Source organism: Agelaius tricolor, unplaced genomic scaffold (assembly GCF_023055355.1).
Source record: "Agelaius tricolor isolate 1412-34295 unplaced genomic scaffold, bAgeTri1.0.p SCAF_6, whole genome shotgun sequence".
NCBI lineage: Eukaryota > Metazoa > Chordata > Aves > Passeriformes > Icteridae > Agelaius > Agelaius tricolor.
Genome location: NW_027269266.1, coordinates 17284637 through 17537561, shown reverse-complemented (window position 1 = coordinate 17537561; position 252925 = coordinate 17284637). Strand labels below are relative to the sequence as shown.

Genomic DNA, 252925 nt, shown 5'->3' with positions numbered 1-252925 from the left:
AAGAACATAGCCTTTGGGTCAAGGAGCTGTGAAAGAGCATGGCCTTTGAGCAAGGAGCTATGTGTGTTGTACATGGCCTTTGAGTCATGGGGAAATGTGTGTATTGTACCTCAAGTATTATATGTAAAACCTAGTTCTGTAAGTAAAAGAAAAGGGGGAAATATATAGAGGAAATGTATTGTATTTGAATATCTGTATATAGGCTTTGCCCTGGGAGGTCCCAGTTGTCCTTGATGGGCTGCAGCTGTGACCAATGAAGATATCTGGGATAAAAGGGGGTGGGTTAGCCAGTCAGGGAGAGCCTTGAAGGAGCCCTGAACTGAGAGAGAACAAGATACAGAAGAAGGAGTCTGTGCTGTGAAGATCTGCAGCCACAAGAATGAGCTGAGGAGGTATGGGACTCCAGAAATAGAACAACAACAGATGACTCCATGTGGAGTACTGCATCCAGCCTTAGGGCCCTGAGGATGGGAAGGGAGTGGATGTGTTACAGCAGGTCCAGAGGAGCAGCATGGAGATAATCAGAGGTGTGGGATACCTCTCCTGTGAAGAGAGGCTGGGTGAGCTTGGATTCAGCTGGAGGGAGACCCTGGAGCAGTCTTTCTGTACCTAAAGGGGGCCTGGAAAAAAGCTGGAGAGGGAGTTTGTATGAAAGCCTATAGTGATAGGACGAAAGTGAATGTCTTAATGGAAGAAAGCAGGTTTAGATTAGGCATTAAGAAGAACTTTTTGGTGTAAGGGATGCCCCATTTCTGTAAGAGTAGGATGAGGCTTTGAGCAATCTGGAATGTTTCCTTGCCCATAGAAGGGAGATTGGAATTAGATGATCTTTAAGGTCCTTTCCAAACCAAACCGTTCTATAAGTCTATGAAGGTTTTTGTATCTAGTTGAAAAACTGGGGATATGACAATGAAAATCAAAACCATAGGAACAAATACATTGGGAATTAAGTGAGAACATAGACCCAGAAACTGGTAGAAAGGTTTTAAATGAAGTCCTGGATGTAGGAGTATTACATGGGGTGCTATCAAACCTTTCTTTCTGTACCTGACCTGTGGTGCATCCAGAGAATAAAGGTTTCTTAGTTTTTCAGAAATATTAAGGAATGGATCAAAAATCATGGTTATCAATACCATCTTAGAGGCATTATTTGGGCCCCATAAAGCAACCCATCAGACTTTATTTGACTTGCCCTTTAAATTTTATTTGAAAAGTCTGGTACTAAGAAACAGAACCAAGATAAATGAAAAAAAAACCAATCCCAAAAAAGCCCTAGACACATGAAGTTGGGCTACCCAATCCATAATGATTTCATAATATTTCAGAAAACACTGTTCTCTGACATAATTTTCATTTTTGCCTTTGAATCTTTATCTGTGTTCTAGGTTCATCTGGTATTTCCTTGAATAGAAAATCTGAGGATGGTGGTAATGGGATAGTAATTATTAGTATGATAAAAGTGAGTTTTGCACAAACTTAAGATGTGTTAACTATCTTCATTGATCTAATAAAAATCTCATTTATCTTAAGCACATCAATCTGAAAACATTATCAGTTGTTGTAACAAAACTTTTTGTGGACTGGTGGGAGAAATTTCAGTTACATTACATTTCAGCCATAGTTACACAGTTATATTTACATATAGGAAGACAATTGAGACAGATACTCAATGGAAAAGGAATGGTTTATTTATATAAACTTAGATGAAAATATTGGAATTGCATGCCTGAAAGAAAAAGATGAATAAAGGCAAAAAAAATTGGAAAAATACAATGTTTGTTAACCCAATTAAATATTTTACTAAGAAAGTATGGGTTTATGCTCTCCATGGCAAAATCAGGTTTAGGCTTTGCAGCCAGGATCAGAATTATACCCTAGCTTAACAAGACAGTCAAGCATTGGAATGCAATGTAATATTATACTTGTGAATAGTCCTGGTGACTTCTGAAGGTCTCAATTCAAAGTTTTTTTGAAATGGTTGATAAAATTTTCTTTGGCTGCATGAGCTTTAAATCTTAAGTATTGACTGAGCAGATAGAGGATGTTACCTGCATTCTGCCACAAGTATTTACTCTGCCTTTTCTGTTCCTATTAAAAAACCCTTAAATTTTATAGAAAGATAAAATTGAATATGTTCTTATCATCAGACCAAGCAGGGTTTATTTCTTTTTTCTTGTTTATACTTTCACTTCATTTCTCAGTAAAATACACAAAGTTATTTGACACTTAAAACAAATATTCTGTATATGGAAATTAATTATCCTGGGAGAAATTATTATTATAATGTTGGATAGATTATTTTGGCAATGAAATATGTAATTTTTTAGTACTTCTGGCAAGGAAATGGATTTCATATTTTTAAATGCTTATAAAGTTTAAGAAATGAAATATGAATGTGCTTCTCTATTAAGCCAGTACATTTCCATCTCAACTGAAGTAAAAAACCCTCAGTATAGTGGGGTCTCTTCAGATTCCCACAAGACATAATATGAAAAACAGCATTCCCAGCACATTTGTTCTTTCTTTTCCAGCTCATTTACTTTTCATCTATAAGCCTATTTGGAGCTTCTATTACACAGTGAATGATTTTCCAATTTATGCCACATTCACTCATATTATACTTACTGTCAGTAATTAAAAGAACACTTTTGTCTTTGAAGTTAATTTTTATTGTCATAATTAAGGTTATGTCTTAATCCTGCTTAATTTTATAGGAGTTTTATTTCTGTGAATGAGATAGGAGTTTGTTCAGCCTTCTTGGCAATCTTCTTGGGATGGTAAAATGGAAGACCTTCATTTACTAAAAGATTGATAGAAAGATTCTTTAACTGTGTGTATGCCATCCACATATTCTATTTTGGTGTGTAAGCTGTCCATATGGCAGAACTTGTTCCACTAGCTACCTCAATGTTGAATGAAATTTGCATTCAGGAGCCAATCTGGGAATCCAAGAGAGGCCGGTGTTACTCTGTGTGAGTGTGCATGGACACAATTGCTGGTAAACACCTGCTCCATCCTCCATGAGCCTCATCTTGGCCAAATCTTGTATCCTGAGCGTAACTTTTATGTACTTACATATATATGGTATTCCTGTTGACAGCCCTGTTTGTATTTGAAGTGGCAGAGGAGCTGTTAATATGATTTATGTAGGTTTTTTTCATGTTTTCTATTGCATTCTCTTTTTGGTGTTCTAGTACCAGACCTGGACAAAAACATGGAGTAAATATAGGCTTTAAGGTGGCTGCTTGCCTGTGCAAAGCTGAAATCCTACAAGCTCCCTTCATTTCCAATGTATGAAAAAGGAATATTGCACTTCCTCTGTCACCGTTTTTCATACAAATTTAAGGAAACAAGAGTAAAGGATTAGTTTTTTCCAGAAAAGGCTGCTGTGCCGCAGTCTGCTGGCCCTGTTTTTCTACCTCCCATCCCCAGTGGGATTTAAGTTTAGGATAGTCCAGCTCAAGAAAAATCCCAATTATAAAAATGAGCCAAATCAAAGATCAACTAGTGTTGTGGTGCTAGCAAACTCTTTGGGTAAAGGCCTATTTCTCTCATTTTGGAGATGTGTACACTTCTGTGAGGGTGACAGATTTGTTTTCATTTTGCTGCACAGTGCTTTCATTTTGTAAGCACTTTTAGCTGTGAGTGACTGTGGGAGGCATGTAACAGTATTATTTAAAATTTCAGAAAGCAATTCTGCTAACAAATTAAATTAACTGCAGATTGTTGCACTGAGAATTCTGACATTGTGCCCTTTAGTGGTGGAACTGCTAGCAGGGATGTGTTGCCTAAGTAACCAGTTTTAATTTACTTGTTTGGACACTTGTATGGAACTTAGATGTAGCAACCCTGACACAATCTGTCTCGTACATTCTGGCACATTTCTGATCTGGTTTTTTGGGGGTTGTTTGTTTGTTTGTTTTTGTTTTTTTGTTTTGTTTGGTTGGGATTTTTGTTTAATGAGTTTTTTTTGTTCTGAGGCTGATTTTCCAGTCTTAGCATTATTTTTCTGTGACTTTTCAGTTTCAGCTTTATTTTCTGTTGCACTTTGATTTTTAAAATCCCTTTTCCCTTTGTTTTTATAAATTTATTTTTAGAAATGATTTCCACTCTTTTATCATTGAGTCTCTTCCAGAAATACAGCCACTTGTCATGAGAAATAGTCATTTGTTCTTAGTTAAATAAAAAGTCATAACTCAAATTGGCATTAATAATGTCTTTCCAAGACTCTAAAAGATGCATCTAAACTTTAATAAACCCCATCTTTATGATAGCATTAGCAGGCCAGAATTTAAGAGAAAAGCAAATTGTTCTGGTCATCTGGTCTGACTGTCCACAACAATTTAAATTGGAAGTTGTCCATCCTTTTGCATATAGGAATGATAAAGATTGCAGTTTCTTAAAAGACATCAGTTAAAAGTCAGAAACAGTTTCCAGCCTCCTTATCTTAACCAACAGAGTGTATTTTCTCTCAAAAAGCCCTGTTTCTATTAAGCCCTGGGAAACCAGTTCCATCATACAAAAGTAAATACAAAATTGAACTCTAAACTGGGGCCTGGTTGATGTTACCAGCAGGTTTTGACCTTGTTTTATTCTCAAGAATTCCAGAGAAAATTTATTTCTACAGCTGTTGATTACACTATCAGAAGGTAATTTACTACCAGAAAAAAAAGAGGAAAGTTTTCACTTAAATTCCCATTTTCAAAATCTCCTAAGAGTTCATATGTTGGAATGGAAGATATCATACTGCATTTGATACAAACCACCACAGATTTTACCTTCCTTCAAGATGAGTAGTTTTTTTGCTAATTGTTTTCTATTGTGTTAGAACCTTTAATTTCAAAATAACTGAACACCTAATGTCTTTTTCACCTAGGCTTTTGCTCCATGTTCCTGTCACTACCCTGAACATCTCTGGATAAACACCAACCATTATCATGATGTCTCTGAGCTTTCTTTAGAAAAAACTTACTTTGCCACCATGTCACAGGCAAAAAGACAATGAGAAAAAAAAAATACTGCTTGTCATAACTGCCTTTTTCCAGTCTAATAATCTTTAGAGAACACGTTTTGCACATTATGTTGGATGGAAGGAGATGTCAGAACACAGGACCTGTGGATACAGTGTTGTAGGCAGAGGGTGGTTTCTTTGTCTGCCTCCAAGCTGTCTGTCTTGGCTTTGGTAGGTATTATTGCCTCAGCCTGGCCTGGTTTTCCTCTGGGGAAGGGTTATATCACAGACAGTGTAGTTGTCTTGTCAATAATCCATTTGCTAGAAGGTTTGAGTGCAAGTAGCAAGGTAACAAATCTCTGTCAATGCTTCCTGCACCTGCATCCAGCCAGCTGCGGGACCTGCCTGTAGTCAGACTTCATTCTCTTTTCCTGCTGATCATTTTGCATTAGGTTTAGAGTTGACCTGTGATTCAGAGCTATTTATTCAAAACTTCTTGGTGCTTCAATTAGAAAGAAAGTCCCTAATTTTTCAGAAGTTGTTGGTTGATGTGATCACATTTTCCATCCAGGCATGCTGCAGATATGCACTGGTAGATTTGTACCACAAACTTGTATTCTGCCTGCTTTCTTGGTACACATCTTCAGCCATTGCTGTGAACATTTCTTTTGTGCCACCAGGGCTGAAACTCATTAGTATCTGTCAGGTGCTGTTTGCTTGTTTCCCATGGAAAGAGTCAGCTCTGTCAAAGCTGTCCATGGTTTATGTCACAGAAATTACTATAGTGAGGACTGGCACCTTGCTGGCAGCAGCCTCAGCAGAAGAACAAAGGGGCTGAGGAGAGATCAAGTCTGAAGTGCATTGAAATAAATCTAAAGGAGCTCTGACATTTTAAATCTCTTGAGAATCTCTTTCAGGGACATTGCTAACTTCTGGTTCACAGGTGTGAAATGGCAATAGGTGAATGCTCACCATCGTACTTGGTGAGCATTCCATTTAATTCAACAGGTGATGATTCTTTTTCTAACTGTTAGCAGAAAACTTCTGCTATTAAAACTTAATTTTAAGGTAAGATTTTCTAGGTACATATGTACAGAGCAATCTAATTTGTTAGTAATTTCATCTCAAATTTTGGGTTTCTCTTTCTATGATCTAGTCAAAATGTTTTTTTTTAAATGAATTGTCATCAGTAATTGTTTCCCCTAATATTACTAGAATATTGAAGATGGAGTCCAGAGTCTGTATTTACCAGATATCCATAAAAAAAACATTAACTGCTTCTTATAAAGTAATTTTTATCTGCTTGTGAAACATTACTCTGGGTTTCTACCTCTTCCACAACTGTAAATTTACCTGATATTAAGTTATGCAACTATTCCTTGATAAGTTACTTCATTTCTACATAATTCATGCTAAAAATGTAATTTTCTTGCAGTAATGGATGTCCAGTCATTTATTTATTGTCTTGAGAATTTTCTTTCCAAAATAGAACACTAATAGGCAGTAAATCAATTAATAGCCATTTACCAGTCTTTGAAGATTAACTCTTTGGGGTAGAGCTCTGACTACCTGTGAGTATCATTTGATTTCTGGGTTTTTATCCTATGAAGGTTATGCTCAAATTGCTTTAGTATATTCTGAAATCTTCAGATATCCTTGGTTGCAGTCAGTGAGGCTTTTGGCCTTATAAAGACAAGCAGAAGGCCTATTAATCAGTAGGTCTTTATAGGGAATAGGAACATTCTGGGTCTCAGTGATAGGTACTGCATCTTGAAGGTTTTGAAACAGTAGATTTGAAATTATGTGCCACTGGTGGAGAGCACCACTCACTTTTTACTGAAAGGGCTCAGATGACATATATGGAAGAAATAGGTCCAGATGACATATATGGAAATTGTCAAAGATAAAAAAAGTCAAAATATTGTTTTCCATCCTTTTTCATAACCCAGTATATAAAATATTTGATATATAGTAACAGGCTGTAGACTTCATGTCAGTTTGAAAGCATAGATCTCAGGGCTATCAGGGCTTGTCTTGCCCTGTTTGAGCTTGTTTAAACAATTTTATACTGGCCAATTCATTGCAGCCTCATTCAGCATAAGTGGTGTGATAATTGCTCCACAGCAAATATCTGAAAAATGTATGCATTCCCTGAACAAATAACAGCCATTTATTTCAGCTGAGGATGAAGGAGGCCGAACGATAACTCCTCATACTTCACTTGAGAACCAAGGAGAAGGAAGAAAGTGTGCTAAATTGGACCCCAATGAATCCAAGACCAAAGGTGAAGACTTTCCAAATGATGCCCCTAAAAGAGAACAGTTGCCCTTCTGGTGAAGACTTCAGGTTGTTGATAGCTCAACCCAATGGTCCCCCATTCTCCTTGAGGGGGATTGAAGTTGCTGATGTTAGACCCAGAAGACCATTGTAGGGATGAAGACAACAGAAAGAAAAGAGTTAGACACTTGGAATATCATCTTCATCAACTGGATTAATGAGGATTTTCTTAGGTAACTTGGACTATTAAAACAGAAATTGTGCTGTTTAAAATTCCTAGGTCTATATTTGTGTGTTACCCTATTAATCATAGAAAAATTTGAGCATAACAGTTTTATATATTTCAGATTTAACTTATTTTATACTGAAATGTGGCCACTGGAGATGGTGGAGCAATTCTGCTGCATTTTAGTGGGGTGGACATCTAAGCATTTATCCTTTGGGACAATCTTTTGGCCTAACTTAGAAATTCTCAAGACTCAATTTTTTCTTGAATACTTGATAGCATTTAGTTACAATCTTCATTGGAATTGTTTATTTGAACTGCTGCTTATATATTTGAAAAAAGTGCAGATAGTAATTTGTTAACTCAGGTGAGTTGCCTTTTTGATGTGGTAAATACCTAGCTCACAGCAGCTGTCGAGAATTTTAAATTGGTAAGGAAAAGCAATAAAAGTTTATTGCCATACTTGAAATAACCTGTCATTATCTATAAAAACCACATTCATTTTAGACTTTGTAATTCAACAAAAACATTGAATAAGTCTGATAAGGACTGAAAACTATTGCTGCTGATGGTAGGGGATACCTAACTGAAAAACAGCAACCATGTAAACTTTGAAAATAAACACTGGGTATTTGAAAATAAACACTGGAGATTTTGAATAGAAAATCTCAATAACAACTTTGGGGACTGAAAATGTGTGGTACATTTCATTGAGCAGGGGATGACATGAGAAAATATGTCTCTTTATCTCCAACTTTAAAATGCTCAGCTGCATTCAAAGCAACTCTGGAAGTGGTTTTGCTTGCTGCAGAAGGACATGCCCTGTGGTGGTGGACCCATGGCATGGCAGCTTCTCTGGCATTGGTATTCCAAGACTACAAACATTTTCAAGAAAACAAAAATCTATCCATTTTCTAGGAAGTCTATAGATAAATGATATCTATATGATTATCTATGGGTTTTTTTTCTAAGAGAGCAGCTGAAAGCTCATCACTTTAATGCAGGTGTAGAGGATCACTACCTGGTGAATCATGTAGGGATAAGCAGCAATCTGGGTAGAACTGTAGGGGAATAATAGGAAATTGGGAAGATTTAGAGTCTGCATGGTAGACTAAGGTATTTAGGAGTTTGGGTTTGTGAAAGGGATTAACTGTTTTGTTTCTTGATTTTTTTATTTTTTTTGTTCCTGTGACTGGGGAGGATAATGTGTTTACTCAATCACCCGGGACTTGTCTAGCCTGCCAGCTACACCCCCTTTCCCAGATGAGGTTGGGAGATGGAAATAGTGGTATGGGGTGTTTCTGACTCATTTCCTATCTGTGGTGGTTCTAGAAATATCATTTGGAGCAGCTTCAGTGTCCCTCTGAGCTACATTTACAGCTGCTGCTTTACGAGAGTATTTACAGTACTGAAAAATGTCCATGTCTTAGTGCCAGCCGGTTTAGGAAGGTCATAAGAAGGTTTGTTTGTTTGTATGTTCTATTTGTTCATTTCTTTGCTTATCCTATTGATCTCTCACTGTAAACAAAGTCACTCAAAGTACAAAGGGCCATGAACAAGTTGTTAAAACCTGCAAGGAAAGTTCTAACATTCTGGAGATCTATGAGAATGTACTACATTTCACATTAACATGACAATGCATCTAGACTGACATTGATATTCATTTATCTTAGATGCAAGGATTAAATTAATCTCTAGATCTAAACAATTTTTTGGTGATGATAGAATGAAAAATAGTCAAGAAATTAATAAGTGATAGAATATTTCCTACAGTTCCTTGAAGTGTGAAACTGCTCGAAGTAACACATAGCTCCGATTGAAAAGTGATTACTCTAACCAAAATTTTTTAATATGTCTAGGTTAATTTAAAAAGTATTACTAGGCATTTTACACTTAGGCTAGAGCTGTTTTATTGAGGCAGCACACAGTTATCCCGTGGTTTTGGTTTTTTTTCCAAGCAAAGCATGTATTCTGAAGTTTTACAGAATTTCATTAAAAGTGCTAAGCTTCTACCACTAAACACCTGAGTGCTTTAATTCTAAGGACTTTTCCCTAAGCCTGTGCCTTCATTGCATAAAGTTGAACTGCATAATAATTGCACTGAAAGTATGTTTCAAAGGAGCTATTCTCTGTTCAGAATGTCATTCTTTTACTTAACATCTCTGAAAATCAGAGCTGAAAAGTATCCCTCTCTTATCTGAGTGGAATATTATTTCTTTGTTTATCAAGATATTGCCCTTATATTGAAGGCTGACTTAAAATTGGTGGAGAAAGGTTACTCAGCATTATTAGTCTTATGGTCTAGGGGTATCAGGGGGTATCAGAGAAAGTCAGAAATTTTTATACCACTTACTTGTTTAAGGATGAGGAAATTAAGATAAAAGGGGAATTTTGACGAAGAGAGGTTTTTAATACATACCTCCTGTCTCTTTTTCAGGAATAATTTCTAGAAATATGTAGAGTGAGCATGACTGCTTACAAATCCTCAGGAGCAGTATCATTGCAGTGATGTCCTAAGGATAAAATCAATAATTTGGGAAAAATCAATGGATAAGTTTTTTAATTTTTTTTTTATTTTTAGCCTGGTTACTAAAGTATGTATTTTGTTGGGACTCCCTCTAGATCTTAGCAGCCTCATTTTCAGCTCTTGGGCATATGGACATGTTTCAGGACTAAAAATTAATATTACTGGAGACACAAACCTGGGCTATGCTGATTTAGCTGCAGTTGTGGGACATGAGCCCAGGGATATTGCTTTGTTCCAGATTTTTCCCTTATCTTGCTGTTTTTTCTAACTAATTTCATGTATTATAGAAGCAGACAGACCATTGGAAGTTTTTATTTGCTCTCACTTGGCATCACAGAAATTGTACTGAAGGGTAAGCTTATTTTTCTGTTAAAAAACTCTAAAGTATTTGTTTCACTCAGAGGTAGATCTCTTTGAGTGGTCTGCCCTGAGGGGATGTTTGTCTGTCTCTGCTACCTGTAATGCCTTTAGTTGCTGTCCAGTCTCTGGCAACCAAGGTTAGGATACATGAGTTGAGAAGGATAGAACTGTTTAATTTGGTTCAATTTTTGGTTTAATTTGGTTTAATTTTTACAATACACTTTTTTTCTCCAAACTTTGAAAGAAAGCCAGAGCTATTTATGTGGTAGCCACTCTCTGGCCACAGAGAATGATAGGTACAACTTTCCCAGGCATTGTCCTGGGGGAGGCTGTGGGAAGATCAGAGAAAAGAATGATAAACAATTTTTATCTTCACTTACTGTACTTGATGTTGTGAACATGTAGAATCTGTTATAGAGATTTGTTTACTAAAGGGTGATTTCTTAATTAGTTAATGGTGATGGTATTTTAATTAATTGACTAATCTGGTCTGGCTGTATCAGGCTGTCTGTAAGGGTGATGAGTTTCTTACTAACTATAGTGTAATAAAGTGATTGATAGGCCTTCTAGAATCATAGAGTCAATGCTAATTGTTACCCAGCAGGGATACATGCTACAACATATTTATGTTCCTTGAGGATGAAGAGAAGGCTAGCTCTGGTTCCAAGAGTTGCTAAGCATACTTAACATTAAATTTTGGTTCCAATGAGGGTTGCATTATTGAAAGAAATGTTCCAACAATGTCTGCACACTGTGTGACCTGAAGCAGGGCAGCCACAGAGAGTGTGCAGTGGATGCCCCTGCATGAGACCAGAGCAGAGGATGAACTCTGGGAGCACACCTTGACCTTGGCCACTGGTGGGTGTTTCTTCCATGGGACCAGTCTGGAGCTAGTGTGAGTTAAACATGAAACATATTGAGCCATGTGATGTAACAGTTCACACCAATACTGGTGTGATGATGCCACTTGCCCTGTGTCCCTTGCAGGGACCAGGGAGCTGCTTATAGGAGAGAACAGAACCAAAATGCTTGGTAGAATGATGTGATAGAAGAAAGAGCAGGATGTGCTGAAAGCTGTTGCAAGTCTTCGGTCTGCAAAACAAATGCTGAGAAAATCTTTATTCCATTCTTATTTCTCTGAAGAAATACATAGCAGGCAGAAGGTAGAAATTCTTCCAGCTGACCAGAGTTTATGCCAATTAATAGTTTTGCTTTCTAATAGGATATTGCCTATCTTTATGGACAAAGAGCTACTTTTGGAATTTTTTTCCCCTTTCTTACATTGCAGTATAGAGAAACAAGGGCAGTTCTCAACAGCTCTTGACAGTTCAGAATTGAAGTACTTTTTTTTCCTAAACTCTAGTGCAGAGACAATTTGTAGTACGTGGTACACATAGGGATTTCTTATCTTCCACTGAATATTTTCTCCACTTTATCACCACCTGTGATTTCCTCTTGAATTTTATCCATTAAAAAGATAGAAAAGATGCTCCCAAATTGTTTCCCAAAATGTAATATTTCTTCAGTCTGTAATGATCAAGGACTTCAACTTGATTATATCCAGTTCATCACACCTTTTCCTAATACCATGGATTTTTTTACTTTATTAGTTGTGACTATGGTGCTCATAATGTACACTGATCAATGCATTAAGTTTGATTTTAACATCTCAATTGATTTCACTGATTTCTTTTTGCACATGGAGATGAGTGGTAAGAACATTTGCCCAGAATCCTTCTATTCAAATATATTAATATCTTAGTCCTCAACAGTTATTCCTTCTGATAACTATTGAATTAGTGCCACTTGACTGAAAACAAATGCTGTGCAATTATTGCCTTTCACATCAAAGTAAAGAATTCTGTCAATTCCTGTTAAAAATGGATCAGTTTGGGGTAGTGGTGATTGCTTGACTTTCTGCTACTGTACAGAAGTCTTTCAGTTACAATTTGGCAGTTTAAAATTAGAATGGTCATATGATAGTATGAATAGTGTATTTTTGGGAAGGGGCTCTCAAAATGAAGTCTTGTCTGAATTTTTGGGAATTATTTTAAAAATACAGCTTTGTTGGTTTTATTAAAAGTCGGCTAAAATTGCTCTTGCATAAAAGATTTTGGAGGACTTTGTTGGAATTAACGATGTTTAATAAATCTTTGTATTAGAAGAAAAGGAGAGGTATGTTAAAGATTCATACATTGGCATGGTGCTGCTCCCCAGTCTGATCACGTTAAAGCAAAAATAAAGAAGCAGATTATAAGTTTGCCATTTTAAAATTATATTGAACCTAATGAAATTTGGATTACTCTGAAAGGATGACTTTATTCTTCTCTATAAGACTTTTCCCTGAAAGTTAGTATTTGCTGCAAAATTTGAACATGTTTTCAGATGGTGAAACTCATATCCTATTTTCTATAGTTCTTTCCTCTCTTTCATTACTGATAATAACTGGCTCTACAAAAACCTAAAGGAGAATTGCTAACTGCAATCCATTCTATGCTTAATCAAATATCTTTCTGTTCACATAAAGAATGGTCTCAAAAATGCAAAATCTTTCTGGCCCTGTTTCAGAGCCTGTTTGAACTTCTTTTTAGGACTTACCTTTTCAAACCTAGGTTTAGTAGCTGAAATTTTTCAACAGATTTACTTAAGTTGAAGGCAGAGCAGGCAATCTTTTTCACTTAAGTGAAATGTGTTTTGTCTTGCCTTAAATTAAATGAATTAGGGTAAGCCAGAAAAATCCAGCTTTGATGTAAATTCAAGCAGTTTCCTATTTTAACTTTTTTTCTTTTAAAAAACTTCTTGTTTGCTAAAATAACTTAGGAAATAGACACAGTGTCTGGCTTTGCTTGCTTTCCTTTCAGTCTTCATTTTCTCTGCAATATTTCTCTAATGCTTAAAAAAATACCTTTTGATTAGTGCCCACCTTCTGCTTTTCTTGACATCCTGCATATTTTTTATACTTTTCCCTCTCTGCCTTCTTTATGTTTTTCAGGGTGCTTCCAGTTCAGTACTTAAAGTATTTGTCCTTTTGACATTCCCTGAAAGTCCTTTGCTTCTGAGTCATCTTCTTGTTCCTTTCTATATGATTCTCAGAAATATAAAAACCTTTGTTGTTGTTATTCTTAGTTGACAAGAGGGCTGAACTGTTGCAATCATCATGAAATTCTCCCTACATGTACATAGCCAAACACTTCCCAAAAATATGAGACACCTTTTCTTTGGCTTTGCACTTTGTTTGACATTCACTGAAACACTTTTCCCTTATTCACTGAAGATCCATCCATTACACCCTAAATATTTCGGAATATTTGATATATTTTTCATTTATTTCCACTCATAACAGATTTTATTGAGGTTTTGACTTGTTTGGGCAGTGCAAATTTTCTTGTTATGAATGTTTTAGAGCATATTAAGCTGGAAATGGAAACCAGTTCCTGTAAAAATTACCCTTTGACTCAGAATACTTGTATACAGATTTATACTACAGGCATAGCAGTACAAGTGTTAGGAAAAATGCAGTGGGAGTTTTTATAAAATGAAAGAAAGCTGAAAGACAGGGAAATCCTGGTATTGTGATGCTTATCAGTGTGAGGGGAATTTAAGAAGATATAAAGGAAAAAAGAAATAAGATAAAATATTGTATGTTGGAGAAAATTAATTGAGAGCAGCTGAATTGCAGAAATAGTTAAGCTTTTACAAATGTAGTAACGTGAAAATATAGGGTATATATTTTTTGGTTTTTGTTGCTTTTTTTTTTTTTAAATATAAGCTTAAGCTTCTAGTCTAATCTGTACTTACAAACTGGAGAAAAACAATTCAATGATATGCATTCTTGAGGAATATATATATATAAATATGTGTATCAATGAACTCTTAATTAATTTAGTCATAGCTCTGCTTTTTATAAGGAAGTTTTCCAAACAGCTCTATGGCCTGAGGACAAAGCATTAAAATAAAACAGCTAAAATAATGTGCACAGAAATAATGATTAAAAGGGTGGAGTTGAACCAAATGAGCTGGAAAATGCTTTCTAGGCAGAACAGGAACCTTTGTCACAATAAATATGTGCCTGCCTCTGGTGTTGGAGATAATAGGAAGTTGCATCAGTCCTTGCACTCCTTGCCTTCAGGTGATGTTGGAGTAGTAGTCTTTGTTTCCTGACAAGAGATTTCTCACATTAGGAAAGTACAGATCTGCAGAACATACAAATGAGTCATTCCCCTACAGGCAGAGTTTGTGTATTTTTCTTTACAGATACTATGGCACTTGTGCATTCCAATCAGCATACTTTAGTTACAGAGATATATCTTGTCTTATTTCTGCTCACCAGGGCTAACAGGCAAATCAGAGTTATGCATGGTGGGATGTGCGTTCCCCTGACTTGATTTTGTCAATTTGTAGGTGACAGGATCTCCAGACCTGCTGGCATCAGTTACTTGTTCCAAGCTGCCACTTGGGAATTTTTTTTCATCCCACTATTCCTATTAAAGGAGTGCCATACTTACCTGAGCGCCAGATTTATTTTGTCTAGTTCTCACCGTTATTTGCCTTGCAAATTTTGCAATTTCCCTACTGGCACTCCATCCCTGGGTTTGGGGCATCTAAAGTGTTTAAGCTACTTCACTAAAACAATTTCCCTGATTTCATGTGATGCCAGGCTGAATGAAAAAAGTTGATTCAATATTCTCTCACAAGGTTGGCTCTTTTGATTGTTTGGATCTCCAAGTCCCTCTCCTCCGTTTGAAGGTTCTTGAAATTTGAAGGTTCTTGAAATTTGAAGGTTCTTGAAATTTGAAGGTTCTTGAAATTTGAAGGTTCTTGAAATTTGAAGGTTCTTGAAATTTGAAGGTTCTTGAAATTTGAAGGTTCTTGAAATTTGAAGGTTCTTGAAATTTGAAGGTTCTTGAAATTTGAAGGTTCTTGAAATTTGAAGGTTCTTGAAATTTGAAGGTTCTTGAAATTTGAAGGTTCTTGAAATTTGAAGGTTCTTGAAATTTGAAGGTTCTTGAAATTTGAAGGTTCTTGAAATTTGAAGGTTCTTGAAATTTGAAGGTTCTTGAAATTTGAAGGTTCTTGAAATTTGAAGGTTCTTGAAATTTGAAGGTTCTTGAAATTTGAAGGTTCTTGAAATTTGAAGGTTCTTGAAATTTGAAGGTTCTTGAAATTTGAAGGTTCTTGAAATTTGAAGGTTCTTGAAATTTGAAGGTTCTTGAAATTTGAAGGTTCTTGAAATTTGAAGGTTCTTGAAATTTGAAGGTTCTTGAAATTTGAAGGTTCTTGAAATTTGAAGGTTCTTGAAATTTGAAGGTTCTTGAAATTTGAAGGTTCTTGAAATTTGAAGGTTCTTGAAATTTGAAGGTTCTTGAAATTTGAAGGTTCTTGAAATTTGAAGGTTCTTGAAATTTGAAGGTTCTTGAAATTTGAAGGTTCTTGAAATTTGAAGGTTCTTGAAATTTGAAGGTTCTTGAAATTTGAAGGTTCTTGAAATTTGAAGGTTCTTGAAATTTGAAGGTTCTTGAAATTTGAAGGTTCTTGAAATTTGAAGGTTCTTGAAATTTGAAGGTTCTTGAAATTTGAAGGTTCTTGAAATTTGAAGGTTCTTGAAATTTGAAGGTTCTTGAAATTTGAAGGTTCTTGAAATTTGAAGGTTCTTGAAATTTGAAGGTTCTTGAAATTTGAAGGTTCTTGAAATTTGAAGGTTCTTGAAATTTGAAGGTTCTTGAAATTTGAAGGTTCTTGAAATTTGAAGGTTCTTGAAATTTGAAGGTTCTTGAAATTTGAAGGTTCTTGAAATTTGAAGGTTCTTGAAATTTGAAGGTTCTTGAAATTTGAAGGTTCTTGAAATTTGAAGGTTCTTGAAATTTGAAGGTTCTTGAAATTTGAAGGTTCTTGAAATTTGAAGGTTCTTGAAATTTGAAGGTTCTTGAAATTTGAAGGTTCTTGAAATTTGAAGGTTCTTGAAATTTGAAGGTTCTTGAAATTTGAAGGTTCTTGAAATTTGAAGGTTCTTGAAATTTGAAGGTTCTTGAAATTTGAAGGTTCTTTAGACCAATGATGTTGGTCTACAGGTGTGGCCAGAACCACTGATTTGGTGAAATATGAAAACACTGTGAAAAGTATTACTGAAACATCTTCCTACAAGGGACAGAAGTCAGTGTGCAGATTTGCAATCCCTTTGATGCAAAATTGATTGGAATTTTAACTTCTCAACTGTTTTTTTGCATTGGATGTACAAACTTTTCATAAATTTTGTTAACATTTGTCAACTCCTTCTGAGCAAATAGAGATCTTTGAGGATGTTGGTCATTTAGTAATTCTACCCCGTTTTCCTGTTGTTTTCTTATCTAAAATACTTTCAAGCCATTGAGCAATAAATCCAATCAGTAAGTTAATGATATACAGTTGACTTTCATAGCATGTGCCAATATTTTTTCGTCATGAAATGTTGTATTCAGTTAAATATTATCCTAAGACACACCAGGTTGAAAGTCACTGCTTTGCAGAAGCAGTGATTTCCTGTAAGCTGCAGATTAAGAAACAGGTTCTAAAAGCATCTTCCAGAGAGATGGGTGTAAACACAGCTTGGAAAAAGGCATTTCATGACCAGTACTAGGCAGTTTCAGTGATTATTTTCCAAGTGAAGGCTTGGATAGTAGCACAGCTCATGAACAGACTCCTGTACATCTGTGTGCTGTATTGCTTTGCTCCAGTGGACACCCAGTCATCCACAGCAGGTGGGTGCCAGCATGGGAATTCTGCTGCACCTGGAGAAGTGTGCATCTCCACCAGCTGCTGTGGGGACAGCAGGGATGAGAAGCAAGGTGAGTCTGGTGGGCTTAGCAGATTTGTTCCCCTACAGGCAGAGTTTGATACAGTTTGGTAACCCAATGTGACAGAAGAAGGAATTTAAGGGCATGTTCTTATGTTGAAAAATGTTTGGGAATTCTTTTTTTTTGTTTTTTTTTTACCCTCTTCATTTTCTAAAGAAAAGTTTATTCTAGCTTCAGTTTGGTTTTTCATGCTTTTCTTCTTTTTCAACATTTGTGAAGTGCAAGACTCTCATGAGTCTTCATATGGATATTACATTGCAAAACAAGTGTTTCCTCATCCAAATTCAATGAAGATTCAGCTAGTAATACTTTTTTTCCTTAATTTGTGGGAAACTTGTTTGATAGAATTCAGATTTCATATAAAATACCTAGACCAAGGTATAAGCTGCAACTTTTTTTTTTTTTTTTGTCTAGACAAGGGTGGAAATTTCCTTGAATTCATGAACAGATTAGCAACTGATTATCCTAGCTTAATCTTTGTCACATGCTTTGGTTACAAATACAATTGGTGCTATTTGCTGTAAGGAATTGATCTAAGTGGTGAGAGTGAATTTTAACTGCTATTCTAAGAGTAGATTTGAATCAGAATTCTAGTATTTCTGGAATACTATACTACAAAATGCTGCTGAAAATAATTTCATGTCATGTTTTGAAGCCCATCTGGAGATGAAACACCACACAGTCGCTTGCTTGTGCTGGAATAGGGAGGAGAAGTGTAGTAAAACTTGTGTGTTGAGATAAGAAGACTTTATTAATTGAAAATAAAAATAAAGTAAAATAAAACAGTGGTAGGGGTAATAATGGTAAATTATAATGATAACAAAAAGGAAAAAATACAATTATTGTACGATACAATTTGGTCTCTACTCGCTGACTGGTGCCAAACCTCCCCTTCCTGATCCCAGATCAGCTGTGCTTCCAGCTAACTCCCCCCATTTTATATAGTGGGTATGACCCTTCCCAGCTATGTTCCCCCTTGCCCCAGTTTTGGTGGTTTTCTTTTATTGTTCTTCAGAATATTCTGAGTTGGAAGGGACCCACAAGGATCCCTGAGTCCAACACTGAAGTGCATGGCCCACATGCAGACCATACCTGGAGCCTTGGTGTTATAAGCACCAGGCTCTGATCAGCTGAGCCAGCCCTGCCAACTCCTCACTGGCAGAGCGTGTGACAAAGGGGAAAAATAAGTCCTTGCCATAGGATATCTATGACTTAGCAAAAAACTGAAACATCAGCTGTTATCAACACCACTGTCGTTCTGAATCCACTGTAACAGCTGCTGAGAAGAAATTAACTCTTCCCTAGCTGAAACCAGGACAGATGTGTAAGGTAGTCCCTCTCCTTTAGGATTTTTGTTCTGAGTCCAAAGAAGAGCTTGGGTTTATCAAATATTTTAATTCTAACTAGAAAGCTTATCTAAGTTCTCCTACTCACTCCGCAACAAAGGAAGCTACCATCTTTGTTGGGATTTTAAAATTTCACTTTAAGTATAAAACAGATGATCTTTAGATGAGCCTGTATCTACCTGTCCACACTGAAACCTGCTAATTAGTGCATTTTAGCAGTCACTGAATTCACCTGAAATCTATGAGAAAGGGCAGTAACCTAAATCTAGGTTCTTCAAATTACAATTGTGTGTCCAACCCCATAAAGATTTTCTTCCTCTTCTAGGACTCCCTGTTATATCCAAATAGGATGCAGAGGTCTGTTTGGAGCAGGAGTCTAAAATCAGCTCTAGGATACTTGCTTTTTATTTCTCTGCAAATAAGACAATTATTAGGACTGTATTGGATATCAGTGCATTTTTGGAAGTTTCCTGTGCTGTACAAAAATGTATTAAATGGCAATGGCTGAAATGCCTGTTGAATTCCCTGACATGTCTAAGACATCTCAGGTTAGCATATATTTTTATCACTGGCACAAGAGGTGGGTAAGCTATGAAATCCTCATTGTGCTTGGTCTTGGTTTCTTTGGAAAGGGCATTTACTCCAGGCAGCATTTTTTATTGTCCCTGCAGAATATGGAACAAGAAGTGCATTCTTCCATTATCATTTATGGACGCTTTTTACACTTGTCTCTTGAGGGAATGCAACTATAGACAAATGCTTATATGAAAGCAGAGAATTAAAGGTTTCCCCAAATACTAGCATGAGCCTATGGTCTCTGTAAGCACCCTAAATATGAAATTATTTGCATTTCATGTGAATGAGCCAGAGGGGTAGAAGTAGGCTTTGAGGGACAGGCTGCACGCTGGGACTGCTTGGATAATGCTCTGGATTTCTTCAAGAGATAAATCAGCTGTCAGACATGACAATACAGATCAGGGAGTCAAATTGAAGATTTTTCCTGCTGTCACTCTTTTTAGGCTTTGGGATTATTGCAAAATTATTTTTCTGCTTAGATTTCAGGTCCTGGTGTCATGTTGGTGACAGGTTCCTGCTCTTTTCCCTGGGCTTTGGTCAGATTTAAGAAAACTCCTCATTGAAAATATATAAAAATTGGAATTACAGTTTTTATTGTTCATTTGGTCTTCAGACTGCAAAATGTTTGCCAGGAAATTAATGATAACTAAATACTCTGATATATTTTTGTCCCAGAATATCCCAAACTGAGATTTCATACACGTGCACACTTGAAATAGAACCTTTAACTGTCGTCTGTTCTTGTGACACTTGGAATTTTTTCTAAAAAATTATATTCAATTATTTTTTTGTTCACAGGAAACTCAGCAAAAATTATCTAAAAAATCCCACACATTTCTTCCTTCTGAACTTTTCCTCTCTATGCAGTGACATTACCTTTGTAAATCTGTCTTCTAGCAAATTTACATTGGTTTGCTTTGAAGTTATATTTTCTGTGAAAATGAATATTATCTTGAAAGTAATGATGAATTATTATTTCTTTTAAATTTAAAAAGCTACAATTCTTGCCATTTCATGCATATTAATTTGCAATTGTTTTTTTCAGGTATGAGAAAATTCTTGAAGAAATATTGAGTGTGATTTGGTGCATTTCATGCAATGTCAAGCAGATACACTTCAGTAGTGTTAGTGCTTTTGCTGAACCTCTGACATGCCTTTTAGCCACTTAAAGATCTAAGGAATAAAAGCAGCAATAAAAAGTTGATTGATGACTCAGCCAATCTGCACATTAACTTGAGTCTGGAATGCTTGTGTGAATTATTTCTATTTTCCCCTAAACTTGTAATTAATTGTTGCAGTAAACTGATATGACTATGAAAGTCATGAAATTGAACATTGTAGTGTGATTATCAATGCTGCAGTTGTAACTTTATTTAAAATGACCAGTGAATTATGATAATAGAGACTAGACCAAAATCATCAGCAGTGGCCTGGAGTGGGAACCAATTGGGGAGGGAGTGTGAAGGCATTGTAGCTCCTGTGTCTCACCAGAATCCCAATTAGAAGGCAGGATCTTGGCCACCTTCCTCTGCTGTGTAAGACAAAGGGCAGGGGAACTGAAAGTTTCCACACAGGACACAAAATCTGGAGCCAGTGCCACGTACTGGCCACTCTGCTTGGGCTGGAGTTGCAATAACTTTGTTCTTTACAGCTGCATCTACTTAGACTTCTTTTTTAATTAAATCCTTTCACCACTACAAGAAGTCCTTCAAGGAATGGAGCTGTCCAGTCTGTCAAGCACATCCAAGCACTTCCATTCAGCTCGGATGTGATACATAAAGGGCTATTGGACACCTGTGAAAAACCAACACCTGTCCCTCCAGCCCAGTAAGCAGTTATTGATCTGGTCCCATACCTACCTCAAACTGCCTGAATGAGCTCATACACCAAACTGGGCTTGGTGCCAGAAAGGTGTTCTGCCTCCCTTTTCCAACATCCACTGCTCTACAGGGGAATCTGGAAGGGGGAAAATGCTCCTTCCTCACCACACTGTGACATGTACTGGAAGAAATAAGAAATTGGAAAGGCAAATGGGGACACTATACAATTCTGAGGATTCATTGTGTCTCTTCTTTGAACAATATGGAATAAAAAAAACCCCAAACTTTCTCTCCGATTACATCCTGGTGTTAAGTCTTAGTTTTTTCTGCAAGAACTCTGGAAAAATTTTGCACTTTAGAGCTGCAGTCTATTTTAAGAACAATCTTTGCATATAAACTATAGTAGCTTGGAGATTTTCCTACAAAAAGGTAACTACACACATATTTGTACTGAAAAGAACATATAGTAATAAAATATAAATGGATGAGTTTGCATTTCATTTCGTGAAGGAAGGACTTCGTTGTTTGTTTGAGGCTTTTTCCCCAATGTTCCTTCTCAGTTGTCTCTCTTCCACTGCACTGTTTCTCTTCGTTCATGATTTAAACATTCTGGTGTTTCTCACTTTTTTTCCAGAAACACTGTTCAGAGTGCTTCTGTATGTCAACTAAGCAGCAAGTGATGCTGAAAAAATATCCCTTTGCTTCTGTTTTTAAGCTTTCAATTTTTTGTTTGTTTGCTTCAATCCAGGTTCCTCCTGGAACAACTGTGATTTTGAAACCAATCTATGCAAAGTTTTTCCTGAATTCAATTTACAGTCCAGCTGGATAAGAAGAAATGGTCGATCTGGGATGGGACCACCATACTCTGACCACAATGGGAATGAGAGTGGTAAGACTCCTCATGATCTTTAGGGAAACCATGGACTCTTACATATTATGTAGCTTTCTATTTAATTTACTAAATTTTGTTAATTTCTTGATTGTTTAATTATATTCTGCTACATGTTTCCTGAGCTCTTTTGTCTTTTGAGATGATTTTGAGGTGTCTTTAAGGTGATTACAATTACAATAAGGGGAAAGGGGAGGAGAAAGACAGACAGTATTTCAGTAAGAAATTCTTGTTATCATAGAGGAGAAAGTCATCAGTTTCAAAAGATGTGTTTACCTACCAGAGTGTTCTTTACTTGTTTTGGAGATATTAGGTGAAAAATTCAGTCTTGATGATTGCAAAGTTTAGAAAAATTGAGACATATTTTCATGTTTTCTTGGACTGGTAAATGCCTGGAGTCTGTGTATCTATCATCTGTGGCTAATATTAATACTCCAAATATTTGGAGAGAAGAGGACTTGGTATTTGGAGACAGGATAAGCTTTGATAGTCTCTTTTTGAGCCAACTTCTTCCTAAATCTTCTTACAATTCTACTTTACCTTGAAGAGTGTCTCTCAAATAAGTAATATCTTTTCTCTATCCTCAGACAAAATATACCCTTTATACTTGTCCTATGGCTAAATTAACCCTGCTTTTCCTTCTGTGACGCATACTGTAATACACTATCTGTTTATTTCTCTTCTCCTTATTTTCTGTTATTCTCTTTCCCTTCATTTCCACCCCACCCTCTCATCCCTCCTGGGCACAAGCAGTGCTTTGGAAGCCCTCATGGTGAACACCTGAAGGTGGGCATGCTTTGGAGCATGTACAAGAGAATCCTATGTGGGATGCAGGTGTTGTTGCGATTAGCCCAGGTGCTTTACACTCCGTTCCCAAACTATGTTGATCTGGCAGTGTGGAAATCTGTACTGTTCTAAAGCAGCATCTCCTACACATTGCATGAGCCATCAGACAGGTAGAAGTTCCCAACAACGACGAGTATAAATTGGCCGTTTCAAGGGGAATGTATGGAAAACTTGCTTAGAAATCAGCAGATGAAAATGAAACCAAAATTCAAATCTTTTAAATTGAAAATAACAGCAACCAAAAACCCCACTCTAGGTTTTACTGCAAATTCTCATTTCACAATGGACAATACTCATGATACTTTGCAATTAGGAAATTTTTTATATGCGATGTACATATGAATTTAGTAACTTCAGTTTTTTCTTGTGTGTATCTTAGAAGCACATCCTGCTGTGTATATTATGCTTCCAAAGATAAGGCTGCTCTTAAATAAGTGTTGATTTAAACCAGTGTTGCACAAAAAAGTGAGCAGCTGCCAAACCTTTTTCATAAACAAAAGCTTTTTCTCAAGTGTGCAAATTGTGAAATAGTTTAAAATAATAAGTCTTTTCTCATTAAGAAACACATTAAAAAAACCCCAAAGTACCATGGAATACAAATGTGGCAAACTCTTGGCTAGAATCAAAATAGGTTCACCAGGCAACAGTCTTGCCGTAGCTGAAGTTTCTAGAATTTGTGCATGATTGGTAGTACACACCACATTAGGATGCAGCAAACACCAGAAAGATGCACTAATAATCAATAAAAACTGGTGGGGAAGGGAAAATGTAACTTGTACAGACTGCCAAAGCCAGCAAAAGATTGAGAATCCTGAACTGAAGTGTTTGTTTGTTGCAGATGAAGCAAACTGTTCAGTTATCTGTATTGTTCACATTTACTTGTTTTGGCCCTTCAATCACTGTTGTATCTACCAGGTCTGAATTGTGCAGTGGTCATGTTAATCTAAGTTATTTTATTCAGGTAGCAGGAAGCTCAAATACTTGTAGCTATTCAGCTTTCTGAGAGGCTGCATACTCAGATTGGTGAACTGAATAGCTAAGGAGATTTAATTGTATTGTAAGGAGATTTAAATGCATTGTATTAATTTGCTTCTATTTTTCTACGTGAAGAATGTCTAAACTGCACTTTCGTTTTCTAAATGGCGATTCTAATTGCCTAGGAAATCTTTATCTTCTTATGGCAGTGAGTGGAGTTTTCCCACTGCTGGTGACTCAACAGACTATGTAATCAGTTTTATGTTGGTTCCTGCTTAAAACCCAGAAATGATTCTCAATTGTGACAACTGAGCAGAATATGCTCTATAGTAGAGTGTTAAAAGGAAGACTTCCTGCCATCAGGATAAAACACACACATTAGCAGAAAAGCAAAGATCCCTTGGTAAATTTAACTTCTTTGAAGATTTGTGTAATCATTTACTATAACCCAAAATATTTCCTTAGGTCTGTCTCTTGTGGATTTTTTTTTTTCACTGAAAAAGTAATTGAACAAAACAGTGACAACCACTTTAAAAGAGCCCCAAAAAATCCACAACCTGATTTTACTAGATGAAACTATTCTCCATGCTGAGGTGTAATGTGAAATGACTGTTCAAAGAATTTCTTAAAATTAGTATGTCTTCCCTATCTGTGTAAAACTGAAAATTCCAGTGGCAGGTGAAAAATATTTTTTTTTACTCTTAGACACATGCATCGTTAGAGAACTAAAAGAAAAAAATTCAAAATTTCATGGACACTAACATCTAATGGAACAGATTGGAGTTAGGGACAGGGCTCTGCAGAGACACCAAGCCATCTGTTGTGGGTAGGAGCAATACCCTTGCAGCTGGCAGCTCTGAAAGTGCTGCCTGAGCAGTCAGGAAAGGTCCAAAACCTGGGGGCAGAATGGCCATTGCCCTGGTAGCAGGCTGAAAAATGCTCCTCTGTGGGGGATTGCTCAGCTGGCTCCAGCCCTGAGCTGGGCTGGTGGAGCTTCATCAGGGGCTCTCCAGTTCCACACAAGGATGAGAGGTCAGGGTGGGTAGTTTAATAAATGCAGTAGTTAGATGTTTTGATCTATCCTCTGATATTTGGTGAATGTATTAATCTTTAGTTTTAGGACTTTTTTCCCTTAAGTCCTGCTTGGCCTTTTTTCTAAAAGGTTACTAAATTCATCTTCCTCCTTTCATTAGCATGTTAATGTCAGAGGACAAGTTACTTGGCATTGTTTGGAGTTTGGGAAGGGGAAGAGAAGAGAAAGGAAGAAAAATAATTAAAAATAGATCAAGTATTTTTCTATTCTTTCTTTTTCATCTTGCATCCTTAGCATCTAACATCTCTCAAATCTTTGTGCTAAGGAAGGGCCAAACTTTGACTTACAGTATTTGATATCCTGAAATAGGGTGGTTGCCTCCCATCTGTCATAGGATCTGAAACAATATTGTCAGGAAGAGACACAGTCAAAGGACATGGCAAAAACTATAGTTCGCTGACTCGTCTAAAGCTGTTACACTTTCAAGTGAAGCAAGAACTTGTTTTGTAAATGAAAAATAATGGTGTCTTTAATGGTAGCTTTGAAATTACTAAGACAACTTTTTATATTGGGAATATATAAGGATGCCATATCTTTCTCTCAAGGCAATTTTCCAAGCAGTCAGAACACAGACACCACCAGTTTTAAACCTATGAAAACACCACAGTCTTCTCTCCCACCTCCTCCTCAAAGACCTGAACTGTCATGACAAATGTGTATTGTTGTTTACAGCAGTTGGAAATTTGGGCATGAAATATATTATGATTATGTACTCAATCATTGGAGCTTAAAGTCTTTGGCTCAGCTTTCTGAGTAAGTCTCACTTTGTCCCAAAATGCTGAGTATTTAAGACATCACCACATGAAATATTTTGGAATCCTGCTTAAAATTTTAGCTGGAACATGGAGCAAAACCATGACAATATTGAATATGGAAAAAAGCTTGGATCCCAATGACTACAAGTGCTATTAATCTTTTCTGGGGAAACAATTGCAGTTGGCTTTTTAGTTATGAATTTATACCTGTGCATATTGCTCTCCTTGTTTTATTGTTGTCTTTTTTTTTTTTCCAGGCTTCTAAGTTTTCTATTTTTATTCCTTTTAATAGCTTATTTCCTCTCAGTGTCCTCTGAAATGCAGTCCTCTTCTGCAGCTTTAAGGACAAGTGTTTTCCTTCCAACTGATGAAGAACACCTTTGCCAGGTATTTTGATGCACATTCCTTGTATTACACTGTTTGCCGTAGTATTTCCCTAGAATAATCAGACCTTCTTCTTTTTCCTAGATTAGATACCATTATTGGGTCAGTCAAATGAGCAGAACATTAATGGTGGGGCTTCAAAAGCTCTCTGAAGATACTGTTACAAACATTTGGCAAGTTTCAGGAGAGCTACGAAATCAGTGGAATGTAAATACCATCACAATCAATAGCACCGAAAAGTTTGAGGTTAGTAAATTGAGGTTACTCTAAAGGACACTTCTTAAATGGTTTATAAATGGTGGGTCTTTTTAATAGGTCAGCATCAAATATTTTGTAATTGAAAAGAAAGAACTATCATGAGGTAAATGAGAAAAAAAGCCATTTTGAAGATCACTGTTTGCATTAACAAATACAGCTTGTTCTTAACTCTTAATGGTGTTAAAACTGACACCAAACTTTGCATAAACTGTGCATGTGTCTTAAATAAAACAATCTCATTGAGCTATAAATTATCTACCAGCCCATAGAGGTGAGATACTTGTGATCCTAACTTTCAGTACACTATTCCCTTAGCCTCAGTCTAACTGGACTGACAAACTCAAGGTTTCATTCATATAGGAAACTGCATTTTTTACTATGAGATACTGTTTTATAGGGGTACCGCAGGTGACAAACGCTGTACTTAACTATTAATTGCAGCTTTGAGCCTTTGTCACAGAATACATGCAAATGGTTTAATTTTGCTCAAAGCTACTGAAAAGCAATGCAAATGTCATAGGCTATTTAAATGTTTTTGCATGTACATTTACAAAAAACATTAGCACAGTAAATGTAACTTAGGGCTATAATATTGTGGGTGATGTACACTCACTGCTATGCATAATACTGGAGAGAAAGTGAGGAGCAGAGAAGAAAATGAGAGGCCTTTCCTACAGCAGTTACTGTGAAGTTGCTTAGCATGCAAACCTGAAGGCATGGCAGCACAACCTCGTTTCCATAAACCAAATGAGTACCGTAATTACTTGGTTCCATATTGCGCTAAAGCATCCAACAGAATCTGAATTTTGAAGTAATGCTGGCCTGCTCAACTCTTCTGAGAAGGTATATTGCAAAATATCTGTACCCAACTCAACATAAGTATCAACATTGTTTTTGATCAATAACTTGCCTCTACCTGATAAGAGTGTATGTATAGCAATCTGAGGTTGTGTTGAAAGGGCTTCCTTCTAGATTTATTTTTTCATCATTTGTATTACTTGGCAAGCTAGTCTGGGAATGGTTAATATAATATGGCATCTACTTCCTCTGAATTGCTAGGTCCAATCCTCATTAGATTATTGCTTGCAAACCTGGTTATCCTTTGGCCTCTATCAAGTCAACTGATGGGCAGAGTCCAGAGGCTGGTGTCAAACTTAATGCAGTAATCATTACAATTCACTTAAGAAACACTGCTCAGAACCTCACAAAACCTAGAGTCTGAAGCTGAGCAAATTTTCTTCTGCTTGCACATTTTGCTCCAGTGACAACTTGCAAGATATCACTGTCATACAAGTGAATGCAATTCACTTGCCCTTTTGCACTTGTTTTATATGACAAGCCTACAGGGATAGTTGCGGCATTTTTCAAGATAAAATTGTGATTATTAATGTTTCTGTGGGAAAAAAAATGATGGGAGACAAAGAATTTTTATTTGGATGTACAAATCACTTTGGAATAGGGTGCTTTAGTACTTTCTTACATTTTAGAAACACATTTGAAGTGAGATTTTAGTTAAAATCTACCTCTTAATCTCTACTGCTTATTTTCTTCACTCATTTTGATGTTGACTGTTTAACAGTTTTGTCTCTTCCTACAAGGAGTCTGGATTATATTTATGAAATACAGAATTTAGTTTGGCATTTAAAAATCTTCATTTTATGGAGTTCTGAAATGCAGAGATTGCCCGTTTTTAAACTACCGAACAAGCAGAAAGCTCAGTATGTCTGTTTTGGCTGAGTTTTGGAGAACTGTTTCAATGTATTCTCTCCAAGCTGCTTTCACTCTGATTTACTGAGGACAAATATCTGTCTCCCAGACTTCATTAAGGAAAAGGATTCTAGGTTTGTGGTTTATTTCTGTCTTTATGCTTGATTCCTGTTTTACGTTGTGCTTTGCAGCTGTGCTGCAATCTGCTCCTGTGGCTGCTCTGTGGAGCCAGCCCAGCTCGTGTTTGATCCCACTGCATCCCTCTGCACATTCTATGCCACCAATGGAGCTGCAATGTTCATTTGATCTGGTGCTCACAGACATTGCATAGAGAAACATCATTGCAGCTATGAGCAAATAGTGCCACGAAGACTTTTTTTGTTACCAGATTGTGAGCTTAAAGAGCTCTAGAGTTTGTGTGAGAAGGAAAACTGAATGGTTCCTTGCTGGAATAAACTTGGGTGTGAGTCACTTTGGTTATTACTGGACTGAACTTAGGGAAAGTTAGCTGGGTATCCGCACCAGATAAAGCCTGGATAATCTTTTTTAAACACAAGAGTGTCTGGAGGCATCCAGTATTACTATCTTCTGGAAGTGGGGAAGTTGAGCGACTTTAATGAGTTTTGAGGAAACAGGTTCACAGAGATTTGTGTCCTCTGATGGAATATGATCTTGAAGCAGCCTCTGATTTTGCTCCAGCAAAGTAAGCTAGTCCCTCTTTAGTGATTGTCTAAATCAGTTTTTCTCACTATATAATAAAATCTGACTATGAAACCCCAAATGCAAGCTATAAGTAGATATATATTTTAAATGAAGTTATTAATAAATAAATTTTGAGTTCATAATGAAACATCACTGTTCAAAGGTAAAATATTTGTCAAATCCTTGATGTTAAATACTATTTCTGGTGTTTCTAATTACAAAATAGTGCATTATATTGTTTTAGGAACTTATTTATCCTTGTGGTATTGTCATGAAAGTACACATTAACTGCACATATCATTGCAGCAGAATTCAAGAATTCAAAATACTGTTTTCTGAAATAAATCAAATGAGCAAATTTCCACGATGCTGCATTTCATTCACATAAACATATTTTTGAATGTGGTATGGCTGCCATTCTTGTGCAAGCCAACTGCAGGTTCAGTAAAACAAACAAAAGACAAAAGATTACACCCCTCAAAAAAATTCCAATTTATAACACAATGGTCATATCATTGGATAAGTTGTGTCATCTTACACAGCAAAAAACTCAGTTCTTGGTAATTTATGGGATTTCTGCATCAATCTGTTAAACTATGCACAATATTGTTGCTGAACTCTCAAGGTATTGCTTGAAAAATTATTGCTAACATTGTGAATTCCTTAATAAGAGCTAGAATGTACCTCTAGGTAGATTCTGCCTCCAGGATTCTGGAAAACCCTGGAACTGTTTCATCCCAAGATGTGGCTAGGGAATATTTTAAGCAACGTTATTCATAAGATTGATTTGTGGGGTTGTTTTGATTGGTATGTTTTTTGTTGTGTTTTCCCAAGGATTGCTATTGATCAGTCGGTTCCCTTGTACACCACTGCAGAAAATGTGTAATAGTCTGTGCATTTACAAATGTGGACTGAAATCTGCGCTTAAGATGGAAAAGTAAAATATTTGTAACTTCTTGTGTACAGAAGACTTTGGTGGGAAAAAAACAAAACCCCATTGTTGTAACATTGGAGCAGAATAGCTATCAACCAAGTACTCCTCAAGATTTGTTTTTCCTAAAATGTGATGAAAGGATGAAAGGCTTCTGAATGATGTTTTTTTTTGCTCTGACTTTTCTCCAGTTTTTTGAGAAATTCTGAAATTAACCAGAAAATGTTCATATTTCCAGTCTCTGGTGGAATAAGGGCTTGACAAAACACAAGATCGTTTGTGTTCTATTCTTTAACTGTCATGATCCTTGCTTAGATTTTAAGGCATTTTATTGTGATTTTCAGATCCTTCCTGTTAAATTCTACTTTAATCTTGAGTTACATGATTGGACTACCTATCTGTGCTCAGGTGAAAAAGCCACAGATATGTCAAAAAGCCACGATGATAATCCTCCAAAATTGTTAAATGTGTGATTAGAGTTCTCATATTTCCAATAGATACCCCATGGACTTGACTGGCATATACTGCGGTTTTTTTTTTTTTTTGTTTTGTCTGTGACACTGATAAACTCTGTTTCTTGTTGATTTGCTGTTAATCCCTTTAGGTTATCTTTTCGGGAATGGTGGAGACCCAGAGACAAGGTGAAAGTGTTGCCATTGATGATATCACCTTTAGTGAAGGATGTTCTATAGCACATGGTAAGAATAACTGTTTCTAAGGAGCCAGGTCATTTTACATTTAATCTTTCCCTTGGATTAGAAGAGATAGGACAATGTAATTGTTTTGCTATTCAAAGGCTTTTTTAACTCTGTAAGTGTTTTCATTTGGCTCATTTTCATTTCCCTAAACAATCATTTGTCTTTTCACATGTAAGCACAATTGCAAAGAAAGACAATACTTTAATAAATCTGATATATTATAAATGTAGGGCTCAGTGGGTAAAAAAGATCTACTGGTTTTGGCTGAAGAATTGATGTGTTCAGCCAGCTCAGGCAAAGCTTTGGAGCTGACTAGGAAGATTCCCAAGGCACTCGTGCATTTCTAAATGCAAGGAGGTCCTGATCCTCAGCTGTGCAGTGGGGTTATGCTGTTCTGCTCTGCTACATCCAAGAGCTGTAATGTCAGGCTGGTCACCTCTGCAGTCAGACCATCCCTGCGTGTCAGGATTCTGCAGCAAAACATTTCCTATTTCCCTTTTCAACCGTACATATTTTCATGGAAAAGGAGTGCTACCCATCCTAGCATAAATTAAGTTGCTTGCTGCTCTGTGTTACACAAGAGTACTGCCCTCTGGCACCTCTGTCACATCCTCAGGTGAGTGCAGCTCTGATTCAAAGCACCTCCTTTGTTTTTTTTCTTGCTTTTATTCTTGGCATGGGCACAGGGGGTTTAGACTTTAAACTTAACTTGAGATATTAAAAGCAGTGTTTGACACAAACCAAGCTAGGTTACATGGTTGATTTTGTGTGTACCATACTCCTAAATAATGCTCTCTAGATTTCCCTGTAGGAAAATTCTATTGAAAAGAGATGTGGGTATCAATCTGTTAGAGTGCTAAGCAATTTCAAGCAGATCACATTAAGAGCAAGATACAAACCCTAATTTAATGATGCCAGCAGGCATATTTAGATTTCTGTAATTCTACATATGTACTTGTTTAACCAGTTGCTGTGGGAGATCTGTTTGTAAAAATGTATTGAGTTTTTTAATAAAGTTCTTCTAAAGCAAAAAAAAAAAAAAAAAATCAAACCAAAAAACTCAGGTATGAGATGAAACACTGTCTCAAAGAGATGGAAGAGGGAAAAAAAGGAAATTGGTGTATGTTTTCACCATATCTTATAAATCCAGGTGTTAAACTTACCTTACATGGCAACTGTTGAACTCCATGCTGTGCCTCACAGATTGAGCTGCTGCACTGTTAAGTGCCTCAGGTATATTCTAATAAGAGCCAGTTCTTATCCTGTGTTTCCTCATTAGGAGAAGTCAACTTCATTAGGTGACATCTAAATGGCTCACAGCAGCCAAAAAATAGGGTCAAAAAATCTTAGTTTTTCTCCCTGAAAGAGAAATGTTACTACTGAACATTTTCCAATAATTAAAACAAAAGGTCAGACTAATGGTTGGTTGAATTTGAAATAATTTTTCCTCTAGTCCTTATGGAATGTCTGGAAAAGTAGACTTTTAATGAAAACCACTTTAATTTCATGAAATCCCTAGTTAAAACTTGCATTTTAAATGTATTCCTCATGATTTTTATTCCCAGTACAAATGCACAAAAGAGATTACCTGGACATTTGTATTCATTAGCATGGCTATGATTTTAGGGCTGTGAATAAAATATCTCAAGTTTTGTGCTTTCAGGTGTTTCTTGATACAAACTGTGATTCTTAAATACAAAAGTAATTTCATTATGCTTTAGGTTCTTCCCTTCTATCTCTCCCCTGTCTCCCAAACTGCCCCACTTCAGTCTGTTGTCCAGTTCTGCTAAAGACTAAACTTCATGCATTGAAAAAAATGTAACTGAAACCCTATAATCAGTATAGCAATTTAAGATATTCTGCAGTTTGTAATTTCCCCAACAGCTGCCACCTAGTTTGTTATCACTCAAAACCCCCACAGCTCTTTGTGATACGTTTGAGTATGGGCTACAGAAAAAAACTTTGGCTGTAAAAACAGAAAATATGAAGTTATTTTCTGAAACACACATAATGCAAAATCTCTTTTAATTATGACTTTAGTAGACCTTCTGTTCAAAGGCCTCATATTGTTATCCAAGTGGCTGCTCTGCAGAATTCTCTCTCAACTTCCAAAAAATTATGTATGTGAAGAACTCCACTAAGAGTGTCCTTCTGCTCTCTATATAGAGATGAAAGCAAAGAGCTCCAAAGCATGAAAGTGGAATTATGTAAGGGAGAATGAGGCTTTTGTCCTCCTAAAGTCACTTGTAATGCAGAAGCGACAAAGCCTCACTGCAAATATATGCTTTTTTCAGGAAAACTGAAGTAATCATTTATGTATTACTTATAATGTATAAATTTTGACAAAAATACAATATGAATACTTCAACTGACAAAATCTTAAACTTAATTCCTTAGTTAATTCTAATCCCGCAGAGATGTAGCCTTTAATATTACAGAAGCAGGTATTTGAGATGAACTGCTACAGGGATGGGAGTCAGAAAATCCAAAATACTAATCTTACTGTTGTCTGACATGCTGTGGCATTAAGAGCTAGAAAATGGGTATTTTGACAAAACAAAAAACCCCTCAAAAATATATAAAAACAAATTAAAGGAAGAACCCCACAGAATGACTCAAAATGTTTTGTATCAATGCTTCAAAAGTGTTAGGAAAAGATCTTGATTCCTTTTAAAAGAGTTTGCAAATTTTTTTGTGTGTTGAAATTTGACAAAATCCATCCTTTTCCAGACCTTTGTGGAATTTTGCATTTTCCGTGGGAAGCAAGGTTTTGACAAGCTCTTTCTCACACAATACACATGGTTTGAAAACAGAACACATTTATTGAGGACTAGAACAAGGAAGAAATGAAATGTTTGCAGCACTGCCTGGACAGCCCATTTCACTGAAGTGTCAGTAATGTGAATAATACAATATCTCTCAGATGAAGGAGACAGTAACATCTATGTGAATTAACCTTAAACTGTTTTCTTCATACAGTTAGGAATCTCTGTGTTTTCTCTGAGATATTCTGACTGCTGTTTAATAATGTGACTTAACCAGGAGATTACCTTTCCTCTGCAATAACATTAAGAAGTGGAACTTCCATTGTCATAGTGTGCAGTCCTGCTTGAAATCCTGAGGCAGCTAGATTAGTCAGGCATACTGTTAAAAGCCCTCTAAAATATGTGGTGATGCACTCAGAACCTTTCTGTCTCTAAAAAGAAGTATTCTCTTACAAGTATTGCAGAGATGCGGAGTTTAACCTGTTAAAAGTGATTTTTCTGTAGCTATCACATAGAAAAGTAAATAGGTATTTCTTATTATTGCATGTCAGTTTTTATGTTACCTGGCAACTCTCTCTGCAGAATTGAATTCATGAAGGTTGTGATGACTGGCTAACATAAATAGCACTCCATTGCTTTCAAAGAAGCATCTGTCTTGAGGGAATGATTTCTTAGAGTATTTAAAGATGGCAGGCTGAAGTACAGGGCAGCAATCAGGGATACACAGGGCTTTTGAAGAAGCAGAAATGTTGCCAAGGAGTTTAATAGGCATAGATTTCTAATGGGGAATAGTCTCATAAGGAATGACTTCTTAAGAAGTGATTGTTTTTCTTTGTCTTTTAGTACCACAGATTTCCATTTTTGAGCTTGGCCTGTGTGAGTGGCACTCAGACCAGGAAGCTGAGCCTGCTCAGGGGGCATGGCTGCAAGCTGGGCACAAGACTGCCTCCTGTTCCTTCCTGGAGGATTCCAGCAACAATACTGAAGGTGGGGGATTTAATTTAACTCTAAATTACTAGCTGTCATGAAGAATATAGTGCTTTTTATGGCAAGACGGTGCCTCGATGCCAAAACAGAACAAAACTACAAAAAGTACTTGTATGTATTTTGTACGTAATTTAGGTTTTGTTTTGGCTGTTTAATAAAGACATTGTGAGCATTCCTTCTGGTAAGACATAAAATATATTATTTTAAGAATTAATGATTTTTTTTCCAGGTATTAATGAAATATTTTGACATAAGAATTCTAATATAAACTAATAGCTGTTTTATTACCCAGTTTATTCTTTTTATGAGATCCGTGCAATAATTTGGTGAAATGAAATTAAATCAAATCAAATTCATCTATACCCCCAGCCTTTGTGTGTGTGTTTTTCTGTTTTGTTTTGATTTTGATACTTGGCAGTTTGACTTGTGTAGTACTATTCTGCTTGAGCATACAGTCTGGAACTTCATTTTAAACCTTTTATTAGGGCAAATGTAAAGAAACAATTATTCTAGGAAATAATGTCCTACCTTTAAAATCAATAAAGTTAGTCCAGATGCAATTTTAAGGAGAAAAGACCACTTGTTTTTGAAGTCACTGTGTATTATGTCTGGGTTTATGGGAAAGGTTTTTGAAAGCTTAATGATGTAAATCTCTGAGTGTTCTATTGTGAGATGGAACTGTCTTGCCTGCTAAGTGTTTGCCTTGTGTACTGAGACTGCCTTCAGAGGAGTCAAGTACTGCTAGTTGTAATAGGACAGTCTGTGGTGCAGCTTTGAAGAACTGATATTGTGGAGATTACTGCTTGAACTTTGAACCCACAGAAATGGAGCACATCTCATTGAGAGAAGCTGAATGAATGTTAGATATTGTTTTTATTAAAAAAAAAATTAGCATGCATTTCACTACATTCTAGTAGCCATAAGTCAAATTATTATTGAATAGCAAGGAAAAGTACCTGAGTGTATACACTATGTTAAAACTAATTTTTGCAGTTATGCATAATGAAGAGCGTAGAGTAAAGCAGATTTTTTTCCTCTTAAATGTGAAGAGAAGACTCATATCATCATATCATCTTCCAATTTCCACTAGAGTATTTAAGAAAAAAGAGGCTTTTCATTTGATTTTATTTGAAAAACCTCCCTGAAAGTCATTGTATCTGTGCCACACCTTAACATGACATCTTAAGGGCTGGTAATGGGTATGGATTTTTCTTTTAGGGCAATCTTGAGAACACAAAAGATACTGAAATTCTGTAAGGGCGTTTACAGGAATGTATTACAAGCACTGTCTATGGAAAGAAAACATATTTGGAAATATTTCCTGCAGAGGTGCTTGGGCATTATTGTATGGATATGCACAGGCAGCTGATTAGGCTGAACTGAATAGAGTAGGCTGAACTTCCCCCACTGCTTAGGGAAACTCCCTGTGCTTCTAAATTGTAAAGAAAACTGAAAATGTGTGAAGAAACAAGCATCAAAACAACACAAAGAATTAAATTCATCACTAATATTGAAAAGTATTGAGAAATCTGAACTGTGATTGCTGACCTCTCAATAAATTCAGTATTTCTATTCATGCAGATTTGTTGAGACATAAATTAAGAGGTTGAAAATAAAAAAAATTTCTATAAAGACATGGTATGCAAACTGCAAAAATACCATGCCTCAGGGCTCAAACTTGCAATGCAAATAGCGCTTGACTAAGCTTCATGTTATGATTTTGATCAAAGATTTATTCTATAAATAGAAGAGAGTTAAAAAATAAAATTATAAGGAAGAGGTCTAAACAATTATATTTATAAAGAAAAGATTTCTTACAGCCTTTGAATGATCCTCCCTTGTTGGTATCCCTAAATTTAATAAAATGCTTTCTGTCATTGGAAGACCTTTTTTCCTTTGTTTCTTTATTGCTTTGTTTCTCTAGTTTTGTATTGTAGGCAATTTATCTGTAATTTTCCTCTTCATTTCTCTAATGTCAAAAGTTCTTACAGAGGTTTTATATTCCCAGTAATACAGTTTAGAAAGTACTTTTTTTGTTGTTTTTATTTTATCATGTATATTTCATATATGCCATCATAGTTCCCATAGTTTATGTTTCTTACATTGGATTAAGCAGAAGCAATCACAATACTTGCACAAAATGCATTCCCTAAAGTAGAGTAAGCATGTTATTTTGGATACAGACTCATTCTGGATGCTCCATAGGACTTTGGTTTATCTAGAGTGCAGCACTTGCTTTCTTGTCAAAAAATCGTGTCAACTCCTCTTTGCCCTGCTTTTAAAGACTCAAGTACTTGAAAGGAAAGAGAGGAAATAATCTTAATTATCACTGGGCTCAGATACTAATATTGGTTGGTTTAAAATGGCATCAGAGAACTCTGAAGTTAGATAAACAACTGGTAGCATATCTTCTAGTATTGCACATTTCTTTTACGTACAAGATAGCAGTCACTGACGTGTAGATGCTTTGTTCATGTCTGTGAAAGAGAAATCTGGGTTTAATCTACAATATTTTCCCATATAAAGGTTAGTTGCTGTGGCATGAAGCTATAAGCTTAACTCCAAGGAAATTTCAAGAATATATTACAGTGTAAACCATTGCATAACACAAGAGTAAACAGGCAACAATAAAAGGAAAAGAACATGGTCCTTTATGAAAATGAGCATTTTTCTTGTGAAATGACACTTTCTTCCTTCACCTTGAGATTGTGTACCATTTGTATTTGAGATAAGTTTTATTTAGAGAAATAAAAATAGAAACTGCAGACCTAAAACCTTTAATCAGACCTTGTTTATTATTTTAATAGTTGCTGCAGAAGGCAGCAAAATATTCAGTGACTCAGGAAGCAGAAGAAGGAGCTGATATATTTAGTAAAAAATATTTAGCCTTTTTATTTCCAAAAACTAATAGACACTGTTGAGGGGATGGAGAACTCCTTAGATCTCTGTAGAAATGCTTTTATAAGGGCCAGTAGGTCAAGCAGAGCATAAATTGCTTTTCTACTTCACATGGAAAGACAATATGCTTCCAATGTTTTGTTGCAGAAGTTCTGTCTGAGGAGTAAAGACCTTGATTACATGGTGGAGATGTGACTGCTTCTTGCAGCAGTAGTGCAGATGACCTTTATTTCCTTGGCTGTTTTTTAAGCATTGCTGTGAAAAGCATATTTCCTGAAAACAACAGTGGGAAGAAAGCCCAGTTTCCACATATATTTGTCATTAGATGTTGAATGGCTGTAAATGTGAGGAGGCTGAGCTGGGACTCACAGGTTTAAGCACGCAAATTAAAACTTTGAGATACTATCAACTGATGCAATTCATGGTTGCTGGGGCTATCTGTGAGTAAAATAAAGAGATATATATATATATATTTATCTATTTAATAGGAAATAGATGATATCCAAGTCACATCATCAGCATGATGATCAGATTTCATTCTTGCTGGAATGGGTCTTTAGTGGAATTACATGAGAGTAGTTCTTATTTTTAACAACTGAGGAAAAAAAAAATTGTGAAGAAGTGACATTTTTGTCCTTTCCTTTTTTCTTCAGGCCATTTTGAGTGTTTAGAAGCTAATAACAAGGCATTATATGAAAGGGCCCATCTAAACAGCTCCATGTGTAATTGCTCCAGCAAGAATTGCCATTTCCAGTTTCATTACTCCATGGCAGATAGCAGTGTTCTCAAGGCAGTACTGCTTATGAACCAGGTGAGTAGAAAAGTGTTCATTTCCAAAAGGTAAAGGCGTGGCAGCCCAGGTGTTCCAGACAAAATGCAAGATACACCTGCTGCTGCATGCCTGTCCTCTGAGTCAGTTTGTGCAAAAACTAACTTGGTTACTGGTTTTCCAGTAATTCCACTGATCTGTGCAGTTGCAAAACCTGAGTGTTCACCATCTCACCTATGAACTGATTTGATGGACGAATGTTCTGCAATAAGGCTTCAAGGACAAACCCAGCTATTACAGAATTAGATCAATTGCAGATTTCGGGGGGGAAATCTATAGTAACAGCTTTTCTAGCCTTCTTACTGTTATGGAATTAAGAAAATAGGTGCTTTTGTCTATGGAGACATATTAAAAAAGTTGTTGATTCAGGATAGCTGGAAAGTTCTTGATTAAACACCTGCTTTGTTTTGTCCAAGTGTTAGAGGAGTAATTTTTCTATTCTTCTACCAATTAGTAGATAAAAGAGCCCTGCCAGAATGAAACACAAATGTCAGTTGAGCATTGGTAACTATTTCCATCTTTCTTACCTCCCCTACCTTGTGAGACTTTTTACTATTAGGATGTTCTCTTTTGGAAGTCTGGTTTGATAGGTTAGTATTGATGCTTTGCACTGCTACTTCATGAAAACAAGATCAGTAGAGCTGGTCTCATTCAGTTAATGGCTCTCATATCTTGATGCTGGAGGTGAATTCTTATCACCCAACAATATACATATTTAAATTTTAGATCCACTTCATTCACAAAGATTAGAAGCTAAAAATCCCAAAGTATAACACAACCAAAAGGTCTTAAAATTAGGACAGGTAATGAAAACAATTTATTTCTTTCTGATTGTGTCTTTGAATATTCATGAAAACAACTCCAGGCTTTTGCTCATGTTTCATTTATAAAAGCCAGTAGTTGTATTTTTCTATGACTGTGTCAGGGAATTGTAACATAATCAGTGTTCTGGTCAGAATGCATGGATTTTTGTGCCATAGTACTTGCCAATAAATCCCCAGGTATGACACTCTCAGCAACCTTGAGACAGAATAGGAATATTGATTTCAGCAGTTCACCTAAGCAGCATCAATGGACCCAATTCAAGAGTTGTTTTTCCCTGAAAACAGAGCAAATTATGTAAATGAAAACCATAAGAAAACTGACATATGACATTTGAGTTCCCATAGAGCTAGGAGCCTAGATTGAATTAATTGATAAACTGGTCCTTACATGCTCATTAGAAGAACATTTTCTGGCATTTATTACATCAGTCCCCTCTGTTTCCACAGATTCTCTTAGCCCTTTTATGTTTTAGTTATTGAATTTCTCCTTCAATCAGAAGTGTATTTATTGCACAGAGACTTATTTAAAGATGATGTGAGTTACTCATACTGCAAAATTTGCCACAAAAATCTTCAGGACCATAAGCTTCCACTGTTAGCTTCAGGAAAAATAAAACAACATACACACTCATGTTTAAGACTTCTTAAAATGAAATGAAGGGAGAGTTGGCTTTTTCACATTTTGCTACTGAATCATTAGGTTGTTTTAGAAAGACAAATGAATCTTCAAAACTAGCCAATAGTAAGTACCAGAAGTGAGGGTTGAGTGCTTATTCTGACCCTGGAAGACACCAGGGCTGCTGTCCTGGAAGCTGTCATTCAAAACAGCCCCTTAATTTTGTGTACCTTGCAGTTTCCTGCACATCCTATCACTATATTTATTGATCAAAGCCTCTTGTCTTTAAATAACTCTTGCTAAATCTCAGCACTGACAGGCCCAACACCCCTGGAGACTGGATTATACCCAATGTACAGCTTCAGTACTGTTCTTAGAGGCAAGTGACACAGATGTTATAAATTTATCCCTGGCCTTCCTCACTCTTTCAAGAGAGAGAGCAAAGATGAGTGAACGTATTTTCTAATATAGACATTGCGGTATCACTCAGAAGATCTGTTGTTTACTTATATTTGCTCTGCAGTCCATGATAATCTGCAGCTTTTCCTCTTTTCTTGCTGGCTTGCCAAACTGCTCTTCATTAAGCACTACTGCATTTGACTATTTGATTTTTCTTTCTTTATTGTGACTCATATATCTTTGAACTCTGCCTTATTGGTTTGGAAACTGGTTTCTGTATACTGAGATGATTTTCAATGCCAATGTTGTCCTTCACAGTGCTTGTAATTCCTCCCACTACAGTATTTTCATATTGTTTTAAAATTTACTTTTCATCTGACTCTCTACACTCTCCAGTGAGTTAGTCAGCACTGTAATTATATCAGGTTCTGGAACAGACCTCTGCAGAACTTTATTATAATTTTCTTTTAGTTTAATAGAAAACTATTGACATCTCCTCTTTGAAATAAGCTCACATTTCTATTTGCACACACATTTTACAGTAATTTCATTGCACCAAATCACCACAATTTTTTTAAAGCATGTGGTTTATGAGATTGTTTAAAAACCTTAATGAAGTAAAATAACTATTTTTTCAAGTCTGTTTATGATTAAAAAAACCAAACAAACTACACAGCTAAATACAACTTGCTCCTCTTCAGAATCAGCTAATAAAGGTTCCTCAGTTTCTAATTCTCTAGCTACTTACAAGGTTGCTAGAAATTTGTTCTAGTGTCTTAAGAGTTGTTCAGCATCTTGGCTATAATTGCATATTCTGTATTTATCCCTTAGCTGCCATATATGTTCTTTGTTCTCCCGATTGTCTGATTTCCTACACATTCTCCTCAGTTCTCAGAGCTTGTTGATATTAAAATATTCCTTCCAGTATGCAACCTTTACTTGAAAAGGTGATTCCATTCCAGTTTTAGTACTTCTGGCTTATATGTGTTTTTTAACATTATTTGTCTATTCTAGTCCATATTTGAATTTCTATTTAGCAATATTAACTGTTCTACTAACATAAAATATTCACAGAATCATGGAATGTCCTGAGGTGGAAGGTACACACTAGCATCATTAAAATCCAACTCCTGGCCCTGCACAGGACACCCCAAGTGTCACACCACATGCCTGAGAGCATTGTCTAAATGCTTCTGGAACTGTCAGGTTTGGCGCTGTGACCACTTCCCTGGGGAGCTGTTCCAGTGCCCAACCACCCTCTGGGTGGAGAATCTATTCCTAATATCCAACCTAAACCTCTCCTGACACAAGCTCAGGCCATTCCCTCAGGTCCTGTCACTGGTCACCACAAAGAAGAGATCAGTGCCTGACCCTCCTCTTCCCCTCCTGAGGAAGTTGTAGACTTCAATCATGTTCTCCCTTAGTCTCCTCCAAGGTGAACAACCCAAGAGACCTCTGCTGCTCCTCACAGGCTTCCCCTCAATGCCCTTCACCATCCTCATGGCCCTCCTTTGGGCACTCTAACAGTTAAATGTCTTTTTATATTGTGACACCCAGACCTGCCCCCAGCACTTGAGGTGAGGCCGCCCCAGCTCAGAGCAGAGCAGGACAATCCCTCCCTTGCCCTGCTGGCCATGCTGTCCCTGATGCCCCCCAGGACAGGGTTGGCCCTCCTGGCTGCCAGGGCACTGCTGGCTCAGGTTCAACTTGCCATGGATCAGGTGCCTTTCCATGGCTCTGCTTTCCAGCATCTCATTCCCCAGTTTGCACATTCAATTAGCAAAATTAGTCTGTTAGCTGACAGATAAACTTTAATATTTTCAGTAAAAATGGAAACCAAATAATATCATGTTGAGTCTATCACTTGCTGTTCATTACTTTTTTGTTACTCCCTTTAAATAATGGGCTTATTTTTCTTCCTTTTATTGCCTTAATCTTTACATCTTTTATGGCTTTAAAAGATCCAGAAATTAGGCAATAAAAGGTGATTTCAACTAATGCTTATACATGCAAGTATATTTATATCCTAATGCACTAAAATTTTTCTGTGTGTTCAACAACACTTGCAAAAGTCATGTGAGTACACTCCTCTGCAGAAGGTAAAGTTGATTAATCATTGTGGGGGGAAAAATAAGCTTTTGTTGCAAATTACTCTCTGGAAAGAGAAGTAGGGACAAAATAATGGGTGCAGTTGCACAGCAGTGCATGTATCGAAAGAGAAATGTCAAAAAAATGATAAAAATATTTTATAGATGGAGACCTTTATAAAAAGTTGTGATTTCTCTTCCATCCTTCAAATCTGAGTGGCATTATGTCAGAAAAAAAAAAAAACATTGTGGGGAAAAGGAACAATTCTTGCCCGTTTTAGCTTTACAAAAGGTTGTTTATTGATAGTAATATATCACAGTAAGGGGAATAGTGTAAAGTTGTCTTGAGCAACAGCTCCCCTGCATCACCAAAATAAATCTTGAAGGAAAGTACTGGAAAAACAACACCTTCCATATTTTGGAAGAAGGCTGGTGACACAAGGAATGTGCTAGAGGGGTTAACCCATTTGTAGCAAAGAGGTGGAAGAATAGGACAAGCAGGGTGAATACTACAAGTACTGTGAAGAAGGGAAATGATATTTTTGACTTTTTAGAGCTGTATAAAATCACAGGGTAAAATCTGCTTAAATACTCTTTCATCTGAGGAGATTTACAGCTTTCAGTGTAAATAAAAGTCGCAGAAGGTCTGGCTACTGTACAGAAAACTCAAGTTTATTGCTACAAGCTATTTACTACTGCTTTAGTAAAGCTAGCTTGGGAGGAAAATGGCCATGGGGCTGGGTTTCCAAGCTGTTATCTGAATATGAACAAAATTACAGTATCAAGGTGCATCCAGTCAAATACTCAGCAAATACAGTGCTTCCCAAAAGATATACAAATGTGTTTGAAGGGTTTGTACATGCAGGTGGGGAGGGAGCATGTTAAATAAAAGCAGAAATTTAACCACAGGCTATGGTTTAAGGTTTTAAAACAGGAAGGTTTTAACCTTCCATGCAGTATGGTTCCAAGTACATCATCCTTTTCTGTGTATCATATGTGCCTAAGATATGATTAGGCTGAAAGATGTCCTTTGGAAACTGAATTATTTAGTAAAATGAAGCAAGTTTTACACAGAATGAGGTGTTCTCAATATTGAAAGACTTTTGCTGAATATGTCATGTAAAGAATTGAACAAATACATCCTATACTAAGGTAGAAACTCGCAGTTGACTTTTATTTCTGAAATCAAGTATGCCACGTGCTTTATCTAATTTGATCTCTTCTGTCATTGAGTGTTTGAAATTAGTGTGTTGCCTTGGCCTTGTCTTGCAGTTATCCAAAATTTCTTTTCTTTTCTTTTTTTTTGTGATCTTTGAACACATGTTCGATGGGGATTTAATCTTCCAGCTTTGCTAATATATCAGAATGGCCATGGTAAGAAAAGAGTACTAATTGTCTGTACATCACAAATCATTTCGATGTTCTTCTGCTGGCTCACAGCCTATCAAGCAGTAGACAGCACATTTCTCCTCTCTTTTATATTATAAAACAGGAAAAAAGATAACTGTCCTTGTCTATAGTACTGATAACATTTCACATGCCTATCATAACTCCTTTTATTAATCTCCTGTAAGATAAATTGTTTTTATACTTTCAATTTCTTGTCATACAAGAGACTCTCCATTTCTCTTATCCCGCTTTGCATCTTTTTCTGAACTGCCATTAATTCTGTAATATCATTTGTGGAAAAGGTACGACCAATACTTTGCAGCTTCCTAAAAGGAGTCTCAATATTTGATATTTTTAATAGTGAGTCGGTTTGTATGTATAGCCTAAACTTTTCCTGTGGGTTTTTTCTGTCTTTTTGGTTTTGCTCTATTTTGCAACTGCTTCTTGAAAAGATTTTTTGTGGGTATATAAAGTTCAAATTTCTTCCTTCTCTCCTTTATGCCTCAGTATGTTCTAAGCGGGATCATGACCAGAAGCAGAGTGAGTGTGAGATACTTCTGCCAGATTATTGAATCAAAAGGGCTTGCATAAAGGGAGCTTTACCATATGTAGCACTCTTCCTGTTACCCTTAGGAGGTGGAATTAAAAAGGGAGGATTGAGGTAATTCAGATCATGAGTAAAAGTTGTTAGGTGTTACTCTGTGTGCTTGCTTTACAGATTTAAAAAAAAAAAAAAGAGCACAATTGACTGGGTAATTCTGGCAGACCCAAGCTTCTGTTCTAAGAGAACTAAATCTAATTAATTACATAACATAATATAAGCAGTTATTTATGAAAAGGAACCTTATGTAGAGAACACCATGGAAACATATTGTTAAATTCAGCAATGACATGGCTTATTTTACATATTAATTAATGTTAATTCTACCAACTCAACTCCTGATAATTATATTATCAGTCTGTTTAGTCACAATGAACATGCGTTATTTCCCCTCTCTTCAACAGACCTCAGTGCAAAGATTGCAAATGAATATGGGAAGCTGTATTTTTTCACATAGAGTAACTTTTTATATGGTGACTGTTTGGCTGGGAGATGAAAAGATGGCCTCAATAGCTTCTGGAGGAACAAAAATTATCTTTGTTACATTGTTTTCTGCATTTTACAGGAAGAGCATGTCTTGTGGGAAAGCAACATCATGACTAAGAAGGAATGGGTCAAAGTGAATATACAGCTACCAACAGGGCTAGAAAATATAAAGGTAATTGAATGAAAAAGGCTTGTGCTCAATTTTTGAAGATCCTTTGTTGTTTGTAAATAATCTAGGAAGCGTAAAAATTTGTTAAAATTGTGTGTATATTGAATGTCTTGCTATTTTTTCATTTCTTCAATATGAGTAAATCTCTGGTTGTACCTCAAGAAAACTTCTACACAAACATGACATACAGAAGCTGCTGCATTTGAGTAATATGCAAGAAAATAAATACAAATCTTATCTGACTCTAATTAGTTATCTGAGTCCAACTCAGGAATTGCCAACTCATTTAATGTATATATACTGTTAAGTGATATGATGTTAATGATCTTTGTGGAACTTCAGTGAAATTATGGAAACCACTATTTGGGAAGATACCTTCTTGAAATTTCAGACACAGAGATAAGTGCTAAATTGCAGCTACTTAATTTTTATATTAATTTCCACATTTCCATTTTAAGTAACTTTCCATTTACAATTTTTTTGTAGTTCTGTAAGTAAACATCATCTTGTACTGTTTCAGCAATCAGCTAAAAGGACAAAAAGTAAGCCCACTGCAGGAATTGATGTTTTGACAGATGTTAGAATGAATGCATTTCAGTAAGTTAGTAGGTTCTAAGTGTGTGCTGTGGCCTGTCTCTCCTTTTCCCATGAGCACAATTTTGAATAAACAAGTAGATGTGTAATTAAGTTATCTGTAGTATCTAAAATTAAATAAGCATCTGTTTAGGTTGTAAATATATGGATAGGAAGCCCAAACTGTGTATTCTTGTACAAAAACTGCAAGGATCCCTTACACTTAGGGAAGGAAACATACTATTTTTAAATTTGTGCTTATTTCATATTTTCAGCACAGCATTCTTTTTTTTTGAAAAAAAGTAGAGAGAGCATGGAAGCATTAGATGACTTTTGTCATTTTGAAGAAATTTTCTCTAGTGGAAGACAATGACCTATATAATTCATGTTTTAGAAAGAAAAATGCCTCTTGATTTCACCCCAACCTAATTCCCAGGCTTTAGGGAGTGTGCTAGACCCCTCTGTTAATGCCCCAAATCAGATCTGTTCCAGTTTCCTTCTGTTTTGTCAGATACTCTAACACAGTCCTTTCTGACCCTTGCACATAACTACTTTCTGAGACTCACACTTTGGTCATGTCCCAGCCTGGGAAAACCCACAAATCCATTTTTATTTATTCCTCCAACTCCTGCTCTTTTTTCTCAGTGCTTTCTTTTATTGCCATCCTAATCTTTTTGATTAATCCAAGCTTTCTTCCTCCTGCTTACTGCTCTAACTCAGGTAAAAGAAACCTTGAGAGCACAAATGGGATAATTTCATTGCTTTGAGAGCCAGCAGAGCTGGGCTGCACCGTGCCCAGGAGCAACAGATGCTCCTCTGGAATTTCATTGCTATAAATCAGCTAGTGCTAAATCTGCTCAGAGCAAGGGAACTCTGTCAGAGAGAGAAATGCTCCTTGAATCTCTGTGTCCATGTCAAGAGCAGTAAAATAAGCAGGGGGAAGGCACAGGCCCAGGATTGGTGCGTGATTGTCCAAATAATTAAAACATTGGCATGGTTCGAGAAAGGTTTGACCTAAGCAAATCAGCTACCTCCAATCCAGTGCCCAGAACAGTTCCAGGACTGCAAGCAGGCAGGGACCAACCCCACAGCAGAGACTGGGTGCATGTATTTTGTTTTATGTGATGAAACAATTATCAATTGTTAAACTCTGCTATGCCAACTGGTGTCTGAGGACCAGTGTCTGAGGACAGTCCCCAGCCCAATTTACACACCTATAAATTGAAATTTTCTCTTGAGGATCTGCAAAATGAGCTTTTGAAGACACTTCAGAAAGGAAGATTGAGTCTTTAGGATAGTAAATTTCAGGACACCTTTCTAAAGCACAGGGGTATTACTAATTTTTAGCTAAAGGTTTATGAGACTAGGAATTTTTCTTCAAAATATACGTTTTCTTTTTAACTTCAGTCTTGGAATTCATCAAACTTCAGCTTAAAATTTTCCATAATTTCAACCTGAGATAGGCATACAAAATTTCAGATTCTGGTTTGAAATGTATCAGAGTTTTGCAATGGAAATTATGAAGCACTTTTTACACCTAGAACTTTTTTTGTGTAAATAAAAACCGATTTCACTCCGCTGTTTGTTAACGCAAATATTTTATTGACAGCTCGTGTTTAAAGGAGAACTCCAGAGGAGGGCAGGTTTCATCTGCCTGAGTAGCATCCAGCTCCTGGATGCTGCACCATCAGAGCCAGCAGGTTTGTGCTGCTGGGAAGACCCTCGCTGCAGGGATGGGCAGCCCGTGGCCCCCGGATCAGCCTGTGACTCTCACCGGGACTGCCCTGGCGGCAGCGACCAGGACCCAGCCACCTGCTGTGAGTGAACCCCATTGCTTTAGGGGGACAGCCTGCTGAGGAGTGCTGTGAAACCTAAACGTTTCCCTTCAACAAATCCCTAGAAAAAATACATTAAATTCCTATGACTTCTTCTCCCCAAAATATTTAATGACATACAGGTTAGAGAAAATGTTCATACCATTTTCTTCGTTCCATTGCTTTGTGTTCCTCTGTCTGGCCTCATCATCATGTTTTTGATACAGCTGGTAATTTATTTAATAATCTGCTAAAATACAACATTTACTGTGTTTTTGCTTAAATATATTCCCTGTATACCACTTTTATAACCCTAATTTGCAAGGGAATGAAATCTGCCTTGGGATTTGTTCTCTGAACAGTTTTCTCATTTAGACTCTTTGTGAATTACTATCAGAAAATGCATTAAGTGACATTATATTTGCACTATGATGCAAATCACCACCAAAATGTAGTTCAGAAGCTGCATCTTCATTATATTTGCAGCTGAAGGTAAGTTTGTTTAGAAACCATGGTTTCTACTGTACAATCAAGACTAAAAAGAAAATAATAAAAATTACTGAAAAATGTCTGTAATAATTCTGAATAATTTTAGATCTCCAAGTGAAAACGTCTTTAGGGACCCTATCACTTCTAAAATTAATACTATAGGGCATGCATAAGTATGTATGTTTGCCTGTGGTAGTAACACTTAAATATGTGTTTAACCTAAAAAATGTACACATATTTAAGATACCAGTGATAATATATATTGCTGCTGGGAGGTGCCAATTAAAATTTTGTGTATTGTTCAAGGTAGCAGGATTAAAAACACTGATAATATTTTATTTTCTAATTCCTTGATGAGACTTCAGGAAATATTTGTGACTGCAAGCCATTTTTTTAACTCACAGTCAGAATACTTAATTTTTTTCAATTACTTAAATAACCATGTGGGAACTATCTCTGAAACAAGTAATATGTGCAAATGCTGAAATAACATTTTAAATAGGAAAGTATATATTGTTTTATCTCTGGGTAGAATCTAAACTGAATGAAAGTCTGTAAGGGCTCCCTCTCTGAGAGCTCTTTTTTGATTTTTACAAGGCTTGACCCTATGCTGTGTCTGTGTCTCTGTGTCTGTCCTGCCTCCATGGGTAAGAATGTGGAGAGTCCTTGTAAGTTCTTTGGGAGGAATGGAATGAAAGTGAATTGTATTTTCAAAGCTGGACTTTATTTCTCAGCAATTTAGCCATCCTACTTCATAGCAATTAAAAAGAATTGTGGTGCAGAGCAACTGGAAATAAAAAAAATAATTTTTAGGTTTCAAAAGATCATGAAAAATATTTGTTGCAGTTGAAGGGAGCTTCTAATCATACTACACAAGATGAAACTGAAGGTAACTCCAAACACTTACAGGCCTGTGCCTCAGACAAAAGCCAAAAGGTAACCAAAAGATTAAAAATTACCTAGATCTAGTCAGTCTTTTAAAGATCACAGTAGAATTTTTGGGAATATTTCCTCTGTTGTGGTGATGTTGATGGGTCAGAAAAATGGAGATTTGTCACAAGAAGGAAATGTCACAATGACCCAATGGTCTCAACACTGTCCTTTGTGGAATCTCCAGAGTTATGATGTTGGGACAAGGAATGATGAGAGCCACAATCAGTGCAAAATGTTCTTCAAAATCTCTGCCTAGTTCTCCATTGTCTGCTGCTGCTTCTGCAATTAACTTTGGTTTTTCTACTGGTGCTGATTCTCCACTAAGTCTCTTCAAATTAAAGAAAATATGACACTCAGTTGAAACTGAGGAATAGGGATTGTTTGCTTAACTATGTGTTGAGATATTCACAGTTTGAAGAGGTATTATTTCATTGGAGCAATGCACAAAAGTATATTCATCCCCCAAAAAGAGGGTGGAAAAAGGTTCTTTCCTGAAGTATAAGTACTAAAGTAGTTGCTTATTTCTCTGACTACTGGCTGAGAAGAAAGAGCACACAAAAAAGTGCCATCTTTAAAACAGCAATAACTATTGTTAAAGTTGGCCCATTTCAATGGATAATATTGCCTTGCATGCTTCCCACACTCCTTTTCAGGAAAGACAGCCCTAATGGAATATAGCTACTCAGCAGTTTGATCAGCTTAGAAGATTAATCCTTTAGACACTTTCTATAGTATTGAGGAAAAAAGGCATAAAGAAAAAAAAAATTTTTTGTCCTTTGTTCTTTTATTCCCATTATATCAATTTTCCACAAGATCTTGATATTGTCCTCCATGATGTTTAGAGTTGACTATATTTATTCATATGGATTTTCAGTAAAATTTCCTATTTGGTACAGTGATGCATGTTTTAGCCTTTATTAGGTCTTTTAGCATCTTGGACACATGCTCAGTAGTTTCCTTTGTTGAAGTGTTCTCAGGTCCTGAAAGAGCTGACAGATCTCCTATTGAGCAAAAACAATGGCAGACAGCTGGTACTTAATGTGAAGGATTCCCCTCCTTTAAGAATTTCTTTGTTTCATTATAATAAGGAATTTAAAAATAATGTTACTTTTTGGTCATGTTGATTTGACATGAGTTGTGTTATAATAACAGAATTTATTACAAGAACAAACATAAATATTTTGCTCTTCCTAATCTTTCTGTTTAATCTCTGCTCATTTATATAAATATATATCTAAGTCCAGGAGACTTAAGTCTCAAAAAAGTAGGAAATTGTCTAGGAAACACTTATGCATATGAGTAACCATCTTTATTTGAGTTGTTAAAATCTATGAATCTAATGGAGTTATGAAAGTACATGAAAGTACAGATTTTTCTATTAAATTCTACATTTTCATTATGTCTTTTCTGACACCTCTTATTTGTGATCACTTCTAAATTTTTTATTTCAGTGAATGATAACAAATTATGAAAACCTAGTTAATATATTTGAACAGAAAGTGAGAAGCAGGACTTGGATAATTTAAAGGACTATAAAGATCCCTTTCATGCTGATGCCTTTTCTTTATTTCCCACCCAATATAAAGAAAGTTTTGTACTAAATACTGTGTCAAATAACTGTGTCAAATAATATTTCAAACACTAAACTTATCATTATTTTACATGATTTATACATAACCTCACAACACTTATAAACCCAAAAATACAAATGAATCAGTTGCTAGCACTCCTTGCAGCTTGGAAACAAGTCTAGGAAGCACTTGCTATTTTCAAGTAATATCACACTTTGATGCAGTAGTGTTTCTGGAAATTATCTGCTCATCAGCATCCATGTAAATTCAAAATTATTGTGGGGTGGGGTCATCCAACAGGTATTTCTGAAAGAGGATCACTTCCATTTAGCTTAATTAGAAGCTTTCTTAAATCAGCCACCTTTACTGCTTCTGCTTTTAATTCAACACCTCTGGTATTACCTTAAATATTCTCAGCTTTTCATAGGATTTGTATAATTTATGAATATGGAATACGTAGAATGAAGGAAACCTGTATAATTTTAAAGGCATGTAGCTTTTACAGCATTTCATTTACAGTACAGCAATTTACAATTGCAAATCCTTGCAACCTTCCACAGCAGGTGAGCACAGACGCAAATATTTTTATTATCATTCAACACCGAAGTGGAAAGAGCACTTAGTCTGAAACATTACTTTTACTAAACATTTGTACATTTTCTGTGACACTGAATTTGTCTGAAATTTTCAGTCTCTGTTCATTGATCTCGTATGTGCATGCGAAGAGGAGGAACCTACACCCATGGTATTTTCACAGACTTTGCTGCTGACCAGCACTGTGCAGCACTGCCTTTGTGTTTCACCAGAGCAGCTCCAAGCAAACCTGATCTCTGCAGACCAAGGGTGGACACGAGATTCTCTTACACTCTCTTAACCCTAAGCCAGGGAACTGAGCCATTTCAGAATGATGTGAGGCCACCTCACCTGTGAGAGTTATGAGTCATCTGTCTAATGACTTATGACATGAGGAAGGTCAGGCTGGATGATCTGTGGCCATCTGGGATATTTCTGTATGAATCCTTTAACAAATTCTAGGTAAATAAACTTAATCACACACCAATAGGGAAAGTGCACAGGCACTCAGAAAGAAGGTATATGTGTAACCCTTCACTTTCACAAAATGACATTAAATGTTAGACAGAAATGACAAAATATTAATGACAAAGAGGTTCTTTGGTTTCTGTTCATAATGATAGTTATTACCCCAAATTCCAAAATCACTTTGGTGCTGCCATACTGAATGAGGAGAGCACTCTCCTCATTCTCTACTGTTGTTCAGGGAAACACCAACCTGATGGAGGGACCAGCTGAGTGTCCCCATTTGTGTTCATTTGGTTGAGCTCTCAGAGCAGGATTGAAAACCTTCATGCACTTGCAGGCCAGCAAAGATGAAGCAATAAAACAGCCTAGTTAACAGAACTGCTTTTTTTTACCCTGGGAGGATCATGAGGAGATGGAATAGATAGAATAAGATAGTCAAAGAAAAAAACATTCCCATTTCACCTCCTAGTACTCTTTAAATATGTGCTTTTTTCCTGGAGTCAAAGAAAAAAACATTCCCATTTCACCTCCTAGTACTCTTTAAATATGTGCTTTTTTCCTGGATTTTTGGGGGGCTTTCTGGTTGTTGTTTTTTGTTTTTGCTGTTGCTGTTGTTTTTTTTTTTCTTTTTAATATGTTGAAAACTGCTTGTATTCATTGAAAAATATTTTCAGTGTATTTAATGGCTTTAGTAACCTATGCTTATTCTTGAAACTCAAAAAGTTTTTGGGGAACAAGATTTTTTTTTCCTGGCTGCATCATTGGACTTTGTAGAAATGGTGTAATAGTTTACTCCTTCACTAATTAAGCCATACTGATATATTTACATAAATTTAATAAAAGAAAAATTCAAATTTTTCTTACTGTTAAAATGAAAGCAAATTGTTCTTTCCTTTCTATTTTCATTTCTGTTTTGCTAAATTATAAAGGTCTAAAATAGAGAACTGACTTATTTTCCACTCAAAATGTCAAAAACGTATCTGCAGTTGGAGTCCATTGAAATCTTCCTAGTGAAATATAAAACATAAGCTCTGGTGCTGAGAATTCCAGAAGGAAGGGATAAAATATATCAGAAAAGAGTTTTACGTCAAACTTAACTGCAGCATGACTAGTCAAAAACTATAGGCTGTCACTTATTTTCCAACTATGGATAGAGAAAGATTATCTATAATCCCTTGAAGGTTCAGATAAAAATGCTGAATGTTTGATAGGAAAGGCACATTTCTTAAGGTTGATTAATGTTTGAGGAATGAAGAAACACACTGAAAAACTCTCTTACTTGGATTTGGGTTTTGGCCAAAGCACAGAACTTTTCTTTCAAGCTTGATTAAACATATACAAGCACCCCTTAAATTTTTAGAATTAAGCAGGGATAAAGTTTAAGTTTGACTGTTAATTTGGACAAGTGCATTTCACTCACAGTTGAAGGCAAGCTGTTCTACAACATATTTACACTTTTAAATTGAAGTATCACTTCCAGATACTGCATAGGGGCAACACTTGGGTTTGGTAATTCACTCTTGTCAGTGTTTCTGCATAACTGGGTGTTTGTTTAGAGCTTTAAATTTCAAGTGAAAGGTGGAATAAAAACCATTTAGCATCTAAAGTGCGGTGAGCATTACCATATTCTATTTCCTCTTCACTACCCAAAAGAAAAAAAAAAACCCAAATCAACCATCATCAGCAACAAAAACCAAACCCAACCATCTACATCAACCAAAAAACACCCCAAAGTGCACTACCATGAATGTTCTTCCTGCCTTTATAATTGTGTTCAGACTTTAATAAAGTTTGAAAAAATGACTGGACAAAACCAATTTCATTTGGGATCATGTTTTGCTATGTGTGCATGTCTTTTTTTTCCCCACTGCTTATATATTCACCCTAAAAAGGGATATTTATACATTTCTTTCTATATCTATAGGGTTAGAAGGAATTGTACTACAGGCTACCAATGTAAGAAATGCTGATTTCACCACACCTCTCATCCTATTGAACAGCAAGGGCAGTGATGGTCTCTGATCATACAAAAGCTGTTGTTTTTATCAGCATAACAAATCTTGAGGTCCCAAATGCCTTCAGTTCAAAGACAACGTTAATTTAAAAAATGTTTCCATGCTAAATGGAAACATTTAGAGCTGTAACATAATAGATATTAGTACTATCTTGATCTCAGTTTCATATTTAAACAATTATTTTAACTCATTTTCTTTGGTGCCTACAGAGTCATTTATGGATGCCATTTATGGATATTCCTGTGCAGGCACTACAGTCAGCTGTTTATGCAGAAGAACTTTTGTGGGGTTTAGGGAGGCCAGGAGACAGAGATATTTAAGCAAAGAATGTTTGTCTTTTCGTGTCACATTGGTTCTCTCAAGACTGCTTAGCTAAGGAACGCAAAATGTCTGGATATAGTATTAATTACCAAAACAGCTTAGTCTTGGATATAAATTTGCATATTCAACCTTAATGTACTAGCAATTGAAGTCTAATTAAAAAGATACCTTGTGAAAATCATGAAAATTTAATCAAATAAGTTAACCGAGTTTCATTTTAAACTAAATATGCTGCACTAAGCAGAAAACTATGCACCATCAAATTTTAATGTATATGGTGAACCCAGACAAGAGACACTGATATTTGTGGTTTATTTTCTACCTTAAGATTTAGCTGCTCAAATAACCTCTATAGTACTGGGGAACTTTTACTATTTAGCTTTGCTACAATGGTGCTTAAAGAAAGATGCATTTAATTTTGGTTTTGTACAATCTGAAAATTGGAGTAATACGTATGATCTTTTCTGAGGCTGATATGATCAGATAAATGTGCTGTGGGAGCAGCAAGTGACAAATACAGTTCTAAAATAATGGTTGCAATTGCAATAAGTGACCCCAGGAGTTAAGTGTAGCGCCTGGGGAAGCTGTTCAGAACCAGGAAAGAAAACTCTGGGTATAAAACTTTCCTATCAAAATAATTATTTGTACTCAATCAATGTAGGAGTGTGTGAAATTTTTATACAATTTAAATTGGTCTAATCCATACCAACTGAGAAAATCGTCTTTCACTTTGCAATAAAAATTTCTAGGCAATCTGAATAATTGATAAATTTAAATCTCATTTTCAAAAATAAATTAAATGAAAGCTTAATTCATCTTTGCTTTCCATATATTTTAAGCCCTAAATGCATCTGATTTTTCTCACACGTTCATAGCTAAATTACTAGTGCAATTCTTCTTTAAAACATATTTAATATTATTTTATAATATGTCAGCAATCTATGTACAGTTCTTTACTATGTTTATTCTCTTACAGGTAGTTTGTTTCATGGTTCTGGGTTTGATTAAAAAAGGAAGGGCCTGCCCAACCTGTTATCTGTATTCTAGAACTAATTATCCCTCTGAATAACCTGCAACATATTTTTGCTTTTTCAACTCTCTAAGTACATCTAAGTACAAAACAGTCAGAGTTGTGGCATTAAACTGTTGCATCAAGTTGAACTTATTGATCCTCTCTTGTTGTTGTTCTTACCACAGCTAATTACACCTTATGTGATTTTGAGACTGACCTTTGTGGATGGAAGCCACTGAGCAAAGGTGATGCTGACTGGAGCATAATGAAAGGACAGGCTCCCTGGGACAGAGAACTCCCTGGCAGAGGTCATACAAATAATATGGGCCATGGTGAGACTTATTATTATTTTTCTCCTTCTGTCATGAAAATTCCTACTTGTAAATGGTCACAGGCTGATAATAAAAACTGGTTTGAAATGGATGCCACACAGTATGTAAATAACACAGGTAATGTGCTACAGAAAGCCAGTCCGTTGGAGATAATATTTTTTAGCTGTGATCTAGTTACTCTGTCTTTGTAACCCTTATTTTTGGCTGGCACAATCAGTGAGGTATGAGACTCAATGCAGTTTTTTGAGATACTGACCTTTGAACTGACAGCTGACTTTGTTTGTGCCTATCATAACCATTGTTTACCCAATATTCACATAGGGGCCACTCTTGGAAGCATTATTTGGACAAGCAGCTTTTTGCAGTTAAATTAATCCATATTGTCTGGGAAAAATAGAGGGAGTATAATTTCCTTTAAAGAGTTGTCCTTCCTTCAGCCTATACCTGCCATACAATGTATTCAGCTGGAAAGCCATTTTATTCCAGAAGAGGACTATTAAAAATATTTTTCCAAAGTGAAAATATTATTATAGCACACTCCATAAAAATAAAACTACCAAGCATGTTTTTCATTGTCAAATAATATTGACAAGTATTCTGTGACTTTAATTTTATTAAAATGTATCTATTGCACTGCTTCCAGTGGAGATAAAATCTGGGTCCAGAGCCCCTTTAATTTATATTTAATTAATTATGTATATTATCTGCAGCCAGACCTCCATGCTTCTCTTCCATGCTCATGTTCAAGAAATGTGACATTTAAGTATTCCTCCTCAGGTATAGGAACCTCAGGATTAAAAGTCACCTGAGCGACAGTAGTGGGCAAAGCATGTGTGTGCCTGTTACAGAATGATTCCAAATGAACAGTCATATTTTATCCGCTGGTCCTCATGTGATGAAGTGCGCCAAAGCTGCTGCTCACTTTTCTCAGCAGCTGTTTGATCTTCCATTTTATTTTCTCTGTAGAGTGGGACTGGGTCCACATTGCTGCACTTTATGTAAACACTGCTGTGTTACAGGTTTCCAACTCTCAAAGGTCCAGAAGGGTGGGTGCACTGATCCACCTGTGTCTTTGCTCTAGATGCTGATGAGATCTGAGGGGTAATGTGGTCAGAAGGAAGGCTGCTGGCAGCCTTAGCATCACATTAACAGCACCCATGTGGAGCCATGTGCTGCTTCACTTCAGTTGCTGTGACACCTGAATTTTTACAAGCTTGTTTCAGTTGCTGCAGGTTGAAGCCTCAAGCAGATTTGGAGGTTACTATGCCCCACTTCTCAAGCCCAGTAATGTTGCATTCTCTGTGTAAATTAGCTGAAAAGGTATTGCTGAGGTGGTTTTGTACCAATCTATCATTGTGCCTGCTACAGCCACAACTTCAGAATTAGGATTCCAGAATCTGAGTAAGTTTTTGTGAACATTAAATCACCATCCTTCAGGTTGCAAATGTTCCTTTTAGTACTGCAGAGTGGTCATCTCCCTTCTCTCCTGGGGAGGGCAGTAGCAAATTTTGATTAATGAAGATCTTAACAAGGCTACAGTAGAGGCTCAGCTGCAAATTAAAGAGGGTCCTTTGAAGTACCCTTGCATTCCAATGAGGGGAGCTTCCCTCATGCTGTGGAATGCAGCATTCCAGTTTGTACAGGGAGCTGGAATGGTCCCCTCTTTGTGCCAACCTTGCTAAAGCAATGCCATTATTCACGTGGGGCTGGACCTAACCCTCGGCTTCATTACAGATCCATGGGAAATAAGTGGCTAAGGAGTATGACTGTGGCAGCACAATAGCTGATTTTCCAAGATGTAAGGCAATATGTGTAATATAAATGCTCAAAAAAGACTGAGCCTTTAGTGTTATTTTGCATAGACTTTCATGAAAAAGTCTCAGTATTCAGCAAAGGCAGCACTGACGGCATTCAAAATATGCTGCTTTAGGGCCCCTTGAAAATGTTTATCCTTCCCTACCTTTGTCTGAAGCACATCTGCTGTAGTTCAAATCCAAATGCAGTGCATTTGCCAGAGTTCAGATTAGATCTTTAATTAAGCTTTCATCCCCACTAGCACAGACAACAATGTCAAGTCTGTGGACCCCATGAGAAAATACAGCTTATTCCATTGGCTCCTGTGGTCTGCAACATTGTTAGCATGCTTAAAAGTGGCTGGGCTGTGCTGACAGTGAATACTGTACCCTAAAGGAAATAATTTCTGGTTTAAATTCTGTTTGAAACAATATTTAAGCCAATTAAAATGTGTCCTTTAGGGATCTTGGCTGAGGTCTCTGTTGCTTGATCTCCAGGGCTCTGTGTGTTGCAGCTCCTCTGCTCTCCCCAGTCCGTGCAGAGAGTGGACGGGCAATGTGTGAAGGTGATGGGTAATACTTGTAGAGTTTTAAGGTTGGAGATCTTAAAGCTTTTGCTTGAAGAGAGCAGAGAGATAAAAAATACTTCCAGTGGATATCTGCACAGTAATGCTCTCAGAGAAGCAGCACCTGCACTGCCTTCAAGGGGCTCTGTAGTCACTTCCTTGGGTTTATGTGCTCGCAGGCACCGTGACAGGGCAGTCTTAGCAATGGCTGCCCAAAAAGTTTTATTTCCTTCTCCCTCTCTCCTTGTCTTTGGAATCAGTCATGATGATTTTACACGAGGGAAGAGCCAGGAGCATTTGGCAATTCTGTTTTGTCTTTACCCACATAGATATTGCTCATCACAGCCTGTTATGACACCCTCCTCGTTATCCACAGAGACTGAACTGATGGCAAAGCAGTTTAGATTGTTTTGATCTATGAATAAACTTTATGTGTCTCATGAAGCATATAGTTACCTCTCTGAGGTAGCCATTTGCCATTGGAACATGACATATTTCTCATACTTCAAAATAAAATTTGTTTACAGGATCATTTATTTACTTCAGTGGATCACATCAGAGGAGCACAAAGATGGCCATGTCTCACCTGGGAAGTCCTTTCCTTGTCAAGCTCACCCCTGGGCTCTCCTGCTGCCAGGTAACAGTTTGATATGAAGTGTCCCCATGTTTGTGACCTGTCCCTCAGCTGATGCAGGTCAGGTATTCCTCATGCTCTAAGTGCTGCTGCTGAGGGCTCTATTTCAATACCAGTGGAAGCAGTTAAAGACTAATGCTTTGGGAGGACAGAAATGAAGGTAATTTTTACTGTTTTGCTACCAAATTTTTATATCTGATTATTACTATTCTTTCTCAAAGCACCCAGCAGGTGACTCAGATTTCAGGACATGCTCCAGGCTTTTGTGTACTTTGGCAAAAGTATCTGGACAATGATAACAGGGCTCCATCAAACAGCCACTCTGTTGTCTGCAGGCAGGAAAGTCACATAACCAGGGCTCTATAATAGGACATCTATGGTTTGAAGTCACTATGCACATCAGCTGTGTTGGTGTGACCAGAGAGAACTAGCTACCATTCCCCAGACATGCACTAAATTTTAATTCATGTTTTGAGGAGGATGCTTTTTAAGCTGATCAGTGCAGTACTTGGGAGTTACTTTGAAATATGTTTTTTTGTGAGATGTCTTGTGGCTCTGCAGTGGAATGCAAAAGCAACCAGCCAGGATAGTGGTTGAGCTGAAAAACAAGACAGGTACCAGGAAAAAATTAAGCAGGAAGGACAAAAGATAGAAAAATATTAGATGAAAAATGAAAATAGTTTTATAACTAGGTGGTTTTAATTTTCAATAAAATTCTGTATTTTTAAAACAAAACTTGAAGAAATAAATATGAACAGCAACAATTCACTACATTCACAGCTGTGTTTTTATTTGTCCTTTTGGCCACTGAATAACATTAATAGACATGGTTCAGTTTTATAACCTTTTTTTTCTTTTTATTTCTTTTTTCCTAAGGGTTTTTTTTTTTTAATTTGTTTTCTGTTCTGTAACTTTTCAATGCTTATGCCATACTTGAGAGAAGTTAAGTTGTGTAGTTATGATGTGGTTTTCTTCTGATACTGTATAATCCCTTCTCATTTAAAAAGTCAGAGAGAAGAAAAGGAAAAGACAGAGAAAGCTTGCCAAAATAATTTTATTATGTTCTGTGAAAAAAAGAGGCTTTAAAGAAACAAAATGAAATTTAGAATGATTGCTTAACTTTCAAGACTCAATGTAGAACAGAAACTGTTAATTCCACTTGAGAAAACTTTTCTCAAACAAAAAAGAGAAAAAGTCATAAAATAAGGAGATGCACTTAGAAGTCCCAACATTAGCAGAATTTTATTCCAGCAGGATCTAGGCTTCTTAGGTTTTATCTCATCGGAGGGACCAGAAACAAGTGCTAGCTTAGCTAAATCTGTTTTACTTGAAACTGCAGCTCACTTGGACTACACACATCAGTGAGTTAGCAGATCTCAGCTGAACAGCTGCCACCTGCAGCTGAGGAGCAGAAGCCTCTGAAACAATTCAAGAACAGTTCCTTGCAATCCCTTAAGGCAATCTCTCACTTCTTAATCTTCACATGACTTCTTGGTGTTGTAGAAGGTCAGAAATAAAATAGATGCAGGATAAACTCAAGCAGAATGCTGCTGCAGGGAACTCAGAAGTCCTGAACCATCCCACAGAAGCCCAGTGCGTGTGCACTACTCCTGGGACACCCAACAGCCTTTGTATTCACAGCACATTTGTTTAGACAGCTCCATCTCACTTTTGTTGACTTTGATGCTGAGGAGATAAGCACCTTTCAGATTCAGATTAATTTATTTTAGAAACCCTTAAGGCAAACTGGGCACCACTGATATTGAATCAATGAATTATTCTAGTAAGATCTATTGCAGAGTTTGGTCTGCATTCAAAATAAACACAGATGCAGTGGGGATACACATATTTTTTCTTGACTTCAAAGTCAGAAAAGAAACAAGTTTTATTATAAGTATGCATGTGTTGAATGAATTTAAAATTCTTAGATCCAACAAAAGCTAGAGCAAGTTCTTACCTAACGGTACTTGTCTGTCAGAGAGTGTTTTTGAGGACAGGAAGTTTGGCTTTCTGCCACATTATCCCTGCAGACTTTTATTTCTGGGAAAGAGCAACGAGTAGGGGTTGCTCAGTAGGATGTGTTATGCTCTCTGCCTATTAATGTGAGATGATGCCCTCTATTGGATATCCCACTGAGAGGACAAAAGGATCTACACAAAGAGATCCATGTTTATTACTAGCTTTACAAGTTCTTTAGCTCTGGTAGATAAAAAAAAATATTTGAGTTGAAGGGTAACAGATTTATATTGTTCCTTTCTGGTTAATTGAAGCTTAGAAGTAACTTCTTTCTGCAGCTTCTTGTAGCTGGGTGTTTTTGTAGATGTAAGCTAAGAAACATCTTCATTTAGCTCAAGGTTTTGCACTTGTAGAAGCAAATTTCTAGTCCCAGCTCTGTGTTTATGGCTCTTTAATGCCCACAATAGTCATCATATAGGAGGACATATAGACATAAAGAAGGAAGATTACATTATTTCTTACTTAATGAAAACATAAATTTGTTTGAAAGACAAAGCCATCTAAATTTTTTAGAGTGTAATTCTTCCAACACCTCACTTTGGAAAGTGCTTGTATACCTGCTAGTTTCTATTTCTTAAGCTTTTTTGCTGGGGGAATGAGTTACATGAAAGTATTTCAATTTATTAATAAGGATCAAGACCATTTTATATAAGACATGATTTTCATGAGAGGTGGTAAAATTAAATGTTGAGATATAGAGTCTGCCAGACCTGAAGCTAGATGATATTAAAAAGTAGCAGTGTGTTTTAACAGGAATATTTCTGCATGACTGATCCAGGTCTTGTTTTACTTTCATGAAGAGACAAGTATTATCAATATCAAGGCTTTTGCAGAGAAGTAAGGATACTGCAGTTGAAGAAATTTTCATCTCTGTGTAGAGAAGCAGGAAGGACTCAGGGGGAAAGAAAAAAATTAGTCTCTGAAAATCTTATTTCTTTCCCTCAGTTCTCAGCTGAATTTTTGCCTGGGTATTATTAAAAAAATAATGTATCAGTACAAAAAATAAATTAAATTTATTAAATTATTCTGTATTGCAGGGGAGTGAACTGTGATTCTCACTGTTTTCTTATCTTTTCTGCCTCAAAAGCAGTCTCACCCATACAGTTTTTGTATTTTCCTCTTGTATATTGGTCAATCTGCTTGTTTCAGGAGATGAATAGATTTTAAAAATCTGTCTTCTGTATTCATTTATGTTGATTTTGGAAATAACAGATCATAAGGTTTCCTTCATACAAGAATCTCAGTGACTGCTCTTCTGAGATTAACACGCCTACGAAACTGTCATATATTCAGCATTTGTAAAAAAAATAATCTTTGAGAAGTCTCTAAGTGCTTACTATGATAAAGAAATTAAGGGAAGTAATATCATTCAGTCTGCATCAGTTGATACATAGAAGTTAAAAGTAAATTGTAAAAATGAGCTTTAGTTTTAAATTTAGTTTTGTCATTTGACATGGTACTGTTCCTCAACATTCTGTGATTTCAAACATCCCCATCTTTTGTGCCAAGTCTGTGCTTAGACCCATCATGTCTTCCTTTGTTATGATGTACATATATTACTTGGTACTGAATTTATTGCAGACTGATTATATATTTTTTAAAGCTTTTCATTAAAAAAATCTTTCAACAGGTTAGATTTTGGTACTGGTTATCTCAAGATTCCCAGCTTTCTGTCTTTAAGAGGACTACATTAAATGGAAGTTTGGAAAAATTACATGACATTTCAGGATTGCCTGAGATGAACTGGAAAAAAGTTGATATACCTGTAGGAAGTGTGGCTGAGAAATTACCTTTTCAGGTAACTGTATATCACATTTACATTGCTTTCAAAAAGATATTTTACTTTGGCCTTTAGAATTAATTTACTTTTAATGATGAAATATAAAAAGAGACTTTCTATTCTTTAATGGTCATATGAAAAAAAATTTAATTCAAGTTTTTCCACAGATCCATCTGTTAAAGAGCATAGCCATTGTTTCAGTATTCTAAGCATTAGAATAACTTTTAGTAACAAATATCACGGGACCCTAAAGATTATTTAGTTTCAACCCCCATTGGCAAGGACACCTTTCTTTTGACCAGGTTGGTCAAAGCTCCATCCAGCCTGGCCTTGAACACTTCCAGGGATGGGGCATCCACAAATTTCCTGGGTAACATTCCAGTGCCTCACCACCCTCAAAGTAACGGATTTCTTCCCAATATCCAAACCCATTCTTTTAAAGTTTGAATCCATTCCACTTGTCCTGTTACTACATGACCTCATAAGTAGTCCCTCTCCATCTTCTTGTAGGCTTCCTTCAGGTGCTGAAGGCTGCAACTAGGTCATTCCAGAGCCTTCTCATTTTGAGGCTGAATAAACCCAATTCTCTCAGCCTTTCCTCACAGGAGAGGTGCTGCATCCCTCTGATCAACTTGGTGACCTCTTCTACACTCACTCCAATAGGTGCTGGGGACCCCAGAGCCTGACACGATACTCTGGGCTCTCAGTAGGGCAGATTGGAGGGGCAGAATCCCCTCCCTGCCCTGCTGCCCAGGCTGCTCTTGGTGCAGCCCAGTGCAGGTTTGGCTCTCTGGGCTGTGAGTGCCCATGGCTGGGTCATGTCCAGCCTCTCCTCCACCAGCACCCCCAGGTCCCTCTGGGCAGGGCTGCTCTCAATCCCTTCATCCCCAGCCTGGATGGATACTGGGGGCTACCCCAGCCCAGGGGCAGCACCTTGCACTTGGTCTTGTTGAACCCCATGAGATTCCCACAGGCCACTTCTCAAGCTTGTCCAGGTCCTTCTGGATGGCATCCTGTCCTTCAGGCATGTCAGCTGCACCACTCAGCTTGGTACAACCACTGCAAACTTTTTGAGGGTGCGCTTGATCACATTAATGAAGATATTAAATGACACTGGTCCAAATATGGACCCCTGAGGGGCATCACTTCTCACTGATGTTCGCCAGGACTCTGAGCAGTTGACCACCACCCTCTGGATGTGACCATGCAATCAATTCTTTATCCACCTTACAGTCCCTCCATTAAATCCATCTCTCTCCAATTTGAAGAGCAGAATGTTGTGGGGGCCACGTCAAAGACTTTACAGAAGTCCAGGTATGGGAGCCATAACCCTTCACTGATGCAGTCACTTCATCATAGAGGCCACTGGGTTGGTCAGGCAGGAATTGCCCTTGTTGAAGCCATGCTGGCTGTCTCAAGCCACCTCCCTGTCCTCCATGTGCCTTAGCATAACTTGTAGGAGGATCTGTTCCATGATCTGCCCAGCCACAGAGGTGAGGCTGACAGTGCAGGTACTTCAAGCTATCCCTACATTTATCCCTATATTATCCCTACAATCTGTCCCCACATTGCTAACTTCATCAGGCACAGTATAGATGAACACAATTAAATGGTGGTATAAATCATCATATTTGAATAGCTAATTTAAGAAGATATAATTTTTATGTGTTCCAGCAGGAAGACCATTCATTCAGTAGTGATGACTTTAACCAGTTTTGATTGAAGCAAGGTCATCTGGGTTGCATAACTTTCCCTAGGTAAAAGTAGTTATGGCTTTGACAGTGGAGGAGCAAATTTCTGACCCGACCAAATCTCAGTTGTAGTTTTTCCTGGCTGATGTTCAGAGTTCTATTTATGCAGATGTCATAAATTATAAAGTAATATATAAATAAATATGTGTGTGTGTTTATGTCTTTTTATCATGCCACCTTTAATGAATTAACTTTTTTTCCTGTCTTTACAGATTATCTTGCGAGGTACTATTCTAACAAAAAATGCTACTGTTGCTATTGATGATATCAGTATAGCAGGGGAATGTGTAGTTGTGAATAGGCCACTACCAGGAGTCAGCCAGGAAAGTGAAGGCAAGTTTCATGGTTTTCAATACCTTTTCTCCAATGTCTGCTATATATAACTTCTTTTATTGACAACTTGAAGTTACTTTTTATAAAGTAGAGGATAATCTGAGAAAACAGTCCGTATGCTGTAATCAGTCGTCTCCCTGGAAGTGTTCCAGGCTGTGTTGGATGGGTCTGTGACTCTGCCCATGGCAGACTAGATGATCTTTAAGGTCCTTCCCAATCCAAACCATTCTATGGCTCTATAATGAAGGCTTTCATCCTTGTGTAACACATTAGCTGCTATAAGAAGTTTGCACTAACTCTGCAAAGTGAGCTCTGGTGGGAATTTCCTGGTACCACTCACTATGTAGTACCTGCTCGCATTCATGTTTGGATGCAGAGGCAGAAGCAAAGAATCCTAAATTTTGCGCTAAAGAGCAAATTCGGCTGCTTTGTCTTTAGGGCAAAAGGCTTCTCCCATCATTACTGCTAAATATCTGACATATAATGAACGCCCACCAAACTCATCTTTGTACTCACACTCTGTAGTCTTGAAGAGCCAATGGATGGAAATATAAAACAACGTAACCTGTCAGACTGCTGCTTGTCGTCCTCTTGATGCTAACAGCTGCTTTGCAAAAATGGCATGGGCACATGGGAAGTCAGGGGTGATGTTGATGAGTTACAGCCATTAGGTATCTGAATTTAATATCCAAAAAATTTAAAGGCATAATATAGAACTTCAGTGTTGTGTTTTTAAGGCTTCTCTGATCCCTATATACAGTGGGGTTGAGGCATTTAGAGAAACATTTATTTGCTTTAATTATTTTCCTTACAACTCCCTCATTTACCCATTAATCACAAAGATATTGTCTTTACAAGGGAGTCATTTTTTTTTTTAATCCCTTTCCGGATAGAAATATGAGTATTTAAAAATTCAGGTAAACAAAGAAAATAAAAAGCTGCTCATCATTCCTCTCACTTTCCAGAAATCTACTGAATAAAAACCAGCAGACCCTGGCTTTTTGCTTCCCCATTCATTGAAATTTGGGGTGTTTTCTAGTGTGTAAGTTGAGGTACAGGCTAGTAATGGTGCAGCACCCAATTTTGGCTTCTTGCACCTTGCATTGTGACCTGAGCAGAGAGAGAGAGCATGGCTACAGCAGAAAGGTTTGGTGGAAAACCTGCACCTGGCTCCCAGGGAAAGAGGAGAGAGCCATACCAGCCTCTGGCCTCTGAGCAGGAGCCTGGCTCTGTAACACCAAGGTGTATTTGATAACTTTTCACATGAAAGTTTGAATATTGTGGAGAGTAAGAGTTAGTTTAAGGCCATCAGACATTGAGATCGGCTGTGATATAACCTGGTACACTGCATAGGTGCTGATCTGTTCCTTGTGCTGAGCACGTTGCTATATTAAAGGGAGATGAAAAGCACTTATAATTTATATACTTGTGGGTTTACTTACATGTCTTTTTCTGATTTTTGAAGGGGAAAGAGAATCTGCAGATGCTAATGCTTCATCTTTTTACTGTCCAGAGGGATTTTTTTCATGTGGGAATGGGCAATGTATTTCGCCTGATAAATTTTGTGATTTTAAGCCTGACTGCCCAAATAACCACGATGAAACCAAATGTCGTAAGTGAAATCTTTGAAATCTATGTTGTTAAGCTCCTGTGACTATGTTCCTTTGTCCTATTTTCAATGCTTTCATGACCTCATAAATCTTGAAATTTAATTAAAAGTAAAAGCTCTCGAGAAATAGTTACTTCACTTTGATTCTGTTCTGTGATTTTTTCCCCTTTTAGTTTCTGTAGCAACTGTTCTCTCTTAGAACTAAAACCAGAAGAAAAGATTTTGATTAATTATTTAGTAGAAGATGCTCCTTAAAAAGTAGTATTTTATTTTATAATTCTAATGCACTGGCCACAGACTTGCATTCAAATTGTATGTTTTATATACTTCTGATGTGAAGATGCCACAGTGGTACCACAGCTGTACTATGAGCCTGGTCACAGATACAATTTAAGCAGAGTCAGCGTCCTCTGTTTGGATGAGCTGTGACTCCTGTCAGGGCCACATGCCTGGGCTTTCCCTGCATGGAAATAAACACGTGGGAAAGTCGAGGGAGGTGATGCATCTCAGAATCCCTCTCCACTGTACAGTCAGCAGGGAGCTTGGAACTGTTTCAGGGTCTCTAATATGCAGCTTCAAAAGTCTTTTTGATTCATTCAGTTTCCTGCTTTGCATAAGAAATCACAGTTATACTTTGCACTTTTGAAAATGAGTCTCTTGCTTTAAACCACCAGCTTTGCTGTAGAACTTGTGATGCGTTTTCAAAAGAATTGCCATGAGCCTTATTTAATGCAAGTTTTCTTTTTTAAAATAGAGCATGATGCTTTCTAGCACATTCAACACAAATGACAGAAATATGGTAGAGAAGATCCTCAAATTATTTTCTGTGCCCTGTTATGCATCTAAAAACATAAACTTCTTTAGAGGTGCTAATATAATCCAATTTCACTGTTCATATTTTATGGTTTTTATTTGGAGATTTGAGAGTTGTTGCTCAGATAAACAAAGATCTATTTGACTATTAGCAGGTAAATCAAATAATTACAGCTTCTATGCAATTTTTCTTCAATTTTAGCATTGAATCTTCTTCAGCTAGAGCACTAATATTGAGGGTTTTAAGTGTTTAGAAAGACTACTATCCAAAATATACAGAAGTTTGACATATAAAACTGCATTTTGTTTTAGTAGATAGCAGTTTGCCTAGCTAAAATCAGAAATTACTATTGAGTGTTCACTAAGCAGAATATTTTTCCTCTTGTGGGCCAGAGTAAAGAAAATTCTGATGTTATTGTAGCACAGCTGAGGCCGGAAGTCATATTTGAAGATTACTTAGTGGTTAAACACCACCCTGCTTGAAGCAGAGACACCAGAGCTGAATGCCCTGAGCTTGACAGAGTTAGGTTGTGAATACCTATGAGAATGGAGACTACCCAGCCTGCCAGGACACCCTGTCCCAGTGTTTGATCACCCTTGTGGTAAAACGAGTGTCTGTTGCTTCTTCTCCTTTCACTGGGCACAACTGAGAAGAGTTTTTATTTCTTTACTCCTTCTCTGTTCATATTACTCATATTAAAACACTACATTTTTAATTCACTTGATGTTTTTTCTACTTTAGTTATGATTACATACCTTATGCAGCGTTGGGTTATGATAGTCTGGATTTTTCTAACATTACCCTTTTTAAATTCAGGTAAAGGTTATTTGTTCTCTGACAAAATAACACTTCTAAATCAATAGTTTAATTAAAAAATGTTCTAAATAGATTTAGCTGCATGCAACTTTCACTGCACTGGGATAGCAGTGAAGTGGTAGCTTTTAATCAAGAAAATTAAGATCTGGTTTTTGAGGCCATTTATATTTCCATTTAACTATTCAGCCTTTGTTTCCATTTCAACATTGTACCTTTGGTTGAAGACAAATGTCCAGCTAGGTGTTCCTAGACCAGCCTTAATTACAAGTAGCCTATATGGCAACTGATTTTTTCTTTTTCCTCTAATTATATGTCTGAAGACTCTTTTATTATACCCAAGTCGCATTTGTCAAGACAATGCATTAACAATGCCATGCTAAAGTTTAAACTTTGGAACCATTATATTTATGGTGATCTTTGCTCTAAGTATATTGCTGACTTATAAATCATTGTTACTGCTGAGCTGGCTCAATGTGTGCTAGCAGTACAGCTTGTAATGTGGGAAGCAGAATGTAGGTACACAAAGGACACTGCAAGCAGTTTGGCAAGCTGACTGTTTCCAAGCAATAAACTTGCCTTTCAGCACATTAATCTGGTAGTCTGCAGCACTAGAATAGCTCTTTTAATTTTTTTCAAATAGTATTTCATCATCTTCGTGCTTATGTAGTGCATCATTATTTTCTATATTTTCTTTGCAGTTCCTGCTCTTGGATGCAAGCATTTTATTTCTCAATTTTCCTTATTTCTGAACTTGGCTATGCACAGATTTTTGTTCACCTCTTCCAACTACATTGTTGTTTTCATCAATATTAAGATTTTTTCCCATGGTGTTCCATCTAATAGTGATTACATGCACCTTGACCTTGTTAATGTTTTTCTCTTTGTATGAGAACCAGGCAAAGATATTACATGCGCTTAAAATGTCTTTCAAAATATGTTCCATTTAAATCTTATAATCTTAAATTCCAGCAAGATTATTTAGTTAGATGCTTGGGTCCACTACACCCACTGAATAAGCCAGATCTTCATACAATTTTTTTTAACTCTCAATATCAATACTTGAGATATCTCTTGGTTTTCACTTCCACTCAAATTAGTACCTTTTTTTCTGTCAGACCTGCAAGAATTCAGTTGAAGATTATCCCTTCTGGGACTGACAAAATATTTTCTCTCTTGAGTGCTGCAACCCCTGACTATTAGATCACAGCTTTTCTTCTACAGATGAAGAATTTACTATGGCCATAAAGCTTTTATACTTTTTATACTTGACTTCCACGCATTAAAGCAAAGGAGAAATGTTACAGCCTTTTTCAAACTGCAGATTTACAGCAGTGACCTAACACACCTATCACGTTGTTTGCTTGTGCTCTGGAAGATGAATGTGTAGCATGACTTCTGTGGTCTACATCCTATGCATTTGGTGTTGTCGAAATGCTCACTTTTGCACCCTAAAATTATGTTGCTGGAATAAGAATAAGATCAGGTTGAAAAGCAATCTGTTAACATAAATATATTCTTGATAATCTGTCTGCCCTTTGCTAATTTCTCCCTTATGGTCTGTCTTATGTGTCTGTTCTTTTTTTTTTTTTTGTCTACTTATGGTGTGGATTATCAGGAATAATTATATGGGTTTCTATATAAAATAAATAAGAAGTAATTTACATTTATATGAAATACAGCATTTTTTTAGAGGTCTATCCATGGTCACATGCTTTGAGGTTCTGACCTTGTTCAGAGCCACTGATGTATCGAGGCACACCTGCTGCAGCACTGACTCATCCACAGCCAGAGATCCTTTGAGGTGTACTTTCTCCAGCATGGATTTACCCTTCAGAGTTACACCTGCTGCCACACAGACATAACCATGGTGCTTCAAGATGAACCTGCTATGCTTCAACCATAGCCACAGGTGCTTCAAGATGTACCTGCTCTGGCATGGGCCTGTTTTCAGCCACAGGCACCCCAGGGAGTCCCAGTCCCATGTGGCCTCATCCACAGGTCCCAGTCCCCTTGATTTGAATCCACGCTGGAGTCCCAGCAGCAGCAGTGACCTGGCCATGAGCCAGCAGGCTCATCACCTGTGTTCTTATCAAAATGCTCCAGGCACAGCAGAGTAAGGAGATAAGCAGTCAGCAAGCAGTGAAAGCAAGAAGCAGCCAATGGTGAGCACCAGGCTCTAATGAACAGTCAGGAAAGCAGCCCCATGGCAAGCACAGGAGTGTGCCAATTAATATCTAAAAATCAATACAAGCTATAAATTTGATCCAACACATTCCAATCACACTTTTCATTATGTCAAACCCTTCAAGCCCCATGTGCCAGAAAAGACTACCCCAGCTCAGCCCCATGTAGCTGCTGACTCACTCCCCTGGTGGGATGGGAGAGAGAATCAGATGAGTAAATGTGAGAAAACTCATGGGTTGAGATAAAGACAGTTTGATGGGGAAAGCCAAAGCCATGCACACAAGCAAAGCACAACAAGGATTACATTCACCCTGTGGGCAGACAGGTGTTCAGCCATCCCCAGGGGAGCAGGGCCCCATTACACATGATGGTGACTTGGGAAGATCAACACCACCACTCAGAACATCACCCCTGGTCTACTGCTGAGCATGACACCAGAGGATGTAGGCTATCCTGTTGGTGTTGGGATCAGCCTTCCTGGATGTGTCTCCTCTCAGCTTTTTGTGCATTCCCTCCCTTGCTGGTGGGGCAGTGTGAGCAACAGGAAAGGCCTTGGCTCTATATAAACATTGCTCAGCAATAATTAAAATATCCCTGAATAATCAACACTGTTTCCAGCACAAATCCAAAATATAGCCCTTTATCAGCTACTGTGAAGAAAATTAACTACACCTCAGCCCAAACCAGCACACATAAACACATGGTATTGTTTTGTGTTTATGTCTAAATGAAAGATGCATTTAATAGTTATTATTCTATGGTGTACAATTTAGGGTAACACAATCATGCTAAGGCTAGCCTTAAATGAAGTAATTCATAAGCTGGACATAATCTATATTTTTGTACACAGTTTTATGTACCTTAATTTGAGTTAGAAGGCAAGTAAAGAGAAGGATGCACGTATTGGTTCTTAAAACCTACTTTAGTGGCATAATTGTTTAAAGATAAATATTATTTGGTTTCTAATGGCTACCTTCATATAAGCAATAAAAATCTCCTCAGTATTATAAGAAACATTCCGTATATTTCCCACTTCTGCTCTAATTATACAGTAACTCTTCCTAAATCTCATTTTTAGAGTCAAATCTTGCATGCCAAAATGTGTCTCATATGCTTGTTAGTCTGTTTCTGCCAGGCAAATCAGTAATTCTTAAAGGTGAAACAGCAGCCAGATCAGAGAGATGGGCTTAAGTTCAAGGAGTGAAAAGATTGCAGGTTGTAAATTGGAGAAGGTACCTAATACTGGAAGTGCCTAGATAACTGCATAAGAATCAGCTCATGAAAGTTAAATGGGGAAGGGATGGGACTGAAATCCCATCTACAGAGGAAGGAAAATAACTTTGACAGTGGATAAGAAATGGGCTGCAAAGGCTGCATTGCTTCAGCTTGCTGGTGTAGGAGAGAAGATACCAGGGGCTGGAGGAAGCCGGGGCAGGAGGGACCTTGGCTGCTCTGGGGGAAGAACTGGGAGCAGCTGAGCAAAGTTTCAGGAGAGAGAAAAATAATGGAAGACCAAATGTCTGAGAGAGAATAAAACAAGGAGAGAATGGGAATAAACAATATATGATATTTTGGGAGGGATCGGTATCATATGTGGCCATTAAGTGACAGGAGCTGAGACTGCATGAGAGGACCTGGATCAGGGAGCTGCTTGGGGAAATGAGGTAAGAGTGTGAGGATTTCCAGTTTTCCAGTGATAGTGGGACTGAGAAAAGGGGTCACAGAAGAGCAGTTGTGTAATAGGTAAAACAGGAAATAAGCTGTGGAAAAGAAAAGCATTTAGGAAAGAGCAAGGACATTTTTCCAACAGAGACCACACACACTTTTAGAATTTCTATAGAACCCAGAAGTCATGAGTCTAACTTGTCTACTTCTTTCAGCAAATATCTACATAGTATTTTTTGGGCAAAACCTATGTCTCATTTCATAGTTACTCATTTGGTTTCCAGCAAATTATGCACTTTGATAAAAAATATTGAATGGGCTTTGGTGGCAGAGAAAACAGAGTGAATAACAAGAAGACCTGAATAGTGACCACTGGACCTTATTTTTGCATAGTTCAGTAAAAAGAAGAACTTTCCCTTCAGTTTTATAGAATTTATTTAAGAAATTTTTTTCCTTCTGTAAAAATCTCAATCTTTCTAAGTCCTACAGCTAAGTTAGGAGGTATTTTGTGCAGTTAGCTGTTAAAAATGTAGGTGCACAGTGATGTCACAAGGTTTATTTATAACAAAACCTTTTTAATCTGCATGTTTTTCCTTCCTTACAGGCAAAGCTATTTCTCATTTCACAAGTGATGTACACTTTTGTGTTATGTACAATTCATGTCTGTCTAGTACTAAAAAGCCCACATGACTGAAATCACAAAGAAGTCTATTGCAATTTCATGGCTATTGGAATGGATTTCCCAACAGAATTTAGCAAAAGAAAATATTCTGGAGTACTTTGTTCCTGTAGCCATCTGTAGAGAAGACTACCACATCTATTTGTTTTAAACCTTTATGTTTAAGTGTGGATTTTTTGGTTCTGTTTATTCAAAATAGTAGCAGTTAATATTTGGAGGTGAAAAGTGAGGGAAGGGGTAACTTTGCCTTGGATTTTGTAAAGATCAGATATGTTTGATCTTCAAGTAGTGACTTGCTTTTTGTCTTTCGTTTTTTTGATTGTTTGTTCAGTTTAGCAATGCTTCTTGCTGATGAACTTTTGCAGTTATTTTTTTAAACTGTTCTCTATTCAGTTTGTCACTGTAGAAATTAGGCCAGTGCACCAGCAAATTATGGTGTTGTTTGATAGAGTGTATATAATGGAATTAGTAAATAGTAGCTGGGATAGAAAACATAAAAATGAGAAGACAGGTGTGTTTGTACTATAAAGAGAGTTATAATAGTCTAAGATGACTGTGTCCAGAGTTAAACTGGTTCCTAGAACTGATGATAATTTTATTTTTGCCATTCATTGCAAATTTTGTCAATTTGCAATAAATTCCTAATTTTATCTTATAATTACTGTTTGAAAATTAAAGTTTATTAGGATATTTGAAGGTTTAGAAACATTTTTTAAATAAAGGAAAATATTATAAGCCAGTAATGATGATGTTATCTCTTCACCTGGATTTTTTATTTATGATGCATTCTGTATAAACTTACATGGGCTGAACGACAAGCAGAGATTTTGGGGATTGTAGAGATTGATGAACTTCCATTCTTGAAGAAATGCTAATATCTTAAACAATTGTTTTTAAAATACTGTTCTGAGCAAGACTGTTTATTAAATTCATGTTAGGCATCACTTGGCTAACAGAGAAACTGCACATCTGATCTGTGAAGGCCTTGGAATAAAACTTCTCAAAACAGAAAGGGAAAATTACTTTGCATAAGAGCCCAAAATCAGAAAGAAATCTGAGGTTTTATGGTAACAAGTCAGCTCAGAGAAAACTGAATCTGTTGAAGGTGTAAAGGGAGCTTGCTCAAAGCATCCCCAAAGCCAACCACTCTGAAATGTGACGCTCACAGGATCTCTGATTCTGTCCTGACTAGGGAGGGAGCTTGTTAGAAACGATGCTGAAAGGGGCAGCAAAGAAAAATGAATTCATACATTTGGATACCACTAGGAGTTAAACAGCATCAAACAAATGGTTGATGTATTTTCTAATTTAAAAATATAGAAAAGATGACAAATTTTGCTAGGTTAAATGTAAAAACATAATAAGGATGACAAAACAAGTTTAAGAAACACTAGCAATAAATTCATCAGCACATGAAGAGCAGACAGCCTGGCAGAGTGCATAGGCTCACTTGAGATTAGAGTATATAGACAGTATGTGAGAACAAAAAAAAAAAGGAAGAAAATCAAATAGGAGCAAATAGGAGAAAAGCTAAACCAAAAGTCTTCAGAGAGAAGGCAGATTAGACTGTGGAGTTCACTGTGAGAGAAAGAACAGAAGTACCCAATCGAGAGACTTTTTTTCTGAATAATCTATGTGAAATTAAACTGCCAGTCAAAGAAGTTATGGGACAAGACAATTAGATAATTGAAGTGTTATCAAGCATCAAGATCCAAGTGCATTTCACCCAGGCTCTACCAGCTTTCTGTATTCTTGTATTTTCCCTAGGTGTTAAATAGCTGGTTTGAGATTTAGTTGAAGGTTTCAGGGTTATTTTATCTCACTGTACTCATCCATGCTTAAGCTAAATGGTCTAGTGAATCCTTTCTTCTCTGTTTTGTCTGTGTTACAAGTTACAGATGCAAGAAGTCTGGGCTCAGACTTTACAGTTTTATCTTGTTTATTTGCCTCATTTGGTGTAACCATCTGTGTCCAAGGTCTGTCACATACTTTGTGGCTGTTCTCCTAGGAATATGTGATGGTTTCTTCAGTTGAGTAAAAAGCAAATCAAAATAGCTGTCCATATTCCTTTCTCATGATATTCTCTCTGGGGATTTTCAGTAATTTCTCTCATGCTTAGGTCCTTGAATATTTGCAGATATATTTTGTCTTCATTTTATTCTATCAAAACTTTCTGTCAAAAAATTCCTTTCTTCTGTTTTTTAGTCACATTTGATTTGTATCATTTTATCATAGGCATTTCTGACCCACATACACCATATGCAGAGAAAACATATATTTTATTGGATCTCTTAAACATTATTTGTTCTTCCATATTTGTAGATTTTTTTTGAAGCTAAATGTGGACTTTTAAATGTCAATAATTTACTCTTTTCTTTTTAGAAGCTATAGGTATCAATATTACTAATGTACCTCATTAGTAATTTTTCATTATTTCTAAAAAATATGTATAACTAGTGTAACATAATTTCTAAAGAGGAAAACAAACAAAATCAAACACAACAAATGGAAAAAACCTCCCATGTTTTCCATAAATAAACACTAATGTAATCTTATTCTTCAGGGGACTTATATGATTCTGATATGTGCATATTCTACATGCCATACTCTGCCATAGCATAATATGATGACTGAAAGCTGTGATAAGAATTATAAAATAATGGCAGAATTCTGACAGTCATGCCTGAATATTTGCTTTATTTATTCTATGTATATGATTAATAAATTACTTCTTAAAGTCTTTAATTCCCCTATTATTTTCCATTTAAAGCCTGTTAAATTTGCAGGAATAAAAAAAAAATATAATTTTGTGATTTAATGAAAATTTTTTTAAAATACCAGAGAGAAAATCTGATGAAAAGGAATTCCTCACTGTGGGAGTTGTGAGTCACTGGACCAGGTTGCCCAGAAAAGCTGTGAATAGCCCATCCCTGGAGGTTTTCCAGGCCAGGCTGGATGGGGCTCTGAGCAGCCTGGTCTAGGAGGAGCTGTCCCTGCCTTTGGCAAGGGGGCTGGAACTAAAAGATCTTCAAGGTCCCTTCCAAGCCAGACAATTCCATGATTCTATGTTAATTTACACTCATTCATAAATGACACTCTTCCATTCTTTTTTTTCCCCCTGTGTTTGTAATATATACATTTTCTAAAATATCACTGCTTTTTAAATTGAAGAATTGAAGAATGCTGCTGAATATGCTTCTTAGATCTTTTTCACTTCAGTAGTTTGTGTTGCAGAGATTACCAATATCATAGTTTCTCACTAATGCCTGATATTTAACTTCATTCCAGTTATGAACAGAGGGAGGATTTTGTTATCATTAACATACTTGCTGGCATTTAGGAAAAAAGGGATTTAATTTCTGGCTCCCACAACAAAACAGATCTTGCGGAAGGTTTGTGGCTGCTTTGTGTGCCCAGTGTTCTTGCTCTGTACCAGGAGGACTGTGAGGTTTGTTTTCAGCACCTCCTCACCTGCTCTGAGTGCTTTGGCTGAAGCCCCCCAAGAGAGAAGGCTCAGTTTCACTGAGAGCAGTGCACATAGCCATGGCTCAGCTGCTCCTCTGCGGCTGCTCTTTTACTCAGCTGTTACTAAGCAAGTACCTCATGTCTGGTACAAAGCCACTCTGCCTCTCCACCCCCCTTTCCTAGACTTACTTCTAGAATATTCATGACATATTAGAAACATTTTATTTACTTTTCATACTGCAAAGCTTTTTTGGTAATGTTGTATATAGAAATGAAACGTCTCTTTCTTTATTCCAGCTGCTGTATGTGACTTTGAAAGAGAGAGCTGTGGCTGGTTTGAAGCTATAGATGCAGATGAATTTGACTGGGTAAGAAGCTCCAGCAATGCTCTTCCACCTGCATTTCAGAAGCAAGCTCCTCCACGGGATCACACCTATAACAAATCTGAAGGTAAGACAAGCCAGGCCTAGGAACTGAGAAGTGGAATAGATAAGCCTGCTTCCTAGCCAGATTTCAAGTGATGGCCATGAGTGCTGTAAAAACCTTTATAAACCCTTTATTTCTTGAGCTGAAAAGTTGCTTTTTGTTTTATTTTAACAGGTCATTTTATGTTCATTCTGAAGACCAGCAACAGTATTTCACAAATAGCTCGGCTACGAAGCCCAAAATTCAGGCAAACAGGATCAAATTGCACACTGTCCTTTTGGTATGAAATACTTTACATTTAAAATTCCTGGATTATCTCACATTGCTTCTCTTGGACTGAAATTGAGATTATAGTTTGAAATAGATACATCTTTCTCTGAAGTATTTATTTCATTTTATTCTGTCAGCATATAGTCTTCACTGTGAACAATACAGATGTAATATGAAACACTTGCAGAAAAGAAGTGAAACAGGACATGACTTTGTTGTCAGGCTCTGAGCAAAATTATAGTAAAGGATTATGCCTGTATATACATGGGCAAATACCACAGTCCTTTTGCTAAAAATTCTTTGGTTAATTCTTTGTTCTTTGGTTAATAATTTGAAAACGTGAATCACTGAAAAATCTAATAGGTTCTTGAGTCATCTTGAGTATCCAAAATTAGATTCATTATTATTAAGTACAAGTTTCAGTGTGAGAATTGGTTTTTTGCTTCCATTTATTTTTCACATACACAGAAAAAACCAAACCAACAAAACCAACAATCAAACCGAAGCAAACATTTTCAGTAATTGACTTGTCTTAGTCTTTGTGCAAACTTGTCAAAGATAGACAGAAAAAATATAGCTTTGATAATTTGTTTACTAAGGCCAAATTGGTGTCACTGTTTAAATAAATGTTTGGCCTGACCTTAATTAACAATTAAGTGCAGTTTATCTCAGTGATGTCAAATACATCTGCCATAGGAAGTGGAACTGTCTTTTTATACAAGATTCATGTCTTGAAGTTGGATATTACAAGTTGGTTGTATATGTGCTTCTGCTTCCAGTTTTGTTGTACAATTGCCAACCCAAGTATTTGTCAGTTTTAAATGCTGAAGGCTTAGAAGGCAACATGTTAACAAAAACTAACGTAGATAGAGAGCATACTTATGCATTCAGCAGGTGTTCTGTTTTTCCTTCTTGAAACTTTACAATCATGTACTGAATTAAATTTATAAAAAGAGATTATGCATCTGAGTGAGCAGTGTTTGTTTCTGAATATAAAAGCAAATGTGACTCTTCAGTTCTGGGTTTCAATTTAATGAAGTATGCTTCTTCTCTCAAAATCTTCAGTTCTTGAGACCAGGCCTAGACTGATATAGTAGCCTATCCTACCATCATTCAGAAAATAGATTGACTTACAGGCCCTCTGGACTTCCTATATATCTCAGAGATATAGCAGAAAAGATAGAGGTCATTGTAACTGATGTGGTCCATTTTCTTCATTTGCCCTCTTAACATTCTTATTTATATCATTTTAGGTATTACAATTACGGAGAGTCAGTTGGGGCAGCAGAGCTGCAATTGCTTGTGGATGGGCTGAAGCATCCTACAGTCCTTTGGAGGACATACTACAGCGAGGGAAGTCAGTGGCTGAAGGCAGTCATTCAGCTTGGACGCCTTCCACATCCTTTCCAATTTTCTCTTGATAAAATCAGTCTGGGTGTTTATGAGGGCATCTCAGCGATTGATGATATTAGGTTTGAAAACTGTGCTCTCCCGCCTCCAGCATTAAGTTGTGAAGGTCCAAATCACTTCTGGTGCAGAGACACAAAAGCTTGTATTGACAGTTTATTGGTCTGTGATCTTGTGGATGACTGTGGGGATGGATCAGATGAAGACAGCTGTGGTGAGTACTTTCCACTATTGCTTACTGAACACCACACACAAATTGACCTGCCAATTCACCCCTGGGCTGAAAGAGCACAGAATTGCTGCAGCCAGTAATGATTCCACTCAGTATAGTTAGAAATAGACCAGAATGATAATTTTAAACTTAAATGCGTATGATGAGTTAAACTGAGGGTAAATGGAATTCTATCTCCTTTATCCAAAGCCACCCTATTTCTTTATCTTGTGTAAAATGTGAACATTCGTCACAAGTTTATTTTAAAAGGGAGGATGTAAAGTCAAAGTGCTAGCTTTGATTTTACTGACACAAGTACAGACATACTGATACATACTGATGGACTGAGAGGAGTGTATGTCCTACCTCTTCTTAGGACCTACACTCTTCCTATCAAAAAAAAGTTAAAATATCTATACTAAAGATAGGAGTCATGCTGAACCTGTTTGTCCCCTTCAAAGGAAGCACTTGAAAGTACTGAGGAAAGCTATGAGTCGTTCCCATTTTTGACATTCACCTTGAGTGCTGAAGGGTGCTGTTGATGGTTTTTCCCCTGAAGCATGCATTCATCAATTTTAAGAACTCAAGAACATTAGTATAAAATAAAATTAACTAGCATTTGCATTATCACTTCCTGAGGTAACTGAATTATGCAAATCACAATCAGTTTGAGAATGGGGGGCACCTTACATGCTCGAGGTGATATCAGTCTGCAGCAATAATTGCTGAATAGCAACTTAAAACTGCTGTAAATTTAAAAGAAAGTGAAGGCATTCCAGCTTATCTTAGTTTTTCTACTTGTGAAATGCCTAGCTTTTTTATAACTCATTTTGAGGTCTATGATAAGGTTTGAGTTGCAGTTTTAAACACCATTAAACGCAACAGCTTTATTTAAAAAAAAATACTATAATGTCACTTACTGCTTATTAAAGCAGATACAAAGTTGGAATGCAAGCTCACCACCTCTGACACATTTTATTGTTTTATATTAGAAGTAATCAATACATTTTGCCTTGGTGTCAAATAAAAAAATGCAGTTGTGTTATAAAGTCTTTGATTTAGCCTTGGTAAAATTATTGTGTTAATGTTATTGAGGATAATAAAGATCTGAACCCCAATGTGTTTTTGGGACTACATCTGCCAAGCAAAAATACATTAGATCATTTATCACATATACTTACTAGACAGTATGGTGTGGTTTATTTCATTCAATTAACCTCAGTTTTAACTCCTTTGACCTGTTTCAGTTAAAGAAGTTTACAGTCTTTAATTTTAATAATACATAAAATTAATAACATGGATAATTTTACTCCCAGTTCTGTTTACTCAATAAATTAAGTACAATTTGACAGATATATATTGGAAATAAATATTTGCAAGGATAAGAAAAAATATTAAAGCCCCATCCCTTTTTGATACTGCTTTTTTATTTTTGACAGTCTGTTCTCTTTACATTTCAGACCCTGACCTACAGTGTGACTTTGAAAATGGGCTGTGCAACTGGGAGCAGGATGTAGAGGATGACTTTGACTGGATCAGAATACAGGGTCCAACCCCCACAGTTAACACAGGCCCATTGAAGGATCACACGACAGGCACAGCCAGAGGACACTACCTGTACCTGGAGTCCTCTGAGCCACGCCAGTTCCAGGATAAAGCAGTTCTCCTCAGTCCTCTCTTCAACCCTTCTGGCTATGGAACCTGTGCTTTCCGCTTCCATTATCATATGTTTGGAAAAGAAGTTTATAAGCTGTCAGTCTTCCAAAGAACTGTGAGCAATGCTAAGGGATGGCTGTTGTGGTACAAGTTTGGAAATCAAGGAAACAGATGGATCAGACAAACACTCCTCATCAGCAGTTCTAAGCCATTTCAGGTATGATCCTTCTAAGTTTTGAAGTGTTTATTTCCTGCTTCATAAAACACTGACAGTGTATAAATAACTGCATAATCTCAAAGCTATTTGTAACTGTCCGATCACTTTTGCTTCAAAATATGTTTGTAGGATTTTTTGAGGAAATATGTAAAATATTTTTTGTTCTTGTGTTATATTGACTTTTCCCCCTAAACCACTTAATTTTAATATTTTGAATATGTGTTTTTTAAAATGGATACTAGTTTTTTTTTTCAAGGATTTGGTGAAAAAAATCTTATCCAAATCTACTACAAAATAGTTTGATTCATTAATTCTGTTCAAAAGAATATCCTCTGATTTGCCTAACTTTTAAAGAATTACAAATTAATTTTTTAATTATATAATACCTGAAAATATATCAATACAAAATGTTTGGCTGCCAGGTCAGACTAAGAGTCAAAAATTTCTTAGAGAAATATACCATTAAAGTAAGTTACAGCTATAAATCTTGACTTATATTTTCCTCTTTTAAATATTGTATATATTATTTATCTTTGATTATGTGTGGTCTTTTTATTCCAGTTGGGATATTCTGCAGGGTTATTAGAGGAGACATTAGTTCACTTGATTGTCAACTGGTCCTAAAATTACCATTCTCCTTTCCCCCACACCATATTATAAAAAAGAAACATCTTCCACCTTCCTTTTAAACCTGATATAGTGCATTTTCTTCTTTAGATTGTTCATTATTATTTCCCAAAAGACTACTTTTAAGTAAAGAGAAATTATATCCTCTTTGGAGGAAAAGGCATTAATAATATTGTGGATGCAAAGAGGCACACGGAAGGAGCGTGTTCATTTTCTGTCAAGACCTTTTGTAAAAATATAAAGGCATATAAATATAATGCTATCAAAGCCCCTTCCCTTCCCTTCCCTTCCCTTCCCTTCCCTTCCCTTCCCTTCCCTTCCCTTCCCTTCCCTTCCCTTCCCTTCCCTTCCCTTCCCTTCCCTTCCCTTCCCTTCCCTTCCCTTCCCTTCCCTTCCCTTCCCTTCCCTTCCCTTCCCTTCCCTCCCCTTCCCTCCCCTTCCCTCCCCTTCCCTCCCCTTTCCCCTTCCCTCCCTTTCCTTTTTCCCCCTTCCCTCTTTCCCCCTTCCCCTTTCCCCTTCCCTGTTTAGTGGTTTATCTGAAGAGCTATAAACCTCCCTGTCCTGTATTTGACCTCCTGAGAGTTGGGAAGGTCTATTCAGTAACTGAAATGTTTTTCACACGTTAGTGTTATAGGGTTTTCTCTTATACTTTCATAGTTCTGTGCAGGGAATTTCAAAGATATTATTTTGATCAATTTTGATTTCTCTTAGTCATTTTTGAGGGGTGTGAGGTGTAAGTTTGATTATTCTGAAGAAAGAGATCAAGATCTGATGTTCATTGTGTATTGTGTATCTTATAATGGAGTTTGCTGTGTCACAACCTACAACACTTCAAAACTCAGGAGTTTTGAAGAGAGCAAGTTGTGTTCCCTTTCTACTGTGTTGCCAAGTGCTGATTGCTTTCTAATCTTTCTTTCTCTTTCCAAACTTTCTTTTAAGTGCATAGTATTTAAATACAATATATTTGAAGTATTTCTACTGAAATGTGTATTGGAACAGCCTCTCAGTTGCATTTTAGGCTGTCTCCAGGCTGTGTAACAGTATTAAAGCTGTAGCTTCTATATTTACTATACTGTGTTCCCAATATCCCATAAATTTAGGGTTTCACTGCTTTCACATTACATGCTTAAAGTATTGTAGGTCTCCTCAATGCTTCAAATGAAGTGTTTAAAAGTGGATTTTTTTTTTTTCATGAAAGTCTAAAAACTAACTAGTCTAAATAAAGATAGAGCTTTTAAATAATTTTCTGGTCAAAATACAAATCTTGGCTTCATAATCTTCTCTGTCTCTAACCAGACCATCTTGTCAGCTCTTACAGGATTTTCAGAGATTCCTAGTGAATAGAAAATATTAGACTCTAGGACCAAAGATAGTCCAAGTCTTTGTCAGTCAGACCTTCATTTTGCATTTTCTTTTCTAAATGTGTGACATAATCATAGATCTGAGATGTGTCCTCTTCTTCTTTCCTCCCTATGTAAATAGATCTTTTGTTGACCCCAGTCAGAGAAATAATCACTATAAATAATAAATCCCTCCAAATCACATTTTCAGTTTATTTGCTAAGCATGAGAAGCCAGCTTTGAGAGTATATGAACAATTGTGCCTATACACCAACTCCTAGGAAAAGGAGGAATTGTCAGCCAAAAATTCAAAGCAGAAAAAAAAGGCATTTGAGAACCTCTTGAAAGTCAAATTCTCTTTTGAAAGTTTTGAACTCTATAGGTATGAAACTCTAGGCCCTTTAATTGAATGCCCTGGCAGAAACCCAAAGGCAAGAGCAGACTCCCTTGGCTCACACCCACTCCCAATAAGCCTCAGAATCTTAATTTTGTCAAGAAAGCTTTGTTCTGGCTGCCATTAAACCATGGTGACATTTGTTGCTATTCCATCAGATGTTTTACACCAAAGTGTTACATGTGACATCATTGAGAACAATGGGAGTAGCTAGAGGAGGAAAAGGTAAATTCAGAGCAAAAGCTATTTAAACAAAAGAAATGCAGTTTTCTAAGACAAAATTAAGCACCTCTGTCAACTACTACTACTGACAAGTATTAAAAATAGTCCCAAATACACATGCTTATAAAAATTTTGCAGCTTTATTGATCTAGAGTTTCTCTTCCTCTGCAAATGATATTATCTGCAAGAAATTATACAAACTTTTTAATTGGAAAAATTCAAGTTAAAAATTAGTTTCTTATCAACTATTCCTTTTAATTCTACAGGATACTTGTTTCAACTGAAAAAAAAACCCACTGTCAAGTGTCCTTGTCTCCTTACTTGTTCTGCATTTATTTTCATCCTGAGAAGTGTACTTACCTGTCTTTTCTTTAGATAAATGCTTGAAACGGTAGTAAAACAAAATTCTGTCATATTGATGATGAATAGTGTTTGCTTTTATCTTCTTTGGAATAATCATATCTGAAATACTTACTGCTCAGAAGAAGGTGCAAAGGTTCTATTTTAACATTTTAAAAAATTTTACTCTCTTAGCTTGCTTTATTTTTTTCATATTTCTGATGAAACAGAAAAGGAAATGATGATATGTGAAAAATGGCAAAATTCTATATCTCAATCCTCTTGGGCGCTGTAGTCTCCTTTTTGTCATGATAGAAATCACATACCTATCATGTCTGTCTTAAGAGACCTAGGGCAACTTTACTATATTGTAGAACATATTATTAAAAAAAGAATAGTTGTCTTGACCCCAATACAGTTATTCCCTTTTTGCTCATGCAGATTATACATTTATCTCTGTAAACAAAGATGGTTATACATCTTTGATACTGCAAAGTGTAAGTAGTACATTAGGGAATCTATCATAATTTTATGATGATTTTATAAAGGTCAGTTTTCCATTTTTCTTCATTGGCTCTTATGAAATTTAAAAATGAAGTACATTGTTTAAGTCCATGGTTAACCATTACTGCTATATTTGGTTTCATTACTAAAAAGTTTAGTATTCTAAGTATCATATATAAAACCTTAATTGTCCCTTCAAATATAAAAGTTTCTCCATTGAAGTGTGAAAAATAAGGACCAAAATCAGAAGAAAATAAATAATGCAAAATAACGTTGCAATTAAGTAGATATAAAATGCATTTGACAATTTCCTCTTTACAAGTGGTTAAGAAAAGTAACCCAAAAATACACTATAATAATTTTAATCTTTTTATTAATTAAGTATTAGCTTAAAAAGTAATGGAATATTGATTGAAAATTAGAATGATACATTTTCTATGAATATAGAATAGGACTATGTCCTGTGAACACAAATATAAAACAACATTCTTTCTCCAACTATTCTTTTTATCTGTTGTGCTATTTTTTTTAATATACAAGTACTTGTATTACGTTTTTGTTATGAGTGACATATCAGTTTCATATCAAATACATATGTAGTGAACATACATCTTTTACATCCAGGCTCTTGTCATTCATCTTGTCAAGAGAGATAGCAAGTGCTGAAAGTCATACATAAAGTACTAAGCTGGTTAGGGTACAGTCACACAGGCTGTTCTGCTTTTTCACACTCTTCCTTTTCACTCCTCAGGGAGATGAGATAGCAGCTGTTCTTTGGGGGTTCTGATGATCTGCTCTGTAATAAGTGGCTTCACAAAAATCACCCTTCAGTTATTTCTGCCATTCTTGTGTTTCTTGCAATTACTTTCCTGAGGAATGGGAAGATTGATCAACACCCTCACCCCACCAGCCATTTCTGTAATGAAAAACTCAGAATTCTAAAGGTAAATGGAAATTTTGGTGGAATTCCAGTTTAAAAACTATTTTTACAGAGGTTTGGGGTTCTGTTTCAAACAAAAAAGTGTCCTCAGTGGCAATTTTTGAGGTTTCAGAATGTAGTGTTTTTCTTTCATGCATTTTTAGTGGTGATAATTATATTTCATAAATGAATAGTACAGGGGGACTTATAGTAAACTAAATACCCTTTTTACCAATTTAAGACAAGATAATGACTCACTAGTCTTCTTTGTTACCTATAATATCTTTTATGTAAGAATAAATACAATTTCATTTCCTACATAACAAGCTTTAGAACTATGGAAATTACAAATTTTAGATCTTGTATCCAATTTTACAGCCCCTCAGAGAGAATATTGTAATAGGGTTTATAACAATGATAGCTTTGTAGACTTGTGTGAATTTTTCAGTCTTCTCTAGTCATTAATTGATAAGCATCAGGTTAAAATTCTGGACTTAAACTGGTGAATTCCAGAGCATGTAGCTAATCAAACTTAACCAAACTTCTTTGCCTGCAACTTCTCTGGAAGAGTGTGCATTACTCTTTATTGTCCCAAAGAGAAGTATTATTTCCTAGTGTGGAAGGCACAGGAAGAAAGAAAACAAATCAAAGTAATTGTGTATTTACCCTTAATTTTGGAACATTGAACTGGGAAAAAAAAAATTGGAAATGTTTGACCCTTTCTAGAGCACTTGGTAAACTGTGTTCCTTTCAGAAAGAGGGTTGCTTGAGTTTTAGCAGAGAAACATCTAATCAACAGTGTTAAAAAAGCTTCATAGAGAAAGATCATTAGTGATTCTTCTGAATAGAGTCAATAGAAGTATTCTATGAAATCATAATGTAACACAATCCAAGGAAAAGGAAATAGTACTTTAGGATGATCTGTATTGTATTTGCGTTGCCCTCAGATGAAGGAAGAAATGATTAATCTGACTCCATGTTCTCAGGAGGCCAATTTATTACTTTATGATACTATTTTATATTAAAAATACTATAATAAACTATACCAAAGAATACAGAAAGGATACTTACTCAATGCTAAAAAGATAATAATGAAAACTCGTGACTCTTTCCAGAGTCTCGACACAGAGACCCTGATTGGCCAAAGAGTCAAAGCACCTCACACCAGAATCCAATGAAACAATCACCTGTGGGTAAACAATCTCCAAACACGTTCTACATGAGCAAAACAGAGGAGAAGCAAATGAGATAAGGATTGTTTTCCTTTTCTCTGAGGCTTCTCAGGAGAAAAATCCTGAAAAATCTCTTCAGGAGAAAAATCCTGGACGAAAGAACTTTTTCATCAGGAGAAAAATCCTGGACAAAGGAACTTTTTCAGAGAATGTGAATGCCACAGGCCATTGTTGTACAGCTCATTGGTGATGAATGTTTTGTACACAAGTTTTGTATACATGTCTTGCATATACACACATATATGTACAAGTCTTGTACACATGCTTTGTGTACAAGAAAATACAAATTAAGTCAATAAGTAACTTGGAAAATTATCAGAAGCAAAGTCACTTAAGGACTAGAAGCACAATAATGAGGCTACAGCCTTCCACCTGCCATACACTGCTAAGAGCCTGGGTGGTGGAAGCCCTGTGTTCTGGGACGTGGCATTGCTGGGGTGATGCCATCCATGGTGACACACACTGAGCTGTGGATAGCCACCTTTGCCACTGCACATCTGTGCTCACACTGTGAGGCACTCTGCTGCACAGAGCTCTTGGTGCCTTGGGAGGCTCACTCTTTTTGATATTCTACCTGTGATTTCAGATTTTCTGCAGTCACTTTTGCCCTTGTTGAACCAGGTTTGTTATTGTCAAGTGTTGTTAGCCTTCTGCCTTGATTTGATTGTCTACCTGCTTCCTTCTTCAGGGCCTCATTTCAGTGTGTTTTGACATACCAGTAGGAGTTTGTTAATGTTTAGTTGGTCAGATACATATTTTTCATTAAAATCTGGTGTTCAAGCAGCTCTGAACTTATCAAGGACTTCTCTAAGACATTTATTATGTGTCTAATACCTACTTGTGATCATTTGTATGTTATTGCTTTTGATCCATTCTCTGCTAGTAATTTCCACACAAAGATTTAGAGAGCATGGATTTCCACTCAAAAAACAGCTTCTGTTTCAATTTTCAATTTATCACTCCTCATCTTCCTTCTCCTACTCTTCTCCTTTGAACTTCCCATAATAATCTGCTGAGATTAATATTCAGGAATTCTCTTTTTTTCTTATTTTTTTCCCCTGTCCTTTAAATGTTACCATTTGCTTTTGTTCCACCATGCTCCTCCAACAGTATTTCAAATAAATGGATATCTAGACACATTTGCTGCATCTCAGTAGGTCTTTTCCTGAATATTCTTCTTTGTTTCTGATCTGTATGTTGCCTTCTTCCATCCCTGATACCTCTTTGCGTATTGCACAATACTCTGTGTTTTTTACATTTACATTGTGCTGTTCGTTTCTAGTCTCTTTACAGTAATTATTCTCATTTTTTTTTCACTGTGGCACTGTACAGCCTGTAGTTTCAGGCAGACCTACACAGTTTTATATGTAGTTGGCTCTGGAGCAAGTTTTTATTAATTGGCTAATATGGACCTATAAATATCCAAATGCACTGGAATGGGAAGAGACATCTTGCACCAGATAAAAAGTTACTTAAATTCTCATCCAACCTGACCAGCACACTTCTCACCATCATTGTAAAAAATGTCTTTCTTCGTGTCCAATCTAAATCTCTTCTCTTTCAAATCATTGCCCCTTGTCCTGTCAGTATAAGTCTTGGAAAAAAGTCTCTCTTCATTTCTCTTATGAGCCAGCTTTAAGTATTGAAATGCTGCCATAAGGTCTCCACATATCCTTCCTTTCTCTAAATTCAAATCTTTCCATAGCAGAGGTGTTCCAATGCTCTGACCAGTTTTTGTGGCCCTACCCTAGACCTACTCTTACAGGTACATGAGGTTCTTATGCTGGGGAATCCAGAGCTGGATGTGGTATTCCAGGTGTGGGTTGACCATGGTGGACAGAGTGGCAGAATCACTCCCCTTATCTGGCTGGCCACACTTTTTATATTAAGCCCAGGGCAAAGCCTACACAATCTCGCAAGTTATTTACAGAAAAAAGGAAAAAGACCAACCAACCGACTGACCAAAAACAATAACCACATTCTCAAACCCAAAAAAATTGTTGTCTTACCTGTATTTAACACTCATGCCTTTTTAGAATGTGTCCTGGCGGGTGCAATGTGCAGAGACAGTTTCAGGGTATCTGGACTGTGCCAGAGGTTGCTCTGTCAGGCTAAATCATGTGGATTAGTCCAAGTCTGTCCTGTTGAAGTGACAATGCCTTTTGGTATGGCAGCTCTAATTCTTGCACTTGTAGGTCCTAATAAGCTCTCCACCAGGCCCCATCCTCACAACCAGCCTCAAGGGGCCATAGAGGGCCAGGAACAAAACATGATGTATCTCATGTCAGCCTCATGTTCATACTTAACGCAGAGCTTGTATAGGCTCTAGCTTGGGCAATTCATGCTCAGGTTTCCTAACAGTCTAGGTCAGAAACAATATACACATAAAGGGGACGACATGGGAACCAAGGCACTTGTGGGAAGGGGTGAAAAACAACCTTAAGACTTTGTGGTTGGTGGTGAACTTTGTGTTGATAGTGAAGACTATTCAATACCTATAGTGTGAAGTGAAATACAGACAATTTTCATGCGAAAATGTGTGTGGTACAATGCCATGTATTTGAATGTATTTGAAAAATAACTAGTGTGAGTTTGTAAAAAAGTCCTTCCTAAACAATGGTTTTGCCATTTTTGATAAATGGATTTCTCAACATAGAAAACTGTGAAAACAGGATAATCACATGAGGAATCAGGAAAATACATTGTACAAACCTTCAGAGAAAATTTTGTGGGCTTAGTTCAAGTCTTAGGGAAAGATAGTGGCCTTTTGTTCAGTGCTATCAGAATACTAAAGAGATAATCCACTCTAACAATAGAAACAATTTATTCTTTGTGCTATTGTTTTATTGATATGCTGTGGAAAACTTGTCATGATGTCATCAAGTCACAACATGCACATAGGGGACAAGGAACGAGAATTTCTAATCTACCTTTAATAATATCTTTTGCAGTGACAATTATATTCTTAATTTCATGTCTGTCATTTCCTTGCAATTTTTCTTCAAAGGGGAGAAAAGAAGGGGGTCAGGGTGAATGCTTTTTACCTTTTTTGTCCATATTTACATGCAGGCTGCTGAATGGAAATCACATAAAGTAAAAATAGCCTTTCTATTCTCTACTGAACTGTCAAGTTCTGCCCATGTTTTAAATATGGAAAACCTGAAGTAATGAAAAGTTTTCACCATCTTTCAGAACCCACAGCCCACTGAGAAACTGTTGAGCCATTTGCATTCAAGGGGCATCATGTAAGACAGGACTTATGTTTCCCTGAAAATTAAGAGTACTGTTTCACATTTCCTATTGATATTACTATACTACATATCAGCAACTGCTCAACAGGAAAATAAGACTTTGATGACTTTTCAAGGAGAAGGAAAATGTTAGTGACTTTTATCTCATGGCTTAACTGGATCTAGAAAATATAACAGGAATATCAATATCTTTGAAAATATAACAAGAAGATCACAGGAAAGCTGTACTTTGCTGAAGATTTAAATATTGTTTTTCCATAGAGGAAGGAAATTGCCTTATATCAAGCAGAGAGTTTTAAAAATATTTTTTTGCAATCTTTCTGTTTATTGAGTATGCTTATAGCAGAATTAAGAAACAATGTAGAAATCTACTCCCACTGAAGTATATGTCAAAACTCTCATTAACTGTAATGAAGACAGGATTTTATGTCAACCCACATGTTCTGGTGATATCTCTATGTTATTGTTTCCTTACTTTGAGAGGTTAAGGCCGTATGCATGGATGTAGGAGCAGCAACTCTATATAACTAAGTCAGGAAAAATCCTTTGGGTCAGGAAAGGTCCACATTGTTAGGCAGAAGGTCTAATAGTGATCCCTTTGCTCATTAACATTTGCTGCTGAACAGATAATTGACTGTTTATTACCACAAGTGCATTCACAAGCATTGAAAAGGAAGCAGTGAGTGCCTCCTCTTAGGATGCTCCTTATCTCAGCATGGAAGAATTACCTTTGCAGTAAGCACTGCATGGATCAGATAAAGTCTATTTGTTCAGCCCAGTGCAGACTTCCCTAGACAGAGATGGGAAGATGTTTTTCTGCAGCCCTTTATATCTTGGTATGCTCTACTGTACAAAAGGGAGGGACAGAAATACTCAGGTCATAACAAGTCATCCTGGTCAATGTGGGACACTTCTTTCAGGACCATAAGTCCCAGGTATTTGATATAGTAACTCAGCCAGAATCCTGTTTTTTTGTTTGTTTGTTTGTTTTATTTATTTACATATAAAATCTGAGGAAAACTGTGTTTGGGAGAAAACAGACTTTGTATATCCTTGTAGATTAAGTCTAACCATGAACTTTGGGTGGTTTAAATATAGTTTCATAATTATAATTGCTATATAGATGTTTCTCAGATGGGCATGCTAAATATCAGAAATTTTTAGGCACTGACAATATAGTACTTCTGCAATAATTCTTCCAGTGCTAATATTACAGAGTGACAACAGGATCTTTTCTCTTGAATGAAGTTTTGTGACCTTAATACAGGAAAGTAAAGGCTCCCAGAATATGTAGTTATTAATTCCTTCAATATTACTGAATAGTCTAAAACAGGATAGAAATGTGATTCATCCCTGCACTTTAGAGAAATGCTGTGAAAAACATCATAAATCAGCATGAGGGTTCACAAGCTTATAGCGAAGCATGATAAAGTGCTTTACTGAACTAGAACTAGTGTTTTTCAGTATCTTGTAAACCAAGCACTGTAAAACATCAAATATTTGACACAAGATTTTTCATATTTGATGTGTGTAACCTTAAGAATGCTGGTAACAATTCATTTGGACACCTGTGTGAAAGGACTTTATTTCAACTTTTGAAGTCTTGAGGCATTAATTTCTAAAGCATTTTCAATGGTGGTGAAAGAAAGGGGCTGATGAGCTTTGCAGAAGGGCAGTGTGATCTTGAGCTTTTCAGTGGGTATGATTTAAGTGATGTGACGACCCAGTGTTGATAATCTCTCCAGAAGCTGATGGCAGGTCTCCACTTGTGATTGGGTTCCATGCAGCACATAACAGCTCTGATTGCCTAAATCATTCCTCCCAAGAGAGGGAAATCTGGAACGGACTGTGACAACCCAGGCATCCTTTTTTATTTTTTTTCCTAAGACAAACTGTTTTGCAGAAGGTACAGAGGAACAGGTCAGTGCCACGTAAACAGAATGCAACTGGTGGACACCTAAATGAGAGATTGAGGGAATAATCTCAAGTCCACACTGCCTACTCCTTTGATGGCAGCTGAAGAAGCAGAGAAACAGAGCCAAGGAGGAATAAATCACCATGCTTGGACTCAGCAAATCAGTCAATATCTTATTTGATGTGAATTAAAAACTACTCAAAAACTCAAGATCAATTCTAAATTTCTCTTTTTTTTGAATAAAACCTTTTCTGAAAGAATTGTGTTTTCTTGGAAATAGTTTCCCTTTTAGTGTACTTCTTGAGAAATTATTACAGGAATATGCTCATGCGTTCTTGAAAAAATTATTCTACAGTGAAGACTTATGACATGACTTTGATCACTGGATGAAAATATTTTAACAAAAATGAAGCTTTGAAGCTTCATTCTCTGGCTTGTCCTTTGTCTTTAATTACAAAAGTTCCATCACCTCATAAGAAATTTATTGCTTTTTTGATGAAAAGTTATTATACAATTTTCTTTATTCGTCCCTAGCATTAAAACATTGGGGTAGTTTACTTCAGAGGTATGCAGTGAAATATGGAGGACTTTACTTTTAGTAAGTTGCAACAAAATTTTTTATGGAAAAATGTTTTGTCAGTTTTTTGTGTGGCTGGTCTTTCCTATTCAAACCAAATCAAATGCTATCTTGCCAGAAATCATCGTAGAAACCTAATCTAAATTACCATGCTCTAACTAGAAATACAAATCTCTAAATAACCCTGTTGACACGTCCTGTGACAAAACTGAATTACTGTTTGTCTAAATTACAAGTTGAATACATTAGAACTAATATCACTATTTTCTAGACATTTGAAAACCTTCAGAATCTTGAATACACCACAGTTTTTGAAATTAATTCTATTCTATCTTAAACTATGCTTGTATAGAAATTAAGATTTTACTTTGGTAACCTTCAGTGGGAATTGGCTATTGACAGAGATGAGCATCACTGTAAAAATTGAGCATTTGTACAGAACAATATTCTCCATTGTAATTCCTCTATTAAGACTTGTCATGACATCACTTCACTATTCAAAAGCCTATTTGGTTCAAAATCTTAAGGGATCATTTTTTTATGTATACGGAGTGTCATTCTAATGCAGTTTGCTTCCATGGAATTGGGTTTTTCCCCCTCTTTTCTTTATGTCAAGTACCTTTTGATACCTTTAAAGATTTCATTGAGTCTGGATCTTAGACTTCCGAAAACATGAAATTGGGAACTATTTATTCTCATTCAAGTAACAAATGTGATGTGAAATGAGTTTCACAGCAGATGAATTTCCTAGAGGTTGCTTTATAATATCTTATGAAGTTTTCAGAATTACGTCTGCCAAATTAATTAAAGTGGTCAAAGTTTAACCACAGCTGCAGAGAGACTATGTATTGAGGCTCTAAACTCAGAAATTGGTCTTATCTTCAGTTTTAAGTGTATACCTATGCCACTATTAAATTTTTTGTATTGCCAATGAGTTCATGCTATATTTCAAAGTATCAGACTCCCCAGGTGCTTAGATAAATATAAGAAAAATAATGTGGATGGGGAGATTTTAAACAACACAATCATAATGATAATCAGTATAAGGGTATTCTGAATTAAATTTCTCCTAGAGAACTGTGTCCTGTCATTTCTAACTTTGAATATTTTTAATCCTTTTAAAAACGTATTCCTGCTTAAGGTGCAAAAGTGCATCTCTCTTAAAGGAAACGTGGGTGGAAGATGTTGTATAAGGATGTCCTCAGCCCGTGTGTCTGTCAGGACTGGGGACATGGGCACAGGCAGATTTGGAGACTGAAGCTCCTTGCACATCCCACAGAGACATCCACAAGTGCACAATCCAATCCCATGGAAAATCACTGCAATTGCGAGGGTATTTGGGTTTGTCTTAGAAATAGCTGTGTAATCAAATAAGCTCACTGTCTCTTTTTCTAAATTTGAGCTAATTATTAAGTAATTAATTGTAGGTAGATAATAATTCATACTTTGAAAACAAATTGAAAATTATATTTAAACTGCTGTGTGTTTACAGTGGAAGGAGATTTGTCATTTTGGAATAATAAATTTCCTAGCATGGCTTTTCCAAATAGTAGATGTTTTTGTTTGTCCTGTTTCCTATGTCTAACTATTTTCCTATTCCTAACTATTTTATTGCTACCAGTCCAGTAGCACTGTCCCCATTTTAATCTAAAATACCCAAAAGCCTGGGGTAATATTGTAAAGAATATTTGTGGGTATCCTAAGGGGAAAGTAAGAATCCCATACTGCTGTGAGAGCAATAAAAAGCATTGCTGTCATTTATTGTTGTCGTTCACATGAAATATATTTTGTGCTAAAACGGCCCATCTGGAGCATATCCATAGTAGGGGACATTTACCTGTCTTCTTCTGGCATACTCATTTATTTTGTTTAATGGACATAATATATAAATGAAATGTAATCATTTTTATTTACTCTGGTGATGTCAGCATCAGTAGTAAATCTACAATTCACAGGCAACTTCAAAACAGCAGAAACAAATTTCTCAGTGTTAACATATTTAGACTGATATTATTCTTTTACTTTTACAGGGTTAAGACCATTCCTTGCCTCATTTAAGTATTTTTCCCTCCTGTTACAGGATAATAAATTTCAAGTGTAATGTTTAAAAGGTCTCTGTGCATATCATATGAAAAATGGTTCTTGTTCAATATAACCTTTTTTATAAATAAATTACAACAAAAATAGTAGAACTAACAGTACTCTGAAGCAGAACCATCATATTTTTGCCACTATTTATCCTTCATTAATGTGTAGGAATTTTTTACTTAAGTGAGAAAAAAAACTGGAAAAAAAACATTAGAAATTTTATACTGCATTTCTGAAACTGAATGTGTGTGTAGCATGTAAAATAAGGATTTAAAACAATGGCAAAGAAATAACAGTTTTTGAACTCTGTTGGATCAGCAAAAATATCTTTTTTCAAAGTGTGTAATTTGAGAAGGCTTTATTATTTTTATAAATTGGGGTTTATTATTTAGTTAAACTAAGAATACTCTTATCAAATCTTTCACTAATCACCTGCTAGATATTTATCACTCAGCCACAGACAGAAGAGAGGAGGTTTATTTAGTCTTCCAGAGAGTATTTCACAAACACCAACTTCTCCTATTCCCTGGCAGTAGAAAATAATGAAGCAAATACAGCATTGACAAGTCTAATGAAGCAGTAGAATATTTTTCTTTAAAAGGTTCCATAGCTCATTTCTTACCTGCCTAATTGTTTTCATCATACTGAAATTTGTATGAGTCTATGATTTTTTTTACATGAATGGTACTATATTTAAGCATGATTAATGTTATTGCAATAAGTACCAAAGGAGGTGATCATAATATGCCACTTATGATAACGTCTTGCCATCATTTTATATCACAGTGATGTTTCAGTGAATTTACACCATTGTGAAGCCAATCATTCTGTTATGGTTCACTATGATTTATGTGACCACCAGTGAAACCTGATAATAATTGGTCACTTTCGTAAATTATCATTAAATGTACTATATCCCCCAGAATAAATTTAATCTCATTTTAAGTGAGAAACATGGCAAATGACTCCTCTATAATTTATAAGAAATATTTAATGAGAAGTGGAAGTCTACTATACACTGAAAAATGCTTTTGTAATCCTTGTTTTCCTAGATTTTGGTGAAAGGTATAGTAGGAGATGGTTTCACCGGAGACATTGGACTCGATGATGTGTCTTTTCTGGGTTGTACTCTTTACAATGGTAAGAGTTGAAATGCATGTCTCCAAGCTGTGAGCTGATTCATTGCTGTCATTTGTTAATATTGCTACTAGAAAAGCAAAAATGAGGTTTAAAAAATGTGAGTCAGGAAATCCAGACTCATTTCCCTGCTTCTCAGACTCTCATATCCAGGCATCAGAACAAAATAGGTTCTGCTGTGCATGTAAGGTCCAAAAGAGGTCCTTAGTAAGAAAAGTGCAGCTTCCATACTCTTTTAGATCTTGACTCCTAGAAGGTAAAAGAAACTTAGCTGTGTGTAAAGGAACTGAACTTTCATTCTGCCAATTCAGTTTGGTACAGCTTTACACCTCCCCCCAATAATTCTTAATTACTTACTGTGCCAATTGCTCTCATGTAACATGAGGGCATACAAATAGTTCAGGTGATAGAGCAACCTGATGTCAAAAAAGCATTGTTACCAAGGGTAGAACAATCTCTACAGAATTGTAAAATATTATATCTTAAACATGTATTCAAGACACCCGATTCAGGATGTGGAGCTCACCACAGAATAGATTTTAAGTTGGCTACTGTTGGCTGCAGCAGGCAGTGCAGGGTTATATATGGTGTGACAGTTGCTCTAAAGCCATGACAGGGCTGTAGAGCAGCAAACAATTAAAACAGTGTCTGAATATTAGTATCCTAGCACTTACTCTAAAACACCCTAGTGTAGATGCATTTTGTTCTGCTACTCCAAAAATTTCTTACAGATATAATTAGTCCTACAAGGAATATCGAATGTGTATGGTATTTCTTTTGCACATAATTATCTGGTCTTTTACCATATTTATACAGGGTAAAGCAGTTATTATAACATTTTGGATGTGAAGGATTTTTGTAAATACTCAGTTAATGGATTGTGCCTTATATGCAAGGAATAAAATCTTAAAATAACTAATCAGAAAATCCATAAATAATTTCAAATTAGTTATGAAGAAAACTTTAAAACTAACCATAGAGGGTCAGAATCTCAAAGTTCATAACTAAGAAAAAATCCTCATTGTGTGTGGAAAGATAAATTGAAAATACTGAAGTATAATGGAGGACAAGAATCAGGTTTTGTGTTCTGTATATTTTTAAAATTGAGAGCAATTTTTGAGACAGCCTAGGGAGGGTCGTGTTCTTGTTTTATCTCCTCCATGCCATGAAAATATTCCAACAGCAAAAAGACCAGTCAAAGAGACTGTGGGAATAGCCTGCAAAATAGACAACAGCTATGGCATATTCCACCATATTTAACACCAGTAGGATCAGGTTGAAAAAGCAGGGTTCCCCTATCCCTGCACACCGGAATCAAGCACTGCCCAATTGCTCTAGGTCCACTTTAAGTGACCAAATACTGACAGGGAGAGATGGGCTTGACAGCTTTGTGGTAAAGTCTCTCATAAGTAGCATGAAAGATGTTGAATCTTTTGAACCTTGAGTGTACTGCCTCAGCACAGCATTTGAATGCCTTGACCAAAGGCTATTCAGTGATGCTTGCTCTGGACAAAATGGTATTCAATAAAGTATAGAAAATAAATTGTTTCAAAATAGAGGAAGTATCAGATCCTCCTTTCTTTTCAGGTGTTGTGAAGGCTATGGTTATTCAAAATTTCTTAAATTTCTTCTTCCATTTCAGTGTATCAGTAGCAGAGCCTTAAATATGCCATTTGTATTTAAAAATTTCTGACCAATAAGGTTCTTGCTGTTAATCTGAGTTGTAGATAAATTTATCAATTCATACAAGTCTTACTTCAAAACATTCCTTCCCATAAGTCTTTTGTTTGAGTGTTAGGACATTTTGAGAGTATCATTCATTTGACTGGAAAATAATTTATTTAATTTCATAGATTTGCTTTCTACCCTACAAAATAGAAATGGGTAATTTATTATCAGTATTAGTGCTCCAGCTGTCAGGGATTAAAACCAAAAATCCTTTCTATCCCAGACACAAAATATGAAAAGTCTTCACATGTACATTTTAATTAACTCAGGTGTATTGCTCAGGTGCATTGTGCAATACAGCTAATAATTTCATAAATTATTAAATTTTAAAAAGGAGTTTTATAATGGAAATTCATTTTTTGGACAAGAATAGCAAAGGGTTTCAAGAAAAGAGAGTAGGCTTGAAGAAAGGTGCATAGTAAAGAATAGGAGGACAAAATTGATTTGAAAGAAGTGCTAATGAGTTTGAATGAAATATAAAGGAGGTCGTGGAACAAATTGGTGACCTCAGAATAATTTCTCTAATGAGAAAATAATTTTTTTCAGCAATAAATTTACAAGGTAAGAAGGTTACATAGTAATTTCCACAGTCCCTTGTAGTAATCAACGTGTTGAAGAACCCATTATCATCTGAATGATCTGTTAGCCTTGGTGCATAGGGAAAATCAGTTTCTGTGATTGCTGTGTGAGTGTTGGCACCAGTTTTTTGAAATTATTTACTGGGTTAATCCAAATTTGAAAGACTGGCAAGAGGTGTAAATCTTGCAAGTGTCAAAGATTGTATGGATGGTATGAGAAAATCAGTGCTTTCCACTGGGGAAAGCTTCAATTCAGCTCCTGCTGAACAGCATTTCAGTCATTCAACTGTCCAGGATTGATTCCAGTAAAGCCATATCCTGGAAAAGGGGGGCAGTGGCAAAGGGAGAAATAATTCTGGAGCTGGAATGCCTTAGTCCAGGTGCTCAACATCCTTTTGTCTCCTTTTTCAAAGGAGACTTGCCTACTATTTCTACAACTACTTCAGGAACTTCAGTTCCTGCCACACTCCCCATGAACAACTGCACAGAGGAGGAGTTTGTCTGTCGAGCCTCTGGCCACTGCATCCAGATGATCCAGAAGTGTGATTTCAGACCTGACTGCCCTGATAAGTCTGATGAATCAGCTTGTGGTGAGTGGATCAAATCATGTTCTTTGCTACCTTACTAGTTTGTGGGTCTTAAACACATTGCTTTAGCAGCTCCATCTTATCTATGCAATTTGGTATTAGCACCTAGATGCTATTTTAATGTGATTTTCCCCAGGAACATAGTAACATTTTATTCTTAATATGTGTGATGTAATGCACTTTCTGCCTTCTGATTCAGGCTCTACATTTCAAGTTACTACTGAAATGTGCTAGGGGAAGGAATCCTCAGTTCCCTAAAGATTGGTAACCATACATGACAATTTAAGTAAGCATATTTTCTTAAAATGCTCACTAGTCCAGACTGGAAGAGAGAAAAACTTTAGAGTTTCATCTTTGGGGTGGAGGTCTGGGAGAAGAGTACCCGCTTCTTAACTACTTCAATGAGTATGGGTTTTGTTTGGTTGGGTGGTTGTTGGGATTTTTTTAATATAAAAATTGTTTCAGCATCAGCAATAATTGTGAAATTCAGCCTACTCCACAAAGAAATAAGTTCAAGCCTGTAAAGCTCTGATAGTCTAATGGAAAAATGTAAGGGGGACAATGGACAAGATCCACACATGACACCCATACAGATCTAAGACAATTGTTGATTGCTTCTGAGTTGCAGCAGTTCACACTGTAGCATTTTAGAAGCTGTTAATTGCTTCCTCTTGCGTCAAAGAACAGTACTTGAAATTACCAAAGCCAGTTAATGAGGGGGACAGACATCTAGGGACAGTGATCTCTTCAGCCTTTGCAAGCAGAACTATTGTCACTGAAAATGAAACTCTGAATTCATTACACATTGTGAAGGGAATTCAATCACCTCTCTCAGGGCTGAGGGCTCAGTGAGAATAAGTATCATTCTCTCCCTATGTCTATTTCCTATGTGGGAATAACTGGAAGAGATGAATCTGATGTTTAAGTGCCACAGTAGTTTCCTATAGTGTGAAAAAACACCAGCCATTGAAATCTTGCCCTGAAACATAAATGCAGAGCCCTCTGAATATTTCTCCCCTCAAAACATTATCTTACAAAACATCTTTTTATTCTAAGCAAGATAAATACTGTGGAGGATACACCTTTACATATTTGCTCTATCTGAGGTCTCTTATCACTAAGATGGGAATTTATCACTTAAATGACAATGCTGAACTAGGACTTAAAAATGTCCAGACTGAAACAGAAATATGATCACAGGAAGGTGTTATCTTTCTCAGAGGCACTTTAAGTATAATGTTTACAGAGCATGTTAAAAAGAGGAATACACATTTAATGCAACTCATTATTCTCAGGAAACATCACAAATCTTCATATGGGCAACCCATGAGATCACACTGGCTGCAGTTTGCTTCTTAGTGAGGCTATACAACCTATAAATCAAAGCTCACTCTCTCTTTAGTCTACCATTTTTAGCCTTCAAGGAAGGAAACGTCAGGCACATTCTACCAACAAACCATGATTTCTTGATGCAGCATTTTTTATGGGTTTATGGGTTAAAATAAATTCTTGTTTCCCTTGCACAAGTCTCACTGCAGTCACTTAAGTGTAATAATGTGTTCCAAAGTTCTGGAGAGTGACTAGACTCAACTTAGACAATGTGCTGGAGAATAAATATTCACAGCAGAAATGGAAAATAAAATTGGTTTCCTTACCCTAAGTAGGGTCAGCAGTGAGCTCACTTTGACATTTAGGAAGCAAAAACTCTTTGGAAGGCAGCTGCATGATTTTTTAGTAAGACAACAATAGAGTATTTGATACCAATACCAAATAGATGCATTTTTATGTAACTTTCAAGTTTTGTGAGGACTGCTTGAAATCTGGTCTGGGGATTTGTTTTTGGTTTTTTTTTTTAGAGTTATGGTCATGGACTTTGTAGACAATGTACAATGATTTCCTAATGTCATCAGTCTACAGGACTGGAGACAGAACCATACAGCAGCTCACGGATTCTTGGCTGATTAATTTTATAGGAATTTCCATGTATATTACATGACAGATTATTAGAATTATCTGAAATCTGGTCAGAACTCATATGAAGGTAGATACTGAGGTGCAAAGGAATCGATACGTTCTCAAAATTAGAATCTGTTTTATAGAGGAGAAAATATAAAATTCATGTTTCATCTGAAAGGAAAAAAACTTTGCATGTTAGTAATGTGTCAGTATTCACAGATACTATAAATTGAATCCTTTTTATTTCCATGCTGCTTTTGGGTTGTAACATGAGTTAATGATTTTCAATTTTTGTCTAAACATGAGTAATCACTCTTGATCTCTAAAGTTATGGAAGTCTGTGACTTTGAAGATAAAGACCTGTGTGGATGGTATCAACCAGCCTTGGAACAGATGTCAGGAAACTATTCCATATTTATCACAAAGACATTCAAGTGGCAGCTTGGAAGAGGAGCAAATCTCTACCCTGAGGAAGAGCAGCACTGCCCATTAACCGATCATACTACGTGAGTACAGTTTTTCAGGTGCTTGAGTCTCTTCTAGAATGTGTGATCTTAATGTGTTGATTGAGTAGAATGTGTAGATTGTCAAGGGGAAAAACTGCTGCATTTACAATATTGAAGCAGTTTGCTGATTTATTAATGACATGTAATTGACTTGACAATAGGTGAGGTAGGTATGCCAGATCAATACTACAGATTAATCAAAATTAAAAAATCATTAATAAGCAGGTAAAAATTTTGAAACATCATTCTATAAGTAACTGCCAAAAGTTTGAGCACCTCCCCATCCAGAGAAATGCTCACGAGGATATATGGAGTACAAGCATGTTGCCCCTTATGGGAATGCAAGTTTGGAAGCCATGGCTGCTCCAGCATTATCCTCATTCCAGCACCCCAAACTGCCAGCCCAGCAGTTGGCTGCTGGCAGCACCCAGGGGCACTGGTGCTCTCTCTGGTCTCTGCAGTGGTTGTGGCACCAGCAAGATGACCTCTGGCACGTCAAAACCAGGTGTTGGCCACTGCTCTTTGCACTGCATTATCAATTCCTGCTATTACAAATTTTCATCCTACTTTTACACTTCTTTTCAAACTGACTTCTCTTTTGAAAGCTGGCTTTGTAATTAATTTGGCACTGCTTAATTTAGTTCATTGTGGATGTCCTCTTGATCAGTTTGAGGTGAATACCTTCCCAGTCTTCATTCACACAGAAAATTTATGGTCACTTTTCTGCCTTACTAGCTATTGTTAGTTGTTAGCTATTGCTTCCAATTTTGTTATTGCTATTGTTAGCTATTGCTCTTATCCCAGCAGTTTTGCCCAAGGGTGGGCTGTACAAGTTAACACAAAATGTCCTGTGAATTCTGAACTCATTTAATATTTAACTAATGCAGTTCAAAACAACTGTAGTTAGAACCAACTTCAGTTTAGCTGGTATTTTTTTACCAGTTTTTTTTATTTTACCATTTATCTAGGTAATGATATAAGTTCATATTAAAATGTAAAATATTTCTATTCTCTCAGTGAAGATTTGTAAATTAATGTTGCATTCTGGGTAGATTGCTTAAGATAGTTACTAGCTCCTATGAAGACACTCCTTTATTTATTTGGAGGAGCAAAAATAAGTTTTTCTGCATGAACATTCGGTTTTACATGTTTGGGGTTTTTTGATTTTTTTAATTAAGTAAGAAGTGTGTTTCAAAAAAATGCTTTAATCCAATGTATTCCAGTTAAAAGTAACACTAAGAGCTATTGATAAAAAAAATCCCTACAGGTAACTAGAAAATGTATTGAGTACAATCAATTTTAAATGCTATACAACTTCATTAATAAGAAAATTTCTGTACAGTGTAATTACTCTGAACAGAAAAATATTTGCCTCGTTCTAGTGACATGTATGTTTAGTTTCTGTGACAATAGACCATAGAGTGCAAAGATGGTCTTTAAATTAAGGCCACTTCAACAAAATATTTGCTAATTGCTACTAGTTTAAAATTACATTATTTTGCATTTAATCAGCCTGAATTTCTATTGCTATTAAAGTGTGAGTTCAATATGTTAGTGTCACTGTGTACTTCATTAAAATTACTGTATTTTTACAAAGATCCCAAAACAGCAATACCAAGCCCCAAAAAAATCATTCAACACTAGCAAAGAATTACAAGGCTGTCAAGCTGTTTCTAGGTCTCTACATTAGATATGAAAAGGAATTGTATCCCATAAAAAAGAGCAACTGTTTAGAATAAATTAGCTGTCAAATCTTTCATTGACTGCTCTTTATTTGGTGTATATTAACCAATACCAGCCCTGTATGCGTACTTAGTAAATCCTCCCACAACTTTTCCAGCATAGGTTTACCTTGGCACAGTGATACATGGAACTGCATTACTGCTTTTCAACATATTTTCAAGGTTTAATGCAACTAACAGTACATTGAAAAGGACTGATGAAAAGAGAAAGCAAATGATCCATAGAGATTGCAGTTTTCAGGCAACTCTGTAATGTATTGCTCTTGTGATGTTTCACATGAGATGCAGTTTGGTTCTGTGGTTTCCCCCTTCCCTTTCTTTATTGGTCTATAGAGAAGTACAGAAGATAGATGCTTCCAAATTACCACAGGAGATGCAGAGCAGCAGTTTTGTTGAATTAAAACCCTGCAACATTTCGTTTTATTTTCTCATCCATTTCCCCCAAATTTCCACTAGTTAGATGAGGGAAGCTGTGTTACTGTAATCCTGTATGTTTGCAAATTAAAATAAAATATGCAGGACTATGTATAGAAATGTTTGGATTCATTCTGATGCAAGAGTAGTTGGCAGTGCAGCTTACAATGAGTTCTTTCAGTAAAAATACCTGTGAATACTTGTAGTCAAACCATCTGCTTCCCCAGAATAAGTACCTGGGCTAGCCACAGGTAGGCTGCTGAATTGTGAGGTGAGGGTGTGAGTCTTTGAAGCTATAATTACATTAATTAAGTGAAAGTAATTACTTTGGAAATAGAGGGAACAGCTTGTATGTGTATATAGAAACCAAAGGGTGTAGGAATAGAAGCCATTATGGGAGTCTGCCATTGGAGCCTGGCTTGAGCTATACAGTCCCTGGCTTGAGCTAGAAAAAGTCTGTTATGTGTTGTGCAAAGGGCTGGGTGACATGGGCACTGTGCACTCAAAAGACCACTATTCATACTTGAGTGTGAGCTCCTGTGATGTGCTTCTATACTAAGCAAAAGGAATTCTCTATTGCAGTTACGTTTCTAAAAGCCGCAACAGTAAAAGTATCAGTTTGTGTAGGCTTAAACAAGTATTAAATTGACACCAGCAAATGGATGTCTATTAGTTTATTTCCATTTTAAACATCTGGTTAGTGATGTTGCAAATTCTCTGACATTATTAATGATATTTGGGTACCACTGTTAATTAAAAGCTTTGTAGTCACTTAATTGATATGATAATTCATGCATCAAATCTAATAAATCAAAACAAAAATGGATGCAGAGGTAAAACGAAGCTGACATGATAATTATTGCTGTGTAAATAGTTCCTCTGATAAACATATTTTTAATACATCTGTCATTATCTGTGTCTTCTTTTCAGACAATCATTATCAGAATTCAGGAAATTTAGGAAAATTAAAGGTTTTAAGTAATATGTTTAAGCTCAGCAGTCAAGACATGTTTTAAATTTGAGAGTCTATAAACTTTAAAAGAAGAGAAAAATTATAAAGTATTGTGTGGGTGGTTTTTCTTTTTTCCTTGGATTTTTTGGTTTCTTGGGTTGTTTTTCCTTGTGTGTCCAACATAAATACCAACTGCTTTTAAGAATAAGCTAATGGCAGGAAATTATTTGCCAGGTGTTGTCAAATTATTTCATTGCAAGCAATCATAATTTAATCAAACTTAATTTTGTATGAAGAAAGAGAATATACCCAAAGTGCTTTTCACCTCTTATGTTAGGATGCGAGAACATGGGGTTAAACTCATAATGAAAATAAATTAAACTATGAATAATTTAATCATTTTGTGTATGTAAAACTTTGCTTACATTTGCTTCATTTTCTTCCTGGATTTCATATTTATTATGTAAAACAAAGCATGAAAGTTTTCTGTGATAGAATTGAAGCATGGTCACAGATAGAAATTTTCGTTTGGAATTTTGACTTTTAGGATCCAATAAATAAATATACTGCAGCTTTATTTAATACAAGAATTCCTTCTCATATTGGAAAAGGAATCATTTCTCTGGTGGTTTTCTTTTGAGCAACTTTGTGATGTCAGTGTCCAATTACAGCTGTCAGTATGACTTGTTAAACACCTTTGGTTCCATTCAGTTTGAAATAACTATTGAACCTCAATCATGTGATAAAGTTTAGATGCTCAAGATAGATTTTTTTTTTTCTCTAGCACTGTGCAAAGAACTTGGTCAGTTGGCCTGCATTTTACAGGCAGCTGTGAACAGAAGTAGAGGTTGTCTTCTGCAACAGGAAATAGTTCTATGGGCTTTATTATGGCATGTCAACCATATTACATTTTTTGTTTCTGAATTTATTAAGCCTTAATATTAAGTGTTAATGGATGTGGGAGGTTACTAGGGAAAAAAAAGTTTCAAATCATAACAAGAGAATTTACTCTTTTTTGGAATAACCAGTTGGAAATTAATATGACACATATGGCTGTAACTGAAAATCTGCATTCCTAATGACTGTTTGCTCTCAATTCTCTTTTAAATTTTTAATCTATACAGAAATGCTGAAATTTAATTCAAGGAAAGCCTTCCTTTCTTTTTTTTTTTTCTTATAGTTGTTAGCTACAGATTTCAGTTGCTGACTATTTAAGACCTAGAAGAATTTAAGTTGGAAGGGTTGGTTGGAAGTGTTCAGCAGAGAAAATCTTTCTCTGATACAGGAAATTATTTAAATTATTGGAGTTCTTATCTTCCTTTAATAATATTGGAAATTACACATTTTATAGCATTTTAATTTTGAATATAGTCCTTTTTCTGAAAAAAATATCCTCACAGATGCAATAATCTTTATTCAGGGAAGAAATTTTTTTCAAGTCTATGAATATATTATATGCCAAACTGCAAGAGGTCTGTGAAGGTTTTGTTCCCATGTTCTGACCTATAATAGCCCATCCTGTGTTATCTGCAGAAGGATAAACAGTGAAAGAATTTCTGGTGCAGACATTGAATATATAACAAGTACAGATATGAAAGAAACAAGGTATTTTTTTTCATTCTCCATCTTTCTCATCATAAATCTTCTCATGTTTCCTAAAGATATCTGCTCCACCACATTTCTTTCACATTCACAGTCACTGTACGCCTTAACTAAAACCTTGGCCCTGCCCATCACAAGTCCCTCTCCTTCCTACACCACCTGTGGCCCTCTGGCTGAGCTGACCAGCACAATGGGCAGTGCATTGAGAAACTCTTATCCAGCCCAAAAAGGAGGAGATAAATTTCTTCTTGAATGAGTGCTTGAATATTAAATTATCTTTCACTTCTGAATTGTTGCAGCATTTTTTGAGATTTCTCCAGGCAGATGTAATACTGAGGGAAATATTAGGGTTTTTTTTTAATTTTTTTTTAACAGAAGGCTTGTTCTTTATACATATATCTATTTCTGTAATACTTTCTGTAATATTTTGTAATATTTCTAAGTTTTTTCAACCCACCTTTCAGCAGTTTCCCTCCTTACAGGCAAATTTCAAGTAAAAGGTACATTATGTACATGGCTTCCCCATTTTACACTTAATATTGAGGTTACCTAGGGCTCTATATCAATATATAAAGATTAACTTGTCATTGTGTCTTTGCCTGTTTCCTTTGGAATATCATAATGAATTTTGTATGCTAAATCTTTTTATTGCAACTTTTGTTGCTAGAAAATATAACAAGTTTTCTTTACATATAGTCTTACATTTTACCAGAACTGTCATATCATCTGGTTTTGACACTAAGAAACAAGAATTAATAGGAATCAACAGAAAATGAAGTTAGCATGATGCAAAGGTCGAAGTATCACAGTTTGCCACCACCTTGTGTCGTGTCAAGTATATAAGGCATTAAAATACCAATGCTATGTTCTGATGGAAGTGCAAAAAAATCTTAAACCATTAATATTTTCTCATGGGCAAAACCATTAATATTTTCTCATAAATATGTTTTTTAGGAATTAAAAGTTAGAATATAACACCTTATTGACTATTTTTTTTTCTCAGAAATCTGATGAAAGGTTTTTAGCTAGGAAATTGTAGCTAATTTAAAACAAAAAAAACTGCAAATGCATTAACTTTAGGAAAACTTCTGCCTTCTGGTTACTCATGCTTTGAGGGAAAGAAGCTAGAGAAGGCAGTGATCTCCCATAGCCCCTGTACCCTGATAAAGGATTCAGAGGATGTGGAAAATGAAAACTGAAGCCACTGTCTTGACTGATTCAAACCATCAGCTTGAGCTTTGATGGTCCACAATTTCCTGATGTGTCCAGTATTCCACAATCCTTTCCCTTTGGTCAAGAGAGTGCTTCTTTTGAAGGTCATCTAGTGCCCTACTGGGTTTTCTTGACCACTATTTTTTTTTCTCTATACAGAAACCCATCTGTTCTAATAGCAGGTCACTCACCTGGGCAGATCCCAGACAGATGGTGCTGGAAAACTGAAGAATAATATTTTCAGTGCATAATAGGTGCAATAGGTGTGGGGCTCTGGTTTGCTCTATAGATAGTGTACAGTGTTTATGGATATATATAATCAGGAAAAATGGAAATTTTTCCTGCATTTGAAGGCTGCTGCTTTCTGAATTTTGAAATTTAGGATGGTGATTTAGCTGATCATTGGGATACTTACAATCTAAGGAAACTAAAATATCTCTCTCCAGTTTATGTCTTCTCTTCATTTTTTTTCTTGTTATTGCTGAAATTTGGAAGGAAATCAGAACTTTTTAGTAAAAGGGAGTTGTTTGTTTTCTGATCAAGTTTAGTTTTCAGCCCCAAAGAAAAAGCATGAGTAATGGGTATTTTTAAAATTCCATTTAAGTGTTTAGTCAGGGATTCTCAAGCAATTGGTGGAGGATACACAGATGAATTTCCACTTTAAAAACAGAGAGATGTCCAAAAATTCATTAAATAAGAGCTTGAACTTGCTGTGCAAGAAAGTACATCTGAATAAGTTTTGATCCCCTTTCAGACATTGCAACAATAGACAATTAGAACTGTGAAATGTGTTATTCACAGCATGAGACATGACTTGATAACGCTGCCAGATTTAAGCTGGGACTAATTTTTTGATAGGTCTTCTTTTCTTAGCCCACCTAATCTTTCCCTAATTATTATATTCAGTTCACTGTGTTCTTTGGAATGCCTTGAAGGGGAAAATAGAATGAAGATTCTTCTATAAATGTCCATTCTTTGCCAACTACTGTTCAAAAGCTATTTGAAATATGAAGCTATTAACTGAGACAAGTATGCAAATATAGGTCAGTTGCTTATGTTGAAAATTTTATATCCATTAAAATGTTGTGAATTTCCCTCTGAAATTAATTAGGATTTTTGGACTGGCACAGGAATGTCTTTGTATAGGGAATGCTTGTAGTACAGAGGTAAAATTAATTATTTTCAGAGGGTAAATATCAAGATTTTAATGACACTTACTGTAGCTGCCAAGTAATAGGTTTTCCATGGGTTTGTTTTGTGAATTGGCCTGAGCTCTTGCAGCTACAGGCAGGGGAGCCTGGCTGTATCCTGCTGAATTTCAGCCCTTACATAAGATCTATGCTGAAAGCTAGATTTATTCACTATTACAGATGTTGAAAAATACCATGTTTTACACTTGTTATCATCAACCTCTTGAGGTCTCACTTAAAAAAATCCAAAAAACAACTCAAGGGAGTCTTTTTATGGAATAGGAAAGAAATTAATTTAAGGATGGATCTGATTAACTCTCAGAATGAAGAAAGTTGTCTTCTCTGAAGATCACTTAAAAAACAAAGGTTGGGGGTGAAAACAAGAACATCATCTGGCAGAGTAAGAGAAGCTGTTAAATTACATTTATGGCAGCTTTGGAATATCTTGTCACTGTATATTTTTACTAGGCTAAAATAAAAGTGAGCCAGCTAAGAAATCCTTTATTTTCTAAGTCAGAGCTTGACACACTGAGCAGATGATTGCATGTACATTAATTGGCTCTGCTAAAAAGATTGCATCCACAGAAGATATGGACCCTCCAGCTAATTTGAACTCTCTGAAAGCAGAATGATTACTTATTACTTTTTCCAAACTCTTCCCCCTGTAGATCATGCACCTCCCTGGAAATTCCATGCAGGCTTCTCTACCAGGCAGCTTAAGAATTCAAGACAGAGAAATTACTTTGTTCTGTGAGCAAACATGAAGCAAGTTAATTTTCACTAGAATAAAGCTTTCCTTTTAAACATTTATAGGTCACAAGTACATTAGTCTTGTAGTCCTAAGTGTAAAAATGTCCATGATAGGAGTGAAAGTCAACAAGGATGCTCTACACATACTTACCCATCCCCTTCCGATCCCTCCATTTCCCATTACTTGCCCACATAACCTTAATCTTCCTGTAATCACATACCACATCTGTGTTTAATGGCTAGCACTGTGAAGTGTTTCATACAGGGGACTTTCATCTGATTTACTAGTTTTAAATGTGATATTATAGCAAGCACTGAAACAAGGTCAAAAATTTGCAAGGACGCTTGTCTTAGGCTGCACTATGGGACAGTAGTATCTGGGCATAGATGTGATCTTTGGCCTGACTACGTCTGACAGAACATACCAACAAGAGATGGATGACTGAATTTCATCATAGAACTGATTGTACCCTGCCACTGTTACAAACTAATCTCACTGAGAGGCATGGATATAATACTGAATACTCAGGGACCTTTGAGATCTGTAAGTGCTGTTGTTCTTCAGAGCTTTTAAAGCTTTTTATCATTCTGCTTCTTGCAAGTCCTTTTGAATTCTGTTGTAAATACAGTGCCAACACCCTTGGGTCATTGAAAGCACGAGTTCCCAGAAGCAGAGTAAGTTCTGAATTTTTCAGTATTTTTGCAAACCTTAAGAGAGCCTGACCCTCTTTTACCTCCAAGCAAGACTCTGGTAGAATACTCAGCACCAAGGCAAAAAAGAAAAATTGCTACCTTGAAATAACAGCTTTCTTCAGCAGAAAGGAGGGAAATAAATGAGTTGTCCAAATGCATATTTCTTGAAAGATCTGTAATTATGAGTTTTCAAAGTTTTCAGCTATTAGTTATAGTCAGTTTATTTGGAGAATGTTTTAATACTTAGGCTAAAGGATTAAGCAAATGCATGCAGTAATTATAAAGATGTCTGAGTTGCCAGGATTCAGTGATAAAACAAAAGCATCAGCAGCAATTCTCTTATCTGCCTTTTCATGAAAAGGAAAAAAAGATTGTGGAGAAGATCCTGATTTCCACAAATCCTAACTCTTCCTTCCCCCTAGGATTTTGCCCAGATTAACTTTGGTCCCTGCTACGTTTGTGAGCCATTTTCAGTGATCTCACATGTAACATATCTGATCTATGCAAAATGAAGATCTGTACCATTAAAATGTTGCCTTTTTGATTATTTGGTTGGTTGGTTGTTTTTTGTTCTTTGTTTGTTTCTGGTGTGACACATGACGAGGTAGAAGCAGTAGTCTAGCTGAAAAAAGTCTCTGATTTGTGAGGATTTTTGAAGGCCTGTTTCTGACCCTGTACCAGCAAATTCTTTACTCTTCTCATTAGGCAGGATGTTCAGTCTGTGAAGAGTGTGATGTCATGAGGCCTTTGAGCATCTTGTGTTTCTCTTGGCCATGCTTGCTGGCTAGAGTCATTGTCTTCTCACAGCTGTAGTGATTCAGCTTTACAGAGTGGTTGCTCAGAACTTGGCCAATCAGAAAAATCAAAAGGAAAAGAAAACCAAATAGCAGCACTATTTAAAAGCATAGGTTCTGTCGTTAGCTTCATAAGCACTTGTTGGGAAAGATTCTTTTGAGAAGTACTGAGCATGAAGCACTTCTGCTGGAGAGAAATTTATCTTTGGTCAACAGCTGTGTTTTATTTTGGAAAGTAAGGTTTTTAGGGGCTAAATCTTTACCCAAAACACTAAAGCTGCACTCCTGATATCTCTGTACACTCAGAATCTGATGCTTACTTCAAAGAGACCTCATCTTTCCTGGTAGCACAGGAGGTAAAATGTCATCCAATATCTTGGGTTTTCCTGACATTAAGCCAGGATCAAACCCTCTGAATTCTCCCAGGAAAGAGGGTAGCAGGGAAAGCCAGAGTCCCTCTAGCCCACATCTACAATGTACGTGATTCTACATGATTCTGTGGGTTCACATCAGCTCTTTTTTTTTTTTTTTTTTTTTTTTGCCAATCTCTGATATTAAAATACTATCTGCATTTGCAAGGGGTTTTTTTGAATTCTGGCTACATACTAAGATGCATCCAGATGCATCCAGATACCCAGACAGCAAATGCTATCTAAGGAAATATTGCAATCTTAAATTAATTATGATGAAATGTTTTGTTTTAATAAGTTATAACCCTTTTTCTCTGTGCAGGTGCACTGAAGAAGGCTGGTATCTCTTTGCAGACAGCTCAAATGGAGAATTTGGTGACACAGCTGACATTGCTACCCCAGTCATCTTCCTTACAGGGCCCAGATGCAAAATCATATTCTGGAACCACATGAATGGTTCAACAATAGGTTCTCTGGAGGTATGGAGATGCTCTTTATTTTGTTTTGTTTTGTTTTTCTGCATGAAATTGCTCTGAAGAAATTTATGTGTTCTCTTTTAGTTTCATTAAAGCCCAGGCTGCTAATAAACGAAAATTAACAATTGCTAGCACTCTACTGCTCTCAACATGTTATGATATGAAGGAAGAATTATTTCAAATACTGGAGAAATTATAAATTAGAAATTTCTACAATAAGCAAAAATTGTGATGGTTATAGACATGCCATGGTTGGAAATTCAATACAAGAAAAAGTTTTGTATCACACAGTACCATTTGACACTGAAAAGGAGCAATAGATATTTGGACATCAAGGTCTTTGGCCAATGTGGGAGCATGGGAAAAAGAAGTAATTACATCAAAATTCAACATAAAATCTTGTAGAAAGTGTTTATTCCTTGAAAAGCTTTCTGAGATTATTTGTATTCATGTAAGCAGCATTGAACTATTTCTGTGGCATATTAGCGACAAATTTGCTTTCCCGTACCTTTTTTCCTTATTCTGGTTTAAATAAAAGCACTTCCGTAAAGGAAATGTAACTCATTAGCAGCTTGTAGATCAAATAACTCACTGCAGACAGAAATGAATAAAACAACAACATGGTTCTAAACAGTTATTTATACCACACAGCAGTGGGCTTATAATGTGATTTCCCAGGAATGTTATAGAATACCTACAGCGTCAGGAATGGAGTGAAAAAAATACTCATATAAGTTATCCAGTCACATGTGCACTCAGTATCATACTGAATGTGGGCAGTGCGTGAGGATTTAAATATACAAATTATAATAAAAGGTGACAGAATTCAGCTGTTTTGAAAACAAAATTAATATTTGTGTTGACATTAGAAATATGATGTGGGATGTGGTGAACTACACACCATACATGCAACTGGCTAAATATTTAGTGGAAGCACATTCTATGATTTCTTGGATTTCTTCCTAAACAATTTTTTAAAGTATTGGTAAATTTCTCCCAACTAGGTAAAGATCTTGCTAGGTTGCTTGGAAAATGGTCAAATATTAGTTAATCAGAATCAGTGGGAAATCAGAGGATAAAGATGGTTCATCCTCTGTTTTAAGGCTTGAGACCAATTAATGTGCTTTGGGATTTCTTTGCATACTCCACACTCTTACACTACAGTGTAAGAACCCATGTTAGTTGGAATTATGTTCAAAGAATGTTTTGTAGAAATCAACAGCAATTCTAAGGAGCTGTGCCCAGTATTACCAGCACAAAAAGCAAATGTGTATAGTATAGATTTTTTCTTTTCTCAGTTTCAACACTGATCACAATTTCCCTCTATTCTCTAACTGATCCTCCCTTACCTCAAACTTACTTCATTTTAAGATGTACCAAAGGAAAATCATGAAACCTTTGCACACTGTTAATAATCACTTAGTTTCAATTGCTTGATTAATCATTTAATAATGGGTATAAGAATAACTCAGAATATAAAATTATTTAGGTGATTTTTCATTATTTATATTAAGAAGGCTCTAAGTATTGTAGGAATGGGAATATTTTCTGTGCTTAAAAGACCTTTTATCCATATCTTCCCCCAAGACTTCCACATTTTTTTCTGCACCCATGCCATCAAATATCATGTAAGATTGCTGAAGATTTTCCTGCCATTTGCATGAATGGTTACCTTCCTGTGTTTCTATTACTTTCTTAAATACTGAATTGCTGTAACTTTCCTGAGCAACCTCAATTTTATTATTCATTGGAACCTTTTTTATTTAGTTTCTGTACTTTGACTTGGCATGGGTAATTCTACCAAAGTATAAGATGTGCTTTTTTGCAATGTAATTGGATGTATAGATGTTCAAAGTGCATTAAGGTACAGAGAAGCATTGTTTTAATAGCACAAAAATTAATGGCCATGTTTTACTCTAAAGTTTTAACCTTTTTTCATTATATGATAGAAAATATGAATTTATGATGCAGGAATTGGATATATACTAGAGTAGATAATTTACAGTCTTAAAAACATGTACATGTGTGTCTACAGTCACACACATACCTTCATATAACTATATTATTTGCATTTGAGATTAAAAAGAGATACTTTCTTATTCAGCACTCTTTATTCTTTCAAATAATGTCTGTAATCCCTTTCTCAATAATTTATTTATTTTCATTTTACATTCATGTCTTCTACGGCAGATCTTCCAGTCAGAAGTCACTTGTTTGTCTATCCAATTTAATATATTATCTGTTCTTTTTCCCCCCTAAAATGAAAGCTCTTTAGTGTGAGGATTTGCTGTTTGCTTGGCAGAACTTACCTGTTTTGCAATATCATATACATTCATGGGACTGCATAAATTTAAAACAAAAAAAAAGGTTTTTTCATTATGTTAAAAAATGCCTGGGCTGCCCTAAGAAGATTACACAGCATAGCAGTAAATCCTTGTAAGCAGAAGTAGCTCAGGCAACTGGTGAATGGATGTTTAACTCTGCTAGTACTGGCTGGAGACACAGCTTGACACACCTTATCAAACACACATCTTGTTATTGTCAGCTCAGTTGAATTTGGATGCCCAAGAGATTGGACCAAAGAATATTTAGAACTCTCTGCTCATGTTAAAGTGTGTCATCATTCCCCAGTCTGCTATTTTTAAGGATATGGGCTTTTACAATCTTTCATTGCTCAAAAAATTAAATTTTGTCTTTAAAAAAAAAAGAAAAAAATTATTTTTAGAAGAAACAAAATGTTTCATAAGAATCAGGACAGATCCATCCTGAAAGAGCAGTTAATTGTATGCATGAACAAATATACTTTTCAGCAAGTCTTGTTAACCCCGTTTCTGTGTTGTACAACTGAATCACAACCCGCTAATGAACAATTTTTATTCACTGCTAGCCACTCTGGATAAATGAATGAGATTCATTAGTCCAATTAAGGCTGTGGGCGTCATATGTTTATGAGGAGGTCAGAAAATCTTAAAACATTATTTTCTTTGTATAGTCATTTATAATGACATATCCATGTGGATCAGGTTGGACACTAGGCAAAGGTTCCTCACCCCGAGGGTGGCTGGGCACTGCAGTAGGATCCCCAGGGCAGCAGGCACAGCACCAAGGCTGGCAGAGGGCAGGGAGCTCCTCAGCAGTCCCAGGCATATGATTCAGCTTTGGGTTGTCCTGCAAGGGGTAGGGACCTGGATTTGATGGCCCCTTCCAATTCCAGATATTCTATGGTTCTGTGAATTGTAATGGTGGAATAGAGATTAGATGTACAAGATAATATTGTACTCTCGTATACAATTGTAGGACTCCTAAGTGAGTTGGTAATGGAAATATTTTTTTTGTGATCTAAAGTTATTTTCTTTTTTAGGTACTCTATAAAAGCAGTAACAAGACTTCTAAACTGTGGAGTCAAACTGGCAGCCAAGGTCCCCAGTGGAACAGAGCAGAAGTGTTCTTAGGAATTCGTTCAAATTTTCAGGTGTGTCTTCCAATGTGATGTGCTCCTAGAGAGCTGGCTGTTAGTACTTCTATATTAAGCATTCTTCACCTTCTCATTTTCCTTTTCACATCATGCATGGACCTCTTCTGCTGCAGAGAAGAAATCATCTCTTTGGCTGTCTGATTAATTATGTGAGCTGGACTCATGTTTTTGGAGATTTCCCATTCCTCTTTTATCTCAGACTGATATCCATTTTTAAGACTGAGAAGCCCATCTATCCTCGAATCCTCAACTTAAAATATTCTACTTCTTTCTCCTTAGTGTGCAGTAAGAAAAAACATCTGGATTTTGGAAAAAGAATCTTGAGCATGATGTTTGCTTTGAAATCAGAGCAGATTCCCAAACCTCTTAGAGATACTTGCTTAGTTGCAGACTTATGGAAAAAAACAAAAATCCCCAAGGATAGTCAGTAACAGATTTTTTAAAAAGTTACATTTCCTGGTACTTCTGTCTTGGAATTTTAATGAAATTTTAAAATTCTTTTTACATTCATGGGAATTAAATGATGAATGGCAGACTAGTCTTTTTCAGACTTTCTTTGCAGAAGTAGGAAGAACCCTTGCCATTAGCTCAGGATGAGTGAGGACTAGTGTCTGAGTGGCATGATTAATTTCCTCTTTTTGGTGTGCCTGGTAATGTTAGCAGATGGTCCTTCAATAACTACAGAGACAGATCTGTACCAACTCTAGTACAAGATTTCGTAGAATTATAATTTGACAGTAAGGACTGACCACTTCACATTAAAAGATTTGTGAGGACCATCAGTCTCTGTTCTTTTCATGTTGTGTGTATAAGCTTTTCTCTATCTTATCAGTGGCTTACTGTAATAGCTCTGTAATTTTTATTAGGTTATTTTCAGGGCAAAACGTGGTGTCAGTTACATGGGAGATGTGGCAGTGGATGATATTACCTTTGAAGATTGTTCCCCTCTGCTAATCTCAGGCAAACCTTGCACATCAGAGGAATTCATGTGTGCCAACAAATACTGCATCCCAAAGAATAATCTGTGTGATTTTGTAAATGACTGTGAAGATAACTCAGATGAAAGCCCTAGTATTTGCAGTAAGTATGGTAGTTTTTTAATATAATTATCATAAATAACTCTGCCTGCTGTGAATTTTTAATACTCAAATATTCTTGGCAACTCATCAGCTAAAAAAGCAAACAAGAAGGTAATAATTTAATTCTGTTCATTGGCTTTTAAGGATTTTTAATTATTATTATTTAATTTAAAATCCAGGATACAAAATACAAAGAGCTTCTAATGGAATTCTTAAAATAACTCAGAAAGCAGCTGTCTTTAAAAGCAGAATAAAATTATCCTGTTTTCCATATGAAAAGAATGTATTAACGCTGAAAAAAATTCAAGCATAATACCTTTGGGAGATGAGGAGCCTACCTCCTTAGATATTTCAAGGGTTGTCAGGTCTCAGCAAATTATTTTAATCTGAATATTGTACAATTTTGGTTTTACAAGACATATCAAGAAGCAGCATATGTAGTATCTGATTCAAAGAATGATGTTTCATATCAAATGGCTCCTTCTGAATCACAATATGTGGTATTAACACTTCCTTCTTCTACTACTACAAATGTGGGAAATCCTCACACAATCAAATCTCCATTGATTGGTGCCATATAAACAGTTACCTCATTTTCACTGAGAATATTAATTCAGTTTATCAAATTCTCAGTGAATACAATTCTTTGAAGAAAAAGTATGCTGATATCCTATGAATGCTAAGGTACATGGCAAAGGAATCATGTTTTGCAAATTATTTTCACGCTATCAAACTACTCAATGATTTCCAATCCAGGAATAGTACATCACTAACCAATACAGGGACCAGCTCAGATTTTCTGCAACTAAAAATGAAGAGTATTTCAAGTTGCAATTACTCTCTTAAAAAATATTCTCAAACTTTGACTTTTGTTTTCTGAATTTTTAAAAATATTAATGGTTTGTTTGTTTGTTTGTTTGTTTGGGGTTTTTTTTGGGGGGGGGAGTTCTGCATTGTCTGTGTTTCCCATGAAATATCATTAGACAAATATAAATTGAAGCATTAAGGGAAAAATGGTTCAAATAAACTGATGGGATTTAGTTTTGCAACCACTATAATAAGGATTTTATTCCAATTTCCCATTAGAAGAGATTAATTGAAACAGTCCCATACAGTGACTACTTTCCTCTATATGTTTTTTATTATTACTTTTAAGTAAGGAAAAAAAATTGCAAAACCGTTTTTAAAAATTTTAACTGCATTTTAATTGTAAGCTTTACAGTGAATCATTATAGAGCTTTACAAGCACAGCAGTCATTAAATGTGCAAGTGCACAATCATCTACAGTAACTTGAGCTTCTAAGCAGGCTGCCTAAATTTTCTTTTTCATCATTGGAGGACTTGTTTTCAGGCTGAATTTCATGCAACTTAAAATCAGTTGTTTGAGTTAGATTAAAGAAGTTGTCTTGTAGATATGAATATTTCTCTTTGTTGACAATAGAGATCCTACAAGGACATCTAAACTTAGATTAGGTAATACCTACTATGTACAGCATTAGCAGGGATATGAGTGCCCATGCCTTAAGGTCTTGATTCTTGAAAACATGTCTTTAAAATGAAAGGGTCAGTTGTAAGCATTCTATTGGCTCAAGATGGAATCCGTAAATAATGGAAGGAATTTCTTTAAGAATGGTCTTGAAATATTAAGTAGCTAAATCAGTTGAAAAATATAATTAGGAAAAATTTTATGGGCAGTTTGCATTCAATTGAGTTAATCTACAATCTGTAATTTTCATAAGAGATAATCATATAATTTCACACATCTGGTCTGGGTTGGTTTTAATTGTTACTTCAGATGGCACTGTATTTGCAGACAGAGGTAAAAGGGAAGCTAGTATTGCTAAGCAGCTTATACTTTAAAGAAAAAGTTTCTAATGTTTTTACTTTATGACATTCAGAGATTAAAATTCAAAGAAATAAATATTTTATCTGATTTCAGCCTGAAATTTTTGAGGTAGCTGTCTTTCCTGTTTTGGTCCATGTGTAGATTCCATGAAGTTTAGATCCTTAGCCTGGCTACTGATGCTTCTGAGTACCTTTCAGTTAAATAAAACTACTTCCAAGTGGCTGAACTTTATCAGGCCTCAGAAGAGGCTCAGATTTGGATTACATTTTGGAAGAGATATTTTGTAATTTCTGATATTGTCCTACAAAATAATACATACAGATTCCAATTTTGTCTTCAAGGCACTTTCCTTTTCAGCAATAATAGCAAGAATATTCCGGGCACGGTCAAAAAGTTCTTGAAGTCGCTACTGAAATTTCAGCTTATTTCAGAAATTTTACTCTTACTTGGTAATCATTATAATGAACTTATAGATGTATAGAGAGAAAAATATAGAGAAATTAAGCTTCTAGAATGATGAAATTGACTTAATTTATGTGGACAGTTTACTCACTATGCTGGCTGTTTTGACATTCAAGATTCAAAAATTTATAAAGAATATACATGGTGTTTCATATAAAAATCAACCAAAATTATGACAGCTTTCTTCTTTTCTAGGCCTTAAGTACAACTTAAGGAGATATGTAGACAATCATAGAATCATATATGTTGGAAAAGACTTTTAGGATCATTAAATCCCACTATCAGCATTACCAATTTCACCACCAAACCATGTCCCTAAGTGGGACATTTATGTGGCTTCTAAAGACCTCCAGGGATGGTGACTCAACTGCTTCCCTGGGCAGCCTGTTCCAATGCTTAACGATCCTTTCCATGAAAAATTTTCCTAGTATCCAATCTTAGCCTCTGCTGGTGCAACTTGAGGTCCTTTCTTCTTCTCCTATCACTCATTACTCGAGAGAGGACACTGAGCCCCATCTTGCTATAACATCCCTTCCAGTAGTTGTCAGGAGCAATACCGTCACCCCGACCCTCCTTTTTTCCAAACACCCCCAGCCCCCTCACCTGCTCCTCTTCAGACCTGTGCCCCAGCCCCTTACCCTTCTTTGGAGACAATCCACCACCAACATAATTTATCTATGTTTCTGTATTGGCTAAGGAAATACAAGTGAATCGAGGATTTGTGCAAAAGTAACTTTGGGTGCGATTTGGCTCAAGATTATCACACCCACATTTATGTTTTGTCTGTATCTGTCTATATAGAAGCTGTGTTTTTATGGTGCTCAATACTTTCATTTGGATGTGTCTGTTTGCTAGATAGAGGGATTTCTTCCTGTTCTCACCTGATCTTAACATGTTTCTTCAGAAGGAGGCTGGTTTTCTGCACGTCTTGGATGCCCTATGGGGGGCCAGTTAAGATCCTAAGGAGCTAAAATTGTTAATCAAATTTGGTTACATTTATACCAAAGAATCTTGTTGACTGTAATAAAATGCACTGGACCCTCCTCATATATATGCAAGTAGGTTTATCCTATTATAGTCCAGAGTATTCAAAATGCTCTTTTTAATGAGATACATGGATATTATTTTTTATAGTGAAGCTTAAAATTATTTACAAAAACTCCCCATAGATTGGAGTACTAGGTTGTACTATATGTACTTAATTAACTACTTGAAAATAAATCTCTTTTCATGTGTGGCAAATATATTTCAGGTACATCCATTGGGCATTGCAATTTTGAGTTTGACCTTTGTGGATGGAAGCAAGATGAAAATGATAATTTCAACTGGCACCTCAGAACTAGCAGTACTGCAAAACTTGGCACTGGACCAGCTACTGATCATACACTGCAAGAACCATCTGGTCATTATATTTTTATAAAGAGTTCATTTTTTCAGCTACCAGGACAGAAAGCTAGGATTTCTAGTCCTGTCTTAAGCAGAAAGAATAAAAACTGCAAGGTATGTGAGGTTGGGGTAGTAGCAGGAATGAAGAATTTGATTTCTTGATTGCACCATGAACGTACTCGTAAAATGATTAAAGATGATTACTGAAATAATTCTTGAGAAAAAAAAAAACCAAACCATCCTTTTGTAGAGAAGTCAGGATCAGATCTTATTTCATTTTAACCATAAGAAAAATCTTGCTGCAGGAGAAGAGTTATTCTGGAAGTAAACGACTACTCCGTGAGATTCAGATGAAGCTGCCAATAAATGCAGTGTCTGATTTACAATGTCTTATGCAACTCATCCAAAGTAACAAACAACTATTTAATGGTTGCTGATTTTATGGAGAAAGTGTGTATAAGTGCAGTAAGAATTGCTTTTAAAAGAATATAACTGCAAAAGGAAGGATGTGTAACAGAAGTCTTTGTTACCAGCTCTTCTCTCGAAAACGGAGAAGTGTAAGCCTTGATCTTCCAAAATATTACAGCACATTCTGGTGACTTCAGCTTGAATATTTCTTTGCAAACCTGGAATAAAAAGTTTCCTGGTATTGATACAACTTTTATAATCTTTGCTGAAAATATACTGTCCCAGATACTTTAGCTATGCCTTATTTTGAAACTACAGGTTTACCTTTATACATCTAAAAAGTAGGCCTCTCAAGAGGATAATTTTTATGAAGCCATTTTTAAAAAAGCTTTTGAAATTAGCTGTTTGTGTGATCACAGAACTGTGCTCATCAAATGAAGGTGGTTGTAGACTGAAATAGTCCTAAACAGTTTATTGGCTATGCAGGTGACCTCTCTGTGCAAAATGTCCAGTCATAAGCCTCTAGTTTCATTTATCTCATCCTATTCCTGAGGAATATTCCTGAGCAGTTTATCTGTAACTTGGAAAGAGTTCCGCTTATGTTTGAGATTTCTAACCAGTTCATTTTACTGAAACACTTCTCTCTGAAAAGTCTGTAAATTCTTTATCTTTCCTGACTTAAGATCAGGAAGTATTAAGCATAAAGGACTTGATTTATGATTCAAAAGAAAACTTGAATAATTATGATATTCAGTGGCAAAATTTAACCTAGCCATTATAAAATTATCTTCAAAATTGGAAGCATGTTTTTCTATTGGAAACAAATTTTTCTATTGCCTAAAATTTGTTTCTATTTGGAAACAAATTTTTCTATTGCCTAAAATACATATACTAAAAATATTCTGCTTGCACAAACATGGAGATCTCGACCTTTTGCTTCTATCATTGTATTTATGAGTATCTCTTTCTCTGCATTACCTGGTTTTATGCTCTAAAAATAACTTTTCCACTTTTTAACTTCTATGAAGCATAAAACATACATAAAGAAATGCAGAATAACTGAGAATGACATGTTGACATCTGTACTGTTATGTATCACATATTAAAGGCAATTAAGTGCTTGAAATGTAACTATGGGAAACTGTTGCTTTTATCACATAGAAAATTATTTACAAAAAACAAACAGGATTATGCATGTTATGCAGACCAAACTCTTGACATTCATGATGTGGCCTGAAACAGTCAGACATATTTATGATATTTTACTTTTTGCAGGTTTTGAGCAGTTCTGAAACTTACACATAGACAAATATCCAAAGGAAGTGCAATTATTGGTATAGGAAATTGTATGAATGGAAGAAAATATGTCAAGATCCGAAACCTTTTCTCATAAGATCAGAGAGTCCCCGAAGTATTTTACTCCTTCCTATGTGTTATTTGAGAAGAAAATGCTTCATGATATTATAACAGATGTAGTATGGGATCTTAGATCATTTCAAATCATTGGAAAATGAACATTTACATCAACTGGATGAGTTTTATGCATAGAAAACAAATAAAGATCAGTAACTATAAAGGGACATAAATGAATAAAAATATTTTGTCTATATACAAGATTTTCAGAAACAAGGGAGTGCAGTTAAGTGTGATGAATTTTCACAGTGATCTCTTTATGTATGTATTTGGTCTTTTGTATTTAAAATTTTCCTAATTTTTACTAAAAATAAATAACTGTTTTGTAATCCAAGTACCTCATATATTTTAGGTTTCTTTGGGTTATTTTTGCATATGACCATATAAAATTTTTGCTCCCATTACTGATTGAATTATTTTCTATTTGCACATTCTATAGCCTATATAAACACATTTTTAACCGGAAAATTTTTCAGTAAACTGAAGTTGCTTCCTGTATTGTAAATGGCACTACTCCATTCCTCTGTTTCCTTAAAAATATTTTAGTTCTTTCACATTTAAATGCAAGAATCATTCAAAGGGTTGCAAGATCTGCTGCTGAATATGTTAATGCTGTTTTTGGAGTCTGGCTTATGGAATAGTTAAAGAATTGCAAATAGTAAGTTGTTCTGTTGCCTTTTGATTAAATTATTTTTCAATCAGTAAAATTAATGACTATTCTGAATGCTATTAGTAATGCTCAGTTTAAGAATTAGAGTCAATACAATAGCAGAATTTGACTGAAGTCACCTATTGCATACTTTATGCTCTTGTTTTTGCCAACAGATAATTTTCTATTATCATATGTATGGAGCTCACATTGGATCATTGATTATCTACCAGAGAACTACATTGAAACATGCAAAAATTCTCCTTAATCTTACTGGAAACCAGGGAAATTTCTGGCAGCGCAAGGCACTGACCCTGTCTGGAGATGGAGATGAAGATTTTCAAGTTGTCTTTGAAGGGATAGCTGGAGAAGGTCCCAAAGATGGCATAGCACTTGATGACCTCACATTTTCCAGAGAGTGTTTACCATCCCAGGAGTTTTTACCAGCAGAACCCACAAAGGTACCTCCAACAGGTATGTTCATATGTCTATGTAAATTTGGAAAGAAGGAATCGCAGCATTATTTTAATTTCTTTGTTTCTCCTTCAAAAGAGAAATAGTATGCATATCTTGCTAAAGAAACTCAGAAATTTTAACACTTTTAGGCAGCCCATGAAATTCTAATAAAATCATTTTATGAAAGAGTGGTTTGGGTATTGATTCAACTGTTGTGAATCTGCAAAGCTTCTTGTCCAGCTGTGTACACTTAGCCAATATCGTGCTTAATTCAGCAGGATTTATTTATCAAAAGTTATAAATAGAGTTGTTGTAGAATAAAGAACTGAGTGGGACAGTTTGCAATAAGGCCAGCAGACTTAAATGGTTTTTGGCTAGTAGGAATTGCTACTAATACTGGTTAGGCACCATATCCATCTTCTGCCTGTGTGGTATTGTGCCAACATCAGTGCAATTATTTGCACCATCCTCACTTACTGCACTAGGGAAATAAAACTCAGAAAACATTTACCAGAAATTATACATTATGGATGGGGATGGATCCTAATAACCCCAATTACCCCAAGGTAAGAGCTACTCATGAAAGCACTGCTGCTGTAGGTTAGCAGTATTTGCTTGGACACAAGTGATGAAGGAGAGACTCTTTTTGACAGAATAGGACTAAGCTTTCTCCTCCTTCCACATTTATCACAGAGCTACTGAAATGTAACCCCCTGAAGTGGAATTTAGTAGATGCATTTTGTTCCTGGGTCTACTACAAATTTCCTGCATGGCTGCAGAAAGTCATTTTATCTCACGTCTCTGTCTTTCTGATCAATAAAACAAAGTTAATATTTCCCAGTGTCAAGGACTACCACGAGAATGGATCATTAATTTATGTGAGCAACTTTGCTTTGTTACTGCTGCTAATGAATAGCCTTCCCCTTTAGGATGTCATTAAGCCCTGCTCAGGCATTGGGAAGTAACACTGATGAGGCTACACCAAACCCAAGAAATTGCACTGAACTTTGAGCACAAGATAAACAGGAAAGATATGGGCAAAATTTTCCAGACATCTCTCTGATAAGGTGCCAGTTCTAGTACTATTGGCTTCCTACTTCTGCCAAGCCAGTCATGGAAATTTATTGCAAATGAGGTTTGTATTTTGAAGTTCAGCTTTATATGAACGTTACCCCAGGAGGAACACTAGCCAAGCTTTCTGATTCTTTATTTTTGTTGTATTCAGACTCTATCCTCTTAATGGGAGATGCAAGTCCCTGTGGCAATGTTAGAAGCTTTAAAAGCTTTGGTTTTGATGGTAAAGGATGTTCCAGAACACTTTTATGTTTTATAATAAAAAAGATACTAAAATCTCAGGAAAGAGCCTCCAGAGACTGATTTCTTCTGTAGCTCATATAAGATGTACTTTGTGAACTTCAGAGGTTCACAACAATTTAAGGCAATGGTTTAAATTCATCCTTACAACAGACCATATTTTTTATATTGACAAATTTTACTTGTTCAGGATAAGAATTTACATCACCCACTGAGGGGTTCAACTTACAGCTGCTGCTTAGCAGTGGTATCTGTACATTGCATCACTGCTTGTGGGTCTGTTTCTGCCCATAGAAATGTTCTGAACTGTGGAAAAATGCATGCTGGATGTTGTGAAAAGTGCTCTGTAATGCAACTTTTTAAAATAGAACTAGCAAAAATAGCTATGATGATCAGCTGCAAAAATCAGCTGCCCTAGACTTATCTGGTTTTATGTAGAAACAATTGAAAGTTTAACCAAAAGTAAAACACTTCTATCCATTGATCAATTTTCTGGAAGTTTCTGAGGATAAAGAAGATCATGCAGCAAAGATCTGTCTCCTTCTTGTCTTCAGCTAAGGAATATATTTCCTATGAAAATAAAAATGTTTTTTCTTGAAGAGATAAACTCACAGTTTTTGAGATCTACTCTAATACAATTACTTTTCAATTTTTTATTTGTTTTAGATAATATTTGTAATGCACGTATCAAAGGAGATTCTTCTGAGTCTTATTGAGCCATATCACTGTGTGAGACAAGTATGCTAAGGAGTCTCTGCTTGTTATTTCTGTGCATGGAGTCATAGGGCAATGAATGCAGTGTAAAGATGAAATTGAACAGAATCACTAAATGTTCCCATCTGTGACACCGGCTCACTGTTCAGAAGAATTTTTCCCTGATTCTATATAAACACCTCGAAATTCTGCACACTAACAAAAAAATATATTCTAAGGTGGCTGTTTCTTTCAGCCAAAGATGCAGTAATGTTAAAGACAGGAAGTAAACACTGGACCACGAGAAAAAATAATTTTGAAAGCTTGCATTGTAATTTCCTGTAAACTACAGGATACTGTAGATTGTTCTCAATATGCTGCTTAGCAACAACAATGCTGAACTGCAAAGCCACTGAGAGCCGCTTAAATTGCTGGGCCTGAGAAACAATAAACATCATTTTAGGCTGGCCCTTATCAAATTTTCATTGTATGAACATCAATTTTTGCTCTGTGTCACAATGGTACTGTGTAGAGGAAAATGCAAAGGAAATTTTGTTTTAACATTGCTCTTTGTGCTTGTTGCTGTGTCTGTGCAGTGTGGTAAGATTTTTCAGTTAGGTTCTGCCTTGTGTAAAGGGCTGCCTGTATCCACATCAGCCCAGGAAGAGACCCTGGCCACACTGAACCTCATGAAAGTTGCAGTTGTTTCTGTGTTTGGTTTGTCTGGCAAGGTTTTGGTGGCAGGGAGCTACAGGGGTGACTTCTGTGAGAAGGTGCCAGAAGTTTCTCTCCTGTCAGACAGAACCAATTCCAGCTGGCTTCAGGATGGGCCCAGCAGGCCAGGGTTGAGCCCACCAGTGTTGGTGGCAGCATCCCTGTGATAACAGATTAAAGAAAGGGAAAAGTTGTTGCACAAAAGCATTTGCAGTCAGAGAAAGGAGTGAGAATATGCAAGAGAAGGTGCCTTTGCTGGCACCAAGGTAAGTGAAGAAGGAGCAGGAGATTCCCCTGCAGCCTGTGGTAAATACCATGGTGAGTTAGGCTGTCTCATTGCAGCCATGGAGATTAATGGTGGAATAATTATGCACGAATAGTATTTTATACTTACAGTTGTTTACAAATGAGACAGCATGGATTTGACTACAATTTTCATGATCTCTAAACTTGGTTTTCCTATCTTCTTTCTATCCCTTCCGTCCTGCAGTGTTGTTACTGACTATAAAAATTGCAGATCCCTCCATCAGAGTTTCTGCTCGTGTCTCCTTCCATTCACCTGGGAATACAACAGCTGCCAAGGGCTGCCTGATCAGATTATCAGGCTACAATAGAGAAAAGTTATTCCAGAGACTAGGGAACTGGTATCTGCTGACTTCAGCTTTGTAGAAAAGACAGTTATTTTCAGCAAATTAAAAGCAATTCACCAAAGTGTGGAACATGTCTTTGAGAATTTTGAGAACATAGGAATATTAACAGAGAATCACATCAAGGTCCATTTCCCTTGATATCCTCTCTACTGTTGTCAGTGAGAGAATGAACATATATGGTACTTCCTCTTAATGTTCCTAATATTTCCTTTTTAGGAGACCTTGTGAACCAAATGTGGCTTTGGATATGTAGCAAACCTTAATGTATTTACCTTCTGTAAAGAGCCTAGTTTCCCTAGAAATACATTCAGAAGTATAGCCCACTTCTCATTTTTTGTAGCAAGTTGAACAGTTCTGCCACTTGCAGAGAAAGCGACTCTGTTTTTACCCTCTTTTACTGAAAATGATCAATAGCCAAACACAGTTACTGCATATTTCTCTCTATGAAATCATCCTTAAGCAACATTATACACTGAAGGAGTTTCAACTTATTTCTTACATGGAAGCTATTCCTTATGTTTTCCTTTCTCTGACTTAAAAAATAATCCACTATACTCTTTTGGGACTGTAAAATCAGGTCTGTGTAGAGCATTTAGGAAATGAGTGACCTGAGGAATGATACTGTAACAAAATGGTTCTTTTTTTCTCTCTTTCCTGATGAATCCTAAAACCTTGATTGTTTTGTCCTTTTTGAACACTGGGCTTTTGTGTTCTTCAACTGTTTCTGTACTGTGCTGTGTCACTCTTTAAGAGTGGTACTGATAGGATTCCAGAACCTGTGAAAGATGGACTGTGTTATTCTGTGTAACTCAATAATATCACATTTCATTGCCAGTCACTCAAGGTTCAATTAATTTGCTAAATTGTGACTGTTTATCTCCATTGCAGTTGTATAAAATAACTGATGCACCTGTGGGGGCTGGATGTTACAGGAATTATGAGAAAGTGAATGTCCTGCAATGGCAGCTGATGCCAGAAAGGTTTTTTAGTTCATAACTAGCACTGGGTACAGTCCCATTAAGCACATTCATTTTCACAAAAAACTTGTCCTATTATTCATAGTTATTCCTAGCTTTTATCACCCTGAATACCTTTATATCACTGGAAAATTTTCTTAACTCATAATTCATGCACTTCCCATGTCTTTTAAAAGTAAAGGATAAAGATTACAGTCTTGTTGTTTCTTTGCTCTTTCTTTGGGATTTTTTTGTTTTAGTTGATAGTTTTCTTTTGGGTTTTTTTGTGCCATACTGATTTTTAAATCCTTTTAGTACAAATTTCTCTTTCACAAAAAAAAAAATTAAAATATATAAAATTCGGTCAGCAACATAATTAAAATAAATATATGCAAAGTAATAGAATAACCAGGAAATCAGATTTGCCAAAAATATTTTCATTTGTAAGATAGCTCAAAACTCTAGAGTATACTCTAAAGGCCAAAGGATATTGCTTCTATCGCTCTTTTGCAGTTATAATTTGATCTATAAAAGTTTACAGACACATAAATAGAAATAACTTTAGCAGTTTTTGTAACTTATATATAATTACAAGAATAATAAAATTTTATGCTTCAGTGCATAATGTGATCTACTGAAAAGAGGAAAAAAATCTCTTTATGCAGAACTAATCAAATAACAAAGCATTTATAGCTTCATTTAAAACAGCCAGCATTGACAATTGACTGAGAGAACAGGATGTGAAATGAATAAAGTAGTATTTCCAAAGCATTTTAAAACCAGTTCTGGGAAGACAAAGAAATAAAAACAAACCTGAAACCAAATGAAAATAAACAAGTAGCCCCAAAGCAGCAACAAAAGCTTAAGAAAAACCAATCAACCAATTAAACAAGGACCCCCAACAAAAAACCCCAAACAAATACAAGCCTATAAAGAGAACTCAACATTTCTTTCAGAGATTGAATCTGTCCATGTAGTTGCCTTAATTACATACAGCAGATTGTGAACTTTCTTTTATCCATTGGTGCCTGAACATATTCTCAGATAACATCTAGAATGAAGTTCCACACAAGGGGCAACTTTCATTTTCATTATACAATAATACAAAAGGTTTATCATTATGGTATTTTAAAACCAAGAAATCTATGCCTTTAATTTTTTCTCTCTCCTTTCTGGTACATTATACAATTCCTTCCATATTTTTCAGAAAAGTGGTGGAAATACTGTAGAATATGTAGATTGCTTTGGGAGCTTGGTATAAAGCTACTACATTTGAACATGAAGTAGTCATGACTACAGGTTACTTGAATTCAATTTCTACATAAATTGTCCACCTGTTATTATAAAAATTATCCTTTTTATTGACTGTGAAGGAGAAAATATATAGCCCAGATTTTGGAAGTGTATTTTTTAATTCTATTGAGCTTTCTCCAACTAAATTCCAAATGTGTGTAACTTTACACAGATTTTACTTTATCACTGTACTTTATCAATTTAACTGGAAATATCTTGCACCACCTTTTTAATTCCACAGCTTCTTCTGATTCTTTTTGCTGGTCTGTAGCTTGGACTCTGATCTATCTCCTTTTATTTCGAGTTCTAACCTTACCAGATTGTATAATGGTTTGAAAGCAATGTGCCCATTTGCTAAACTAAAAAAGAAAATTATTTTACTGGTCTAATTTAGAAAATAATGGCAAAAATTTAGACTGGGTTGTAATTTAGGGGAGTTAAAAATTTTTTTCCACTATTCTCTGGACATTTAGGACACGTTTCAGTCCCTAACCAACTACCACATTTGAATATACAGTAAAGTACATGTAATTTGAAGATATTTCCCCTACTTTATTATAATTTTATGTCCAAAAAATAAAATTTTTCCCTAGTTATTCTCAGACAGTGAAATTAAAGCCCACAAATTCTTTGGATCAGTAGTCAGATGTGAGGACAGCCTGAATTGGGCCCACAACTGATTACAACTCTAGAAACTGGCAGACAGAATGTGATTAATGTCATCTCAGAACATGATTAATGTCATCTAAGGTCCTTGGAGGTAGGGCATTGTCAGCCCTTGTTTTTCTGTTTCACAAAACTGTTTAACATCTTCAAAACTTTCTTTAGCTCTTGGGTCTCCATGGACTTATTTCTGAGAAAGGTGTCCCAGAGCAGGCGTCCAAATAAGTATAAGGTCAGGAGAAAAGAATTTCAGTGCTGGCAGTTTGATGAGAGTTTCTGAGCAGCAGGTGAGGGCAGGTATCTATATCTACATTCATAGTATGAGCTGGTAATTCCTTTTGGCAATGAGTAGCTGGGGTCTGGGAATAGCTTTTATAACCAAATTGCTCCAAAAATTGGAAGAGGAATTTCTGGTACTATATTTATAAAGGAAAACCCTCTTGAAGGGCCCTTCTCTTTCATTTTCTCTCTACTGGGAGAACTAAGTAAAATGTGAGCTTTCTTAGGACCACCAGTGCTACTGTCATTATTAGCTCTCATTATGAGACATTCTCTATGTGTTACATATTGCAGATTCAGAGCTGGCCTTCCCTTGGGTGAGCTGAGAACATGAAAGCTCTAATTCTGCTCTGCATTCCAAGAACTAGACAAAAGTTGCTCTTACTTGTCTGTAATGACTTTTCTTTTTCTCACACACATCTAAAAGTAGAGAAATTATGTCACAGTACAGAGGAGTCTTAGAAATATAGGATGTTTCTACTATTAAGTATTGCAGCAGCAAAAGTGATCTGAAAAAATTTATATTTCACAGAATCTAGTCCTATTTTATCTTCATGCAGTACACCTTTGCTGGGCATTTGAATTTTCTGAGAAACACTGGTTCCAGAACTGAAAGTATGAACAAAACTATGTTGAGAACCCTTTCTCTGGCAAAAAAAGGCATGTAAAACACATAGAATAAGCAGTAAAAAGTCTTTCTATTATACATCCACAAGACCTCAGATGTTCTCCAGAAAATGGTATTTTCATCAACATGTTAGACACTATGAGGTGGTTCAGTCACATCCTGAATTTGACATATAACTCTTCAATATTCAAAGGGAAAGATAACAAAAAATGCATCTATTATCAGCTGGGGATCTCTACTATTTATGAATGTCAACCTCTTCCCTTAAAGCAGTAGTAATATTCAACAATACAAATGTAAACGACAAATGACATCCTGGAACAAAATTTCTAGATGTGGTTAAGACTGAAGACAAGTGTGGTTATTTATTCTCCTTCTTTAACTGTAGGAAACATGATCTAACTAGAATGGTTTTTAAGTACATGCTTATCAATAGTCACTTTGGACTGCATTTTACGTTACTAGTTAAGTATTTACATTTTCAATATCATGTACTGTAGACAAAGAAAAACATTATTTTGAACAAGATGTTTGTAAATTTTATTTGAAAGTTCAGTTTATACTTCATTATTTACATCATGAAAGAGTTCAGGCAACTCAATGCAGAGCTTCATTTTCATTCTCTGATTTTTTTGTTTTCAAATTTTTCAACAGAATATGACTTCCAAGTAAAATGCTATTTTAGCTTTCACAAGGTACCTAACTATCCCTAGATGTGCCTGGATCCTGTTTAGTGTTAGGATAAGCAAAGTTAATGCACAAATAAGGTGTATAAAAACTGTTAACTGTCAAAATTTGTTAAGCATTCTTGCCTGTGGAAGGACCACAATAATTTTTTGCTTAAAATCAGATCAGCCTCTTGGTCCATCATCCATGTTGAGGACAAGAGGTAATGAATGTGTTAAACCCCTCTGCCTTGTCCCTGTCCCTGTTTGTGAGGAGACCATCCTTGTCCTGTAGTGGGTCAATTGCTGTTAATGTATTTGAAGAAACTCTTTTTATTGTCCATCCACAGCTCTGCTCAGCTGAGCCTTTGCCACACAATTTTTTTCCCTACAGTGGAAAGCAGCATCTCTTTTCCCACGTCAAGGGCAGGTGGCATGACTTTTCCCGCTGCTGCTGGCCATATACCTTCTTTTTGCCCTTTTTTCCAAGGGAAGATTCCTGTCCCACCAAGATGGCTTTCTGCTTCACCTGCCTGAGTTCTGACATTTGGGAATTGCCTGCTTCTGTGCCATTATTTGGAGATGATGTTTAAAAAGTGACCAGCACTGATGGATCCCAGCACTTGCAAAAAGAGTTTCCCAGGAAACCTTAATAACTAATTCCCTGAGCAGTCTGAGGTCAGCTCTCCTCAGGTCCAAAGTTGAGGCTTTAGCAGTTCTCCTGTCAACAATGTCCACTTTGCTCATGAGATCCACTCTGATGACAAGCAGTAGATCAAGGAATTTGTCAAAGCTTCAAAAGAATATTGTGTTAGAAATTACTCAGCTTCAATTGGACTTAGAGATGAAGGTTTGGGCTAGGTAGGTATGAGGGGTTTAGGTAGTGTCGTTTTCTGGGTTTCAGGACTGTTGGTACTTATCTCTGTATTTCCCTTATCTTCCTTTCCAAGCAGAGGAAAGCTGAATGGCAGAACTTACATGGTAAGCTCTGTGGAAATCCTGTGGAGTGGCATCAAGCAATTTCATCAGGGTTGTTTTTCTAACCATGAGCTGTTCTGCTCTTTCCATGTTCAGTCACTTGCTAAGCACATGTGCTACTACTTGTTTACCTCAAAGTGTGCTGGTAAATGTGAACACGTGCTGAATGACGGTGCAGTTAATAAAGTTAATAATGCTTTCAGGAATAAATGACTGTAATGGATTGGATTAACATTAAATGACAAGAATAAAAAAAATAATTTTGTCTTAATTGTTCATCCTGGCTGGAAAAAAGATAAGGAACAGAATTCCTTATGGGCACTAGGAGACAGTGTAACAATATTTTTGGCATAACAGTGCCAAGAATAATTCTTTCAGAGTTGTTTCAGAATGTCACCTCAAAGCACTTTTGCTGCCTTTATAGGTAAAATTTTAGTCTTTTTCTTTCAGTGTCTGAGAAAAAGCATGTAACTCAGAGGAAGGGAAAGCTTAACATAATTGAAGCTACATTTCTACAAGATACTGTGTGATTAAGGAGTTTGTTGATATCTTTCTCCTCCATCGAGCATAAGGCATTTTTCATTTTCCTGTTGACCTCTTCAGTGCAGGTTTAAATGTGTGCAGAAGGCTGTTCAAGACATCAATGAAATCTTTTAATCATCACATACTCTTCAGATGAAGGTGGTAAATACAGTAATCCTGAAATTTATTCCTGAGTAATGACAGATGAGGATTCACAGGGGTCATGACATTCAATTTAATCAGTTTTGGGCAGTTTTCGTTTCTCCTACACCTGACCCTTATTCACATATGTCTGAAAAGTTTTAATATAGCTCTGCTTAAATGTTGTAATTTTCTATAGAAATTCTGAGCAGGTCATGTTTCTTTCAGCTCTTTCTCGCTTTTCATCTGTTCACAAGTGAAAATTCTCCAGAACAATTTCATTTGTAGTTTACATTTGTATTGTTGAATATTACTACTGATTTAAGGGAAGAGGTTGACTCATAAATAGTAGAGATCCCCAGCTGATAATAGATGTATTTTTTGTTATCTTTCCCTTTGAATATTGAAGAGTTATATGTCAAATTCAGGATGTGACTGAACCACCTCATAGTGTCTAACATGTTGATGAAAATACCATTTTCTGGAGAACATCTGAGGTCTTGTGGATGTATAATAGAAAGACTTTTTACTGCTTATTCTATGTGTTTTACATGCCTTTTTTGCCAGAGAAAGGGTTCTCAACATAGTTTTGTTCATACTTTCAGTTCTGGAACCAGTGTTTCTCAGGTTCTGGCACTCCATGTCCACTATCCTCTCTCAGCAAGGTTGAATCTTGCCAGGACAGTGTCCTCTGGTCTCAGAGTCAGGGCTGTGAATTTAAATCAGAGCTGGTTGGTCAGGCTTTGAGTAGGATTTGAGGGAAGTGCTTTCCACCTGTCACATTTACTGAGCTGCCCTGGCAAGTTGTACAAAGGTGATTTATCACTGCAGTGCAGCTTCACCTCCCACTGTAGGCTTTGGTCAACAGCTTGGGGTATGGTGGAGAATGTGAAAAAATCACATATTCCAGTGCAGCCAGTGAAGATCTCCCCCACTTCAGATTCAGTTATAACATCATAAAATGCTTTTATTTCACTGTTTAACCAACTTTTCATTGATCTCCTTGTAGAAATTCCCTTCTAACATACCTCAGCTATCCAGAGTTTGTGCAACCCATTTCTCATGCTCAAACTGTTCAGATTTATGGGTGTCTGCTTTACTTAAAGCCATACTTTAGATTCAATCTCCAGACTTTTCTCCCATCAGGAATGCAGCCAGGGAAACCACTGACCAGAGCCTGCTTTCAGCACCAGGAAATGCAGATGCCATACCTTCTTCCACCCTCCAAACAATCAGATAGCAGTTGGACCATTAAACCAGAGGTCACAACTAAACCATTTCGGGCTCTAAGGTAGAGATGTCACCAGTTAAGCACCAGTCCAGGCTCTCATAAAAGCAGTGTTACATTGATCTGCTTCAGGCAAAATGTCAGTCTATAGTTGTATAGCATTTCACATGAGCTTCAAGTTATACTTCTAAAGGGCATGCAGCAATTTTTTGGCATATTTTTAAGAATGTGGATCTGATATCTAAGGAATATTTATTTTTCTGTGTCTTTACCAAGGAATTCAGGTAGTAAATAGATACAGATTTCATTTATTTGTGCCAGAACATGGCAACCCAAAATTTTGTCCAATATAATTTTATTTTGGATTTTTGCTAAGGTTAAACTCAGGAGTGTGAGTTAAGCTTTTCACTTTAGTTGGTATTTAGTCTTTCTCACTGTAGTAGATGCTATGAATATGATGAACATTATATGATGAATGTTATTGTTTTTGGAAAAGCTTTGCTTAAAAACTAGATGTAAATTCCTTTTCTCTTAGTATTTATAAGTCCACCCTCAAGAAGATAGGTTATAAATTTCAACATGGCTTTGGAAAGGGAAGACTGTATAAAAGAACTGATGTATCAGAGTTTTCGTTAACTGTGTGTCCTGTTACAACAGTTTTCCTGGCTTGTCCTTTTCTTCATGCTGGAGACATGGACCACCTGATTAGCCCTGGAATAACAATATTAACATGTACTGTATCTCTTGTTTCACTTTGCTGGCAAGGAGCAAACCATTAGGTTAGTTGACGCTAATGTACCTTTCATGAATCCAGGCCTAGGTCTTCTTATCCAGTATGGGGATTTAATACTTGAAGAGAGTAACAAAAAATTTCCTTTTAAATTGCCCTACTAGCATGTTTTATAGCAACATGGAAAGTATGCACTATTTCTGTTACTGAAGATATTGGTACACCAGCACTGTAAGAGTGGGGGAGTTAAAAAGACCTTATGCCTCCTTCTCTAATCAAAACCTGTTCTTTTTATTTCTTATGAATGCATGTTCACATGCATCTAAGCAATTGAAACTGAATCTTTTGATGTTTATAATTGTTTTTAGCATTGCCCTGCTTATAGTATTGCAGTAAACTCAGTGTGAAGAGGCACTGAGTAGCCCCTCTCGCCTTCAGGTCAGAATTTCTGGTAATCTTAAATAAAGCAAAGCACCAGGTTATGACCTATTGAATGTGTCACAGATTGAATGTGCCTTAAAGAGTATTGAGTGACTGATAAAAATCAATACTTTTTTAATAACAAAGTACAAACAAACAAAACAAAGAAGTCTCTTCAGTGCTCTTTCATGGACGATTGTATTGAATAGCAATATCCTACCTTGCTGTTTATGTTTTTGGTTCTTTTTGGTTCTGAGGTTGAATTTTACCAGATCTGATTACTGCAAAAGAATTCTCTTGTGTTTGTGTGCGGGAATGGTCAAGATAAGAAATTGGTTGAGAAAGTTTTGGTTGTTGGAGCTTTCATCTGCTCTTTGTTGTGGCAGTAACTTTGACAGTTAACAGTTTCTTCCAAGAGTCCCTTGTGCAAATGAACTCAAGCTGTTGTTTTTCTAATTTTCAGTTGTTCAGAATGCAAATCAATATGTCAAAGTACTTGCAAGGTTTACAAAACCAAATGTTTGCACTCAATTCGAGAAAATAAAGCCTTTTTCCTTCAAAACAAAAAAGGCTGATATACTCTAATACTTTTTAAATCTTTTTTTTTCCTGACACCCCCAACATCTGAAAGTCTTTCAGAATTATTTTAATTTCTAAAGTTTTGCTTTTGAAATGAGATGCATTTTTCATATTCCTACATTGACATGTCACTATTACCATGCATCATCAACAGTGATGAAAGCACTTTTCTCTGTGTCCTTGGGCTATGGTAGTGAGATACTAGAGGAAAGATGTTCTTGTTAACAAATTATTTTTTTAAGGACACATAGATTTCAGTCATACAGTAATGTCAACTCAGAGCAAGAAGGATAATGGAGTAATTTTTACAGTGAAAAACTCAGAGATCTAAATTATCCAGAGAGCTCCTATCCCTGGGATGTCACACTCTTAGTCTGCTGATTAATTACTCTGGCCTCTATACCAGACCATGGTTCTACAGGAGCTCTAGCTTTGATTTAGAAGAAGATATGCTTCTAGCCATGTGAATGTAAATAAAATCTTCTGAAAATATTTTGAAGCAGCTCTAGATTTTTGCACCCATTGATGGGTAATTCCAATAATTGTAAACTATCTCATTCATTTGATTTAACTTTGGTTTGGAAAACATCGATGCTGATGCTATTAAATATAATAAGTTTAAGAAGGTTAACAACTTATTAAATTTAACAACTTTATAATAATCCTAATTAGAACATAATCTGGCCACTTTTGGAAAGGATAATAAAAATATTTTTAGAAATACATTAATAGCAAAAGGAGTGGCAAGGAAAACGTCCATTCCTTATTGGGTGCAGGGGGGAATATGAGAAAAAAATGAGGAAAAAGGCTGAGTATTTGAGACCCTCTTTGCCTCAGTTTTCAATAATAAGACAGGTTGTCCTCAAGAAAAATTTGTTTTCTCTCTTGATGTTTGCAGGTAAATTTATTTTTTTTCAAAATATATTCAAGAAAAACATCCTTATAAAATAAGGAGATTAATCCTTCTCCTAAAGCATGTTTAAAAATATAAATGTTTTACCTGTTGATTTTGCTCAGGGTATATGAACAAGGGGATTATTCACTGGTGCAGCTGTTTTCCTCTATTGTATACATCCTCCTCAATTCAAAGATTATTTATCTGAAGGATACATATAACGATAAGATAAAAGATATTTATCTGAAAGGGGCTCTAACAGCCCCTAAGGCTCTACTGGAGCCTAGTTGTGTCTATGTAGCTACCACATAGGACAAAAAGTCTACCCACAAATAATCTTCAAGAAACACTGATTGGAGGAAAGATTTACTGAACCTTGTTAAGGAGAAATTCCTCTCAATTAAATACCTCTCTCATACCCACAGAAATCTATAGAACAGAGTGTTTGAACCATTAAGACTAAGAAAAAGTAGGGAAGAAAGAAAGACAGCTCTAAAAAATTATTTTTCCTGTATTTTGGTGCTTTTTTTTTTTTTTTTTTTTTTCTGGGAGGAGGGAAGGTTGTTTGTTTGGTGAAGTTTTTTTTTTTTTCCCCCTACAGTTTTAAAGCCTTAGAAATGACATTTAAAGAGAAGCTATACTTGGAAGGACATCCAGAAGCAAGTCACGTTACAGACTCAGGCAGTGTAATATCATTCATTACACATGCTTGGAAAGATTCATTCATGCCAGGATTCAAGACGGATTTTTTTGTTTTTCCTCAGGAAACAAAGACTTCCACTTTTCAACTCTGCTTTTTTTTTAACCTGAAATTGAAAACAATGCTACAAAGAAACCTCAAAATTCAATAGTTATTGAAATTATTGATCACTGAATTGCAAGGGAAAATATTTTAAGGCATGAATTGCATCCTGAAATTTAAATTCCTAGTTTGTTGACAAAATAAATGTTTCGCTAAATTCTTCCTGCAATCACTTAAAAGAAAGGTAGGATTATAATAACTAGCTCCTAAAAACATATGTCACTTAAATTAGGCAGCAATTTTATAATAAATCTCTGTCACTCATTGGCATACAACAGAGATGACTGAAATTCTGAAGAAGATTGATAGGAGTTTCTGATGGTCACTGACTGATTCATTGATGCTATTGCACCATTCTTTTGACCAGGACCATTTTCAGAGATCGTGTACTAATAAAATTCTCACTGATGCTTTTATAAACTTTTAGCTTTGAATTTCAAACAAGTCTTTTTCTCCTGGTCAGAGATCACCCATTTTTCTTGTCTCCAGATTTGGAGATCTTTGCCTGATATTATTGCAAACCTGATACATATTTTTATGTTGCTAAGAAATCAGTAATTAAATTAAATTAAAATTTCATAATTTCCCTGGAAATCTTGCTAGATATTTCTATCATATTCCAATATGTATTTGTATTTTAAATTTATTTTAATAAGAATTGCATTAGGAGGATTTTAACTTGAAGAGGAGATGGTAATGCTTGTTTTCTTTAGCTGATATCTAGAAATAAAGTGACCTGTTTTCACTTTAACAAAAACAAGTGTTCTAACAATGTTCTTTCAGTTTGGAGTATTTGTAATTTAGAGTCTGGCTGAAACAAATGCCATGGGATGGAGATTGCCAACATGACAACTGAATACCCCATTTCTTATCCTCTTTCTACTAATAAATCTGTTTTTCAGACCTCTTGATAAAATCCAGCCTTATGTGAATGTCATTTAGCTCCTTTAAATTAATACTGTTTTACAATTAATTATTTAAAAATTAAATTATTACAATTAATACAATTTTAGCACCATGTGATTTTCATTATCAATTAACTCAGATTCTCCCTACTTCTGCAACTTTTGGACATGTACATATTCTAATTTTGTCCATTGAGCTCATATATTCATACTCCTATTTTTAATTACAATTATTCTTCATTTATTTCTGGCACAGGAGAATGTGAAGAGTAAATGGGAAGGGGTCAATTTCAGAATGTTGTGTTTCACCTCTTGATTACAGAATGTACTGAAGTTGCTAAGTTTTATTCAGAGTCCTGCAGAAACTGATCTGAAATGAAAACATGAAACTTGGAAATAGATCATGTGTCTGAGTCCTACAATCTTTAGGCTGTACAATAGTAGAATTATCCCTCAATAACTGCAGGAAGACTGCACAAAAAGGACACCGTCAACCTACTGAACTCATAAAAAAATCCATTAAAAGGCAAACCTCTGTAGTTAAAACAGAAAAGTTTTTTCTTCCAAATTAGGGCTCCTAAGTAGGCTCAACTTTGCAGCTAAGATAAAATGATTCAATCCAACACCACGTGAAAGGAGAATGCCAGCAATTAAGTCAGACTAGAAAGCTTTGTTAGTGATGGAATGCCTGGCTGGAGCTTGCCCTCTGAGGCTTTACAAGGGAAACAGTCATTTATTTAGGCAATCACTTGACAAAATACAAAAGAAATAAACTGATAATGGATTGGTACTTCAGGGGAACCAAAGGCTTTTAATAAAACTGCTCTGGACCACCCTCCTCCTCCTAAATATTAAGCTCTCTGAAATGTAACCTTCCAGTAACCTTGCTGGGATGCACGGCACTATGATTCACCAGGACACCCTCATTCTTCTCTTTTCAGGCTCCTGCTCACATGGCCAGAGGCAGTGCCAGAATGGCAAGTGTTACAGAGCAGAACAAAGCTGTGATTTTGAAGACAACTGTGGGGATAATACAGACGAGAGTGAATGTGGAACTTCCTGCACCTTTGAGAATGGCAGATGTGGCTGGCAAAATTCCCTGGCTGACAATTTTCACTGGGTGCTCGGGGTCAGCTCGCCTCAAAGTCTCAGACCTCCTGGGGACCACACGCTTGGAAATGGAACTGGTATGTTGTTAGTTCACAAGTAAGGGATAATTGTCTTCATGAAATGTCTCATATCTCCACAGGCAGCAGGGGAGTTCTAAAATCTCTAATCAGGGTGTCATTTTTAATGAACAAGATGTATTACAACATAAAAATATGAATTACCATTGTACAATAATTTTAATGTAGGGAAATTGAATCTTAGTTGTTTTTATATGAGTCAGGCAAGATAATTTGATATCTGTCTGGAGAGAGGCATTTGGTCTGGCTGCAATTTGCAAAGGTGAGTTAGCTCAGCTCTGAGATCCACTGGGTCCCACTCCTCCAGAGCCTGAGGTCATTTTCAGGAACCTCTACACTTTCCCATAGTGACTATTCATACTTTAATTTTAGATAATGTTAAATAAGTAAATTTAAAGAAACAAATCTCCTTTGTTAGTGCATGTCCTGGTTTGTTTTGGCCAAAGTACTCAGTTATCTGCTCTTGCTCTGCTACAAGCTCTGTGCCTTCATGCTTTGCCTTTGAAGGTCCTATAGCTCAGACAAAGATGTTACCAAAGCTGAGCTCAGAACTGACCTTAAATTGAAATATTCACAGCAGAGTTGCACAAAGACATGATAGCAGTCACTGAATGTTTACACAAACTGCTGAAGGACAAAACCCAATAAACTTCAAAATATGTAGGAAAAAAAGTCATTTGCATTGTCAGTAATATATATTTTTAAAGTATTATCACAAATACACCACTACACTTGTTAAATATATGCTTGACCTCAGATTTCAGATCCAATAATACCATGGCAAACATCTATGGTTGTATCTGAGCCAGGGAAGTGTCAAAATTAGAATGAACCCATTTGTTTCTGCATTATCTAGTGAACTAATTTTTTTTTTGCCTAATTCATATACAAACATTAGTAGATGTGCAATTACAATTTTCTTGTTATTTATAATACATTTATGTTTATGTCATATACACATTTCTTATTTGTACAAAGGAAAAAAATGAATTTGAAAATTTGGGAGAATTTTTTATGCTTCTGATTAAAAATAAAGATGGAAGACTCAAGGACCATATCAGTGTTGAAAAATACTAACTCTAGGCATCTAATTTTGCAATTTCATCTGACTAAATAATTTATACGTTCATTAATATTTGAACAGAGTAAAAATGACCAAAGGAAATATGAACCATTAGGGATACCTAGTGATTTATATATGCATAATTTTTTTTTTTCCTGTTCCAAAAGTTTTTATATAGTGTGACTTCCTATTGTGAAGATTACCTTTCAGGAGACTTTATCCTGAAATTTATCATGATATGGCTATTTTGTGATGTATTGTCAGAATTGAAGCTACTGCAGTTCAGCAGGGACATGTACCCAGAAAGTACCCAGAAAGTATGGAAGGGTATGGAAGAGTTCCCAGTCTTCTACACAAGTCCACCCAAATCTTAAGCTGGTACCACCAGTTTATTCCTGATATAATCAGTGCACAAGGACTGGTCATTTTTTCTCCTGAGCTGAGGTTGACTAGTATGAGACTTATGAGGGAAGTGTTCTTCATATGTCTCTGCATTTACTTTGCTGAGTTTTGGAATCTAATTTGAAAATCTAAAACATTTTTTCAGTAATACATCATTTAATTTCAGGACATTTCCTATATCTTGAGGCCACTGCAATAAGCCTAATAAATGAAAAAGCCCATGTGAAGAGTTCCATATGGAAAGAATCAAGTGGGAGTTGTATGATCAGCTTCTGGTACTTCAAGTCATCAAAAGCCATGGGACACCTTCAGGTTCTGATTAAGGTAACAAAAAGCCCCTTTTCTTTTGAATATATTATACCTGTAAGGGTGTTTGTGCTCAGCACTGTGACATTCTGTTGTTTAGCTGGCAGACTGGAGAGCTCCCACACACCTCCTCGTTCTGTGCTGGTTTTTATTACTCCAGCCTCCTAATGCTTTTAGCATTTCTCTTCCAAGAAAAGCCATCTGAAAAGCCAAAGAAAATCTTTTCAAGTCCTCTTTTTATTTTCCCCTCTTCACATATTCACATATTTCCCTTTGATTTTTTCCATGTGAGGCTATTTTCATATTTTGCTGACATCCTTATTGGTATTTATTGGTCTACAGCTCTATTGTGCTTATGGGATGACACACAAAAAAATTTACCAACATGTACAAAGTGAGAATAAAATGCAAAAATATGACTGCATTAAATATTTTTTATATAAATGGGTACAGAGTATAATCAATTTTATTTAGAAATATTGTTTCTTCACTAAATGTGAGATGACCAAAAAATTATTTAAAAATAATGTCTGATTATTAATTTGCAAGTGAAAACCTAGACATTTGTAAAAAATTGGCTGTTGCTTTGCTGTTCATTAAAAGGGATTAACTGCTTGTAAAAACCTTTTTAAAATCATAATATGGTTCAGACTAGAAATTAATTCTTACGTAGAAATTAATAATCAACTTTCTTGGGACACAGTGACCAAATATGTGTCTGTGCTTACTTGTATCTGTGCATCTCTTCCGGTCATTCAAGTATAAATCATGGTGCAATTTATTTGCCATGTGTCTGTTAACTTCCCTTCCTACAATATCTCTAATAATGTCTTGGTGAATTGCATTAAAGTTTGTTTTATTTCCAATGCATATGTTGGCTGACTTAACTTTAAATGATAAATTACAGTTTTTCCTTGAAAACAAATTACTAAAAATTATTTATCTGGATTATTCTGGATAATATAAAAATAATTTAAAAGCCTGAAGATAAAAGGCTTCAATAGATTTGGTACCTAGAGATACAACCTAGGATATGACTGCCTGAAATATAAAAAACAATAGGTTCATTGACAATGGGCTCATTGCCTTTGATAGGCATCAAGAGATTTCTTTCATTAATTAGTCCAAACACCTACAAATAACAACAGACCACTCATCAAGTAACAGTATATTTATTGAGATGTTTTATACAGCTCTTTTTCCCAGAAAGGTTCAAATTTGTAAAGGAGGCAAAATTATTCCATCATTGTACCTAGGATTTTTTGCAGATCAACTTAACTTCACCTGTTATGCTGTTATAAGGACCCATAAGCCCATATTTTAATTGGAGTTTCTATTTAGCAGTGTCTGAAGGAATATAATCTAATTAAACAACACATAGTCATGGGAAGTCATACTGAAGCTTCTCCTGCTGGTTCAAACTGCAATACCTTGATATTTCCATCCAGATTGAGTATCCCTTGATTTAAAGTAATGTCAGTGAAATCAGATCTCTAGGTAGTGATTAGCTGAAAATAAAAAATGTTAAGATGATCTGGGAAGGTAATTACCATCTCAAGTTAAAAACTTAGCAAACTGTCTCTGGCTGAAATCATTCCATCCATTCAAAGTTTAACTGAGAGTGAAGACTGTATAAGCAATGGAAAAGTGATGAACAATATAAAAATTTCTCTTCTTCCAGAATTATGACAGTGGAACAAAAATGGTAAGAAAAGGTAAAAAAACATTTTTAGAAAAATCATGGCTCATGGTATGCATCAGTGTCATTTCTTAATATATGTATTGCTTGTCCACTTTCAGGAAGTTGAAGAATATTATCTATCATACTACTGAAGTTTTATCTCAGATTATGAGATAAACAACCAGAAATAAAACTAAAAGATCATAAAAGGGTACTATAGCCAAGCATGAACCTCTTTTGTTAAAGTTTGCAGCTGGAGAAAATCAATACATTTTCCTAATGGAATTTCTCTGAAGTTACTGTTGTTTTGATTTTTTTTCTCTATGTTTTGATTTTTTTTTCTCTTGAAATTGTACTACATATTCTTTGAAGAAAACCATCTGTATATGGAATAATAATAATCCTGTCAAAGTAATGGGCTGTTGAAGTAGCTGCAAATGTAGAGTATTCTTCAAATTGACCCCTTCAACATTTACGTGAACAAAAGATATTGACAGTGCAGGTATTCAGTGCAGCTGAGATATCAACTCACCATCCATCTGAATTCAAATTACAAGGTTTTTGATAGCAGTGCAAAAGCAAACAGAATATTCCCCAAAGAGATCTAGATACAACTAATCAAAACTTTTTCCAGTGAGATTTTGAGACATTCTAGTCTTGACTGTGGCAGTTATAAGAGAATCCCATCCATTGCAGGAGACATTTCAAAGTTCAGGTGCAGCATGTTCACTGTGCCTGTTTTAGTGTTGATGGTGGGGAACTTCATCAGCATTCAGTTTATCTTATGAGTCAGAAGAAACTGTGTATTTTTAAACATGTTTATAGAGAGCCAAGCAAGAATTATTAGGTGAAAGGGATAATATATTTCATTATTCTGTTGATCTAAAATAAGCTTTCTATCGCCACTTAAGCTGTCCCTGCAATTAAAAAAAAAGAAGCAGAAGGAAATCAGCAACAAAGGATAAAACCATTTGTTGAAAATAACTTTTGTGGTATTGATGTCAATTGCTTTTGCATACAGACATTTTAATTTAAGAAGATAATTTAGGATCTAGTTCAGTTAGGGGAAGATTCTCTCAAAGACTTGTAACAAGCCTCCAAAAACAAATATGCAGATGAATAAGGAAGGTGAAACCTGTCATTAGTAACTCCCTCTGCTGACAATAACAAGGCCAATACACACAGGATCTCATTAGGAAGTTCCAGTGGACCTTGCCCAGGCATTTAATTAATTCCATCCAGCTAAAAATGAGTAAAGACACAAGGACATTCAGGAAAACAATAAGTCCTGACCAGGTCATGGCAAGTAAAGCCCGGGCTCATTTATTCTGTGGCAGCAGCAGCCTAAGCTGGCCAGGGCAGCAGGCAGCTGGAGCCAGCATCCAGCCTCCAGCATGCAGCTGCTCAGGGATGCTGCAGCACAGACCCCTTACCTGGCTGCTGCAGAACAGATGAAAAATAATAACATATAACAATTATACCTGGCTGCTGCAGCACAGACCCTTTCCCTGGCTGCTGCTCCTCAGCAAATCTGGGAGCCCCCCCAGTTGTTCCCCTGGCCTTGTTATTGCTTTTAACCAGCCCAATGTAGAGAGGAGAGGCTTGGTCCTGTAGAAATGTGTGGCTTAGCAGGTGCCACAGCAAGGGTAGAGATGAGTCACAGTGGATTTTCCAATTCCCTGTTAGTTTTAATGGAGTTAAATTTTACCATCCCAGGCTGTGGATGTGAAAATATGCTGCAGAGGTTTTGCAGATGCCAGCTGGTATATTCTGGACATTTGTATTTGTTGGATCAAGTAGCTTAAAATCACATTTTCACAAATCAATATAATTGACCCTACTTCTATGGGAAGTCACTCAAGAATAAGGCTTAAGGAAACTGCTTATTCTTCCTCACAGCATAAAAGAATGTGTATTTCTACATTGATTCTTCTCACTGACTGCATGAAAAACAATCGATCCCTCACATTAATGTAGAAGTTAGAGACTGCATTGGGTTCAGGTATCCTGAAAGCAGATTACTTGACCTCCATAAAACTAGAGGAAAAAATTAAGTTTTCAAAGATTTGCTTGAATGCTTTACTTAAGAGTTTGCTGAAATCATGCTCCAAAAAAATGTAGACTATCTGTAGATTTAATAAACATTGATATAAGGTTTATCTTGTAGAAAAAAATAAGATATTAGCAAAATTCTTTAAAGCTAATAGCAAAGAGTAAATTTTCCTAGTATTTAGTTCCATATAGCTGCATAGTGGTAATGGTCTTTATTTAATTAGTATCTACAACCAGGAAAAGGACACAGTTTTAAACTATTTACTCCCATTACTGATCTGTGAACCGTTATTAAAACTTGTAGTTGAGTCAATGAAATGTCATCTGACTAATGAGAGAGAATAACAGAATATTAGTCCCAAGAGTTCTGAAGGAAATCAGTGGAGATACAGTGAAATAGAGCATTACTTGACAAGAGTAACTTTTATGGCATTTTTACTTCCCAGGGCAAGAAAAATTTTTATTTGTATTTTCTGAATCTCAAACAGCACTTTTTATCTTTTTAGACATTTTTTCAAACAGTGTTGTTTTAGGCCTGATTTTGACCCAATGGCATAAGCATATTTCCAAGCAAATTGAGAATGAGAGACCGATTAAATAGAAATAAATCAGTTTTCATTGAAAGCATAATTTTTCAAAAAGAGTTTGCATAGAAGGTACAAACAATTATGCAAAAATGTAGGTGAAAGCAGATACCAGTCAGTGTGTTTTATTTTCCCAGATGAATACATTAGGAAGTTATTTCAATCTTCTTATTGTCAGTTACTGGAAGAATATAATTAGTTATATTCCTATACTGCAACCAGATGTAAGCATTCATTCCAAAGAGTTGATGAGAAAGAATAATATATTTGAACATCCTTTAAAGGAAGAAATTATTTTAAAAAAGAGTTAATGTAGGGGAACAGAATATATAGAATATATAACATAGAAACTAATCTAACCCCCTGAAGAGTTGCAGCTGAGCCAATTATTAAGGATTAGGAGCAGGCCTGATTTTAACAGGCCACAGCTGTAGCCAATAGGAAGAGTGTTATAAAAGAGTGGATTGGGTGGTGGAGGGGAACTGGACTCAGTTGGCTGCTGTGAGGACAAGGAAGAGCCAGTGCCTAGAGGAGCTGCCTACAAGAACCATCAAGGAGGTACAAAACTCTAAAAATATGGAACCCTTGCAATATAATGACAAATTAAAGAATCACCCTTGTATTTTGGCATCTTTAGTGTGAAGATGAGAGGTTTATCAGAGGATTTTTTTTTACCTGCAATCATTGTTATTCTAGAAACAGATGTAAGTGAAATTGTTCATATGTGAAGTTTTAGGATTTTTTTCCTTAAAATTCCTTGAGAACTTGTTTTTTTCTCACTTAAGAGGTGAGGATGACGAAGAGTATAAGGTTAGTGTGACTAGGGCATGTCCCTGCCATGCAGGGCAGTGGATGGTTATAAAACCAGGCAGAGGGATGCACACAGAGTCATTGTAGCAACTCAGCAATAGCTTGTGACATTGCACCTGGAGTCACAAGCAGTGTGTCCCAGAGCTGGTGCCACCCTCCTGATTTCTACCTCACCAAGTTACATAATGTGGCCTAGATAACAAATGCACTTTCAGTCTCCTCCAGACTGCACAGCTCCCTCCTGTTGTTTCACTGGACCCATTCCTCAAGTCAGAGATCTCTGGGAGTGATTTACTTTATTGATTTGTCAGCTTATAATCTCAGAGAGTGCTATCACATTGCTGCTTTTTAGCATATGAGACTTTGAAGTGACTCTGGGATCTTTGCTGGCAGACATATTTTGCATTTTTCCAGCACTTTTCAGGGCACACATTTAGGAGTGAAAGTTGTGATTTAAATGGGTCTCAGGGCAGAGTTCTTTGAAGGATCTCAGAGCTGCTGTTTAATAATTTTTACTGCAGCAACAGACATCAAAATCAAATCTTTTTATAATAACTGTGAAACAGGCATAGGACTTTGTCTGAACAATAGCCTCTGAGGTACAGCCTTGGGCTTTGAGCATTTTCCACACCTTCTCTTCTAAATAATGCAAGATGTAACCTTGTGCCTGCTGATACCTTTTACAAAGCATAAAACATTGATCAGATGTAAAATTCCAAGACAGTATCTAATTTTCCTGATCAACAACCACACTTAGAAAAAACTCTCTAAATTTTTTAGAAATGTTCCAAGAAAAAATCTGAACATTTTTAAGAGCTCCTTTTGACCTCAGCAAAGGTGGAAGATCTTTCTTTTTTTTCTTTTTCCTTTCTCATTGCTTTTTACATCCCAAAGCCTCTTTGGTCTTCCACTGAGAAAAGCGTCCTTCTTTTTTTTCAAATAAATCCTGAACTGGGCAGATGTTATACTGTGAAACTTCATCACGATCAGATGTAGCACTAGCACTCATGGTGCAGAACATTAATCTTTTGCAGGTTTTGTATTCCTTTAATGCAACCTTTATTTTTTAATTCTCAGATAAGTTTTAGTGTCATGAAGATCAAGATAGTCCTTGATCTTTGGCAGGCTTGCAGTACCAAGTTGTAGTGTGCTTAAAATTACTTTGATTAATCAATAAGGGTCCTTAACACAAGAGTCTAATTTTTATCCTTGTAGATTTTTTTTCTTTTTATGACCTTCAGCTTTGAATTCTCATTAGTTTCAGGAAGAAAAAACAAACCAAACCAACCAAAAAAAAGAAAAAAACCACAACAACAAAAAGAAAAACAACAACAACGAACTAAAAAAACCACCCCAAAACAAAAAAAAAAACCAAAACCATAAACAAAAACAAACAACAAAAAGCCAAACAAACAAAAAACCTCAAAACCACCCCAAACCACTTGTGTTTCTGTATTTGCCATAATTTATTTTGCAATTATGGGAGGATCTGATTCTGGTAATTTCCTGTGAGAGTCAGACTAGGAATTTTTAAGTATGCATATTTACAGTTGCAATAATCTCTAAATGTATTTGTTTGTAGGTTGACCCCATAGCATTAGGTAGAATTGTCTTATCATTCACTCACTAACATGCAAGGACATTGCAGAGAGCAGGTATTATTTGCAGCAGAGATTAACAGTGTCAATGCAGGGGGAGCTTTGAGAGACACCAGTTTCTTCCCACCATCTTACTATGCAAACAAAACCTTCCACAACTCAGTAACTTCACGGTGCTTGCTGGTGAAAGGGTCATTGCAGCTCAGAGATTAATTTCCTGCCCACTTGTGGAAATCCCATAGTCCATTCACAGCAGTTTCTCCTTTTTGTAGACTCAAATTCTTCCAATAGGTCTTTCTTTTCAGTCGTACTCCTCAGGTTTCCAGCTTCCCTCAGCACTTCCCCATGTCCTCATTCTTTTGTAATTTGTTTCTGCAAGATTTACCAGGCCATATCTCTGATTAAAAAATATCAGGGAGCTCAAATAAGGAATTTTAAACTGATTTTAAAACTGAATAAACCATGTTAACATGATTTTCTGTTTAAATTGCTGTAGTCGTGAGAGATGACACAGTAATATTACTAAAATCAGGGGTTACAGACTACTTGCATTAAGTCTGGAATATGTGGGTGTAACTGTGTGGTCTGCAGGGTATATTTGATTTTGCCTTCAGCAGGAGAACTACAAGTAGAAGATGAACACTAAAAATTGCATTCCTTAGCTCCCATATACCTGATTTGTAGAGGGCCTTAATCTACCTGTGATCCTAGTTTTTCTTTGGCTTCCGTTGTTTAGAAATGGAAAGTTGGTGGAGCTTTTGTTTGTGTGGGTTTTTTTTGCTTGTTTTTTTAATAAATAAATCTTTATTAAAAGTACAAATCTTATGGAATTAAAAAATAATGAGAGTTGTTTAACATTTAGCTGCAATGCTGGGCTGTAATGTGAACCAGGAATAAGTGGGTGTCGTCAAAGTATGAGCATTTTCTTAGCAGAATTGGGGTCTTGTTTTCTGAAGAGAGTGAGCATACCCAAAAACCCACAACCTACCTAACAAACAAACAGCACTAAGCCTTTGAGACTGTATCTAACAAAACATGATGTGCATGCTTCTCAGATTTTCATACTAAATGAAAACTATGAGGCAAACATTTTTTCTTAATTTTCAAATTCATACAAGAGAGAAAAAAAAAGTGTAATGGAAAGCATTCTTGTTTGTTGCATAGCAGTCATTGAATGTAAATACAATTACATATTTTAAACTTATTTTAATTCTGACTTAGATAAAGAAAACAATTGAAAGGTGGTGAATAAGAAAGTGCAGGTAACCTTATTTTTATTTCCTTTCAGAATTGTCTCTTTTCTCTAAACCATGTCACCCCACTTTTCTTACTATAATGCTAAGATAAGGTTCTATACCGAGGATGCTGTTTTATTATTAATAATTTACATTATTATTTGACATCCAATTTTATGAATGTCAGTTTCTCTTTCACTGAAATGCAAGAAGAGACAGAGGTTATGGAAAGGTCATATGAAACCACAGTGGAAAATTAGGCTAATGCATTTGTATAACTTTGTTCTTAACTTCTCAGTTTATTAGAAGCTGTGTTTTGTTTGAAATTACAGGTGACCAGGCACTCAGTCTTTATTTGGCTGAATCAATAAATCAAGGCACAAATGTGAACCATCTTTCAGGTTTTAAATAGTTTGCTTACCCTTGTTTTCTGTACATTTATACCATCTCATTTAGGCATCTGAATAAAGTGCTTCTTCTTTTAAGTGACAGGATGATAAAGCTACTCTGCCATTCATGCCTTTAAAATCTTCAGCCTATATTTAGATGTTATTTGGTCTTCCCCTCAGAAACTCACTGCTGCCTTTCACGCTTTCCACTGAATAGCACAGCTCTAGTATATTACTGTTTTCCAGTTTAATTTAGTTTGATCTGCATGGAAGAAAAATTTCTTTAAATCAGAATTTCCAATGTGATCCAGAAGAGGTACTATTTAAATTTTGATGCATGAGGCATCTAATTCATTTCATTGATCAGCGAACACTAGAAGACTCTTGTTATTTATGGCATGGAAATATCATTAGACATGAAGGATTCTGCAGTGCACAACATTATTCTGAGCATTTTGACAGTGTGATTCAGTTCAGAATTGTGTTCAATGGGAGCTTAGAATGAGTATGTTAGCAAAGAGTTTATTAGCAGTCAAAAATTATTTAAGTTGGTTTTCATCTCTTTAACACTTTATATACTGGCTCTATTCTTCAAAAGTTACTAAAAGAGAGTTCTGCTTTTTTTTTCTTTTCCCAGTCTGAGTGTGTGGGCTATGGAAAGGAATTGTATGTGGGCTATGGATAGGAATTTGGAGCTAATGAAAATCTTCCCCTGACTCATTAGCAGCACATTAATTAATCTTAGACTTTTCCATAGTTAAAAGTGTAGTTTGTTAAAGTCAGTTTCTCTGGAATTTAATATCTATAAAAATTGCAGTCCTCTCCTTCCCAGTTGTACCAAGATTTGTGGCACAGAGAAATGAGGTGTTTATTCAGGTTAGATCTGAGATTTTTTTGACAAAAAAAGTGCAGTAAGATCCTTTCAAAAACACCACGTGTCTAGAAAAGAGCAATATTAAAGAGTTTGACAAGAGAATTTTCACTGCATGTAGTTGAAAACCTGAATGGTTTTATAAATAATATCCACAAAAGATGTGGTCATATGAGAAAAAAAGGTACAGATTACAATGTGGCAGGACCAAAGTAGGCATGTTGGTAAATGATAACAAAACATCCTAAAGCATATAATTTATTTTTCTGAGTATGCCAATTTAACTGCTACAGATTTTATGCAGAAGATGCCACTGCTATAGAAACTTCTTAATCATCATCTTGAAATATCCCTTTCCAAGCTGACATGATGAGATTGAATTTCTACTGTAGAAGTGGTAGGGAAGGTACATTCTTCCACAAATCCCTTGGAGTTTTCTTTTTCTTGGGTTGCTTTGTCACTTAGTGGCTATATTTTTCTTGATTTGCCTTTTTAAATGTTGCAATATTTCCTCAGTGCACAGTAAAAGGTTTCTACTCTTCTGATAATTAGCTCTGTGCTTATTTGCTTCAGGGAATAAATCCATTTAGAAAACACAGACAGAACTTCTGCACTGTCTGCAAGATCTAAGGAAAAAGTGAAGTAGAACCAGAGAACTGAGGTTACCACAGCTACTGAAACTATAAAGCAGAAGTGGGTAATGTAATAGTTGCTGCACTGGGGAAAAAAAATGAAGGATCTCTGAGGGATTTTGATTGAAAAAGAAAAAAATAATAATGGAAGAGAAAGAAGTGCCACAGAATTTCCTATTCTACCTTAATCTTCTATGTATTTGTTTTAAAAGATGATAAAAATTCTTTTATATATATTGGAGTGTGGCTGACGTGTTCCTGTGTTTGTTTTTAGATCAATCATTTTGCCTTTTCCTGGAAAATGATGTCTGTTACCACAGGAAAGACTTCTTAGAAAGAGATCTCTGTTCTTTCTACAGCAGGGAGAGCTTTTTCCTATGAAATATGTTAAGGTCACAGGACTTGATTTTAAAATGCAATTTGTCCCAGTCTGGGTGGGACAAATTCCTATTACTTAAAGTCATAGATGTCCGCAGAGCAACCACTGCTGCAATCACTTAATCACTCTTTGTTTTACTCCCCATGTCAAATGGAATTTTAAGTATGATTTGTCTCATTGTAGAGCAAACATCTCTAAGAGGAAAGGTGGCTGTTACTTTCCCTACAGCTTCTTGTAGCCTTGTAAGTGTATATAATACCTTTCAGTGAGCAGTACTGGGCACTGTCAGGAATGTTGGATAAATATTTGAATTTGGAATATTTCAGTAAATGTTGCCATATACTTAAATTTTTAATATTGCTGCTGGCAATGCAGATACCAAGATCTCGTGAATCTGTCTGCAAATTTTGTCTTGTACATCCCTACCATGCTATGCATATGTACATATTTATAACTTCATTTTTCCTTCAACATACTGGGTGGTGGCCATTGGATAGAGAAGTGTTTTATTACAGGACTATCTGTCAGTTATAAGAGCCCTCAATTTTTAGGGAACATAGTTCATAACTGCAGATTAAAAAATTAAATCAAATACCTGGTTCCTTGGAATTCTCTGAGATAAATAGCTGTATCCATTAGATGTTATAGAGACAGGAACTTAAACACTTCTCTTAAAGATGTCTCATTTATCCAGGATCAATACAGTGAAGCTTAACATTCTTAATTGAGTTTTGACTATATAAAGAACTTACTATTTTTTTCAGCGTCAGTGTTTTGGGTCCCCTGAGGCTGTCCAGTTAATCTAATATCCCAGAGGATCTGTTCTATGTTTCTACAAGCCCAAAAGCTGCAATTGAATTGAAAATATTCTAATAGAATACAAATAGGCTGTATAGTAGATGTCACAAAGAAAGAAGTACAGTTATATCCCAGAGAACATCCCACTGCATCAAAGTAGGAATGACACCTGATTGACGTTAATCACTCTATCATACATCTGAAAAAGCATATGATGCACAGGAATATTCATGTCAATCCTTGTCCTGCAGATCTCTCACTTTGAAGAAGTGACAGATTAAAAATTTATTGAAACCCTATAGGTTTTAATGACAGTGTACAAGAATTAAAAATTACTATTGTCAGTCTTAAAATTATTACTAATCTTTTAATGAGATTGTCATATATGAAAGAACCTTACTTTTCCTAAAAACATTTTGTTTACATCAGAGATATGTACTTCTTTTTTCTTTATTTTATCGATTTTTTTTTCTTTTTCTCTCACCAGAATTTCTGTAAATATGTTTTCCTACTTCTTCTACTCAGTATTATACAGAGAATCAAAGAGTTATTAGAGGTGAATTGCCAAATTGAAATATTGACTAAATATTTAGTCAATAATAATATAGTCAATAGTAATATTTAGGAAGGTTCCAGAAACTTTGCTCAGCTGAATTGGGTTTGCCTTGGGGGTTTTATTTTACAAGGCTGCTATAGTGATAATTCTTTAGTTCTTCATGCACAAATCTTCACATTTTGAAGAGCTGAGTGGACTTTCACACAGGTTGATTCCATAATTCCCACTTTGTGGAACTGATCATGTAAACACTGTGACACCATGCATAGAATGCTTCTGACCTTAGCAAGCATCTGTCAAAGTGTCAGGGCAGAGAAGTTGTCCTGCCAGCACAGCTTGTGTCCTGCCTGCCCACTGTGTCACTCAAACTGTACTTTGATCCATGACATGTGAAAGGAAAGGTCCTCCACTATCCTTTTTCTCCCAAAGGCATCCTGGACAAGCTCTCCCTGGCAGTGTCTGGTCTGCTCTGCAGAGCTGAGGTGAGAGTTTTACCCAAGTCCCAGTTTCAGTGTGGCTGGCTGTAAGCACAGAACTTCCCCAGACACTCAGGGGGCTGTGCTCTGCCATCCTCCTTCCTGTCATGGATGTCACCACTGGTTCTAGAGTTATTAGGGGCATGCACCTCCTACTCAGATACTTGTATTCCTTCTCTCAGTCCATATCCAAACTGATAAAGAAAGAAATGAATGGGAAAAAAAAAAAAGAAAAAAAAAGAGGTGAGTTAAAGATGCATAAAAAGAACTGAAATTTAGAAAGTGACTTCTGCCTCCCATCTTTCAGTATGGTATTCAAAATATTCCCTATAGGAGGAAAAATATGACAGATTTGAGGTTTCCTCATGTCTGCAAAATACTTTATGATCTTGATTCATAAACTGTTCTGTTACATCTATTACTCTGTATGCTCTGCATTTGTGTAGGTAGTGCATAGAAGTAAGGGGGTTATTTTTTTTTTTAATCCATGGAATCTATCATTGCACAGCATTTAGCACACTGGCCCTGTTTGGCACTATGGATGGTTGTAATAGTTGTCCAGAATCTTAGAAATTTTGTAACTGTGATTATTTCTCAAGCTTGAAAGCTGTGCTTTTCCACAAAATTGCAGTTGTCTCAACTTAGAGATGTGAACATTCCAAAGAGATCTGTAAGATGTGATTAAAACAAAGGTGTAACAGGGTTTGAGACAAAACAGAACTAAGTTGCTTGAAATGCTAATGGTCTTATAAAGTGACTTTAATGCTTACTACTACTAAGCCTTAGCAACAGAACTGAGAGGAAAAAAAAATTTCATCCAAGCAATCAAAATTATATCCCTTAAGCTATCTAAAACCCAAAATCAAATAAAGGTGGATCATGACAGGAAATTTAGAAGAAATATATGCACTTGAGGAGAAAGAAGGGCTGGGAGGGCTAGGAAATGAGGAGAGGATGAAGTAGTACAAAGTACCTAATGAATCCTCTTTTACAGTGAGTTGTTTTATTTCTCTCTTCTAATTGGTAAGGATAACATATGAAATGAAGATATATTTTTTAAGAGCCTAAGCACATAAAAGTATATTTGATAGAAATACTACCATGGGAATGTAAAAGGATGCAAATGTCAGAAAAGTTTGCTTGGCTATAAATGAAAGCTGGCTATAATGATATCTATTAGATTTAATAGTTGTGACAGGATAAATCAAAGTTATAAGAAAGTGAAATACACAGACTAATTTAAGGAAAAACAACAAATTATTCTTGCCTTCCCATTACAGATTTCCAAAATAAGTGGGTTTGAAGTGTAACTTTTTCCTTTTTTAACGAGCAATTTAATTGTCTTTCCTTGCAATGTATACCTGCTTGAAACTAACTGCTGTCTCCAGGTGAATTTCCAATCCCTTTTTATCAAAGCATCTTTTAAATTCTTTTCTCAATGCATCACTTTGAGCAATTAAAAAATAAGAGTCTTACTATTTCAGAATTTTACTTCTAGAAATATTGCAAATGCTGGCACCCATGGCAGGGTGAGGGGTTGATGCCTTTTGATGCTCTGGAGGAATTCACTGAGAGTCGAAATTTCCAAACAAAACAGGTGCATTTTTAAAAAAGGAATTTAATCTGTGGTACACTTATTTATCTAGCTTTTTTCATTAGAATGCATGGGGGGGTTTTTTGCTGAAATGTGTAGTCCTTTATTATAGTGATGATAATTTAGGAAATGAAAATTGGGGGAAAGATATTTCAGAGAAAGAAAATCATCTTAAAACTTTACACAAAGGAGGAAATTAAAGGGTTGGCTGGATGGGTTTTGTCATTAACTCTTATTATGAAAACCTACTGAGACTAATACACACAGACTCTAATAAAAGGCTTGAAAGCTGAAATATCACTGTTTCATCTTGCTGTTTTCCTTCTTTCTATACTATATTGTGAAAATTAAATTTTTTGTGTGATTTTTGTAAGTTGTCCTTAAGAATGGAGCCAAATTTTCATGCATGCTGATGTACATAGGTAGCATGTATATGTTGCCTGGATAAAATAATTTCTCCAATATGTCATTTGATCAGCTTCGTGTTTACTCTTTAAGTGTTTTTTTATTGAAGGCAGAGACATACTAAATGGCTTGCCTGGTTCCTACCATAATATAACACTGAATATTTTGGATTTTTAATGAATTCTTTTCATTGCTGAGCATCATGAATTCTTATTTAAGTCACTGAAGCTTGAGTAAGCTCATCAGTACCACATTCCTAAAGTAAAAATCATCCTGTTGTATACTTGTCCCTAATTTGTCCCTGCCTTTTCGAAACATTACTTTGTAGATTCTTGCAGTTTTCTTGCCTGTTCTTTTGATGTTATTTCTTCACTTCTGCTATCTCAATTTGCTGAAAAATTCAGAATGCATAGTGAGCATGTTGCAGCATCCTTCAGCTTAGTGATGGAAGATAAATTTTGAGTTTAAAAGCACTTCCTACATTGAAATAGTTTCTGTTTGTCTCAGAGCTAATCTAGGAAGAGTCAATAATTTTGGAATTATGTGTTTAATGCAGAGCTTCAACATTCAGATAATTAGCAGCAATTTTCTAAATGTAGTGGCAATACTAACTACAAGAATTATTTAATAGGAGCGACACATTTTCAAAACATTAGCTAAGGGCAGAGTAATAAATAACAACTACTGTGCCCGGATTTTCCTACATTATTAATGACAACATGTACAAATGTTTTGTTTGGCTTGTTTGCATATCAACCTTGCCCATAAAATGCCAAGTATGTGCCTTTCTCTAAAATAAGGTAGCTGGGTTGTTTGAACCAGTGCTGTTTAAGGGAGCTGTTGGTATGGAATTGTTGTCAGACTGACAGGTGTGCCAGAGGACGCCGTGCTCGCTCATAACTCGTATCTTCATGGCCTTGTGGGCTGCTCCCATTTTTCTTTGTGTTACTGTGAAGGAAAGATAGAAGAGAGAAAAGAAGAAACAAGGAAACAAAGAAAATAGGGAAGAGGATCAGAAGGAAAATATTAGCTTGAATTTTAAGTCTTGGATGAACAAATATCGACTTCAGTGCATTTTTTGACTCATTTAAATAAGTTTGATAATTTGATTCTCCTGACCATTTAGCTCATGTAGAGCTTTTGTTTGCTTGAATGAAATATAAGATCAAACTCTGTATGGTTAATTTACTGTTTTCAAGTAGAACCGTGTTTTAGAAAATTTTAAGAGAAAATAAGTGAGAGAGAAATGAAAAAAAATGGAATTTCTCATACTGTGAATATAACATCAGATGAAGGAGACTAAATAATATTTTTTCTTTTTTTTAAGAGATTTTGCTATACAGCATCAGTTTTCAGTTTTATTGTATTGTAATGTACTTTTTTTTCAAGCTACTTATGAGAGACTAAAGCTTAGGAAGTGAGATCTTTAGGCAAGTATTCTGTGTGCAGAGGTAGCATCAGCCCAAATCTAGAAGGAAAGTGCTTGGAACCTTCTCCAAATAGGACTCACTCTCAAGCAATGAAACTGAAATAAGTATATAGATGATTTTAGAAGTGTCAGCAAAGATATTAATTGTTCTGTGACTTGGGGAAATACAAATTCATGGACAAGGTCTTTAAATTATGGACAAATAAAGAAAAGTGTGACTTTTCTTCCTACTACCTCCTGTTCCTTTGATGTGCGTGTAGCACTCAGGACTGCTCTCCACTCCTTGCTGAGAAAAGGAAGAAGCAGGGAAGGAATGCAGCTCATCATGGAGTACTTAATTTTTAAACTACTTGAAAAGACTTTAATAATGTTATCACACCAAGGAAAATAAAAATGCATTAAAACCAGGTTTATTAATTAACTTCATTTGCACACCATGAAAATACATTTCATCCTAAACAAAGAATAAATGCCTGAAAAGTAAACTGCCCTCCTGAAATACACTTGTAAAACAGAGGGATAACAATGCATCCAAAACTAGAGGAAAGAGCAGTGACAGTTAAAGTCACATTATGCTCATTCTATACTATTTTTCTGTGCTTTGGATAACATATATCATGTTTAAAAGATTCTGGATCATCAAAGCTTTTCAGGAAGATACCGTTTTCAAAGCAAACTTTTTACTTCTCTAAAAAGTCTGAAAGATGATCTAGAAAGGGGAGTCTTTTGATACAGTTAATCTGGAAAGTATTTTAAAGGTATTAATAACAAACATTAAATTATTTTTTTATGAATCTTTTGAAAATGTTCTGTCTCTGATTAAAAAGCCCTCAAGTATATTTGGTTTGAGGAGTCCAGGAATATTTAAGAAATGTTTTCATTGCGTCCATCCATTTGGTAAGCTCTGATTCATTTCCTGTTGCTCTGCTGAAATAAATGTCTGATGGGAATGAACCAGGAAAATATTTTGAACCCAGCTTGGAATATGAATAGAAGGAGAGGTGCAGATCAAGAACAAAATCTGTGTTTCATTTCTGTTTCATTGCAGATGCAACTAAGAAGGTTGCCTCCTAGAAAAATCTTTATAATTGCATCTGGAATACTTACTGTATTGCTCAGAAAGTAAGTGTATTCACAGGAAGTTTCTTTGCAACATCTTGTAATGGAAAATCACATACTCCTTGTGCATGCTTTGGAGTCAGTTCCTAATATTGTTCTGACTCTGTTAGAAATGTAGCCTTGAGAATAATGGTGGTCTCTGATGGATAGAAAAAATATTAGACTCGGCTACAAAATAAAAGGAATTCTAAGACAAAAATAAATCCTTCCTCTCCTTTATTCTTACTATCCCCAGGTGAATTAAGGAGAATATTGAGCCAAGTAAGTTGTACCTTCCCCCTTGAAGTGCTCAAAAGAGAGGCCATAAACACTTTAGATTGTCCTTCAAATGAAGACAAGCATGAGGAAGATTCTGAATTGCAATGGAATGAAATCATTAAAAAATAATTCCCCTCAGACCATCAGAAAGCAGATAAAAATCCTCTGAATATGAATATTAATTTTCCAATAGGGCTGGGCATACAGACCTGCCGATCTAATCAGGTTTTGGCCTTCTTAGAACTAATTCTGCCATTTTCTGAGTGTTTATGACTCAGCATAATGTGCCATAATGGAAGTCTAGGACCCACTGTGCAAATCAATGCCCTTTACTGTCAAGTTTTCCTTAATGATGGCTCCTCACCTGAGCCTGACCTTTCACTATGTTCAACCCACAGAGGGCAGTGATGTGCAATTAATTATAACTTTCCAGAGCCTTAAATAAAAACACTGCTTTTAGCAGTCTTAGTGTGTATTTTTGGGAAGTGACAATTTTTTTTACTTGCTCTGGAAATAACATTGATCTCTTGGAATTTCCCAGGTTGAGTGTAGGGAATTAAAAAGTGCAGAATTACAAAATAGGTTCTAAAGATTATGTTCTGGGGAAATTTCTGGAGCTTTTTTGTAGTAGTATTGCTTGGTGATAGTTTGCACTAATAAATAGTAAACCATATTCTGGGAAGCAGTAAGTCTAAAGAAGAAACACTCATGCAAATCTAGGATGTGTTCCATTGCATCCTGTGGTCCAGTCATCCAGTAAAACTTATAGTATGACCAACAAATAATTCCCTTTAACCATTTCTGTCTGCATAAAGACTACATGCAGCTAAACTCTGGAGGAGTAGCAGGAAAATGAGATTCCTGCCCTGACCAACAGCCAGCAGAGTCAACCCACAGATCCACTTTTTGTCTACCAGTTGGAGCACAGAGGTCAGCTGGGCCTTTTGTCACCAACCAGCCCAGGCTGAAGAAAAATCTACACTCAATACAAGTAGGTCTCAGCAAAAGAATAACCTCTGAAAAGCAGAGAAAAGGTGACACTGTGACCTCCAGCCTCCTCTACACTGAGCATATTTCTACTTGTCATATATCTCTTTCACATATCTCTCCTTTACATTAATATATGTGTACAAGAGTGAAAGAGATAGAAGGATTTCTGGATGCAATGGGCAGGTCAAAGCACAGAATAATTTTTCTGTCCACCTCAGGCCATATTTGTATTTGTTTTAGAAGCAAACACATTCCAAAGATATGAAAGGAAATGCCCAAGCACAAGACAGATTAAAAGGTTGAAGAATGCAGAAAACAAAACAATAATTCATTAAATGGAATCTGCCGAGCTGCAAAGCAGTGATCCTCTCATGCCAAGCACGTATCCAGAAATGTATATCTCACAGCCCTGGGCCAAGCCAGCTTCACTCCCTGGGCCTGGGGAGAGGAGGAAAGCCAAGTTTACTGCTTGTCTCTTCCTTTGTCACCTCCCCTTGGATGTTTGATGCAGACAATGTGCAGGGCTTATGACTTTGAAGGGACTTTGCACTCTGCATTAGAACAGCCTTCATGCAGTTATTCAGGGGGTGAGGATGCTTTACATTCTGGTATGTAGTGCTGTAGCTGGGCAAGTGAAAAATCAGCCTGTCATGCTTTATGAAGCTCTGCTGTGGTGTAGGAACTCCTTTTGTCTGTGGAACCCAGACAAGAAGAGAGATGTCTCTCTTGCATTTTATTTGTGTACTTGTATTCAGTAGCTTGTGAAGTACAAGGAGGCTGCCATAAAGTTTCCATCCAGAAAAATACTTTTTAACAAAAAATATTTCATTGTCTTGCTGTATAAAAAATGCCCCAGTGCCTAAAATTGCATAAAGGTTCGATACGTTATGGCTATGATACCATATACAAATTGATTGCTACAACATTTTTATGTAGTTATTTCTAAAGAAATGTGTGATCCCCATCACTTCTTACTTGTAGCATCCTTTACTCAAAAATCAATGTGATAAACACAATGTTAGTCTGAACAGAATGTCATGTAATTAAATATAATGTGAGATCAATCAAAATCTAGCTAGTAGCAGACATGAGGCTCATACTTGAGATAACTGTACAACATTTAACACCTCCAGATTTTATATAAATACTTATCTCTGTGTATCTCCATACATTCAATCTTAGATGCATCTAATTTTCTAATAGATTTGGGGTTTAATGTTCAGATAGAAAAAAGTTTTGAATTTTTCTATCATGCTCAAATGCATGAATGTAAGGCAAGTCCCTTGTCATTCAGCATTATTTTAATCTACTTCATTTTAAGTTTCCTAAATTCACCACTAATGCTGAGCTACTTTTTTAAAATTAATCAGTGATTTATTATGAAAAATATTAATGAAAATTATTTGTATTCCAAACAGCTGTCAAGTGCAGACAGAAGAGGATTCATATACAACAAATGGATAAAATGTTTAAAAGTGCACCTTTTCTAAGGTTTGGTGTTGTATTCCATGTTGGAGAATACAACAGGCCAAATGTAACTCATCATAACCATCCATTTTATTCATGTCATGAATAGGTGAAAGTTGTTTGCAGACTGAACAAACTACCCCAATAATAAGAAATATTTGCCTGGAGGCTGTTGAAAAATATCAGAATCAATGGAATAGACATAGCTGAGCTATTGAAATAAGTTAAGTTATTGATGAACAGGAATAATAGGAATAAGTTTAAAATAAATTTGCCACTCTGTTTTACCACTTTTGAAAACAGCTTTATTGACTGTATTTACCCTTTTTGAGCTCAGTGTTAATATAGAGCCCTCTAAGCTGTGTTTCTATACTGAAATGTACATGAAAGTTTTACACAAGGTCTTACTCTCATGCTAATTCCAGTCCCCCTTAATTGCACTGACTATAGGCCCAAAAGGGGCTTCTTCACTGGGAGGGTCGTTGGTTCCTGGAGCAGGCTCAGCAGGGAGGTGATGACAGCAAGAAGCATCTCTGAGTTCTAGGAACATCTGGGTGATGATCTTGGTCATGGCTTAATTTTAAGTACTTCTGCAAGAAGCAAGAAGTCGGATTTGAAAATCATCATGGGTCCCCTTCAACTTGAGATGACCTATGGTGCTATGTCGGTTAAAAGAATGGACTGCTGATGTGATGGCACATAGAGTTAGGAGTCTCACTGGGAGAAACTCATTAAGAACCTCATTAACAATTGTCATCAACTCTGGAATTAGTAGTACAAAGCACTACTAAGGTCTTGTTATATTATTTTCACTTTAATGAACTGTGTCATTGGCTTTAAACAAATGAGACATAACTGATGAAGCAACGCCTAAACTTGCATCTGTAGGTCCTTGTATGCTCAGATATCATGACTTAGGGCTGCTATCACCACTGATTGAACATCATTAGTTATGTGCAGAAATAGAGTTATTCAGCTGGATATCTATGACTTGACATGAAGTTATGGAAATTCATCCCTCTTTTTTTCTTTCCTGTTTAGCATTTTAAAGTAAAGTTGCCATTGTTTTCAAAAGTTCCTCAACTGTTCATTATGATTTTCAAGAGCAGCCTTGCCAAGCAGCACTTCAAGTGTCTCTATGCTTTGTTAGGTCTAAGGACCTCCTTCTAAAAGATATCAACAATTCTGTGAGTTCCCTGATTCACAAACTAATGTAATATTTGTGTGCATGCTTGTCTGCACTTTCTTATTCAGAATACAATATCTACAGCACCAAGATTCATTTTCTCATCATAAATATGCATAAGACATTAACATAAATCTGATCTAACAGGTTCACCATGGATAAAGAAATGTAATTAATTTTCTTCCCTGTGTATTTTACTGCTGTCTCTATTTTCCTTAGATTTTGCTTGTTCATGTACAACAGTCTTAGAACCTTTGTTCTGCATTACATTTAGCTGCTTGATGCATCTCTCAGTGTTTTTCTTAACCCCAGCTGGAGTGCTAATGGCTTTTGCTAAGAAAAGAGTAGGAAAAAATTCTCATTTACAGTTTAGATGGTTATTCAGACAGTCACAAAGAAAAAAAGATTTAGACATATACAAAACTCAGGCAAATATTTCCTTTTGATGTCATTGTATGTATGCATCAATCCTCTATGGCAAGGAAAATTGGTGCATCTGCATTCCAGCACTGCTATTATAAAATGCAGCATGTTTACTTCTGACTTGCCAGATAGATAGTATGATAAAAGGTCTAAATAAAAGCTTTAAAATATATTAGTGTACTTGTGAGCCAGAGTATTCTTATTTACCTTCAAATAAGCTATTCTACATCTATGGTTATCACATATTTCTTAGCTTTTCCTCCCTTTATCACCATTGTCACAACTTTTGAAAGATAGATGGATACAATTTAAAATGGTAGAGTAAGCCTTTCATCCAGTAATATATTCTAAAAACAAAGAACAGTTTTGTATAAAGTTAAATACGACTCTAACAAAATGGATGGTTTTGTGGTTCAATCACACACAAAGTAATTTCTCTACTGAGATTTTACCTGCTACTGATGGTCATTATTTGCACAGCACTCATCTAATTTCACTGCCTTTCCTATTATCCTAGCAAGGAATCTGTTTGCTGATTCTCAACACAACTGCTTGGCTGTCTTCAAGTCTTCTTTTTGCTTTGTTTGGTTTGGGTTTTTTCCCCAAAACTTGGATTTGATAATCCATATGTACATGTATCTTACTATATATAATTTATTCAAATTTCAGACTGATGATGGCACTGTGAAAATATGGAGTGAATCAGGAACTCATGGTGACGAGTGGAAGAAAGTCAAGTTACACTTGGGGAAGCTAAGGAATTTTGAAATTATCTTTGAAGGCGTTCGTACCGGACACCTGGGAGGAGGAGCAGCAATAGATGACATAGAGTTCCACAACTGCACCACAAGTAAGTTCAAGAGGAAAATTTCTAGAGGGATGCTATATGAGATATAGGAACTTCTTGTTCATTTTTAAATACATCATAATTTTACTGTTATCATAATATTTTCACTGCTCAAAAAATCAGTTATGAATAAATCGTTTCTGCTCTTTTAATTTTAATACTCTTTTCTGCACATACATTAGTGTGGTGTTCTCACATTGAATTATGGCAGATAAATCCAAGAAATTACTAAGGTTTTGTTTCCTTTATTTTGTTTTGAGTAATTTTGACTTTCCTTTAATCTATTGGTAAGTTGTTGAGTCTGTGATGCTGTATATAACAATTTCGTATAAATTGTGTCAGATTATATTATATGAAACCTGTGGCCTCTGTGTTTTATTATAAGGTCTCTTGCCATAAGAATAAGTGAAGACTACAAATGAACCTTTATCAATATTGTTTTTCCCAGCTCAGTTGAAGTGTTAAGGTCAGCAAAATAAAACTTTTGACTCCTTCAGAGAACATTCTATTTAATTTGTATCTCTGTGGACATAGGCTAAAATAAGAGCAGTTTGCCCTTATTAAAAACAACAAAAGCAACAGCAACAACTGCAACAACAACAACCAAAAAAAAAAAAAACCACCCACCAAAAAATCCCCAACAGACCCCCAGACAAACAGTAACAAAAGAAACCCCTAAAACCAAGAAGATAAATGCTGAGTATGTAGATCATGGGTTCTGTCAGGAAAGCAGGAAAGTATGTGGTTTTTATATCTTGTAGGAAACAGTGTGACACAACATAAGTGATGTTGTTAAACGAGGTGCTGATGCCACATATCAACACTATGTGAGTTTTGTGGTAGTTGTTTGAGCAAGCTTTAATCTCCTGCCATGTACTGGATACCCATCATCAACTGAAGTATGAAAAATGAACTTCTTGTTCTAGTTTCATCTAAAAAATGAAGGGTTTGCATTCAGAAATTGTTGTATGAATCAAAGAATGGAAATGTGATACAGTCTGGAACCTTCTTCAAAATTGCACTTTGACAAAACTCTAAGGCAGATGTACTCTTAAAAGCTCTATGAAGCATGTGAGCATTACTGACCCCCTTGGTTTTTTTTTTGAGGTGTTTCATTGTCCTCATTTCTGTGCATGTGATTGTTCTCCAAAAAATAAAGGTAGATAAGTAAGGATGCCCTGGTAGGAGATGGTTAATCAATATCCATCATCTTGAATAACAAAGTGAATGTTGGTCTCTGTGACTGTGGTCACAAGGATTTTCAGGGTGAAGAAGAGACGAGAATGTTGACTCCATGATCAGAAGGCTTGATTTATTATTTTATGATATATGTTACATTAAGACTATACTAAAAAGAAATAGAAAGGAAAAGGTTTCTTCAGAAGCTAGCTAAGCACAAGAATGAATAACAAAGATCTGTGTCTCAGACAGAGATCAAGAGCCAGCTCTGCTATGAGTGGTCAGTAAATCAAAACATCCACAGGAGACCAATCACAGGTCTACCTGTTGCATTCCACAGCAGCAGATAACCATTGTTTACTTTTGGTTGCTGAAACTGCAGCTTCTCACAAGGAAAAATCCTAAGAAAGGATTTTTCATGAAAGATGTCTGCGACAGGTCTCTCTTGCAATTTGTTGCCAGCTGTGTTCACGTGTATTAATTCATACCAGTGGGGTCTAGTTAAATCACATTTCTGGGATTCTGTTCTGTTTTGGAGCTACAACAAACTAGACACTTCATTTCACAGTCAGATTCATGAAGGTATTCAGCAAATGAAAATAGTAGATTTTATCTTCTTAAGGAAGAAGTAATATCTCTGTTAATAAAGATAGTATCAGCATCTCTTAATATAGTGTAAAAATATTTTTTCTTACTCTTAAGTCCACATATTATATAACATCCTGAAAAATGACATCATATAAGCATAACTGGGAATATTCCAGAGCTGTCATTGCAAGGAAGGAAATTGTTTCAATAAGGATTTGGAAAGCTGTCAGGTGAAGGATCCTTAATCTCTTAAAATGTTAAGATTGCTGAAATTTATATTTGGTTTTAGTCTATGACCCCACAAATCTGAATGTTAACAGTGTTTTATAACAAGTCTTGCATTAAAATACCTTTGCAGTGAAACAGTTCAGGAAGTAACTTGGTTTATTACTTTATAGCAACTATTTGTTTTACAGCACTGCTTCAGGAAGAAGCTCTGTTGGGAAAGCAGTTGCACCAACTGGTCCAACTGCTATCCCCTACAGCTTCAGCACAGTCATATTCCTGTGTATTTTGCAGAAAATTAAAGACAGATGATTCAGAGAAGGCTTTTCTCATAGAAGTTTGATATGTACAATTAAAACATAGTTTGCAATAAAAATTTTTTAAAGATTGATTTAGGAAAGTTGGAGACCCAAGAGGCTGATCCTTTATAGAGTTGTAACTTGCATGGTCATAGCTTTTGCACTCTAATCGGGTACTGTCTTTATACACTCAGGAATCATTTCCTTACAGCATCTCTGGTGGTGTATGCTAGGTACAGCAGGGTTATCACTAGAGTTTAGGATTATGTATCCTGTGGGAATGTGTTTATGCTTATGCCTTTTCTTCCCAGCAGGACCACAGGGCTATCATTTGTTCTCTTTTCAGCTGTATCTGCGTGCATCTGTGAACATGCATGCCTGTAAAATAAGCAAAACAACCAAAAACTAAAAAAATCAGCCAATACCCTATCACACTTCACCTCACCTCTACCCCCTGATTTTCTTATCTGGATGAGGACACTTAGCCTCAAACCAACATTAAAAGGGAATCATTTAGTGCCTTTCACATCAGCTCTGCACTCTGCATATGATTTTTTGCCTTCTACTCCACAAGTTGATACCTGCTTGCTTAATTTTCTCAAGGCTTTTGGTATGCTGACCTTCCTGTTGGCATGACGACATGAAGTGCCTGGTCTGACCTTTCTCATTCTTGTTGTTATTGATTCTTTACCTGTGTAGAACAAACAGACAAAATACATTTTGCCAGTTTCTCAAAAATAACATTTCCCACCTGACCCAAGCCTGGGGCATTCAGGATAGAGAAAGCATGTCATGTACAGATTGTACTTTTTGCAGCACAGAGTTCACAGTTTTATTGTGTCTGTTGTAAAAAAGCTAAAAGTCAGCAAACACAATCTTACTGTGGCCAAACTCAAAAAGAAGAGCAGCATACAAAGCAAATGGGGAACAGGGGTTTCTGATCAACAAAATGACCTGACTTACAGCAGTTACCCATGCTCTGTGTTTGGAGCTGTAGAATTGCTGAGCTAGACGTATGACAAGGGTCCTTTAGGGCAGCTGAAGCCACATTTGTATTTTCTACTTGGTCTTGTTTTCTTAAACTAAAATCTTACATATTATGGGTATTCTGGATGTGTTAATTACATAAACAGTGGAATATAACATGCACAGAAAAAACTAAGAGATTGAAAATAATTAAAACTTGAAAACAGGTTTAAAATAAACAGGTTTAAAATAGAGTTGAAATGAGAATGCCTTAAATTGCATGGGGGAAAAATTCTAATTTTTAGCTGCTTCTCAGTAGACAGCATTTAGTGGTGAAAACCAGAGTAAAAGCAATTCTGGAGCTTTTAAATATTTTGGGATAGCCTCCTCCTCACAGACTGTCCTTTTGGAAGCTGCTGAATGGTATTCCTGGAACATGGTTTACAGTCAGCACAATGAAATAATTGCCTCTTTGCCACAATTATGTACTCAAGTTGAGACAGTGAAAAGGGAAGAGAGAGGCAGCCCATGTGATATTTTACATGTGAATATTAGATTGGTTTTCTGGAGTATGGTAATATTCAACATTTATACCATTGTTTAATATATCTAAATACTTATTTTATTACATGTATTTTCCTTCAGCTTGCTTCCATACAGTATGTTATAAGCTGTATACATCATAAGAGTATCTGCACCAAGGTGCATTCTTTGCTCTTCACTTACATAGCTGTGATTTACATAGTTCATTTTCAATGAGGATTTTCAACTGATTACAGAGAATCTTTTCACTATTTCCTTTTAAAAATTAATTTGTCAACAGCTTCTTTATCAGTAGAATACTACAAATGACTTTATTATGACCTGAGCTTCTGAAGCCCTTTCCTTCAAGGCTCATTTTCATCAGGTCTCACTAATTTCTATGGAAGTGAAGGACAAGAAGAAATGTGGGTTTATTGGAAATATGAGCTCTAGGATATATTGTCAAGAATAGAATGAAAAAAAGATTATAAAAGAGTTGGTTTTGAGAGGGTAAGAATGTTCTGGTAACAAAAATAGGCTAAATTCCAAATCTGATACATTTTACTTTACAGATTAAATTTAAAAAAATGAAAAATAGTGAAATTAAATCACAGATAGAAAAAAGTTATTCTTAAATTAGCTGATGTACTGTTTTGTTTTGGGGTTTTTTTTCACTTACTTGTACAATAATTCTTTATACAACTTTATTGAGACTATGTGACCTGAATGGGCTTTACTGTCATAATTTCTTGTGCTTTTTAATAATTGACTTTGACCATGCATGAGGTTATTTGCAGGCTGGAAAAAAAGTGTCTCCATTTTTGCCTTAATAAAAGATAAAATATCTATAAGGGTCATGCAGAATAATCCCTAATGATAAATTTATTTTTTACACTTATGTAATTTAACTTCATGATAATGTAGTCTGCTATCATTAAGGAACACTTCAAGCACTATTGATCTGCTTTGCCAGCTGATGGCTCACTGTCAAATAACAGTGAATCAAGAGCACAATTTCTCAGTCATGCTGTTACCAGAAGTCTGATTTTTGTGCATCTGTAATGTAAAGAAAAGGAATTTTGTCCTCTCAGAAACACAACAGCAAATATAAGCATGGACATGCACATGACTCAGCCACATCATACATACTGATTTTGGCATTCCAGGCCACCACCTGAAAAACTAACAAGGGAAGATGGATGAAAATAAGAGAATTATATTCTGAATTAAAATTTGAAAGAAATTTCTATAACATTTTGCTGTTCAGTTGATTTATATAATTTTTCATAGTCTGGGAATTCAGTGCCATAGAGATCCAGGAATAAGACAGAAGCCTTACAGCTCCAGTGATCTTTGTCAGTTAACTGTTTGGAATCAGACTCCACAACCTTTTCTTCTAAATTTACAATTATATTTTATTTTTAAAAGAAAGAAAAGTAAAATATATAAAATCGATTAATAGGAAATTACTTCACCAAATTGAGCTGAACAGAAATTTTCCTTAAAATAGAATAAAGCTTGTTTTCCTAATGGTAAAATTTTTCTTTCCTTTTCTCCTCATATATTTGTATTCCTCCTCACATATTTGTATTCCTTCTCACCTACTGTTTATGGCAAAGACCATAGGTGAAGGTACTGAAATCCTTTGAACAATTTTACTTCCATGCTCTTATAAACAAGAAGCTTTGAAAGTCTCAGTAGAAAAATACTTTCTTATTAGAATTCCATCCTAGCTTTGCAGATCAGAGGGACAATCACTAAAACATCCTAGTGTTTGTGTATGTAGGCCAGCTTTTTTTGTTTTTAAAACAAGCCAGTGTTTCCTTTGAATCCTCAGCTATGTATCGTGCAACACTTTATATTTAGTGGAGAATTTAATTCCTTCTTCTCAAATACTTGAGAGAAGTTCAAATTCTGATAATAGAAGTATTCAGTACAAATCTGGCCCTGAAGTGAGAGGGAAGGGAATTCAGACAGAGAAAGCTGCCAGACCTAAATTAGTCACTAAGGATATTCACTGATGTTCAGACAGAATGTATGCCCAGTTTTTTAAATTTTCTTTTTTTTCCCCCTTCAAATATTTTAATGATTCATGATGACTTTCTCCTGTTTTTATAAATAGGTCAATGTCAGGGTATTCTGACATGGGGCACTGGAATCACACGACCTGGCTAAAACTTCTCAGTAAATGCGCTGAAATCAATGATAAAGTTTTTGTTAGTCTTATATTTGGATTTTGCCTTTACAAGGAAATTAATCTCTGATTCCATTGTGAGCTATCAATTTAAAATATTCTGCAAGATACTGAATCTTCTTCATTACAGAGAAAGAAATTTTATCTCTAGACTTCTCATTTTGAGATGTCTAGAAATTTTGGTATCATTAACTTGGCTTAGTGTAACATATATTAACATGAACATACTTTATCACTTGAGGGAAAATTTACTGAACTCAGATCACATTGCACTCAGCAGAGGGTACAGATATGCACAATTTGGTTCTAGACAAGAAAAAAATCTCCCTTTTGGCAATGTGAAGATCAGCCACAGATGCCTTTCAGAGGATTTCCTTCTGCATGCCCTTGTAGGAAGGACTCAGTGAGGAAGGCAGCATGCCAAGGAGAGATGTGGAGGAAATTCCCTCAGCCCAGCTTGCCAGGGTTGCCAGTTACACTTGGGAAAGACAGGAATTCCTGCATGAATTCCTGCAGAAGTCCTGTTATGCAAAAATGCTTAAACTGCATTGAATATTAAGACTTTCTGGAAATGTTTGAAAAATAGAAATTAATTTTTACAAAATTAATTTTTACAGTCTGAATTTGGAGAAAGATTTACATTTGACAACCTTCTTTGAAAAAAAATTAAAATGGAATAAAGGGAAATATGGCACCAGCTTGAAAACCACAGAATTGTCTTGATTTTACTGCATTGTTTAGAAGTCATTGGCATATCTGTAAACTAGGATTTCTGTTTGTGCTTATGTAAAAAATGCATGAACTTAACCAAAAGGTTTGTTCACCACCTTTTTGCAACTCTCAGAGATTTATAAGTAATGCCACAAATTTTGAATATGAGAAACAAGAAATAACTTTTGCCTCATTTTTCATGAAGAGACCTCAGTGGCATTTTAGTTTTCTCTTTATCTCATGGGAAACTTTTGAAGAAGAGTTGCTGACTCCAAAGATATTTTGGTTTGCTAGCACATGGCTGTAAACTAGGACTTTCAGCCTAAAATTAAAATCCCATCATTTTGACATTTACTTCACATATTGCTTACTCTTCATATCCAGTGGTAGATTTTTTTTGACTCCACCTATTTCAAACAGGTCAAAAGAGAAGGATTTTTTTGGCTACTAAAATATATAGGGTTGAGGTGAATGGGCTTTCTATTTTTTTTTTTTTTAGTATACAATCTTTCTCTGTAAAGGTGGTACTAGAAGAATGACCCCTGTCCCAGGCTGAGTTCATTTTCATGTAAAATGACTCTAGAAAGTCAGCACCCTTCCAGTACAGCCAAACTGCATGTAACCCATCATACACCTGCATGCAAGGCGACACCCAGGATGAATTTCACATCTCAGGGCAGTGCTGCAGAGACAGTGAGAGCACTCAGCTGAGGAAGAGTCTCCTACTTGCAGATAATTGCAGCTTGCGCTACGTGCTCTACTCCATTTGTCTGTCACAACAGCCCCTGTGGACAACATTAGGACAAGATCATGTTAAAAAAATAAAATATTCATATCAAATGCTTCTAAGAGATCTGTGATAACTGGAGAGTGCTGTGATTGAGTAATTTTGATTGATTCTGCATCACAGTGGAAACAATAGTTTGACAGTCAATTTCAGCATAGATATGATTGAAAAGCTCTAAAAATAATCTATTCATCTGAACTTTCTGAGGTGCAATGTAACTCTACACTGGAATTAGGATAGAGGACAGACAGGGAGGGGGAAAAGGACCAAGAAGTAGAGATCTCATGTCAGATTGTTTCAGGAGATAATTTTATCTGGTTGAACATGTTCATAATTACTGGGAAATAGGATTTTCTGCAAAAGCATCTCATGATTTTTTGCCTTATTTCCACTTCTCCCTTTCTTTTACCACTTGCAGATTCCAAAGAGATAAAGCCTAAAACAACCAGACCCTCATTGCTCAGGCCTCAATGCTTCTCCCTCATGTGTCCTTTGGTATGAAGCAAAGTATGGTGGATCCCTATATAAGAGTACCATGAGTATGAGATCCTTATGCTGCTGATACACTGTATACCAAAGCTGGTCTTTCAGTCTTTATCCATAAAAGCTTCTGTCCTTGTCTCCTGTGGATTTATATACTCCATGATATCAGCACTAGAAGTTAAAGAGAATTTTCTTATCTTTTGTATTGCTTGAGCCAGAGGCAGTTCTGCATTCCCAGAACTGTGAATAAATTTTTTATTCTTCCAGGTTATCGGGGGCCTTAGGCACGCTACTGCTTGCTTTGAACAGCTTTGGGAAGTCCTTTGGCCAAATTTTGTGTCCGTAGGTCAGAGTCTCTCCTAAGAGTCGATATAATTTGTTAGACCTACTGTTTATGTTGGAGTCAAAACATATCTTTGAATTAAATCTGGCCTTTTGAGTGATCTGTTCCATGAGGAGACTTCTCTATAGTTTTAAAATTATAAAAGAACTTTATTTGAAATTACATGTAGTTTGCTTGAGCAGAAACATCTGCATCTAGTTTTCCTTGCAATAGATTTACTAGGTCATCCATGGAGAGAAGCATTATTGATAAGTTTGCTAATATAATTCTAATATTCTGTAAAAAATCATGCATGAAGAGTACTGAGCAATTCAGGCAGCAAATGAAAAAACTTGATGAAAATTGCATTTCATAATTTCTAAATCTCAGACAACAGTTGACTAATGAAACCTTCTGGGACTGTGTATTTCATAAATTCCACTTTAAACAAAGGGTGAAACTTGCAAATTAAATTTCCTTTAATTAAATAACATTTTCAACAATATGTTTGATAATTCCTATATCTCAAGTCTTGTGAAAGAGGGGAGAGAGGTGGTTTAAGTACTCCCACTAAACAATGCAATTTAAACAACAAAAATAGAAAGGCAAATTTTCAACTTAAATTTTAAAGCATTTCTACTCAGGAAGGACCATAATTTCTAAAAAGACAAATGGTGGGAGAAAAGGCTGATTTCAATTTAGCTTACATTTAATGTTATGTTTCATTTCATGCTGCTGACATGGTGGTGTTGTACTGTTGAGTGAGTACAGGTGTTTCTCTTGACAAGCAGAAGTGAGACTCTTGTTAAACAGCAGCCCAGTGCACTTGAACTTGAGGCACACCCTGCTTTCCAAAACAGCTCAAGGTCCTATTCACTGCTGCCTTTAGGAACCATAATAATTTGGAATTCACCCTGTGCCTTTCAAAAGCACAAAGCATTGGCCAAACACAACTTCCTACAACCTATGTCTTTAGTGCTGTAATGCTAGAGCATCTCTTCCTGTGTGATCAATTACTTCTTTCATGTTAAGTCTTTTAAACATTTACTCTGTGTCACCAAATCTATGATATTTAGTGCTATATATTAAACTTAGATATTTTTAGCCTTATCCATTTTGTTTCAAACAATAAAGATCTATAGCCTATAGGACTGATATTCGACCTATCTGGCTCTTTCTGTGATTTTAGATGAAATGGATATCACAGGAATGTTTACATCTTACAAAACATTGGTACAAGTAAGCTCTTGTACTCAGAGAGTCAGAGAAATAGTCACTGACTTGTTGCTGTCCTCTAGTTGCAAACTTAAAGGAAAGAATGGTTTTGTGAGTTCTTTCCTAGTCAGGCCTTTCCTGGTAATTGGGAAAAAAAAGTCTCAGTTAATAATACTTTATTTATCAGCTATCTCCAAATGAATCTTGTCATGTCTATAAATTCTGTCTCTATTATATGGGTTAGTCTTCCATAGATAACATATACTGGAAATGGATATAAGATAAAGATAGCTGCCAGCTTATGACAATTTATTTGTGGTATGCATGATGCGCACTTGTGTGCTTTCTGCATGTATACAAACACACAGAGAAGTATCCTTACTAGGGAAGATCTCTGCTGGTATTCTGAGAATTGCACTGTCCAGAACAAAATATGCAGAAAGGAAAGCAAGTGTATGTAAATGCAAGTTCTGTGGGAACCATCATTAATATGCTTATTTTGTAGGGTTTAGTGATCCAGAAGCCAAGCTAGCTCTATTGGCCTCTTAAAAACTACTTAGAAGATTATGTGGCTCCTTGCTGCATCAATACAAAATTGTACTTAACTGAAAAGTGATATCCTGTATATGCCTTTTCCTTCTCAAGTCCTGCCATTCCATTTGGTGAAGGGATTTGCATAACATGCAGTCATTGGCTACATCTAAAATATGTCTTGCATTAGTTTCTTGTGGTGTCCTGGTTTGGAAAGGCTGCAATTCTGCAGGGAAAACTAAATAAATGGGCATAATAAAACATTTCAAATTTTCCATACCATAGCAATAGATTGGTTTTGTTGTTATTTGGTTTTGGGGTTCTTTTTTTGGTTTTTGTTTTTTCAATTAATAAAAATCTAATCACCAAGTATTTAATGTAATGGAAAAAAAGTGATTTATAAGGGTATATGTGCTGCTCCCAGATAATTTTGATCTACGAGAAAATAACTGTTTTAATTACTCTATTGATTCTTGCTAATATAGTTATTTCTATGCTGCTCTGAAGGTTGGTTGTTACCACAAGCTATTCAATTCTTATCTGTACTTGTGTTTTATATTCTATATTATTTTATTTTGGTTTGGGGTGATTTTTTGTTGCCTATAATGTTTTTTTTTTTTCTGGGAAAGGAATGGATTATGGTCTTTTCACTTGCAACATATCTTATATAGTATTCAGATCCCACAGATTTTTGGACTGAGCAACTGGAGAAGACCAGAACATAATGCAAGGAAAAGTAATTAGTCCAAGAAATGTCCAAGAGTGCTGGAAATCAGTAAATTTAGTTGGAGCTTCTGTTCTTATTAAAAAACCAAAACCAAAACCAGCTTAAAAATAAAGCTGTTCATTAGGAGACATTGTTTTGCTTTATACTAAATCTCTCTGGAGTGATGTTAGGTTACTGTTCTCCAAACTCAATACTGATAGATACAAACTCAGATTTTGGCAACCTTCTAATTTTGAGGGCAAAAATGGGCAAGATGATATTTTAAATGTCTCTCTTTTTCTTTGTTCAAAGTAGTTTCTAACATATTTTCCCATATGTTCTTCAGTGTATTTTTTTATGATAAAATTGATTTTTCTTATATTATATTTGAAGAATATCTTGTAAAAATGAAACTTCTAAGCTACAGCTTCTGTGTGGACTTGACTTTAGCTTTGGATTGGCTGACATTGAACTTGCATTTTATGGTCAAGTTGCATTGTATTTCTTGTTTTGATTTAATTCTTAGCTGGGGTAGGAGTTTTGGCCAGAGTGAGTGTACTATGGAAAGGTGATTTTTTATGCCAAAATTCCAAGTAGAGGTATTTATATTTATGTTTGGTTACCCTGTGCAATGCTAATGCCAGCATGTTAATTTAAAGAGGGATTTTATTTCTCTCTGCCAATGATTGTAGCAGAAAAACCATAATTATCATAAATGTAACCTGATACCCCTAAAAATGACATATAAAAAAGGTCTTACTCCAAAAGGATAAAATTCATAGATATGTAAATTTGTGTTCATGACATTCACACCTGTTGAGACAAAAAATTTCATTATCTCTGTTGGCATCATACATTTTATTTTAGGATAACATTATTAAAGGCTGGTTTATGGTATGTTTGAAGTACTATAAAGTTGCTTTTTTTTAAAAAAAAAACAACTGTAATTTAGTGCTAAATATAAATGATAGAGTAACATAACATCACATAACATAAGGAAATGCTGTGGAATATGATCAGTCACAAAGCCATGGATTTTCAAAAGTCACTCCCCTGTATGGTGATAATGGAATCCTTTCATATGCAGTGAAAATCACTGTATGCTAATGGATCTGCAATTACCTAATTTCTGTTATTATTTAAGCCATTGAATAATGGCTTAAGGAAGTAGTTTAATTTTCCAGTGCATCATTTCCAGTGCAGAGGGAGGGAATGGAAAAAGGTTTTAGACTCTTCTCAAAAGTACCTGCTGACAGAAGGCAATGGGCACAAATTCAAAAACCAAGAAATTTCACGTGAACACAATAAACCACTTTACTGTGAGGATCACCCAGCACAAGTAGTTGTCCAAAGAGGTTGTAGAGGCTCCATCTATTGATATTATCCAAAACCCAACTGCACATGGTCCCTCCCAACTTGCTGTATTAGAGGTGGCTGAAGCAGTGGTTTGGGCTAGAGAGGTCTTGTGAGATCTCTGCCAACCTCAACTATTATGTGTCTTTCCAGAATTTAGGATGAGCCATACTAATGAATTCTTGGTGGTACCTTCAATCAGGTTTTATCACATCATTTTGGAGAGGTGTGAAAACTGCCTTAACCATCACAAATGCCTCAGTCAGTTTTTTTCTCAGGAGTCTGCTCCTCTGCTAATGGCTCTCTGCCATGTGGATTGCCTGTAAAAAGCAGCAATGGATTTTCATTTATTTAAGGCATTCATGGCAATTTGTTTGCAGTGACTAATCAGATCAAACTGACAGTCAAAAATTAAAAGACAAAATAACGAGACAGATATCAATTTGGAAAGATTTTTTTCTGTGTGTCAGTGCACATGGGCTTCTGTATTTCAAAGCTGAAAATTTAGGTATTGAGGTTCTGCAAGTAACCAATGTTAGCAGTGATTTATTTCTTCCTTTTTGTACTATCCATTTAAAATGTATGGATTGCATTTTATTGCTGTATTGTCACTCTGTTTAATATTACTTCGAGTATATGTTGAAACTAAACCAAAAGTTTAGTTCTCTTTTCTTATTCCGCTTCAATGAGAATGCAGTTCCTCAGTCTGTAAAATTCAGTAAGTACCACTATTTGTGGAGATTAATACCCAGACAACAACAACTACTCCTCTGGAAATATGGGCTTGCACAAAGGCAAATATCATGGTGTTCTGATCAGACTGTGTTTAACAATATGTCACATTTTAGTCACGTTTAAAGGGAAAAATGAAACACATTACAATGAATACAGTCAAAATAAATTCTCCTAAATGTCTTTTTGCAGAACTTGAAGCTATAGACTGAAAGGCAATCTAAGGTTATCAGAGTGTTTTTGAAGTGTTGCATTTAGGGTTATCAGAACTGTTTCAATTACTGTTGGCTGAAATTATGCATACAGTGCACTGAACTAAAAAATAACTTAGGTAAGTTCGTTTTTAGGCTTAGAGTCTAGGGATGGCTGATCTCAGTACTCTGGACTTGAACCCAATGTTTTATGTGCAAGCTGAAGTTACACTAAGTTACACTCATTTTATGAGATGATTTTCACTCACCTTCAGAGATGAACTCAAATTTTTGTAAAACAGATTTGCATATTACATACCCTAAGAGAAATTTCTCAGCAGTTCACACAATCAGAGCAGCAGTTTGTCTAAATTCTACCAAAAAAAAGGGTAAACGTCTTATAAAGGCTCTAAAAGTTTATTTATTATGCAAATGTGTATAACAGTGATTTTTCTGTTTAAAATGTTATTTTCAAAAAAATATAACTATGAGCAGAATAAAACCTTTTGCCTGTCTGCTTTTCAACAGCTCACAGAATCCTTTTTTTTTATAAATGTCTACAACAAATATACCAGGGAAACAGTTATGTTGATGCTGAATTCAATTTTCTTCCAGCCAAAACATCCTACTTTTGAAGCTTTGGGCAAGGCAAATGCAGTAGTCTAGAAATATATAATTAAAACATTTAAAGAGTGAGACCAAATAACATCTGTTGGAAGCAGTAAAACCCTGAAGCCATGATGTATAATAGTTAAAAAATTAAAAAGAACATCCTTTGATCTAATTGCAATATTGATTTAAGTGTCTTGTTGGTTTCAGTTGGAGAGAATCCCAGAGAATGCCCTGCTCTCACTGATTTTGTGTGTGGGAATAAGTGCATAGAGTCTCAGTTCATCTGTGACTATAAACCAGACTGTGAAGACCTATCAGATGAAGCTGACTGCAGTAAGTATCTCTGTGTGTTAATCTAATCTTCAATTAAAATTATAGCTTTAAATTCTGTAGTATAGTTGAGGTGAGTTCACAAAGATGATTCACTTAGAAGATGATCACAAGCAGATTGCCTTGTCCCCAGGTAAAAAGTTCTGATGTTTTCACATCCTTAGAGATATTTGCTGCAAAAGTATTCAAGAACGGTTTAGTTGCAAAAGTATAACTAACTAGAACCAAAGGTTAAATACTCAAAAAAAAAACCCCTGATACCAAGGCCAAAACCAGCTTAGGGATTAAAAACATACTTAAGGAATTAAATCAATGAGTTACAATAAAAATCAACTCTGAGAAAAAAAAAAAAAAGCTTGTTTATTAATGGAAAAAGGTGTTGAAAGGAAATATCAATGTTGAATGGAAAAGCTAAGCAAGCAAAACTTATGTATAATAACATTTAGGAATGATTGTGCCATAAAAAGGTGAATACTTAAAAATAAACTTGACTTTCCTGTCAAATGAATTTTGCCTTTGTGATCTGAGTCGTGTGAGTACAATTTCATTGTTTGATCTTGCTTCTACCTCAGAGCTATGAAAATATTTTACTGTCATTTCTCTATTACAGAACAGTTGGAAAAAAATTGAGTCTGTTTTTCTTTGCCTAAGTCCTAATGAATACTGAGACACAATTTGTCTGAAGGCATTCTTTGCTGGGGCTGATTGAGATGGAAGGACACAGCTCCATTTGAAAATCTGGATCAAGTTAATGGGCTTTCCAATTCAGGCCTGAAACTCAGAAGCAGTAAAGTGTTGTGCCTTTGTTCCTGCTCCATATCTTTGTTTATTTACAATTACAGTCTGGACTGGATATTTGGAGCAAGAAGATTAAGTAGTCCACATATGCAGCTCAGTAATGAGTCTAAATGTTAGTCTTTGAGCTGGAGGGTCAAATTCTGCCATAATGCAGGTATGCTCAAAAGTAAACTTGCTAGATACAGTAAATGAATCCACACATCAATTCAATATTCATCCATTTTGGAAGTAAAAGTATTTCACTGAAATAAGGCAATATTTTGTGATACTTGGAAAATCAAGGGCCTTTTTTCTTTCATGGGGTTTCTACATGCTTGAGTGGACAGGATTACAAAAGTAATGACCCTTTATTGGACAATGCACATTATAATGTTTTTACCAGGCTACAGACTTACATACTTACTAAAAAAGATGCTAAGATGTCTATATCTCACTATAGGAGATTCTAGGAGTCTGAATCTCACTAACTATAGGAGATTTAACTTGGAGTTTCTCCCTTTCATAAAATAAAATAGCAGTTCTGAAGTATAAAAGCTGAATATAGTGTCACTATTTCCGATGTCTACCTCTTGTAGTACTTTGTGTTGCAGTGAACTTTGTGAATCATATTAATGGAAATGAATTCGCATTGAATGATAACTTAAGAATACTAGGCTTTTAGAAGTAGAATCCAAGATAGATTTTAAGCAGCTAATCTGTATTTCTTGTATACAGCTTTAGTACTTTTTCAGGACTTAGGCAAAGTAAGTGCAGCAAAATACTCTGTAAACTCACCCTTGTAACATTTTCCAGATCTAACAGATAAACACTAAATTAAATTACTGTCCAAAGTGAACTGTTGAGTAAAGATATTCAGAAAACTATGGAGACACTTGATTTGTTCTCTAAATATTGTTAGAGAATATAGAAGCTTCCTGTGGGAGGGTGTTGTTCTGTGTTTTCTGGAAGGACTCTTTTCTTAGTCAGATAATAGATTGGAACATTTCAGGCCATAAATTATCTTGAATCACAGTAAAGAAACTCTGTCTTTGCTATGCTGAAGGAAAGCTTTTCCAAGGGAAGAAAAAAATAATTGTTGATATTCTCTTCATAGAAATAGACTGAAATATCTTTTTATTGTTGATGGAAAGGCTGTATATACATCAAAATATTTTCATCAGTCTTTAGTCTTGCTGTTTCTATGGAAGTGTAATGCAGATATACAGTAATCTGGCATTCAGAATACTCAGATAAGCCCTAGGTATATTTCCCTTTCTGCTCTATTTTAGTCCCAACAAATGATGCCTTATATTTAAACACACTTTTTCCCTGAGCATGTATCTTATAGATGGGAATAAACAACATTAAAGGGCACATAAAGCCTCCTAGATATGGAAACATGATTTTTTAAATGGAAAGACAACAGGACCAGCTTAATCAGAAAAGAAAGTACAACAGGCACAGAGAAATCTCTTCATAGCCTAACCTGTCCCATCACAACTGGTTATGGCCACATTTGTCTGCAGTTTTCTCCTTTGCACTGAGCTCAAGGTCTGAGCTTATTTCACATTCTACTATAGTTTTATACAAGTGTAATTCCAAAGAAGTAAATGGACCATAATCTACTCAGCAGCAATTCCTGTATGCAGGATTTACAACAGAACCTGTACAAAATGAACTGCATCCACGTAGGCTGGTGGACTTTTTTTTTAATAAACTCGTGGTAATTACTTACTCTATGTTTCATTCAGTCCAGTCAGGCAATCTTGCAAAATTTTGATTCTCTTTCAATATGCTGCTGGAAGTACCGAGGTGAAAAAACCACACCTGAAAGCAGTTTCAATTTTCATGAATTGCAGCCAACTGTACAGACAGATTTGATTAATAGCAAACCTCAGTGTTGATGAACCAACTAGAGGAGTGCTTGAATTATTGAAATAAAAGCAATTTTTCCAATAAATGGAGCAATTTTCTTCTACTGGCTTCTAAATAGGGTGTATGCTTACCCATAAAAAAATCAGCCAGCAGGTGCAGATGGGTCACGTGACTTTGTCAACCCAGTAAGTACTGTTCATAAATATTTATTAATAATTGCCTTCTGAATGCACTGCTAACACATTAGGGTAAAAAAATGGTCAGGTATTCTATTGTGACTAGTGTAAATCCTAAATGGATTTGGACTTTGATTTTGTTAGAGATACACAAGAAAATGTATTTTCTTTTTTTTAAATAATGGGTTCCCTTTGTTCTTTCTCTGTGTGAGGTTATTGTTGGAGTTAGGCCTTTATTAGGCTTACATGATGTTTGTAATACACTGCCAATGCAGATCTGTGCTTAGGAGAGACACTTCAGTCCTTGCAGTACGGTAACTACATTACAGTGCTAATTCTCCCCCTAGCATACAGGATTTTGATCCAGTGAATAACCTATATTGGATCAAAACTATACATCTTTTAAGATATTTGTTTTATGCATTTAACTAAGGTGACACTTTTTTTTACCAAGAACAAAAGTCCACAGGGTTACAGGGTGTGTGCAGACCTTGGTCATAAGCAGTTTTATGATAAAGACATTTTCATAAAGAATGGCCTCAGTTTTTCTTTTAGCATCAAAGTAGAAAATAGGAAAAAAACCAAACAGATTAAAAGGAGGAAATTAAATCTGCAATTTTTATCTATATCCTTTATACACAGACAATGATACATAAATACTTTTATTTGAATATTGCAGAATATTTCTAGATAAAGGAACATAGTCTAAATCCTCAAACCCATTCTGAACAGTCACAGTCAGACTTGTACCTAAAATGCTTGGCTGATTGTGATGTTTAATAGTTTGTAACATTTTTCTGAAGTCTCCTCACAGGTGTTGTCCACAGTCACACTCAGCAATTGTGTAGCTGCCTCTGCTTTATAATGAAGGAAAAGATGTATTGGAGCCAACAGAAGAGATTGTGGTGCTATTTGATTCATCTGTACCACACCATTTATATCATTTTGTTGATTAACTACTTTTCCAAAGTAACCTGAAGCAGCAGAGTTAGAAGTGAGCAGTTTAATTCAGACCTCCTAAATTTAGTCAGTGTCCTAATCACTAGAACATATCCCTCATCATAAAGCTGCCATCAGACACAATGTTCACAAGGCCAACATGTCCTTATGAAAAATGCCACTGTGGAAGGGCAGTCCAGTTTTTCTAGCTAATTGTCTGGAAATCATTCTTTCCATTTACCTTGGATAAGAACTAAATTTGGTGAAGTCATTGGTTTGCCATGGGCATTCATCTGTAATAAAGTTTATACCTGCTCTTAAAGTGAAGAATGAGCTTTTCCTTTCCTCATTAACTATCACATATTATTTATGTCCATGCATGAAATTCAGGGAATCACAGTGTTAGCCATACAGAGTCCTTTTCATTTCCATTTTTAGTGTGCACACTATAGCACCTTTATGTAGAGATGAGATGATAATTGACTTTTTGCTGTATTTTCAGGTTACTACACAAGCATTCCTGGAAGCTGTAACTTTGAAACACAAGATCAAGAGTGGACAACTGTATGTGGATTAACACAAGACACTAGTGATGATTTTGACTGGAATATTAGCAACAATGCTGTCACAGGGCAAACACATCCTCATACTGACCACACACCAGGTATTGACATGTGTACTGCATCACTTCTGGGAAAATGAAATATTCACAGAATTTTAAATAAAACCTACAAAAAATGTAGATCAGTGCCAAGATAGCAGCACATCTCAGTGTGATCAGCTGATACATGGGAATGGTTCAAAAATGTGCCAGGAAAGGCTCAGACTGGACAGAAGGAAGTATTTCTTTATAGGTGGGGAGGCCAAACACTGGAACAGGCTTCCTAGAGGTGTTGAGTGCCCCCAGCCTTTCAGTGTTTAGGAGGCATTTGGACAATGCCCTTAACAAAATGCTTTATCTTGAGCAGCCCTGAACTGATAAGCCAGTTGGACTAGATGATCATTTTAGGTCTCATCCAACTGAAATGGTACTATTCCTTTCTATTCAACTCCAATAACAAATTTCAGATACATAATGTCAGCTTCTGACATTAAAAGATGAATTCTCTGATGAAATTTAACTGGCTAGAGTAATACTCTTCTCCTTGTCAATATTTTAAATAATCTACTTTTCCTGAAGTGTGCTCCCATTCCTAATGAATTTCATAAAAACATTCAACCATATGCAGGATGAGGAGCAAAGTGTGGGGCTGTGTGTGAAATGCCTGAGGCTCCTGCCTTGATTTAACTTACCTCCCTGACATTGGCTCGCCAGAAATGTTATTATAGAAGTCCATCTCAAGATATTCCTGACAAACTGCTACCACGATGCCTGTTGATTGTCAGGAGAATGAAATAAATTGATAGGCAATTACAATAATCTGTGTTATGTAGTGAGCATAATTAGATATTACATTACATAAATATTAAATAAATATTTAAATAATAAATATTAAATGAATATTTAAATAAATATTCTTTATATTATACAATATATCTGGGTGGGACATTAATTTCCATCACAAATGTACTAATCTCTATTTGAGAAGTAATTAACTTTGTTTTCAGAAGCTTTGATAGTTAGAATCTCTATCTTAATTTCCATCTAATCAGCAAAGTATAGTTAATATCCAATCCAGAAATATCAATATTTTTACTGTTTTTCTCTTGAGTTTGTGAGCAGCATTGTCTCCAGGTTTTGACTCTTTTTTTTTTAAATTTATCTTTTCAAAATCAATAGAGACACCTTATCATGGGTGGCTGTAGCCAACTTCTGTCCAACTTGTTTATCCTCCCTTTTCCTTTATTCTGCACCTGCTGCAGGAACTGCTCACCTGATCATGAGGGAACTGCTTATCTACCACAAATCACAGTTTTTGCAGACATTCCTACCACTTTATGTCGCAGGCTGTAAATCTGGAATTTACATTCCTCTTGGAAAGGGACAGAACAGACAAGGTAGAGGTAGAAACTACTGCAGCTGTTCCAGGCAAGCTGTTTCTTGCAAATAAGTAGTTTGACTTGCTTCCTTGCTGTTACTTTGATGCAATGAGATAACAAAACAACTACTAGCCCCTGGCTTTTTAAGGAGATTTTGTGTGTTTTTCTATTTCAGTTTCTCTCATTTAATTAGTTCTTTGTTTCTGTGAAATTACCCAGCAATTGTAAGAAAAACACAGTTAATAAGCGAAAGGAAAACAAAATTAGAGCAAAGTGTTTACAAAATTATCCAGATTTGTAATTTACTTTTAAATTACCCAGGCAAGATATATTCACATTAGCTACAGAGGAACTGTTTGTCAGAATCGCCTACAGCCTGTAATACTTGGAAATATCCATCAGTCCATCAGGTTTAGGTTGGATATTAGGAGAAGGTTCCTCACCCAGAGGGTGGTTGGGCTCTGGAACAGCTCCCCAGGGAAGTGGTCACAGCACCAGCCTGACAGAGCTCAAGATACATTTGGACAGTGCTCTCAGCACAGGGTGTGACTCTTGGGGTGTCCTGTGCAGGGCCAGGAGTTGGGCTTTGATGATCCTTGTCCATCCCTTCCAAGTCAGGTTATTCTATGATTCTGTTTAGCACAAGGGACATCTAGGACAAGTGACATCTTTTTATACTGAGACAGGAGAGACTTAGATTAGAAATTAGGAAATTACAAGGAAATTCTTTATTCAGAATGCAGTGAGACACTGGAAAAAATTTGTGTGGAAGCTGTGGATGCCCCATCCTTGGAAGTGTTCAGGGCCAGCCTGCATGTGTTCTGAGAAGCCTGATGCAGGGGTGGCATCCCTGCCCATGGCATGGAGTTGGAACTAGATGACTTTTAACGGCCCTTCCAAGCCAAGCTATTCTGAAATTCTGTGAAATACACAAAGCATTAGCAAGGAAGATCGCCATACAATATGGTATGGTATACATGTATGTGGCAAAAAGAAAAAAAAAAATAGTAGCATCTGTGTTTATAAAAATGCTTACAATCTAAAGCAAAGCATAAAATATTATTGAAAAACCCTAAATTTGTTTTGTTTTATTTTTAAGGTAAAGGACAGAGATTTTTGTATGTCAACTCATCCACCCAGAAGGAAGGAAACAGAGCAAGGATAACTACCACAAAATTCTTCCCACCTAGTCTTGGGGTCTGCAGAGTTCGCTTCTGGTTCTGGATGTTTCCCTCAAGGCAAACAGGAGTCTTAAAGGTTAAAGTCCTTCTACTACATTATGGCATAATAATACTTGCTTTAGTACTATTTGCATTTTTGTGTCTAGGATTAGCAAAATCTCAGGAATTTATATTAACAAAACTTCATCACAACTTACTGCTGTTAGACAAATCTCCTGACAAGATCAAGTCACAGTTCTGCTTTAGTTTTCGTTCCACTTGAAGTCCTTTCACTACATGTGTAAGAATAAACACTGCACATGTGACTAGCATACTAAAACCTACTCAATAGTAGCACAGTTCTCTGCAAAATTCACTCTAACATAAAATAGAGAAATTTCTAATGTTTAGTGGTTAAAATTATATGTTTTAAAAATATTAATGCAACTGTGTGTGAAAGGTATTTTTTTAAAACAATTGGAAATAAGGTATTTAACTCTATTAACAATTATAGCCCAAGTTTCCATGAAACTGTCATCTTGCTGTTCCCCAAGCATCCTTAACAAGTACACTTTTGGTTTTTGAGTAATCCAGTAACAGTCCAAGCAGGGATGTGACCCCTTGGCAAACAGGTCACTTCATGTGACTCACTGTATAAATATGCTGCACAGCTCCTTTTTAAGTGACCTGAGAAAGACTCCTGTCTGTGGGGTTTGTTAAAATTTTGAAAATACAGGTAATTTTAACTTTTTTAGTCAGTACAGAATATATTTTAGTCCATGTTAAAAGTGAACAAGAATATTTTTGTAGTCTTGGACATTGAATTAAGTCAGGAACTTTTTACCACACTGTTCTCCACTGGAAGAGATAATCATAGCACTGTTCCATGGGATTGTAGTGCAATTAGGCTGGAAGGGCCTCAGGTGGTCTCTAGTCCAACCCCTTGCTCCAGGCTGAGTCAGCTACAAGGTGATGCTGGGTGGCTCAGGAATTTACCCAGTCTTGAAATTGTCCATAAATGGAGACTACTCAGCCTCTAGGGGTAACTTGTGCCATGGGTAAACTTTCCACTATCTTCTCCTTACATCCAGCCCAAGGATATTGTTATCCTTCATTCCACCTTTTTTCTTTTTGTTTTCTTTTTATTAGTAATTTTTTTCAGGATGGGATTTGCATATCAATTTTATCTCTAGCACCTAGTTTATTACTCTGAGTATTGCTGTAAATTTACTTATGGATAAAAAAAAAGCTGTATTTCATGAGGTTTGTATAAGCAGCAGTAAAAAGCAAACATAAATTCCTTTTTTGACCTGTTGATAGCTGAAATACTGTGAGATTATCTATGATTAACTATGTTTAAATTCAAGTATCCTGGACCTTACAGCATGCAAGATTGATGATGAGATCCTTTGAAGGAGCTTTTGAATGTTTTCAAGCATCACAGAACAGTTAGCATTTGTGAATAAGTGATGTGTGTGGCCTATGTGTGAGTTAGCAGGCAGACAGCCAGAGCCTGCTTTTTAATTGGACTTTTTCTTTTTAAGAAGACTAGTTTAATTTCCTCTAATTGCCTCCATTTCATAAAGTATTGTCTTACTCCCACATACAAATAAAGTTCCCTGTTTATGGCTTTGCTACAGGTATTCTTACATAGAAATATATTCACAACAGATTGAGGCACTCAGCAAGGAATATCACCTCATCACAGAATCAATTTACCTCTGTGGACATTTTGCACTATTCTATCAAACTAATAAGCTATTCAGTATCAACTGTTGCTGTTATTAAATCAAGAATATAAATTAACTGTACCCATTCAAGTGAAAAAGGAAAAAGCCTAAAAAAAAACCAAAAAAGAAAAGCAATAAAATCAACAGCCCAAAACTTCTGAAACAACAGCTCTGTGAAGGTTTTTTTTTTTTCAGTTTGCACTGGAGGTGAAAGAAGTCAAACTGTAGTAGGAAGTTTGAATAATGTGCCAGAATATTATAACACCAGTACAAAAGCTGATATAGTTCTTATCTAAAAGACAGCTGTCAGGTTGAGTCTGAATTAAAAAAAAATAAAAGGACTGCAGATACAGGGCATACTAAGGACATACTAAGATGTGTGATTAAAATGGCATACAAGGAATCAGTAAAAGAAAGACTAAAATGAACATTGTAATGGTATAGGGAATAGACGTGGTAGAACTACACAAAATAGTGGAAAGTTACAGGAACAATCCCATTCTTACTCAGAAAAGGAACTAGTCACTGAGGAAAAGGAAAAAGGAACTTGAAATGCTTCTATTCTGTATTCACAATGCACATTTCAATTTCACAATTCCATTGTCATAAACTGTAATTTGTTCATAGGGAAACCAAAACTCTGGGCTATTATTATTATTTTTAGAAAGATACAATGTTTAGAGCAACTCTTGCATTAACATAGAATGGATGCTATTTAAAAGAAATCTGAATACTCCTGCTTCAGGACTTCAACCAATCATTAATCAACAGGAGAAGAAAAATGCTTTGTAATGACTAGGAACAAACCTATTAGCTTTCCTTGGAAGCATTTGGTAAGAGTCTTTGAAAGGGGAGTTTTCCAGCACTAAATACAAGCCTGGTCTAATATATCAATCAATATCTTCTGGACAAAAATGCCTCTTAATACAAACAAATGTTGCTGCATTATGCTGCAAATGTAAATTTAAAACCCTCACATTTCGCTTTGCATTCTTATGACTACTTTGTTGAATTTAATGGTGTAGGAGAGCAGTTTCAGCAAAAAATGAATGTGGTTTTCACATCTGTTTCTTCCCAATGGAAATTCTATTGATCATATGTCAGTTAGACTGAAAACACTCAGTGTTTATTGTGCTTCTTTGTCCATTTACCTCAGGAATCTGCCATACTCATACAGTGGAGAATTAAAACTGAAATTAATTCCTGATGTGATAGCTAATATGTGTATAGCTAATATATCAGTTTTCTGCCTTCGTATTTGTTGATATTAAAAGAACTGATTTATAATAAATTTTGGTATAAGACAGATCACTTTTACTTAAAAACCTAAGTATTGTATTACTTTAAACTAATGTTTAGGCAAAACTTTTATTACTTCAAACAGAGGTTTAGAGGAATGGAGAAAAGAGGTAAGTAATTTTTTAAGTGCTTCTCTATTGGGACAATGGAATATGATTCAATTTTGTAATCTGATTTGTGGACTTAAAAACAATTGCAGTCTGTCTCTGGTGAGACTTCGGTCCAAGGAAGACATGTGATGATGACTGCTGAGCACATGAAGAGTTCAAAAGCATAGTCTTAAAGATGTAAAGCAGAAAAACTAGCATCATTATTCACTGGAGTCAATGGAAATTTTCCTCAGCTGACACGAGTCTCTGGTGCCTAATGAAGTGAAAATACAGGTTCTCTTTCTCAAGATTTTCCTGTTTCCTCAGCTGGCAATTAAAGACTCTAAGTTGTCAATGGTGGGAGAATACGTCTCTTATTATGCACTCTTCAGACCTGCATTGGTTTCTTATTTATTAGGCAATTCAGGTGGAATGTAGTACTTTCCAGCATTCAAACTGAATTAGAACTAAGTCATGACTTTAAGGCAGTAAATAGGATTTTCTAAAGAATGTTGTTCTCTGTGGATCAGCTAGATCAGTATTCGGCTGCAGAACAATCTTATCCAACATAAATACAGAGTTGTTCAATGGGATTTTGCTGCAACTTCTTGTTTGGTTGTTTTGAGGGTTTTGTGGTTTTTGGGGTTTTTTTTACTTGTTTGGTATTTGGTGGTTGCTTTTCTTCCATTACATACCATACAGTGGGATTCATCTTGCCAGCTTTTTTGTCCTGCACATCTTAAATTGTTTTCACTACCAGGCTAGCTTGCACACTTTAGATAGGATGCTGTGCAGGAAGGTAGTGCTGGAGGTATTAAGCACCACAGAGTTGTACTCTTGCAGGGATCTAGGGAGATCTTATCCATGAAAATTTACTTGACCTTTCATGTGCTGCAAAAGGCCAGCAAAAGTCTTGTATACACTTGATGTACTTCCTGATCCAGAAGATGCTCAAACACTGAGTGGCATGGGTAGCCCCAGGAGAGAAGATATATTATTATGTTTCTTCACTTTCACCGGGCACAACCTCAGAGAAAATAAGACTTGTATCCCCTGCTAAAGGAACAGAGTCCTTGGGCTTCCCATTTTTCTGAACTGTCCTTTAATCTCATTTGACTTAGCATGCATTTTCAGTTATGTGTTATTCTTTTAGAAATTTCATCTAACTTTTTTTAGAAGACATTTAAGAACACAAACGCTTTCCTGGCATAGTTGTGGATAGAAAAAGGTTTGGAGAACTCAAGTATTCAGGAGTACTTTGGCAAGTAATGAGATTGAAGCATTACCCCAGGAAGGTACATGACAAATGAAACAGAACTGTTCTCGCTCAACTGAGATTTCCAATGTACCAGTTTAGAGATTTACACTAAATGATATCAGTTTCCTCAATTACCTATGTGATTGTTGTACACCAGGTTTAAAATTTAGTCTAACTGAGGACAGAGTCACAGAAATTGCCGTAACATGTTAATTAATCCATTAGTAATTACATATCTGCATACCCTTACTCTATGGTAAGTGTAAGTTAAATCTCAAAGGAAAGAAAGACAAGGCATGTAGGATGACTTTGCATCCATGTGAACAGGAGCTGATGTCATCAAAATGTCATACTTAGGACCCAGTTTGACCTGCTGCCATTCCAGGCCCACTGGCCAGTGAGCACACAGCAGGATTCCTGACTGGTTTATTGTTGGTACTGAGCTTGAGCTGCAGGGTTGATCTGAATGTGCACAGAGTGGGTCCTTGCTGCACCTGAGACCAGACTTTGCATGGACACAATGAAATTTCTTTGTACATAGACAGACCTGTTCAAACAATTACTGTGCCTTGAAACTTTTAGTATGAGAAAATTCTCCTACTAACCTGACCAAAAGAATTGAAAAAAAAAAAATCTGGCTTTAAACAATGAGACAATCTTTAAGTATCCTGTAAGAAAGATGCTAGCATTGTCTTCAAATGTTTTGGATTCTTCCCACTTCCCCAATAGCTATTTGTGCAGCTGTAAGACTCAACAATGAGATATACTGAAAGGGATATTACCTCAATATTTACCTTCCAAAAGTAAATATCACTGCTTATAGCTAAAGCCATGCTAATATTGTTATATGCTGTAAAATTCCAGATCATCAAGATTATCTTATTTCATGATTGGTGAAATAGTGAATGGTTCCAGAGACACACACAGGTCTTTAACATTGTCCTAACCTCACATGAAGGGTTTCTCTAATCAAGGGTTTCAACTTATTAAGACCTCAAAGCCTGGTAATGTGAAAAACTGTTACACACAGTTTTTAATTTTATTTTATGGGTTGAACCATCTATTTCTTCTCAACACCTGTCCTTTTAGCCCTGCAAGCGGTGTGCTTTTAGGAGGACAGTGACAAGATATTGCTGTTACACAGTCCTGTAACCAAAGATCAAGCTTGCCAAAATTTGGTCCTGATTTGAGTTACTTTGTGTCAGTATTCTTTCTTGCTCCCTTACTCCAAAATTAAAATAACTTGCAAGAGTTTTCAGGCATCAGAGATATTTTAATCAACACATCAATTTCTACAAATTATGTGGGATTTAGGGTCCCATTTGGGTTTTTAGCTTATTTGTACCACAAGGTGGACTGGGAGAATCAAACTTACTGAACTACACAGATAATTAGCATGGGTTCAAGTTCATGACTTTCTTGGGCCTTAGGGTTTCTGTTCCCTTATTAAGCTGGGGAATTCAGTTGGCATCATGAACCTAAAGGTCACTGGAAAATTAGTTTAAGAGAATTATATTTCTGAAAGTGATGAGAAGAGGATGGATATTGATAATAATATTCAGTCCCTTAAAGAAATAATTATCATCAGGAATGGTTAGAATATGCTTACTTTCTTTTCTGCAGTTCTTTTTCATTTTTTTAACCGGTCAGATTGTATGACGATTTTATAACACCTGAGTGGGAAAAGCAAATACCTCTGTATTTTCCAGTTTCATGTTCTTGGCATAAATTCACTAGTTGTTGGTTAATTGGGACTTCATTTGTTGCTATACTTTTTGCTTTCAGTAGTTAAATATTTATGTATTTTTATTCATACATTTGCTGAATATGTTTGCAATAACTTTCTGTGAATGTCTCAAACTCCATACTATAAATGGCTAGTACCAGATGACAGACTTAAATCCCTAGTTGCCAAGTCTTTTATTTATACCTCTAAAATCTTCACTCAGTCTAACCATAAAGAGGTCACCATTTAGACATGAAAGGATAGCTCAAGATCCTACTCAGTCTTTCTTCAATTTCTAAATGAATTTGGGGTTAAGTCTTTACTCATTATCTTCTGTATGTCAGACTGAGACTCTTTGTAGATTTTGCAATTAGTGATTGGGTTAGCTGGGTTTTTTTGTTGGTTTTTTTTTTTTTTTCTTTCTTTTCACAGTAGCTTTATATTTGAAGCTGAACTAGCATTAGCAAAAGTACTCAGTAACATTTGGTCATCACCAATATGAAGTGGATCTGAACCACATCTAGGAGGGTTAGTACTGCCCAAACAGGGAGGTGATCTGCTGCACTTGGGCTGTGTTACTCCCCCAAGCTGCCCTCCTGTTCCTTAATGCTGATTCATTTGCATCTCTTGGGTTCTGTCATCAACAGGTCTACACAGTTGAAGAACATGGAATGGATAGCCTTATGTGGTCTTCTAGTAGAAATGAAGAAAACAAATGGATGTATGGAAGTGTAGTTCTCTCCAGCAACAGCCTTTTCAGAGTTGCCTTCGAAGCTGAAGTGGGGTGGAGTCAACCCACAGAATTTGCTCTTGATGATATTTCTTTCACCCCAGAATGCATTGATGGAGGTATGCTATTACACAACTATATATCATACATGCTCTCTTTTCAGAGGGCAAGGAAAATTGTGGCATTTTGTATTTCAGTGTATTTCACAGTCACAAAATCTGACTTTTTTTTTTTTTCTCATAGTTTATAGATGACAGTTTTGTGTTTTAGCTAGAAGTTGAACATACGAATAATTATAGAAATTTAGAATATTACTGGCATGGAGGAGCTGAACCACAGTTGAGAGGAATCTACTGCCATTCCACTATATCGGTTTTCTCCTGTATGAAAAAAGTCAGAGAAGATATTAATTTGGGATCAAAGACTTTTATGAGTATCAAAGTAGTTCACAATTATTTTCAAAGAAAGTTGTTAGGTTTTTTTATCTTTGAGCTCTTCATAAAATACAAATGTGTACCACATTTCCCTCGCTAATATTTTCTTCGAGTACGTACAATCTCACTTCTGCTACACAAGTATTTGATCTATGTAGAAAAATAATTCTAATGTCTTAAAAAGCCCTGTTTGTTTCTGTGAGAAAAGCAGTGGTTTACTCTGAAAATGAAATGTAGCATATGATACCATATTAGAAGAAAAGCAACAGTATACATGCAAATACAGATTGTGATAGAAATGTCGGCAGAAATTAATGACTAAGGGACAATTGGGAATTATTATTGTTAAATAAAAGCCAATATGAAGGTTAGAAAATTCTTCTTTGATAAGCTTTCTTTTTTATTAATATATCTCTTGTTGTTCAGATAGGACAGCCTGTGTATGACCTGGTTGCCATGCTGTTCAAGAAACTATTTCTATTATTATTTTCATTGTGATAAGCACCTTCTGGAGGAATTAAACACATGCTGATTAAAGCTTCAAGTGAAATAATATGTTCACATGGGTGACATTTGTTCAGTCTCAAGCTCAATGAGAGTTTTGTTTATTTTCTCTAAATAGGCTCAGGCAAATAATATTTTGGAATGTAATTCAATGAGCTGCAGACTATGTGCATAAACAGGCATTTGTTCTACCCATATTACGTTAATCACCTTTTTTAGCCATAACTTAAGGATTACATAGGCAGTTTCATGCATAGTATAGCATAATAGGAAAAGTTTCAAATTATATATTTTAAGTACCTGTATTTCTGAAATTATCATAACTACAGAAATAAATTCATTGCAATAGAGCAACATTTTCTAATTACATTATTTTTCTCCATAGATTTTCCAGTTGTAGAATACTTCAAAGTATCTAACTTGTATTACAATCTGTTGCTCTTATAAATGTGATATATCATAAATTTGGCCTGAAGAAAATTTGTCGGAGCTATATTGGTTACTTACAATTTGTTGAATAAGTCAAAAACTCATGCCTTATCTACATGCATAAATTGCAACTTGATAGATAATCTTCTCTCCAGACAAAAAACTATATCTAGGTGCTATTACTTAAGATTGGCTTCATACTGTCCTTGGAAGAGCCCTACCTTAATAATCCTTGCTTGTCTGGTAGAGCTTGTGAAGAGGCAAGAGAAATACATAAAATCCATGTAATACAATAAACCACAGCAATTTAGGAAAAAAAAGAACCTACCGCTGAATTTTTGATACTGTTCTTGACAAAGAGCTACTTAGGAGGAGGGGCTGTTTTTTACTAACTGCTGTTGCTAGAGAGATGCTTAAATATTCAGATGCTAAAATTTGAAGATATTACCTTCCAATAGTATAAAAGTACTGTCCTGTAGATATTTGAACAAGACCATTTTTCTGTAACAGAATCAGTGGGAAAGTTTACCTAATCCACTGTCAGTCCTGCTATGATTGTTGCTCATTATGTTTATTCAAAGACCTAGCTAAAAGAAAAGTGTATTACCTGCAGTGCAGGTTTTGTGTAGTGTTCCACTTTTCAGAAGATAGTTGTACTACTGCAGATCTCTTTTCCTCTCTCTGTATTATTATATTTCAGCTTGCCTTTAATTACTTTGAGTTTCAAGCGGCAACATGTTCTAAATGGAGGCAATCACAATTTAGCAGGTTGGGAGCTCTAAGTAATAAAGCATTGCCAGCAGCTCTAATTCAGTTGTGGGTTTTATGCTTTTAAGTAATCAGTCCATATTAGCCATGACAATTCTTAGATATCCAAGAATATTTCTGAACACTTAAGCAAGGTGTTGTCAAGGTAGTGCTAGGTCGAGCTAGGATACTGCAGAAGTAGCTTTCAGCTGATGCTAATGCAGAGGGAGCTGCCAGTGGCACTGGATGTAGTTCAGAATTAGCTGCTAAATGAGATATAGTTGTACCACTTTTCAAGGTTCATAACTTTCTGCTAATGAAGTTATGTGAAGATCTTATTTTACATCCTAGGGACCAAAGAATTTAATTGTTAATTAGTTGTAACTATCTTCTTCAAATTTGTAAATAACAACTTGATTTAAAAAAACACAAAACTTTATTATGTCTTAATTTTTTCAAAATATAAGTTACAAAGCATTTCTATTTGTTGTTTCAGATGGAACAAAAATTTCAAAGTATTGAATTGGATTTTATGTTCATTAATGTCTTTCTCATAGTATTTTCTAGTTGAGCTGAAATAGGAGGCATTACAGAAATTCTAAAAATTATTGCTACACCTAATTTATATCCTAGCATTAATCCAAAGATGCCTAATAAAAAAACTCTATTCTGCTTATAAAAATCAGAATACTATATTTTCCCACTCATTCTAGAGAAATAAACCAGATGGAAAAATTTGCTGTAATTCAGTTAAATGGCACTTCTACATGTTGGAGTAGGATTCTTGAGAAACAAATAAATAGTAAATATATTTTGTTATGTCTTCCAGAGATCACCCAAGTGAAATATTTGTGCTTGTGGAGATCTAGTGGAAGAAGGTTAATCTCAGCATAAAGCCAGCACTGAATGATGCTCCAGCTCTTTTATGCAGTCAAGTTACCTTCTAGGCCCTATTTAGCTGCAAGTCTTTGGGAATTTATACCTCTAAATTGTACTGTTTTAACTAATTGCTAAAGTAATTTTGGTTTATTCAAAAAGAATAGTGTTGATACTTCAAAATTAATATTTGGGATGAATTTTGGGTATAAAGACAAGTGCAAATATCATGTGGTGCCTGAGGCTCCAGTGTATTTGAGAAAACAGTATTTGCTTTTTCACCATCAGTCATGCACCAGTTCAGTACTAATATTGCTCACTGAAATAATTAATTTGAATAAAATTAATCTGGATGTGCTTCTGTGTCTATTCTTCTACTTCACCTTTCCTTATCATTCTCTCTTTCTTAATTACTGCTTTTAGTTTATTTTTGCTGCATAGTTTATTTCCCGTATCTGGTCACAGTATCTGAAGTATTTTCTTTCTTTTCTTCTGTTTTGTGAACCACTTTTTATCAACTTTGATCATTTTACTTTGAAATCCTTTTTACTTCTGAGGTTTTTTTCATATATTCCTTTCTTTATAAAATATTTTTCAAAAAATGTCTCTTTACCCTATAAACTTAGCACATGAGAAAGGACTGTCATTGTTATAAATTTCCCACCACATCCCCCTGCAGCTTTCCTTTCACCTGAAAGATTTGTCTCCAGTAGAACATATTATTATGTAAGGATACACTGGAGATAAAAGGGCAATTCAAATAGTGCAAAACATTCAGCACAGACAGGACATGGCATCTCTAATACTGTGTCATCTCACCGTGGTGGAATTGGGAATATAGGAAGTGCCATTTCCCAGATGCTATGGGTCGAGGCTTTTTTCTGATCTTGTCATAATTCTTGACTTCACCACACAGGTTACCAACAAAAGGGTCAGATTTACCTCTTAGGACCTGAAGTAGAGTAAAATTTTCAGTGATTGTTGGCAGCTCTCACTTAGGTGAAACATTTGCTTTGAAATATCATAATTCTTCCAAGTCTCCCCATTGCTGTGTAGCAAAGCACAAACTAAACCTTCTGTAAAGGTTGTGCATAATCCTTATACTGGGGAAGCTTTCACTTGCTGTGAAAAAACAAATAGAAGAAACAAATCAGAATCTGTGAATTATAAGACAGGTTTTAGCTTTACATTCAAGCCCAAGGGTATTTTTAAAAATGTGTACAAAGGCATCCCAGTACCCTAAAACCTAACCTCCAAGAAGTTAATTTGGAATTTATTTGAACCATCATAAGAAATCAGATATAGAATGAGACATAGCAACATCCATCCCTTTAGATCACCTTTCCTTAGTTTTCTAGAAGAAATTATATTCCAAAAACTGTGTGACAAAGGAAATTTTATTCAATCAAATTTAAGATAGATATACTCAGAATTTCTGGTCAGCCACAGCAAGAAAAAGTACATATAGAAATATAAACTGTCTCAACAGTTCTGGATGTCAGGGAAAGAGTATAAGAAAAGGGGAACTATGCTTACTGTTTGACCCCAATACATTTCCCATTGGCAGCCATTTGTAATTCAGTCTTCCTGAGCCATGTGTAGTCTTGGAATAATGATCCTCAAGTTCTTTCTTTCCCTTTGAACTTATCTGTTCTCCTTTTAACATCAGGGAAATTTTTAATATTCAGAAATTAAATTATATGCTGCTGCTGCTTATATGAATCTAGTCTTACATTCATGAATAGAAAAGCTTTAGTGCTTTCTCATTTAGGCCTTGAAAAATATGAAATCTTTATTTCAGCCTTGGTGATTCACTCTTTTGTGTGGTGGGCAGGATTTTCTTAAGATATCTCCATAAAGCATTTTCAAATCTCACAATAGATGCATGCTATAGACCCACTCCTGAAGTTCCTTCAGAGTGAAATAATTTACATTGACTTCCAAACAATAGCAGAATTTATGCAGTCATACCAAAAATTTGTGATAGGTACAGTTTCAAGCATCAAGATGAGAAGGAAGGTGTCCAAAGGACCAGAGCTATAGGCCATTCTCTTTGTTCAAGGTGGAAGGAAATGAACATTATAACTGGCATCTCATTTAAACTCTATTTATGACTGTTTATAATTTGAACATAGCAGAATGAAGATAGAATCTAATACTTTTTCATTTAATAACTTAGTAAAAGAATAGTGACTTTGAAAACAATTTCTGAATAGCTAGATAGTGGAAAGAGAGAAAGTGGTAAAATAAAAATCTATGTAGATAATCACCTGATAATGAGTCAAGGTTTTCAAAATCAGTATTAGTCTAAAGTACTATAATTTTAGATGATATGTGGTATCTTGAAGGTATCTAATTTTCAGGAAAAAAAATGGGAATAGCATTTCTTTAGAAGTGAATCCCCTTGTGATTTTAGATAAGAAACCATAGAGAAAAAGTACATATGTGTGGAAATACTAATGGCATAACGTGTTACCTAGTTATAATTTGTTTCTCACAATATATATTCATAGAATGACAGAATATCCTGAGTAGGAAGGAACCCACAAGGGTTATTGAGTTCAGTTCCTTGTTCTGCACAGAGCCATCCCCAAGAGTCCCCAAGAGAACATCCCCAACCATCCCCAATGTGCCCAACAGCATTGCCCAAATGTTCCTTGGGCTCTGTGAGGCTGGTGCTGTCACCACTGCCCTTGGGAGCTGTTCCAGTGCTCAACCACATATTGAGATTTTTCCTCCCTATTTTATCCCCACTTCATGAAACACACTCTTCGAATCCTAATTGTTTATAAACCTCTGCTGCTTTTCCTGCCACAGATTTCCATTTGCTTCAAATCAGTCTGTGTGTTTATATGTAAAGACATAATCTTTAACCACGTTATTGAATACTATTTCTCTGAGAGCTCTCTTTTCTTTTTCCAACACAGAGATGAGACATAATTGAATATTTTTGGTTCTCTGTGTATGTTTTTCAGATGTATCTTTGACTGCAGAATTTCTTATCTTGATGAAGAGTTTTTCTAAACAACATATAGCTATGGTGTCCAAATATTTGAAAAGTATTTGATAACTACCTTCATAACTACTTCTTATTGCATAATGTCATCTACTTGACAAGTAAAAAGAAGATGGAATAAAAAAAAAAAAGTGCTTCTGTAATTTTGATTAGTTGTTTGGAAATGTCCAAACCATTATTGTTTTCAGACTCAAAAAAATAAAAAAATCCTGGATTGACCTAAAAAGCAAAATATGAAATGGCCAAAATTATTCCCCTGTGCAGACCCTAAAATGACAGACTACAGACAAGCTGTCTTGAATTAGGACAATTTAAATAGTAGACTCTAAAATGAGTTATATCCCCTTAATCTTAACCAATCCCTTTCCTCAAATAAGGAATGAACATTAGTAGATATAAGTGAAAAAATACCATTTACCTACAAATGGAATAGCAAAAGGCAAAAAAAAACCCCAAACCCAATAAATAACCACTAGAGACAAAGTTGCTAAATCTCAGGAATACCACAGGAGCAAAGAGAGACCCAAAATGCCAGAAATACCCTTCCCAAGATGGTTCCTGTGTATCTTGAAAGACAGAGGGAAAATGGTGCCAGCTCTCTTCCCAAGATGATGCTCCCAAGGTGGCCCATGGTCTGGGAGGCCAAGGGAGAAATGGTGATGCCCAAAAAGAACCTTCCTGGGAAGGTGGCAGCTTACAGAGCTGTCCTAGTGGCAGATGAAGAACTGCCAGCATGTGTGGGGTCAGCTCTGCCGCCCTCCGCTTCCTCCTGCCGTCCACTGCACTCTGCTGGTGCTCATGTCCTGACCCACTGCTGTGTCCACTGTGTCGGTGCTGACACAGGGGGAGCCAGCCCCATGGGACCAGCTCAAGCTTCACTTCACTGCCTATGGAATTCGCAAGATTCACTCTAAAGATGGTTTCTAATTGCAAAATGCTGCTCTTCCAACTTGCTACAGTGGCAAGCCCAGATACCAAAGAAGCCCTTTCGAAAGGGCAGCATCCATCTTCAGCAAACTCCACCAAGCAAAGAAGGGAGTCAGCTTGGCTGCCCTGGCCTTAAAGGGACCAGTATGTCCCACCTGCCCCACAATTCTGGTTCTGGATGTGCTGGGGTTTAAAGAGACAATAAGAGATCAATATGAAGTACAATGACAGTTTGGGTTACCCATGACAGAGATCGTCAAATTAAACAGCTCAGAAGACAGCCATTTGCAAAGAATTTTATATGCTCTCCAGCACAAAAAGAAAAGCATAAATGACATTTTTTATCTAATTAAGAGACAACAACCCAAAAGGTGGAGCCGGTGTTTCTTTGAGCTTTGTGCAAAAAAATAGCTGTGTAGTGCAGAGAGAATCTTGTTGAGGGTCGAGCAGGTGTCCATATGTATGTCCATGTGTGTGAACCTGTTTGTCTGTGTGTGTGTGAAAGTGTGCCCATGTGTGCCCAAGCATGAAACAACACAGAAAATTCTCCAGCAGAACAGGACTCATCTGACAAAACCTTAGACAGTCTATGATCCTTCTCTGAAACTCCCAGAGCCCAAGTGCTGGAAATACTGGAAGGGTTAACTGCCTGAACTGCTATACTATAGTGTTAGATCATGGGGAAAAACTCTGTAGAGGAGACTTAACTTCTGATTTCTTTATGTTGCAGAGCCAGGGGAATCACTGTTAGCTTGTCTGCTCATGCTTGCAGTGAAGCAGAAATCTCTCTCACATGGAGTTTCTTCCACAGGGAGGGAGAAAGAAGAAACTCATGGAGTTGCTTTCCTCAAGGGCAGGAGATGATTCATGAGAGAAGTTGTAGGGGGACACTGCTCACAGAAACAAAGGAGGGGAAGAGAAAAGCAGAATGAGTAGTAATAGAGGACTGGAGATATCAGAGAAATTTGTGAATAGGTTCTTTAGTCAATTAGCATTTCCCTGAAACCAATCACTATATGCTTTAGGTCCGTGTTGCTTGGCAGAGATAAGGCATTTATGCATATTTAAAGACTAAAAATTGTGATCCAAACATAGTACCTTAGAGAGCTTCTTCAGCCTGCTCTTGTACCTTCCAGTGCACAGACCTAGCCAGTGTCAAAAGCCAAAACTTTTTGTGGATTTCACAGAAAAGGAACTGGGAATAATTTTAGGATAAGATAATTGCACTGTATAAACTAGGATAGTTATTGGCAATCCCTAAATGCAATTGTGTTGTGTGTTTAAATTAATAATTATACTATCTTTGTCCAAAACTTTCAGTTACTCTCTGCCTTCTTATAACTTGTCCGGAATACTGAAATCTTCTGAAGCAAGCTCATGCCTTTTGGGAAATTAAAATTCTTCAGATTTATTAATAGTGTATTAAAATACTTTCATTAATATTGAACCTCCAAACCCCATCTGTTTACAGCAGAAAACTTTCAAATCACACAGATTATACTTTTCCTTGCTAACTTCATTCATATAAATCAACATATTTCCTTGGAGGGAAGGAGAGAAATAATATTTGGAATGAAATGGTTTCATGATGCTATCTTAAAGAGCAGAAAATTTTCAAACTCTTCCTTATGTAAAACCTACTCATCTCCTCAACAGGAGTAATTCTTCAGCTCACATTTATCTCAGAAATTGTATCCACTTCATTTTGTCAAAGACTAAAATTTCACAGCTTCTCCAGTTTGTCATTGCTCCTAATAAATAAACAAAACAACAAATCCATGACATTAGCGGGTATAGCTAGCAATCGTCAGAATATTCTTAGCAGAAATATGGCAAACGTTGCCATATTCCTGTCACAGGTAGTGTGTTCCTGCCAGAATTAGTTCTCTGAGTGAAAACTAGATCATAGCTTGACTTTACTGGCAGTAAACCTGTCTGTTTTCTATTATGTTTGTATGTTAGCAAACTGTAACCATTTAAAATAAATTCTGCGCAGACATACAGAAATCTGAAGTCATTGGGCCATGTTCTGCCTTTTTTTAATTCTGGCTTTGTCATGGGGTCTCCAGGATCCTTTCCAGCACCCTGCCCTATATCTCTGTCTTCTCATGAAGGGAAGAGGATTGAACATTTAATTGGCCAGACTCATTCCCCCCCTGCCCCCCCCCGCCCCTTATTTTTTTTGTCTTTTTACAAGCTTGGAAATAAACCACAGGAGCTTTATTGTAACAGATAAAAACACATGGAAAGATTGTTAAAGTATTTGTATAGTTTCAGTCCAATAATGTTTGTAACATTTGCTTCCTTGCAGCCACCTTGAATGGGCTGATTTCATGCCCTGATCCAATGTTTATTGAACTGAAATCGAGGACTGACATTTATTTCAAATTAATTAATGCACTGGATTGGGCCCGTAATTAATTTATACTCTTTTCTAATGAAATCTATGGGAGGGAGTTATTTTTGACCTCTTTTAGCTACAGTTAATAGGTCCACTGTTTTTATTACATTCACTAGGCAAATTACTTATGCAAATATATCAGACAGGTTGTTGGTTTTCAAGGGTCTGATGCAAGGCCCATTAAAATCAATATGAGTTATCCCATTTACTTAAATGGACTTTAGAGCAAGCTCTGATAGACCTGAGGTGATGCTCCCTAACAGCATAGGTGATCACTTTATTTCATGCTCCCAGGTGTTGACTTTATTGGCAATTTCCATTAGACTTAACTAAAATTCACTGTTACAGGTGATATATAAATATAAATGGAGACCTACTCTGCACCAGAGATCTTTGTATTTGAAGAAGAAAGGCAGAAAAAAGGAGGATAGCCTGGAGGTGTTGCTTCATTCAAATTAAGCATGTTTGTGTGCTGCTTGCTGTGGTAATGACTGTGTAATACAAACATTTATTTTATATTAGCATTTGGGTAATAGCAGTTCTATGGTTTTCTGTGACTGAATGCCTGTGATTCATGAGCAAAATATTTGCAGTGCCAACCTGTGAAGCTTTGCTTTACAGTCAGGAAACAGGATCATGCGCTCCATGGATGACAAAGACAATAATACAGCAAACATAAGTGTACAAAAAAATGCTCATCAAAGAGCAGTAAGCCTTTAACAAATCCATATCCCACAAATATATAATTGTGTCCTTGAAAATGAGCACTCATTGACTTAAAACTTTTCATATTGTAAAGGTTCTTTTCTCCAAAATCATCAGCTCGTGAGCTCTATTTACTGTAAACATGGTTTGATGGTAGCACATTGCAATAAAAATGTATTTAAAAGCACCTACTTGATCTGACAACAATGAAATTCAGGTACATCCATCTGTAGTAATTGCAGTTCAAATAACAGTACATACCAAATTCTATTTGCTTTAAACACTGGTCTGATTTTTATGGTTTTTTTATATCTACCTCAGCTACTTAACTTCTCATAAAAGTGTGAAGGTGCATGTGAGGTTGCACTTCTGGTCCATAGATTATAACTCAACCAGCACAGCTGTGTGAGTAAGTTTCAAAAGACATAGGACCAAATTAAAATGTCAGGTTTTAGGACCTAATTAAAATGTCTTTTTTATGATGTAGATGTTATATGCACATTTTTAAACCCTTTCTTTAATTTTGGTTATTTGCCACATGCAAGGTAAAAATAAGTGCAAAATAAAACACTGAGTGCAAAGTAAAGTAAATAAGGACATGTACTCAGCTTTCTACTTGAAAAGTCATGATTTCTTTAGCTATAATGGAACATCAACAATTTACTGCTGTTTTTCAGACTCAGTACTTTGCAGTGCAGAGGTTATTTTTGCTGATTTTTTTTTTTTTTTTAGTTTGCTTTTCATCTGTGTGCAAATACTGAATTCTTGACAATTTTTTGTCGTGCTTTACAGTGAGCATGCAGCCTGGATACAAAAAGCTAAGGCTTTTATACTGTCTTCCTTAGAACTCATAATTTTCAGTAGATTTATCTCTAAATCCTTAAACAGTTTCAAACAGATAATGCTTTTGAAAAAAGTTACCTGTACAATGTCTCCTGCACTCCTGAATGTGGTCTGAAAATGAGAGTCACACGGCACTCAGGAGATGAGTGCTGCCTTGGGAACATCTTTTCTGCATTTGAGAAAAGGTGAGGGAAACATTTTCTTGGCATGCCAGTACTAGGCAATTGTTGAATCAAACAATATTAAGTGACAGAAAGGATGTGTGGGCCACAAATGGTCCAATTTGCATTGAAAAGCCTTCACTTCAGATTCTGCTGTTTGAGTGACTTTCATATATACATACAAGAGGAAAATATTAGGTTCACAGATATGCTAAGTTTAAAGTTAGTTTTTATTGCTAAATTGTGTGAGTGTACTACTGTGTGAGTCAGCACATGGAGGGTGTTTCTGACGAGTCTCTCATTAGTGCCAGCTCGTTTTCCACTGCAAACCACATTGTAGTGTTAACACCTTAGTTTAATTCTTCACAGTGGCAAGAAAACAGAATGAATATTCCCACTTTTTAAAAGGAAATGTGTCAGTAGCAGATGAGCTTAAAATAAATAATTACATAGACAGTAGTTTTGAATACAAGTAATTAGTTTTGCATTAATGTTGCTGGAGATTTCAGTTGGAATTAGTTAATTATTTTCTACATTTGCATATTCTTAATTAGCTTTTTTTAGTTGTTAGCTATGTACAAATTATTGTTTTGATAAATTTTCAAAATTTTTACCAGGCACATTTAATTTGTAATTAGGAAAAACATTTATAAACTACTTTATGTAAAGAAAATAGATTGAATTTTGGGGTAGAGTTTTGGCAGACCATGTAAATAACAACCTCTTATAGAATGGCAACCAGAGCACAATTTTTCTATTGTATCTGAAACCAAACACATGTGAACTAATTAACATATCACATGAGTTAATTAGCAAGGGATACTCCTATGAGCTTTGAAGTACATTCTCATCTCATGCACTGTTCTGATCTAAAAGGATTTTACTTATTTCAGGGTATGACTTTAGATTTTTTTTTAATGTAGTGCAAATATAAAACAGACCCCTGGTTAACCTTACACCTAACTCAACCTGGACACATCTTTGCTGCCCTTGGTGAATATTGCACACTCTAATATAATTGCTATGCAAGTCAGGAAGAACTTCATCCTAAAAATAATTTTCTAACAATCAGAGGGAATAATGATATAAAATAGTAATAGAAAATGAGAATGGAAAATTATATTAATAGTAATAACAACAGAAAAATAATCATCCCTATTCAAAAAGAGCATTCAAGCATTTCTCTAAATACTGAATTTGGCACAGGATTATTTACATGCCTAAGCTCATTATATGATTGGGCTCATAAGGCTAAACTGATCAGGGTTACAAAAGTCTGAAAATAATTTTAAACTCAAGGCCAGATCCATAACAAACAACACATTCAAGATATGTTGAGTTTAAGAGGGGATTTCAGTTTACAGAACAAATTTGGGTAGAAGCATGTGAATAAGCATATCAAGAACAGGAAATTAAACTGGGTCAGAAATGCTCACAAATGTATTATAAATGCAATCTCTCCTGCAACATAAACAGGCAACCACAGCAAAGTCAAATATATTGTATCTGTGTGGAGTTAATTTCCATAGCATCAGAACAAATACAGAAAAGCTAACACAGGACTATGCAAGGACAAAAGAATGTGTATAAACATAGAACTGACTGCAGCTTAAGTCATTTTCACTGCTTAAATGCCCCCTAGGCACTGTGAGAAAAGGGTCAGAAATAGGAGAAAGAAAAAAAAGTACTTTCAAATATAATCATACTTTTTTATTTTTTCCCAGAGCAAAGACAAACTAAAAATAAAAATAATTTTTTCTTTTTACTCCACTGTGCAAGATTTGACAGCACTAGTTCTGTATCAGTGGAGAGAGAATTATGTTCTCCCAATGACATTCCATCAGTATCTTGGCAAGATCATGGCCTTATATATAGTTTTTATACAACAAAAAAATTCAGCATTTTCATGGGTTACTATTATTATCTGGTAAAGTATGGTACCAAAGTAGAAAAAAATGCAAAATCTAAAATACTTTTAATCTACAAAATCAATCCACTATATGATCTGAATGTCTATTATCAACTACCTAAAACCAACTTCCATAAGCCTTTTAAATTTTATTTAAATTATTTTGATTATTATTAAGATTATTTTGACTAACACATTTATAAAACACATATGAAATCACAATCTTTTCAATCCCATGTAAAAGTTCATATCTTTGAGATATGCATGGCTTAATTCTGAACATAAACAGTACAAAATATCACCAGCTTATTATTTTCACCAAGTCAATAATAATTTTTGTAATTTTATGTTTACATTATATCCAGTGAATCAAATACATTTTTCTAATGAAAAGATTTCATTTAATTAGGGGCATGAAATATTGTTAGGCATGTTCTATTGTATGAAGCTATTCAATTATGATTTTCTGATATAAAGTCAACTTGAAAATCAAAAATTTCTAATCTATAGAGGGTCTGTATTAAATAGAACTTTGAGCTCTTTCTCCTTACAGCTGCTTCACAAGCAACTGGATGGTAAAATAATGCTGGTATTCTGTTCACCTGAATGCATTAACAGTTCATTCATTTGTACAAAAAGCTATTGTTATTTATGATGGTGGTATCCTTGAAACTGAGCGTGTTTTAACAAAGCCCTCACACTGTAAAAGCCCAGCCTGGTATTGCAGAATACACAAACATACTGATATGACCAGTGGATTAAAAGTCATAGAATCATGCCACAATCCACCTACTCCCTTACAGAGTGTCATGTTTAATGCAGCAGTAACATTGGACATCTGAGGCCTGACAACAATGCTTGCAGCATTTCAAAAGACAAGATGAAACCTACCCATGACTTTTGTGCTTGTCTCCTTTGCCTCAGCTCAAGTCAACAGCAAAACTTCTGCTGTTTTTTACAGAGGAAGTGACATTAATTTGTCTTACCTTGTCTCTAATGATCATATTATATTTTTTACTCAGCTGCTGCAAATTGACCTAGAAAGATTTAAAGTAGGGAGCTAAATTCTGGAGATTTTTCTCTTTTCCCTACACATAAAAAGTACAGGAATCCATCACATTGCTTCCCTGGGAGATGCTGATGCTATAAAGAACACAACATTAGCACAGCCAGCTCCTTAGAAATTAGTTTCCCCAAATAGATCTTATGCTTCTGCTGATAAAATTCACTTGTAATGGTTTTCATAGGAAAAAAAGACAGACTTAGGTGTCTGGGACAATTTATTTATATTCATGATCACAAAAAGCTTTCCCCATCATCTTCTTCTTCCACAATGCAAGTAAGCATGGAATATATTATTTATTTATTTATTTAATTTATTTATTTTTTGTCAGCTGTCTGAATTTGTTAAAGTTCGAAAATAAAAACCACATTTTTCTTTACTTGTATCCTGGAAGACTACCTAGTACTTTAATTTAATTCTCTTTCACATCAAGCTACGCTAAAGAGTCAGAGTAATAATAAACTAGATCAGTAAAAGTTTTTATTGTTACTTTATAAAAATATTTTTCTTAATTTAACTTAAAATTATAACTTGAGGGTTATTTTAAGGCTTTCCAGACAAGGTTTATTAATATTTTGATATTATCCCTTTTATGTGTACATGGCAAAAGAAGTAATAGGATCAAAATAAATGCTGAACTTGAAATTTAGAAGCAAATTGCTGCAACAACAATAGAGCTAATATTAGACAAAACAAGACAATATTAGTTTTTAATACTGTGTTTTGCACTTAGGAGCTGTGTTTTTATAAAAGTTGGGTTCCTTTGTTTTAAAGCGTTGAGTGACCAAAATCAGCTGCATTCCCAGCAGTTCCTGTCTATCTCAAAGGCAGTATGAATGACTACTGAAAGAACAGAATCCCTGAACATTCCTTTTCCTCCTGTAGGATCAGCGGATCCCCACCCTCCCACCTGCAGCGGTGGCGAGTTCCCGTGCGCGTACGTGCCGCGGTGTTTGCCCCTCGCTGCGCGCTGTGACGGGGTCGAAGATTGCCCCGATGGAAGCGATGAGATGAGCTGCCCCATGGAGATGCCCACCACCAGCACGTCCCCGGGCTCCTGCAAGGCAGCAGAGTTCCTGTGTCCTTCCCAGGGCTGTGTGCCGTCCCTCCTGCTGTGCGATGGGGTGCCCGACTGCCGCCTCAGCGAGGATGAAGCTGGCTGCCGTAAGTGACGTCCATGGTGCTGGTCATGGCAATGGTCACTCGCCCGCCCAAACTTTCTTCCCTGAGTTCCAGAAAAGAAAAAGATCAACACAGTGAAGTTTAGTGTAAAATTCATCATTCCCTTGTCAAATAAACCCCTATTTGTGTCACATATAATGCATTATGGCAGAGATGTTTACATTTCTAAATAATTTTGCCTATGCATATTAATTTCCTTGCTATAATTTAGTAAGTGTTTTAAAAAACTTCAATTGCGTTTCCGTTAATATTTACAATCATTTCCACATTTTTTCCTTAAATCAGTCAGCTGCATTTGCATTGCCTCTGTAACCTCTGATCATGATATGACAGAAAGTTAGGCTTCTGCAATTCTGTTACTCAGTAACATTTAAGGCAGTCCTGACCTTTCAAGGATTTTGAAATCAAGTCTGTTCATGAAATAGCAGCAATCTCCACCCCAAGCAAGGAAAAGGGCTCACAAACAAAACACAAGGTCAATAGGCTTTGAAATGTAACTGCCATGAGATGCCATGGAGAAGCATCTGAAACAAATAGACACAAAAGTAAGTGTCTGCCATTTAAAAATGTTTCAATATTAGCAGGTGAACTGAGGCCAAATGTTTCATTCCAGGAATTTGAAAATAATTAGCTACACAGAAAAAAAAAAAAGGCTTTTTACATATAAACACTTTTCTTCCTAAACCGGTCATGCCCTAAAACTTTTTTAACATTTTTCTCATCCTTATCAGAATGAAAAATATTGTTAAAAAATATCATTTTCCAGTGGATTAGAAATTCATGTTCTTTACTATTTTCTATCAAATCTACCAAATATAAATGTAGGCTACTAGACATGCCATTTAATTTAGCAAAGTAGTTTACCAAACTGGCATGGATTTGACAGACTATCTGTGTAAGTCTTTTGTTTTGAAGTGAACTCTGTGGTTTTGTTGGCAGAAGACATGATTTTGGAGATAACTTTGATGTTAAATTCTACATACCTCAAAGACATGCAGAAATTTTGCATGTTCCTTTCTTCAAATAAACCTCTCATGGGTAATCTTCATTTGACCTTTATTCCTCCTCAATCTGTCCTATGGTAGAGACATCCATGCTGTATTCTAATACATGTGCATTCCAACTCCACACCACAGAAGCTGATGTGGAGCCTCAAAATTTGAAAGCCAAAAGATTTCCATGATTTTGTGTATTACCTAAACAACTGCGATATTCCTTTGTTTTGTTTATTTTACTGCTTTGACTTCAAAACAAAACCCAGGTGTTAAGAAGAAATTAAATCCTGGTCTATTCAACAAAAAAAATATTCTCCATAGATATTTCAGAACTTTGGGTATCTCAGTCTGAAGGAAAATTAGTCAAGTCTGTACTTCATTGTTACTCCAAAATTTGGTTCATAGTAAATAAACATGCAAGCCTTGATAGTATAAGATAGAAATACAGAAGCAGTAATTCTTGTTTCTTCACTGAAGAAGATAATTCAGAGAAGCAAAGCAAAGCAGAGAAGAAGGCAAAGCAAAAAGAAAATGATTTGTGCTAGTTTGGAATTAAATCAGTGGAAAGCTGATTAGTGTCACAGCTGGTGCTGAGATCCAGCTGTGTGTGCCATGAGAGCACAGTGTTTAATCTTTAGCTTCCTACTTTTAACACGTGAAAACCCATAGAAGTTTGTCAGCTGAGGAAGGTCAGAGAGAAAAAGTAAAAATCTCAGAAATTTCATTCTTTTACTGAAATTTATGCATGATCTATAAAATTGATTGTTGTGCTAGTAACTCCAACATATGTGTACTCTAATAATAGCACAGATTGAAAGTGGGGATTTATTTTTTTAGATTTTAGATGGGTATTCTTTTCCTTGGTGCAGATCAAATCTGCCTGCTCATTTTAGAAAACTTCAGTTTAGGAATTTACTGACCCTTTCCATTTTGTGTCCCATAGCAATTTTATTCATTTAAGTGCAAAACAAAACACTTTATTTAAGTGTAGAACTTAAAATGTTCTGGGTTCTGAATTCAGGAATTCATCAGCAAAAGTTTTCTTTTGTGATAAAGACTAGTTGTCAAAATGCATCTTGCAGAGATTAAGGAGAAAACCCTGAAGGAGGCCAGGACAAAAAAACCCCAACCAAACAAAAAACAATGGTCAAGTCCCTACTAAAAACACAGTTTCTACCACAGAAATGCTTTTCTTCATGACTTAGGAATTTATGCAGACAGAATTTCCTGTAGAGTTCACATAGCAGTCAGGTTGTACCACATTATGCTAAGACTGTTTTATACCTACTGATGAAGTGGAGTTTGTTACTTGCTGCATTTAACAAAAAAATTCTGGAGCTATTTTCCAGTTAAAGATGTTCTACTTGGCTGGCTCTCTTCTTGTTGACAGTTTTAGTGGAGGGTATATTATCTCACCTATTTAATCTTTTATTTGCCTGATTACAATACTAAGGGCGTAAACCAAACATATTAACACCAGTGGGATGTATACATTAGTTTTCCACAGACCAACATCCTTTTCCACCTAATTGAATTGCTAATAGCAATGAATAAAAAGTCATTTCTCAGTTTTCTGTAGTGCACCAAAATGAATCTCTTGTAGTTTTGGTAAGTGTTAAATACCTATGAAATATTAAAATTTTTATACTTTCAAAGTGGCTGTGATATCATTATGCCTTCTACTGATTTAATTTGCACCTGGAAAATTAAATATAGATGAAAATTGGATATTTTTATTTTTATATCTTTACTGCTTTTAGTGCCTCCATGTGGTTTTTATATTCTTTACCTCAGCACCAATAACTTCGTGTCATTGTCCTTAACTGCAAAATTTTCAACGGTTTGGTCCGTTGCTATGACTGTTCCCTCTGTAATGTGTTAAAATTATGTGTAAACAAATTGATTCCATCATTCTGAAACTAGTTTCTGAATGAGAGTTAATTATCTTTGCTGATACCTTTTTTATGGGTTTTCTTTGGGATTTTGCAGTATACACTCCTTCACAAATATTACATGGGAAAATTTGGTTTCCGCACCATCTGTGCTCTGTATTTGTTTACTTATTTAGCATCTCAGTAGTAAAGTTGCATGTCTTTGAAGATGAAAGCTTGGAGAGGTCACACAGATGCAAGTTTGCATCCTACAGTATGAATCAAGTTTTCTGCTAGTTTTTGAACTATGAGAAAAAAAAATACAGCTGATAATAACAACCATGTTACTTTTCATTTCAGCCATTAAAGATTGTTCCGATGGTTCTTTGTTATGTGCGTCAACTAATCAATGCATACCACTCTCCCAGCGTTGTGACGGAGTTGTAGACTGCATTGATTCCAGCCTTGATGAGTCTGGCTGTTCAGGTATTTAGTTTTGCATAAAAATATCATTTGAAACAAAGAAAGTGTAGTTATTTCCTACTGCGTGTTTTGGCAGTCCTCAAACTTGACTGAGGTTCCTCTGCTAAAACTTTGTCAAATTATATTAGGCAAGAATTTTCCTGATGAAAGTATGACCCAGATGAAAGTGGAGAGAGAGAAAAAGATTAATAGTATACTTAAAATCTTAACATCTTCATAAGGGGTGTTTCTTACCATATAAACATATTGCTCAAAAAAACCCCAACCCTTTGTAGTATACTTTTAGGACGTCCCTTGATTTAGCCTCTTGAGTAAAAGGCTTGCTTATTTGTGGGTTTGTTGTTTGTTTTTTTCCAAGTGTATTACAAACCCAGGTCAGAAAATAAACTAAATAGCATCTGTTTTAACACAGTGCATTTGACAAAATATTCAGGTTTGATTTGTAGTAGTTAAATGGTGGAGAAAAATAAGTAGAGGACAATAATACACATTCAATGTGAATTAGATTTTTATTAACAAAATCTAACAAATACATAGATTATGGTGGTATAAATAATTTAATCTAGATTCAAAATGTCCCTTTCAATTACATAAAGGTACTGCAGCTCTTCCCCAAGACAGATATAAACTCTTGACCAGTTCTGTGCTGACAGTACTCTGCCAGCTTTGCTCAAGCTGCATTCACTGTGAATTTAACTTTCTCTTTTTATAATTTTTCTGAGTTTTGTGATAAAATTCATAACACATATGCATTGTAATGTTATCATTCATTATAATATATTAAATGTCTATTTAAAAATTAAAGTTTTTACAAACAGTTATTGGTAGGAGGCATCCACAAGTTTCTTTGGGAGTGAAATTTGACCACAAGTATTGTGTTCACTATCTCTCATAGCATCATGAAATGGTTTGGGTTGGAAGGGACCTTAAAGATCACAAATTTGCAATGCCCCTGACTTGGGCAGGGACACCTTCACAAGCCCAGGTTGCTCATGTGAGAGAAGGAATCATATTTCAACATTAAAAAATATCACTTCTATAATGATGAGAGAATTCATACTTGGTAAATTTGATTTATAAAAATTATTTCAAATTAAAAGAAATTTATACTGAAATTAATTAAATATAAAAGAATATAGAACATAAACTAGTAGACATGCATAACAGTAATTTAAAATCTTCCACTATTTTTTCTAGAAAGCAGACCCTTTAAGTAAGCAATGCACTTTTCAAAATTTAATCCTGACACTGGAGGTGTCTACACTGAATAGCACTGCTATATGCTGCAATAAACAATTTCCTTTTGCATATATTCAAAATTCTTTAGGTTTAATTAGTATATTACCGGTTCTTTTTCATACTGAAGAAGATTGAGGGGATTTTTTCTTTTTTGATTTTGAGCTTTTTCTTGCTGAAGCAACGTAAAACTAAGCTTCAGTAAAACTAAAGGTGATGACATGGAAATCCAAATTAAGGGACATCAAGAGGTTTTAAAAGAATATCACTAAGTACTTCAACACCTTTTGTCTTTTAAAGCCTGATTTCCCTCGTTCTTATGATTTAAGTGTTAAAATTCTGAATATCTTTAAGAAAAGGGTTGGTCACAAAGAGTGTCTGTTCACCAGCCCTATACACCTACAACCTATTACTAATAATGTAGACAGGTACTAATTAAATATTAGATCAATTCTTTCGGGTCTTATTTTATATATTCCAGTTGTTTGAAAATCAAGTCAGTGGCAAAAATTCTATTTCTGGAGTCAGATGAAAATCTCATTTGAGAAAAATGTGTAGCTTGTTCAAGTGCAGCATCAGGATTTCAGTAAGCTCAAGACCACTCCATTGCTTGTAATATTCTTATGACTTCACATTTGTATCACCAAGTCCAGATCTGAAAAAAAGAAGTTTTGGAAGTGCTAAGATCTCAAAAGGACAGGTGTGAATATTTTGCCATTTTGAAAATCAGATAATGACAAATGTAGTAAAAAAGAGGGGGAAATCACAATTTTTACCTTTATGTTTGCAGCTTGTCCTGAAGAATACTGCAAAAATGGAGGAAAATGCATCCTCAAAGATGACATTCCATTATGCCAGTAAGTTTCATTGGCAATTGACTTGTGCTTGAGTTTGGAGAAAGCTGCTGTTGAAACAGGTGGTTTGCTCCCCAGGGATTGAAATTATATTTGGTAGAAGTGTATTTTAAAAAGTCTCTGTATGTCTACACAATTTTTATTTACACTTAGTGAGTTAAACCACATTTTGAGAAGAATGTTATTTATCAGATAGAATTTTCTGTAACTTTTATCTTTCATTTCATGACACAACCTGTTGGCCTGACACCCTAAGTTTTCTGTCTCATGTTTCATTGCAATATTTCAAAACATATATTTCTGTGTCTTATTTGCAGCAGGGTGGTGTATACCTCACATGAGATTTTACAGCAGGCCACATACTCATCTTCATCTTCCTTTTAGGCATTTGGGAAAAAAAGGGCTTTTTCCACTTATCCCCCCCAAAAAAGGGGTTTAAAATATGCTTTCATTTTTTTCTGGAAATACTCTCTGGTTAAAAAAATAACGTATGCAATTCTGGTGTAGAATGTATGAGCCATTAGAAAGAGTCTCAGGATATCTGAAGCAACTCATTTACACAAGACATCACTGTTTCCCTTTGGGAAATTAGAGGAGAATTTCTACATGCAAAGGAAGTGATGGTATGTGTTATCATGCTTTTGTCCTTCACATGCTTCAGTGGAGCTTGCCAGAGTTTGCCAAATTACTAAAGAAGTAACTGTTTTATCACAGTAGCTATCTTAGTCAAGATTAGATGCTAAGGTTTGTCTCCTGGTTGCCAGGAGATGCACATTAATAAGCCTGATTTGTCTTTCAAGACAGGTTTATCCTTGATTGGATGAAGAAATGTAATATATAACATAGAAAATATGGGGATATTCATATAGGGTATTTCAATTTGAGTCTCAGAAAAAACTGTTAATCATCTGCAGATTTCCCCAAAAATGTCCACTATAATAGAACAGAGAATAGTCTCTTGACAGAGAATGGCAAGAATCTTGGAATTTCATCAAAGTGCCTGCTTCAAAATTTTTTTGAACACATAGAGAGAAAGGTGACAAAAAACCATAGGGAAAGATTGAAGAATTAAAAGTCAGCAAAAAATAAAGGGATTTGCAATAGGAAGTTTGTAATATTTAGATTATATCATTGATCAAAAATAAAATTGCTTGTAGGGGCAAAGCTCTGGGGGAGTAATTGAGATTTCAAGTGTACAAGAGAATTACGAGAATTGAATTTCTGTTCAGACTTGCAAGAGAAAGTAACCCAAACTAGCAAATCTTTTTTACCCACAGAAATAAAAGACAGTTGGAATAAAAACAGTAAATTAAACTAGTAAGTAGGGTAGTTTGCCTCAGCATTCAGTAAGAAACATATTATATTTAATTCTGATGTAATGCACAGGCAATCAGAGGCACAGAAAAAAAAATCCTTAACTGGGTGGTTAACAAAACTTTAAAAGCTGTACTTGCTTGTGTTGTGGAAATTGGTCATCTCTACTCAAGAATGCCAGAACACCAGTGCATGTTGCAATAGGCTTTCTGAAAACTGCCTGTAGGGGAAGGGGCTGGAGAACTACAAATGGCAAGAGTCTGATATCAATACCTTTCAAGGCTTTATAATATTTTTAAGGAATTACTTATATATATATAATAACAGGAGAGTTAACCATTACTAAGGTAAACTTCTGCTTGACTTTTTGAAATTCCACATCAAGACCATAAAAACACCAAAAAAAAACCCCCTCCAAAAATATACCTGAAATAATTTAAAAAGTAGAAGTATTTAGTTTTCAATACCCAGGGGGAAAACAACAAAAATACAGAACCAGAAACAAACAAACAATTCCCCAAAATCCCAAAATAACTGAACAAAAATAGAAATTTTCATTAAAAATATGCTGTTTCTTTACCTTTTAGTTCTCAGTTTTTAGTCTAAGTCTCCTGAAATATAAATGATAATTTTAGCTCAAAATATCTTCCTCCCTTGAGAGCAACTGTTCTTCTAGACTGCAGGATAGGTCAGGAGAAAAAGCAGAGTGTTCAAGAGTGCAGAAAGCCTGTTCCACAACAAGGAGACTCTTGAAAAGAACAGAGTCCATATACTGCCCTGCACAGAAGTGACAGAGTCTTCCTAGACACCCAGAGGCAAGTGTGTGGGGATCAAAGTGCTCTTGGAAGTCCCTGGGTTTGACTGGTACTATTCAATGACACAGTGGAAAAGGAGAAAATCTGTTAACACATCCTTTTCTTATGATTTTATCTGGCAAAATGGATTCTGATCTTCCCCCATGTGAGATGATTGTGCTGTAGTTTCTATAAAACAAAACCTGAGTCTGGAGTTTAAAAGTAATTCTCAGGCCTCCCTGAGAATGTTGGTTTAACAAAAAATTGGAGTGGACAGCTCTCAAAGCTTCATTTGTTCCATCAAGTCCCAATAAGAACTAAAATTGCTGCTCATTTTAGGTTAGTTTGAGCTACACTGATAGAAAGGAATAGACCTTCTGGAAAACATTTTTGCTGGTGATAACAGCTGAGTTTTTCTGTGGTTTTAATGCAGTGGGGTTGAAGTAGTTGACTGTATATGCTTCTTCCAGTAGTTTAACCTGCAAGCATGGGAACAGTGAATTTGCAGTAGCTGCTTAGGCAAAAGAAAGCTCTAACATGTGAACTATTTGAAGAGACTGAAAGCAGACAGTAGATTTTATACATTTAGTGCTTCTCCATTTCCTTTGATGCTGTATGTTTTTACATGTGTGAATGTGTGTAGCTTAGATATATATATATATATATGTATATATATAAAGTTAATACTTAGGGCACCATCCTGTCTTTCAAGAGGATGTAACTAAGAGGGATCAGTAGCAGTGGAAGGTGAGCTCTGACATCCCTCTCTGAAGAAACGTCTGTAGGCCTGGTGGAAATGAAAGCAATGGATACAAGATAAAATTTGAGTATATATTGGAGTGGGTAAGAAAGCTGATGTATCAGATTGCTGTAATTTTTGTTCATGCTACTGAAAACAGCTTCTCCAGGCTGGTGCATAATGACTGCAATAACACCAGTGGGATGCCCAGTGTTTGAGAATGTGACTGCTTAGTTCTGGTGGATGCTCTCAGTAAGAGTATGTGAGTAAATGCAGGGCACTGGTGCTTGGGTGATGGTTATCTTCCTACTTGAACAAAACACAGCTTGATGGCTGTCCTGCTCCTGCTTGGTATTTGTATTTTTGAGTTAGCTTTGAAAGTCACTTGCACTTGTTTCTGCTATTTGGTCAGGAGAGTAATTGGGGTGCATATAGAACACATTTGTCTTGTACTTTCTATTTCATGGGTATTTTCTTTGTCTGCCAAACTAGATGGAGCTTTAATCTGAAATTCTATGGCCACTCTCATTTGACAAAATGTGACTCTCATTTGACAAAATGTGAGTCCTATTTGTCCTGACTGAGGTCTCTTCTGGAGTCAATGTGCAGCCAAGTGGCTGGTGCTGGCAATCAGCTACTATGATTGCACCAGCAAATCATGATAATTTGAGTAATAATGACTAGAATTCTTGCAATTTCCATCCTCCGATTTCAAAATAATTCCTTTGATTATATGTATGCCTTCTCCAACTGCTTGTCCAATGTTTCTTTGTGTTTGTTTTATTTTTGCTTTAAACTGAGACCACAGACTCCTGGAAAGATAGGAGAGGAATGTAGAGGAGAACAAGCAAGCTGGGAAAAGTGTGTTCCTAACACACTAAAGTGGAAGGGTGAGGCTTCAAAGGTTGTATTAGTATTGAAAGAAAAAATAACCAAACACTGAGAACAGAAAAAAAACCAAAACACCAAACCAGACTGTTCAAACATGCTTTTCATTCTCATCCAACTAGACAAACTAGACAAAAGTCATATTAAACATGCACATTCAAAATTTACTAAACTTCACATATAATAAATATTAAATCATCATCAAATCATCAAATGGTTTGGGTAGGAAGGAACCTGTAAAGTTAATCTAATCCAACCCCCCAACAATCAGTAGTTTCATCTTCAATTAGATCAGGTTGCTCAGACCCCCATCCAACCTGGCTGTGAATCTACCACATCTCTGGGCAATATATTCCAGCATTTCACAAAGTTAAATATAAAAATTTCTTTCTTATGTCTAGTCTGAATCTACCCTTCTTCATGTTAAAACCAGTATTCCTGGCTCTGTTTCTGCAGGCCCTACTAAAAATATAATTGTTTAAGTTGGAAAGGACATAATACAATGCTTGATTTCCCTTTATTTTACACAAATATTTTCAGCATAATATACCAAATTTCAGAGTAGTTACACTGAGTAGCACTAAAGAGCATATGAGAGCACTTTTATTCTTGTCTGAACTGTAAGAAGGTTCTATCCTTCAGCAAAAAGAAAAAGTAATTGTTTAATTAGTAATAGTTTAATTCACTTAATTAAACAGTAATATTAAAGATTAGAAATAAATCTTCATTGAACAGTTTTTAAATTCACAGAATATGTAACATCCATCTAACTGGGCTGTGGAGATTGAAATTGCAAGGAGACATTATAAATAGAAAATTAAATATTATTGTCTTTGTAGTTGTGTATCTAAATGCTGATTTGGCCCAAAATACAGAAATGGAATTATTTTGTTTTTTCTTTTATCTGATAAAAGTAAAGATTACTTTCTCTTTTGTTTCTTTTAGAAAAAGAATTGGTTTTACAGGGTAACTATTCATTCAGAGACGTGGAATTCTTGTCTATTCTTTTTAGAAGAGCTACAGGTTAATTGGTCCTCTATTTTTTACTTCTTTCCTTGTCATTTTTTGCAATGAGCTTATTATGTTAACATAATTATCTGTTTTACATTGCAAACAAAGTATTTAATCATGAGTAGTACAGTAGCAAACAGTATTTTACAAAATTAAAAAAAAAAGGGAGTGCTTTTGGTAGTTGAAACATTTTTTCAGAATCTGGTTTTGTTTTCAAAATACCAGCTTCTAGTAAGCATGATAAATTTTTGAGGAGCCCTGCAAGTGGCATGCAGCATCACACAATGTCTTGGTAAACTGTTCGATACCTTTTCCAGTTAAGTATCATATACGGCAAAGGAGGTGAATCCTACATCCTCACTGGACAATATTTTTCAGTGAGGAACATAGAATTCTCCTTTTTTTTTCCCTAAATGTGTTTGACCTTGGATCTACTCTTACTTGTTCTGCGTTACTGGATTTTGAGGACTGATGGTGGTAGTTATCTTTAAAAACTAAAAGTGGGAGGATTGTTTTTATATCACACTGGATGTCAGGAAAATTGAGTGATAATAGTATTCCAGCCTAAGAAAATAAAATGTTTGGAAACATCTGGAATGTGATTTGATGGAAATATGAAGTTTAACACTGATGATACAGAAACACCAATTCATGAGTAAAGAGAGTTTATAAAAAGAGAAGAAAGCAGTTTCCATTTCAGCTACATTTTCTCCTGCTCCTCTCAGAAACTCCCACCTCAGAGGGAGGATTGCTGGCATAGCAGATGCTGATTCACTGCAGATTATTAATGGTTCAAACAAAGCAAATTGGTACTGATTTCACTTCTTCCCTAAGAATTTTCTTTTAGGTTTACTGAACAAGGGGGACATGGGTAAATTGATAATGCTACTCAGGAAAGTTGTAGTCATGAAAATCAATTGTACGTAGAGGAGCAATGAAATAAGGATGCAGCCATGAATCACAAAAACCATGAAGAGTAGTCAAAAAGATAAGACACTGAAAACAAATGTCATGCTAAGATTTGGATTTTGGGAAGCAAAGACATATCTACAAACATATATAGCTGGTAAAGAGAAGGGTTTTTTTCATATCTTTCCTTTACCCAAGTCTCATTTGAAAAGTGATGCTGATGCAAATTAAGTAACAAATTCAGGTTACCTGAATTGGGTAAAATTAGGAATAGGAAGACAAGTTAATACATCTATTCTCCAGAACAAATTAGATACAATTTGTCATGAAAGAAAATACACAATATATTGATGGAAATGCATTTTAAATGTTTGCTTACAGAAAACTGTTTCCTAAAGTTTTTGTCAGTCTTAATCCTTTCTTATTTGGAAACTTTTCACAAAATCAAGATGCTTGATACAACAATACTCTTGCCTTTTAGTTTTTCACGTTTTTAACTTCATGGCCTTTTCCAAAGGAAAATCCCAGGGGGATTATGGTGCAATGCGACAGAAACTCAGCTGCAAAAATCTTAGCATTTGGTCTATTTTGCAGTAGTTGGGATGAAACAACTTTTGCTTCTCATGCTGATTGCCTGCTCACAGGATGTTCAGTGATCATTTCTCAACACAAAAAAAATGTAAAGTATTTTGAATCCTTCATATATCAGAATTTACAAAATACTGTTACTTCATTTAGAAAAATATATGTCAAATTTGTTTAGTAAGTTGGGATTTTTTTCATTTAGTTATACCAACTGACTTCAAAGTAAATACAGTTGGATGAATCATTTTTATCTAGTGAGAAACTTGCCATTGAGCAATTATCAATGGCATACACTGGCTATCTTTTGTATTTAGAAGGAGTTTACTTCAAGTGTTGCTCTTCTTCTTCCTCTACAGATAATAGTATGATCCTGAGGTCAGCTCTTTATCACACTGAAGCCAGCTGCTTCATGCATTTGCAACTTCTATAAATGAGGAAAAAAAACCCTGATATTTATCTTAGTTAAACCTAATTGAATACACAGGGCAGTTTGCCACCTTCTGCAGTGAGGCAGGGATATGCTGTGAAGCTCTCTTGTGAGTGGTCTGAATCAGGTGATTGCTTAATCCAATGATTTCAGAAGGAAACTTTTTCTGGTTTTCTTATTATAGAACTAAAACAAGGTTGTCCCTTACAACTGCTAAAGTTTGACTGCACATGATTGAAAACAAGATGTTAGAGTCAAATAAATAAATACAACTGAAGAGACACAAAGGATAGTCTCAAAACACCTTTCTGATCATGTCTTTTAGAAATCTCTAACATTTGATTCAAATGCAAATCAGACTTCCACATTTAACTCTTCAGTTTTGGTCTTTTTTTTTACAGAAAAACAAATTTCAAGATATTTTTAAAACTGGAAACAAACTAAGTAGCTTATAGTCTTTCTCTGTTTTCCCGGGGTGAAATATGACTGTGACAAATGAAAAAAGTTTTGCTTGAATGACCCATTGATAGAATCATAGTGGAAGTTCTTATTTTAAATATGGCCCACAGGTCATCTTGGAAAACAAACTGTGAACTATGTATTTTCAAATTGCCTCTTCATGATATGTTTGCTGAGGAGGGAGATTTTTACCTGTAAAGAAAATCAGCAAGGAATTTATGGGACAATTTTAAGTTAAAGAACTTGATGAACACTTTGTACAACCTTTTCTTGCAAAATTTTGGAGTTGAAAGGTGCTAACACAGCTTTGGGAATAAAAGTAACTGCATGTTTTATTATAAAGGGTGATTTTCCTACATTATCAATGTCATTGCAACTCTCAAGATCAGAGAGAGAATTATATTTAATGTCTGAACAAAATAATTGATGTTTTAATTTGAAGATACTATAATCTAGTTGAGAAGGGTGTAATTTAGTAGCTACAGTGAAAATTACTTGGACCTACAATAATGATTAAACGAAAAAATTTCTCCTCAGAAATCAGCAACGGTTGGATCAGCAATGCTAAAGATGCCGAAAGGATTCAACCTCTCTGATAAATATCCTACATTTCTCTTTTGATTTTCAATTCATTCTTTTAAGAGGTTCAAAGAAAAATGAGAAAACTGCAAGGTGTAGGAAACCACAGCTGGATTTTTATTATTACTAAGTGCAATGAACCTTTACCTCAGAATGACTTGTACACAAAACTCTCGACTTTATTACATTTAAAATTCAGGCCATAGGTTTGTCTTCACTAAGGAAAAGCTTAGGATGTGGGAAGTGTATGTGTAGGAGAGGATGTATTTTGAGTAATGAGATATTTTTTTATGGGAGAATGTTAATTAATGTTAGATATTGGATGTTTGCCAAAGTATGGAGGGTCCCCTGAAAGGCTACTCCTACAAATACCAGATGCTCAAAAATAGAAAACATGGATAGAAAGCTTTAAATCAAAACATTTTTGTTCCATTTTGTTCAAAACAGGAAAGAATAGCAGTAGAATAATAAATACTTTTCAAAAGAGAGTAAAAAGGGAACAATTGAGGAAGTATAAACAAGGATTGCAAAGATTCTTGTTCTCCAGCCACTCCTACTTCACATTCATGTGGCTGTCTTTTGTTGACAGAAATTTAAAAACATCTGGGTATATCTATTCATAGGCACAATATTGCTCTAAATTTTTGGATTATATTAAGTCAAACAATAATTTAGAAGTCTGGGTTCAGATAGTCTTACTTAGACTGAGTTATGATCTTTTTTTCAAATTCAGTCTTCCTGGATTTAAGTGCAAATAAGAAGCAGCACTTGGAATGGAAACCAATATTTTCACTCCCTGAGATTACACCTGCATGTCTGCCTATCAGACTTTGTTGTCCAGAATGACAATCAGCTCAGTGTTAGAGTCCTCTCCGTAGGAGGCACCTGGAGGCTGCCAGTTGGATACACCTAATCCAACACAGAATGTGCCATAAAAGCTGTAAGGCACACTTCTGGAAAACATCCATATCATGAAGCATGTTGACAAGAATTTAAAGTGTGACTAAAATGAGCACTCTGATGCAGATGGGTTTGGGCTAAGGATGCCAGGAAAGATGGGAATGGCAGAGGTCTGTATTTGAGGCTCTGTGCTGGTGTGTAAATCATGTAGAAAAGACATACATCTTGTATTCTGTACCAGCCACAGCCTGACATTTGGCCTACTCAGTCTGACCCACTAGACACACTGGTGTCACAATGTCATCAAGCTATCTTGCACGTTTGCAATTTTCCCTCTTGTTCAGTCAGGGAGAATTGAAGTCTCAGAGAATTATACCTTTTGTGCGGTTGCTAGGTGGCTAAGGGATTTCCTAAAAACAGCAAATTCTACTAAATTAAGAACTTTTGAACTTTTCTTGCCAGCGTTGACTGATCTGGAAAGCTCCACGCACTTTAATTTTAAACACATACAAACACTGAGGATTTTTCTCAATGCTTGGAAGGAGCTTTTCATGTTTGCTATTGCTCTAATCAGCTACTAGGCTACATCTCTAAGCAGGAAGCAGTAACTATGTGCTGTTCCCACACAGAGACTTGTGTGTCCTTTGGATAAAAAAGTACACATACCTTTAAGCTAAAATAATTTTGTCTGCATCTGGTGCAAAAGTCATATTTTCAATGTACAGAAATATTTTTCATTAAAAATATGTATTGGATTGTAAGATATAAACGAACTTTGAAATGTCCTCTGGAGTACATCAAGGTGATGTGGCTCATGCAAGAATTATTACACTGTGGATCTCTACACCAGAGTTACTGCAGGAATAAATGTCTGTGGTGGGCTGACCCTGGCTGGGTGCCAGATGCCCACCAAAGCCGCTCTCTCACTCCCTTCCTCAGCTGGACAGAGGAGAAAAAATATAACGAGAAGTTTGTGCATTGAGATAAGGACCAGGAGAGGTCACTGAGCAATTACCATCACAGGCAAACCAGAATTGACTTTGGAAAATTATTTTAATTTATTACCAATCAAATCTGAGTAGGGCAATGAGAAATAAAAACTAGATTTAAAATGCCTATCCCCCACCCCTCCCCTATTCCCAGACTCAACTTGACTCCATGATAACTAGGTTAACTCTGCAATAGGACAAGGGACCACAGTCTTATGCTGTTCTAGGGGAGATTTAGGCTGAACATTAGGAATAAATTCTTCACAGAAGGAGTGATTGGATATTGGGATGGCCTGCTCAGGGAGGTGGTGGAGTCAGTGCCCCTCTACATGTTTAAGACTGGAAGTGGCACTTTGTGCCATGGTCTAGTTGAAATGGTGGTGTTGGGTTATAGGTCAAACTTGATGATCTCAGAGGTGTTTTCCAACCTAATTGATTTTGTGATTCCTCATTTTCTCTTCCTCCTCCCCTCTGTCAGAGCAGGGGGATGAGGAATGAGGGTTGCAGTTAGCTCATCCCAGGGGCAGCCACCATTCCTTATGTGCTCAGCCTTGGCCAGTGCCAGGTCCATCTGGTAGCCAGCTGGCATTGGCTCCATTGAACATGGGGGAAGTTTCTGGCAACCTTTCACAGAAGCCACCCCTGTAGCTCCATTCAGCAGATACCAAAACCTTGCCATGAAAACCCACTAAAACATCAGTCATCAAGCTAGGCTTCAGAATTCAGTAAACTGAAGCTGAGCTTTTGTTTGTTAGATGTTAAATGATGGAGGTGAGAAAGTTTTGGGTTTAAATGAACTGTGTATTGAGTTTGTGCAACCAGGTTTTGGTAGCTGGGAGGGGCACTACAGGTGGGGCTTCAGTGAAAAGCTGCTGGAAGATTCCCCCATGTCTGACAGAGCCAATGCCAGCCAACTCCAGCACAAATCCACCACTGGCCAAGGCTGAGCCGACCAGAGAAGATGGTAACACCTCTGTGATAACATATCTAAAAGGAATAGAAAAGTTGTTACATAGATGTAATTGCATGAAGAGAAGAGAGGAGTGAGAATATGTGAGACCAACAGTTTTACAGACACCCAGTTATCAGTGGAGAAGGAAGGGCAGGAGATACTCCAGACCAGAGTTGAGATTGCCCTGCAGCCCATGGTGAAGACCCTGGTGAGGCAGCTGTGCCCCTGCAGCCCAGGGAGATCCATGGGGATGCAGAGATCAACCTGCAGCCCATGGAGGAAACCCATACCAGAGCAGGTGAAAGCCTGAAAGAAGACTGTGACCCCATGGGAACTCTACACTGGAGCAGGCTCCTGCTAGGGACCTGCAGACCCATGGAAAGAGGAGCCCATTCTGGAGCAGCTTTTTTGTCAGGGCGTTTGATCCCATGGGGGAGCCACTCTGGAGCAGTCTGTTCTTGAAGGACTTCATCCCATAGAAAGGGACCCATGTTGGAGCAGCTCCTGGAGAGCTGTAGCCCATGGGAACCCAGGCTGGAGAAGGTTGTGGAGAATTTTCTCCAATAGGAAAGACCCGTCAGTAGAGCAGGGGAAGGGCTTCTCTCCCTGAGCAATGTCAGAAACAACCTGTGATGAGCTGATAATATGATCATTCCCCATCTCCCTGCACCACTAGAAGGGGAGGAGAAAGAGCCTGGCAAGGAGGGTGGAGTTTGGGAAAGGCGTTTTTAAGATTTCTTTTACATCCTACTGTTCTGCTCTGATTTTGATTTTTAATAAACTCAACTAATTTCCCCAAGATAAGTCTGTTTTGCCCTTGACAGTAACTTGTGAGTGGTCTCTCCCTGCCCTTATCTCAACTTGTGAACCTTTTTGCTATATTTTCTCTCCCTGTCCATTTGTGGAGGGGAGTGATAGAGTGGCTTTGGTGTGCACCTGTAATTCAGCCAGAGTCAACCCACCACAAGTTGTTTCCCTGGGCATGAGAAAACTAGTTCATCAGGATGCTTGATATTTTATTTGCTGTATGCATATTTTTGTATTAGCAGACCTAGATAACAAATTATCATATGGCTTCCCAACTATGCTGAACTGTGACTTTTCTCACCCTCTGGGCTCTCTCTGTGGTCAGAGAGAAAGACTTGTCATCAAGCCCAAGGTGTCTTCTCCATTTTTAACTCTAGTTCTGTACATACTTAGGGTACCTTGGCAGCTGTATAAATTCCTTGGATACAGGAATATATCAGTTGTGTATAAACACATGCATTGCACCTAGGCTAACTTCAGCAACTGCCTTTGTTGGAAGAGAAAACAGTATTGGAGGCAACAATATGTGACAATAACTTCTTTAATATAAGTGCTAGGTGAGATTATACAGTAAGGATAGTCTAAATTCTAAGATTAAGTATGTTTGAGCACTGGGTCATTAACTTACGATATTAGAAAATTATTTTTATTGCTTCATGAGTTTCTTGTTTCCACTTAGAACTTTCCAATTTCTTTCTTTAATCTTTTTGCCATTCATCCTTATTAACTATTGCATTTTCCACTGATGAAATGTCTGCTTAACTGAGTTTGGTGGCAAAAGTTGTGCAAATTGAAGAAAATTCCTTAGGGTTGCAAAATGGAGCCAACAAGTTGACTGCCTAGAAAATGGAGCCTGTGTTATGCAGTCCTTGCATGCTTGAGTTTCCTATGCAAGCAACTGATAATGTAGCTTTTTATGTCTAGGAGCTGAACAAAACATTTTTTAACATTTTTTTAAGCTGAACAAAACATTTTTTAAGCAGTAATACATAGAGCCAGTGCTTGCTCTTCACAGAGCAGAATTCCAGTCTAAAAATAGTTATTTTTTCTCTGGTTGCTTCATTTTCAGATTTTAGTACTCTTTTGCAATCAACTGATTTTTATTGATTTTCAGGTAAATTAAAGTGCATGGTTTGATTTATATTGTAGTCTATAAAAAAATTTAAAAATTTAAAAGTCAGGAGTTATTAAGAGACTTCAACAGATGAGGAAAAAAAGCTTTTATTTTCCTTGCTTTTCTTTATCCTTTATTCTTTATCTTTTGCAAATCAATATTTTATTCATGTGAACTTTTTGGGGAACTTAGTAAAATGGAAGAAAGGTCTCCTAAAACTCGTTAATATTTTAGTGTGTGAAAAATAGAGTATGTTTACATAGTCATAAAAATTCACAAATATTTTCTTCCTGCCTCTGGCTTTTAGAGTTTAAGGTGAGATGATTTGACAGAATGCATTTTAAGAGGCTACACAGCAGCTACTCATTGTTATAGTTCTAGTGTTTTAATAGGTGTCATCAAACATTTTTTCATTTATGAAATTCCCTTATGATATCAGTAAAGCCACTTTCTTTGTTGCTAATAAGATCAGCACAAAAACATACATACTGAGAGTATTGTATTTAATGGAAGTAGCTGAGAACTTTTTTTTCTGAGAGATCAGAGGATAGTAGAAGAAAGCTAAAAATGAACATGCAGCTGTGTAGCCAATACCACAAACTAGATTATACCAGTATAGCCAGTATAGCAAGTATAGCAAGTATACCTCATTTAGCTTTTAAATACATATATGTATACACACACATATATAATGCTTCTACAGCTATCCTTCTAAAACTTACTGCCCTTATAATTCTTTTCAGTATGCTGGTACTACAGACAGCAGGATACAAGTTTCTGTAAGCCCAGGAGTTGGTGATTTACCTATTGCTTTGTTCTGATCTATAAAAAATATACTGCCACAGAACTATGAAGACCTCATTTCAAGATGGGAACATACAACACAATTGTACATTTAAATATAATATAGAAGTCGGTATATTATCAAATTACTCTTTCTTAACTTTTAAAAATTGTATATTTATTTGTATTTTCATTGAAACCTATCAAAGAGTAAGGTCAAAGTAAGATTTTAATAAGTGTGAGAATGTGACCAAAACAATGGAACTTACCATATTTTATTTCTGTCTGTTCAACAATTTATATGGCAGAAACATTGTATATTTGAAAAAGACGGTGAAACACTATCAGCTTTCTGTATACAGTCTTATATGTACTAGTAGGTCAATGTCACTTGAATTTTAGTCTTGTAAAAAAGTCTTCCAGAAACCCTTTTCTTTAATCATTCAGAACTCTCTGCAATTCTGCACTCTGAACTTCTAACGGTACAAGTTGCATTTGTACTTTGCACATTCTTTCCAGTATTTTTCATTTTATATGCATTCTTACCTGACATATCTCACTAAATTTTTTGCCCAAATTGTCAACATCATGCATCTCAGTTTATGCAGCATTGACCCTCCTTGCTTGGATGACTACAAATCTTTTAGGTCAATGGTCTTCAAAAGCAGCTCCAGAGAGGATCCCTTTTTTTTTGTCTCTGCTCCCTTTTCCTTACTGCATCAAATGTTAAATATTGACCCTGCTTTCCTAGCCTTCATAATTTATTCCAATTCCATCTATAATTTCTTATTTAGCAAGTACAGTTGGAATATGTTTGGATACTGCTTGCTCAAACAGAGAGTATAACCTGTTCCCTACCCAGTGCAGAACAACAGCAATAGATTGTTTTAACAGGTCTGCACTCTTCACAGAGTGTAGACTACAATTAAACAATACTGTTTGTACTAACTGAACAGAAGACAGTTTTCTCTTCCAAAATAACTTCATTCCAAATGTTCATGAAACAAGGACTGAGCTCAGGAAGGAATTAGGCATATGCTTTCCTCATAAATCCAGAGAATCAAAATGTAGGACAAAAATCCTGCCTTTGACATTTGAGCTTCTTTTACATTTTTTTTTTTCTTCAGTCTTTAGCCTTGTTTTTTAATTACTTACATTGTTCCAGTAGTATGAAGTCTTCACAGCTGATATTGGCATGCAAAAGATGGAACAAATTATTTGGCAAATGTTCAAGATTATCTTTATTTGAACATATCTTCTTACATCTATGAAGAATGCACAAGTAGTCACAAAAAATGCACAGCAGTGAACTGTACAATTCACTTCTTAAGGCAGGCTAGATTGCAAGACTCAAAGTTATGTTGATATTTCAGAAGTACACATGTGCTGTGATATTAATCAAAATTGAGCTTTCCCCCTTTTAGCAGGCACAAGAATGTACTTTATAGTTCACAAGGTCTTTGGGAAAAAAGAAAACAAACAAACAAAACTACAAACAAACAACCTCCCCACCCCAACCAAAACCTTAGTTAATACAATGGGCTAATCTCATTCATTTATAGCTTCTTCTTTTTCCTTGGAACTGAGAGAACAATTTGCATTCAATTTAAATTATATTAACTATATTTCTTAAAAAGTCAGGCAGATTTTGCCCTAGTTCTATAAATTCAAATTGGCTTAGACTTTGCTAAATATTACGTGATGGAATTAAAGTTTAGTTAGAAGGTTGATCACTTTTTCTCCTTTCATCTTTTCCTCTCAAGGACATATTAATGAAAGTGAGAGTAGAATAACAGAATCAAAGAAATGTTAAGACTAGAAAACACCTTTGCGGTCATTGAGTCCAACCATTAAACCAGTGCCACCATGTTTCTGCACAACCATAGCCCTAAATGCCCCATCCATATGATTTTTTGAGCATTTTTAGAAATAGTGACTTCACCACTTTCGTGAGCAACCTGTTCCAATGTCTGACCACTCTTTAAGTGAAAAATCTGTTCCTAATATGCAACTTAAGCCTCTCCTGGTACAATTTGAGGCCATTTCCTCTTGTCCCATCACTTTTTAACTTGGGAGAAGAGCCCGGCCCTCACTTGGCTACAATCTCTTTTCAGGCAGCTGTAGAGAGTGATAAGGACTCCCCTGAATCTCCTTTTTGCCAGGCTGAACACGCCCAGCTCCCTTCGTCCCTCCTCATCAGACTTGTGCTCTTTCAATAGCTTCATTGCCCTTCCCTGGACATGCTCCAGTGCTCCACTGTCTTTATTAGTGTTACTGTGGTATTTTTCTTGCTCATAGTGTTATTCTTGCTTAAATTGTCAAGGTAAAGAATCCTTTTTTTAACTAGAATAAAAGCATTTTAAAGTTTTCTGGTGAATAGCAGAAATTTTATAAATATTCAAAAAAATGCTATCTAGTCAGAGAGGTGTCTACATGGTTATTTTTGACAGAAAATATCCCATCTGACCAAGTTAAAACTTCTGGAATATTTAGAAAAGAAGAATATTTGTCTTGATTCTTTGACTGTTTCTTTCCATACAAGCCTGGGCTATCACTGTATCAGGGACATGTATACATTACATGACAGAGGGGAGAGGTTCAAAATATGAATAAACAACTTTTCTTCTTGTGAATGTGGTGTGTCCTCAATACAAAGTATTTCCATCCAACATTCCATAACAGCGTCCTCTCTGATGTTACCAAAACACAAAAGGTGCCAGAAGACTCTTATCTGTGGCTGATATCATGGTGTAGTGTAGTGAGCTGACCCTGGCTGGATGCCAGATGCTCACCAAAGCCGCTCTATCACTCTCCTTCTCAGCTGGACAGGGGAGAGAAAATGCAATGAAAGGCTCATGGGTTGAGATGAGGACAGGGAGACATCACTCACCAGCCACCATCACAGGCAAACAGACCTTGACTTTGGGAAAATCGCTGCTGGGCTCAGCTTTGCCAGCAGCGGGTCGGTCTTGGAGCCAGCTGGCATTTTCTGTCAGACACAGGGGAAGCTTCTGGCAGCTTCTCACAGTAGCCCTGCAGCCCCCCCACAGTTCCAAAATATTGCTACACAAAACCAGAACATGTAGCATTAGTGAAACAGGAAGCACAGAGAAACTGTAAACCACTTTTTTTTTTTTTTTTTTTAGTTTAAAAAATTATTTAAGCTAAGTATTCAAAGCAGTGCCAAGTGTGTGCATTCCTTATGACCAATTTCACTCTTCTTCAACAAAGAACCCACATGGAAATATTTTTTCGCTGTTGTTATTTTTAGGACAGTTCAAGCAGCAATTTCAGACACAGATTTATGAAGCCTGGCAGTCCTGAGAGTAATTGTGCAGTTCTGGAATTGAGGATTTCTGAGCTTAAGATGTGCAGCTTCCCTAACATAAAGTCTTCCAAAACATACAAGTAATTTTAAAATCCATATCCCACCTACTTTCAAGAGGCTTTTTGATGAAATATCATTTAAATATTAATAAAGTTCATCCTTTTAATCTATGACTTCATCAGCAACAAGCTTATAATAGTGCTAGCTCTCCTCCAGAGCTGTTAGTGCTTGTTTCAAGCTCTTCATAAGAGGGACTTTGGATTTTTGTTTGCCTTGATGAAATCAGACCCAGATATAATAACAAACACAGGAACTGTAGTAGTAAATTTTAAGTACCTAAATGGATGTTAAGTTTATAGAAACTTAGAGATTTCTGATTCTCAAACAGTTATTGCTAAAAAAACCCCTTTTGTATAACTGTGAAAACATAATACATTCTTTGCAGAGCACTTGGATTTTCCTGTGTACTTAGATAAAAGAATTGAAAACCAAATTAATTATCAGTACACTTTTTTGCTATTTATTTTTTAATGTTACTGAAGCTCCTGGAAGTCTAGTGTCAGAATTAGGCAATGATAAATGTTCATAATAGTTTGATGAATAGATTCTGCAGGACTTTATTTGTGAAGTACTCTAGTTTGTGAGTAGACTCTAGTTAAGAATATTCAGTCAATATTATTTTCAGTCACGTATTAAAGCAAAACTGGAATGATTTATTCTGCCTGGAATCAGTGCTCAACTTTCAATAAGGCTTTTACTGTTATGCTCATAATGTCTCATATCATATGCAGGAATAAATCAGATATCCTAAACAGAAATCAGTATCTTTCTGTCTTTAATTTCTACTCACTTTTATGTAAATGCTAGTTTATGTGTTCATTTCTGCTTCCTTAGAGATGACTGTAAACTAAATTCCTTGTAGGAAAATATCAATGATATTAATAGAAATGCCACATCTTGATCTGGGATAGATTTTACATATCTGTTATCAATGAATGTATCAAAATTCATCTGCATTTTCCAAAGAAAGCAAGGGTAAGTAAGGAATTGATGCAGATAGATTAGCTCTCTAAACTCCAATCTTTCCAAATACTCTGAGCTTTCAGCCAGTTCAGGCAAACCACAATTATATGCAGATCATGAGGAATGGAAAGATTATTTGCCTTTCCATCCACATTCACTTTGAAACCCTATGTTTATGAAATGTCATGAGAAAAACACTGCATTTACTGACCTTCCTTATGAATAGCTATGCTGGAGTTTAGGGGCCAGAGAACGGCTTTCTTCCACTGCATGGTTACCACAAAATAAGTACATTTGCTGTAACTTTAAAAGTGTGGAACCAGTAATGCCTTCCTAACCACCACAGATATGGCACACAGGACATTTCTCCAATTCTTGGCTCTGGATTCCCAGTGAAGTCACCACCCACAAAGTATTGTCTGTGCAAGTCAGACTTTGGCAGCAGGCTCAAGAGAAAAGGCTCAGACCCAAACCATAAGAGATATGTCAGCAAACAGTTTAACTTCCTTTTTGCTGTGTGGGTGACCAGAGCAACAGGAAGGCTGCTTTTATTGAATCCTCATGGAAAGTAAGTTCTCAAAGTCTCTTTCTTTAGGAAGAAATAAAAGAAGAGTTGGAACGGAACTGCTTAGGGACAAGCTCAGGAAAAAATAATTAACCTCAAAAATAAATAAAATCACATAAAGGTTTATTCACAAGACCGCCAAGTGCATGAACACCAAGTGTAGATCTCAAGTTAACCCTTAACCTTCAAGAAAAGACTGATAGTCTGAAGTACTACAAAATTCCAGTGGTGAAATAAAAAAACCCCAATACTCAGTTCTCAGTTTATAAAACTGAGAGGATCCTTCAGTTTGCACTGATGTTCATACAGGTTCTACAATATGTATATGCCTGCAACAAATCCTGTCCTCACTCTTGCCAATATGTTGGCCCCACAGGATTTTTGTTTTTCTATTAATTCTTAAACATTAAAAGAAGTTTGTAGTATTAAGTAACATGAAAACAATAAAAGAACCAATTCTTCAGCTGATGAAAATATTCTTCTCTCCATCTGTAAATGTAAAGTGAAAAAGCCAGCCAGCCTTACACCAGTGTTGATTTCATAAATTAGGCGGCTTTTTGCTCATGTCTTACCAAAAGCAAATACTTTGAAATAGAACGTTTTTCAATTGATTTGTGTTAGGCTTGAAGAGTTTTTAATAATACCCCGAATCTAATTTTTCCTTTTACTTTTGAATTTGTTTCTAAACAGTCCTTCACAGAGTTAGACATTTATTGACCTGTATAAACTACAGCACTTGACCTTGACTTTTTTTGAGCTCAGCTTGAAATTTGTGACAACCCCCCCAGTCCTTCAAGTACATGTTCTGTGTTTGAATGGCAGTTGCCATTTTTGAATGTTCATAGAATCATTGCTATAATCTTTATGAGAACATTTCACATATTTAAAATTCTTGGATTTTTCTTGTGACCCTTAACATAGCTGATTCAGTTTTATTCTTTGTTACAATCTTGTTTTGCTGTAGTTTTAATGTTTTGATATTTAGGTTGTGTGAAACCAGGGATATGGGTGTTCTTTTTCATGTGTATTTAGAACAAGTCATTATTTTGGCATTTGGTTGGTAAATTGGTCTTTCTTCCTCACTTTTTTTTTTCATAAATCTTCTGTAAAAATATCCTGCAAAGTACTCATGTGGTATTTATCTTCTCTCCTAAATATAAAATATTAGGGAAAATACTTTTTTGTTGGAATTCCAATTTAAATCAAGTGAAGAAGCTCAGAAAATATTGTAATCTGTAAACTCTTATGGATGAACAGGACTTTTACTCTTCCATCTTCAGAAATCCTAACTGCTCCAATGTTTGGGATTATATACCAATAGGATTATAAACTTTTCTTTTGCTTCTGGATATTTGAGAAAACATGAATTGAATTCCTCATAAGGGAAGTCTGCCATAACCAACGGCTTAAAGCAGAAAATCTATATATCTATAAAATGTTACAAATGTATATATATGGAAATCAAACTTTGAAAATTGCTGTACAGTATCCCAAAAGGTACTTTATGTACTGCCATTTAGAAACCTTACTTATTATAAGCAGCTGAAAACCAAATAATTATATTTTATTTATTTGTTTGTTTGTTTATTTTAATGCATTTAAGATTAGAGTTCATTTTTTGGCTTTCTATTCTGCCAAAGCATTTCAGAGTTTATTAAAAAGCCAGGGGAGATGGGTGGCAGGGCATGTGTATGCTTGAGACCTGAGCCAACATTTGTTCTCTGAACCATTTCAAATAGCTTTTACTCTCAAATGGAAATTATTCACTGTCCTTCAAGTCAATTAATTTAATTTTTCATGAGGTCAGCCTGAGCAAAGAGCTGATTTTTCTGTACTTATTTGGCTTAGTTGAACTCGGGAGAAGGACATGCAAAGATCAGGCAGTGTAGCAGAGAAATCTCTCTGGTGGTGATATGTAGGTGTGTTTCTAAACTGATGGAACTCTGAGTGATTTTAAAACTTTTTTAAGACCTTGTTCCAAAGTAATAGAGAAAAGACTCTCAGTCAGGCACAAGAAGTATGATCCTGATTATGTGAATGATTATGATTACATTTATTGCCAATGCAGTCTCTAAATACTGGCAGTGCAGTGAGTAACACAAGCAAGTCTGAAGGGTCATACTGGAAGCAGCCCCATGGAGAAACAGAGAGGTTTGGCTCTGGCTGTGAAGCAAGCACAGTTTAAAGGCCACAAAGCACCTACGTTGTTTCTTTAGAATTTTGTCTCTGTATTTGACTGGATCTTGGTGCTTTTACTCACCTGTTCAAAAGTGAGTCCCTCCACCACCTGGAGGATGCCTGGGAGCTCCTGAGCACAGCTGGCCCGGTCTCCAGCAGCGTTTTACACACTGGCAGGCTGATGTGCACCAAAATCAGCCACAATCACCACAGCCTGAACATGCTGGAATCATTCATTGGGGGGGCATCAGACAGATCCTCCTGCAATACCCACCTGCTGTTCTTGTCTTAGGGCAAATCACATTGTCCATCAGAGATGTGAGGGGGGAAGGGGACAAAGACCTGACTGTGGACCTGACTATCTCTCATGGCTTCCACAGACCTTTGAAATAACCAAGGGATGTGTTTAGTTAATAATGGAAATAAAGCAATAGTATGAATGGGTGGGAGCACATTAAAAACTAGGCATTATAAAATCTGGTGTTGGCAAAATATAATTTTATTACATTTGCTAAGAATCACAATATCTAATCTAATATTTAAGATAGTAAATTCTTAAATCGAGATATAATTTTAGAATAATGAAAATGCCGGTTTTTAACTCTTGTGCTGTATATTAAAAAAATATTTAAAATATTCAGTCCCAAACACTGGCTCACAACCAAAGTCCATCATGCAGGATGTTTTCCTCTGCTTTCCACCTTTTTAGACAAGCAGAGGCAGACTCAGACTCCTGCTGCTTCATAGCAGCTGCATGTCTCCTCTTGTACTTGTGCATGGGAAAACACCTGCAGACACAGCTGCTACCATAGCCAATCATTTTTACTGGATGTTTTACCTGTGAAGAAATCCTTCTAGTAAAATATAAACCATAGCAAAAGAACTTAAAATGATCAATGTCTAATCTCACTCAAAATATAGTAAACTTTCATTTACAAATAAGTTCAGTCTCATTTTACACATTAGAGGGTTGATTACCTCAGGTCATATTTGAGAACATATATGTAACAATATAATATATTATTAATTTATTTACTCCAAAAAAAAAAGGAACTGATGTGCATCAATATATACATTTCTTATTCTCTTTCTTTGAAGGTATTTGTGAAAGTAAGTTATCTTGTCATGGTTTTCAGCTATTTGATGTTGAAGAATAAAGGTAGGGCATTGTACCAGCTTTGTAACAGACTGTTTCAAGAGCAGTAAAAAAAATATCATCTGCTAGGAGCTCTGCAGAAAAAAATATACACTTCTTATTCCAAATAGATGAAAAATTGCAATGTCCTTAGATGACGAGAAGTGGGCTAATGAAATCTCTTTTTCAGCTGTATAAAAGCTGGCTTCAGCTTATATAAACACCTCAGTCCTGTGGCTTTACAAAATGTAAATCTGCCCCTTATTGATACAGAATGTTTGCTATGGCTCCCTGCCACCTTGTCCCAACTGCTAACATAAAATCATCAGTAGAAAAACAGAACATAGCAAGGATTCTTTGATCTCAAAGGTTTTTGGATACTGCCTCTGTCTGTTAGGGCTGTTGACCAGCAATGCAGGCTAACTAGGCTTTTGTTCTGCCTGGCAGTAAATGCTAAAGGAGCATAAAGGCCGCTCTGAATTGTTTTATGTACAGTGATTCGTTGCACAGTAGTGCTAACATCAGGGGAATAGTTCTCATTTCTTCATCTGTGCTGCATATTCCATGGCTGTCACCAAGAAGAGACTTTCTTGAATGGATGCTGGAATGCTGTTAGAAATTTTTCAGTCATTGGCTATAGCTTACCATATGTTATTACAAATATGTGACACGTGAATCACAGGGAAGATTTTTCTTCATCAAAGTTCCAGGTTGAAATTAACAATTAACAGTTGAAATTAACTCTTCTATTAAATTAATTCAAATAAGCCATATTTAGACCTATCTATTCTCCTCAATAAATGTTTCAAGAATGCACTTGGAGTTCAAATTTCTCTTCATAGCAACAAATAGATTAGTATTAAGTGCTGAAGTTTGAAGGTTTAAATGCTAAGAACAGAAGTGATGATTTAGCTATTTGTAATAACAGTGTACTTGTAATAACAATTCCTGTTGGCTTTTTTTTTAATTTTAATTGGTATTGTGAATTACCTCTGTAGTATTCCGTGATTATAATCATGTTGCAGTGCTAAACACTGAATACCAGAATTAAAGCTTTAAATTTGGGAGGGAGGTGCATGGCAAATTTGTGATCTTCCAATTAAATAGGTGCTTGAACAAGCATACCTGAGGGTTTGAATTGAAATTGCAAGGGAATCCTCAGTTCCAGCTTCTCCTAAATTCTCAAGTCTTGACTCTGTAACCATAACAACGCTAAGAGAATGTGGAGCTGGAAGGAAGGTTGTGATGAAATTATTTTTATTGCATCTAAAGTGACTTAGGTTCTCATAAATTGTTTAAAGGTCATTCCTGTGAAGATTTCATGAATTTAACTTGATAACAAGAAACTAGAGAGAGAATTCCCTAAGCATCTATGAAATTCATCTCTAATACCTGCAAATTATGCAGGCACAACATCCCTGCATTATTTTCTGTGAGCCACACTGGCATGTGTAGAACTCATTGCAGAAGTTAAGTCTTTTCTGACTTTTGTGCAATTCAGAGAGTAAATCACTGTCTCTCTGGTACACTGATGATAAGAAAAAGAGAAGTTTTGTATCTTTTTTTGTTTTGTTTTGTTTTGTTTTGCTTTTTTATATAAGCATACGTTTAAAATAGAAGCCAAACATTTTAAAGAATGTATTCTTGTTGATGTAATTTTAGTCTGTTCTTGTGCACCTCCTTTGTACAGCAGTGAGAAGCAGAATTAGATGTTATTGTACAGTGTTGTCCCCCATGCAAGCAGATACATTTATGACTGTCTCAGAATGACAAAATGATTTATAATCTCCAATATATACAACAATCCACCTGCCAGGAGCAATGCCTGGTGTTGGCAGGCTCTGGTAAAAGCCAACCATTTCAGCTGATAAAATGACTGAACCAATGCTGAAAAGGGGCAGCAGAAAAAGAAAGAAAATAACTTTTAAACTTTTTTTATATTATTTGTGCCAAGTGTGTAGTTTAATATTGTCAAAACACTTCCATGGCATAAGCTTTTAAAATCACTATTTAATTTCACCTGGACATTGTAGATTCATTCACGTGAAAACCATTCAGAGGGTAAACTGCAGTGAAAAGCAGATACATGAGCTGACTGAAATAAATATCTATTATTTCTTACTTAGCTATAGTGCAGATAATAATGTAGTGAGTAGGTAGTACTGTTAGTTAGTATTATTGATTAAAAGCAATAAGATCAAACATTTAAAAACAAACAGAAAAAAACAAACACCCCCCCAAAAAGCTCAAAAGAAACAAAAAAATTAACAACCAAAACAAACCCAATAATAATAATAGTAACAACCTAACAAACAAAGCAAGAAAACAGAAATTTTTAAAATATGCAAAACACCCCAAAAATCCCAACCCATAATCTAGGAAAAACAAGGCAATAAAAGGATGGTGTCTGTGCTAAACTACAGCCCCTGTAAATATATTCAGACCTTTTATCAGGCTTTCTACTTATAGAGAACCCTATCTGTTCTATCACAGCATTGTAATTTAAGCAAAAAGCTTTTTTCTGTGAAATGAACAAGTCTCTTCTATAATTTATTGCATTATTTCCTAACCTTGCTTAAATATGAAATCAGTGCTGGTTGTGAAAGAAAAATAATTTTGCTACCAGCTGTCAATACAGCTGCACAGCCAGACTTTCTGTCAGGTCATTCCTTAATCTCTATTCAGCCCTCTAAAAGTTGCAGCTAAGGTCTATATTTGAGACGCAGACATGTAAAATGTGTTTCCTGGAGGTTCTGTCTCTCTACCTCTTTATCTTCTTGCCCTCTTTCTCTCTATATTCTTCCCTTACTTGAAGTGTTCTTCAAGAGCAAATCAAAGATCAGCTCCAAATGCATGTTCCATAAAGAGCAAAAGGGAAGGAGGGAAAGAATAGAAGAGAAACATAAGAGGGTCAAAGAAAGAAAGGCATGGAAGATTGGACAAAGAGAAAAAAAGGAGGAAGAAAGAGCTAGAAACAAGATGGATAGGAAGGCTGGCATGAAGGACTGCTTCTTTTCTGTCTGCTGATTTAAGCTAAGGTGTATCTCTGGAGTGACCTTTTTCACTTTTTAGCTGCTGCTGTAATGATACAGACATCTTGGGCAGCTTCTCTTCATATGGCAAATGGTAATGTGCAATGCTTCAATCTCCAAGGTTCCTTAGAGCAAAAGAAGGGGCAGATTAGTCCCTTTTCTCATTAGGGATGTGCTCCACATGCTAAGCACATCACTTGCAGTGCTTGCACCAAACTTCCCTCAGCAGACAAGGTGCCAGCCCGGTGTTCACAGAGTGCCATAATCTGATTCTTGTTCACAACACGACTAAGCCTGGTATATCCAGGCTTAAAATGATAAGACTTTTATGGACAAAATCACGTATTCTGAGGGTCACTTATTGTAAAGCACAGCTCTGGAAGCAGTGGGCTGAAACTCAGAACTCAGCTTTGTTTGGACTCTTACCTCCAGTCATCAGTGATCAGTGTTCCTGCTACATTGGTTCAAGTTGTTTCTGTTGTGTGGATGTCTCACGTCAGCATCGGTTAGAATTAAACAACATGATTGCTGGTGGTTTCACCTTTAAGTAGGTTGAAATACTGGTTTTGTCCTAGAGAAAATTTAATTTAAAAAAGAACTTTTTTTCCCTTCTTTAAGAAATCCTAAAACTTTTAATTTGTTTATTATCTAGCTAGGTGAATAGTCATTTACTTGCTGAATTTAGCACCAAATTATTTCTTCAGTGTCAGGAGTAACTTCATAATTTTTCCCATGGGAACTTTTAACTCAGTGATATAGTAATGAAAAATCTTTTATCAGAAAACTACTATTTAAGAAAGTCAGGAAAGCTAGCATAAAAAAGAGTGTAATTGTTTAAATGGTGGATTTCAGGTCTGGCCATCTGCTGTAAGATGTACTTCTGTTTCTTTGGTGTAGCTGAATAAATCTGTGCTATAAACCACAGTGCATGTCACATACCAACCTTCAATGAATTCTGCTGGGGCCTATTTCGTCAAACACTAAAGGCACAAAAGCAAATGACACAGCAAATAATTTCCATATAAGCCTGCATTTACTTATGATGGGATTAAACACCCTGAAAAAAACTCTGTCATTCAAGATTATCGGGCACTGGTTTGAAACAGAAAGAATTTATGGAAACAATAAAGTAATTTCTTTTTCAGATCAGTGTAATTCTCATCAGAATAACTTCAAAATTTTACTTTGTTCTGAAGTGTTTAGGTTAGGAGCCAGCGAGAAATCAGGCAGATCAGGCAAGTTTCAGGTTCTGACAGAATTTGTTTAACATTTAAGTTCAAATTCTCCGTGAAATATAAGCCTTTTCACGAATTAACTAATTTCAGTGAAGAAATATTTGCTCTGAAATTTTCCAACCTCTCTGTTCAAAATGGCAGGCATTAGAGGAAGAATTTGTCCTTCCCCATGTAATAAAGGGTTTGCCTGCACCTATAACAGGAAGTCATCCACAAGTTGTCCAGGATAAAAATCTCACCTTCATGCTCTTATTCTAAAACCAGAAGTTGCTTATTTTCTGTTTCAACATTTCATAGCAAATATTAAGGTTTTGTTCCTCTTGCCTGGCTGTGAAAAAGCTAAACATACCTATTTAGTCAGAATTATTCATTGTGACACTGTTACAAACACAGATAAAGGACCCACTCCGGACTGGTCTCTTTATTTCACCTAGTCTGAGTTTGTCCAAACTGTCTCTAGGTACCTCCCTTTTCAGGTGCTTAATGCTAGAAGAATTAAGTGCCACTCTAAACCTTTAAACTGGTTACCATAGTTTCATTGTGTATCTCTATGAAAAACAATTCCTTCCTTATAACAATTCTGCTATTCAACTCAGGCTGTAATTAGAACCTCCCATTGTGGCTATAAGAGCAATGAGTAATCAGCATGTCATGCTAGGAACCTGGGAGTAGGTCCCAGCACACACTGGAGAAAAGATACATATAAAAGATAATGATGCCAATGTATGAATTTTCTTCCAAATTGCCATCAGTTTTCACATTGGACTCTGCAATCTCTAAAGAGTTTCATTCTCTGATTAAAGGAGCTCTCTCTACTACATATCATTAAGTTCTTGGCTTTTAAGACTTGCTGTGGGGCAAGGACTCCCTCAGGTCAGCTAACAACTGCGTGACAAATAGATCCCTTATTATTAGTTTAAGATGTATTTCCTTTCAGTTTGATTGAATTTTCTAGAAGATAGACAGCAACACATGATTTTTCTTCCATTTACCATATATCATTTTGTTTACCTTCAGCATATCTGCTCCCACTCATCTTCTGTGTAAATTAAATCTGATCTTTTCAGACTCTGCCATATGACTTTAATCACTGTAATCTCAAAAGTCTTCTATCTTACTCATTATGCATACTGCAGGCTTTTATGATACCAAGTGAGCCATTACTTTCCTTGAAAATCTATGAGGATACATAGATCTTTTCAAAGAGTATTTATAGTTCTTTTAGAATCTGTTTATACCTTATATTGCTCTCCTTCATGTTGATTCATTTGTATTTGCCACTTATGAATTTTAACAGATTTTAGAAGAGAAGCCATATCTACATCCTCAAATTCCAGGCCTCTGTTACCATACAGAGTCACACTATATAATTCTGTTCAGAAGTTTAGTCAGCTTTCTTTTATGGCCATTTGTGGGGAGCTCTTGCTCCTCTGTTGTTCCTTACAGGGCTAGTGGGAGTTTACAGCATCTGAGGATCTTTGGGGTGGTGTGTGTGTGTGTGTGTGTGTGTGTGCAAAAACTACTTTGCTGCAGTAGAGTTTGCTTCTTCCTTCATAATGGAATGAAGGCTTGCTGTTTCCATCAAGAGTCTAGTGAAGCTTTATTTGCACAATATTGGTGGCAAAAACTTGTGAGCAGAGAAACTTCTACACTGATATAGCAAAGAGGTGTAAATTCTGTTCCCACAAGAAGCTAGAGTTGTGGTTTGGGTGGGTTTTTTTCCCCTGTATCATCCAACACCACTCCTGGAGCAGCCTGCACTGCTACACAGCAGCTGTCCAGCATGTAGGCATACATGACACAGCTCCCAGACAATGTCAGCACTCATGTGAGTTTATAATACATTACATGTTCCCCATGTAATGTATTATAAACAGCAAATGCATCAGAAACATGGCAATGGCAAACGTGAGCTCACACAGAAGGTCCTGTCTCACTGCATTGGAGCAGATTCATAAGAACATTCTCTAAAGGATATTGCAAAGTGTACAGTCATGTTCAGAGGAATATATAGCTACAATCATCCACACATTACTGCCCTTGTCTACATACTATTAATACCAACACTGAATAGTTGGCTGAATAACTTTTGGTCATTCTGAATATGCACAAGGCATAACAGATTAGATTTTCTCTATAACAATTTTTTCAGATAAAAATAGGAAAAGGAGGTGTGTTTTGATATTCTGAAATTAAGCAGTGTATAAGCCAGACATGTTCTTGTAAATTAAAAATGCCCTGACTGAACATCGAAAACAACAGACACCTTGTCTGGGTTTTATTTTTCATTCTGACTGAGATGAGCCACAACTGCAGGCACAGGATGCAGCAACACAGGCAATGCTAAGTTCTTTGCTCTGCATTACCAGTATGTATATGGGGATTAATGAGTTGGAAATCCTGGAAGCAAATCTGAAGGGCTAACATTCTGCCTTCCAGGGTGACTTTTCTATAAGAACTCGCTAATAGCAGAAGACGTTTTGTCAGGCAGGATAGATTAGGATGTGCACTGGGATGGAGGTATTCAAGTGCTATTTCATCTGTCTTTCTCTGTTGCTCCTCCTGTTTCAACTAGGAGGAGTTTCCTGTCTAAAAGGATTGCAATGGCTATATCTGTATTTCAGTTAAGCTTAAGACTTGTATAAAATGTGGTTCTGCTAATTAGTCAAGATGTCATTAGTCCAAGGAAATTAATTGTACATAAATAATGTGGAATTTCAGCTTCATGGCTCAAGAGATAAATTCAGCCTTTTCAGAATTGTCTGTCTTAAAAATAAAATAGCAGAAGAGGATTATTAAGGAAGCTCTTCAAAATTCCCATTACCCTGCTAATGAAGATTTAACACATAGCCCAGAAGACATGGTTGATCTGTAATCCTTAAGGTCCTTACACCACAACAGCATTGGCCTATCCCTGGCTGCTCTCATCAGAGAGAAGAGTAATTGTGGCTTTGAAGAAGCAGCTTATCAGCCTCCTAGAAGTACAGTCCATGCTCAGCAGTGGATGGGTAGTTAAGAGTGTTCTCCTTCATCATCTGGACTTAAGGGAGTCATCTCTTGGGTGTATGCAAAGGCTGCTCTAAGCTGGTGCTGTTAATCAAAGTTCAATTCAATTCAATTGTCCCAAGGGTTGCACAGTACCAAGGTGAAGTTTGACTTGATTTCCTATAAAGATGCCTGGTATTATTACTATTATTCACTGATACAATTTTGCAGTAACAGTTAAATGAAGTCTGAGGGTTGACACTATTATTTTGTGATTGCAAAAGCAAAGGATTGTGTATTCTGTGCCCCCAGTACAAACACCTAGGGAAACCTCATCGATCTCCTCAAAATCATTGTAAACTTATACCATGATTTTCCTTGCCACCTTTTTTTCCCAATATTTTTATTTTATTCCTCAATGAAAAGAGGGACTCTTCCAGTTTTTTATCAACTGCCTAGTCTTCATGCATTGGACAGAGTGTGAAGCCTACAGGAAATGTCATTAGATGAGGAGAACATCTTTTCAACACCCACACAACAACACTGCTGCAAAGGACTGCGCAGGCAGAAGGCCATGGACAGTCAGACTCAGAGAAGGGGGTACATGTATCTCATTTCTTAAGGATGATAGGTTCTGTGTTTTTTCATGTAAGTTTTGCATAGCTTCTAACCAACTAGTTTGATCGGTTGTTTTTTGCCTACAATAGTTTTTGGATTTTGTTAAATATAAAATAATATATAGTGGTATAGCCTTTTCAAACCTGTAAAAGATTTTTATTCTGCATTTCTTAGCAAAACCTCCAGCTGTCCTAAAGAAGACTATGCCTTAAATATTTGTTTGTTTTGAAAGTACACCTCAGCTTTCTAATACAGAGAAATAACTGGAGTAGTTTGATAAAAACTATTTATACTTTATTTACCTTCATGGTCTAGAGCTTTTATCTTCTCTTCTTCTCTAATCTAAGTTATTGGCAGATATTGGTGCCAGAAATCTCATTCTATCCTTTCCTCTCAAGTTACAGAGTGAGTTCTCCATCAGTTATCACTGTAGTCAGCTGGAGTTTATAGAGATGATAGATATAAAGGGAAAAAATCTTGCAAGACATTTATGAAACAAGATTGTTTTGAATATTTAAGACAAGTTTCCTTCTATTCTGGGAACAGAAAAGCTTAGCTTCATTAAAAGCCGGAGGCAATGTTTGTATCAGCTGAGAGCTATTAATGAGCAATTTTCCCAAGTTTTTTTGGAGACTCACTGAAAGTTGCAGGCTTCCAAACTAGCTGCAACTCTTACTTTCCCTTGTCTTTTTTTTTTTTTTTTACTTGAGAAGACGGAATTTTGTTATTAATGAAAAAAAAAATCTGATGAAGTGTTGAATGAATCTCCAAATTATAACAGATTTTTCTGACAGTCAAATGTTTTACCTCAGTGGCAGAGACGATGGCTAAGATTCCCTATCATAGTTTAAAAATAACAAATAAATTAATGTGTGAAATAAATACATGTGGGAGCACTTAAGCAACTTATTTACTCTTTTTTTGTTGTCGTTGTTGTTTAGCACTCCTTTCCCATCCTGGTCTTTAAGGATTAGCTATGCTGTTTTTACTCTCTTCATCTTTTTTGCCTTCTTTCCCCCCCTCCCTATAAAATAGTCCCCATGCTTCATGCTTTACAACATTTTTCCCATCAATTTGTTTTTTGAATTTTTCCTTATAAGTAGCCAAGTTCCAGAGATATTATCTTTGCTCTACCTTTATCCATTTTTACACTTTTCTTTTTTCCCCAGCCAATGTCAGTGATACTTACAGTAACAACCTAGATGGACACAGTGGAAAATCATTTCACTGGCTAAAATTACACCTTGATAGTCTGACATCAGATTCCTAAGTGGTATGTGTCATGTAGCATTCAGAGATTTGAAGAGGAATGAATGGCCAAGCCAAGGGAGTTAGTAGCTGATCACAAAACCTGTGTGTATAGGAAGATAAACTAAAAGATGCTTAACTTTTTTACCCACAATTCAAACATAGCATGAATACGTGGAAATACTCCATCAATAAATGGAAACACAGCATATGAAGATGTATTTAGATATTTCTGTGTAGTAGAACTTTCCTACAGTCCTACCTGTACACACACCTGCTTCATTAGAACTACCTCTTTACCAGCTCTGAGGTGAATTATGTCCTGGTGCCTCCAAACCAGCAAATGGCACCTCTCCTTGCCACTCTGAGTAGTGCTTGTGCACAGCTGCAAATCTGTGTTCTTATTCTTTCTTTTACAGCCAAGTAAGTCCTGCAGTGACAAGAAAGAGGCCAATTTTGGTTAAAAGCATATCTAGTTCAACAGAATATCTGGCAAACAGGGAGAAAGGAAATTATACAATTGAGAGCAATCAGAAATTTCTTTTGATGGGTGATTACCAGCAGATTGCAATGTTTCTACATAGATCCACAGAGCTTGGTGTCAGCCCAGCTGCAATTTGACATTTTTATAAGATCATCAGTCTGCATAAAAGAGCAGCTTATGAATAACATGATTTTTTGTAGTATGCTGAAGAAGGAGGATTGAAGAGACCAGGTATTTTCAGTCACTGAATACAATGGGTCTCCAGCTCAGCCAGAGCTGTCAGCTGAAATACCATTTTTTCTTTAGAGTTAGCATGCCAGAATATATCACTGGCTCTAATTTCTAAAGCTAGGATTCATTAGTATATCAATTAGTAACTTTGAATAAGGTAACCTTTTAACCACAGAAAACCCATCTGTGGTGTAAATGGGTTAAATAAAATCTCCCTCTGCCCACTGTATTTGACTAAAGTTGGTACTTCCCTTCTGGCATAGTCTCTGCCCAGAATTTTTTAACCATACACTGAATTGCAATAAATTGTGCATCAGTCTCTTTTGGTCTTTGGTGAAGTCACCTTCCTGTCATGTCTGAAACTGGGATATTGATCGGGTTTCTGGCATGCCCTGATCCTTTAAGGATTCTAATTATCATTGCAGCTACAGATTTTTGCTGCTCCTGTCACCCCACCCTTTCTCTTCCTACATCCAGCACTCCTAAGTCATTTTCTGGGAAAATGAAGTACTCCTGTGCCTCTGAAATGCCTTCCTGTCCCTCTGAAATGCCTCAGTGTGCAGCTGCTAGGATAAGGCATGTGGGCAATACCTTGTGCTCAACTATGGAAATAGCATGAAGTCCTCGCTCACATGTTCAAATTAAAGAAGCTTAATAAAAAGATTTAATTGTGTATATGTGAGGCTTCATGCTATATATTTAAGGAGAGGCAACTAAAATTTCAAAATTACATCTTAAAAAGTGGTGACTATGGAAAAAAAACGTGATGTTAGAGTTAGCAAGCATCTCAATATGCATTCCAGCCCACATTAATAGTTTATGAAACTGTAAAGAAAGAAATAATAGGTGAAAAGAATTTTCCATGCATTTGGCATTAGTAGGACTGAAACTGGACTACTACCATCACTTCTTCCTGATACACACTTCTAAAAAATGTTTAAAATTTATGAAGCTCATAAATCACCAGCCATGCATATAATTGGAAAGCTGGTAGAAGTCATTCCATCAATACACTCAGGATGGAGTTCAAACACCAAGTGGGATGCCTGAAATTAAGATGCCAGTGTGTGGCCATCCCCCGAACAACCCTTTATGCTGTAGCCATTTTGAAATTCCCCAAATTGCATGTGTCCCACCTAGGTGTCCAGGGTCCCTTCATTCTCATGGAGACAGAAGGCCACAATAAAAGCAAGTAGACAAAAGCATAATTGAGGCAAATTAAAGTGACAAATGATATAGACCTTTTTGTTGAATTCGATTAACCATTAAGCAGCAAGTGTAAATCAAAACAGCAAAGCTTGTGTCAGATATTTTATATTTTGCTCACTTCAAATCAAGACCAAATTTTAGCAAATAGAAACTTTGGAATAATTTTACATTCAAGTGCAGCTTTGGTTTTGACAAGGTATTTGTTGGAGAGGTACCATTTTACCAAAAAATAGAAAAACAAGAGGGACAAATTAGGTGACAGGAGAAAAAGATATTTCTCATATTCTAATTGTGTGTCTTTCTCTATATTAGGGTCTCAGTCCCTCAACTCAGATATGTATTTAACTCTCACATGGGGGATACATGAAAATTGGTGACATTTCTTTTGCTGTGAGAGAACAATATGATGGCATTATGGAAAAGGAAGCCAATTCTAATCTTTGAACTTAGTTTTATTTTTTTCTCTCTTAGTTTGCTTTGTGTATTTCTCACTTAGATTCCATTATATTAACTTTGATGCTGCTCTTCGTGATTCCTGGATAAGCTTTAGTCACTGGCAAAAGTGCTCAAAACTTCGGCCTTTCCTCCGTGCTCATCACTGTTTATGATCCTTTCTCCTCCCTTCAAAAATTCTTGTTTTATTCACAGATGTGGAAAAGGATGGAAAGGAAACCGTTGCCACATAAGTGCTAAGCCTCTTCAGCCTCCAACTTCAAGTCCCCTACAAAATGGTAGGTCTGTAAAAAGAAAGTAATATCTTTCAATTCATCCTTTGAGTCTTTCATTTTACTTATTTTTGTCTTTGATTGCTCTGATTTTGCAGATATTTGGATTGGATTTGGTATCGGTTTCTTACTGATTAAAATTACAGCTGCTGCCTTGTATTTTCTTTCAAAGAAGAAAGCACCAGAAATGTAAGTAAAACTTCTATTTTGCGTATAGCAGACACAAATGTGGCACAGAGCAATGGCCAACTACCCAGGTTCATTGGTTTCAGTTTTGAATCTCCCCACAGTCTGTCTTCATATGAAACACTAAGCAGAAAATGTAACTTTGCAACAAAAGCTGACCTTACTGGGCCCCAGTCTGGAAACAATGAGCAATGGCTTGATTGCCTAGAATGTTTTCATTGTGGCATTGTATGAGTATTCTTAAATCATAAATTTTAGAGGTTTTTAGGATATGCCTTCAACTGACAATTCAGTATTTCACAGATATATATATTTACAAGCCCTTCCTGTCATCCATCTGATAATCTCTGCTTTTTCTCTCCAGCCTAACTGTTTATTTTACTCTAACCCCTGTATTGCTTCTCTGCCTCTCAACTTATTCTGCTAGATCCTTCTCTGCCAGCAAGTACCTAGCACTGTCCCTTCCTCCCTTTCAGCAATTCCTGTTGCACATTCCCTTGTCCATTTTTGTGCTGTTAGATATTCCTCACCCTTCATTTTCTTCTCCAGAATTCATCTTCAAAGCTGTCTCTTTTCCTTTAAACTTGTTCTCTGCTATAGACTTCCCTCTCTTTGGGGATGTTGTTATCTCCCAAAGTATCTACTAAACTGTGCAGACTGCTGTCCTGACATTATTGCTGCTGACATCTCCTATCTGCGTGCTCCCCTGACAGGTAGAGCTGTCTGTGGACACAGAACAAAATGTTGAAGCAGAAACCTTTATTGGTTGAGCTTCTGTTAATTGAGTGCATGGCTTCACCTGCTTTCCTTACATCTCCCTCCTCTTCTTGAAAGCAGGAATAACATTTCCTTATCTGATTTCCCGGGGCTTTAAGATTTAATTCATTCACATTAATACAACCTGCAAAGGCACACATACAGAAAAGCACTTCAGAAGGGCAAGATTACTTGTATTGTAAGAGCTGCTGCATTTTTCTTTTTGTGATTTCAATATTTATCTTTGAAAAAAGAGTTTAATTTCTCAAAACACGTTTGATAGTGTTTTAATTTAAAATATTCTTGTTTCCTCCACTACTTCTTCTGTACTCTCATTCAACTCTATGTTTTTCTTTCATAAATGTCTACTCAAAGGTTACTGCACTGCCATTCACATCTCTTTTACCCATAAATCTATACTTAAAGATTTTTTTTTCTTTTCTTATAATTATTATGCTACCAAAAAAAAGATAGCAGTCTTTTTTCTACCCTGTTGCAATATGATGCTAAGCAATGTGGTCCCATTAGGTATAAAACAGGGATGAATAAGGATCTTCTTAGTATGGCTGTAAGAATATACCACAGCTCTGATATGCAGAGGACCAGAGCTGTGAGAGAGAGGATTTGACAAGCTTACAAAACAAAGCTTATTCTGGTCTTGATTGTTTTCATTAAAGCTTTGAGAAAGGTAAGTTTTAATGATGGAAATTTTTTGTGGCTACAAATTTTGTCTATTAGAAACTGAGATTGTCAAATCATTTTGCCCACATTACAAATAATTTTTTTTTCTTTTCCTTGTTTTCAGTCACAGTCTACTTAACATGTAAGTGAAAATGCTTTTATAGGCATCTTGCTAAGAAAAAATTAGCTAATAAATGGCAATTTTTTTGAAATTGTGAAAACAATGAAATCTGAAATTTTGAATTTGAGAAGATAAATTCATCCAGGTTCTTCCTCTTCAACTACCTAGTGGTTTGGTATACAAAAATCACAGCTGGAAACATAGAAGTAAATGAAGGCAAATTATTCCTGAACTGCTTAATCAATAATCAGAAATGACAAGTCAAAATGCAGCCAATGTTAATGTACTGAAGTTTGGATCTTTAGGATAAGGCTTATAATAAGAAGTGACATGTGTTTGCATAAGTCTGTAAAATGTACAATGTGACAGCACCACACAGAGGCATGAGATTTTACTCCTGATTTTTTTCAAGGGATTTGATGAATGAGAGGATTTTACTGGCACATAAATTATAGTTTCCTACAGCTAATTTTCACTTGTGTCTGCTTTTAGCCCTCCTGAGCCATGTTGTTTTCATAAAGTCATTAGGCACTAGAGTCACTCTAGGGAAGCTTTCACATGCTTGAGGCCATATTTACTACCTTTTGATAAATTCTTTTGCTTGCTATTTTTATGTAATTTCTGTTGTGTCCCGTTGCTTTTCTGTATAGACCCACCCATGCAGGCACTGGCAGATGGTTCTCCAAAGGAGAACATTAGGAGTTGTAGGTGTTAGCTCCCATGACATCTTAAAATGTTGTGTAGGTCCATCTAAGTCCCAGGGAAAATAGTACAGGAATGTGCACAAGAGCTGGAGAAGCTTAAGAGTCTAATACAATTCATTTTTTTCATCAGAAAACCAGGTAGGAGGCAGTAGGGATAGGCTGAGTAGCCCTCAGGTGATTGCCAGCTAAAAATTTGTCACTAACAGCAGTGAGAACCTAAATCACATTTGTCCCTCTTCTTCTTCTCCAGAAACAATAATAGTGCTTTAACCCTTCCCTTCAACCCAGAATGGATGCCCTGCCTCCCCTTTTCTATCTCCTTCTCCTTCTCCTTTGCAGAATTTAATTTCTGATCTGCAGGCTTTAATCACTCCTGTTACTGAGTGGGAGTTACTGGAAGTCATCATGCAAGTTTACTTCCTAATGGACAAAAGCAGCTTTACATGGCTTGGCAGCAGCACACTTCATTGCCATGACAGCATTCAGATATGTCAGATACTTCCCAGTCCCCAGCTGGGGATATGTGAAACCTTTGTATAGAAGCCCCAAATCAGAGAAGCTTGTGAGTTTCTCTCATTCCATTTTGCACTATGGAGATGATGTTCCCTAATCCAGAAGGGAAGGTTGCCAGTTGCTCCATTCTACCAGTAACATCTGTCCTTGTTGACCAAATAGAAGCAAAGCTTCATTTTAGCTTCCATTTTTTTGCAGCTGCCTTCTAATGCTTCACTGTAATTTGAAATGTGAGAGTATGAAAAGTAAGTGACTTTCTGTCCAGCCAAGCTATGCCTTTTTACTACTGCCTCCAAAACAGTCAGTGTCCCTGGGTCATTTCAGTTTGTTTCTTTCCTGTTCCTGAACTGTGCCATCCACTGCAAGGCCAATGCACCATAGCTATTATCAGTTCTGTCAATCTTAATGAACACAGAACATCAAATTTTCCAAAGCATATAACAATGTATCTTGCCACACAAGCAAAAGAGTGAAAAAGTGAGGTCTTATGAGAAAGCATTTTAAAATGATAGAAAATCATGGAAAGAAAGGGCCCACAGAGGCCATTTTTCATCCTGCCACATCACAGACTCTATTGTATCACTCCTGAGTTCACATTTAAAAACCTCTAGCAACATGAATTTGATGGCATCCTCGGGCTATATTGGTACCTTGGGTAGAAAGAAGTTTGCTGTTAGAAAGTTATTTTCCAACTGCTGATATGTCTGTTTATCATTTAATTTTATTCCTATTTACCATGGGCAATAACAGATCACTCCCTTCCTCCTTGCAGGAAGCTTTTTCTCTTCTTGAAGGCAGTTGTCGTGCCTCCTTACAGGCTGCTTTCTTCAGGATAAACAAGCTCAGTGCTTTAGTCTTTCTACATAGTTAAGGTTTACTTACAATTATGATGATTCCCAGTTTCTGTTGCCAGACTTTCTGCAATCAGACCATACCCTTCTGGAGGTCTGGTGTGAAGGAACGGGTGGTATATTCCAAGGGAAGCTCTCCAAACAGATCTGAGGGGCTGCCAGAGGTCATTGCTGGCTGTGCCTCTGTTCCTACATCCCAAAGAGATAAACAGAATGACAACATAATGACATTTAGTGAATGGTTTTCAGCTTGTGAACTGGAACAGAGACAGATACAGTTCATGTATAATGGGAGAAAAATGCGCAGTTTTATGGGAAAAAGTAAACCAAAATTTGGAAGCATTAGCCATAAATGTTGGTTGGGAATTGTTGTACTAGTACAATGCTGCTATCCAAATCCATTGATTCCTCTGTAGGGTATTGTTCTCAGAAGTTTTCAGTTTTTCTGAAATGTTACATCTGATGATCACCACACATAGGAAGGACTGCACAGAAACAGGAGGAAACACACTGAGGCACCGACAGTCTGTAATCTGTAGCCTTCAGGATCACAAAGATGAACGTTGCAAAGGAGTGATTTAATTAAAAAAAAATTGCTTCCCCAAAGTGACTCAAAAGATACAAAGAACAGACTTAGGAAACCCCTACAGCATATTAACAGTCAAATCAAACATCCAAGTGGCCTGTACATTATTTTAGATGCAGCTTTTGGAAAGTCTTCTCTCCTTGCATTATGCCTCCTATTTCTTTCATGGGATATGCAAAATATAGCTTACTTCAGCAAACCTAAATTTAGTTGAAAAGATTTTAGACATGCTTTGGAAATTAAGATCTTGAGTTTTAGTTTCTGTTAAGAACTGCAGTTTTAGCACACCTATAAAAATTCTTTTAAGGGATTATTTTAATTAGTAGCTTAATTGTAATTAAATCTTTGGTCGACTAGGACTTTGTCATTGTTGTTATGGATCAGATAAGCATTCCTCCAGTACTGTATTTACTAAGAATCTGTGTTCTCTATGAAAGATTTGTTTTTTTCTTTTAAAGGCATATTGAAAAGTACAAAATTATGAGCTCTTGCATCCAAAAAAATGAAATCTACATATTTAAATTTTCCATTAACAAGAATGATGTTACTCAGCAGTCTGTTTATGCAGTGGAGGGTATTTTGTGGAGCATAAAACTTCTTCCTGTCTTTGTGAAATTGTAGTGGAGAAACCTCTGACAAGGCAGTAGCTTTTGCTACTAAGGAATGCAGATGAGCTTAGTAAAGCTATGCCTAATGTTACCTCAACCTAAGATGATTAATTCTCTCCATTCTTATTGTGGTATTTCTGGTTATGTTAGAAAACCCATTTCTTTCTAAACTACCTTACACACATATTTGAGTATTTTTAACTTTTTTTTTTACTTTTTTTTTTTACTTTTTTTACTGCAGTTGCTACCTCATCCAATTGATAGATTACAGCACTTGTGTAAACATGTGATTAAATTTTCTCTTACAAATTCTTTAAGGCCATTTAAGTAATTTGAAAATATTTTAGAAATGTTAAGGCTATCTATTGATATCCTTTAGAAAATATTGCTTGCTGCATTCACAAACAGGGATAACCATATATATAAGAATGTATAAACATATTCATATGTATGCATGTACGCATTTATGTATGGTGTATGTATGTGTAGCATAAGTTATATAAGGTAGTATATTCAAGGTGGCTTTTGAATTTTGAAAAAAATGTTTGTAAGAACAGGAGTGAAATTTTGAAAGTTCATTTTCCACCTAAGTTTCTGGTGCATAAATTCAAGCAGTGCCCATATTTTGGGCCATAAAATTGCCATTATCCCTAAGATTCAGTCACCAATACATATGCTTTTCATGATTCAGATCTAGAGGGAGAAGACACCTGAAATCTGCTGGACTCAATTTTATTGCTTGAGACATAGACAGGACCAATTTCAGCACTAAGCACAGTAACCAAAAACGTGTTGTTGAAGAACTTGGCCAGCACTCTGGTGCCCACAGTTTGGCACAGTATCCTTCCGGTTAGTTCTCCTCCTTGCAGAGGAAGCTGGAGATCTGTGTTCAGCACCCTCCTGCCCTCAGGACAGACCTAAGTACTCAGCATGTTCTTGCCCAAATCAGCTGTGTATGTGTCTTGCACTAACTGCTCAAGTTTAAAGGAGTGATGAAAGAGAATCAGACCAATTCCTGTCCTTACCATTTGCTACCGGCACAGTAAGGGTGGTTCACACTGAGAATTGTGTGACCTGTGTTGCCCTTTGGAAGTGTCTCAACTGGCTCTAAGGAGAACTGATTTGCTTAATTCCATATCATGCTTTTAGGCCATACAGTTGGTTTGTGATGTCTCAACGAGGCGCCAAAATTAAGGCATGCAATTCTGGCCCTTTGGGCACTAGTTTAGAAGCAGAGCCAAACTCCTTAAAAACTTCTCATCTAATTTTGTTTCTGGCCTTAGATTTTGTGAGCCATGCTTTCATATTAGAGTAAAAAATAAATTTCGTACACATTTTCTGGACTTCATTCAGGAGGACTGGGATGCAAACGTACACTTAGTAGGCATATAAATAATCTTTCACTGCTTCACTAAGCAAACTAAATGAATCAGAATATCATTATTTATTACAGTTAAGATTACATCAAATGAAAAAATTAACAGATTCAAATATTCAGCTCTCCCTATTGTTGTGTCAGGTAATCAAAATAAATTATGAGACTGGCATTAGAAGCAATTATTTTCTGACAGTCTTTTGTGAAAAATTTTAGGGAGACATGTCTGGTTTAGTCTAAAATCCAAACTTAGCTTCTTGCACTGATTTAATTCATAAGGTAGAATATTTCTGTGCCTTACTTGTGTCTTCCTCCCAAGCAGCCATTCTGGTTTTACCTATTTGCAACGGAAATCATGCAGTGTGTCTCCTCTGTGTTTCCCACTGAGGAACAGCTTCCCTTCTCAACATCTCTATGGGCTGTGCTCCTGTGGCTGCTCTTGTCCCCTCAGTCCTGCCTACCCCAGTAACACAGAGCCTGTCTATCAGATTCTAGGGAGACATAGCTTCAACCACCTGCAGAAGCAGCTTTGGAACAGAAATATTTTTTAAAGGAACAAAATCTATTTCTCCATCATCAGGACTGATGGGAAGCTTTAGGGAAAATTTTTGTCTTAGAATACTGTACATGCAGATTTCTATGTACACAAGGGATAAAAACTGTGGATAAAACCCAAAAAACCTAAATGCATCATTTCAGAAGCAAAGACTAGCTTCTGCTTCATTCTTCAGTAATTTTAACTAATACATCTGTCACTTTTTATGTGGTATTGAAACAGTTTTGATGATTCCAATACTACTATTTGATGGGCATCTCACTATAACAAAGACATTGAGGTGCTGGAGAGAGTCCAGAGCAACAAAGCTGGTGAAGGGTGTAGAAATTAAGTCCTATGAGGAGCAACAGAGGGAGCAGGAAGTGTTTTGCCTGAAAAGAGAAAAGAAGGGTCAGGGAAGACCTTACTGCTCTCTATAACTACCTGAGGTAGGAGATTGTGGCCAGATGGGGGTGAGTCCCTTCTCTGAGGAACAAGTGACAGGACAAGAGGACATGGCCTCAATCTGTGCTGGGGGACTTCAGGCTGGACATCGGGAAGAATTTCTTCACCAAAAGGGTTGTTAAGCATGGGACAGAGAGCCAATGGAGGTGGAAGGGGCTGGACATGGCACTTAGTCCAGCTGACAAGGTGGTGATCAGTCCAATGTTGGACTCAGTGACCTTAGAGTTCTCTTCCAACATAAATGAGTCCATGATTCTGTGATTTCAAGCGATGTGGAATACTAACAACTCGTCATCTATTAGGGAAAAAAAAATTAGATCTAGGCAGCATGTTCCATGCCCATTCTGCTTTTGCAGAATAAATGTGATTAACTGCACAGGTCATAAGTGCTCTGAGAAAGAAATAGGACATGTGAAGACCTCTATCAAGAAAGCATATCTTTAAACCTACAGATGAGGTAATGGACATAAGATCCATAAATAGAAAAATTTGTCCTAATAATCTATTATAAATTGTTTAAGGCATTGTGTTAATTAGTGAAAAATTTGCATTTCAATACCTTAAGTGAATATTTATTCCTGCCTTTGTAGAAAAAGATATGAGTAGAAAAAGCTTGTATAGCTTTGAAACTGATGCTGATGATTTTGACCCAAAATGCAAGTTCTTTCCCAATTAATTGGAAAAGTGGAGTACTTATAACAATGAAATAACTAAGGTGCTCTTGAACTTGGAGCCTAAGACCATGTTAATCACTGAATTGTTAGTCTGATAGCAAAAAACAGGAAAAACATGATTTCATCCCATGCAAAGAAATTATAGGAATGCAACTTTTAAGGCAATCACATGTTTTATTTAATGTATAGAACTATACCTGCATTTTATAAATACTAAATAGTTCTATGCACATCCAGAAGCATATATATTTTTGAAGCAAGATATGAAAAATTATTATTTTAACCTAGACATTATTTATCCAGAATATTGGTTTAATATCATTAATTTCAGTAGAGCTCAGTTGTAAATATATATAGCCACCTATTTTTTTGGACTCAAGTCTTTTGAACTTTAATCTGTTTGGTTCTTTGATGACCTGTGTGATATGGTGGTTTTTGTTCCTTTTTTTTTTTGTTTGACTTCCCAAGGAAAGTGCAGAAAACTGCTATTTCTTCATTTGCCAATCCATTGTACAAAGACCTTAGATCATCTGGGAAAGTAAAGGTAAGCTGTCCCTATTTGTTCAGAAAAATGTGAAGTGGTCCTCAAATAGTTTTCCATTAAAAGAATGTAATCCCTGAGAGAATTCTATTTAATAAGTGACAATTAAAAATTAACTCAATACTCAGATCAGGTCCAGTGCATTTTCAAAACATAGTAATAGTTGAAATCAGCTCAGTTTTGACATCTCAGTGTTTATAATTATCATGACTATAGGCTGGAGATTTGGAAGAAAAAAAATATTTTGGATTAAATATTTACCCACACATAGATAAGAATGAACTCGCTGGGACTCGTCTCCTTTTGTATCTGGAGAACAAACAAAAAAACCCAATAAAAACCATCCAACAAAGCAAACAAACACAACAAAGGAAACACATCAAAAACAATAAAAACACAAAATGCATGATTCGGCAACCAAGTTGCCTTTGCACACTCACTTAGCTTTAATAAAAGAGTTTTTAGTCTTCCCCAGTACCTTAAACATACATCACAATTTCCATCACTGTAAAATTCACCTTGACACTAAAGAAGCAATTGGCCACACATTGCCCTAGTACCCTTTCTTGATCAGAATTAAGAAACTGATAGAGTAACAAAGAAATTTTTGCATAAAATATATATTTAAAAGTGAACATATTACAGCAAAAGAATTAAAGGCAAGATTTAATTCTCAAATTAGAATAACTAAAAATCATGCCTTACATTTAACAAGAAATAAATTATTGAATTAAATGAAGGTGTCTCTGATATTTTGTTTATAATTAAAAAAAAAAAAAGACAAAGACCCTTGGAATAAAAAGAAAAAAAAAGCCAAAAAATTTTAAATATCCTTCCTGCCCTCATTTTGATACTACCCTTATTAGCATTGAAAAAGCTAGGCTTGATTTGAAATAGAAAATAAAGCTTGTCCTTAGCACAGTCAATAATATAAGATTCCACTGCAGCTTTGAATAGGATTAACTCTGACATGCCATTTACTTTTTGTAAAAAGGTCCTTACACCTGATTTTAGAGACATTAGATCAAATGAATTCACTTATAGGTTGGAGTTTGTGAGAGCTCCAAGTTGGAAATATTCCCATCACAATCATGTCCAATTCATCAGGACATTTTTATTTTAGTTAAAATAGATTCCTGACAGGCTTCATTTAATAGCAAGTTGAAAAACAGAAGCACAGAGTCAGGAGAGACATTTTCATGGAAGACAGCCCCAGGCATTGTGATTGAAGTCCAGCCATGTACCAGAACTTCCTCTATTTTCTCTAAGACTGGGAAAATACATGTTTGCACAAATTCTTCTTTTTAAAAGAAAACAGGCATTATGAGTTTTCTCCAAGTCTGATGAGACTTAAATCTGAATGGTGTATCATCAATCAAAAGAGATGACAGAATGTGAGCAAAAGCTCTTGTCTCCAGCTGAATACTCACAAGTTATGCCCTTGTGGGAGTCTCTGAGCTTCATAAAGAACAGTTCTCCTGAACCTTCCTGAACACTAAAGTCATGTGGGCTTAGCATAGCTCTACTCTTGCTCATAATACTGCCTCATAATTTTGGATCCATAGAGTGCGTTACACAGGCACCACATGGCAGAATATATTCTTTTCAGCTCACTAAAAATATTCTGAAGCAGTTTTTTTTCTTTTTATAGTCTCCTAGGTATGCCATCTCATCTGCTGTTCAAATCAGTGTTTCTCCATGGCATGAGGTATGTAATAATATATTTCTAGGACGTGTGTTGGACTAGTAAAGGAAATTCATTCGCAGAGGAAAGGGAAAAATGTCACTTAAAGTCAATGGTTTACTTCTACTGTTAGCACGTCTGGAAATCTGAAAAAGATGACTGGGGCTGAATTGGTTGGCAAGGACCTCATAATAACAATTCTAGTAGTGTTGCTCTTCATAGCTACTTGGTACACCATACACTAATGCAGTAAGTTTCAGTCTGGGTAGATGCTGAAGAAAATGTTTAGAATTACTGAAATCCTTTCCTGAAGGAAAGGTTCATATTATCTATTTTCTCATAATTTTTCAATCAAGGAAATTATAACCATTTCCTTGAATAAAAGGAAATCACAATGCCATGTACCAAAAGTAGTGACCCACTGCAGTTACACTATTGTACACAGATTGCCTAAAATAATGCTAAATGTATATTGGAGCAAGGGCTCTGGAGACAAGGGAAAAGTGGAGGAAACAGATGCAGAAGTAGGTTAAATTACTTAATCAGGGGCATGTGGTAGGTAATTGTTTTGGTGGATCTATGCTAACTTTATTCAGCTGAAAGTCTGGTCTAAAAATGTTTCAAGATCTTATAGTTTTCTTTAATATGTTACTTCTATAATGAATCTATAGCCATTTGTATGTGAATTAAAAAAAATAATTGAATCACTTGGATTTTAAATTTAATTCTATCTTTTTTTCTTTTAGTATCCGTTTAATGAAAATGTGAATGCTACTTCTTTTCCGAATCCTCTCTATGGTGTAGCAGCAGAAGACATGGAAAAATTATGTAGCTCCTTGAAAACTTAAACACAACACAGGATCAATAGTTAATCTGGAACTGTGTCATGATACTCTAGTATTTGCAATATGAATTAATAACTCATTACAGAATAACTCATATTAAAACAATTATGTTTAGAAAGTAAATTTATATTGAAACTGCAATCCATACATAAGTATATAAACCATAATTATATATAGTCTTCTGTCATTTCTCTTGGTGCAGAAAGAGATTGATAATTATAACTATGAATTCATTTTACATTCATACAGTTCAAATTCTAGTATGTAAATAAAATATTTAATCTAATCCAGATTCTTTATGTTTAGGAATCATAATTTTATGTCCATTATTTGAGAAACAATGACTTAAATATTTCTGCAATTTTGCATTAGAAAGGGATTTTAACCAACTCTTTTAGTGTTCCAAGATGCAGAAGCAAAAGTCTTTATAAAATTGGAAACATTTCAAACTAAATCAAGAGTGGTCATGAATCATAGATTTGAATATTGGCTCAGCATGTGATTCATCTATGTGACACACTAGTATATGCACTTATTT

At 35.9% G+C, this 252925-nt stretch overlaps 1 protein-coding gene across 1 annotated transcript; it reads left to right on the top strand.

The window, feature by feature from the left end:
• The first annotated feature begins 25611 nt into the window (after nucleotides 1-25611).
• Nucleotides 25612-252515, top strand: MALRD1 (MAM and LDL receptor class A domain containing 1). Its single transcript, XM_071428846.1, has 38 exons — nucleotides 25612-25858; nucleotides 25940-26101; nucleotides 30058-30151; nucleotides 33760-33903; nucleotides 37455-37612; nucleotides 44112-44204; nucleotides 46384-46591; nucleotides 54156-54302; nucleotides 57189-57298; nucleotides 60942-61109; nucleotides 63055-63175; nucleotides 74705-74857; nucleotides 75008-75113; nucleotides 76357-76724; nucleotides 78182-78594; nucleotides 93055-93142; nucleotides 95859-96035; nucleotides 98317-98494; nucleotides 108576-108732; nucleotides 112091-112201; nucleotides 113071-113284; nucleotides 116844-117091; nucleotides 119624-119921; nucleotides 135900-136145; nucleotides 137777-137934; nucleotides 159518-159698; nucleotides 173519-173644; nucleotides 177911-178072; nucleotides 180488-180645; nucleotides 187298-187499; nucleotides 202281-202559; nucleotides 205804-205929; nucleotides 207953-208019; nucleotides 241186-241268; nucleotides 241361-241451; nucleotides 249786-249861; nucleotides 251510-251566; nucleotides 252289-252515. Exons 1-38 carry the CDS (start codon nucleotides 25667-25669, stop codon nucleotides 252388-252390), a joined length of 6222 nt encoding a protein of 2073 aa, XP_071284947.1. The 5' UTR covers nucleotides 25612-25666; the 3' UTR covers nucleotides 252391-252515.
• The last annotated feature ends 410 nt before the right edge of the window (nucleotides 252516-252925 follow it).

Bases quoted from the DNA above. Each gene is read 5' to 3' on its own strand.
- MALRD1 (XM_071428846.1), top strand. From the start codon at position 25,667: ATGAATTTATACCTGTGCATATTGCTCTCCTTGTTTTATTGTTGTCTT. The intron at 178,073-180,487 runs GTATTGACATGT...TTTATTTTTAAG, and splicing joins TCATACTGACCACACACCAG to GTAAAGGACAGAGATTTTTG. The intron at 205,930-207,952 runs GTATTTAGTTTT...TTATGTTTGCAG, and splicing joins TGATGAGTCTGGCTGTTCAG to CTTGTCCTGAAGAATACTGC.